Genomic DNA, 288,358 nt, shown 5'->3' with positions numbered 1-288,358 from the left:
AAATCCGGAAGTTAAAATGACCTGTCCTGATTTTTCGTGGTCTGGATTTGTGCCCCCAGCACCAATCCGTGTAAATAACGTTTGTGTGCATGGAGCCATGAAAAATGTGGATAAATTGTGTCCGCAAAAGTACGGTCGCATAAATAAGCCTTAGGCCTCGTGCACACGGCAGTTTTTGCAGCTCTACGCAACCCCCTTCTGCCTTTGATTTCATACAGAGGAGTCAAAGAGAGTTGTTTTTTTAGTTGGAATTCTGCAGAACCTGACAGAAAAAATTCTTGCAAACTTCATCACATGCTGAAAGTACGGTATAGCAATGGATACTTCCTTTTAGGTCTTCTGGCTTTAGCTTAAAAAAAATGCATCAAAAATTGTAGGTTTTCATTTCCGTACTGGGCTAGCTACGGCTTTACTTCCTAGTCGAAGTGGATTCAATTGCGTAAACAAACTCGACCTAAGTTCATGTAACAAGCACACCACTATTCCATAGCCATTTGGGGTTGTCCATGACTAGAATAACATGGCTACTTTATTCCCAAAAAAAGTGCCACACCGGTCCACAGGTTGTGTGTGGTATTGCAGCTTAGCACCATTCACTTCAATGTAGCGGAGATGCAATACCAGAAACCAACCATGGACAGGTGTGGCGCTGTTTCTAAAATAAACCAGCCATGTTTTGTTTTTCCAACAACCCCTTTGACACCAGAGTTACATAACTTGTGTAGTGCGATGTTCTGTAACAGTAAGGGTATGTTCACAAGGCCTATTTTCAGCCGTTTTTCGGGCCGTAAACGCCCAAAAAACGGCTGAAAAATCTGAGCGTTTTTCGCTGCGTTTTTTTACGCGTAAAACAACGGCCACGAAAAAGAAGTACAGGGCACTTCTTGGGACATTTTTGGAGCCGTTTTCCATAGACTCTAGTGAAAAAAGCTCCAAAAACGGCCGTGAAAAACGCTGCGAAAATCGCGAGTGGCACAAAAAATGTCTGAAAATCAGTACCAACTTGCATAAAATTCTAATAGTGCAACTTTTTCCATTCCTCTATTTTATATCAAGTTGCATCTTGTGTGAGAAATCACGTGAAAATCACATATATCTTTAAATGCCTTTGTTTCTATAAAGTAATAGAAACTATCCTGATCACTGAAAATTTCAGTCTAGGTGCGAAAAGGAAGAGAAAGAGAGAAAAAAAAACCCTGATTTACATGTATGTTGCACCTATACTTCCTTTGATTCGTGACACTTTATCCAGCCCTGTCTAATACATTATACACATGAAGCATTTATATGAGATTGGTTTATTATCCAATAATCAGCATATAGATAGAAAGTCCCTACCTGCCAAGCCTCCAGCTGCTGGGACAGATTTAGCTTTTGTTGTATGGCATCTAGTAGTTGAGTGTTCAGTGACATCAAGTCAATTCTACATTTTGTTAGTTCCATTTCGACTGCGTTTTTCCTAAATTGAAAAAAACCCAAAAACATAAATGCACATGATCTTTGCTGGAGGAGCCATCTGAGATCTACAGAAATACGCAAAGGTGTGTATAATCCCTTACAGTATAATGATGTCATTTTATGACCTCAGAAGTCCTGTACTTGCCCTAAGGCTGGATTTACACGAGCGTGTGCGTTTTGCGCGCGCAAAAGGTACTTGTCAGCTCCGTATGATGCGTGGCTGCATGATTTTCGCGCAGCCGCCATCATTATGACACTCTATTTGTATGTTACGGACGCGTACGTGTGAACATACCCTTAGGGTATGTTCACACGGCAGCCTCCGTTACGGCTGAAATTACGGAGCTGTTTTCAGGAGAAAACAGCTCCGGAATTTCAGACGCAATGGCATGTTGCAGGCGCTTTTCGCTGCGTCCATTACGGACGTAATTGGAGCTGTTTTTCTATGGAGTCAATGGAAAACGGCTCCATTTACGTCTCAAGAAGTGACAGGCACTTCTTTGACGCGGGCATCTTTTTAACGCGCCGTCATTTGACAGCGGGGTGTAAAAAAAATGACCGTCGGCACAGAACATCGTAACCCCATTCTAATGAATGGGAAGATGTTTGCTGACGCTTTGGAGCCGTATTTTCGGACGTAATTCGAGGCTAAAATGCCCGAATTACGTCCGTAAATAGGGCGTGTGAACCCAGCCTTAGGCTTTATTCAGACGAACGGGAAAAACGTCCGTGCAAGCAACGCGCGTGATTTGCACTCGCGTTGCACGGACCTATATTTGTCTATGGGGCCGTGCTGAAATGTCCGTGATTCTTCCTCAGCGTGAGTCCGCTGAAAAAAAGTCACGACATGTCCGTTCTTTCTGCGTTTTTCGCGCATCACGCACCCATTGAAGTCAATGGGTGCGTGAAAACCACGCATGCCGCACGGAAGCACTTCCGTGCGAACTGCGTGATTCGCGCAAGAGCTGTCAAAAGGATGAATGTAAACAGAAAAGCACCATGTGCTTTTCTGTTTACAAACATCCAAACGGAGTGTCTTTGGATTGAGCGAGCCCGGACAACCGAACCGAACTTCACCGGGTTCGGCCGAACTCGTTTTGACCGAACCCGGCAAAAAAAATTCGGGTACGCGACGTCAGGAGATAGTCACTGTCCAGGGTGCTGAAAGAGTTAAACTGTTTCAGCACCCTGGACAGTGACTTCCGATCCCAATATACATGAACGTGTAAAAAAAAAAGAAGTTCTGACTTACAGATAACTCCCGGCTTCTTCCTCCAGTCTGACCTCCCGGGATGACAATTCAGTCCAAGTGACAGCTTCAGCCAATCACAGGCCAAGCACAGGCTGCAACGGTCACATGGACTGCCGCGTCATCCAGGGAGGTGGGGCCAGATGTTAAGAGAGGCGCGTCACCAAGGCAACGGCCGGGAGGGAAGTTCGCGGTAAGTACGAACGTCTTTTTTTTTCTTAACAGGTTGCTCGGTATTGTGATCGGAATTCACTGTCGAGGGTGTTGAAAGAGTTAACTGCCGATCAGTTAACTCTTTCAGCACCCTGGACAGTGACTATTTACTGACGTCGACTAGCCTCATCTCTATGATGGCGGCTGCGCGAAAATCACGCAGCCGCGCATCATACACGGGTGACACACGGAGCTGTCAAGTGGTTTTTGCGCACGCAAAATGCCGCGTTTTTGCGTCCGCAAAAACGCCACGCTCGTGTGAATCCAGCCTCAGGGTGCAGTTTGAAATTTCATCGACTGAAAATCAGTTCCATTCATCTGAATGTGGTTGATTCTGCAGAAGGTGCATGGTTTTCTGCAGGTTCAATTCAGATGAATGTTCTGCAGCAAAATTTGCTGCGTGTGACTGCACCTATAGGGTATGTTCACACGCGGCAGATTTGTTGCAGAAATTTCTGCCACTGAAAAATCAATTCCATACATGTAAATGGTGTTGTTTCTGCAGAATGTGCATGGATTTCTGCAGGCTCTATTCAGATGTATGGAACAGCAGGAGAATACATCAAATCTGCCGGGTGTACACTTCGTTTTCTATAATTTCCATTCACTTCATTGAGTTTACCAATGCAACCCACCTGACACAACATTCACAAACCAAAGGGCTATAGGGTATGTTCACACTTAGCATAAATACTGTGAATTTTCCACAACGGATTTCGTTGTGGATAATCCGCAGCATGATACAGTAGAAGCAAAGTGGATGAGATTTGAAGATCTCATCCACACGCTGCGTAAATGATGAGCGGAAAAAAATGCTCAGAAATTGACCTGCAGTACTTTTTTTTAATCCGCAGCATGTCAATTGTATTTGCGTAATCGCTGCTTTTGTGTTGCGGGTTTTCCCCCATTGAATTCAATGGGGAGGTAAAACCTGTAACATATAGCAGATGTTGCGTTTTTTATTGCAAACGTGGGTGGGAATTAGCGGATGCTGTCATGGGCTTAGGGAAAATCAAAATTACTTACCGGTAGTTGTTTTTTCTTATCACCCTATGACAGCACCCATGGAGATTAGATAGTCTAGGATGGGACTACTGCCTGCAAAACTTTCCTACCAAAGGCCAGATCTTCAGTTGATGAGGGCTGAAACCTACCGTGCTTAAAGTATGCGGAGTACTCCATGTGGTCACCTTACAAAACTGTTCAATAAAAGCACATGCTCTTTCTGCCCTACTTCGGTAAAGTTTTTGTGGGACTGAGGGCTTATTCAGACGAACGTGTAATACATCCGTGCAACGCGCGTGATTTTCACGCGCCTCGCATGGACCTATGTTAGTCTATGGGGCAATGCAGACAGTCCGTGATTTTCACGCAGCGTATGTCCGCTGCGTGAAACGCACGACATGTCCTATATTTGTGCTTTTCTCACGAATCACGCACCCATTGAAGCCAACGGGTGCGTGAAAATCACGCGCAGCACATGGAAGCACTTCCGTGTGACGCGCGTGATTCGCGCAAAAGCAGTAAAAAGTATGAATAAAAACAGAAAAGCACCACGTGCTTTTCTGTTTACAAACATACAGAGTGTCATAATGATGGCGGCTGCATGAGAATCACGCAGCCACGCATCATATGGTGATGACACATGAAGCTGTTAAGTGCCTTTGCGCGCGCAAAACGCAGTGTTTTTTGCGCGCGCAAAACGCACATGCGCGTGTAAATCCAGCCTGACTCACACAGCACAGCATGATCACGCTGTGCTGTCATTCACAGCATGATCTCGCAAGATCACGCTGTGCTGTGTGAGTAAGTCCCACAGAAGCTTTACCGAAGTGTTGGGAGTGTGAATAGACATCGCATCTTGGCTGGAGGTGATGTCTATTCACTCTCAAGACACTTCAGTAAAGTTAATGTGGGTGTATGTGACAGCACAGCGTGATCTCGTGAGATCACGCTGTGCTGAGTACAAATGGACATGAATGGAGAGAGGTGTATGACGCTGATTGGTCAGCGTCATACACTTCTCTTTACAATGCCCACTTGGTCAAAAGTTAAAATACGCCCAGTTGTCTATTAAGAAACAAATTAGCATAAATCTAAAATTGTTCATGACCTGCTCAAAAATTATCATTTTTCAAAATAAAAACCACTGTTGTTATCTACATTACAGCGCCGATCAGATTATGGAGAAGCTAGGGCACTTATAATCTGGTGACAGAGCCTCTTTAAGGGAAAGATTCTTAACAGAAATTTCTTTAATGGGCTCCTAAGGAGGCTCAGTGAGGGCCGATAATATGGTATTGAGATCCCAAGGAGGGGATTTTACTTTTAAAGAGGGTCTGAATCTACAGGCTGCCCTCAGGAGCCTTTGAATTCAAGGGTGCTTGGATATCCTAGCTTCAAATAGGACGCTAAGAGCGGAAACCTGGACCCTCAATGTGCTGGGCCTAAGATTTTTATTTAAGCCCTCCTGTAAAAAATCTAAAATTAAAGGGATATCTGGACCCTCAAATATATCGATAGGTTTGCCCACGAATTTACAGAAGGATCTCCAGGTTCTAAAGTAAATCTCTGAGGTGACCTTTATTCTACTATTCTACTTGCTAGAAGAGAGCGTTGATAACCTGATCAGACAGGCCTTTTTTTCCCCTAGAATCTGCCTTTCAAGAGCCATGCAGTCAGGTGCAGGTCTTTTACCTCTGGGTGAAATACTGGGCACTAGGGCAGGAGAGTCTGACTCTCTCCGGAAGAACCCATGGGGTCGCAACTGACATTTTTCAAAGCCATGAAAACCAGACCCTTCTCGACCAAAAAGGAGCAATCAGAATTACTTTTGCAGTATCCTCTGTGATCTTTTGCAGTGTTTTTGGAATCAACCTGAGAGAGGGAAAGGCATACAACAGGCCTTTTTTCCAAGATTGGCAGAAAGCATCCAACCCCCTTGGAAAATCCTGATAAAAAAGGGAAAATAAACCGTCCACCTTTCGATCTCCTCGCGAGGCAAACAGGTCTATTACCGGGACCTCCCATAGTTTTGTAATCTGAGTGAAAACTTTCTGATTTAGACTACACTCCCCCTGATTGATGTGATGACGGCTGAGGAAATCTGCCTTCTTGTTGCCTATCCCCCTGAGATGAATTGCTGAGAGGGAGCTGAGAGAGGGTTCTGCTAACTGGAATATTCTCATAGGCAGGGACAACAGACTTGGGATTCTTGTACCCCCCTTGTCTGTTTATGTATGCCACAACTGTGGTGTTGTCCGAATATATTTTCACAATGCGATCCCTGACTACTGATAATGACTGGGATAATTCTAGGAACACTGCCATCAGTTCCCTGAAATTCTGGGATTGAACCCTGGTCTCTTGATCCCAAATGCCTTGTAGAAGAAGATAGTCTGCGTGTGATCCCGAACCGTGTGGGCTGGCGTCTGTCGTCAGGTTGAAGATATTCTCTCTCTTCCAAGGGATTCCCTTTGCTAGGTTTCCCAGATCCACCCAGCAAGAAAGGGATTGCAATGTCTGCGGGGACAAAACTATCTTGTGATCTAAGGACCCCTGTGTCTTGCCCTATTCTGATAGAATCTGATGCTGGAGGAGTCTTGAATAGAACTGGACCCATTCTACCGCTGGGATACAGGCTGTTAGTAATCCCAGAACCAACATCGTGTCTCTTAAACAGACCACCTTCTTCTGTATGACCTCCCTGACTCTCATTACCACTCTCTGTTTTTTTTTTTCAAGGGAAGGGAAGACACTTGAGTTGCAGTGTCCAGTATTATCCCTAGAAAGATGCACTGCCGACAGGGGACTAGCTTAGATTTTTCCTCCTTTAATTCCCAGCCAAGCTTGAAGAGAATATCCACTACTATTTTTATTTGTTGAAGAAGAATCCGATCTGACTCGGCCACTAGCAGAAAATCGTCCAGATAAGGTATTATCACAATGTCTTTTTCTCGAATATGGACCATCATCTCCGCTACAATTTTCGTGAATACTCTTGGGGCTTGTGAGAGTCCAAAGTGGAGAGCCCTGAACTGTAGATGACATATAGTGTTCTCCAGAAATACTGCCACTCTTAGGAATTTCTGGAAGTGACTGTGGATGGGCACATGGTAATACGCGTTGCAAAGATCCAGAGTGGCCATGACACATCCCGGAGAGAGAATGTTTTTTGCAGTAGTAATTGATTCCATGCGAAACTTCTCATAAGATAGGCTTAGATTCAGCTTCTTTAAATTTCTAATGGTCCGATAAGAACTGTTGAGTTTTCTTACCAAAAACAGCATTGATTAGAACTTTCTCCCTTTTTCTCCTGAAGGGACCTGGATTAATACTTCCTTGAAAAGCAGAGAGTATATTTCTTTGGAAAGGGCTCTTTGCTTCTCTGGATCTGTGCGCAGGTCTGTAATAACAAATCTTTCTGATGGAAATGAAAGAAAATCTGGGTTTAATCCTCCTTTTATAATGGATTTTATCTATGGAATGGCTGAAATTCTCTGCCATTCATGGGAAAACAGCAATAGACACCCCCCCCCCCCCACTACAGGACCTCTGGCATCATTGCTGGGATTTTTTTCTGGAGGAATCAGGCTGGGAATTGAAGATAAATCCTTTGTTCTTTTTTGGACCTTTCTAGTTTTTGTTCTTATTAAACTGTTTAAAGTCCTCCCTTTTATTGCTCTGAAAGGATTTTTTGTTAATGGGAAGTACCACTGAGGGGAAGCCCTTTTTCCTATTGGATGCTTTTTCGAGTAAATCATCTAGGGATGGGTCAAATAACAACTTCCCCTGACAGGGTATGGCACAAAGTTTTGACTTAGATCCCGCATCACCCTTCCAGCATTTGAGCCATAAAGCTCTACGAGCTGAATTAGACAATGTTGCTGCTCTTGCACTTAAGTGTAAGGAATGAATGAAGCCAGCAACTAATCTCTGGGAGTACTGCTCTTAATATGGGCTTCTAACGAGCTAACCCAGTTTTTAAGGGATCTAGATACACATGTTGCTGCAATAGCAGATTTGAAAGCTAAGGTAGTAGCTTCCCAATTTTTTCTTAGGTATACCTCCACTCTCTTATCCATAGGATCCCTTAGTGAACTCGCATCCTCAAAGGTTAGAAAAACCTTTTTTGAAATTTTTGCCACTGGGTCGGCAATTCTAGGAGACCTATCCCAGGCAGAAGACTCTTCTTCCTCAAAAGGGTACGTCCTTTTAACTGATCGTGGAATAAAAAAAATTCTGTATGTTTTTTTCCATTCCCTGGAGATTAGGGCTCTGATGTTTTTGTGGATCGGAGCACTCTTCTCCTTCTGGGCCTTAATTCTTCGAACATTATATCCTGGACTGACCTAGCCTCTTTAGAATCCTCTAGATCAATAGTGGCCCTCACTGCTTTGACTAATAAATCTATATTTTCCGCAGGAAAAATACTTCCCCCAAGAGCTCTTCTTCTGAAGAGGAGTCATAGTTGGAATCCAGTATACCCTCTTCTTCCTCTGCTCCTGAATTAACTTTATCATCACTAGAAGATGAGACTGCTCTAGATCTAGCAGATGAAGTGCCAGGACGTTCCTTACTTAAAGCTTTACATTTTAGCCTGTAATTTTTAACTCCTGAAAAGAGATGGGCCCTCATCTTCTAAAACCTTCTAAAAACAGGCTTTACAGAGGGATTTTACATAGGCCGGCCATGGGGAGCTATTTCTTACAAATGCCACATTCTCTGTTTTTAAGTTTAGCTGATCTTTTCCCCAGGTCCTTAGAGCCCTTAAAAAATAATATTCTACAGCAAAAATGTGTCAAGGAAACAACTAGGGGTAACTGGCTTACCCCACCAGTGTGTACCGATCCGGCATCTGTGCCAGTGTCACAGGGATCGGCGCGCTGAGAAGCTTCCATCTCCAAACACTAGGAAGCTGGAGAGCTGCAGTAGATCCTGCCAAGACGCAGCTCTCTTAAGACTGGCTGGGCCCCTTTCACTTCCGGCCCAGACCACGAGCGTCATCTCACCGCCAGCCACAGGAAACCGGAAGTAACTCACGTCACTTCCGGTTGCGTCTCACAACGGCTCCACTAGCCGGAAGCCTAAAGCGCCGGAAAACATACAATCAAGTCCTGTAGAGGTTCCAAGCTGTGCACGAGGCCCCCAGGCGCACCCCCCCAGACAACATGATGCTGCTGCAGTCCGTTACCAGGAGAAGCACCCAATGGCCCCGCAAACAGCAGGGGAAGGGAGGCACAGAGCGTTCACTGACAGGCGTTTGAAGTGGGGGAATCAGACTATCCCCGACCCCATGAGTCTCTCAGATACAGGCTGGGCCCCTGCAGTGTGCCCGTACTTGAATCCTATATTGTCCCTGCCATTGTCCAAAGGACAGGAAACAGTACTGGGGATGATGGGGGTGTTCCCGCCTTTTAAATGAATCCTTTTTCTTGTTTCCTGTCCGGTGTAGGAGGCGGTCTTTCCATGGGTGCTGTCATAGGGTGATAGGGAAAAGCTGTGATTTAGCCACAAAAAACAAAACTCTGAAAAAAATCTAAAATCTTATACCCAGAATTCTGTGCTTCTTCGTCCAGTCCGGCCTCCTGGGATGACGTTTCATCCAGTGTGACTGTTGCAGCCAATAATAGGCTGCAGCGGTCACATGGGATAAAATGGCATCCCAGGAGGCCAGGCTGCAGGACGTCAGAGGCGCACGTCATCATGGCTACGTAAGTATGAAACTTTTTTTTTTATGTGCAGATTTCCACAGCGGACATTCCGTCCGAAAAACCACCACAATCTGTTGCGGTTTTTCGTCTGGAATTCCCTGGGGCACGCAGGGTGGATAAGCTGTCTGCTTTTACGCAGCGTATCTGCCCTGTGTGAACATACCCATAATGATAAAAACTGTTGATTTTTCAATTTGGGCTGATATTATGTATTAAAAATCTGACTGATATGGCAAATAGAAATGCACTATTTTGCTCACATAATGCTAATATCTAACTTCTATGGTATCAGCCATTTAGGCCACCAGAATAATAGCTACTAAACAAGAATTCTCCAGTGAAGGCAGAAATCTAAACAAGGCAATGAAAATTTGCATTACTTGGCTATAGCTTCATCTCGATCCTTTATAGCCTTCAGCAGATGTTCATGTGTCTCATTATTTTGGGTGAGCTCCAGGAGGTGGTCCCGTTCTTCTTTGAGCGCACTCATTTCCACACTCAATAAGGTTACCTGGCAGAGAACATGATATTGTGGTTAGAGTAAGTAGGCTAAATTATTGTAAAGATATTCCAAGGCATTGCATGACTTCTTTACCTAGACTTCAATACTGAATTAGGGCTCGTCCACACGCTGCGGAATTGCCGCGTTTTTTTCCGGCCAGGATTTAGGACAGAAAAAAACGCAGCAGAATACAGTAGCAGGATAGTGGATGAGATTTAAGAAATCTCATCCACATGCCGCCTAAAATTTCCGAGCTGAAATTGACCTGCGGTGCGTTTTCGGACCGCAGGATGTCAATTCCTGCTACAGAACGTGTGCAGAATTGCTGCGTTTTTCATAGGAGATGTCTCCATCTCCTAACATTGAGAAAAAAGCAGCAATTTACGCACCATTTTCTCCCGCAAAAAATGCAGGAAATGATGCGATTTTGCCGCAGCGGAAAGTCTTTAACTTTCAACGGAATTGCTGCAGAAATTTTCTGCAGCAATTCCGTTGTGTGTGGACAAGCCCTTACAATGGGTGTGCAATCCTAAATATTATAGGAAACCCGCCAGTAAGATGTTGCTGCCATAACTGCGGGTCCAATGAACTATGTTTTCATTATGTTGTACCTGTTTATGAAGCCTTTGTAGCTCCTCAAATGTTTGCTTCATTCTTACTTGTTCTCCTTGTAAGAGTTCCCTTAGAGCTTTGGAGTCTTCACTTGTCCGTTTTATCTGATCTTCCAAACCATCATCTTCACATTTTCGTGAACTCTATAAAGAAATGAAAATAATGATAAACCTGATGTGTAAAATGATAAAATACTAAACCAGATCTTATATATGCCACTGCTAGCAAGAAATGCATTTCTTATTTCTCCTCCTAAGGATGTGGGGGAGACGCGATCTGTAACCCCCCCCTAAATACCAATCCTGACTGTTCATGCATGTGGGACAAGTTGACATGGTGGGCAGAGTTGGTAAATAGGGAGAAATGTGTATGTCTGCTTACAATATTCATTAACCATTTATCTGTCTCTTGTGTCTGGGCAGGGATTGGCTACTGTAGATACAGATAAAGGAAATACAAAAGCTGGTGGCATCTAAAATTACGGCTATCACTGCACTTTCATCCAGATATCAAGCAAAGATTACTGGCAAATGATGGAACAATATTAAGGAGAAAAGATAGGTTTTTTTTGTTTTTATTTAACCCTTTCAGGACAAAGGCATTTTTTTTATTTTTAATTTTCACTTTTCACTACCCGCATTCCAAGGGCCATAACTTTTTTATTTTTCCATCAATAGAGCGGTGTGAGGGCTTTTTTTAATTTATTGCGCGAGGAGTTGTAGTTTCTATTGGCACCATTTAAAGTACCATATAATGTACTGGGAAATGGGGAAAAAAATATTTGCGGCCTGAAATTGGAAAAAACTGTGATTCCTCCATGGTTTTTTGAGTTTTGTTTTTACGGCTTTCACCGTGTAGTAAAAACGACAACTTAACTTTATTCTGTGGCTCAATGCGATTACGGTGATACCAAATTTATATATTATCTTTTATATTTAACTTCTTTTACAAAGAAAAAACTATTTGTTAATAAAAAATCATTATGTTTCACCACATTCCAAGAGTCATAACTTTTTTTATTTTTACGTCGGTTTTTATTGAACTTTTAATTATTATTATTTTTTTTTTAACTACTAAAAACTTTATTTAACTTTATTTTACACAATCTATTAGTCCCCTTAGAGAACTTGAACCAGCGATCGTTGGGTCGCTGGTACAATACACTGCAATACTAATGTATTGCATTATATATTGTAATTTTTACAGGCTTCTGTTAAGGGCTTAACAGTGGCAGAGTGAAGGCAGTCCTGGGGGCCTTCATTAGGCCCCTGGGCTGCCATGACGAACATGGGCACCCCACGATCGCGTTGTTGGGGCGCCAATGAACCTGCCAGAGCGGGCCGCCCCCATCTTTTTAACGCCTCAGATGCTGCCGTCACAATTCACCGCAGCATTTGAGGGGTCAAACGGCCAGGCTGTTAGCCGCGGGTGTCAGTTGTAACACACAGCTGACACCTGCAGCGTAAGGAGCGATCTCAGCGCGTGAGAATGCTCCATACATTCCCCCCGCACCAGGACGTAATAGCCCATCATGGTGCGAGAAGGGGTTAACCTGTCTTATATTTCGTCCACAAGTCCCGGACTGAACACAGTGAAAACAGTATGGGACAGTAGTTCCAGGTCCGGGACTTGCGGCCGAAATACGTTCCGTTCTTTACAGACGTAACATGCTCGTGTGAACCCGGCCTTATTGAGTCATTCACTACCATTTGTCATTGTATAACTTTTTATCATTAATTTTAACACTTATATAAGTGTTCAATTATTCTATTCAGACAACTTCAACTTGAGCAAGCATGTGATATTGCCACCACACAAAACCCATCCTTTGTAGCCAGAATTTATCAATAACCCTATATAAACATATTTATATATATATATTTATTTATTTAATAGATGAAGTACCGCTGCTTCGCAAGTATCCAGTATGCTTAATATAAGGCTTTTCAGTTCACTCAGGGCAGTGCGGAGGCTCCCGGCTGGCACGTCTTTGGCAGATGAGGTTTCAGAAGATTCATCCATAGAGGAGTCAGTGGACACAGCAGAATCTGCACTTTCATTTCCCCTAAGTTGGCAGCACAGAGATCGGACCTGGCAGTGTGCTTCCCAGAGCTGCAGCCTCAACTGAAAGTGAAAACACATCGCCGTATTATAATCACCATTAACACATCGCCGTATTATAATCACCATTAACACATCGCCGTATTATAATCACCATTAACACATCGCCGTATTATAATCACCATTAATGCAATGTGTTCCCAGGTAAAATATTGGATTTACTATTATAAGTACAATTACAAATACATTATTAATGATATCATTATATTAACACACAGATTCTTCCTCATTTTTTAGGTTTAGGGCAGTGTTTCCGGGTCTTGGTAGGACTGTAATCCATCAACGGAGCACAACACGTACAGTAATAAAATAAACTTATATTTCCAGTTATGATTTGTTTTAATCCTGTTTAATGGAGTAGCAGAGACACCATTGTAAAAACTGTGTCTGCTGACAGGACGACATGAAAGTCACTAGGAAATGAATTCTTTATTATCAGATCATACCGGTTTATAAAGGATAATGAAATTGGATTATACTCTGTTCCTTAATATATGTGCAGTTTCACCTTGCTATGACCCAGCATTGATCACGGGCTGATTTATAGCCAAAATCTATGCATATAAATTATAAACTGGCCAAAGACATTAGTTTTCTGCCAAACAACCATTTGGCTGACAGCGGACACCTCCCTCCCACATTACCATCCATGTTTGAGTCGGCTGAGAATACACACTATTTAAATAGTGGTGGTAGTGGTGGTGGTGTTGGTGGTGGTGTTGGTGGCAGTGGTGGTGGTGTTGGTGGGGATAAGTAGCTGCCAGAATCCTCTCTGGAGGAAACAAAGAATCGGACATGGTTTAAATTCAACCTGACATATCCGGTTCCCCAACAACTGACATATTGGTTATTATTCCTATGCCATTGAAAAGGAGTCAGACAGAATTGGAGTCATTATAGTAAGAGTCCCAGTCATTCCTATAGGCACACTTAGTCTATTCAGTTGTGCTCCAGATTCGTACAGTTTCCCTCTATTTTGCCCTCAATGCAGCCCGTGGCAGGAGTACCGCCCTGAAAAGGATGCCGAAGATTGCAGTTCTATCCCTACAGTGTCCCTGCACTTTTCTATGTGGACTCCCACAATATGTTTTCGCTACACATCATCTCTTCAGGGGTTCTGCACATTCAGCCGGCAGTTATAGTAGGGCGGTGGCAGTCAACTCAAAGAACAAAGTTTGACCACATGTCTAGAACGGTCTGTTTTAATATTATTGCTCGTCCTCATTTCTAAACATTAGAAACATGCATTGCAAATGTACCATTTCCATTCCCAAAAAGCTAGCCCTATTGAAATTTTTCCCCCCATTAAAATAGTGAATGTTGTGACTTTGGGGGTTACCCTACAGAAGGACTGACCAAAGATGCTTTTATGCCTGAACGTTGACTACAGATTAAAGTTGACCACAGGAATGTTATGGAATATTTCGGGACCATTAGGTGTTATTTTCCAATAATGTAAATGTGGAGGCGGTTGGCGCGTTTACCTGCTCCCGCTCCTGCTCCTGCTCTTCTGCCTCTATGCTCTGTTCAATCTCTGACAGCAGTGAGGTACTTGTGCTGTTTAGATGTTGGAGACTTTTCTCATCTCTGAGCTCTTCCATTTTCATCTGCAGCTGCCGATAAGAATGTCGTAGCTCTTCCAACTCCAGCTGACTCTCGCCCAGCTGCAGAAGAAGCAGAAACCAAATCTATATAGCTTTTATAGCAAAAATGGAATTCAGGAATTTAAATGAGAAATAAAAAAGATTCTATGGGAAGAGAACAATTTAAAAAATTGAAATTTCATTTGATTTGTTGAGACTTTTTATACTATTTATCCTACTTATCACAGCATATTTATTGAAGAAGTTCTTAAAATCACATTGAGGCAGCTTTATAAATTTGTTTATGCAATTTTTCGGACGTAATTACATAGAAAATTATATGCTTATGCTATATATATATATATATATATATATATATATATATATATATGCGTACATATATGTACATATATATATATATATATATATATATATACACACACACACACACACACACACACACATCTTATATGTTTCTCCTGTTTCTCTAGAATGTCATGAGGTCTTCGTAAGTTAAAGAAGGAAACTTTGCCAATTATGCCTGCTGGTTATCCCTCCTTAGAGGGTTATTCCCAACTCCCTTTTAAATTATTTTTTTAGGTACCGTAAATAATTTATATATGAAAAAGTCGTATTTTGCACCCCTTGCAGTCATTCACATCTCAATACTCCTCTTGGCTCCTTCTGTTTTCCCTGCTTCTCGTACCCTGGCATTTCCTGAAATGTAGGCATATCGCTCACCCATCTCTCTCTTCGCCACCATCTCTGTGTACGCGCTCCTGATGCTGCTATCATAAACTTCTGACAGCGGCATCGAGCTTACACAGAAAACCGAGTGCAAATGAAGGGAACAGCTCCAGGGTTACTGTGCTAGCCCTGGAGCCATGGCTTACAAATAATATGACCAGCAGGGGAGGAGGAAGATTCGGGAGATCGGAGCCTCAGCGCGCTCCCGGGAATCCAGCCAGCAGAGACAGGGGAAACTGCGCGAGCGCGGCAGGAGATTACAAACAAGCGGCGGCGGTCATTTCCATAGGGGTGACCACCGCAACAAAGAAGACGGAATGGGGTGGAGAGGGGGCCAAAGCTGGAAACCGCTGCACTACAGAAAGATTTTAGAGATATTAATACATTTACACTCCAGGACACTTGGACATAAAAGTATATGTTGGGAATAACCCTTTAACGGGGGATAGCGGTGGAGGTCATGCTGAGATAATATTTTCGAGTTCGCTGCGGACTTACTTGATGTTCTGGACAACATGAACTTGTACATAGAATGATGTGTTATTAGTCGCATTTCTTATGTGGCCAATAACTTGTAAGGCAGTTAATATTCAGGAAAACAGCAGCACAGTCACAAAACATGGGTGGTGCACGCAGCAAAGAATCCCAGGTCCAAGGGAGACAATCAATATGCAATCGAAGAAAGGAAGCATGCTTGATAAAGACCCATTCATGGGTTGAAACGTTGCAAGTGTTTTTATGCTTGGTGAATAAATCAAATACACTTCTTTGGATTATCTTGAGTGCTGCAGTTCCTTTCTTCGATTGTAAGGCAGTTAGCCAGAAAAGACCTTTAAAAGGTTAATCCGAAAGTCAATCTCTAGATCTTGTGTCTTGGGTTATGTTCACACACAAACTCAAAAAGTCTGAAAGGGAAAACAGCTCCTGATTTTCAGACATTTTTTCAGCCACTCACGTTTTTACGGCAGTTTTTGGGGCTGTTTTTCTATAGAGTCTATGAAAAACGGCTCCAAAAACGGCAGAAGAAGTGACATGCAGGCCGCGTAAAAAAACAGCCCGTCGGCACAGAACGCAGTTTTTCCCATTGAAATCAATGGACAGATGTTTGGAGGCGTTCGGCTTCTGATTTTTTGGGCGTTTACGGCCCGAAAATAGGCCGAAAATAGGCTGTGTGAACATACCCTAAGGGTATGTGCACATGATAACTGCAATTACGTCTGAAATTACGGAGCTGTTTTCAGGAGAAAACAGCTCCTGAATTTCAGACGTAATTGCTCGTACTCGCGTTTTGCGGGGCGTCTTTTACGGCCGTAATTTGGAGCTGTTCTTCATTGGAGTCAATGAAAAACGGCTCCAATTACGTCCCAAGAAGTGTCCTGCACTTCTTTTGACGAGGCTATAATTTTACGCGCCGTCTTTTGACAGCGACGCGTAAAATGACAGGTCGTCGGCACAGTACATCGTAAAGCCCATTGAAAGTAATGGGCAGATGTTTGTCGGCATAATGGAGTCGTTTTTTCAGACGTAATTCGAGGCGTAAAACGCCTCCATTACGTCTGAAAATAGGTCGTGTGAACCCTGCCTAAGGGTATGTTCACACGCACTGTTTTCAGATGTAATTCGGGCGTTTTACGCCTCAAATTACGCCTGGAAAAACGGCTCCATTTCGCCTACAAATATCTGCCCATTGCTTTCAATGGGCTTTACGATGTTCTGTTCCCACGAGGTGTCATTTTACGCTGTCAAAAGACGGCGCGTAAAGAGACGCCCGCGTCAAAGAAGTGCAGGACACTTCTTGGGACGTTTTTGTAGCCGTTTTTCATTGACTCCATTGAAAAACAGCTCCAATAACGTCCGTAAAATACGCCGCGAAAAACGCAAGTAGTTACAAAAACGTCTGAAAATCAGGAGCTGTTTTCAGGCGAAAACAGCTCTGTAATTTCAGATGTATTTTGCTAAGCGGTGTGAACATACCCTAAGGGTATGTGCACACGATAACGTCAATTACGGCTGAAATTACGGAGCTGTTTTCAGGAGAAAGCAGCTCCTGCATTTCAGACGTAATTGCTCGTACTCGCGTTTTGCGAGGCGTCAATTACGGACGTAATTTGGAGCTGTTCTTCATTGGATTCAATGAAAAACGGCTCCAATTACGTCCCAAGAAGTGTGATGGATGGATGGATGGATAGATAGATAGATAGATAGATAGATAGATAGATAGATAGATAGATAGATAGATAGATAGACGAAAATTTACTCACCGAAATTTTTATTTCCTGGAGTCCGTAGGCAGCACAACACATATGGGTTTTAGTCCCCTAGGTACAATCAAGCAGAGACAGGCTAATTATCAATAAGCATTAAGCAATTAAACAATTAGGGACTTCCCCTATAAGTATGTACCGGAAACCGGGCCCCAGCGTATTCTTACGAAGCAATAGTCCTGCCAGGGGTGGGGGGGGGGGGAGCTTGTGCTGCCTACGGACTCCAGGAAATAAAAAATTCGGTGAATAAATTTTCGTTTTCCTGATCGTCCTTGGCAGCACAACACATATGGGACTTGCCAAGCAATAGCTATATGGGCGGCATAGCAGACGCCATTTCAAGTAATCTTTTGCCAAATAGAGAACCCTCTGATGCCAGTGAGTCGAGCCTGTAGTGCTTGACAAAAGTTGATGCGGATGCCCATGTAGCCGCTCTGCAGATTTGATCCAAGGGGGATATGCCCGACTTCTGCCCATGAGGTAGCTGTAGAGCGTGTGGAATGTGCCCTGATCTGCAGAGGAGATTGAAGGTCACTGAGATGATAGCATTTTTAAATAGTTGATCTAATCCACCTTGCTAGGGTGTCTTTACTTGCTTTTTGTCCCTTATTAGGACCGGCATGTTGAAGAAACAGATTTTCTGTTTTCCTAAAAGCCTTTGACCTTTGAATATAGGTGAGAACTGCTCTTCTCACATCCACTGTATGCCAATTTTCCTGATCTTCACCTTGGGGAAGAGAACTGGCAATAATATCTCTTGATTTATATTCCTAAAGGAAGGAACTTTAGGCAAGAACCCAGGGATGGTACAATGGTACATAGTAGAAGACAGGGCCTTCAGCTCGTTCATGCGCCTGGCCGACGTGATTGCCACCAGGAAGAAGGCCTTGAAGGAGAGAAATCTGATGGACGACTCTTGCATGGGTTCAAACGGTGGCTTTGTTAGAGCCGACACCACTATTGAAAGGTCCCAGGAAGGAGAGGGTACCTGAGAGACTGGGCTAAGGTTTCTTAAAGCCTTGAAGAAGGTCTTCACAAACTGCTGGTTGGAGAAACAATTTTGCAGTTGGGCATTAATTGCCGTGAACTGCACCTTAAGGGTATTTAGCTTTAAACCTTTATTGAAGCCCTCCTGAAGAAATTGTGGGATAGTATTCAGAGAGACTACGTTTGCTGAATTTTTAGAGCACCAGGAGGTAAACAGGGTCCAAACTCTGTTGTATACTTTGACCGTTGAAGGTCGTCTAGCTGACAGCAAGGTATTAATAACTTCTGATGAAAGTCCCATTTCTGTCAGGTTCTCCCGGTCAGTCTCCAGGCCGTGAGATGTAGACTGCGAGGGTTCGGGTGATACACCCCTTTCTGGGTCAGGAGGTCCGGTGATACTGGTAGTTTCAGGAACCTGCCCTTCGAGAGAGACAATGCTAGGGAGAACCAGGCCCTGCGGGGCCAAAATGGCAGGACTGCAATTGCTTCCGCTTTCTCGTCCCAAACTTTTTTCAATACTCTGGGTATTAAGGGGAGGGGAGGAAAAATGTAGATTAATCTTCCTCCCCAAATGACAGACAGGCCATCTAATGCTACAGTATGGTACAGAGAACAGAAGCTGAGGACTTTGTTGTTCTCTTCTGATGCCATCACATCCACGTCTGGCATTCGCCACGTGGCAGCTAAGCTGCTGAAAACCTGAGGTTTGAGACTCCACTCCCCTGGATGGAGGATATTGCGGCTTGATGTGAACTGCAGAAATTCCCAATGAATGTTGTTCTGCCCAACTCATAAGTCGTCTGCACTCGGTTGACATTGAGGCACTCCTCGTTCCTCCCTGTTTGTTTACATAGAACACAGTTGCAAGGTTGCCTGACTGGATCAGGATTTGGGTATTTCTCAGATGGGATTGAAAGGACATTAGCGACAATCTCACTGCTCTGAGTTCCTTCATGTTGGAGGATAGTGACACTTCCCTCTGACTCCATCTGTTCTGAACCAATAGGTGATCTACATGGGCACCCCAGCCCCAGGAGGAGGCATCCGTTGTGAGGACTTTCTGTGGTGGGGGAACCAGAGACTTGCCGGACCGGAGAGTGTTCGGGATTAACCACCAGCTGAGGTCTTGAAGGGTGAAGTTGGAGACTTTGAAGAGGGCGTCCAGATTTCTGACATTTTTGTCCCAGGCCCTGAGGATGTCGAGCTGTAATGATCTCATATGGGCTTTGGCCCAGGGGACCGCATCTATGGATGAGGTCATTAGACCTAGGATTTTCATAGCTCCTCGAAACGACATATTCAGATGGCAAATAAGGCGTTCTATTGAACCCCGGATTGCAGCAATCCTCTCTGGAGACAATGTGACTGTCATCGACTGGGAATTCACCATGAACCCTAAAAATTTCAGATTCTGTGATGGTGAGAGCTGTGAATTTCTGAAGTTAACCAGGAACCCAGGAAAGCGAAGAAACTCCAATGTGGTTTGGAGATGTTCTTTTAGAAGGGACTCTGATGATGCTTTTATTAGCCAGTCGTCCAAGTAAGGGACCACACATATCCCTTTCAGCCTCAGTGCTGCTGTTAGGACCATCACGATTTTCGTGAACACACGGGGTGCGGACGAAATCCCGAAGGGTAGGCAGGTAAATTGGTAGTGCTGTTGTAAAGGATCTGCCAGGCACAGCTTCGGGGTTAACTCCCAGAACTAATCAGTCAGCACCTGAGAATACATCCCTGAGACTGACTCCTGCTTCCACCATTCAGGCTGGCAGGCTTAGGAGTGGGAGAGCCTATCGTAACCTGGCCAGACTCAGCTAACTCCCGCCCTCGGTCTATTTAAGCCTGCACTTCCTGTCCCTCGGTGCTTGTGATTCTTTCCTTGTGGTTTCCTGGCCCAGCTACAGCTCCTGCTATTTTTGATCCTGCTCCATACAGACCCTGGCTTACCGACTACTCTTCTGCTTTTCGTTTTGTACCTCGCACACTCCTGGCTTGACTCGGCTCGTTCACGACTCTGGTTGCTCACGGTGTTGCCGTGGGCAACGGCCCCTTTTCCTTGCTTGTGTTCCTTTGTATGTTTGTCGTGTTTGTCGTGCACTTACTGAGCGCAGGGACCGCCGCCCAGTTGTACCCCGTCGCCTAGGGCGGGTCGTTGCAAGTAGGCAGGGACAGAGTGGCGGGTAGATTAGGGCTCACTTGTCCGTCTCCCTACCCCCTGCCATTACATAATCACAAGCCCATACCTAGTCTACCCCTGGTCCCTGACACCACTATGGACCCCCGTGAGACCCTGGCTCAGCAAATGCAGGGTCTGTCCCTACAGGTCCAGGCCCTGGCTCAGAGGGTCAACCAGCCTGATGCTACCCTGGTAGTTCCCCTCACCGCACCTCTTGAACCCCACCTCAAGTTGCCCGACCAGTTCTCAGGGGACCGGAGGGCTTTTTTCTCCTTTCGGGAGAGTTGTAGGCTCTACTTTCGTTTAAAGCCTCATTCCTCAGGTTCTGAGAGCCAGCGGGTGGGTATAATTATGTCCCGGCTCCAGGAAGGGCCCCAAGAGTGGGCCTTCTCCTTGGCTCCTGACGCCCCTGAACTTTCCTCCGTTGATTGTTTCTTTTCTGCTCTCGGACTTATTTATGACGAAACTGACAGGACTACCTTTGCCGAGAGTCAGCTGGTGACCTTAAGTCAGGGTAAGAGACCTGTTGAGGAGTATTGCTCTGACTTTCGGAAGTGGTGCGTAGTTTCTCGGTGGAATGACCCTGCCTTAAGGTGCCAGTTTAGGTTGGGTCTGTCGAATGCCCTGAAAGACCTGCTAGTTAGCTATCCCTCTTCTGACTCCCTAGACCAGGTTATGGCTTTAGCGGTACGACTTGACCGACGTCTCAGGGAACGACAACGTGAACGTTTATGTGTTTTCTCCTCCGACACCCCCATGATGCCTCCCGAAGTTCCGTTGCTTCGTTCCTCCCCGAAAGATTCAGAGATACCTATGCAACTCGGGGCCTCCGTGTCCCCCCAACAACGTAGAGAATTCCGCAGGAAGAATGGTCTCTGCTTCTACTGTGGGGACGACAAGCATCAAGTGAACAACTGTCCTAAGCGTAAGATTGCAGCCAGAGAACTTCCGCGTCTAAGTGATCATCGGGGAGGTCACTTGGGCGCACAGGTATTTCCCGTAAATATGAAACGTACTAAGATCTTGCTTCCCTTTCAGGTCTCTTTTGGTGGTAGGTCTGCTACCGGCAGTGCCTTCGTGGATTCAGGGTCCTCTACTAATATCATGTCTGTGGAATTTGCTATGTCCCTTGCTATGCCTCTGATTGATTTGCCTAAACCTGTCCCGGTAGTGGGTATCGACTCCACTCCTCTTGCTAATGGTTATTTTACACAGCATACCCCTGTTTTTGAACTCCTTGTTGGCTCCATGCATTTGGAGCAATGCTCTGTACTGTTGATGCAGGGATTATCGTACGATTTGGTTCTAGGTCTTCCCTGGTTGCAGTTGCATAATCCCACGTTTGACTGGAATACTGGGGAGCTAACCAAATGGGGTAATGAATGTTGTACGTCATGTTTTTCTGTTAATTCTATTTCTCCCCCTAAGGAGGCGAATACGCTACCCGAGTTTGTTCAGGACTTCGCTGATGTTTTCTCTAGGGAGGCCTCCGAAGTGTTACCTCCTCATAGAGAATACGATTGCGCTATCGAATTGGTACCAGGAGCTAAGCTTCCTAAGGGTAGGATATTTAATCTTTCTTGTCCCGAACGTGAAGCTATGAGAGTGTATATCCAGGAATCCCTGGCCAAGGGTTACATTCGTCCCTCTTCTTCTCCGGTAGGTGCTGGCTTCTTCTTCGTGGGGAAGAAGGATGGTGGTCTTAGGCCATGCATTGACTTCCGTAGCCTGAATAAGGTCACGGTAAGGAACCAGTATCCCCTTCCTTTGATTCCTGATCTCTTTAATCAGGTTCAGGGGGCCCAATGGTTTTCTAAATTGGATCTACGGGGGGCGTATAACCTTATTCGCATCAAAGAGGGCGATGAGTGGAAGACTGCGTTTAACACGCCCGAAGGCCATTTCGAATACCTCGTCATGCCCTTTGGGTTGTGTAATGCCCCTGCGGTCTTCCAGAATTTCATAAATGAGATTTTGAGAAATTACCTGGGGATTTTTCTGGTAGTGTACGTTGATGACATACTGGTGTTTTCCAAGGACTGGTCCTCCCACATTGAGCATGTCAGGAAGGTGCTCCAGGTGCTTCGGGAAAACAAACTGTTTGCCAAAACCGAAAAATGTGTGTTTGGGGTACAGGAGATTCCATTTTTGGGTCAAATCCTCACTCCTCATGAATTCCGCATGGACCCCGCCAAGGTTCAGGCTGTGGCGGAATGGGTCCAACCTGCCTCCCTGAAGGCGTTACAGTGTTTTTTGGGGTTCGCTAATTATTACAGGAGATTTATTGCTAACTTCTCGGTCATCGCTAAGCCCCTTACGGACCTCACTCGCAAAGGTGCTGATCTCCTCTACTGGCCTCCTGAGGCTGTCCAGGCTTTTGAGGTCCTTAAGAAGTGCTTTGTCTCGGCCCCGGTGCTGGTTCAGCACAACCAAATGGAGCCATTTATTGTGGAAGTTGACGCATCTGAGGTGGGAGTGGGGGCTGTCTTGTCCCAGGGTACCAGGTCCCTCACCCATCTCCGCCCCTGTGCCTACTTCTCCAGGAAGTTTTCGCCAACTGAAAGTAACTATGATATTGGCAACCGTGAACTCTTAGCCATTAAATGGGCATTTGAAGAGTGGCGCCACTTCCTGGAGGGGGCTAGGCACCAGGTAACGGTCCTTACCGACCACAAGAATCTGGTTTTCCTAGAATCTGCCCGGAGGCTAAACCCGAGACAAGCTCGATGGGCGTTATTTTTTACCAGATTCAATTTTTTGGTTACCTATAGGGCTGGGTCTAAAAATATTAAGGCTGATGCACTGTCGCATAGCTTCATGGCCAGCCCTCCTTCGGAGGAAGATCCTGCTTGTATTTTGCCTCCAGGTATAATCATTTCCTCGATCGATTCTGATTTAGTCTCTGATATTGCTGCTGATCAAGGTGCAGCTCCCGGGAACCTTCCTGAGAACAAGCTGTTTGTTCCCCTGCAATTCCGGCTAAGGGTACTTAGGGAAAATCATGACTCCGCACTATCTGGCCATCCAGGCATCCTGGGTACCAAACACCTCATTTCCAGAAATTATTGGTGGCCTGGGTTGCCTAAAGACGTTAAGGCCTACGTCGCCGCTTGTGAGGTTTGTGCTAGGTCCAAGACTCCCAGGTCCCGACCAGCGGGCTTACTGAATTCGTTGCCCATTCCCCAGAGACCTTGGACACATATCTCCATGGATTTTATCACCGATTTGCCTCCATCCCAAGGCAAGTCGGTGGTGTGGGTGGTGGTGGACCGCTTCAGTAAGATGTGCCACTTTGTGCCCCTCAAGAAACTACCCAACGCCAAAACGTTGGCTACCTTGTTTGTCAAACACATCCTGCGTCTCCTTGGGGTCCCTGTCAATATTGTTTCGGACAGAGGGGTACAATTTGTTTCATTGTTTTGGAGAGCCTTCTGTATGAAGTTGGGGATTGATCTGTCCTTCTCCTCTGCCTTCCATCCTGAAACCAATGGCCAAACGGAGAGGACTAATCAATCTCTAGAACAATACTTAAGGTGTTTTGTCTCTGACTGTCAATTTGATTGGGTCTCTTTCATTCCCCTCGCCGAATTTTCCCTTAATAACCGGGTCAGTAACTCGTCAGGGGTCTCCCCTTTTTTTTGTAATTTTGGGTTTAATCCACGGTTCTCCTCCGTTTCACCTGGTAGTTCCAACAATCCCGAGGTAGAGGTCGTTCATCGGGAACTGTGCACAGTCTGGGCCCAGGTTCAGAAAAACCTAGAGGTGTCCCAGAGCGTACAAAAAACTCAGGCTGATAAAAAACGTTCTGATAACCCCCTGTTTATGGTCGGGGATCTGGTGTGGTTGTCGTCTAGGAACTTGCGTCTCAAGGTTCCGTCCAAGAAGTTTGCTCCCCGGTTTATTGGGCCGTATAAGGTCATTGAGGTCCTCAATCCTGTCTCCTTCCGGCTGGAGTTACCCCCGTCTTTTCGGATACACGACGTGTTTCATGCCTCCCTCCTCAAACGCTGCTCCCCGTCCTTGGCTCCCTCGAGGAGACCTCCTGTTCCCATCCTCACCCCTGAGGGGGTGGAATTCGAGGTGGCCAGGATTGTGGACAGCAAGATGGTCCAAGGCTCCCTCCAGTACCTGGTCCATTGGAGAGGATACGGGCCCGAGGAGAGGACTTGGGTACCCGCCCGGGATGTTCAAGCTGGGGTATTGGTCAGGAGGTTCCACCTGCGTTTCCCCAGTAAGCCAGGTCCACTTAGAAAGGGTCCGGTGGCCCCTCATAAAAGGGGGGGGTACTGTAAAGGATCTGCCAGGCACAGCTTCGGGGTTAACTCCCAGAACTAATCAGTCAGCACCTGAGAATACATCCCTGAGACTGACTCCTGCTTCCACCATTCAGGCTGGCAGGCTTAGGAGTGGGAGAGCCTATCGTAACCTGGCCAGACTCAGCTAGCTCCCGCCCTCGGTCTATTTAAGCCTGCACTTCCTGTCCCTCGGTGCTTGTGATTCTTTCCTTGTGGTTTCCTGGCCCAGCTACAGCTACTGCTATTTTTGATCCTGCTCCATACAGACCCTGGCTTACCGACTACTCTTCTGCTTTTCGTTTTGTACCTCGCACACTCCTGGCTTGACTCGGCTCGTTCACCACTCTGGTTGCTCACGGTGTTGCCGTGGGCAACGGCCCCTTTTCCTTGCTTGTGTTCCTTTGTATGTTTGTCGTGCACTTACTGAGCGCAGGGACCGCCGCCCAGTTGTACCCCGTCGCCTAGGGCGGGTCGTTGCAAGTAGGCAGGGACAGAGTGGCGGGTAGATTAGGGCTCACTTGTCCGTCTGCCAACCCCCTGCCATTACAGCTGTACTCCGCTTTGCGTCTGGACCGCCAATCGGAGGAACCTTATGTGCGCGGCCAGAATCGGGACATGCAAGTATGCGTCCACGAGGTCGATTGTTGCCAGCACGTCGTTCCTTTCCAGAAGGTTCATCACTGACCGGATAGTCTCCATCTTGAAGGTTTTCCTCACCAGATCTTGAATGAGGAAAGTCAGGTCTATTACCAGCCTCCAACTGCCATCTGATTTGGGCACAGGGAACACTCTGGAGTAAACTCCTTGCCCTTTTTCTGAGACTAGGACATCTTCCATACTTCTTTCCCCACACTGCACTTTCCAGGTCATTCCCCCAGTCCCCTCACTCACATTTCCCTCTTTTGAAGTCCACACCCTCAGACTCTTTCACCCTTTTTCCCTCCGAGTGGCAGTTGTCTACCGCCCCCCGGGCTCACCCCGCCAATTCCTGGATAATTTTGCTGCCTGGCTTCCACAGTTTCTATCCTCTGAAACACCCACTCTCATCATGGGTGACTTCAACATCCCCATTGATAACCCCATCTCCTCATCTGCCTCCCAGTTTCTATCTTTAACCTCGTCCCTAGGTCTGTCACAACTTACTAACTCTCCTACACATGAAGACGGGCATTCACTTGACCTGGTCTTCTTCCGGCTCTGCTCAGTTTCTGACTTTATTAACTCTCCTCTCCCGCTTTCTGACCACAATCTTGTCTCCTTTACTATCAAATATTCTCTGCCTCCTCAGGTCATCCCTACGTATCATACATACAGAAATCTACATGCCATTAACACTGTGAAACTCATAGACAGTCTACAGTCCTCATTGTCCCCTATCTCTTCCCTCTCCTGTCCCAATCTGGCTGCCAAACTTTACAATAACACTCTCAAAAATGCATTGGATGAAGCAGCCCCCCCTACACTCCGTACCACCCGACAAAGACGACGACAACCCTGGCACACGCCTCAATCCTGCTTTCTTCAGCGGTGCTTGAGATGTGCCGAAAGACTGTGGAGAAAATCGCATTTGGATGCAGATTTCCTCCATTACAAATTTATGCTCAAAACTTACAACTCTGCCCTTCACCGCGCCAAACAAGTCTACTTCACTTCTCTCATCTCCACACTATCTAACAATCCAAAACGCCTCTTTGATACTTTTCACTCCCTCCTTAGTCCTAAAGTGCAGACGCCAATCACAGATCTCAGTGCTGAAGACCTGGCCAATTATTTTAAAGTTAAAATTAACAACATCCGGCATGATATTCTCTCCCAGTCCCCTAGTAACATCGATCCCCTTCCCTCCCGCACTCCCTCTTCTTCACTCTCAGCATTTGACCCAATAACTGAAGAAGAAGTCTCGAGGCTCCTCTCTTCTTCTCGTCCTACTACCTGCCCTAGTGATCCTGTCCCCTCACACCTCCTCCAGTCCCTCTCCCCAGCTGTCACTAGTCACCTGACTAAAATATTTAACCTCTCTCTTTCCTCTGGTATCTTTCCCTCCGCTTTTAAACATGCCATTATAAACCCATTATTGAAAAAACCAACTCTTGACCCATCCAGCGCTGCCAACTACCGACCAGTCTCTAATCTGCCCTTCATCTCCAAACTCCTGGAACGCTTGGTCTACTCTCGCCTTATCCGCTATCTCTCTGCTAACTCCATTCTTGACCCCTTACAATCTGGTTTCCGCACTCTACACTCCACAGAAACTGCCCTTACTAAAGTCTCAAATGATCTCTTGGCGGCTAAATCGGACGGTAAATCCTCTCTCCTGATTCTTTTGGATCTCTCTGCAGCCTTTGACACTGTAGACCACAAACTCCTACTTAACATGCTCCACTCTATTGGCCTCCAGGACGCGGCTCTCTCTTGGTTTTCCTCCTATCTCTCTGACCGCTCGTTCAGTGTGTCATTTGCTGGTTCCACTTCTCCTCCTCTTCCCCTTGATATCGGGGTTCCTCAGGGATCAGTCCTAGGTCCGCTGCTCTTTTCTCTCTACACAGCTCCTATTGGACAAACCATCAGATTTGGCTTCCAGTACCATCTCTACGCTGATGACACCCAATTATATACCTCTTCCCGTGACATCACCCCTGCTCTAATACAGAACACCAGTGATTGTCTGTCCGCTGTCTCTAACATCATGTCCTCTCTCTATCTGAAACTGAATCTTTCTAAAACTGAGCTCGTTGTGTTCCCACCATCTACTAACCTCCCTAAACCTGATGTCTCCATCTCTGTGTGTGGCACTATCATCACTCCTAAGCAGCACGCCCGCTGTCTCAGGGTTATTTTTGACTCAGATCTTTCCTTTACTCCTCACATACAATCACTTTCACGCTCCTGTAATTTTCACCACAAAAACATCTCCAGAATCCGCTCTTTTCTTACGGAGGAAACTGCCAAAACTCTCATTGTTGCTCTGACTCACTCTCGTCTTGACTACTGTAACTCATTACTAGTCGGTCTTCCCCTCACTAAACTCTCCCCTCTCCAATCTATCCTCAATGCAGCAGCCAGGCTCATCTTTATGACCAACCGCTACACCAACGCCTCTAATCTGTGCCAGTCACTGCACTGGTTGCCCATCCCCTTCCGAATAAAATTCAAACTTATTACTCTCACCCACAAAGCTCTCCACAGTGCTGCACCTCCTTACATCTCCACCCTCATCTCTGTCTACCACCCTACTCGGGCTCTACGTTCTGCCAACGACCTTAGATTAAAATCCTCCATAATCCGAACCTCCCACTACTGTCTCCAGGATTTCTCTCGTGCTGCACCAGTCCTCTGGAATGTGCTACCCCAGACAATCAGATTAATTCCCAATATCCACAGTTTTAAACGTGCCCTGAAAACACATCTATTTAGACAGGCCTATAACATTCCCTAATCTGACTCCTTTCCATGGCCCTCCTTTTAGATTAGTCATCAGAATAAGATTCCCTCACACTCCTTCTCTTCATGTCCGTCATACACGGATACTGGCTGGTGATCGGCTCATGCAGCTTTATGTTACCACCGCATGTGTATAAAAATGGCCGGACCATTGTACAGAACAAACACTGTTACACTTTGTGTCTCCTTTACTTCCTCATAGATTGTAAGCTCTTGTGAGCAGGGTCCTCACTCCCCAGATTTGAATTGTAAATGAACTTTGTCACTATGTAATGTCTGATATTGTTTGTTTCATGTCCCCTCTAAATTGTAAAGTGCTGCGTAATATGTTGGCGCTATATAAAGATTATTATTATTATTATTATTCCAGGGCTGCTTTCTGGAGAAAGACCTGCAGAAGCTGATGGACTATCGGGTTGTGATGCCTGTTGAGGAAAAAGTGGTCTGGGGGGAGAATTCTGAACTCCACAGAACCTTTCCTGATGGTTGCCGTCACCCAGTCATCAGATGATGTCACCGACCACCGAGAGGAGAATCTCTGAAGCCTTGCTCCTACTTGTAGGATTGTCTGGGCGTCATAAACTGTTTGGATTTTGAGCAGGGTTTTTCTTCTGAAAGGAGGAAGGGTTTTCCTGCTTTGTTTTAAATGTGCGCTAATGGTCTAGAAACCTTCTTTTGAACTTTGGGGATTTTCTTCTCTGATCAAGAAAGTAACGCCTGGTATCCTTCCTTTTAGGTTCAGGAAATCCAGCCCCTTTGTCTTCCCCTAAGGAATTCAAAATATCCGTTAATTGGGGACCAAACAGAGATTTTGGCTGAAAAGGGAGGCTACAAAAATTATTTTTGGAGAGATTATGCCCAGACCATAATTTAAGCCAATGAGCCCTTCTGGCCGCATTCGATAGGGACAAGGCCCTGGATGCACACTTGATGTTATCCAGCTGGGAGTCACAGAGGGACTCCGAAGCTGACTTCATTACTGGGAGGGACTGGAGAATTTCTGCCCTTGGGACTCCATCTTCTAGATCCCTTGACAGGTGGCTTAGCCAGACCCGGAGTACTCTTGCCACCGGTACTGAAGACAAGGAGGCTTTGCACGAGCCCACTGCTGAAGTATACACCTTCTTCAGAAGGGAATCCGCCTTGCGACCCATGGGGTCTTTCAGCAGGGCTGATTCATTGGGTGGAAAAACATCTTTCTTTGCCAATTTAACCACTGGCAAGTCCAGTTTTGGAATATTCTCCCAATCTTTGGAGCCAGTTTTATCCAGTCTGTAGAGGTTTTTGAACCGAGAGCCCAGTTCTGATTTCCTCTCAGGCTTATCCCAATCCCGTTTCATCCATTCCGTTAGGACAGGATGGCTGGGAAAATTTTTCCCCTTGGTAATGGGAAAATAGAACAGTCTGTCCTTTTTAGGTTTATGCTCAACCTCTTTCCCGTCTCCAATGTATCCTTCACCGCTCTGAGGAAATCATGGAACTTATCCATACTCAGGATGTAACATTCCTCGGGGTCGTCAGAGTCTGGGGAGTCAGAGACCACCTCTGAATCTGAACCTCCGGCAGAAGAGGAATCCTCCTGGTATTGAGGAAGTGGAGAGGGAGAGCGCCTGGCCCTCTTAGCATAGTGTGATGATTTTACATCCTCAAAAACTACAGACAGCTGTTGTTTAAACCATTGCATAAATCCCCTAGAATCTTCCCTGGGAGGGGAGGCGACTGGGGTGGAGCATGGGATACACAGATCTGACACAATGTCATCAGGCAGAGGCTGGAGGCATTCCCTGCAAAGCCTGTGCCTGGATTTGTGGGTCCTTTTCCTACCTTCTCTTCTGGCAGACATCTAGAGAAGAGGTAGAAAGAAACGCATGGTAGGAAAATGTGCATAGCCATCAGCATCAAGACACATCAGGACCCATCAATGTAAACAGCCATACTAACCTTAGCAAGCAGAGGGCTGTCCAGAGGCAGAGTGCGCCAGGTTTCAAACAGGACGCCGGCATTATGAGCCTGATGCGTCCGCACGCCACATCTGGGGGCGGGGCCAACACGAGGGGCAGGGCCAAACCTGGGGCGGGACCAACCCAGGGGGCGGGGTCAATGACACCATCACTTCCGGCCCCATCCATGCCTCTGTAACGCCGAGCATGACTTCTGGGTAACCGGGAGAGCGCAGGGGGTCGGTCCGGAATACACTTCGGACCTAGACGAACGGGGGATGTTTCAACAGGGGGTCCTCCTCCCCTGCTACCATTACCAGGATCAGGTAAGGTGCCCCGTCGTCGTGTACCAAGACGTTGACTGCCATCTTGGTACACCTTCGCGGCTGAGGGACAGAGGTGCAGCCCTGTATGCAGCCCGGAATAATATTTTTCTCTGTTAGAAGGATAGGGTACTGTCTCCGTACTGACCTAAGAGAGAGAGAAAAAATACGCTGGGGCCCGGTTTCCGGTAAATACGTATAGGGGAAGTCCTTAATTGTTTAATTGCTTAATGCTTATTGCTAATTAACCTCTCTGCTTGATTATACCTAGGGGACTAAAACCCATATGTGTTGTGCTGCCAAGGACGATCAGGATAGATGATAGATAGATAGATAGATAGATAGATAGATAGATAGATAGATAGATAGATTATGGTAATATGTTCCCATTTTGTTCTTAAATACGGTCATTCATATGGTCAAAGCGTTTTGATGGGACTCCTTTGCATCCTTTGGATAGCCATTGATGATAAATATATCCTGGACCCTGTACTACCATTGAAGTAGCCTGACTCATACCATAGATATGTATAAAGATGGCTGGCACTTAAAGACGGCTATGTTCACACAGAGTTTTTTGCAGGCAGAAAATTCTGCCTGGAAAAATTACCTCTGTTTTTTTTTAAGTGGTTTTGCACCACAGGAGTTTTTTTCCGCCATTTTTTCCGCGTTTATTGATGCGTTTTTTACAGGCAAAAGGAAAAACCGTGAGCAATTTTTGACATAAAGCGTGTTAAAGAACGCGTCAAAAAAACGTGTCGGCAGTTCGCGGCATTTTTTCTGTCTCCCATTGATTTCAATGCGGTTATTGAGGCAGAAAACGCCTCAAGATAGGGCATGTCGCTTCTTTTTCCTGCGAGCGTTTTTTCTGCTCGTGGGAAAAAAAACGCCTCCACTTCCCATTGAAAACAATGCTGCAATTTCCGCTGCTAAAAAACGTGTCAAAAAAACGGTGTCAACAGGGCCTAAATTGTTCAGAACTGAACGCAATATAATATATTTAACACTGATAATTGCCAATGGATTTGAAGGGGTGTTTGGAAGCACAACTGCTGTACGTTTGGCACCGTGATGGGTACTTGTGCTTGTTACTTGAGACTATAGTTAAGAAAAATATAAATGTAATAAAGATACATACATAATGAGTATTGCAGAGGATGCAAAGGTTAAATCATAAAGGTGCATTGTACTAATCTTATTGAGATAAAGGACTTTCTATGACATATACAGGAAAGCGAGGGGGTTTTACACTGGACGATTATCGAGCAGACGAGCAGATGTTTTAGAAATATGGAGCACTGCCAGATGCAACTTGCTGCAGATATTTTAGATGCGGCTGCATAAGATGCGGTCTTTCTGTAAGAAAACCTGCATATAAAAAAAACCACATAGAAATGTTTTACCTGCAGTAACACAAATGTGATTTGAATACAGACTAAGGCCTGATTTACACGAGCGTGTGCGTTTTGCGCGCGCAAAAAACGCTGCGTTTTGCGTGCGCAAAAGGCATTTGACAGCTCCGTGTGTCATCCGTGTATGATGCGCGGCTGCGTGATTTTCGCGCAGCCGCCATCATAGAGATGAGGCTAGTCGACGCCCGTCACTGTCCAAGGTGCTGAAAGAGCTAACTGATCGGCAGTAACTCTTTCAGCACCCTCGACAGTGAATGCCGATCACAATATACAGCAACCTGTGAATAAAAAAAGACGTTCAAACTTACCAGGAACTGCCTGCTTCCTCCAGTCCGGTCTCCCGGCCGTTGCCTTGGTGACGCGTCCCTCTCTTGTCATCCGGCCCCACCTCCCAGGATGACGCGGCAGTCCATGAGACCGCTGCAGCCTGTGATTGGATGCAGCCTGTGCTTGGCCTGTGATTGGCTGCAGCTGTCACTTGGCCTGAATTGTCATCCCGGGAGGTCGGACTGGAGGAAGGAGCCGGGACTTATCGGTAAGTCCGAACTTCTGTTTTTTTTTACACGTATATGTATATGGCGATCGAAAGTCACTGTCCATGGTGCTGAAACAGTTTAAGTCTTTCAGCACCGTGGGCAGTGACTGTCTCCTGACGTCGCGTACCCGAACATTTTTTGCCGGGTTCGGTCAAAACGAGTTCGGCCGAACCCGGTGAAGTTCGGTGCGCTCATCTCTAATTTGACACTCCGTTTGGATGTTTGTAAACAGAAAAGCACGTGGTGCTTTTTTGTTTACATTCATCCTTTTGACAGCTCTTGCGTGATTTTCGCGCATGCAACGCAGTAGCGTCCGTGTGGCATGCGTTGTTTTCACGCACCCATTGACTTCAATGGGTGCGTGTTGCGTGAAAAACGCACGATTATAGAACATGTCGTGAGTTTTACGCAACGCACTCACGCTGCGCAAAATTCACGCATCGTCTAAACTGCCCCATAGAGTAATATAGGTGCGTACGACACGCGTGAAAAGCACGCGCGTCGCACGCGCGTATATTACGCTCGTGTAAATGAGGCCTAAGGCCTCATGCACACGACCGTAGCAATGTGCACGGCCGTGATTTTCGGGTCGGCCGCGGAGTGTCACCCGCATTATTTTCTATGAGCCTGGACCGCAAAGCACAGCCGTAATAGACATGTCTGTTCTTTCTGCGGTCCGGGCTCCTGGGCCATGAACGGACCGTGAAAACCACGGTCCTGTGCATGGCCCCATAGGAATGAATAGGGCCGCAATTCTCCCGTGGATTTTCGGGGGAATTGCGGCCTCAAAAGCACGTTCGTGTGCATGGGGCCTAAGGGTACGTCCACAGGGGACGGGAAATTCCGCCTCGAGAATTTGTTGCGGATTTCACAATGGATTTCATTGAAAGGAATAAAATGTGTGGTGAAAATACGCAACATAAATGGACATGCTGCAGATTTTAAAATCTGCACCGCAGGTCAATTTCCATGCGGATATTTTCCGCAGCGCGTGGATATTTGTTAAAATCTCATCCACTTTGCTGCTACTGTAAAACGCTGCAGATTTTCCCGACACAAGTTTGGATGGAAAATCTGCAGCGTATCCGCCATTATGTAAATATACTCTGGGGGAATCCTCTAAGGCCTCATGCACACTTCAGTGTTTTTCTTCAGAGTGCTAGCCGTTTTTCTGACGGCTAGCACCCTCACCCATTCATTTCAATGGGGCCATGCACATCAGTTTTTTTTACGGTCCCGTTGCTCCGTTCCGACAAAAGTAGAGCATGTTCTACTTTGGTCCGAGATTCCGTGACCGTGAGGCCCATGCAAGTCAACGCGGCCATCAAAACAACTGAAGGCACATGGAAGGCATCCGTGTGCCATCCGTGTGTGACGGAGCAATTGCCTAGCAACGGCCAGGCGGGCAGAAGTACATTACAGAAATATTACACTAATCGGCAGCCACTTGTCCCTATCAATCACTGATAGAGAGAACAGGCTGCTGATTAAAAATAAAATAAAAAGCAGTTCATACGTACCCCGGTCGTTATCTTGGTGACGAGTCCCTCTTCTTCCTCCAGTCCGACCTTCCTGTATGACGCGGCAGCCTGTGATTGGCTGCAGAGGCAGCGGCAGCCGGTGATTGGCTGCAGAGGCCGCTGCAGCCTGTGATTGGCTGCAGAGGCGGTCACGTGGGATGAAGCATCATCCCTGGAGGCCGGCCTTCTGACGTCATCCAGACTTGCGTGACCGCCACTACAGCCTGTGATTGGCTGCAGCGGTGACATGGGATGAAACGTCATCCCAGGAGGCCGGACAGGAGGAAAACGCAGGGAGTTCTGGGTAAGTATGAACTGTTTTTTTTTTTTTTTTTTCTTAAATTGTATTTTGTATTTTGCGATCAGTGCAGCCCATTAACGCTTTCAGCACCCTGTAGAGTGACTGGCGCTGAACAACCCTGCTCTTTCAGCACCCTGGACAGTACCATGCTCGGCACTCTGAAACACGGAGTGCACACGGAAATCACACGGTCGCTAAAACGGGCTCACGGACCTGTCAAAAACGGCCGTGAAAACGGTTATGGAAGTGTGCAGGGGGCCTAAGACAGAGTCCCTGCAATCAGAGGCACACCATGTGATGCCATATGGTGCCCTTTGTAATGTGGCATCTGATGTCGTATGCCATAATTAATACAGAATTTAAGAAAAAAAATCTCTGTATGTCTTTGTATGAAATCAAAGATATACAGAGGCTCAGTATGGACCTGTAGAAGGTGTAGAATGGGTGCCATATTACAACTCTATACAACTCAGAGCTTGTATGCATGATGTACACAAGAGTACTAAAATACATTGCTATAGAATATAATATAAAAATGGTTGTGCCTGCATGTCTTTGCCAGTTGTTTTTTTTTTAGGCCTCCTTCACACATAGATTTTTTTCTGCCGTTTCAAATGACATAAAAAATGCATGTTAAAACGCCAGCACTTTGTAAAATGCAACAGCATTTTTTTATGGCGTTTTTAGTGGCATTTTTAGTAAAAAATTTTATTTAATATAATTTTGTACATAATTTTTTCTGGCGTTTTTGAAGTTCTATAGAGAAGTCAATAGAAAAAAACTCCAGAAAATACGCAACACCCAGACCATGCTGCGTTGTTTAAAAAACACGACTGACCAAAAAAAGGCAAGAAAACAACAAAACAGTTGTGTGTAGTACATTTTCTTTTTTGTCCTAATTTCATATCTATTTTTATCTCGATTTTCTTTTATATTGCAGGTAGAAATTATGATCCATAAAACAGAAGTAATACAAATGTAAAATAAAGATCCGTATTACTAATCCCTGTTTTCCAGATTCCATTGACTTCTACTGTGGTTATTACAGCCGTGATGTAACATCCGAGCATGCATGGAGATACGATCAAGAAAATACTCGGATGTGTGCATTGTCCCACTTACTAAATATTGGTCCTGTTTTACAGAACAAAATAATACAACTATATACAATCCCAAAATGTGCAGCTTAAATATTTTACTATTGTTTTCTTTTTTAGTATAGGAACTGATGGACAAGCAGATGTTTATTTTTTATTCTAGTAGTTGTGATTGTTATTGTTGTTGCTGTTAATAATAATTAAAAAAATGTTTTGCCTTTTTTCGGTTTGCATGTTTCTATCAACATGCTACTTAAAAACTAATTGTAATAATGTTTTTTAGAATGTAAAGTTTTTTTTATTCTCATACTTTTAAATCGACAAAAGGTATTTGTGTGTGAATGTCAGAAAGAAGATTAAGAAAAAGGAATGTTAATGCTCTAAATGAAGCCGTATAAAGTTTTACAAGAATGCTAATAAATTCCGACTTAGCTTGAGAACAATTAAAATTCATCTAAAAAGTTATATCAATCTAAAAATATAATTTAATTAGATGTAGGTGAAATCAGCACAATAAAATAAAACACATATTAAATATACACTGACTGTAAAGGTTTCTACTGTCCGCAAATACAGATCTGACGGCTACAGATACACATCCGTAGCCGTCCGCAATTGTGGAAGTGCCCATAGAGTTCTATGGGCGGGTCCATGCCGCAATTGCGGACAAGAATAGGACACACATCCGTAAATATATGGAAGGTGTTCGTGGCCAATAGAAATTAATGGTTCCCCAATTTCATCCATAATTACGGATTCCGTAATTACGGATGAAAATTACAGTCACGTGCATGGGGCCTGATAAAGCGTTTTTAAGGCATAATAAAATGTCTATTGAAGTCTAAGGGGAAAAATTTAATATCTAGAGCATGCCGTGGTTTAAAATATAGGCCACCGACCACAAAAACTAAAAAAAAACACCACAAACCAAAATACCTATAGACTAGCAGCAAATATCTTTGGCTTTAAAAATGCCAAAAAAAACCAACAAAAAAAACAAAGATAAAAACGCTGTGTGTGAATCTGGTCTTAGGTCCTGTCCTGACAACTGATACAAGCGATTTGAGTCTTATTTATTATATAGCCGAGGCTACTAATGACATTATTGAAATTTGTCTTTAATAAGGGGCAAGGCTTGTTGGTCTCATATTTCTCAAAGTCTAATGACGGAGCCTTGTTTTATAAAAGTGTAAGAGATGTACGACAGGGCAGATTGGTCTAGAATTTAGAACTTTTTATATCGGTTGTTAGTATAAGATACTTTTTTTTTTATACAATGTTTCTATTAACCATTTTTCAAATACAGAAAACATGAATATGATTATGTCGAAGTTTTGCTCCTCATTAATCACACCCTATGACGGTTCTATATCATTGTCCAAGAACATAGGTAACCATCTATCCATTATCCAAGTAAATCAAGAAGTTAGAGGGATAATGAGAATAAGAGTCTAGGGGTTACAGCCTAAGTCATTGAGCTTCTATGTATGTGGCGTTTTACCCAAATAAGCAAAATACAGTGAAGAAAGTATAAGTAGCAAACAAAAAAAAAAAGAAGGGCTCCAGGGAATTGGGGGAAAAGTAGGTATGGAGGAGAAGGGAGGGAGGCGTAGGTGGACGCGCGCTTGGTTGTCAGTATAAGATACTTTTTATCATAAAAGGGTGGTTTTACCTGCATTTCCTTGGCACAAGTCTGTTGATTCAGGTTTAACTCTCGGTCGTGCAGTTCCTCTACAATTCCCTGAAGCTGATCGTTTTCTTCTATTATAGTACTCAGCTGCTGCTCCAGCTCCCGTCTCCGATCAGAAAGCATCTTTATCTGGAAATCACAAAATGATCGGAGTCTGGTAAACAAAATAGAGAGAAACAGCCCAACGTAATGCGAATCAGAAATGAAGAGACGAAGGTTTCTGGAATTTGCGTGATGCCTACCTAGAAGGGGGAGGTAAAGAATGCGAGCAGAACCAGGGACCAGAAACAAGCTGCAGTGTAGGAGTGTTCAGGAATGTCAGGAGATAGAGCACAGTGTAAACTTCACCCCTGGCTTAACTCCTCATCTTGGCCCCATACACATATGGTGGGGTTGGCTACGCTTTAGAGTTTCACTTTAATAAATACTCCCGTACACCTACTTGGTTACAATGTAATGTCTTGACACAAACTAGCTGACCACAGACATAGAGATTTTAGATTGTTCCGATTTATGGTGCAATATTGGTTCGTTGTCAGAATGGTCATTGGGAATAATGTACATACAGAGATTATATGGGGGTTTTGACAAGAAAAAGGCTTAATTGGCATACTGGCATATGAATGGATCCCATCAGGGGAAAGCTGGTAAGATCCTGACTGGATCTGATCCTGCCTTTAGGACGAAGCACACAGCTTACAGACCATTCATATATGTGAATTACCAGTTATATAATAGATACAAAGTTGGATCAGCTCAGTCATCTTTTCCAATGAATGAATTGATCCAGTGCCCAGACATCAGGGCTGTTGTCAAGTACCAGCTATGACCCAATCTCAACCATCCCATTATGCGCATGCATTTTCTGACTCGGGTACAAGATTTCCACTGGTGTGAACAATTTTCTAGCTCTCATAGATCATCAAAACAAACGATTGCTAAATAATCTGTGTATCTATAGAAGCCCTTTAGGTTTTGAATGAAGTAGCAATTTGCTCCTTCTTCATCCAATAGTCACATCCTCATTGCATAATGGTCGGGCTCTGCCACTTACTCGCATGGGGTATAATATAAAGCAGGTAAAATATTAGGAGATTGTGTTACCCCTGCATTGTTAACAATCTAGGCGTAGCATTTGGCACTAACTTGCCATTCCATTTACTTGTTTGTTATAAAGAATTTTCTTGACACAACTTTTGCACGTAATATGTGACTATAACATGAAGTAATGCACCGTCTACTGCGGTTAGGCTCTGTTCACATGATGTTTGTGATGTGCATTTGGGGGTTAACGCTGGTAACGATTCCCGATGTGTACACCGATGTGCCCATTAATAGTATTGAAAGTGTATTGAAAGTAGCACCGACTATGTTATGCAATACAGGGGGATAAAAAAAAAAAAAAAGCATACAGCACGGTATATGTTGTTTTGCAATAGGAGTCAATAACAGACACATGCAACTGTATGGCATACAGTTGAATATCCTTAGCCAATACATTCGGTGGCACTCTTTAAACGTGTATGCGGACCATCGCAGTGTGAACAGAGCCTTACATGCATATATTATGAGACAACATAGAATGCCTGTTATTTTCCAGTATGCTGTCTGTAGTTGTTTTATGTGTTTCAATAAAGAGATTCTGGACAAATTAATTTTATTTTATTTAAAGGAAATCCATCCTTTAAATTGGCTCAAAGTTCTTAACCTGATATCATTGGGACCGTATAGGGGTCGGATTATTAAATACTCTGGATCATCAAACAATCACAGAAAAGTATATATAACTCAAGGGTAGGGAGCGAAAATATGGTACTGCAAATCAAGTGCCAGATTATAAAACTTCTGGATTATTGGGTGCCTGATCCAGTTTTACAGTACATTAAGTTCTGAGATAGTGACATACATGCAATTGTTAAAGAAATTTGGCATTGCTGAGCGTCTAGTATTTTTTATGTCTGATGTGGTAGAATCCGGGAAGCGATGAGGTGACAATCTGCACAGCCATGACCTTTACATATCTGAGAACAGGGCATTGAAAGTGCTTTTAAGATGACTTGACATGAGCAATTTATAGATGTTTCTTCTGAAATACATTCCGTAGCATAAAATCATGAAAGATAATCTGAACGTTTCATGTACTTCATAATATACATAAAAAAGTAAAACTCTCGAGAGATGATAAGAGTGCGCAATGTACGGCCATAAGGACTGCATGCAGACAATGACTCACGGTACACATGACAGGTTGGCTCCAGGAAGGAAGAGGTACTTACTTCTAGGATCTGCTGCTCCGCACCAGGCAAAAAAGAGAAAGGAAGACGGGATTGAATGGAAAGAAGAGGAAGGAGGAATGACAGAGACTGAGGAACATAATCTATTTCCGGTTAGGTCAGGCATACTACATAGATTTGTTCCAAGGTTACATTGTTGCTGTACATAACATCATACAGAAGGATAGACTTATAACCAGTAATAATTGTACAGGACAAGAGGAGCATCCATACATGGCAGTTCAGACTTGCAGACTCAACCTTCTTCTTTCTGAAGGCCTCATGCACACTTCAGTCTTTTCCTTCAGGGTGAGATCCGTTTTTGTCACTGATAGCACCCTGAACCCATTCATTTCAATGGCCCCATGCACACTTCAGTTATTTAAACGGATCCGTTGTTCCGTTCCGTGCAAAGTAGAGCATGTCCTACTTTGCTCAGTGATTCAGTGACCGTGTGGCCCATAGAAGTCAATGGGTCAGTGAAAAAAACGGATGGCACACGGAAGGCTTCCGTGTGCCATCCGTTTTTGACGGATCCGTTGCCATAGCAACGGCTGGGTGAGCAAAAGTTCACAGACTCACAGACTACAGTAAACATTCATTCCTGAAGATAGGCTCATATTTTCACTCCAAAACACCCAAAAAACCAAAGTAAGCCAAGCAGAGTTATCTCAAACGGTTCTCTATGCTCTGAAAGCTACAGAAAACCGCACCAAAAACTTCTTGTAAACTTTCTATGGGTGTTTCCTGGGACATGTGACAGGTTCAAATGAAGTTCACATCCGTTTTTTAAACGGAAAAACGGAAGCCAAACGGAAGCAAAATGTCCATGTAAAACGGAAACACGGAACGGAAACGGAGTGCATACGGAAACAAAAACGGACATACGGATCCGTCAAAAACGGCCGAGAAAACGGTGATGGAAGTGTGCATGAGGCCTTAGGCCTCGTGCACACGACCGTAGCCGTGTGCATGGCCGTGATTTTCGGGTCGGGCCGCCCGCAAATCGTACGACATGCACATGGCCGCCGTCATTGTTTTCAATGAGCCCGGACCGCAGAAGATGTCCGTAATAGGACATGCCCGTTCTTTCTGCGGTGCGGGTTCCCGGGCCATAAAAACTACGGTCGTGTGCATGGCCCCATAGAAAAGAATGGGGTTGCAATTCTCCCGTGGATTTTCGGGGGAATTGCGGCTGCAAAAACACGTTCGTGTGCATGGGGCCTTATCATTAAGAAGTTGTCATTTTTAGAATTCACAACTATTAACATTGTCATTAGTTTACTGGGGATTTTGCTTCAATAAAAAATAAAAAAACTGAAAATAGTAAACAAACTTCTTATGTGATTTTTGCTAAATAAGTACAGTTAAATGTTATAGTTCAGTTTCATAAACCCCACTTTAAAAAAAAAAACAAACAACCCTATTAAGGCATTCTGAGTTAATAGAAAAGTAGTCCCTCATTTGTAACCTCCTTAAATTACCTGAATCAGAGAGTCTCTCTCTTGGACCCAGCACGTCCATGGATTACATGAATAGTCCACTGATTTCATTAGGTACCATGTAATGCTTTATTTCTCCTGCTGTGGTGCTGCAGGGAAATGTAACACTTCCTGCTGGGTTACCCCACAGACTACAGCTAATCACTAGGTTCCTAGCAGTGGCACCCCATTAGTGGACCCTCCTAACAAAAAGGAATTGTCCAAAGCAGACAGCCCCTTAAACTTTGGTTTTCAATCATTTACCATTTTAAAGATCTCTGCTTGTTCTCAGGGAATGAAAATGTTTTTGGTTTCATTTTGAGGGTTATGACCGATACGGACATAATTCTACTTACACACAGCTAAGAATTTGCTACAGTCAGTGCCAGATTTGCATCTTTGGTGCCTATTGGCACGGTCATAGAATGTATAATATTGTTTTCCCCACCCTACAAATAGAAATACTACATAAGTATTGAATGTAGACTAGTGGATTAACTCCCAATATGTCATCTACCGTCCACTTTTGACACTGACCCACAGGGCTGCCTTTGTGCTTGAATATTCTGACCTGGATACAATACATCTAATTAGGCAATCCTACATGAGTTAAACACAGCAGCAGCACAAATATTTATCCTGTCCCGGACTCCAGTCCGATAGCTCCTCCGTACAACTGATACATTTAACAAATTTCAGCTGAGTAAGCAGGACTAGGTCAAGCTAATTTTCAGCCTCTATAATGTATACAATGTTTCCATTCACTGACAGAAAGCATAAATCTTGAAGAAAATGGTGTGGAATTAATATACAAAGTATGCAAGTGACTTGCTCTAGCAACTAGGAGGTGGCGCTTTGTCTCTCTAGACTTTCATTGTTCTCAGCCTTTTGGTTTGTCCTGCACCTGCTGCTGCCGCCGTGATGAGCAAATGTTATACCCAAGTTAGGAAAAGTAACATAAAGACGATATAACCTGATCCATAATATTGGTGATATCCATAGTTTTTTTTGTAAGTCTAGAGATCCGAAGTGAGAATATGATGTTGTTATTTGAAGAAGGATCTGGCTGTGATTTGATGGTCTTATGCGGGATATTGGTCGTGGTTAGGGGCGTGGCTTAAAAATGTCCCTCTTTTCCGAATTTAAAAGTTGGGAGGTATGCTGATGTGTTCCTTCCTCCACAGAGGACAACTGAAAATTGCTGGAATTGCTGGTCAATGCTCGTTTCCACATGAGGCTGCACTATTCTTCTGTATAAAAATCTCAGAAGCTATCTCTGGCTAAACTGGTTCTGGTCCGGCCACTCTCCTTATATCATGCTGCCTCTCTAGCGATGTTAAATATATGAAAATTGTACAACATAATAAGATATGTCCATCTTTGTGCAATTGCTTTTATCTACTGATATGGCACATCGGGTGTGAGAGCTCACATTAAAGAGGCTCTGTCACCAGATTCTCAAATCCCTATCGCCTATTGCATGTGATCGGCGCTGCAATGTAGATAACAGTAACGTGTTTTTTTTTAAAAAAACGTTCATTTTTGGCCAAGTTATGAGCTATTTTATATATATGCAAATGAGCTTTGAAATGGACAACTGGGCGTGTTTTTTTTCGTATGTCCAACTGGGCGTGTATTGTGTTTTTAACTGGGCGTGTTTACTTGTTTTACTAACTGGGCGTTGTGAATAGAAGTGTATGATGCTGACGAATCAGTGACCAATCAGCATCATGCACTCCTCTCCATTCATTTACACCGCAGCATCGCGTTCTTACTAGAACACGATGTGCAGACACATACACAGACATTAACGTTAATCAAGTGTCCTGATAATGAATATACATGACCTCCAGCCTGGACGTCGTGTGTATTCAGAATCCTGACACTTCTGAATCTTTTCTGTGAGATTTCCAGCAAGGGAAACAAAATCTCGTTTACCTTGTAATCTCGCGAGATTACGCGTGGCTTGCTGGAATCTCACAGAAAAGATTCAGAAGTGTCAGGATTCTGAATACACACGATGTCCAGGCTGGAGGTCAGGGCCGCCATCAGGAATTTCAGGGCCCCCTACAGCTAAATTTTCTGGGCCCCCCTACCGTGGCACCGCCTGTTAACGGTACTCCGTCCAGCACTATATCATGGTACCCAGGGCCGCCATCAGGGGGGGTATTATGGGTACTGATGTGAGAGGCCCGGCCAAACCTAATTGAAAGGGGGGCCCGGCAACTGCCGCGACTTGCCTTTGGTAGAAAAAAAAACAGGCCCCTGTAATGGGGCTTGTTTTTTTCACCAAAAGAATGTCGTGAGCTGCGGGCCCCCCTTTCAATTAGGTTTGGCCGGGCCTCTCACATCAGTACCCATAATACCCCCCCTGGGTGGCATGGGGGTCGTCATGGGGGCCGTCAAACACTGCCGCCAGTGCGACCGATCGCGCGCACCCGCAAACTCCCGCGCATGCGCACCCGCGACCGCCTGGAACCGCGCACCGAATTTTGAGGCAGATTTTGACCTGCCCACACTATCTTGCCGCGTTTTTTGCCCGCGGCGATTGAGGACAGCAGACAAAAAACGCAGGGAAAAATGCATTTTCTGCCTCCCATTGATTTCGATGGGAGGTCAGAGGCAGAACCGCGGCAAGAAAGGACGTGCTGCTTTTTCTTTTTTCCGCGACTGGCTCCCATTGATTTCAGATTAAATCAATGGGAGGCGGTTTTGGAAGTTCTTTGGTGCTGATTCTGACGCAGTGTCCGAGTCAATATCAAGGCCCAAAAACTTTGTGAACTGGGCCTTATTGTTAGGGCTTATTCAGACGAACGTGTAATACGTCCGTGCAACGTGCGTGATTTTCACGCGCCTCGCACGGACCTATGTTACTCTATGGGGCCGTGCAGACTGTCAGTGATTTTCACGCAGCGTGTGTCCGTGTGTCCGCTGCGTAAAACTCACGACATGTCCGATGTTTGTGCATTGTTCGCGCATCACGCACCCATTGAAGTCAATGGGTGCATTAAAATCAGGGCCAGCACTTCCGCAGCCGTATAAACTATGAATGAAAACAGAAAAGCACCACGTGCTACAAACATACAAACATACAGAGTGTCATAATGATGGCGGCTGCGCGAAAATCACGCAGCCACGCATCATACGCTGCAGACACACGGAGCTGTTATGGACCTTTTGCATGCGCAAAACGCCACGTTTTTGCGCACGCAAAAATCACACGCTCGTGTAAATCCGGCCTTAGGGTGGGAACACACTAGGCATGAACGCTGCGGATTTTATGCAACACATTTTATTGTGGATAATCCGCAGCGTATTACAGTCGCAGCAGAGTGGATGAGATTTGAACAAATCTCATCCACACGCTGCAAAAAAAATGGACCTGCAGTGTGGCTTTTTAAGCCGCAGCGTGTCAATTTATTCTGTGGAATCGCTGCTCCTCTGTTGCGGAAATGCTGCGGTTCTGCCGCAAAAATTACACATGAGAAAAAAAAAAAAAAGGTACTTTTTTAGATTTATAAAAAAGTTTAGACTTACCCCGGCCGTAGTCCTGGTGATGCGATCCTCTATTCTTAGCGCAGCCCGGCCTCCTGTCATGACGTTTCATACCATGTGACTGCTGCAGCGGTCACATGGTCTACAGCGTCATCCCAGGAGGCGGGCTACATTCAGAAGAGAGAGATGCGTCACCAGGACTACGGCCGGGGTAAGTCTAAACTTTTTTTTCCCTGCAGGATTCCCGTAGCGGACATGCGTCATGAAACCTGCGCCACTATTTGGTGCGGTTTTGCTGTCGGAATTCCCTGCGGCTACCGGGGAGGATAAGCTGTGTAGTTTTACTCAGCATATCCGCCTAGTGTGTTCCTACCCTTATGATGTCGCTCCTGGAGCTGCTGCCGGTCTCTAAATAGGAAATTGGTCCAGTAGAATTTGGAATTATTTCTTTTTGTGAACCAGCTTAAAAAAATACAAAACTTTTGTGTTAGGGCCTGTTCACATGACCGTTCGCTTCCGCTCCGGGGTTCCGTCTGAGGTTTCCGTCGGGTGAACCCTGCAACGGAAAGTGAAAGTGACAGCACAGCTTCCGTTTCCGTCAGCATTAGCGCAGTCGACTCCGCTATTGATTCCGTCCGAAAACCTGCCGGAATGGTGACGAACGGAAACCATTAGCGATGTTTCCGTCACCATTGAGATCAATGGTGACTGAAACGGAAGCTGTGCTGTCACTTTCACTTTCCGTTGCGGGGTTCACCCGACAGAAACCTCAGACGGAACCCCGGAGCGGAAGTGAACGGTGATGTGAACAGGCCCTAACACAAAAGTTTTGTATTTTTTTAAGCTGGTTCACAAAAAAAAATAATTCCAAATTCTACTGAACCAACTGCCTATTTAGAGACCGGCAGCAGCTCCAGGAGCGACATCATAAGGGACACACTAGGCGGATATGCTGAGTAAAACTACACAGCTTATCCGCCCCGGTAGCCGCAGGGAATTCTGCCAGCAAAACCGCACCAAATAGTGGCGCAGGTTTCGGGAGGCGTGTCCGCTGCGGGAATCCTGCAGGGAAAAAAAAGTTTAGACTTACCCCGGCCGTAGTGTAGGTCTCTCTTCTGAACGTAGCCCCGCCTCCTGGGATGACGCTGTAGACCATGTGACCGCTGCAGCAGTCACATGGGATGAAACGTCATGACAGGAGGCCGGGCTGCGCTAAGAATAGAGGATCGCGTCAACAGGACTACGACCGGGGTAAGTCTAAACTTTTTTATAAATGTAAAAAAGTACCTTTTTTTTTTCTCTTTTGTGATTTTTGCGGCAGAACCGCAGCATTTCCGCAACAAAGGAGCAGCGATTCCACAGCATAAATTGACACTCACTGCAGGTCAATTATTTTTGCTGCGACTGTAATACGCTGCAGATTTTCCACAATAAAATGTGTTGCATAAAATCAGCAGTGTTCATGCCTAGTGTGTTCCTACCCTAAGGCCGGATTTACACGAGCGTGTGCTTTTTGCGTGCGCAAAAACGTGGCGTTTTGCGCATGCAAAATGTCCATAACAGCTCCGTGTGTCTGCAGCGTATGATGCGTGGCTGCGTGATTTTCGCGCAGCCGCCATCATTATGACACTCTGTTTGTATGTTTGTAGCACGTGGTGCTTTTCTGTTTTCATTCATAGTTTATACGGCTGCGGAAGTGCTGGGCGTGATTTTCATGCACCCATTGACTTCAATGGGTGCGTGATGCGCGAACAATGCACAAATATCGGACATGTCGTGAGTTTTACGCAGCGGACACACGGACATACGCTGCGTGAAAATCACTGACAGTCTGAACGGCCCCATAGAGTAACATAGGTCCGTGCGAGGCGCGTGAAAATCACGCACGTTGCACGGACGTATTACACGTTCGTCTGAATAAGCCCTAACAATAAGGCCCAGTTCACAGAGTTTTTGGGCCTTGATATTGACTCGGACACTGCGTCAGAATCAGCACCAAAAAACTTCCAAAACCGCCTCCCATTGATTTAATCTGAAATCAATGGGAGCCAGTCGCGGAAAAAAGAAAAAGCAGCACGTCCTTTCTTGCCGCGGTTCCGCCTCTGACCTCCCATCTAAATCAATGGGAGGCAGAAAATGCATTTTTCCCTGCGTTTTTTGTCTGCTGTCCTCAATCGCCGCAGGCAAAAAACGCAGCAAAAAACGCGGCAAGATAGTGTGGGCAGGTCAAAATCTGCCTCAAAATTCTTTAAGGAATTTTGAGGCAGATTTTTTCGGCCTGCAAAATACTCTGTGTGAACAGGGCCATACATAAACAGCACTTTGAGACATTTTACTCACTGTGTCAGAAGAGATGCTCCCACTCCAGTCCTCTTCAGGCGATGTCTTCGGTCCAGATGTCGTCCTTCACCTCCAGGCAATGGCGGGGATCGAAGAACTCCTGCCGCCGCGCAAGAACTGGACTCCTCCCCCTCTCCTTACGCAGCTACGCTCTGGAGAAGAAGGAGGAGGAGGCGGAGTCGGACGAGGAGGCGGAGTCGGACGAGGAGGCGCTGGACGAGGAGGCCGAGGAGGAGGACGAGGAGGCGGAGGCGGAGTCGGAGGCGTGCCAGCAGGTAATTAGACTGTGCGCCACTGTCCTGGCTGTTCTTCCCAGTTGATTGGTCGCTGTACTTTTAGTGCGTGCGCACCGCATCCCTCTCGGCGGCGGGCACGAGCGGGTTGCTTTCCGGCGTGTCCGGTCGTTCGCGCGCGTTTGCGGTAACGAGCGCGGTGTTTCGCGGCGGTGTTAGAGAGGGGGGCCCGCAGCTCACGGCGGTGTTTGACGAGAGGGGGGCCCGCAGCTCACGACATTGCTTTGGTGAAAAGAACAGGCCCCATTGCAGGGGCCTGTTTTTTTCTACCAAAGGCAAGTCGCGGCAGTTGCCGGGCCCCCCTTTCAATTAAGTTTGGCCGGGCCCCCTACAGTAGTACCCCTAATACCCCCCTGATGGCGGCCCTGCTGGAGGTCATGTGTATTCATTATCAGGACACTTGTGTATGTGGCTGCACATCGTTCTAGTAAGAACGTGATGCTGCTGTGTAAATGAATGAAGAGGAGTGCATGATGCTGACTGGTCACTGATTCGTCAGCATCATACACTTCTATTCACAACGCCCAGCTAGTAAAACAAGTAAACACGCCCAGTTAAAAACACAATACACGCCCAGTTGGAAATACGAAAAAAAACACGCCCAGTTGTCCATTTCAAAGCTCATTTGCATATATATATAAAATAGCTCATAACTTGGCCAAAAATGAACGTTTTAAAAAAAACAAAAAAAACTTTACTGTTCTCTACATTGCAGCGCCGATCACATGCAATAGGAGATAGGGATATGAGAATCTGGTGACAGAGCCTCTTTAAAGTCAATAGACACCAACAACAATATATCTCAGAGATATGGAAATTTCCAAGCTATAAGTAACTGGCGGGGTCCCAGCGCCAGGCGCCCAACAATGCTATCTTCTAACGTCTCCATAACATTGGAGGGCAACTAGCTCTACTGGGGCCCAATGCAACTCTGCAGTGTTCTCTTCGTGGCCCCTGACTCCCGGCTAGTGTGGAAGGATAGCAGAGAACATAGCCATGTGCTGGCTGTGTACTATATGTCTTAGGCCCTGTCCACAAGGAGTATTTTGCAGGCAGAAAAAATCTACCTCAAAATTCCTTCAGGAATTTTGAGGCAGATTTTGACCTTCCTGCACTTTCTTGTCGTGGTTCTCGCGCCGTTTTTCATCTGTGGGCAATGAGCACCGCGGGCAAAAATGCCACGGAAAACGTTTTTTCTGCCTCCCATTGATTTCAATGAGAGGTCAAGGGCAGATCAGCGGCAAGAAGGGACATGCCAATTTTATTCCCCGCGAGTGGCTCAAAGCTGCCCGGGAAAAAAAAAACCTCCGCTTCCCATTAAAATCAATGGAAGGTAGTTTCGGCTGTTTTTTGGTGCTGATTCCGACCCGGTTTCCGAGTCAAAATCAGTGCCAAAAAACGGTGTGAACTAGGCCTTATATGTCTACTAGATGTACTATATGTCTACAGACCCCAGAGTCCATTTTTCATGGAATAAAATTGGGTTCTGCCATAAATGTTTGATTGGTGGGAGTGAGACTCACTGGACCCCTACCAATATTGAGTAAAGGAGGCTTTCCTCCATGTTTGTGGGAGAGAATGACCACACGTACACATTCACCCTTCATTATATTGAATGGAAGATATGGAAACAGATGACACTCGCCCAGCCTCACTGTATGACTAGACTGTAAATGTTTTATATATGGATTGTAGAAACTGTTCTATGTACAATCATTGCTAGTACTATCAAGTTCTAATCTAATGATTTATTTCTAAAAAATATTTGTTTTCTTTACATTGACCTACTCAATAAAACATGAAATCTTATATTATTCTTGCACTAGAAGCCATTTTTTATCTAAATTCCATAACCTTTTCATAACTGTAGAGGTTTTAGACAGTATCGAAATTTATAGTTTTATATATAAATGTTTTTGTGCAGATATCCAGCAGGGGATTGATCCACCAAATCTCACCAAAACAAATATACAGAATATATAGTATGTTAGAGCTGGGTTATTTTGAAAGCATGGCTATTTTTATACACCTATTCATGTCGAATATCAAATCCGCAGCATGCTCATGCTGTTCGGATGTTCACAGCGGATTTCACCCTTTTCAATGTAGAAGGGGTGAGATCCGCTACGGGTGTGGGTACCCATAAAGCAGCTGATGGATGGAATTCCTAAATAGTTAAACATGCTACTATTTGTTAATGACAAGCTTTGTGATTCTGACAGTGCTGTTCACTACCTCTATTTTAATGGTTCATTGAAGAAGTAAGAAAAACATTCCACTTCTCTATGGAGAAACCAACAAACTCAATCAAGTCCCAGTTAAGCTGTAACTCAATGACCCCTCAGTAAAGAGTCTCTTAGTTTCTGTGAACACTTTGGTATATTATATTAAGTTAAATTAAAAGCTTACCTCTGCTAATAGATTTTCCAACCGCGAAATATGTTGGCTTGTGAACATACTCTTCTCACGGAATTCCTCTTGAAGAACAGTGACCTGTAGCGACAGCTGCTTCTCCATTTCTGTAGCCTAAATGGATAAAGGAATATTAAAATGTAAATAAATAAATAAAATGTGTATAATAAGTTAATAACCCCATTCAAGTAGGGCCTAATTCACATCTGCGTTGGAGGATTTGTTAGGGGCCTCCATCGCAGAGTCCGCCAAAAATACCGGAAACAATAGCGTAGCATGCTGCGCTTTTGTTTCCGGTAAAACCACGGACACCCCGACAGAACCCATTAAAGTCAATGGGTTCCTTTAGGTGCCGGATGTCTCCGTTGTTCAATGGAACTTGCACTTTCGTTGTTTTACTCCTCTGATGGGCTACTAACAATATACCCCCACCATAATTTTTCTACATAGCCTCGAAATATCATTGACATAAAAATAGACTTTAATACATCAACTACTATGCTCACATGACATCACTCCACCAGCTTTTTCTCATTCATAACTGGAAGAAGCCAACAATTGTAGCAGGAAAGCACAGAGAGATAAGAACGCTGCATAGTAATAACGTTAATATGCCCAGCAAAACAAATACCACGCAAATGCTGCCGCATAAGATCTGTGTCTCTGTATAACCTCCCACACAAGTCTATATACCGCCATATAATCTCACATACTACAAAACAGCAGTATACTACCATAAAGGCACATGTACCACTACACAGCCAATATATCTTCACTTAACTACATGACCATATAGCAGAATACTACCATACAACTTCACACATCACCACCCAGCGATTATACCTCCATATAACCTCACATATGGTCATATAATAGTATTATCATATAACCTCACATATGATCATATAATAGTATTATCATATAACCTCACATATGATCATGTAATAGTATTATCATATAACCTCACATATGATCATATAATAGTATTATCATATAACCTCACATATGATCATGTAATAGTATTATCATATAACCTCACATATGATCATATAATAGTATTATCATATAACCTCACATATGATCATATAATAGTATTATCATATAACCTCACATATGATCATATAATAGTATTATCATATAACCTCACATATGATCATATAATAGTATTATCATATAACCTCACATATGATCATATAATAGTATTATCATATAACCTCACATATGATCATATAATAGTATTATCATATAACCTCACATATGATCATATAATAGTATTATCATATAACCTCACATATGATCATATAATAGTATTATCACATAACCTCACATATGATCATATAATAGTATTATCACATAACCTCACATATGATCATATAATAGTATTATCACATAACCTCACATATGATCATATAATAGTATTATCACATAACCTCACATATGATCATATAATAGTATTATCATATAACCTCACATATGATCATATAATAGTATTATCATATAACCTCACATATGATCATATAATAGTATTATCACATAACCTCACATATGATCATATAATAGTATTATCACATAACCTCACATATGATCATATAATAGTATTATCACATAACCTCACATATGATCATATAATAGTATTATCACATAACCTCACATATGATCATATAATAGTATTATCACATAACCTCACATATGATCATATAATAGTATTATCACATAACCTCACATATGATCATATAATAGTATTATCACATAACCTCACATATGATCATGTAATAGTATTATCACATAACCTCACATATGATCATGTAATAGTATTATCACATAACCTCACATATGATCATGTAATAGTATTATCACATAACCTCACATATGATCATGTAATAGTATTATCACATAACCTCACATATGATCATGTAATAGTATTATCACATAACCTCACATATGATCATGTAATAGTATTATCATATAACCTCACATATGATCATGTAATAGTATTATCACATAACCTCACATATGATCATGTAATAGTATTATCACATAACCTCACATATGATCATATAATAGTATTATCACATAACCTCACATATGATCATGTAATAGTATTATCATATAACCTCACATATGATCATGTAATAGTATTATCATATAACCTCACATATGATCATGTAATAGTATTATCACATAACCTCACATATGATCATGTAATAGTATTATCACATAACCTCACATATGATCATGTAATAGTATTATCACATAACCTCACATATGGTCATGTAATAGTATTATCACATAACCTCACATATGATCATGTAATAGTATTATCATATAACCTCACATATGGTCATGTAATAGTATTATCATATAACCTCACATATGATCATATAATAGTATTATCATATAACCTCACATATGATCATGTAATAGTATTATCACATAACCTCACATATGATCATGTAATAGTATTATCATATAACCTCACATATGATCATGTAATAGTATTATCACATAACCTCACATATGATCATGTAATAGTATTATCACATAACCTCACATATGATCATGTAATAGTATTATCACATAACCTCACATATGATCATGTAATAGTATTATCACATAACCTCACATATGGTCATGTAATAGTATTATCACATAACCTCACATATGATCATGTAATAGTATTATCACATAACCTCACATATGATCATGTAATAGTATTATCACATAACCTCACATATGATCATGTAATAGTATTATCATATAACCTCACATATGATCATGTGATAGTATTATCACATAACCTCACATATGATCATGTAATAGTATTATCACATAACCTCACATATGATCATGTGATAGTATTATCACATAACCTCACATATGATCATGTAATAGTATTATCACATAACCTCACATATGGTCATGTGATAGTATTATCACATAACCTCACATATGATCATGTAATAGTATTATCACATAACCTCACATATGATCATGTAATAGTATTATCACATAACCTCACATATGATCATGTAATAGTATTATCACATAACCTCACATATGATCATGTAATAGTATTATCACATAACCTCACATATGATCATGTAATAGTATTATCATATAACCTCACATATGGTCATGTAATAGTATTATCACATAACCTCACATATGATCATGTAATAGTATTATCATATAACCTCACATATGATCATGTAATAGTATTATCACATAACCTCACATATGGTCATGTAATAGTATTATCATATAACCTCACATATGATCATGTAATAGTATTATCACATAACCTCACATATGGTCATGTAATAGTATTATCATATAACCTCACATATGATCATATAATAGTATTATCACATAACCTCACATATGATCATATAATAGTATTATCACATAACCTCACATATGATCATATAATAGTATTATCACATAACCTCACATATGATCATGTAATAGTATTATCACATAACCTCACATATGATCATATAATAGTATTATCACATAACCTCACATATGGTCATGTAATAGTATTATCACATAACCTCACATATGATCATGTAATAGTATTATCACATAACCTCACATATGATCATGTAATAGTATTATCATATAACCTCACATATGATCATATAATAGTATTATCACATAACCTCACATATGATCATGTAATAGTATTATCATATAACCTCACATATGATCATATAATAGTATTATCATATAACCTCACATATGATCATATAATAGTATTATGACATAACCTCACATATGATCATATAATAGTATTATCACATAACCTCACATATGATCATATAATAGTATTATCACATAACCTCACATATGATCATATAATAGTATTATCATATAACCTCACATATGATCATGTAATAGTATTATCATATAACCTCACATATGATCATATAATAGTATTATCATATAACCTCACATATGGTCATGTAATAGTATTATCATATAACCTCACATATGATCATGTAATAGTATTATCATATAACCTCACATATGATCATGTAATAGTATTATCATATAACCTCACATATGATCATGTAATAGTATTATCATATAACCTCACATATGATCATGTAATAGTATTATCATATAACCTCACAAATCACCAGTACATATCCAGTAAAAAATCTATATAGCCCAACATACCACAATATACCCATAGATAACCCAGATTACGATCACTGATAACCCAGATTACTATCACTGATAACCCAGATTACGATCACTGATAACCCAGATTACTATCACTGATAACCCAGATTACGATCACTGATAACCCAGGTTACGATCACATGTCATTCAAGCGATGTAAACAACTATTGCTAGTGTATCATTTTTGTTTAAGACATTGTTGGGGCCTTAAATCAGATAACTCCAACAGAATATATACACTGCACCTTATATCCATATGCTTTTAGATACTGGCTGGGTGACGGGTTCATGCACCTTTACTTATATTCTCATTGCCAATGCAAGTAGTAGGTGCACTAGACAAAATATACACCTAATACCTATTGTGTCACTCTTTCTGTTCCATTTAGATTGAATGCTCTTTTGTTTCATTGTTTGTTTATTTGTTTGTTTTGATTATTTGACATTTTCCATTACTTCTCCAATTCTAAAGCACTGCAGAAATGGTTGTCGCTATATAAAGATTATTATTATTACTAAGAATAATAATAATAAAAAATATGTTTAATAAGTGACAGGAGATTCCAGAAAAACATATTGCATTTGTTTCCAGATCCACAGTATGCAAAACCCTGGGTTATTCTATGAATGCTTCGTAATCGCTATATGAATAAAATTTAGGTGGCTACTGAAGTTTGTGGGGCACATATAACAATGGGTTTTAAAATATGACCTTGCAGTTTTACACAGCAGCCATGAGAGAGAATGAATTGATTAACCAGGGGTGTAACCATGCCCCCTTCCATTCCAATCAGACCCCCCTCCGATCAGATCCTCCCTAGATCAGTCCCACCCAGATCAGATGTGGCAGCCTGAGGTGACCTGGGGTGGTCCCCAGTTCCCTCCGGGCTTAGTTGCACCCCTTGCACCGTGATCGTTACACCACTGGAATGAGCCTAATGTTAAATTCCTAAAATACAGAAGAAGTGGCCAAATAGTAGTACTAAAGATAGAAGGGAACTTTTATTACTGATGCACAAGAGACAGCTGCAGCAACCATTTGAGTGGCCATTGACAGAAAGATGAGATATCTGTCCATCCCATTGTGTCACCAGTGAGATTCTAAGACATATAAAAAGAAACATGTTGTAAAATCTCTGGATGACATAGCAAGGGCTTGCCACTATCTGAGGAGCTTATCTCCGAATGTACAGTCAACATACATTAGACGCAAACTCGGCCAAACCCGCTAATTTCTGTGGGATTGGCCAACGATCTAATGTGTATGGTAGCTACCTGACTCTTCCCGATAGCAAATGAGGGGGCAAGAAGGATCGGCCATATTTTCAATGGCTTATTTCCCTCTCCTTTTTTAAACAAACATGCACACTCAGCCGAGATTAGCGTGCATGTTTACGGGGGAGTTGGGAGAAATAACTATGGGCCGAACGAGCCTTCTACGGACAGTTATTAAATATGTATGGCCGCCTTCAGTATTGGATTGAGACAATTATTTTTCCCATTTTTTCTAATACAGGGCAAACATACCTCCCAACCATCCCACATTCAGCGGTAAAGGAATCAGAGGAAGAGCATGTCTATACATAAAACGTTTAAAGAAGCTAACAACTGCCAGTAATACCTAATACCCGTGGTAAGACATAAGACAAGGATAGCACCCAAGCAGTGATGATGCAAAAAAAAAAAAGAAGAAGAAAAACATCTCCGGAAAGTAAGAAGAGCGTGTAAGGAAGAGAGAGAAGAGTAGCAGATTAAAAAGAGGAGGGGAAGGGTGAAGGTTTGGGAAGCTAGGGTTCAGAGCTGCCGAGAGGTGTTAACGTAGTAGAGCAGGGAACTCAGGTGAGTCTATGAGAGTTCTATAAGGGTGCCAAATATGGAGGAAAGCAGAGGAACGATCTTGGCTTTCTCCCCACCTTCCAAAAGCCGTAACTTTTACAGCACCATTTATTGTACCATATAATGTAGTGGGAAACTGGATAAAAAATATTTGTGAGGTGGAATAGGAAAAAAACAGCGATTTCTCAATGTTTTGGGTGGTTTTGTTTTTACGGCGTTCACCGTGCGGTAAAAGCTGCATGTTAACTTTATTCTGCGGGTCAATACGATTACAGCGATACCAAATTTATATTGTTTTTTTTATGTTTTACTACTTTTACAAGGAAAAAACTGATTCTTAAAAATAAAATTTGAGTTTTGTCGCCACATTCTGAGAGCCATAACGTTTTTATTTTTCCGTCGATTTAGCGATATGAGGGCTTATTTTTTGCGGGGCGAGCTTTAGTTTATATTGGTACCATTTTGGGGTACATGACCCCTTTTGATCACTTTTCTATTTCATTTTTTTGTGGGTTATGAAGTGACCACAAAACAGCAATTCTGACGGTTTTATTTGTTTATTTTTTACGGCGTTCACCGTGCGGACTAAATAATGGTATATAGTAATAGTTCAGACTTTTACGGACGCGTCGATACCAGTTATGTTAGTTTATTCTTTTTTTTACATCGTGCTTGAGGGAAAATGGGAAAGGTTTTTTTTTTTAAACTTTTAATTTTAATTTTACTGTTTTTTACTTTTTTTTACTTGTCCCCCTAGGGGAGTTTAACCAGAGATCGTTGGATCGCTTGCATGATATACTGCAATACTACTGTATTGCAGTATATCGCGACTCTGACAGTCTGCTGTCAGAGGCAGGGCTTTATAGGAGTACAAAGATGGCGGACCTGGGGGCCTTCAACAGGGCCCCAGGCTGCCATGCCAACCAACGGCACCCCCTGATCTCGCTACGGGAGGGGGGCGTTGGAACGTTGCAGGGGGTCGTCCTCCGTATTTTCAGACGTTTTTAGTCACTGCGTGTGAACATACCCTTAATTATACAAAAAAATTATATTATTTTCTGAAACCAGACAACCCCTTTACTGTTTGTACATCCACACCAGATATGTAGCCCCTTTCCGTTTCACAATGCCAACGTGTTTCCGGTACGCTGGAAAATATACGGTCTACATTAACTGGACAGTAGTAGCATCTGGATAGAATATTTTTTTCTTCACCTGCAGCACCAAGTAGATACCATGCGAGAATGCACAAGCTTTTTAAGGTGTCACTCTGATCAAAGGTGGTATCCAGCTTCATCTCCCATTTGCGGAAGAATGGAGCCCTGTCTGAGTTACAGCACTGCAGTAAGAGTTGATACATGCATGATAAAGAAGAGGAGGAAGAGGCCATCAAAATTAGATAGTGAGGAAGGATATGATGAACCTGTATTGCGGAGAATGGATTGTAGCTGTTCATATTCTAACCAGGATAAATTCAATCCAGGTCTCTGAGCTCGAAGGGAGTCAAGAGTAGGTAATCTTCCATCCTCCAACACATGGAATTGTAGAAGTTTCCCCATACTAGGAGAGAGTGAGCAAGATATCAGGCCAAAAATATATATCAGGCCGGGATTTTGTAATAAAGTTGACTAGAAGAGACATTATTTTTTGACACCCAACTATCCCATATAGTCAATGTATGTGACACCAAAAAGAGACATGTGGCTATCAATTGATTGGGTCAGATATTTCTATCTTAAATACTCATATCTTATCTCGAATCCTATTTTCAATGGGGCTTACTCTCTTTTTTCAGCTTTGGAGATGAACCTTCTGGCTAAAAATAAAGGGCTTGGCCTTCCGACAGCATATTTGCTTTTGTCCCTATGGGATAAAATAAAAAAGTGGAAATATTTATTTTTTTTGCTCTGTTACATTCAACTCAGTTATTTATATTTTATAGGGTATATTTTACTCCAAAACTACTCTTTTCATGGGGTATCAAAGCCAAATTACCCCCGTTGTATGATCTCATCGGCAGATTTAATGCATCTTCTCTGGGGCTGCCATAGATGACATCGATTTTGGCAAAATGTTTTGGCACATCTCTCTTTTTGCTTTGATGTAAAGGTAGCTCCGGATCCTATACTGTGTATTCTGGGGTCAGATTTAAGGTTGGCCGGTCAGACTTAGGGCTTATTTAGACGAACGTGTAATACGTCCATGCAACGCGCATGATTTTCACGCGCCTCGCACGGACCTATGTTAGTCTATGGGGCTGTGCAGACTGTCCGTGAGTTTCACGCAGCGCGTGTCCGCTGAGTAAAACTCACAACATGTGTGTGACGCGCGTGATTCGCACAACAGCAGTAAAAAGTATGAATGAAACCACGTGCTTTTCTGTTTACAAACATACAAACAAAGTGTTATAATGATGGCGGCTGCGCGAAAATCACGCAGCCACGCATCATACGCTGCTGACATACGGAGCTGTTAAGTACCTTTTGCGCACACGCTCTTGTAAGTCCGGCCTTAGGGAAATAATTTGGCTCTATCAGGGATTACTTTAGCAAAAAAATTGATACTTCAAAATTGGAAGGGTCATTAACCCCTTCCCGCTCCTGGACGTACTATTAGGTCATGGTAGCTGTATCGTTCGCGCTCCATGACCTAATAGTATGTCTCGGGAGTAACGCCCGTTTCGGCCGTCCTCCCGACACATACAGGAGCTGTGGCAGCTGCTGTCTCGTACAGCGGGGACCGATTAACCCATTAAAAAGCCGTGTTCAATAGAGATCGCGGCTTTTTAGGGGTTAAGCTGCCATCGCCGGCCTGCTACACGATAGCGGCTGGCGATGGTGACTATGGCAACCGGACACCAAACAATGGCGTCCGGCTATGCCATAGACGGAAGCCTAGTGGGTCCTGAAAAAGTCAGCACCCACTATGCTTGCTGTCAGTGAGTAGCTGACAGTTCTAATACACTGCACTACGCATGTAGTGCAGTGTATTAGAATAGCGATCAGGGCCTCCTGCCCTCAAGTCCCCTAGTGGGACAAAGTAATAAAGTAAAAAAAAAGTACAAAAAAGGTGTGTGAAAATAAGAAAATAAACGTTTTAAAAGTATTAAAAGTAAAAATCCCCCTTTTTACCTTATCAGTCATTTATTATTAATAAAAATAGATAAATAAACAAATAAACTATACATAATTGGTATCGCCGCGTCCGTAACGGCCTGAACTACAAAATTATTTCGTTATTTATCCCGCACGGTGAACGCCGTAAAAGAAAATAATAATAAACCGTACCACAATCACAATTGTTTGGTCACTTCAACTCCCAAAAAATGGAATAAAAAGAGATCAAAAAGTCGCATGTACCGAAAAATGGTACTGATCGAAACTACAGTTCATTACGCAAAAAATAAGTCCTCGCACGGCTTTATTGATGTAAAAATAAAAAAGTTCTGGCGCTTAGAATAAGGTAACACAAAAAGTGAATGATTTTTTACAAAACGTATTTTATTGTGCAAACGCCATAAGACATAAAAAAAAAACTATAAACATCTGGTATCGCCGTAATCGTATCGCCACGAAGAATAAAGTGAATGTCATTTATAGCGCACGGTGAACGCTGTAAAAAAAATAGAATAAAAAAACAATAGTAGAATTGCTGATTTTTAGTCACCACGCCACCTAAAAATAGAATAAAAACTGATCAAAAAGCTGCATGCACCCCAAGAAAACGACAATGAATTCCTCAAGGGGTCTAGTTTCCAAAATAGGGTAACTTTTGGGGGGTTTCCACTGTTTTGGTACCACAAGACCTCTTGAAACTGGACATGGTGCCTAATAAAAAAGAGGCCTCAAAATCCACTAGGTGCTCCTTTGCTTCGGAGGCCGGTGCTTCAGTCCATTACTGCACTAGGGCCACATGTGGGATATTTCTCAAAATTGCAGAATCTGGGCAATACGTATTAGGTTGCGTTTCTCTGATAAAACCTATTGTGTTAGAAAAAAAATGGTATAAAGAGGAGTTTCTGACAAAAAAAAAAGTAAATTTCACCTCTACTTTGCTCTAAATTTCTGTGTAACACCTAAAGGGTTCATAAACTTTCTAAATGCTGTTGTGAATACTTTGAGGGGTCTAGTTTCTAAAATTGGGTGTTTGATAGGGGTTTCTAATATATGGGCCCCTCAAAGCAACTTCAGAACTGAACTGGAACCTAAAAAAATAAATAAATTAGGCAATACTTCGCTTCTTACATTATACTGATAATGAGCAGCGCCCACCCCGAGATGACCCCAGTTTTGACCGTTTGTATAAACGGAGACCCCTATTAGACCGTTTCAGTGCCCGGTTTTCCCAAGCATACACCCCCGAGAAGTGTATTTCTATTGATGAGTCCTTGGTACATTTTAAAGCGAGGGTTCAATTCCGCGAGTACCTGCCGGGTAAGAGGGCAAGGTATGGCGTGAAGATGTATAAGCTGTGCGAGAGTGCATCAGGGTATACCTACAGGTTTAGGATATATGAAGGGAAGGACAGCAGTATTCAGCCCCCAGAGTGTCCCCACTTATTGGGAGTTAATGCAAAAATTGTGTGGGATTTGGTGCACCCACTGCTGGACCAGGGTTACCACGTCTACCTGGATAATGTTTATACCAGCGTCCCACTCTTCAACTGCCTCGCTTCCAGAAGTCCTGCGGCATGCGACACTGCTAGAAGAAATCTGAGAGGCCTCCCTAAGACTCTGCTTGGGCAAACACTCAGAAGTGGTGAGAGCAGGGCACAATCTAGCAGCAACATATTGTGTGTCAAGTACAAGGACAAGAGAGATGCCACACCAGTACCCATGTACCTGTACGAGGTACCAGTACAGAGACCCCCAAACCAGACTGCATCCTGGACTACAATAGGTACATGGGAGGGGTGGACTTGTCAGATAAAGTCCTGAAGCCCTACAGCGCCATGCGGTGTGGTATAAGAAGCCGGCCGTGCACATCATACCGATGGCATTGTACAATGCGTACGTGCTACGTCGGTGTACAGGCCATAGGGGAACTTTCCTGGAATTTCAAGAGGTGATTATCAAGAACCTAATCTTTAGGGACCAAGAAGGGGGGGGGCACCCAGTACTCCTGGAAGCGAGGCCACATGCATCGTACTAGGGCAACACTTTCCAGGAGAAGTTCCCCAAACTGGCAAGAAGGGAAAAAGTCAAAAGAGGTGCAAAGTCTGCTATAAGAGGGGGATAAGGGAGGACACAATATATCAATATGACACGTGTCCCGAAAAACCAGAGCTCTGTATGAAAGATTGTTTTAAAATTTATCATACATCCCTTGGTTTATAATTTACCCCAATTTTACTTACCCTGATGTACTCCGTATTTCCCCTCTGGGCCCTGCTGTGTGCCCAGGCAGCTGATAACAGCCATATGTAGGGTACCCAGGAGAACCCACATTACAGTTTATGGGGTGTATGTCTCCGGTCAAAATGCTCACTACACCTCTAGATGAATGCCTTAAGGGTGCAGCTTTTAAAACGGGGTCACTTCTTGCGGGTTTCAACTGTACTGGTACCTCAGGGGTTTCTGCATACATGACTTCGCACCAGAAAATCCCCAGTAGGCCAAATGGTGGTCCTTTTCTTCTGAGCCCTCCCATGGGCCCAAACCGCAGTTTATCACCACAAATGGGGTACTGCCGCACTCTGGACAAATTGCGCAACAGAATGGGGTATTTTGTTTCTTGTGAAAATAAGACATTTTCAGCCAAAACTACATATTATTGGAAAAAAATAATTTTGTTTTAATTCCCAGCCCAATTCAAATAAGTTCTGTGAAAAAACTATGGGGTCAAAATGGTCACAACACCCATGAATAAATTCCTTGAGGGGTGTAGTTTCCAAAATGGGGTCACTTCTGGTGGGTTTCCATTGCTTTGATACCTCTGGGGCTCTGCAAATGCGACATGGCACCTGAAAGCCAATCCAACAAAATCTGCACTCCAAAGAACAAATAGCGCTCCTTTCCTTCTGAGCCCTCCCATGGGCGCAAACGGCAGTTTATCACCACAAATGGGGTATTGCCGCATTAAGGACAAATAGGGCAACAAAATGAGGTATTTTGTTCCCTGTGAAAATAAGAAATTTTGATCACAAATGACATTTTATTGGGAAAAACTTATTTTTTTAAATTTCACAGCTCAATTCAAATAGGTGCTGTGAAAAATCTGTGCGGTCAAAATGGTAACAACAACCATAAATGAATTCCTTGATGGGTGTAGTTTCCAAAATGGGTTCACTATTGGGGGATTTCTACTATTTTGGCACCTCAACACCTTTTGAAACCTGGCATGCTGCCTAAAATATATTCTAATAAAAAAGAGGCCTCAAAATGCACTAGGTGCTTCCTTGCTTCTAGGGCTTGTGTTTTATTCCACGAGCGCAGTAGGGCCACAAGTGGGACATTTCTAAAAACTGCAGAATCTGGACAATACATATTTAGTAGTATATCTCTGGTAAAACCTTCTGTGTTACAGAAAAAAATTGAATGAAATTGAACTTCAGCAAGAAAAATGAAATTTGCAAATTTCACCTCCACATTGCTTTAATTCCTGTGAAATGCCTGAAGGGTTAAAAAACTTTCTAAATGCTGTTTTGAATACTTTGAGGGGTCTAGTTTTTAAAATGGGGTGTTTTATGGGTGTTTCTAATACATAGACCCCTCAAAGCCACTTCAGAACTGAAGAGGTACCTTAAAAAAAAGGCTTTTGAAATTTTCTTAAAAATATGAGAAATTGCAGTTTATGTTCTAAGCCTTGTAACGTCCAAGAAAAATAAAAGAATGTTCAAAAAATGATGCCAATCTAAAGTAAACATATGGGAAATGTGAACTCGTAACTATTTTGAGTGGTATAACTGTCTGTTTTACAAGCAGATGCATTTAAATTCTGAAAAATGCTATTTTTTCACAATTTTCTCTACATTTTGCAATTTTTCACCAATAAACACTGAATATATCGACCAAATTTTACCACGCACATGAAGCCCAATGTGTCACGAGAAAACAGTCTCAGAATGGCTTGGATAGGTTTAAGTATTCCGACGTTATTATCACATAAAGTGAAATATGTCAGATTTGAAAAATGGGCTCTGAGCCTTAAGGCCAAAACTAGGCTGCATCCTTAAGGGGTTAACCACCTAGGGTATCCTATTGGGTGTTTCTGATTAATAAGATTGCAGCTACTGATAAACTTCGAGACCCGCTTCTCTTTCAAGAAAGATGGAAAATTTGGTCAACTCAGTTCTTGTTGTAGGAATGTCCCTCCTATTTGTCATGGTTGGCTGAATTGGGGAGTTGCGTTATGGGTGGGAATATGTATAATGATTTTTTGCTGATAGATTTCTCTGTTTTTGTATTATTTTTTCTGATTGAATGGTATGTAATTGAGGAAAATAATTATAAAAAAATCAAAAATCAACAGAACCAATGTAGACAGCATAGGCTCTATCTCTACCCACAGTTTCTTAGACCACAGTTTTTTAGACCTATCCAATAAATGAGACAGAACCGTAACCTTGTGGTTAGGAAAACCTGCCCCATCCAACATTTTGGATTTGGTTAGCACCGATTTTCCGAGTCTATGTCTACTGGTGTTCCATATGAATCTGTTGACAGCCCTTTATAAAAAAAAACGAACAGGTGTAAATATGGGAACGATTTGAAAAAGATATAAAGACATTCATGCATTCGAACCAAGACAGGTGCTTGTTTTCATATCTCTGTAGGTATTCCAACGTTCTTCTCTGCAATGGGAGATAATTAATGGGAAAAAGTAGGTGTAACTGTACAGGGACCTGGGCACCAATAGTTTTCTCTTGCCATTTGAACGCAAAATTGGTCCATAGCGTATGAACCTCGGAGACTGGTAGAGAAATATCCAATGCTACAGTTTACTATAGATTAGCCTTAAAATTGCTTAGACAACTGAACTTGTCAAACTCATTTAGGATAGAAGGCATAGAGATATGAGAAGATATATATAGTAAAAGATCCCCATAGAGAGCCAACTTGTGATATTCCTGCCGTACCCAAATGTCCGAAACATTAGTATTCTTGCAAAGAGCATGGACAAATGTTACATGGTGAAGATATATAGAAAGTGGAAAAAGGGGCAGCCCTGATGTGTAAGAGATCTGAAGGAAAACCATTAACTTTTTACTTGGGCCATCAGAGCGGTATAAAGAGCAATTGACTGGTCTATGAATCGGGGGCCTAGACCAATGTGCTTGAATGAGGCTAACAGGAACCTCCAATGTGAGATGAGTGAGAGAGTGCGTAAGGTAATGTTCCTTGCCTCCCTGCCAGGGACAAAGCCAGCTTGATCACTATGAATGTCATCTGTGATAATCTGACATAAGCGGCTGGCTAATAGTTTATTTTATAATTACAGTTAATTAATGAAATCGGGCGGTAATTACCACACGTACTGCAGTATCCTTATCAAGCTTAGCCAAAACCACCACATGTGCCTGCAATGCTTGTTTAGGAAAAGGACATAACGGAGACATACTATTAACCCCTTCCTGCCCAAATGTACTTCATGGGGGTCTTGTGCCTCATATGGGGCTAGCAAAGAAGCCAAAGATTAGGCAATACTGAATCACAAATATGTGGTACAATATCCCGATTTACCATATAGCCATCTCCCATGGCATGGTACAAAAAGCTGGACGTGCATATTGAACAGATGGCACTGTATAACGCTTACGTGCTCTCCCAATGTGCAGGCCAGAGGGAAAAATTTAGTCTGTTTCATTTGCCCCAAAACATCATTATCTCTGCTGGAAGCGAGGATGCTCGTATTGTACCAAGGCAACACTTTCCCAGCGTAGTTTCCAAAACTGCAAACAAGGGAAGGACCCAAAAAAGGAGAAGTGTGTGTTATAAAAGGAGGATAGGAATGGTTAACATTTATCAGTGCGATACTTGCCCCGAAAAACCTTGCCTGTGCATGAAGGATTACTTCAAAGCGTCCCCCATTTTTATACCACCCTATTATGCCCTGATGTACTCCACCCATCTTACATATGCCCCCAAATTATAAACTGAAATACCAGTAAAACACTAAACAAAACTACTGTAATACTGAGCACAATCTGTCCTTCAAAAACCAAATGGCGGTCCCAATGGCGGATTATCATAGGGCATTTTGGGTGGCCGCCCGGGGCCCATGGCCGCCCACATTGCATTGTAATTTTGTCACGTTTTTGCCGCTATTTTGCAAAAACCGCGACGAAACTGCATTGTGTATGTCCTGCAAAAGGACCTTTAGACATAAGCTCACATGACCTAATCTCTGAAGTTCATACTACTGTTTAGAGACCTGCTGGTCACATGACCGCAGGACCTTGAGCAGCAGCAGCAGCAGCAGCAAAATTCCACAGAGAAGACTGAGGAGAGCTGCTATGTAAGTATAAGGGGATTGATTTGTTTAAGGGGTCTGTATTTAGAGGGTCTGGTCTGGGGTCTGTATTAGTTTATAGGGTCTATTTAGGGGGCCTGTTCTAGGGTCTGTATTAGTTTAAGGGTCTTTATTTAGGGGTCTGGTCTGGGGTCTGTATTAGAATAGGGCGTATGGTCTGGGGTCTGTATTACTTAAGGGAGTCAGGTCTTTTGGTCATTATTAGTGTAGGGTTCAGGTCTGGTGTCTGTATTTAGGGGATCTGGTCTGGGGTCTGTATTTAGGGGGTCTGTATTTAGGGGGTCTGGTCTGGGGTCTGTATTTAGGGGTCTGGTCTGGGGTCTGTATTAGTTTATGGGGTCTATATTTAGTGGTCTTTATTAGTTTAGGGGTCTTTATTTAGGGGTCTGCATTAGTTTAAGAGTTCTGCTCTGGGGTCTATATTAAGGGAGTCAGGTCTGGAGTCATTATTAGTGTAGGGGGTCAGGTCTGGGGTCTGTATTTAGGGGTCCGGTCTGAGGTCTGTATTTATTCAGGGAGCTTGTTCTGGGGTCTGTATTTGTTTAGGGGGGGGGGGTCTGGTCTGATTACTGCAATAGTTTAGAAGGTCTGGGGTCTGTATGTATTCTATGATCTAGTCTGGGGTCCAAATTTATTAGTCTGAGTAAAAGGGGTTTTCCGGGCACATCGATAGGTCATCAATATAAAAAACGGTCTATGCCCGGACAACCCCTTTAATGTATGGTCCTGGGCCTTGGTGTCTAAATTTGTGTGTTTCTATAGAGGTTGGAAATGGCTGCAGAAGTGATGGGCAAAGATGTCTCATCAGGAGAAGTCGTCATAACGGTCTGCGTCAGATGGAGAAGAAAAGAAAATGACTCCCATCAGAGAAGACGTCACTTGTGAGTCACTGGATCTATAGGGGATCTGTCACCTCTCCTGACATGTCTGTTGCAGTTAATCCTTGTATTCTACATATCTCTGTGTACCCAGGGCTAATAGACAAATGCGTGTTACCATTGCCATTGTCAAGAGGAAGTATCCCTACAAAGTGTTATACTGTCAGCGATGGTTGGGGACTGTCAGTATGTAGGGACACAGCCCTTTAACAAGGGGAATCGTAACAACCATTTGTCAATGCTCACATAAAAAGGTGGTGTTAACCATAGACACGGCAGAGCGGCGGTGGGGAAGGGGGGCCCAAGTTTGTGGAACATCCCAGAGCCTATGGTCTACTTAATTCGCCACTGGGCGGTCCTTCCCAGCCTGACAGTGTGCCCAAACAGCAGTTTATGACCACATATGGACTATTGCTATACTCGGGAGAAATCGATTAATGATTAAGGCCCCGTGCATACGACCGTATATTTCATCCGTAATTACGGACCCATTTATTTCTATTGTCCACGGACACATTTCAGTATTTTTACGAATGGGTGTCCGTGCTGAATTATAGAACCTATCCTATTTTTGTCCGTAATTACGGCACGGACTCTCCCATAGAAGCCTATGGCCGCTTCCGTAAATACGAACGGCTACGGATGTGCATCCGTAAACCGTCCGTATTTACGGAAGCATTGCTATGCAACATGTTGGTGACATCATTTGAAGTCTCCCTCTTTTTTTACCGATCCGTATATACAGATCAAATATGGATGCAATACGGACCGTATATACGGATGAGTTACAGATGACTGCGTATCCGTATTTAGGGACAGTATTTACGGATAGATGAAAATACAGTAGTGTGCATGGGGCCTGATTGGGTGTATGTCTCCAGTGACACAAGCTAGGCATAACATATTTGGCACTGAATTGGCATATCTGTGGAAAAAGGCAATTTTCACTCTGCAGCATCCATTGAGTACTAATTTATGGAAAACACCAAAGGGCTCAAAATTCTGAGTCACTTATTTGGGGTTTCTTTTATGATTTCACCTGATTACTGCGCCAATCTCTTCAGTAAATTGTGAGTCTAAATCATCCCTCCTTTCAGTAGACATTGAAGGCAATGCTATCTTCACAACATATTCACCTATCTTGGCATCGAAGTCACGAATAGACAACTCAGCACACTGTCCCTTAATGTTATATAAGGATTCCTAAGAGGTTTTAAATAGGTCAGCAATGTGACGAGGATTTTGAATGTCATCTCCCCTAGGATCTCTAAGAAAAGGTATGTGTGTAAGGGAATATCTTAAAAAAGCTCAGATAACTCTTAGTGGTCAAATAGAGGCAAATAACATATACTGCAAATATAAATACTAGAATATTAGGATTTCTTACAAATTGTAGAGGAATTGCGTAAAACACCTACAATTTAATCTAATTTGATTACTATGGCAATAAAAGAGAGGGAAATGTGCAGTTTAGGTATGGTCAGGTTATCCAGACCTTTTCCTTCCCAATGCCTACTCTGCATTAACCTGAAAACTTGAGTAGTCAGAGACAAACCAATAGGTTATGTTCGTATAGTTGGCAAATTTGTCGGTCGTGGAACTTGCACCAAAATTTTGCAACAAAGTACAGTACAATGCAAGTGAATTGGGTGTAACAAACTAAAAGTTTCGGTGGGTGTGCTACAGATAGATAGGGGAGCAGGATCTCCTCTTTTCTCTGTGTGTGCTGTGTATAGGAGATATAATAGCAGATAGTCTCTGTCCACTCAGGGAAATCAGAGAGTTGGAGATACAGCATAAGGAGGGGAAAACTGGTGAAAAATGCCATATACTAGTCATATAACAGCCAGGAATTATGTTATTCTCCACATACACACAAATGACAGCTTATTCTCAAAAGTCACCTGAAAAGTGAGGAATCACCTTTAAAGTTAAATACCACTTTTTTCTATTAAAAAGTAAAAAAAAAAAATACTCTTGGAGTGGTTTCCGAATACACATGTATGAGCAAATACGCCATATATAAAGGGATTTTCCAACCGTTACAGTTGATGGCATACCGCTAGAATATAGCATCACTTCGCGATCAGTAGGGATCTGACTGCCCCATTGAACCCCAAAATGAGGGGGTAGCAGCGGCTGGACTGGAACTTAAAATCAGTCCTAGCATTTTTAAGTACACATGCCCACCACAAGTCATACGCAGCTGCCAGTGTTGGGCTGGTGTACGTGTGGGCCAACTTTCAGCTATACAAAGACATGCGGGAGATTTATTAAAACTGGTGTAAATGAAAAGTGGAGTAGTTGCCAATAGCTCCAACTCTAACTAATCCACTGTTTTTCCGTGAGAAATCTGCGAGATAATGAACATGTTCATTGTCCTAGAGGGCTATTTCTTCTGCTGCATCTGAATGGGGTATAAAATAGGGAGGGCACATACCACACACACACACACACACACACACACACACACACACACACCACTTACACACTGGACACATACTGCACACACCACTTACACACTGAACACATACTGCACACACCACACATACCGCAAACACCGCTTACATACTGCACACATCACTTACACACTGGACATATAGCGCACACACCACTCACACTGAACACATAGCGCACACACCACATACACTGAACATATAGCACACACACCACTTACTCACTGGACACATACTGCACACACCACTTACACAGAACAGCCCCCCCTGTAGAGAACGCCATACAGCCCCCCTGTAGAGAACGCCATACTGCCCCCTGTAGATAACGCCATACAGCCCCCTCTGTAGATAACGCTATACAGCCCCCACTGTAGAGAACGCCATACAGCCCCCACTGTAGAGAACGCCATACTGCCCCCACTGTAGAGAACGCCATACAGCCCCCTCTGTAGATAACGCTATACAGCCCCCACTGTAGAGAACGCCATACAGCCCCCACTGTAGAGAACGCCATACAGGCCCCTTTGTAGATAACGCCATACAGCCCCCCTGTAGATAACGCCATACAGCCCCCTCTGTAGAGAACGCCATACAGCCCCCCTGTAGAGAACGCCATACAGCCCCCTCTGTAGATAACGCCATACAGCCCCCTCTGTAGATAACGCCATACAGCTCCCTCTGTAGAGAACGCTATACAGCCCCCTGTAGATAACGCCATACAGCCCCCCCTGTAGATAACGCCATACAGCCCCCTCTGTAGAGAACGCCATACAGCCCCCCTGTAGAGAACGCCATACAGCCCCCTCTGTAGATAACGCCATACAGCCCCCTCTGTAGATAACGCCATACAGCCCCCTCTGTAGAGAACGCCATACAGCCCCCTGTAGATAACGCCATACAGCCCCCCTGTAGATAACGCCATACAGCCCTCTCTGTAGATAACGCCATACAGCCCCCTCCGTAGAGAACACCATACAGCCCCCTCTGTAGAGAACGCCATACAGGGTTTATCTGCACGCCTGACTGACTCTCCCGGTTCACGTATCATGGGTAAGACTATCTCTGAATAGAGAGATGGGGGCTGACTGATCAGTTTGTGGACCTATTATTACCAGTGATTTATTTCAATCCCTAATCCTGTTTACTGTATATACAGGTTGTATTATATTAGGGTATAACCATTCATTTATAGCACTTGGTACTCTGCCCATACCCCACACTCTGTATCTGGAGTGCTTGTATTTTCGCCCTGGACCAGTATTGGGAGCCTTTCTTGTTAGTGCTTTACTGGAACTACAGAGTCCTTTTGTCCTGTTGTAACTTTTAACATGTTATGTGTATTGATGTGTAAAATAAAGATATGTAATTTTACTATTTGGCTGTTTTGCTCCTTGTTCTCCTTCTGTTCATATATGAATCTATAGGAGTTGCCTTTCTCTTGCATTCAGGGAGGTTGCTTTACTTGCATAGCACCTAGCCCATTACTACTATTGCTATATGAGCTTTTTTGTGTGTATAATACAGCCCCCCCTGTAGATAACGCCATACAGCCCCCTGTAGATAACTCCATACAGCCCCCTCTGTAGAGAACGCCATACAGCCCCCCCTGTAGATAACGCCATACAGCCCCCCTGTAGATAACTCCATACAGCCCCCTCTGTAGAGAACGCCATACAGACCCCCCTGTAGATAACGCCATACAGCCCGCCTGTAGATAACTCCATACAGCCCCCTCTGTAGATAACGCCATACAGCCCCCCCTGTAGATAACGCCATACAGACCCCCCTGTAGATAACGCCATACAGCCCCCCTGTAGATAACGCCATACAGCCCCCTTTGTAGATAACGCCATACAGCCCCCCTGTAGAACCAGCCCCATTCCTTCTTGGAATCAGCGAGGTTCCCAGTAGACGGACCCCCACACATTATAATCTTATGGCATATCATTAGGATATGTGGTTGTCAGTTTGTATTCTGCACGCCATTAGCCAATTACAAGCTGCTGTAAACTACCGCCAGCAGTCTATGGCCATCAGGATTTGGGCAGCCGTGTAATCTGATAATTGCCAACACTTCAACTACCTCCCTGAACTATGCAGTTATTGCCTTCCTCTGGACTTGATGGACTTGTGTCTTTTTTCAGGGCTACTATGTCTTGGTGCACTCCAGTAATAATTAGTAATATGAAAAACGTAGATATAATAAAACTGGATTGAAAACAATCCATGTTACTGTGTCCAGTATCTGAGTTGCTGTTTCCAGTTTGATCACAAATAGGACAAGAACATTTAATTGCTGCCAAAATGTAAAAGCATTCTTGGAAATAATTTGTATATTTTAACTGGATCCTTTCCAGGCATCAAGCTTGTTGTGAAGCCGGATAATGATAATGAGTCATTTTGCCAATTTTGCCAACTGTAATAATAATATAATCTCTAAGCGTCTAGAAAAATCAATAACTGAGTAAATCTGCATACAGCATCTCCTGCGTTTATCTACGTGATTCCTTTGACTCAGTTGTATGCCGAGCTAAATGGCTCATCACTAGATACAAAAACACAAGTGTGATTTTGATTTCCTGTAATATCTACAAAGTCGATGTTGGAAGGTCGAATGCAACGTAACATAAACGTGATCATGTAGCTCACTATAAATCAATACAGGGACTTTTTTCAAATCAACCTTTATGACTTGTCAATAAGATATATCATAAGGGTGGGGTTGTGATAGCTCGGAGTATGTGATATGGCCCTACATGAACCGTCAACTCAGAGATAGGACACGCACATTATCCAAATTGTTGGGGGTCGCAGCTGCTGGACCGCCACCGATGAGAATCTGAAAACATTTCTAAATGACACTCGGAAAACAACCCTAAACCTAATTTAAGGACACCTTATTTGGGTCGTGATTGATATACAGGTTTTTTTTTATGTCTGTCTAACTGAATCACTTACCATGGAGTGATCCCGTAATTTTTATTTCTAAATTATTTGCAGAGTTACTGCTTTTATGTACTCCTGAGCCCACATAATCGCAGGTAGCCCCACTAGTGTGCCCCCCCATGTTATCTGCTAGTATTGTGGAGTACGTGTTGCTGTGTATTTGCTCACCTCCCCAAAAAATGAAGAATTACATGGTTTTCATTAAAAACAAAAGGGCACCCAATGTTTTTATTGGATACTAAAATCTTTTTTCCTTTTAAGGTGCTTAGACATCTATGGGCATCCCTGTATATTCTTATAATATCTCTATTTATATAAGAGAAACTGACAATAGATGCATGTTGTACTATACAAACCTACAAGAAAAATTATTAGATATAGTCAAATACGTAAATCCACAAGTAAGAATAAAAGGCTTTTTCCATTTTTGATATTTCCCACTTTAGACAATTGTGTCATATCAACAGGATATGTCATAACTGCGTGATCTGTGGAGGTGCCCGTACTCCCGTTTTCCATCTCGGAGGAGGCTGAATGAAGAAGTGGTCGCGCATGCTTGCTTAGCTAATCCTGTATCTCTCATGGAGTTTAATAGTTTACTCCTGGCCCAGTTGTCGAGCTGCTCTTTCCTCATTAATGGCGATCTGGCCCGCGATTTTTAACATTATTCCCTGTCCTTGCCTGAGCCTGTCGTACACTACTATACGATGTACATTTATTGTACACTACTATATGTGTATACGTGTGCGACTTTGTTATTTCCTGCTTCCTGCTGTTACAAATTTCAACAAAAAAAAAGTGTTAAAAATTAAAAAGAATGTCATACATAATAAATTTTATTAAGGGGTTTTACAGAGGTAGTGACAATGGCAAAAGTTTTTCTTTTTGTGGTTGAAATATTAAAGGAGTAACTCAAATAAAAATAAAAAAAATCATCCCTAGGCCTCATGCACACGACCGTAGTTTTCATCCATAATTATGGATCAGGTAATTACGGATGAAATTGCGGACCCATTCATTTCTATTGGCCATGGACACCTTTCCGTATATTTACTATGTGTTTCCGGGCTGTAGAAATGATACGCAACATTTAGAACATGTCCTATAATTGTCCGCAATTGCGGCCCGGACTCGCTCATAGAAGTCTATGGGCGCTTCCACAATTGCTGACAGCTACGGATGTGTATCTGTATTTGCGGAGAGTAAAAACCCTTACGGTCGTGTGCATGAGGCCTCAAACCGTTGTTTGCATGAGTTCTGTTATTGTACATTGTGTTCACTATATTCCGCTGTTACATTATGGTTTCTACATTGTAGCAACTAAAGACTTATGTCAATGAGACATTTATGGAAATGTGTGAGTTAAATGTTAAGCTCTGCCCACAATAAATATAAAATCATGTAATGACTGGAGTTTTACGTTAGACCGTCATCCTAAGAAAATCAATATTTCTGCCATTAACTAAATGGTTACACATGGAATATGCAATGAATGGACATTATTAGAAGCACACAACCCCCAAACATGGATTATACAAGGGATCCCATCTCTGTTGGTAGTAAAACTGCTACAACACATTGAATGTAACACTTTTACACCATGAGTGATGCCTGAGTAATATTTCTGATGTCACACGCACGTTGAGTCGAAACTCAGGAGAACAGCAATAAAATCACATCTCTATGGAAACATCACTAGACTGTGACAGTATAATAACGTGTAGCCAAGCAACTGGGATAAAGATTTCAGCATCTCTTAGGGTATGTTCACACGGCCTATTTACGGATGTAATTCGGGCGTTTTAACCCCCGAATTACGTCCGAAATTACGGCTTGAAAGCGTTGACAAACATCTGCCCATTGAAAGCAATGGGCTGACGTTTGTCTGTTCACACGAGGCGTGTATTTACGCGTCGCTGTCAAAAGACGGTGCGTAAATAGACGCCCGCGCCAAAGAAGTGTCATGTCACTTCTTCAGATGTAAATGGAGCCGTTTTCCATGGACTCCATGGAAAACCAGCTCCAGTTACGTCCGTAATGGACGCAGCGTTCAAGCGCCTGCACATGCCGTTACGGCTGAAATTACGGGGCTGTTTTCTCCTGAAAACAGCCCTGTAATTTCAGCCGTTACGGACGCTGCTGTGTGAACATACCCTTAAAGTCAAACAAGTCTTATTACTGGACTTCATATTTTGACAAACATAACCCTTTATTTATCATGACTTTTTGCTGCACTATAGTATAATATAGGCAAAAACCAATGTATCAGTAATAACCTGTGAGAAACAACATTGTTGGTGGTAACTTTAGCTCCATTCTGCAGGCTATGAATATGATGAATATGTATATAAAAAATATATAATTGTTATTTTCTATGTCAATTTCGAAACCAGGAAAATTGCATAATATATGTAAACTGCATTCGTAATAGTATTGTATGATGGATGAAGAACACGTCACACAGGAGATCAAGTATTACTATTTGCCGTCTCAAATATCTGTTACGTTCATGAAAATAACTTTGCATCTGTAATGTTCACATCTGCGTCAGGGCTCCGTTCCGTCTGACGTTTTTGTCGGAACGGAGCCCTGACTGACACAAACTGAAACCATAGGTTTCCGTTTCCATCACCATTGATTTCAATGGTGACGGATCCGACTAGTCAACTACGGTATACATCCCGTCAAAGCAATGGAACCCTTGCACAACAGAGACAAACTGAAACCATTGACACCGGATACGTCACCATTGAAATCAATGGTGATGGAAACGGAAACCTATGGTTTCAGTTTGTGTCAGTCAGGGCTCCGTTCCAACGGAAAGCTCCGACGGAACGTCTGAATGGAGCCCTGACGCAGATGTGAACGAAGCCTAAGAAACTGACCTTGTTACTCCAAAAATAGCAGATAATATGAAAAATATGAAAAAAGTTTTTCCAGCTCACCACTACTGTGTCCCCTGTGAAGCGCTCGGATTTACGTCCTGGCTGACGTGTATTCATAGGAAACATTTTTCCAGATAATATCATATTTGCCATATACACCACAATTGCCTATAATACCATTTAGTTGCTACAAAATACTCTCGGTAAATTTGGGCCTAGTTGGTTAGCCACCAGCTTTGACCACATTGACCCTTTGCTTTCCTTTTGAGCTTCTATACTGAGCTCCACTACCTTATGCTCGGATTATCCTCTTGTCTATTGTTTTGGTGCCTTGCTATAATCTTTGCCATTTACTCAGTTTGCTTGACTTGACTTTATGAAACGTTGCTATGGAAAAGTACAATCCTGTAATATAACTATGGGAGAGACCCCTCACCTACTGGGGCCAAGTACATGTGGGCACTATGAGTGTCACTGGAAAGGGGATGAAATATCATCAATCAATGTCATCGTTTGACATCACTGTTTGAAATATGTTACAGGACTCTACATTTTCCTTATGTCTTTTAACTCCTGGGTGTGTTCCGAAATCAGAATTAGTCTGAAATTGCATTATAAGATTTAAAATATTATCAAAGGATGAATCAAAATACTATGTGATTATGTTGGCATAGAGACTTATACTTCAGTTTAATTAATATTTATCCAACAAGTAAAAATAAAAAATGCTTTAAAACAATAATTTCTTAAAAATAGTATTTCCCCTTAAATAAAATAACATAAATTTACCAATTTCCGTTTTTTGTGTGAAGTAATCTTGGTCTCATATGCATTGTTGATGGAAGTACACATGTCAGCTATAGCGTTCATAGGAGTTGTGATTTTGTTACACACAGATCCTTAATGCCCGAGAAAGTGCCACACATTTAGTCTGTGTAAGTGTCCAGATGGAAAAATGCTGAATTACACGGTATTAGTCTAGGACACTAATAAATTATCAGTACGCTCTGTTGCCCCTATGGGGGCATTATATGCGGGCCTCACTCAATAGCTATTTAAAGGGAATGTGTCACCTATTGTTTTAATTAATTTTTTTATGTTAAACATGTTTTTTAAGAATTGTTGGTGTTTTTTTAAATTTTCTGTGTATATAAAAAAAAAATCTTAAAATCTTGCAATTTTCACACTGGCCACTGAGCATCATAATAGACTGACACTTCCTGTTCTGCAAAGATCACAGGTTCCTATAGTCCATGTGGCTGCTGTAAAGCATATCTTTAAATGCTGTTAACAGCAGCTCAGGCGAGATGGCTGCCCCATGATCATGTACAGAAAATAGAATAAAAAAAATCTACAATCAAAAAATAGGTGATACATCCCCTTTAACTTAAGAGATCTCTTGCATTGCTTTCAGTTAAAAAAATGAACTGGCCCCTGATAGGGTGTTTGTCAAGGGCCACCGTTACATAAATACTATGATGTAATTCTTCAGCAACAATTTTCAAGCACATTGGCGCGTCTTTGAACATCTTTAGTGAATTGGGGCCGATTAATCCTGATGAAAGGCAACACTATGGGGTTAAGTTAAATATTAAGGGTCAAACTATGCACATTCCAGTCTGGTCACCAATTAAAGGAACTTTCCAGAACACCAGAATATGTTTCTACATGTTCACAGGGATGCCACTCCCAACAGCACATGATTCTATGGTTATATTAGTAATACTTGGTTGCACACAATTCATGAAGAGAACTTAGTGGATGGGTATGCTCCAGAACCCTGGGCACTACTATGAGCATGCCACCGTATTATATGCAATGATTTACCCGTTAAGCTGCATGGCTCTCCCCACTCAGACCTAAGCAGACGTCCTCAGTCAGTCTTATCAATTTGGCAGAGCGCTCATGAAGAATATTACCCAATCATAGAAATAACTGTGGGGCAGTTGGGTCACCGATGCACAGTGCGCTCTATAACCTCCCCTCCTCCTCTATCCCCCTTCTGAGGAATAGTGCAGGGAGGGAAGCGGAAGTTGAATACAATAAGCATATCATGTCCAGCTTCCTGTCAGAGACAGGAGACATCACTGGAGTCTGGCGAGGTAAGTAAACCAGAGCGCCTCCTACCTTAGACCACCAGGGAAAGTAGCATTAGGGCTTGTCCACATGTAGCGAAATTGCTGCGTGTTTTCCGTACGCAGCAGAATACAGTAGCCGAAAAAGTGCGTGAGATTTAACAAATCTCATCCACACGCTGTGTAAAATTTCCGACCAGAAATTGACCTGCGGTGCGTATTTTTCGTATCGCAGCATGGCAATTTCTGCTACGGAAAGAGAACTGAATTGCTGCGTTTTTCAGAGATGTCACCATCTCCCAGCATTGAGAAAAACGCAGCACATTCCGCACCATTTTCTGCAGTAAAAAACTCAGGAAATGGTGCGTTTTTTTCCACAGCGGAATGTCTGCTACTTTCAAAGGAATAGCTGCAGAAATTTTTCTGCAGAAATTCCGTTACGTATGGACAAGCCCTTATTCCCTCTCCTATCCTAAACCACCAGGGAAAACGGCATTAGGCACTTTACTGATATAAACCACCATGGAAGCTGACATTAAGGCCTCATGCCCACGCCTGTAGCCATGTACACATCCCGTGATTGCGGCACGGACGGCCACGGAGTGTCATCTGTGGGCCGTCTGCAATCACGGACAGTGCACACAGAAGGTGTGCATTTATTTCAATGGGACCGGACAACAATTGCGGACTGTAAAATGACTTGTCCTGAGTTTTTGCGGTCCACAATTGTGGCCCCCACATGGTCCGTGTAAACCACGGTCGTGTGAATAGGCCCATAGAAACGAATGGGTCCACCATTCATCCGTACTTTTGCAGATGAATTGTGGATGCAAAAACACATTCATGTGCATGGGGCCTAAGGCCTCATGCACACGAACGTGTTTCTGCATCCGCAATTCATCCGCAAAAATGTGGATGAATTGCGGACCCATTCGTTTCTATGGGCCTATTCACACGACCATGGTTTCCACGGTCCGTGCATTGGCCAGTAGCCCAGACCGTAAAAAAATAGGACATGTCATTATACAGTCCGGATTTGCGGTCCGGGCTAATTGAAATCAATGTGTGCACAGTCCGTGAATTGCGGATGACACTCCGCTGCCGTCCATGCTGTAATCACGGGCCGTGCACATGGCTACGGCCGTATGCATGAGGCCTTAGACTACTAGATAAGTTGGCATTAACCCCTTCAATACCCTTAACCTCTTCAGTACCCTAGACCACCAGAGATATTTCCATTGCCCCTTCACTCATAAACCACCAGTTAGGCAACACATTGGGCTGCCCTGATCTCGTTGTATGCGTTATTTATCTGTACTCTGTATAAAACTGCTTAGAGGGTAGAGGGTCTTGATCCCTAAGGCTGGATTCACACGAGGTCATTACGTCCGTAATTGACGGACGTATTTTGGCCGCAAGTCCCAGACCGAACACAGTGCAGGGAGCCGGGCTCCTAGCATCATACTAGCAACATGATTACAGTACGGGACAGTTGTCCGGCAGCGAGGCAGGGACTCCGGCGTCGTATATAACTATGATACTAGGAGCCCGCCTCCCTGCAGTGTGTTCGGTCCGGGACTTGCGGCCGAAATACGTCCGTCAATTACGGACGTAATGACCTCGTGTGAATCCAGCCTAACTGTCCCACTCACTAGCTACAAAGTCTTAGGCCGGATTCACACGAGTGTGTTCGGTTCGTGATATGTCGGCAGTATTTCCCGGACCGAACACACTGCAGGGAGCCGGGCTCCTAGCGTCATAGTTATCTATGATGCTAGGAGTTCCTGCCTCGCTGCGGAAAACTGTCCCGAAAAACTGTCCCGTAAAAAACTGTCCCTTGAAAACAGCTTCGTATTTTACAGCCGTTTTTACTTGATCGTGTGAACATAGCCTTAGAGGGAAAAGAAGGTATGAAAACTTCATATATTAATAGATTTTCACAGAATGGAGCCACAAGCCCCAGAAACAGCATACAATCTCATATGTGATATGTATGTAAAAGTAAATACCCTATTGCACAATTAAAATTGTAGCATAAAAGAGAAACGTAATAAATACACAAAGTACAATGTAAAAAAACAAAACAGTGTAATGCTTTTAGTTAACCTTTGCTTTTATTATTCACCATATCTTGTGGCTTTAACAATTCTGCTACCACTGGAATTTTTAATTGAACAACAAAGTTGTATTTTTAGGTATTAACCCCTTAATACCGAAGATATTTTAAACCTTAATGACCAAGCTCATTTTTTAAGTTTTTCCATCGTCTCATTCAAAGAGGTATAACTTTTTTATTTTTGCGTCGACATAGCTGTATAAGGACTTGTTTTTTGTGGGACAAGTTGTATTTTTTAATAGCACCCTATTAGGGTACATATAATTTATTGATTAAGGTTTATTAACCTTTTTGGTGGGGTAATAGAAAAAAACCTAAAAAGTCACCATTCTTTTTTGTGTCCTAAATTTACACCGTTTACCATGTGGCATAAATAACATAACAACGTTATTCAGCGGGTCGTTACAATTGCAGTGATATTCTGAAAAGTCACCTGAAAGGTAAGGTACTTCTTAATCTGCACGCATCACTATTTTTCTCGTCAAAATGACAACAACCTGATGGAATTTGATAGACCCCATTGCAAGTCAACACGGTCCATTGGGCACCAGTGTTATCCATCATAACATGGATCTGGCAGCACATTGTTGTGGCTTTCATTATGAACGTATTACTTGTGCACTACCAGCACTTCATGCCAATGCATTTTGTAGCGAAAGATGGCCACCAGACCCCAGCATAGTATTAAGTACGTAAACTTTTATTGAATTTTTTTTAATGGATTAAATTGAAAAACAGTCTGTATGTTACATGATATGTAATACGTGTTATACTTTAATACTTTTGTTCCAAGTGGGGAGTTATGCTGAATGTTTTGTAGACATTTTAATATGAAATATATCTAGGTACAGCATCAGTAGATCATGTTCCTCCTTAAATGGGTTGTCCAGTATTAGAAAAGGATGGCTACGTTCCAAAAACTGCACCACACATATCCACAGGTTGTGTGTGGTATTACAGCTCAGCCCCATTCACATCAATGAAGCTGAGCTGCAATACCAGACACAACACATGGACATGTGTGGTGCTGTATTTGGAAGAAAGAGCCATGTTCTTCTAGACCTGCACAACCACTGAAATCTAAAGAAAATGACTTTACTACATCCTACTACACATACTAAAACTGATGCACTGTGCTATGTCTACTGCAGAGCCTGAGAGGGAGGTGCATGACACAGGGTTTAAATTAAAAAATACCAGTCACACCCCCTCAGGCCTGTTGTAGATAACGTTTTGCTGGATTGCATCGCCTATTGCTTAAGATTCATAAAGCCCCTTAATGCCCCAATAATAATGCCAGTCATCCAGTGCCACCCAATAACAGTGTCAGGCACCCAGTGCTCCCCACAACAGTGCCAGACACACAGTGCTCCCAATAGTACCAGCTACACAATGTCACTCATTAGTGCTAGCCACTCATTACCCCCATTTATGCCAGGCACCCTGTGCCCCGCATTTCTGCCAGTCACGCAGTGCAACATCAGTACTTACCGCACTGTGCTCCGCATGACTCTGACATGGATGAAACATGTGAGCAGCCACCGGAGGACGCTTACACATGTACTGTCCATGCTGTTCTGTGCATCAGTTGGATGCGGCTGTCTTTTGACAGTTGTGCCTTTCTGAATTATCGGGACACACACAAGCATGTCTCTGTCTTGATGGTTGGAAGCTGCATAAAACGGCGTAGTGGTGGGTCCCGGGCTGCAGGTTGTGCACCCCTGCTTTAGACTTATAAACGGTTAGACCTTACTTTGTAAGAGTTACAGGACTTTGTCATTGTGTAGCTATTATTAAATGATAGGGACAAGCTGATGACTGTATGTATTGAAATTAGCTTTAAATAAATATTTTAGGATTTTTAAAATAAGAGCTAACATTACCCATCATACTTACGTTACCTAAACTGTTTTAACTGCAGATTTTAGAGATTGGATAGACCACAGTATGGATATACACAATATGTTGCAGTTCTACTCATAATATATTCATCTAGCCAGCATGAAGGATTGAAAAAGAAAGGGATAATCAAGATACTTTGTTACCTTAAATACAGGGGAGGAACACGTTGGAACCATGTTCTCATTAGCTTGTTGTACTTGTACTTGTCATTGTACTTAATTGGCCTAGTCAACTACTATATAAAAACAAATAAGCTACTTGCAAAATGTATTATAAAAAGTTTCCTACTAAGTACCGCTATGGTATGTTATCCAAATATTATAGATAGGTTGGGGTCAGTCCTTACTGATGTCAAGAATAAGGGGTGTACCCCAGCAGAGAAGTAGCAGTATTTGTATCTCTGAATGGAGAGTGAATGAACATGCATGACCACTTCTCTAATGGGAACAGAGACAGGGGGATTGGTTTGGCTCCGAGTAGCGATCAGACTCTCAATGATCAAACTCAATCTTAGGCCTGATTCACACGAACGTGTTAAACGTCCGTGGGACGGCCGTTGAAACAGCGGCCGTCCCACGGACCTATGTAATTCAATGTGGCCGTTCACACAGCCGTTGTTTCAACGGACCGTGTGAAGGAGCCGTGAGAAAATAGGACATGTACGTTCTTTTCACGCATCCCTCCATAGACTCTCATCTATGGGGAATGCGTGACATCGCGTCCCGCAGCGCTGAGCACGGATGCACCTCGGACGTGAAAAACTAGTTTTTCACGTCCGAGATGCGCAGCGCTCGTGTGAATCGGGCCTTAGTCTGATTTTTGAAGCAGAAAGCCTCGTTTTATGCTCCAGAATACACCTGAAATAAGTCTGCAAACGGTTTCCCATTGATTTCAATAGGAAATGCACTGTGCTGTTCACATGAGGCTTATTTTTACGCTGCTGAATTAAAAAAAAAACTTGTAAAAAGAAGCCACGTAAAAAGAAGTAGCATGCAGGGCCGGCCCCAAGTTTTTGTAGGCCATTGGGTGACTCAGGCTTAGTGGGCCACTTTACGGGGGAACTCACGGCGACAGTAAAATGGCAGAAAACGTCACTTTGTGCCCCCATATGGAAGTTAGGCCCTGTTTATGCCCCCATAAAGAAGTTAGGCCCCCAGTTTGTACCCCCATAAATTTAGCGCCCACTGCAGATAGTGCCATGCAGCCCCCTTCCCAGGTAGTGACACGCAGCTCCCCTCCCAGGTAGTGCCACAAAGCCCCTCCTCCCAGGTAGTGCCACACAGAATTGTCAACGCTCTAGCGGGGGATTCCGCTCCAGGAGGAGCCCCTGACATCACTGTCCATATATGGACAGTGTTGTCAGGTGCAACCTCAGAGCCATAGTCCCAGGCAGAGCGCTACTAGCACTCGGCCTGGGACTCCTGCTTTGCTCCTGACATCACTGTCCATATATGGATAGTAATGTCCAGAGAAGAGCTGAAGTCCCGGGCAGAGCGCTAGCAAAGGCTTTGGGGAAGACCCTGACATCACTGTCCATATATGGATAGTGATGTCAGGGGCAATACCAGAGCCAAAGCTAGCTCTACTGCGCTACTAGCACTCCGCCTGGGACACTGCTCTGCTCCTGACATCACTGTCCATATATGGACAGTGATGTCAGGGGCTTCCTCAGAGACAGAGTCCCGGACCAGAGCCGCTTCTAGCGCTCTGCCTGGGACTCCTTCTCTCCTCCTGGCATACTGTCCATATATGGACAGTCATCACTGTCCATATATGGGCAATGATGTGAGGGGCAACCCCAGAGCCGGAGTCCCGGGCAGAGCGCTAGCAAAGGCTCTGCCCCAGTACTCTGGCTCTGGGGAAGCCCCTGACATCACTGTCCATATATAGATAGTGATGTCAGGGGCAATACCAGAGCCAAAGTCTCAGGCAGAGGGCTACTAGCATTCCGCCTGGGACACTGCTCTGCTCCTGACATCACTGTCCATATATGGACAGTGATGTCAGGGGCTTCCCCAGAGACAGAGTCCTGGACCAGAGCCGCTTCTAGCGCTCTGCCTGGGACTCCTTCTCTCCTCCTGGCATACTGTCCATATATGGACAGTCATCACTGTCCATATATGGGCAATGATGTGAGGGGCAACCCCAGAGCCGGAGTCCCGGGCAGAGCGCTAGCAAAGGCTCTGCCCCAGTACTCTGGCTCTGGGGAAGCCCCTGACATCACTGTCCATATATAGATAGTGATGTCAGGGGCAATACCAGAGCCAAAGTCTCAGGCAGAGGGCTACTAGCATTCCGCCTGGGACACTGCTCTGCTCCTGACATCACTGTCCATATATGGACAGTGATGTCAGGGGCTTCCCCAGAGACAGAGTCCTGGACCAGAGCCGCTTCTAGCGCTCTGCCTGGGACTCCTTCTCTCCTCCTGGCATCACTGTCCATATATGGACAGTCATCACTGTCCATATATGGGCAGTGATGTGAGGGGCAACCCCAGAGCCGGAGTCCCGGGCAGAGCGCTATTAGCGCTCTGCCTGGGACTCCAGCTCTGCTCCTGACATCACTGTCCAGTGATGTCAGGGGCAACCACAGAGCCAAAGTCCCGGGCAGAGCGCTACTAGCACTCTGCCTGGGAGTCTGTAGTCTAGTAAATGGCAGAGTAGGGAGATACCTCCCTGCTCTGCCATAGCGTTGAATATCATCTGCATCCTAACTGCTCCGTGCTCCAGCATTTACTCTGCCGTGAGCGGCTCAGGGCAGGCAGGCGCGATGTAGTGACGTCATCGCCTGTCTGCGTCGAGTCACTGGAGGAGAAGGATCCTCCACCCGTCGTGGGAACGGGGATAGGTAAGTAATTATAGATGAAAGAAATGAAAATGCGTCACCCGTTTGCAAATCTTCTCAACTTTATTGTGTCACCTTGTCGAGGGTAAAAGCATTACAGGGAGGACAGCTAGTTGTAGGTTACAGCCTGTTTCGCGCTGGAGATCGCGCTTATTCTGACCCGGTAAGTAGGTAAGTAATTATGTTATTATTTTTCTATTAGGCACATATGGGGGCATTATACTGGGTAGGGAAGGGGGCTAATATGGTGGCTGCTATATGAACATTTTACTATATCGGGCGGCATTATACTGTATGGGGGCATTATACTGTGGGGAAAGCTATGGGGGGCATTATATTGTATGGAGGGCATTATACTGTGGGGACAGCTATGGGGGCATTATACTGTGGGACAACTATGTGGGGCATTATACTGTGGGGACAGCTATGGGGGCATTATACTGTAGAGGTAGCTATGGGGGCATTGTACTGTGGAGACAGGTATGGGGGCATTATACTGTATGGGGGCATTATACTGTGGGGACAGCTATGGATGGCATTATACTGTGGGGACAGCTATGGGGGCATTATACTGTATGGGGCATTATACTGTGGGGACAGCTATGGATGGCATTATACTGTGGGGACAGCTATGGGGGAATTATACTGTATGGGGGCATTATACTGTATGGGGGCATTATACTGTGGGGACAGCTATGGGGCATTATACTGTATGAAGCATTATAATGTGGGGACAGCTATGGGGTCATTATACTGTATGGGGGCATTATACTGTGGCGACAGCTATGGATGGCATTATACTGTGGGGACAGTTATGGGGGCATTATACTGTATGGGGCATTATACTGTGGGGACAGCTATGGATGGCATTATACTGTGGGGACAGCTATGGGGACATTATACTGTGGGGACAGCTATGGGGGCATTATACTGTATGGGGGCATTATACTGTGTGGACAGCTATGGGGGATTATACTGTGTGGGGGCAGCTATGGGAGGCATTATACTGTGTGGGGGCAGCTATGGGAGGCATTATACTGTATGGGGGCATTATACTGTGGGGACAGATATGGGGAATTATATTGTGGGGGCAGCTATGGGAGGCATTATACTATGTGGGGGCAGCTATGGGAGGCATTATACAGTGTGGGGGCAGCTATGGAGAGCATTATACTGTGTGGGGGCAGTATGGGGTCATTATACTGTATGGGGGCATTATACTGTGGGGACAGCTATGGATGGCATTATACTGTGGGGACAGCTATGGGGGCATTATACTGTATGGAGCATTATACTGTGGGGACAGCTATGGATGGCATTATACTGTGGGGACAGCTATGGGGGCATTATACTGTGGGGGTAGCCATGGGGGGCATTATATTGTGGGGGCAACTATGGGGGCTTTATACTGTGTGGGGGCAGCCATGGGAGGCATTATTCTGTGTGAGGGCAGCTATGGGAGGCATTATACTGTATGGGGGGCATTATACTGTGGGGGCAGCTATGGGAGGCATTATACTGTGTGGGGGCAGCTATGGGAGGCATTATACTGTGTGGGGGCAGCTATGGAGAGAATTATACTGTGTGGGGGCAGTATAGGGGGCATTATACTGTGTGGGGGCAGCTATGGGGGAATTATACTATGGGGCAGATATGGGGGTATTATGCTGCATAGGGGCAGCTATGGGAATTATGCTGTATGGGGGAATTTGTTTGGACATTTTACTGCATGGGGGCATCTGTGTGGGCATTATACTGCATGGGGCATCTGTGTGGGCATTATACTGTATGGGGCATCTGTGTGGGCATTATAATGTATGGTGGGAGGTATGGGGGCATTATACTGTGTGGGCTGATCCGGGTGTGTATGAGCGGAGATTGGTTGGGATTAGAGGCGTGGCTTAAAAGAAAGATGCGCGCCACATCGATTGTCCCTCTTTGTGATAATTGAAAGTATATCACAGTCTACAGGGGGGGCATTGTCCAGCCACTTCACCTACCATACCTTGTGTTTGGTGGGTGATAGCCTGACATGTGCTACCAACACATGTCATCATATGTTTGTGAGCTTTACCTGGGCTATCACATAAGTGACTCCCCTATCACTATTTCAAGTAAAGCACTTATATACATTTTATATATATACATCCATATCCTCGTTTCTTGCCATATATGTATTACATGCATATTATCATTTCAAATTTATGCTGTCTGGTTTCCATCTTCACACACTGTGGTCGCTATCATCTCTGTAACTTTTTTATGTAATAGTTTTTATGTATTTGTACACAATAAAATGTATACGTTTTAAAGTAACTAGTGGTATCTTGAAGGGGTTGTCTGGTTTAAAAAACGATTTTTAAATACCCTATTAGGGCTTTTTACGTTAATACAAGTTAGAGCAGAAAGGAGCGACAAAGAGTGTTTCTCATGGTGTCATTGCAACTTAATTGAACATTTGCAGCTGAATTTCTCCGCAGATCACAGCTCATTGCTACAGCAGCACATTCTGTGTTCAGCTTCTCAATGGGGACCCTTCCAACAAAAAGGGATTTCTATAGTGGAAAACTTTACCAATACCTCTCAACATTTGAAACCTTCTTCACTGGACTTTAATAAACCCTCGCTCCACCAAGGAAAATCCACAAACCCGCCAAGAATCACTCACTTTTGGGCATATTTGCATTTGCCCAGCCCCCAATGGTCTGTATTTCAGGACAATCCTGTAAAAAACTGGATGGTTGGGAGGTATGCCTTTACCTACTACTCCCACCCACCTTTACGGTCTGTAAAACAAATGTACTGACTTGAATCACTGCAGCTTAGAATAGTTAAATTTAAAAATATATATACGTATATATATATATATATATATATATATATATATATATTTATATATTAAATTATAATGACTTTCTTTAAAAAGGAGTGATTGAAATACAAAAGCACTGTGGGTTACAGTCATCCCTCTACAAATATCACTATGTAGTTTAATCCTAAAACAAAAAGCAAAGTGCCCTGCTCTGATGGCAGGAGAAGATCGCCTGGCCAACTAAGGCTTCAATCCTATTAAACTGCAGCCTTAGGTCAGGTTCAGAGCAGCTTTTTTTCTATATATAGACAGTCTTTAGACAGAGAATGTAGGAAGACTACTGGGTTCATATATATATATGTGTGTAGATACACTTAATCTCATTTTCTATATTTGCAGATGCAATAGATGAAACTGTCTTACACGAATACTAGGAACAACAATTCTCTTCTACAATTGCATTATTTTGTGAACTGATGCAGATGTCATAAATTCACCCAGGTCTCATTTATGGGAACATGGCTGACTTCATGAACAACAAGTTCATGCAGCATATCTTAGAAAATATACATTAATATTGACCTCAAAAAAATTATTCTACATGATACTTAAAGAGGTATTCCCATCTTGGACATTTGTGACAGAGACAGGGATGGGGATCCCAGCTCTGGGACCTGCACCTATCTCTTGATCAGGGCCCCTAGAGCCCTGTCCTACCTTCTTCTGCTGTCGCTGGGCTCCATCTACTGACCTACGAGGTGGCAGGATTTTCCAAAAACAACCAAACACGTTTTGATACTCTGCTTCTGAAACTTCCATAAAAGTGAATGGGAGTTCCAAAAACAGTATAGCACAGTGAGCTACGCTGTTTCTGGAACTCGGGAGCTATGAAAACTGCATAGCTCACTGTGCTATGAAAGTTCCGGAAACAGCGTAGCAAAACGCGCTAAGCTGTTCCAGGAAATTCGGTATACCTCGTAACTCAGTAGCCAGAGAGCAGCGAAAGCAAGAGAAGGTATGGGGTCAAGGGGTCCCGTTCTTTCTAGGGAAAGGTGCCGATCCCAGAGGTGGTACCCGCATCGTTTGGACATTTACGGCACATTCTAAAGATATGCCATAAATGTCCGAGATGGGAAATACCCCTTTAACATTTAATTCCTCTTCAGTAAAAAAAATAGTTTAGTATATTTGCAGATCCTTTGCTATGCTGAATTAGCATTGATTTTAAATGATTTCATACTGTAATTTAGTAACGATTTTCAGAGCTCCCACAATTCACTGCTCTTCGGTAACAGGAATCCAGCAGAATGTGGAAATGTGCTTTTCTGTCTGACCTCCTAATAAAACATAATGTCATATAAGAGAGCCGGTCACTATGGCAGACCTACAGTACAGTATAGGTGTGATGCCCTAAGGCTGAGTTCACACGTTGCGGATTTGTCACAGATTTTGTTGCGGTTTTGACGCAGATCTCACCCTTTTGCATTGCAAAGTGTAAAATCTGCGCTGAAAATCTGCGTGAAATCCGCGACGTGTGAACTCAGCCTAACAGAGCTTTACTAGGGAATTGCATCCATTTAACACCCCAAGTGCCAAACAAGGGGGCTGAAAAGAAAGCTCTTACTGGATCTCTGGAGTCACATGTTGTATCATAGGATCCCTTTCACATGAGAACCTTATAAAACCAAGAGAAGCTTTAGTTTTGCAAAACATAAAAGTTTTTTTTTAGTATAAATTCACCTGTAGGAGTTTTAGATATTAATATATTTATTTAGTTACATTCACAATAGCAACTTCCACCGTGTGTTATAGTAATAAAGGTGACACTCACCCTATTAAGTTGTTCCAAAAGTCTTTGGTTCTGTTCTGACAGTTCTTGGACAGCGGAGGATTTCTCACGATCGGCCTCTTTGATGTGCACTTGCTGCTTCTCCAGCTCTTCCTGTAACTGCTTCACATCACTCTCCAGCTCAGAAACTCTCCCTTCCCATTCTCCTTCACGATTCTCAAACCTCCTTTTCAATTCATGCTTCTCCTGCTCCAGATGCTGAGAATACAAATACATTGAAATTAACTTTACTGGCAAAAATATGGACAAAAACTTTCAACTTTATCAGGGCAAGAGTTACACCTGAGGTCTGCAGAGTTTATTGAGTCATCTTTAAGGGGTTGTCACATCATAGACAACCCCTTTCATATGAGATCTGCCGTAGCGATCCACTGATTGCCTTGGCTCTGACTCCTGAGATCTTCTGCACTCATCTGTTTTTGTCAGGGGAAGTCGCTGTCAGCTGCTCATTTCTCCTGCAGTGGCCACTATAGGGAAAATGTAGTATTACATGTAGCTATTCAAATGAAAGGCCGTCCAAGTAAGGCTGTGTTCAAATATGCATCACAGATTCCGTCACCTTAGGCCCCCTTTGTATTCAATGGGGGTCTGTCGGGTGCCTCTGGTATGCGTAATCCAGTAAATCCGGCTATGCGATATAAACGAAAACCATGACGCAAGTGTGAACAGAGCCTAATACTTGAGGGGCTGCCAGCGTGAGAGGCTCCAATCAGAGAACCCCTCCAAGACGTCCATATACCCTAAAAGGGCATACGTAAAGGGGTTATTAAGATGAGACAACCACTTTAAGGTGATTTTATACTATGTGAATTTTTACTATATACTGTATCTACACATTTTATCCGGTTTGGTTTATTGTCTGCAGTTATAATGCTTTTTTTTTTGTGTAGCCACTAAATCTAGGCAAGGAAATAGTAGCTTTCGAATCACACACATTCCTTCAGCCAATTATTTCCACACCAGTTAATTCTGGATGGAGTACAAATTTTTGTTAACTAGCTCTGAACTTGACTGAATCTACAAAAGGTGACCCATTTAATGTTTAGTGTTTCAAACCGACACCGCCAAACTGCCTGCTGTATGACTGGCAACCCTAAGCCGGGCTTAATGAGGAGGGCATAACAGCTACAGTATATGCTACACAAATATGTCTTGGAAGATTGTATAGAGATGGCGCTCACTTCTGTCTGCAAGATGAACACACTTGATTTTCTCTTATTAATCTCCTTATACCCTCATTAAAAATAAATAGCTGTGCTCCGGTCAATCAGAGTATAATAAACACGGAACAGCTATTCCATACCTCTATTAATTGTACTGTCTCATTTATGGCAGTCTGCATTCTGCAGATCAATTCTCAAGCCAGCTTCTGGTTGCGAATGGAGCCATTTCAAAAGTAGGCACCTATTAAATGAATCACCATCTTCAGTATCTCTGTTTGAGGATAGTGAATGAGAACATTCTTGTTTACATTCAGAGACTAAGGCCCCATGCACACGAACGTGTTTTTGCGGCCGCAATTCCCCCGAAAATCCACGGGAGAATTGCGGCCCCATTCTTTTCTATGGGGCCATGCACACGACCGTAGTTTTTACAGTCCGTGCATGGCCCAGGAACCCGCACCGCAGAAAGAACGGGCATGTCCTATTACGGACATCTTCTGTGGTCCGGGCTCATTGAAAACAATGACGGCGGCCATGTGCATGTCGTACGATTTGCGGGCGGCCCGCGGCTGACAGTCCGCTGACAGTCCGCAGCCGCCCGACCCGAAAATCACGGCCGTGCACACGGCTACGGTCGTGTGCATGAGGCCTAAACGTTCATACAGAGCTCATACTTCTTACAACTGAAAATTTGCTAGAAAGTAGTCCCTTGTGAACCAAATACAACAGCATTCTAATCCAGGCTGTTTAGCATTGCCTATACTGGATACCAATGTAGGAAACGCTTATCTGTGAGAAGTATTTGTTTTCTTTACACTCTGTGAAAGTTAAAGGCTGTGTAAACCTTTGAAAGGCATTTTTTTTTAAATAAAAAGGTCAGTCAGTGTGATTGGTGCAACTTTATAATTAGTTTTTATAAAAAATTATGATTACTTTTTGAGATACAGCTGCATTGTATTCTCTATAAAGAGCAGCTGTATCGTTTGCTAAGACCTGAATCCGTCATTCCCACGAAACTGACAGGTTCAGTGTCAGCGGGTCCTGCATGTCTCTGACACGCAGGATCCACCTGTAATCGATCACATCTAAGTTCATAATTTAGATGTGATAAATTACAGGGGGATCCGCTTTCACTAAACCTATCAGTACTGCGGACCTGACGGATAAAGGATTTAGCGCACAATACAGCTGCTCTGTATACAGAATACAAAGCAGCTGTACCTCAAAAAGTTAAAATAATTTTTAGTAAAACCTAATAATTAAGTTGCACTGATCACACTGACTGACCATATATATATATATATATATATATATATATATATATATATATATATATATATATATATATATATATATATATATATATATATATATATATATATATATATATATATATAAAGCCTTTCAAAGGTTTAGATAGCCTTTAAAGAATTTTTTCATTCATAGACTGCAAGGTTAGATTTTGAAAATGGCGAGGGACAATCGTTATACAATGATTAAACCAGAAAACCCCCTTGAAGAACTGCTGTTATACAATGACCTCATATGTACGTGCGGGTTCAACAAAAGATGAAGGCCCTATATATACAGTACACTTCAAGGCAGCACAGTAAGGCCTAATTCATATGAGGGGAACCTACACAGAAAAAGTATAATGGGAAGATTTGTACCTCTGTTTTGGACACATTCCAGGTTTTGGCTTAGAAATACTGCTCAAAATATTGACAAATACTGCTGTGTGAATGAGGCCTAAAGAATGGGGAGGATAGTGTGTATACCGGGTTTAATTCAACGTTACTAAGGTGAATATACTGGGGTAGACATATCAACTGAATAAAACAGAAATGGACATTTCATTTATCTGAAATACATCCATGACCTGACAGTCTGAGGCATATTGTATGATTTTTATACTGGCATGTACATAATATCGGTATAATACGCATGTACCAGCACACGAGTACACAATGCACATGCAATACATATACAAACCACACATGCAGTTCATGTACACATCACATATGCATATCATACCAGACATACAAGTACATACATGTATCACACATGCAAAATATGTACTCACCACACATACAGTTCAAATCACACATGTAATGACACCATATATATGCAGTACAGATACATATCATGCATATAGTACACATACATATTCAGTGTATATCATGCATATAGTACATGTACATACCACACATACATAGGAGATTCATGCCACACATGCAGTACATGTATTCACCACACATGTAGAACATGTACATACCAATAGATTACATATACAGTTCACAGGGCACATACAGAATGTATAGACATTACATATGTAGTTCATACCACACAAGCATACAGTATGAGTACTTTTAATATATGCCGTACAGGTAGGCATTACATATGCAGTTTATAAGACATGTACATCACACATGCAGTACATAGCACATACATGTACACATAGGTGTACCAGCCCTGACCTCCAGCCGCTCCGTCAGCTCCCTCTGCATCTCCTCATAGCGCCGGCTCATGTCTTGGTTCCTCTCCAGCAGAGCTTTCCCCAGCCGGGCCGCCAGCATCAGATCCCTCTCCTTCTGCCGAATGACCGAGAGCAGAGCTGGGTCCTCCCCGGAGCCCTCGTCCTCTGGGTCCCCCTCTCCTTCTGCAGCCATTAGTACTAACTCTTCGTCCAGCTCCAGCAGCCCCGGCTCCGGCTGATCAGGCCGCTCTGGGGAGGACGTAGAACGGCGGCTGACAGGGAGCTCCATAGGGCGCTGTCCGGGCGGCTGGTGCTGAAGCTGGGAGCCGCGGTCAGAACGTTGGGTGCAGCCTATCCCTAGATCTTCCCTGTATGCTATTGACCGGGCAGCAGGTCACTGGAGCAGGATTATACACTGCCCAGTTACACCCCCAGTGCTCCAAGCAGGAACGTCACGCTGGATTGTCACTGTACAGCGCTGTAGCCTATGTGGGTGCTATAGAAAAGAACAGGTAATGCAATGCCGGTGCACGGCCTGGCAGGGCTCACATCCCCTCACTATATACCCCAAACGGGGCCCAGACACTATCTAGGTACAGGAACCCCGCAGCCTGCGATCAATACAGATTTCTCCCTAGGTAACTGACTTTACTAATACCGCACCCTCTGTTTAGTGCCAGTCTATGCCAACACTACTCGGCGCAGTGGAGTGTAATCACCCCAGCCCCCTCCCCCCGCACCCCGGATTCAGCCCGCTGTAATATCAGTAAGAGGGTGTCCGGCCCCGCAGGCCTCGGGCTGCGCTGCGCTCTACTTTCCCAACAGCGTTGCGCTCCCCCGCACCCATCTCTGCAAGAGCCTGGTAATGCGTGCGCAGCCCGTGACGTCCCCAGCACCTGTTCTCAGCCCAATGCTCATTGGCTGTGGAGGATTGCGCGATCAGCTGTGTGGAGATCCTGGCGTGTAGTGTGCGCGCCTCTAGCGGCCGCTGAGCGCCAGCAGTCACTGGACTCTAGGTCTCACACATTGCAGATGCATTCCTGGCACCCACTGCTAAACTTCTCATACGCCTATGTAGCAATTCCCGCTATGTATTTATTCATTTAGTCCATGTTACCTGTGAATACTTCAGCAGAATGCAGGTGTCTGTTGGGGCAGCCTGTATTCTGACTATAAGGGAGCAGACAGGGGCGTAACTAGGAAAGACTGGGCCCCATAGCAAACTTTTGACTGGGGCCCCCCCTCTGCTGGGAATCACACAACCCCCCCCCCCTTGTAGATAGTGCCTCCCTATAGATTCCACCACACAGCGCCCCCCTATAGATAGCACCATACACAGCCCCCTGCAGATAACGCCATACAGCCCCCCTGTAGATAACGCCATACAGACCCCCTCTGTAGATAACGCCATACAGCCCCCCCTGTAGATAACGCCATACAGCCCCCCCTGTAGATAACGCCATACAGAACCCCTCTGTAGATAACGCCATATAGCCCCCCCCCCCCCAAAAAAAACGGCCTATAGTTTGTCCTACAAAAGACATGCATCCCCTATCCACAGGATAGGGGATACATGTGTGATCGCTGGCAGCGATAAGGAGAACGGGGGACCGAAAGTCCCCCGAAGTTCTCCATGACTAACCTCGGACTTCCGGCGTCTGCGCAGTTCAATAAAAATGAAAGGAGCGCTAGTCACGCATGCGCACAAGCGCGACCGGCGCTCCATTCATTTCTACGGAGCTGCCGACACAGACCCCGGAAGTCTGAGGTTTGTCATGGAGAACTTAGGGGGGACTTTTGGTCCCCTGTTCTCCTCATCCCTGCCAGCGATCACACATGTATCCCCTATCCTGTGGATAGGGGATACATGTCTTATGTAGGAACAACCCCTTCAGTGGCGTCGCGCTGTAGCAGCTATAGCGGCTGCTAGCGGAGCCTGCGGCCATGGGAGGGGGCCGTGCCGGCGGGTGGCACGGGCCCCCTCATGCTGCAGGCTCTGTAGAAGTCGCTACGGCTGCTATAGCGGTAGTTACGCCACTGCGTATAGGTTTGTACGGCGGAAAACTACAGCTCCCAGCATGGCCTGAACAATGGTAAGGATATGCTGGGAGATGCGATTTCACAAAAAAAATCCTATCACCATCATCTCGCTGCAGATCATACAGTGACTACAATACTGATTAGAGGCAGAATAAACATTTACATTAAGTGACTCACCGGTGACGTCTCAGATTGTAGTTCTTTTCTTCTCCCTCCGGTTCAGACATCTATGATGGATTTCTCCCGGCCATGACCCATTTCTGCAGTTTTCCGTTCAGATGTCTTCAGCTTCTCACTTTTAAAACATTTCTGCTCCTATAAACAAAGTTAAAATTCTCAACACATCTAAATATAACTGTCACAAACACACAACATGCCCCCTGTAGATAGTGACCTACATAGAAGCCCCTATAGATAGTGCCCACATATGGACTCCAGAGCTGCAAGGCAATAGTGCTAACCACTGAGCCACCGTGCTGCCCTACATATAGCTTCCCCTATAGTTAGTGCTCCACGTATAGCCCACCTCTGTATATAGTGTCTCACATATAGCTCCCCCTGTATATAGTGTCCCACATATAGCCCACCCCTGTAGACTGTGCACTACATATAGCCACCCTGTTGCTAGTGCCCCACAGGTAACCCACCCCTGTATATAGTGTTCCACATATAGACCCCCCTGTATATAGTGCCCCACAGGTAACCCACCCCTGTATATAGTGTCCCACATATAGACCCCCCTGTATATAGTGGCCCACATATAGACCCCCCTGTATATAGTGGCCCACATATAGACCCCCACCTGTATATAGTGGCCCACATATAGAGCCCCCTGTATATAATGGCCCACATATAGAGCCCCCTGTATATAGTGGCCCCCACCCCCACATATAGACCCCCCTGTATATAATGGCCCACATATAGAGCCCCCTGTATATAATGGCCCACACAACCACATATAGACCCCCCTGTAGCTACTACCCCACATATAGACCCCCCTGTAGCTACTGCCCCACATATAGACCCCCCTGTAGCTACTGCCCCACATATAGACCCCCCTGTAGCTACTGCCCCACATATAGACCCCCTATATATAATAGCCCACATAAAGATGACCCCCCCCCCCCACTATAGATAATGCCATTCACATTTTTATGAGGGGAAAAAAAAAAACTTGACATACTCACATTCGCCGGTTCCCACGCTGTTCACTGGCGATGCAGACATGCTCTCTTCTGAGCATGTCTGCAGGAGCTGAACGAGCGTCCTCCAATGACGCCGATTGGCGGGGCAGAATGACTTGCCCCGCCAATCAGCACCTTCCAAGCATGGAAGCGGCGCGATGATGTCATCGCGCCGCTAGCCAATCAGTGTCATTGTAAGGCACTGGATGGTCAGGCACGGAACATGCCCGGCCATTCAGTGCTAATACATGTATTTGGCTGCCGCTAGCACTGGGGCCCCCTCCGGTGCTAGCGACACCTACAGGCATGAGAGGGCCTGTGTAAGGCTCGGCGTCGCGGGCCCCACAGTAGCGGCGCTACCGCTGTAGTAGCCATAACGGCTGCTAGCGGCGCCACCGGGCCCCCTCAAGCCCCGGGCCCCGTAGCAGCCGCCACTGCTGCTACCGCGGTAGTTACGCCACTGGGAGCAGACATAGCCTTTGGTAAAATGGTACCTGGGAGTTTGAATCCCCCTTCCTAAATTTATTATAGGAATACTTGCACACGACCATAATACACAACCTCATGCACACGACCATAATATTAATTTTTTTATCCGCAATTACGTATCCGTAATTGCGGATAAAATACTGACCCATTAATTTCTATCAGCCACGGACACCTACCTGTATATTTACGGAGCTAAACGAGATTTGGTCTCACTTGCCGGAATCTCACAAAAAGAGTCAGAAGTGTCAGGATTCTGAGTACACATGACGTCCAGGCTGGATGGTCATGTGTATTCATTATCAGGACACTGTAGTAATGTTAGGGCTTGTGTATGTAGCTGCACATAGTGATATAACTATATCGCTAGTGCAGTGTAAATGAATGGAGAGGAGTGCATGATGCCGATTGGTCAGCATCATGCACTCCTCTGTACAACGCCCACTTGGTCGAAAGTAAAAATACGCCCACTTGGGTATTAAGAAAGCTCATTAGCATAAACCAAAATCGCTCCTAACGTGAAAATAGATCGTTTTTTTAAATAAAAAGCATTACTGTCACCTACATTATAGCGCCAATCTCCTTATGTAGGAGATAGGCCACTTATAATGGGGTGACAGAGCCTCTTTAAATATAGTGCAGAGATATTCAGATGCAGCTCTCCTTGCCATATACACAGCACGTGTGAGCTGAGTCTAGTGGATGGCATCACATATTACAACCAATCCCCCAATTGGTGGCTGTGCAGTTGTGACGTGTAATGCTGCTGCATATATATCTGGGGTCCCAATAAAGTGGCGTGTTTTGAGCACTAAAAATAACTTATTATCTCTGCACTTAAGCTGCCGGTGCCTCGTTTCCATGCTACTATCACCTCTGCCCTGCACTCATCTTTTGGGACCGAGGTAAGGGTCCATTATTTGTGTTTGAAAGTGATTGTATATATGTTTGTGCATATTAATGCAAGTATTTATGTATTTAGTGTGTGTGCATACAGGTTTGACTTTAAATAGCCAGGCCCGTATATGCCACTAACTTTTTACCTGACCAGCAGGCGGTGAGGTCACTTACAGGACAGGGGGGCTATACCAGTGCTCTTCAGACAGAGTGTAAGACATGCCCTCTGTTCATGGATTGTACAGAACTGCTCACATGAGTAGCTGTAGCCAATCTGTCACGGTCACAGGGTATGTGGACCCACTAGGCCGCTCTGCCTTAGCTGAGAGGCAGCTGACCAGGTCACAGTCTATACGAAAGTCTATAGTAGTTAGTAAAACTTGGGTACCTGAACTAGTCCAGACAGTGGCTGTGGCTTCAGCACGGATGGATGTCGGTGCAGCAGGTAGCGCCAGACGTGGCGGGCAGTATCCGATATGGCAGAAGACACTGGACGTGGCAGAAGACACTGGACATGGCAGAAGACACGACGTGGCAACGACAGCAGGTGCAGTAGACACGACTCCGACACTAGTGGGCACAGGAACAAGAACAGTACAGGATACAGGAACAGGTAACAGGGCACGGCTAACGACTGGAACGGGAAACACTAAGGGACCATTTGCAAGACAGACTTGGGATAACTAACAACGCCCAGCAAAGGCACCCTACGGTACCCTACGGGACACAGCAGACCGGAGCGGAAGTGAGCACTGGCGTCTCCAAGGAAGGAGATGGGGACCAGCGCTCACGGATGCATGGCTGCGGGCGTCAGGAGGTGAGTAAAACCGACAGCCCGTGGCCATGGACTCTGCAGTATCCCCCCTCTTACGCCCGCTCTTCTTGGGGCCAGAGCGAGAGAGGAATTTTTTAATGAGAGCAGGAGTTCTGAGGAGTTCTGAGGCTCCCAGGACCTCTCCTCAGGACCAAACCCTCACGAGTCCACCAAATAGAAAGTCCTTCCTCCTACCCTTTTGCAGTCCAGGATCTCCCTCACCTCGAACACATCAGAAGAACCGCTGGGGGCAACTGTGGAACTAGAAGTCTTGCTGTAGCGGTTCAGGACCACTGGTTTCAGGAGGGACACATGAAAGGAGTTGGGGATTCTGAGGGCAGGAGGCAGCCGCAGCTTATAGGAGATGGGGTTTATTTGTTGCAGAATTTCGAAAGGACCAAGGAACCTGGGAGCAAACTTGTATGAAGGCACTTTCAAACGAATGTTCCGAGAGGATAGCCAGACTTTGGTCCCCGGAAGATACTTAGGCGGCTCTTTTCTCTTTGTATCTGCCTTTCGCTTCATGCGATCGACTGCCAGCAAAATAGAGGACCGGGTCTGTTGCCAGATTTGCAGAAAGTCCCCATATACAGAGCAGGGGCTACCTGAGATGTAGTCGACACTGGAAGAGGGACTCTGGGATGTTGATTGTACACAATGTGAAATGGAGTGGAAGTAGTGGATTCACTTGTGTGGTTTTTGTATGAGAACTCGGCCCATGGAAGAAGTTGTACCCAGTTATCGTGCTGTAAAGAGATGAAGTGGCGGAGATAATTCTCCATGATCTGGTTGATCCTCTCAACTTGCCCATTGGACTGGGGGTGATAGGCTGAGGAAAAGTCCAATCTCACATCCAGGAGTTTACAGAGGGCTCTCCAGAACTTTGAGGTAAACTGAACCCCCCGGTCGGACACAATGTGAAGAGGCAAGCCATGCAAGCGAAAGATGTGTTGAATGAAAAGACTCGCCAGTCGGGGAGAAGAAGGTAGGCCGGTCAGCGGGATAAAATGTGCCATCTTCGGGAATCGGTCCACCACCACCCAGACAGTGTTGCATCCTGCTGAGGGGAGAAAGTCTGTGACAAAGTCCAACGCAATGTTCTGCCAGGGGGCATTGGGTACAGGCAGAGGTTGAAGCAGGCCGGCAGGCTTGGGGTGAGTAACTTTGTTAGAAGCACACACCGTGCAAGAAGAGACAAAGTCCAGAACATCTTTAGGTAGCGTGGGCCACCAGAAGTGATGAGCAATCAGGTCTCTGGTTTTACGGACACCAGCTTGCCCAGCCAAGTTAGAACTGTGTACCCAGCAGAGAATTCTCCTATCCGCCAACCGAACAAAAGTCCTCCCCGGAGGGATGTCTCTAACTTGCAGAGGATTAGCAGTGACAATGCAGGACGGGTCTATGATAGTCTGAAGTGACTCCACCGTGTCTTCCGTCTCAAACGATCTGGACAGGACATCGGCCCTCACATTCTTGTCAGCGGGACGGTAGTGGAGCACAAACTGGAAACGGGTGAAGAACAGTGACCACCTGGCTTGACGGGGATTTAGTCATTGAGCGGACTGGAGGTAGGTATGGTTCTTGTGGTTGGTGTAGACCAAGATGGAATGAGCTGCGACCTCTGGAAGATGTCTGCAATCCTCCAGAGCCAAGTTCGGAATAAACTGCCGGTAGAAATTGGCGAATCCCAGGAACCACTGTATGGCCGTTAGGCCTTGAGGATGTGGCCATTCCAGGACAGACTTTAGTTTCTCAGGATACATCTTAATTTGATCCGAGATTATGTAGCCCAGGAAGGGCAAAGACCTCTTTTCAAAGACGCACTTCTACAACTTGCCATATAAGCTATTCTTTCTTAGTCGAAGAGGAACCTGACGGCCATGCCTCCGATGGGTCATCAGATCTGGGGAGAAAATCAAAATATCATCGAGATAAACTACAACACACATATAGAGGAGATCTCGGAAAATATCATTGACAAATTCCTAAAACACTGCGGGAGCGTTACACAGTCCGAAGGGCATCACTATATATTCGAAGTGCCCATCACGGGTGTTAAATGCTGTCTTCCATTCGTTAAACCGGCTAATCCGGATTAGGTTATAAGCCCCCCGCAGGTCTAGCTTAGAAAAATTTTTGGCTTCTCGTATGCGATCAAACATCTCGGATATAAGTGGCAACGGGTATTTGTTCTTGACCGTGATCTGGTTGAGACCACGGTAGTCAATGCAGGGTCGAAGAGATCCATCTCTCTTCTCAATTAAGAAGAAGCCGGCCCCAGCCAGGGAGGAAGATTTTTGTTTAAAACCCCTCTCCAAATTCTCCTTTATATAGACTGATATAGATAAAGTCTCTGGCAAGGAGAGAGGATATACCCGTCCATGGGGAAGAGAAGCATTTGGAACCAGTTCATTGGGACAGTCATAATTGCGATGTGGAGGCAACGTCTCAGCCTCTCACTTGCGAAGACATCCGCAAAACTGGCATACTGAGATGGTAGTTCGGAGAGTGACTGAGGCAGAGGGGGCATAACAGGATGGACTTGTGACAGGCAATGGCTGTGGCATGTGGATCCCCATTGAAGAATTTCTCCGGAACTCCAGTCAAGAACCGGGGCGTGTAGACGAAGCCAAGGCAGACCCAGCAGGATAGGATTGATAGCCTTAGGTAGTACAAGGAAGGCGATCTGCTCCGAGTGAAGAGCTCCGACCCGTAGTGTCATTGGCTCTGTGATGAACACAATCAGATCGGCCAATGGTAGACCATTTACAGAGGCAACAGACAGGGGTCTCTCCAGAAGAATTGTGGGTAGATGTAAACATTCCACTAGATCAGGGGTCTTAAGCGCGCGGCCCGCGGGCCGCATGCAGCCCCTGGGGCTGTCATCTGCGGCCCGTGGGACACAGAGCCGCTAGTATCAGCTCTGCTCCGAGACTCTGGAATTCCCTGACATCGCTGTCCATATATGGACAGTGTGTCAGGGTCTTCCCCAGAGCCGGAGTCCCGGGCAGAGCGCTAGTACAGGCTCTGCTCCGGGACTCTGTGGAATTCCGTGACATCGCTGTCCATATATGGACAGTGTGTCAGGGTCTTCCCCAGAGCGGAGTCCCGGGCAGAGCGCTAGTATCGGCTCATCTCCGGAACTCTGTGGAATTCCCTGACATCGCTGCCCATATATGGACAGTGTGTCAGGGTCTTCCCCAGAGCGGAGTCCCGGGCAGAGCGCTAGTTTCGGCTCTGCTCCGGGACGCTGCGGAATTACCTGACATCGCTGCCCATATATGGACAGTGTGTCAGGGTCTTCCCCATAGCGGAGTCCCGGACAGAGCGCTAGTACAGGCTCTGCTGTGGGACTCTGTGGAATTCCCTGACATCGCTGTCCATGTTAGGACACACGATGTCTGGGGCTTCCCCAGAGCCGGAGTCCCGGGCAGAGCGCTAGTATCGGCTCTGCTCCGAGACTCTGGAATTCCCTGACATCGCTGTCCGCATATGGACAGTGTATCAGGGTCTTTCCCAGAGCGGAGTCCCGGGCAGAGCGCTAGTATCGGCTCTGCTGCGGGACGCTGTGGAATTCCCTGACATCGCTGCCCATATATGGACAGTGTGTCAGGGTCTTCCCCAGAGCGGAGTCCCGGGCAGAGCGCTAGTATCGGCTCTGCTCCGGGACTCTGTGGAATTCCCTGACATCGCTGCCCATATATGGACAGTGTGTCAGGGTCTTCCCCAGAGCGGAGTCCCTGGCAGAGTGCTATTATCGGCTCTGCTCCGGGACTCTGGGGAAGCCTCTAACATCGCTGTCCATACATCGACAATGATGTCAGGGGCTTCCCCAGAGCAGGAGTCCCAGTGATGTCAGGAGCACAGCTTGAGTTTCAGGAAGAGCCTACTAGTGCTCTGCCCGGGACTCCAGCTCTGGGGTTGCCCCTGACATCTCTGTCCATATATGGACAGTGATGTCAGGAGCAGAGCTGGAATCCCAGGCAGAGTGCTAGAAGCGGCTCTGCTCCGGGACTCCAGCTCTGAGCAAGCCCCTGACATCACTGTGGTAGCATCTGCGGAGTGCACTGTGGCAGCATCTGCGGAGGGCACTATGGCAGCATCTGCGGAGGGCACTGTGGCAGCATCTACAGAGCCCACTTACCCGGCCAAGTTTGAGACCCCTGCACTAGATCATGCTGGATGAAATTAGCAGCTGCTCCGAAGTCAAGATAGGCGGAGGAGGGATGTGACGTCTCTCCAGAGATGATGGCCACAGGAATCGATAATTTGGAAGAGGTTTTAACGTTTGGAGACGTCCCACCTAGAGTTGCCTCTCCAACCATCCCTAGGTACTAGAGTTTCCCGGTTTATGTGGGCATTGGCGCACAAAATGACCCTTAAGGCCACAATACATACATAGTCCAGAGGAGCGTCTGCACTGCTTCTCCTGTTCAGACAACCGGACTCTGGACTCCAGTGGTCGCTGGACCGAGGGTACTGGTCTGTGGACCCGGTTCTTCTGTCGAACCTCTTGAGTGCGCTCCCGGATTCTCATATAAACCCCTTGTTGCTAACAGGATGAGGGCATCCAAGGTAGAAGGAAGGTCGCAGGCCGCCAGTTCGTCCTTGAGGTGAGAGGACAGTCCCTGCCAGAAGGTCGCCACCAGTGTTCCATGCCAGCTCGTTTGCCAGGGTACGGAAGGAGATAGTATACTCCCCTACTGTGGAACCCTTGAGGGTCAACAGAGTGGCTGCGGCAGAGGAAGTTCGACCCGGCTCCTAGAACACGGCATGAAAGGACTGCAGGAACAAGGCTAGGTCCGAGGATACAGGTCCTTGTTGCTCCAAGATTGGGTTCGCCCATGCGAGGGCCTTGCCAGCAAGAAGGGAGATGATAAATGCCCCATGATTTCAAGGAGGGTAGGATTTTTGATTATAGTGCTAGAACAGGGACTTCCCTGGAACCAGACACGGATTTATCCTCATCTGAACAGGAACAATCTGATTCTGAATACAACAGAAACCTCATGAGAAGAGGTCGGGGGCCCAGTAATCAGAGTAGATACCCCACTCTCTCAAATCAGAGGGAGAGGTAGGGGCAAGGGATCCAATCGGGGTGTTTTTTTTAGCCAGGAATCACCCTATATCGGATTACCTTCTACGAGACAGGCGGGACACATAGGCTGGAGACCTGCACATCAGGAAGACGACTTACAAATTATCAATCTATCAACACGCACTATGAGCATGGAAGAAAATAATGTGCTTAACCCCTTAATGCTCCTTGACGTACTATTACGTCATGGTAAGCGCCCTGTTCGCGCTCCATGACGGAATAGTACGTCTCGGGAGTAACGGCCGTTTCGGCCGTCCTCCCGACACATACAGGAGCTGTGACAGCTGCTGTCTCGTACAGCGGCTGTCACAGCTCCTACAGCGGGGACCGATCGCTGTGTCCCCGCTGATTAACCCCTGAAAAGCCATGTTCAATAGCGATCACGGCTATTTAGGGGTTAAGCTGCCATCACCGGCCTGCTACACGATAGCGGCCGGCGATGGTGACTATGGCAACCGGACACCAAACAATGGCGTCCGGCTATGCCATAGACGGAAGCCTAGTGGGTCCTGACGAAGTCAGGACCCACTATGCTTGCTGTCAGTGAGTAGCTGACAGTTCTAATACACTGCACTATGCATGTAGTGCAGTGTATTAGAATAGCGATCAGGGCCTCCTGCCCTCATGTCCCCTAGTGGGACAAAGTAAAAAAGTTAAAAAAAAGTTAAAAAAAGATGTGTAAAAATAAGAAAATAAAAGATTTAAAAGTAATAAAAGTAAAAATCCCCCTTTTCCCTTATCAGTCCTTTATTATTAATAAAAATATATAAACAAACAAATAAACTATACATAATTGGTATCGCCGCGTCCGTAACGGCCTGAACTACAAAATTATTTTATTATTTATCCCGCGCGGTGAACGACGTAAAAGAAAATAATAATAAACCGTCCCAGAATCACAATTCTTTGGTCACTTCACTTCGCAAAAAATGGAATAAAAAGAGATCAAAAAGTCGCATGTACCTAAAAATTGTATTGATGGAAACTACAGTTCGTTACGCAAAAAATAAGTCCTCGCACGGCTTTATTGATTGAAAAATAAAAACGTTATGGCTCTTAGAATAAGGTAACACAAAAAGTGAATGATTGTTTACAAAACGTATTTTATTGTGCAAACGCCATAAGACATAAAAAAAAACTATAAACATCTGGTATCGCCGTAATCGTATCGCCCCGCAGAATAAAGTGAATATGTCATTTATAGCGCACGGCGAACGCTGTAAAAAAAATAGAATAAAAAAACAATAGTAGAATTGCTGTTTTTTAGTCACCGCGCCACTTAAAAATAGAATAAAAACTGATCAAAAAGCTGCATGCACCCCATGAAAAGTACAATGAATTCCTCAAGGTCTCTAGTTTCCAAAATGCTGTCCCTTTTGGGGGGTTTCCACTGTTTTGGCACCACAAGACCTCTTCAAACCTGACATGGTGCCTAATAAAAAGGAGGGCTCAAAATCCACTAGGTGCTCCTTTGCTTCGGTGGCCGGGGCTTCAGTCCATTACCGCACTAGGGCCACATGTCGGATATTTCTCAAAACTGCAGAATCTGGGCAATAAATATTGAGTTGCGTTTCTCTGATAAAACCTTTTGTGTTATAAAAAAAAATGGTATAAAAATGATTTTCTGACAAAAAAAAAAGTAGATTTCACCTCTACTTTGCTCAAAATTCCTGTGAAACACCTAAAGGGTTCATAAACTTTCTATATGCTGTTGTGAATACTTTGAGGGGTCTAGTTTCTAAAATGGGGTGTTTGATTGGGGTTTCTAATATATGGGCCCCTCAAAGCAACTTCAGAACTGAACTGGAACCTAAAAAAATAAATAAATTAGGCAATACTTCGCTTCTTACATTATACTGATAATGAGCCGTGCCCACCCCGAGATGACCCCAGTTTTGACCGTTTGTATAAACAGAGACCCCTATTAGACCGTTTCAGTGCCCGGTTTTCCCAAGCATACAACCCGAGAAGTGTATTTCTATTGATGAGTCCCTGGTACATTTTAAAGGGAGGGTTCAATTCCGCCAGTACCTGCCGGGTAAGAGGGCAAGGTATGGCGTAAAGATGTATAAGCTGCGAGAGCATCAGGGTATACCTACAAATTTAGGATATATGAAGGGAAGGACACCAGTATTCAGCCCCCAGAGTGCCCCCCCCCCCTTACTGGGAGTTAATGCAAAAATTGTTTGGGATTTGGTGCACCCACTGCTGGACCAGGGTTACCACCTCTACCTGGATAATTTTTATATCAGCGTCCCACTCTTCAACTGCCTCGCTTCCAGAAGTCCTGCAGCATGCGGCACTGCTAGAAGAAATCTGAGAAGCCTCCCTAAGACTCTGCAGGGCAAACACTCAGAAGGGGTGAGAGCAGGGCACAATCCAGCAGCAACATATTGTGTTTCAAGTACAAGGACAGGTGAGATGCCACACCAGTACCCATGTACCTGTACGAGGTACCAGTACAGAGACCCCCAAACCAGACTGCATCCTGGGCTACAATAGGTACATGAGAGGGGTGTACTTGTCAGATCAAGCCCTGAAGCCCTACAGCGCTATTCGGTGGGGTATAAGAAGCTGGCCGGGCACATCATACAGATGGCATTGTACAACGCGTACGTGCTACATCGATGTACAGACCAGACGGGAACTTTCCTGGAATTTCAAGAGGTGATTATCTAGAAACTAATTTTTATGGACCAAGAAGGGGGGGGGGCACCCAGTACTTCTGGAGGCGAGGCCACACGCATCGTACCAGGGCAACACTTTCCTGGAGAAGTTCCCCAAACTGGCAAGAAAGAAAAAAGTCAAAAGAGGTACAAAGTCTGCTATAAGAGGGGGATTAGGAAGGACACAATATATCAATGTGACACATGTCCCGAAAAACTAAGGCTCCGTATGAAAGAGTGTTTCAAAATTTATCATACATCCCATGATTTTTAATCTACCCCAGTTTTACTTACCCTGATGCACTCGGCACAGCTTATCCCCCCTCGTCTTTCCCCTCTGAGCCCTGCTGCGTGCCTAGGCAGCGGATTACAGCCACATGTAGGGTATTGACATACCCGTGAGAACCCACATTACAGTTTATGGGGTGTATGTCTCCGGTCAAAACTCTCACTACACCTCTAGATGAATGCCTCAAGGGTGTAGTTTTTAAAACGGTGTCACTTCTTGGGGGTTTCAACTGTACTGGTACCTCAGGGGCTACTGCATACATGACTTTGCACCAAAAAAATCCCCAGTAGGCCAAATGGTGGTCCTTTCCTTCTGAGCCCTCCCATGGGCCCAAACGGAAGTTTATCACCACAAAAGGGGTACTGATGCACTCAGGACAAATTGGGCAACAGAATGGGGTATTTTATTTCTTGTGAAAATTAGAAATTTTCAGCCAAAACTACATATTATTGGAAAAAATAATTTTGTTTTTATTCCCAGCCCAATTCAAATAAGTTCTGTGAAAAAACTGTGGGGTCAAAATGGTCACAACACCCATAAATGAATTCCTTGAGGGGTGTAGTTTCCAAAATGGGGTCACTTCTGGTGGGTTTCCATTGCTTTGATACCTCTGGGGCTCTGCAAATGCGACATGGCACCCGAAAGCCAATCCAGCAAAATCTGGACTCCAAAGAACAAATAGCACTCCTTTCTTTCTGAGCCCTCCCATGGGCACAAACGGCAGTTTATCACCACAAATGGGTTATTGCTGCACTCAGGACAAATTACGCAACAAAATTGAGTATTTTATTTCTTGTGAAAATAAGAAATTTTGAGCTAAAACTACATATTATTGGGAAAAATTATTTTTTTCTAAATTCCCAGCCTTATTCAAATAAGTTCTGTGAAGAAACTATGGGGTCTAAATAGTCACATTACCCATAAATTAATTGTTTGAAGGGTGTAGTTTCCAAAATGGGGTTACTTCTGGTGGGTTTCCATTGCTTTGATACCTCTGGGACTCTGCAAATGCGACATGGCACCCGAAAACCAATCTAACAAAATCTGGACTCCAACAAACACATAGCGCTCCTTTCCTTCTGAGCCCTCCCATGGGCCCAAACGGCAGTTTATCGCCACAAATGGGGTATTGCCGCACTCAGGACAAATTGGGCAACAAAATGGGGTATTTTGTTCCCTGTGAAAATAAAAAATTTTGATCATAAATTACATCTTATTGGAAAAAATTTAATTTTTTAAAATTCACAGCCCAATTAAAATAGGTGCTGTGAAAAAACTGTGTGGTCAAAATGATAACAACAGCCATAAATTCATTCCTTGAGGGGTGTAGTTTCCAAAATTGGGTCACTATTGGGGGATTCCTACTGTTTTGGCACCTCAACACCTCTTCAAACCTGGCATGCTGCCTAAAATATATTCTGATAAAAAAGGGGCCTCAAAATGCACTAGGTGCTTCTTTGCTTCTAGGGCTTGTGTTTTAGTCCACGAGCGCAGTAGGGCCACATGTGGGACATTTCTAAAAACTGCAGAATCTGGACGATACATATTTAGTAGTGTTTCTCTGGTAAAACCTTCCGTGTTACACAAAAAAAATTTAATAAAATTGAAATTCAGCAAGAAAAATGAAAATTGCAAATTTCACCTCCACTTTGCTTTAATTCCTTTGAAATGACTGAAGGGTTTAAAAACTTTCTAAATGCTGTTTTGAATACTTTGAGGGGTCTAGTTTTTAAAATGGGGTGTTTTATCAGGGTTTCTAATACATAGGCCCCTCAAAGCCACTTCAGAACTGAACTGGTACCTTAAAAAAAAGGCTTTTGAAATTTTCTTAAAAAAAGAGAAATGACTGTTTATGTTCTAAGCCTTGTAACGTCCAAGAAAATTAAAATAATGTTCAAAAAACGATGCCAATCTAAAGTAGACATATGGGAAATGTGAACTATTAACTATTTTGGGTGGTATAACCGTCTGTTTTACAAGCAGATGCATTTAGATTCTGAAAAATGCTATTTTTTATAAATTTTCCCTAAATTTTGCAATTTTTCAACAATAAACACTGAATATATCGTCCAAATTTTACCACTAACATAAAGCCCAATGTGTCACGAGAAAAAAATCTCAGAATCGCTTGGATAGGTTTAAGCATTCCGACGTTATTACCACATAAAGTGAAATATGTCAGATTTGAAAAATGGGCTCTGAGCCTTAAGGCCAAAACAAGGCTGCGTCCTTAAGGGGTTAAAAAAGGACTATCCTTTGTTCCCACCAACAAATTTGATCTGTTCACATGGGTTAAGGACTTACATTTATTCGCAAGGAAGTTAAAATGGAAAAAAAAAGATTCAAAACACACGACAAACGACAATGTCTTGAATCACAGAAGAGGATTTGTCACACCTAAAAATGTTGGAGGATTTATGGGAGGAAAGCCATAGGGATGCTGGGAAGGGTCCCTTTATGGATCTTAGACCACCTTCTATAAAAAATGCACCCATAAGCGACAATACCCCCATCGATGTCTTCCTTAAAGTGGTCGAGGATCAACTAAGACTAGTCAACAACTCGATGGGTGACAGATGGAATATCACCAAGGAAGAGATGGTGGGTCTCCAAGCTTTAGAGAAGGATGATACAATTGTAATCAACCCTCCTGATAAAGGTGGAAACATTGTAGTACTAGAATGCACTCAATATAAAACAATGTGCTATCAAATACTTGACAACCAAGACTGTTACAGGTTGATTGCCGATGATCCCACTGATAAGTGACAAAGAAACAAATTTCATGCTCATTGATCATCCAGTTTGCACCACGTTTTATAGTCTTCCAAAGATACATAAAGGGACGACCCCACTCAAAGGCCGTCCAATTGTATCAGGAATAGACAATCTGACACAAAACGCGAGTCTATATCTTGACCGTATCCTCAGACCGTTTGTAGTCTCACTCCCATCTTATGTGAGAGACACCATGGACGCTTTGAGGAAGCTTGAGGATATACGGTGTGACACTAATGTTTTCTTGGCCTCACTGAATGTGGAGGTGCTCTATAGTTCCATCTCTTATGTACAGGGATGTAGAGCTGTGGAATATTTTCTTAGGGAAAAAGGGCTACAATATCATAACGAATTTGTCATCAACTTACTCGAGTTCGTTTTGAAGCATAACTTCTTTCAGTATGATCAGAGGATATACCACCAGCTCAGGGGTGTGACGATGGGTAGCCCAGTTGCTCCCACCTATGCCAATTTATATCTGGGCTGGTAGGAATAAGAAGTCATCTTCAGCGAGACAATGGAGAAATGGACATCCCATGTCCTCCTATGGGCCAGATTCATTGATGATGCCCTGATCCTATGGACAGGAACTAAGCCTGACTTTGACGAGTTCGTAAGCACACCAAATGTTAATAATTTGGGCCTATTTTTCACGTCCAAAATCCATGAAAATAAAATCACCTTTCTGGATGTGATGATCTCAAAGACGGCCTCAGGGGTTCTCCATACGAACATCCACTGCAAAAAGACAGCTACCAACAGTCTTTTAAGGTGGGAAAGTTGGCATCCGATGACCCTTAGGCGAGGTATCCCTAAGGGTCAATATCTAAGGGCACACCGCAATTGCTCCACCATCTCTGATTTTAAAACCTCTGCACGGGAATTGAGAGACAGGTTTAAGCGTAGGGGATATCCCCAGGGGGTTTTAAAACAAGCATATCAGAATGCCCTCGGATGCAACAGAAATGAGTTGTTGAACCCAAAACCAAAAGAACCTCGGGATGATCATATTAGGGTCATTGGGACCTACGACTCGGCCAACTTTGAGGTTAGGGAAATTCTACAACGGTATTGGGGGATTCTGAGAGCCGACCCGGACATTGGGGACATGGTGGGGGAATAACCTTTGGTCACGTACAGGAGTGGACGAAATCTGAGCGATCGTCTAATACATAGTCACCTTAATCCACAGGCCAGATCGACCACTTGGCTAAATAGGGGCTTGTTGGGTACCTATAAATGTGGCTCCTGTGAGTCTATTTTGTGCAGTAAAAGCTTCAGCAGCTCTAGGACTGGTGAGACCTTTGACAATAGGTCATATATAAATTGTAAAACCACAGACATTGTGTACCTCATCACATGTGGTTGTCAGCTACAATATGTTGGCAAGACAAACAGGGAGTTTAGGAAGAGGATTCGGGAACGCATAGGCGATGTGAGAAGAAAAGAGGACACATCGGTATCTCGCCATGTGTGGGAATGCCATAAGGGGGATGCGAAGACCCTTGTATTTCAAGGAATTGAAAACATAAAACCATCAGCGAGAGGTAGCAATATTGAAAAGAAAACCTTACAGAAAGAAGCGCAATGGATTTTTCGATTACAGATTAATATGTCTGGTCTGAATGAACAGATCTCATACACATGCTTCATATAATCTATTTTGGTCTCAATTTTACTCACCTCAGTGCAAGGATTTAGGGACCCCCCTTTATCATCAGGTCTAAATCCTCCACTCTGACACATATATACAATCTATATATGTGGTCATAACCTTGTGTATACATTATTCAATATCTGCCCCCTTCTATATGGATGTATCTCCCAATATCATGATTATAAATCCTTCCTATGGTCATTTGTATATATACATACATAAGTAGGCAGGCATCCTTTATGATCTGACCTTATGCATTCCTCACCCATTATATAACTAATATACATATTGTAGCAGTGCAGCTACTGGACGGTGCAGAAACTCAGGTTTTAAGCAACCAGGGAGCATGTACAGCAGAGAGGGGTTTTCTCTGCTGTTGCTTGGGTGTAAAGCCCAGAATAGGGCCTGGTTTGCTGGAGTGTGAAGGAGAAGGGCGGCTTCCACTCCATACAGACAGTCCATGTCTTGGGCTGTCCGATGAGCTTAGTTAGGCTTCACCTGAGACGGCTCTTTAATTGAGGTGTGTACAGTTCACACAGGGCTCTCAGTCTGGGGAAGACAGGCATGCTAGCCTGTGAGAGTCACCACCGTGTGAGGTAAAACTGCCCATGTTGTGAGGTGCTGGGCACAAGGCTCAGTGTCTTGTAGTGAGGGACACTGAATGTGTTAGTTAGAGGCTGGACGGCCTAGGGTTTATTTTGTATGTTTAATTTTGTAACACTGCTTGCTGTGGTGAAGACAATAAAGCTAGCTGCGGCTGGTTTAAACTTTTATCCAACGAGTTGGAGTGAACTTTATATGTGTGCCAACCATCTCACCCTGGAGATGGCGATCCTGTGAGCTAAGTGGTTCCCAAGATGTCACAATATATATACTCCCGATCGTATATACATCCCAGTTGCGGGATGTTTCTTTTACCCCATTTATAATATCCTGGGATATTTATGCAAGCAGCATATGGTATCTAACCAGTATTTCTTGTTATACTCTAGGGTTTAATGTTACTGCACACAACTGCTGTTATCCTTAGTGGGTACATATTTTTACATTAATTGACCACAGCTCTGACACACTATTGCTACATCAATAACAAGGGGCACTTTCAGTAACCTGAGAATCTACTTTTAACCCCTTCCCGCCGGATCACGTATATATACGTCATTAAAATCGGTGGCTTACCGCCTTTTCACGTAAATATACGTCATGGAGATGAAGCTGGCTCAGGAGCTGAGCCAGCGACATCACCACCGGGTGACAGCTGTATGTTACAGCTGGCACCCTAAGGTATCGGCCAGGACCGGAGCTAGCATCCGATCCGACCGATTAACCCCTCACATGCTGCGTTCAATAGAGATCGCAGCATGTGAGGAGTTTATAGCCACCGGCACCCCAGCAACGTGATCGCTGGGTTGCCGGTGGCTGCAAAGGCGATCGGAGGGCTAATGCTTACCTCCCGATCAGCCTGTAACGGAATCCTCCTATGCCCCGTCGTCGGCGGGGCCCAGGAGGCTTCCGGTAACATCGGCAAGATGGCGCCGGCTCAGCTTCCGGCTCAGAAGCTGAGCCGGCGTCATCAGCAGTGGGTGTCCGCTGTATGTAACAGCGGACACCCCGATCTATCGCCAGGAACCGGAGCTAGCTCCGATTCCTGGCATTAACCCCTTCGATGCAGCGATCCATTGTGATCGCTGCATCCTAGAGGTTTGTAGAAAATCGGCAGCCTTGCCATGCGATGGCAAGGCTGGCGACTGCTACCATGGCAACAGGAGCCCTAACAATGGACTCCTGTCTGCCATTACGTAAGCTGATTAGGCCCCGCCCAGAGGCGGAGCCTAATCGGCTTGCTGTCAGTGAACAACTGACAGTTCCAACACATTGCACTACATAGGTAGTGCAATGTATTAGAACATCAAACAAATAGTTGGACATTCAAGTCCCCTAGTGGGACTAAAGAAAAGTGTAAAAAAAAGTGTCAAAAAAGTAAAAATAAAAGTTGGAAAACATACAATAAAAGTTTCAAATAATAACACAAAACACAATCGCCCTTTTTCCCTTATAAGTCATTTATTATTGAAAAAAATAATAAAGCCATACATATTTGGTATCGCAGCGACCGTAACGACCTGAACTATAAAAATATTATGTTATTTATTCCGCACAGTGAACGCCGTAAAAAAAAACCTCAAAAACACTGCCATAATTACTGGTTTTTTGGTCACTGTCTTCCAAAAATTGAAATAAAAAGTGATCAAAAAGTCGCATGTATCCAAAAATGGTACCGATAAAATCTATACCTCGTCTCGCAAAAAAAACAAGCCCTCACACAGCTTCATCGACGAAAAAATGTAAAAGTTATGGCTCTCACAACTTGGCGACAGAAAAAATACATTCTCTTTCCAAAAGTAATTTTATTGTGCAAAAAGTTATAAAAAAGTTCTATAAATTTGGTATCGCCGGAATCGTACTGACCCGCAGAATAAAGGTAACATGTAGTTTATAACGTACGGTGAACGGTGTATATAAAAAAAAAAGTGGCACAAGCTGGGCATGACATTTGACACTGAATTGGCATATCTAGGGAAACTATTTAATTTGTACCTTCCGCAGCGCAATCATTTATGGAAAAGACACGTGGGGTGAAAATGCTCACTACACCCCTTAATAAATGCCTTGAGGGGTGCAGTTTCCAAAATGGGGTCACTTCTCAGGGGTTTCTTTTATTATTTCACATCAAAGCCTCTGCAATTGTGAACCAATACTTTATATGTCGCCAAATTAGGCCTCAATTTTACACGGTACTCTTTCACTCCTGAGCCCTGTCGAACGTCCAGGCAAAAGATTAGGGCCACATGTAGGGTGATTCTAAAACAGGGAAACACCGCATAATAATTGAGAGCTGTCTTGTTATGGTGGCACAAGCCGGGCACCACATATTGGCGTATCTAAGGAAAAATTCCCATTTTCATTCTCCCACATCGTGTGCACACGAATTTCTGCAAAACACCTGTGGGGTTAACATGCTCACTACACCCCTAGGTGAATACCTTGAGGGTGTTGTTTCCAAAATGGCGTCACTTCTGGGGGGGATCCACTGTTTTGGTCCCACAGGGACTTTGCAAATGCAACATAGCGACCAGAAACCAAATGCAGCAAAATCTGTACACCAAAAGCAAATGGCGCTCCTTCCCTTCTGAGCCCTGCCGTGTGCCCAAACAGCATTTTACGACCACGTGTGGGGTATTGCCGTACTCCAGAGAAGTTGCTTTACAAGCGTTGGGGTTCTTTTTTTCCTTTATTTGTTGAGAAAATTAAAAATTTGGAGCTAAAGCTACGTCTTATTGAAGAAAAAGGATTTTTTTTATTTTCACTGCCCAATTCTAATAAAATCTATGAAACACCTGTGGGGGCAAAATGCTCACTACACCCCTAGATGGATTCCTCAAGGGGTGTAGTTTTCTCAATGGAGTCACTTTTTTGGCGTTTTCACTGTTTTGGTACCTCAGGGGCTTTGCAAATGTGACCTGGCCTCCGCAAACCATTCCTGCTAAATTTGAGCTCCAAAAGCCAAATGGCGCTCTTTCCCTTCTAAGCTCCGCCGTGTGTCCAAACATCCGTTTATAACCACATGTGGGGTATTGTTTTACTCGGGAGAAATTGCTTTACAAATGTTGTGGTGCTTTTTCTCCTTTAGTCCTCGTGGAAATTAGAAAAAATTAGCTAAACCTACATAATCTTTGAAAGAATGACGATTTTTATTTTCACGGCCTACTTCCAATAATTTCTGCAAAAAACCTGTGGGGTCAAAATGCTCACTATACCCCTAGATAATTTCCTCAAGGGGTGTAGTTTCCAAAATGGGGTCACTTTTGGTGGATTTCCACTGTTTTGGCACCGAAAGAGCCCTTGAAACCTGACATGGAGCCTAAAATATTTTCTAATAAAAAGGAGGCCCAAAATCCTCTAGGTGCTCCTTTGCTTCCGAGGCCGGTGCTTCAGTCCTTTACCACACTAGGGCCACATGTGGGATATTTCTAAAAACTGCAGAATCTGGGCAATAAATATTGAGTTGCATTTCTCTGGTAAAAACTTCTGTGTTACAAAAAAAATAGAATAAAAATGAATTTCTGCAAAAAAAAAATGAAATTTGAAAATTTCACCTCTACGTTGCTTTAATTCCTGTGAAACGTTTAAAGGGTTAAGAAACTTTCTAAATGCTGTTTTGAATACTTTGAGGGGTGAAGATTTTAAAATGGGGTGACTTTTTGGCGGTTTCTAATATATAAGGCCCTAAAAGCCACTTCACAACTGAACTGGCCCCTGTAAAAATAGCCTTTTGAAATTTTCTTGAAAATGTGAGAAATTGCTGCTAAAGTTCTAAGCCTTGTAACGTCCTAGAAAAATAAAAGGATGTTCAAAAAACGATGCCAATCTAAAGTAGACATATGGGGGATGTTAATTAGCAACAATTTTGTGTGGTATAACTGCCTGTCTTACAAGCAGATACATTTACATTTAGAAAAATGCAAATTTTTGCAATTTTTCACCAAATTTTGGTGTTTTTCACTGGTAAATATTGAATTTATCGACCACATTTTTCCACTATCATAAAGTCCAATGTGTCACGAGAAAACAATCTCAGAATCACTTTGATAGGTAAAAGCGTTCCGGAGTTATTACCACATAAAGTGAAATATGTCAGATTTGAAAAAATGGGTCTGGTCCTGAAGGCCAAAATGAGCTTGGTCCTGAAGGGGTTAATGCCCTGCTTTATTTACCTTTCTCTCTGTTTTGAACATGACGCGAAAGCAAAACCGCCTGGAGCTCCCCATGGTTACCACGGACGCTTCGTAGTCCGGGCGCGCTGGCTGGCTTAGACTCTGTAGGCGTGCCACCACCCGCTATGTCAGTATGTGATGTGCTTGATGCGGATTGGCTTGTAGTTCCGCCCACCGCCTTCAGTGGGTGGGGCAGTAGCCTTTAAACATCCGGAGTTCCCCCGGCGCATGTACGGCCAGTGTATTAGTGCCGTGTACACGCTGGGAGACTCTTTAAAAGCACGCAACTGTGCATACCGGCTATACTATCAATTCAAATAAATCCCTGATGACGCACACCATTAACTGGGGGTACTGAAACGCGTAGGATTAGACTATTTGTGGCTAGGGTTTCAGAGTAAGCTTATACTATAAGAGGAGGGTATTATCAGTGAGTGGACATATGTCCTTGTACTTACTGATATCTCTCTTACCTCTGACCGCTTGCCTTTGACTGTACTTAGGATACATTGGGCCTTAGAGCCAGTTTGTAGAATTTAACTATTAATAAAATATCAGTATTGTAATCGTTCTTTCAGGCTGTAACAAAGAACCGGAGGTGGAACAGTGAGTAGATCCAGACGGACCAAGATAGAATTTACGGCCTCAAGGAGTTGATCCTGACGTGTGCGGAGGTCATGCATCTCCGACTGTATCTTCTGGACTGCAGTCTTGGACTGGCCAGCGGGTTGGAAGGCCTGAGCGTACTGTCACGATCACAGGGTATGTGGACCCACTAGGCCGCTCCGCCGTAGCGGAGAGGCAGCTGACCAGGTCTCAATCTATACAAAAGTCAATTGACAGTTCGTAACACTTGGGTACCTGAACTAGTCCGGATGGAGGTTGGTGCAGCAGGTAGCGCCAGACGTGGCGAGCAGTATCCGATGTGTCAGAAGACACTGGACGTGGCAGAAGACACTGGACGTGGCAGAAGGCACTGGATGTGGCAAACGACAGCAGGTGCAGTAGGACACAACTCCAGCACTAGTAGGTACAGGAACAAGAACACAGCACGGGATACAGGAACAGGTAACAGGGCACGGGTAACAACTGGAATGGGAAACACTAAGGGACCATTTGCAAGACAGACTGGGATAAACTAAACGCTCAGGTAAGGATCAGAAGGACTGGGGCCTTCTTATAGGCCAGGAAATCATGTGGATTGATGATGATGATTGTTTTCATGTGCACGCGCTGGCCCTGAGAGCGATGATTGTTTTAATGTGCACGCGCTGGCCCTGAGAGCGGGCACGAGCGTGCGCGCGCACACTACGGGACACAGCGGACCGGAGCGGAAGTGAGTGCTGGCGTCTCCTAGGAAGGAGATGGGGACCAACGCTCACAGATCCATGGCTGCGGGCGTCGGGAGGTGAGTAAACCCGACGGACCGTGGTCATGGACGCTACAATTCAAATGATGCTCCTTCTCTTCTGAGCCCTGCTGTGGGTCCAAACAGCAATGTATTACCACATATGGGGTATTACCGTAATCGGGAGAAATTGCTTTACAAATGTAGGGGTGCATTTTCTCCTTTATTCCTTGTTAAAATTACAAATTTCTGCGTTTTTTCAGAAAAAAAAACAGATTTTCATCTTCACACACCAACTCAAATAAATTTAGCAAAAAACTGTGGGGTCAAAATGCTAACTATACCCATAGAAAGATTCCTTGAGGCGTTTAGTTTCCAAAATGGTGTCACTTTTGGGGAGTTTCCATTGTTTTGGTCCTTCCAGTGCATTGCAAACGCGACATGGCACTGAAAACTATTCCAGAAAAATCCGCGCTCCAAAATCCAAATGACGCTCCTTCTGTTCTGAGCCCTGCTGTGGGTCAAAACAGCAGTGTATTACCACTTATGGGGTATTGCCATAATCGGGAGAAATTGCTTTAAAATGTAGGTGTAGCGTCCATGGCCACGGTCCGTCGGGTTTACTCACCTCCCGACGCCCGCAGCCATGGATCCGTGAGCGCTGGTCCCCATCTCCTTCCTAGGAGACGCCAGCACTCACTTCCGCTCTGGTCTTCTGTGTCCCGTAGGGTGCGCGAGCACGGTCGTGCCCGCTCTTAAAGGGCCAGCGCACGCACCTGTAAAACAATCATCATTATCAACCACATTATTTCCTGGTCTATAAGAAGGCCCCAGCCCTTCTGATCCTTGCCTGAGCGTTGTTAGTTTATCCCAAGTCTGTCTTGCAAATGGTCCCTTAGTGTTTCCCGTTCCAGTTGTTACCCGTGTCCTGTTACCTGTTCCTGTATCCTGTGGTGCTCTTGTTCCTGTGCCTACTAGTGTTGGAGTCGTGTCTACTGCACCTGCTGTCTTCCGCCACGTCCAGTGTCTTCCGCCACGTCCATTGTCTTCTGCCACATCGGATACTGCCCGCCACATCTGGCGCTACCTGCTGCACCGACCTCCATTCGTGCTGAAGCCGCAGCCACTGTCTGGACTAGTTCAGGTACCAAGTGTTACGAACTGCTATAGACTTTTATATAGACTGTGACCTGGTCAGCTGCCTCTCCGCTACGGCGGAGTGGCCTAGTAGGTCGTCACACCATGTGACTGTGACAGTAGGGTTGCATTTTCTCCTTTATTCCTTGTAAAAATGAAAAATGTCTATGTTTTTCAGAAAAAAAAGCAGATTTTCATCTTCACACACCAACTCAAATAAATTGAGCAAAACAACAGTGGGGTCAAAATGCTAACTATACCCCTAGAAAGATTCCTTGAGGGGTGCAGTTTCCACAATGGGGTCACTTTTGCTGGGTTTTTACTGTTTCGGCAGTACAAGAACTCTTCAAACCTGATGTTACGTCTATGGCCGGGGGTCGTCGTTCAGACTTAGCCCTTGACGATCCCGGCCATGGACACCTCTCTTCTCGGCGTCCGCTCCCTCCAGGGAGACGCGGGCACTCTCTTCCGGGTCCTCGGACTGTTTCCTGCAGGGCGCGCGCGCGGCCGCGCGTGCACGGCCTTAAGGGGCCAGTATGCGTCCAGCTGTCAATTATCAGCCCAAATGGCTGCTGGACTATTTAAGGGGCTCTGCCCACTGGCTCCTTGCCTGAGCGTTTTTGCATACCCTAGTTTGTCTTGCAAATGGTCTCCCAGTGTTTTCCAGTTCCCAGCGTTACCCGTTCCTGCTGCCTGTACCCTGTATCCTGTGCTATCGTACCTACAAGTGAAAGTCAAGTCGTGCCTTCCCGCTGCATACGCGGTGTCACCTGCGGTGAAAGTCAAGTCCTGCTTCCGCTACTGTCTACATTGCCTCAGGTACCCGTTCTGAACTATAGACATTGTTTTGTACCTTGTTGGCCAGCTGCTACCCTGCATACGCGGTACGGCCCAGTGGGTCAACACCCCGCGCCGTGACACCTGACAAGGTGCCTAAAATATATTCTAAAAAAAGGAGGCCCTAAAATCCCCTAGGTGCTCCTTTGCTTCTGAGGCCTGTGCTTCAGTCCGTTAGCGCACTAGGTCCACATGTGGGATGTTTCTACAAAGTGAAGAATCTGGGCAATAAATATTGAGTTGCATTTTTTGGGAAAAACTTTCTGTATTACAGAATTTTTTTTATTACATATGAATTTTGGCAAAAAAATATTAAATTTGTACATTTCACCTCTTGTTTGCTTTAATTCCTCTGAAACGCCTAAAGGGTTAAAACACTTTCTGAATGCTGTTTTGAATACTCTGAGGGGTGCAGTTTTCGAAATGGTGTGGTTGATAGGGACTTTCTAATATATAAGGCCCTCAAAGCAACTTCAGCACTGAACTGGTCCCTGAAAAAATAGCCTTTTGAAATTTTCTTTAAAATCTGAGAAATTGCTGCTAAAGTCCTAAGCCTTGTAACGTCGTATAAAAATAAAAGGATGTTCAAAAAACAATGCAAACATAAAGTAGACATATGGGATATGTGAAATTGTAACTATTTTGTGTGGTATTATCTGTCTTCCAAGCAGATACATTTAAATTTAGAAAAATGGAAATTTTTGCACATTTTCTCTTAATTTTGATGTTTTTCACAAATAAATATTAAATTTATCAACCAAATTTTTTCACTAACAGAAAGTACAATATGTCACGAGAAAACAATCTCAGAATCGCTTGGATCGGTAAAAGCATTCCCAATTTATTACCACATAAAGTAACACATGTCAGATTTGAAAAAAATCGGCCTTGTCATCAAAGCCAAAACAGGCTCAGTCCTGAAGGGGTTCGAAAAATGTTAATTTTTGCACATTTTCCCTAAATTTTGATGTTTTTCACAAATAAATATTGAATTCCTGAAAGGGTTAACTATACTCAGAGTTAGGGTACTTTTACAGGGCCGGACGTGGGCCCTGTAAACGAGCGCCGATCAACGAGACAGTTCGTTGATCGGCGCTCGTTTGCTCCTTTCAGAATGAGCTAGTATGGGGACGAGCGCTCGTTACTCCGATCGCTCATCCCCATACATTTCTATCATGTCGGTAGCACGTCTCCATGTTTATACAGGGAGATGTGCTGCCAACAACGATAATATTTTGGCCATTTAAAACAATACAATCAGCCGATGAACGAGTGTTCATAGGGCATCTATTGGGAAGGAGCGTTCTGTGAACTTTTGTTTGCCTGAGAATTGGCTGGTGTAAAAGGGCCCTTAGCTCTGTGTTATCTGTTGTATAACCTAGGACTGCAGGTAACATCTACTACATTATATGTACTGTATATATATATATATATATATATATATATGTGTGTGCCTGTATGTTTATATACGTGCCCTTATGTATTTGTATATGTTAAAATATGTGTCAATATATTTGCCTGTATGTCTAAATATGTGTCTCTTATTTATGTACAGTATATATATTCCAGTATGTGAGTGTCTATATATGTGGTAAATTTTTGGTTTGTGGAGGGCAGCGATAGAGTCCTGCACTGGGTGCCATCCAACCTAAGGCCAGCCCTGCTCAGACTCATAGTTTAAAGGGGTTTTCTGAGTTATTTAAAAAAATTGGCCACAGTAGGGGGGATGCAAAAAAGAAGAGCCATTGCTCCCCTCACTGATCCCCCTCGTTCCAGCGGCCCTGCTTCCGTTCCTCTCCGCCACTGTGTATTGACATATCTGCAGTGATGAAGTGCTTGTAAACCCTCATGATCACTGAAGCCAATCACTGATCTTAGTGGGTATACTGCACAGGATCGCTGAGGCCAGTATTTGGCTGCAGTGATCACGTGGGCACGTCATCGCTGCGGCTATGTCAATAAACAGGTCAATAAACAGCGGAGAGGAGGAAGGAAGCGGCAGTGCTGGAACAAGGGGGAGCTGTGAGGCAAGTAATGGCTCTTTTTTTTTTTTTGCATCCCTTCTAACTTGGCCAATTTTTTTAAATAACTCGGAAAACACATTTAAGACGCGCTGCAGCCATTTCTGATCAGTGCTGAGGGGAAGAGCGAATCCATGGCACAACTGGAGGGCACCAGATAAGGTATGTATGCAGGGGCATAGCTAAAGGCTCATGGGCCCCGATGCAAAAGTTCTTATTGGGCCCCCCGCAAACTTCTCATGGCCGACGGTCCGCAGCTTTCAGCTGCATCGCTGGGTCTCCTAAGTGACCCAACAATGCAGCACTAGCAGCCAGGGTCGTCACTAAGGACTTAAAATGTCAGGGGAAATAGCCCCAATACATATGTGTCCGCCCAAAAAAAATGTGTGTGTGTGTATAGGAGACAGCATATCCAGGGCCGGCCCTAGGATAGATGACGCCCTGTGCGAAATGATCTTTCGGCGCCCCACCCCATCATTAAAAAAAATGCCCCACAAAAAAATGATAATGCCCCTTTAGTGCCCCCATACAGTATAATAATATTTAATAATATATTACTACCCCTTCAAAGACACAGTATTTTGTCCTCTAATTGTGCCCACAGTATTATGCCATCTGTAGTACCCCTACACAGTATAATGTCCGCTTAGTGGCCCCCACACAGTATAGTGCCCCCTTGTAGATTTTGCCATATAGCCTCCCTGTAGACAGTGCCATAATCCCCCACCTCCTTTTGGTAGATCGTGCCACACAGCCCCCCCCCACCTCCCCCTTTTAGACAGTGCCATACAATCCCCCGCCTCCCCCTTGTAGACAGTGCCATACAGTCCCCCGCCTCCCCCTTGTAGATAGTGCCATACAGTCTCCCACCTCCCCCTTGTAGACAGTGCCCCCAAACAAAAACAAAAATTGTACTCACCTAGGCCCCGTTCCCATGACGAACTGAGCTGCTCCATTACGGGATCCTGTAGCCTAGTACAGAGTTTCCCAACCTTTTCAGACTCGAGGCAGCACTGAAAAAATAACATTTGCTCAGGGCCCCCCTACCAAAAATTGTTTTGAGAAAGACAGAAAACGGCTAAGAACAAGCACTACACTCGTAGGGTATGTTCACACACGTTTCTTGTAAGGCAAAAAAAATCTGCCTCAAAATTCCTTCAGCAACTGTCAACGTTGTGTGACCTTTTTTTTTGTGTTTTTTCTTAAGCTGTTGAAGCGAATGCAAAAGGCAAAAAAGCTCCAAATGAGCGCCGCAGGTATTTTCTGCCTCCTATTAATTTCAATTGGAGATCAGAGGCGGAAACCACTTGAAGACCATCAGCCCGCCACTCACAGTAAAATGACCATCAGCCCGCCACTCACAGTAAAATGACCATCAGCCCCCCACTCACAGTAAAATGACCATCAGCCCCCCACTCACAGTAAAATGACCATCAGCCCCCCACTCACAGTAAAATGACCATCAGCCCACCACTCACAGATTCCCCCTGTAGGTAGCGCCAGACAGCCCCCTTGTGGGTAGCGCCAGACAGCCCCCTTGTGGGTAGCGCCACACAGCCCCCTGGTGGGTAGCGCCGCACAGCCCCCTGGTGGGTAGCGCCGCACAGTCCCCTGGTGGGTAGCGCCGCACAGTCCCCTGGTGGGTAGCGCTGCACAGCCCCCTGGTGGGTAGCGCCACACAGCCCCCTGGTGGGTAGCGCCGCACAGCCCCCTGATCGGGAGCGCCACACAGCCCACAGCCCCCTGGTTGGTAGTGCCCCACAGCCCCCTGGTTGGTAGTGCCCCACAGCCCCCTGGTTGGTAGTGCCCCAGAGCCCACAGCCCCCTGGTTGGTAGTGCCACACAGCCCACAGCCCCCTGCTTGGTAGTGCCACACTGCCCACAGCCCCCTTGTAGTGCAAGGACTACGAAATGACCCTGATAGCTGGCGGGCAATAGACATTCAAAAAAGGACAACTGTGCAGGAGCACACAAAATACCCAGCTTTACCAACTATCAAATAAATGTGTGGAAATAAACTAAAATCTAACTTTTATTTAGTCTAGCTAAAGGATTAATAAACTTTATTTCAACACATTTATTTGATAGCTGGGAAAGTTGGGTATTTTGTGTGCTCCTGCACAGTTGTCCTTTTTTGTAGGTAGTGCCACTGTAGCTCCCTGAGGGAGCGGAATCCCCATGTGGCCGGGGATTCTGCTCCATTGGCTTCTCGTGGAGTGGAATCCCTGGTCATAGTGTCTGCAACGCTGTGACCGGGGATTCCGCTTCAGGAGTTTCCCCTGACGTCACTGTCCATATATGGACAGAGACATCAAGCAGCGCTCCAGGAGCGGAATCCCCGGCCACATGGGGATTCCGCTCCTTCAGGGAGCTACAGTGGCTAGTAGACAGCTAGTAGATACCTCCCTGCTCTGCTATAGTGCTGTCGCTACCGCTATAGCAGTCGCAGTGGCTGCTAGCGGCGCCACTGCCCTCAGCGGTAGCGACAGCCACTAAGTTAAGAAGCGACCGGGTGGAAAGGCGACTGCAGTTAGTGTGTGTATCCCCGCTGGTAGTTGCAACGGCGCGGGGATACACACACCCACTGGCGCCCCTCTTGCAGTGTGGTGGCTGGCGCCCCGTGCGACCGCACTGGTCGAACGTATCCAATGCCGGCCATGAGCATACGAAACTATCAACTATGGATAGGATTAGATACAGTGGCTCAGCAGACAGTATCACACATGATAGGATTAGATATAAGGCCCAGCAGACAGTATCACACATGATAGGATAAGATATGGCGGCTCAGCAGACAGTAACACACATGATAGGATTAGATATAAGGCACCGAAGACAGTTTCACACATGATGGGATTAGATACACAGCTCAGCAGACAGTATCACACATGATAGAATTAGAGATAGGGCCCAGCAGACAGTATCACACATGATGGGCTTAGATACAGTAGCTTAGCAGACAGTATCACACATGTTTGGATTAGATATAGGGCCCAGCAGACAGTATCACACATGATCGGATTAGATACATTGGCCCAGCAGACAGTAGCACACATGATAGGATTAGATACAGCGGCTCAGCAGACAGTATCACACATGATAGGATAAGATACAGCGGCTCAGCAGACAGTAACACACATGATAGGATTAGATATAAGGCCCCGAAGACAGTTTCACACATGATGGGATTAGATACACAGCTCAGCAGACAGTATCACATATGATAGAATTAGAGATAGGGCCCAGCAGACAGTATCACACATGATGGGCCTAGATACAGTAGCTTAGCAGACAGTATCACACATGATCGGATTAAATATAGGGCCCAGCTCGCTGGTATTGCGGCTCCAGTGCTGGACCCAAGAAAGGTAAGAATAATCATTTTGCTTCTTTATGTGTTACTAATTATTGTTATATGTTTGTGTTTTTTTTTACAAGTTCGGTTGTTGGACTACTTCGGATTCGAGGACTACTTCAATGACAGCGTTTTTTATTCTCAATAAAATGGTTAATGGGGGTTGTGTTTTTTTATTTCAATAAAATATTTTTTCTATGTGCTTGTATTTTTTTAAACTTTATTATTACCGCCTTAGTAATGGGCGCTGGCTGATTGACAACCTCCATTGCTAAGGCGGGGCTTAATGTTAGCAGGTGCAGAGGCTAACACTAACCCCCATTATTGCCCTGGTACCCACCGCCACCAGGGGTACTGGAAAGAGCCGGGTACAAACCAGTACCCGACCATCTGTAGTGATGGTCAGGCACCGGGGCGACTGCAGGCTGGTAGTATTAGGCTGGGGAAGGCCAAAAACAGTGGCCCTTCCCATCCCACATCGTTGTTTCCAATTATTATTATTATTATTTTTTTAAATGACGTGGGGTCCCTCCCATTTTTCATAACCAGTCAGATACAATAAAGCAGCAGCAGCCGCCGCATAGCATCGCCAGGGTAGGAAGTGCCACGGTTTCTGACCTGTCTCTGCCTGATAATACCAGCCTGCGGCCGCCCCGGTGGCCGACCATCTCTACAGATAGTCAGGTACTGGATCGTATCCGGCTCTTCCCAGCACCAGCTTCCCAGCTGGTGGTGGTGGGTACCAGGGTAATAATGGGGGTTAGTGTTAGCCTCTACACTGGCTAACACTAAGCCCCGTCTTAGCAATGGATGCTGTCAATCAGCCGGCGGCCATTACTAAGGCGGTACTAATCTAGTTAAAAGAAAAACACAAAGACATAGAAAAAATATTTTATTGAAATAAAAATAAAAACACACAACCCTCGTTAACCATTTTATTGATATTAAAAAAAGCCGTCATCGAAGTAGTCCTCGAATCCGACGTAGTCCAACGACCGAACCTTTAAGAAAACACACAAAAAACAATTAGTAACACATAAGTTAGGCTTAGATACAGGGCCAATGTGTGATACTGTCTGTGGGACCCTGTATCTAAGCCTACCACAAGGTAGGCTTAGATACAGGGTCCAGCAGACAGTAATCTTATACAGTATAAGATTACGGTGTGCTGGGTCCCTGTATCTAAACCTGTATCTAAAAGTGTGGTAGGCTTATATACAGGGCCCATCAGACAGGACAAGCCTACCATGTGATTGGCTTAGATACAGGGCCCAGCAGACAGCATCACACAATCTGAGATCCTGTCTCATGGGCCCTCTAAGCCTGCTACATCGTAGGCTTAAAGGGGTTGTCCAGTCCCTAAACATTGATGGCCTATCCTCAGGATAGGCCATCAATAGCTGATGTGTCGGGGTCCATCTCCTGGGAGCCGGCCAATCAGCTGTTTTGAAGGGGCCGCAGCACTCGTACGACAGCTGCTTCCCCTTCATTTCCCTTACTCGCTCACACTGTGAATCGCCGACACGTATTCAGTGTGAGCAAGTGACCGGAATGAAGGGGAAGCAGCTCTCATACGAGTGCTGTGGCCCCTTCAAAACAGCTGATTGGCTGGCTCCCGGGAGTCGGACCCCGCCAATCAGCTTCAGCAGACAGGGATATTAATCTTACTCTCCTCTTCAGCCGCGGCGGAAGTTCTGTCCTGACTCTATCCGGGATCACGATGTTGTGCGCGGCGCATAGCGCTGAGACGTCATGTGATGCGCACAGCGCTGGGACGTCAGGACCTCCGCTGCGATCCAGAACCAGGAAGGTAAGTACTGTCAGTTACTATAGTAACAAGGGCCCGCGGCCCGAGTTACTATAGTAGCTTTTTATTGATGTGGTGCGGGGGGCAGCGGGCCCCCCTGGCTTCGGGGCCCGGTCGCAATTGCGACCGCTGCGACCCCTATAGCTACGCCACTGTATGTATGTATGTATGTATTATTTCACCATGTTGTATGTCCCAGTTCCAGAGACTGGACGGTCGCTTCAAATGTATCCGTGTCCTTAGGATGCGAATACAATTGAAAGCGCAGGCAAGGCAAGGGAACCATCAATTCCCTTCCTCGCCATTCAGTGCTTTTGTTGTGGCAGAGGTGACGGAATAAAATCATGGGGCCATCCGGCATCGTTCCACTGGAAAAGGCCTGATTAGAAAAGACTAGGCCGGCATCAACGGCAAATGTAAATGGTGATTCCGGGCCGATGCTAGTAACTTCCCAGCGCCAGGACTTCTTTTTTGCATCTAAAGGGGTCCCCGCACTAGGTTCATAGTGCCGCGCGCACCCAAGATGCATAAAAATTACAAGGCTTAGTAACCTAAGCAGTGGCAGCTCTGAGCTGTCATTGGTTAGTTTACGTCATGTGGTGGCCGGTTACCTAAGTTTATTGGCCTACTTTTAAAAGTGGACGAATGATCCAGGATTAACCTGGGACCAAGTGATGTAAACTAACCGATGACAGCTTAGAGCGGTCACTGCTTAGTTTACTGTCACAGACCCAGGAAGGTAACTATAATAATGGTTTTGCTTTTTTACTTATTAGTGTTACTAATGTTTTTGTGTCTTTTTTTTTTACTGGTTTGGTTGTTGGACTACTTCGGTTTTTAGCACTACTTCGATGATGCCGTTTTTATTTTTAATAAATGGTTAACGAGAGTTGCGTGGGGGGGTTTTATTTCAATAAAATATTTTTAATGTGTCTGTGTTTTTTTTAACATTATTACTACTCCCTTAGTAATTTGCCTTTACTAGGTGGGGCTTAGTGTTAGCCGGTGAAAAGGCTAGCAGTAACCCCCATATTATTGCCCCGGTACCCACAGCCACCAGGGGTACCAGAAAGAGCCAGGTATAATCCAGTACCCGACCATTATAAGTGATGCTCGGGCAATGGGGTTGCTGCAGCCTGGTATTATTAGGCACCATGGCCTGCTGCTATGTTGTATCTGGCTAGTTATGAAAAATGGTGGCCCCCACATTGTTTTTTTTATAATGGGGGTGCTTGCCTTTTTACCAGCTACCACTATTCCTCGCCCTAGTAATGGACGCTGTCTATCAGAGAGTGGCCATTACTAAGGCAGTAGTAATAAAGTTAAAAAGAAACACAGACACACAGAAAAAATATTTTATTGAAATAAAAAACATACAACCCTTGTTAACCATTTTATTGAAGATAAAAAAACTTCGTCATCAAAGTAGTCCTTGAATCCGAATTAGTCCAACAATCGAACCTGTAAAAAAACACAAACCAACACAAATAAAAACAGTAACACATATAAAAGCAAAACAATTATTATACTTACCTTTCCTGGGTCCAGCGCTGGAGCCACAATGTCAACGAGCTATACTGTTTCCTTGACTTCGGGAGTTATGATCGGCGTCAGCACTAAAATTGCATAGTGCAGCATCAACTTTCAATTTGGCCCTAGCCTTCGCTCCCTACGCGCATTAATGAGCCTTGGATGTCTATTATCCTGTTGCCAGTTTACTGGTTGTCCTTCCTTGGACCACTTTTGGTGGGTACTAACCACTGCATACCAGGAATACCTTACAGGATCTGCCATTTAGGAGATGATCTGACCCAGTCGTCTAGTCATCAGAACTTGGCCCATGTAAAAGTCGCTCAGATCCATACACTTGCCCATTTTTCCTGCTTCCAACACATCAACTTCGACAGCACAAGAACTGATGGTTCACCCCTTGACAGGTGCCATTGGGTTTTTTTTTTGTTTTCTTTTTTAAACATTTTTATTGACAAAAACAAAGGCTCATACAAAGAATTAGTATAAATTCCAGTTATACATAAAGAAAGAGGAAAAACATGGTCAGAAACATAGAAGCACATACAGTCTGCCTAATATATTTTGACAGTTCCTTACAAAGATCATGAACAAGATCACATATATAATCACGACACTTCAGTAAAGCATGCTTGGGAAGTCCGATTTGAGCTATCCCTCCCAATAACAGCAAACAACATCAATCAGATTGCTTTAAGACTCCCAATGAGCCCTTCAAATCCTCTGTGTGATACCACCTGGAGAATCGAATTCTTGACATAGTTTCTCTGATCTCATCTGAAGTAAGGTGAGTAATAATAAATGGTTTCCATTTTGAGAAAAATTTAGTTACTTTTGTATTGCTATGCCTCTCAGCATCAAGTCTATCAGAATATAAGTATAATTTCAGCTGATCTGACACATCGGTTATCAAGGGTATGTGACTGGTAATCCATTTATTCAATATACATCGTTTCGCCACCAAGAGAATGACATGTATCAAGGCGGGCAATTTATGTTCCTTTTTAGATTGAGGCATTCTAGGCGTTATATAGTGAAACAGTATCATCAGAGACGTCATCCGTATGGGGAGTCTGCACATTGTATTTATATAAGTAATTATGCTCTTTCAGTAATCTTGGATCTGTGGGCATGTCCACATAGACAGGTGCCATTGTGATGGGATAATCAATGTTATTCACTTTACCTGTCAGTAGTGTATTTCATGATTGGTGTATTTATCATATTATTCTATAATGATTGCTCCAAAGACATAGATACATTTATCCCCTAGTCACAGGATAGGGGAACACCGATCACTAGAACAGGGGTCCAATGTTCCCTGATACTCCGCAACTACTCGACCCTGGTAAGGAGAAGTTTGAATAGATCACTGGCTGAGCGTGTGCTGACGCTTTGGGACACACAGACTCAGCGCTATCCTATGGATATGTTAAAAATCTAAGTAGTGGTAGAACTCCTTTAACTCTATGGCTGTGTAAAAGAAAACATGGGATTTGTATCTTCATGCACAAAAGACTAACTTCTAACTTGTTCCTTATTAAAATCTTGCTTTAGTACAAACGTAATGACTTTACAAGCTATAGTAAAAACATGGAAGGTTATAACTGCCAAAAACAACTCCTAACATCTAACCTATATGACTCCCTTATTGAAATTTTAGAATCAGCTATTACCTCTCTTTATGCTTATGGAAAGCTCAAGCTATTATGAAAAGAGATTATCTATGGATTAGGCAAAATTTTATCTAATTTCCACAGTTTATAAATCATTTTAATATTCTAATAAACGAGTTAGTCAAATACTTTTAAGTTAGGCATGTATCAGCATCTCTCATCCCCTTATAACCCACTAGAACTCACCTCTAGAATCTTGGTTGGATTTGTCTCCTTTATCTAGTAAAAGTATTCCCAGATGTTATAAAATTGTGAATTCACCATCTTATCATACATGATAAAATATAACATCACAAAAAAAAAAAAACCCCACAACACAATTGACAAATGGCAAGTGTAAAGAGAAGTATTTTATATATTTATATATGTATGTATGTACACTACCGTTCAAAAGTTTAGGGTCACTTAGAAATTTCCTTATTTTTGAAAGAAAAGCACAGTTTTTTTCAATGAAGATAACATTAAATTAATCAGAAATACACTCTATACATTGTTAATGTGCTAAATGACTATTCTAGCTGCAAACGTCTGGTTTTTAATGCAATATCTACATAGGTGTATAGAGGCCTATTTCCAGCAACCATCACTCCAGTGTTCTAATGGTACATTGTGTTTGCTAACTGTGTTAGAAGGCTAATGGATGATTAGAAAACACTTGAAAACCCTTGTGCAATTATGTTAGCACCGCTGTAAACAGTTTTGCTGTTTAGAGGAGCTATAAAACTGACCTTCCTTTGAGCTAGTTGAGGATCTGGAGCATTACATTTGTGGGTTCGATTAAACTCTCAAAATGGCTAGAAAAAGAGAGCTTTCATGTGAAACTCGACAGTCTATTCTTGTTCTTAGCAATGAAGGCTATTCCATGCGAGAAATTGCCAAGAAACTGAAGATTTCCTACAACGGTGTGTACTACTCCCTTCAGAGGACAGCACAAACAGGCTCTAACCAGAGTAGAAAGAAGTGGGAGGCCCCGCTGCACAACTGAGCAACAAGACAAGTACATTAGAGTCTCTAGTTTGAGAAATAGACGCCTCACAGGTCCTCAACTGGCAGCTTCATTAAATAGTACCCGCAAAACGCCAGTGTCAACGTCTACAGTGAAGAGGCGACTCCGGGATGCTGGCCTTCAGGGCAGAGTGGCAAAGAAAAAGCCATATCTGAGACTGGCTAATAAAAGGAAAAGATTAATATGGGCAAAAGCACACAGACATTGGACAGAGGAAGATTGGAAAAAAGTGTTATGGACAGACGAATCGAAGTTTGAGGTGTTTGGATCACACAGAAGAACATTTGTGAGACGCAGAACAACTGAAAAGATGCTGGAAGAGTGCCTGACGCCATCTGTCAAGCATGGTGGAGGTAATGTGATGGTCTGGGGTTGCTTTGGTGCTGGTAAAGTGGGAGATTTGTACAAGGTAAAAGGGATTTTGAATAAGGAGGGCAATCACTCCATTTTGCAACGCCATGCCATACCCTGTGGACAGCGCTTGATTGGAGCCAATTTCATCCTACAACAGGACAATGACCCAAAGCACACCTCCAAATTATGCAAGAACTATTTAGGGAAGAAGCAGACAGCTGGTATTCTATCTGTAATGGAGTGGCCAGCGCAGTCACCAGATCTCAACCCCATAGAGCTGTTGTGGGAGCAGCTTGACCGTATGGTACGCAAGAAGTGCCCATCAAGCCAATCCAACTTGTGAGAGGGCCTTCTGGAAGCATGGGGTGAAATTTCTCCCGATTACCTCAGCAAATTAACAGCTAGAATACCAAAGGTCTGCAATGCTGTAATTGCTGCAAATGGAGCATTCTTTGACGAAAGCAAAGTTTGAAGGAGAAAATTATTATTTGAAATAAAAATCATTATTTCTAACCTTGTCAATGTCTTGACTATATTTTCTAGTCATTTTGCAACTCATTTGATAAATATAAGTGTGAGTTTTCATGGAAAACACAAAATTGTCTGGGTGACCCCAAACTTTTGGACGGTAGTGTATGGAAAATGACCCAGGTAATGAGATAAGACAGTTGGCTCTAGCCGGCTGCATTGTCTTGTTTACGATCTGAAGATTTCCTTTGATTGTCTTGTTTTCTACCCACCAGGGGGGAAGCCATAGACAGTGGATACATCCTGTATTGTATCCCATGTCACAGGAGGTTCCCACGGCCTGCCCCCTCCCCTACACGTGCATGAGTGTGGCTCAGTGATGTCTTACAGAAGTGCACGGAGAGGGTTTAACCCCTTACCGCACCAGGACGCACCGGTATGTCCTGCATTGAAGTGCTTTAAGGCACCAGGGCGTACCAGTGCGTCCTGGCTAAAAGCTGTCACCCTGTCAAAGGACAAGGTGACAGAACTGTGCCGTCAACTGTTTATGACAGTTGATCGGCACAGTAAGACGGCAGGGGACCATTCACAGCGGTCTCCTGCCGGTGATCGCTGTGATTGGTCAGTCAGAGCAGACTGACCAATCACAGCTCCATGACGTGTGTATGTGATGGCGCTGGCTTAGAAGCTGAGCCAGCGCTATCACCTCCGGCAATCAACTGTCCGACACCCCTCTGCAACGGCCAGGACCGGAGCTAGGCTCCGATCCGGCCGATTTAATCCTTCGATGCATCGATCAACGCGATCGATGCATCGAAGTGTCATGTAGCCTGTCGGCAACCACAATGGTTGTCACGGGCGCGGGTGTCAGATGTTTGTCACAGCTGACATCGTGCTCTAATGGCCAGGACCGGAGCTAGGTTCCGATCCGGCCGATTAACCCCTTAGATGCAGCTATCGCTGCATCTAAGTGATTAGATCGCACCCTATGGTTGCTAATGACAACCATCGGCACCCGCGGGTGTTCCGATGGTTGCTATGGCAACCGTAGCCTATCAATCGCTTCCTAGTACTGAAGCCTATTAGGCCCCACCGGGAGGCGAAGCCTAATAGGCTTGCTGTCAGTGAATAGCTGACAGCTCTAATACACTGCAATATGTAGGTAGTGCAGTGTATTAGAATAGCGATCAGGGCTTCATGTCTTGTGGGACAAAAAAAAAAGTTAAAACAAGTTAATAAAAATGTTGTAAAAAAGTAAAAAAAAATAAGATTCATGTTAAAAAACCCTATAACAGACTTTTTTCCTATAATAAATGTGGTATCCCTGCGTCCGTAACGACCCAAACTATAAAAATATCATGCTATTTTACCTGTATGGTGAACACTGTAAAAAAATTAAATAAAAAACTATTCCAGAATCGCTGTTTGTTAGTCACAACCCCTCGCAAAACAGAATAAAAAAAGGGATCTAAAAGTTGCATGTACCCCAAACTTATACCATTAAAAACTGCAGCCGTCCCGCAAAAAACAAGCCCGCCCACAGCTTTTTTGACGGAAATATAAAAAAGTTATGGCTCTCAGAATATGGTGACACAAAAAATTAATTTGAAACAAAAGTGATTTTATCGTGTAGACACTGCAAAGCATAAGAGAAACGATATAGATCTGGTATCGCCGTAATCGCGCCGACCCACAGAATAAAGTAAAATTGTAATTCATAGCGAATGGCGAACGCCGTAAAAAAAATAAATAATAAAACACACCAGAATTGCAGGTTGTTGGTCACCTTGCTTGCCAAAAAAATGAAATACAAAGTGATTAAAAAATCGCATGTACCCCAAAATGGCACCAATGAAATCTACAGATTGTCCCGCAACAAATAAGCCCTCACACAGCTCCGGTGGAGAAAAAATAAAGAAGTTCCGGCTCTCAGAATGTGGTGATGCAAAATGTGCAGAGTGTCCAAAAGCGGATAAGATTGGGCGCCATTTATCAGTGCGACACTGGCCACACATCTGTGGATAATTATTTATTTACCCAATTATTATACCCTCTTATTATGCCCTGATATACTCCGCACAGCTTACATATGCCCAGGGGCGTAGCTAAAGGCTCATGGGCCCCGATGCAAGAATTCTTACTGGGCCCCCCCCCCGCAAACTTCTCATGGCCGACGGTCCGCAGCTTTCAGCTGCATCGCTGGGTCTCCTAAGTGACCCAACAATGCAGCACTAGCAGCCGGGGCGTCACTAAGGCTGGGTTCACACACCCTATTTACGGACGTAATTCGGGCGTTTTAGCATTGTATTACGTCCGAAAATGCGGCTCAAAAGCGTTGGCAAACATCTGCCCATTCATTTGAATGGGCTTTACGATGTTCTGTGCCGACGGTCATTTTTTTTTACGCGCCGCTGTCAAAAGGCGGCGCGTAAAAAAGACGCCCACGTCAAAGAAGTGCCTGTCACTTCTTCAGACGTAAATGGAGCCGTTTTCCATGGACTCCATAGAAAAACAGCTCCAATTACGTCCGTAATGGACGCAGCGAAAGACGCCTGCACATGCCATTACGGCTGAATTTACGGTGCTGTTTTCTCCTAAAAACAGCACCGTAATTTCAGCCGTAACGGACGTGTATGTGTGAACATACCCTCAGGGCTTAAAATGTCAGGGAAATAGCCCCAATACATATGTGTCCACCCAAAAAAAAGTGTGTATAGGAGACAGCATAGCATATCTATAGCACTACGACCCTATAAACTATGGATAGGATTAGATACAGTGGCTCAGCAGACAGTATCACACATGATAGGATTAGATACAGTGGCTGAGCAGACAGTATCACACATGATAGGATTAGATACATAGCTCAGCAGACAGTATCACACATGATAGGATTAGATACAGTGGCTCAGCAGACAGTACCACACATGATAGGATTAGATACAGTGGCTCAGAAGGCAGTATCACACATGATAGGATTAGATACAGTGGCTCAGCAGACAGTATCACACATGATAGGATTAGATACACAGCTCAGCAGACAGTATCACACAAGATACGATTAGATACAGGGCCCAGCAGACAGTATCACACATGATTGCATTAGATACACAGCTCAGCAGACAGTATCACACATGATTGGATTAGATACAGGGCCCAGCTCGCTGACATTGCGTCTCCAGCGCTGGACCCAGGATAGGTAAGAATAATAATTTTGCTTCTTTGTGTTACTGATTATTTTTGTGTGTTTGTGTTTTTTTACAGGTTCGGTTGTTGGACTTCGGATTTGAGGACTTCAATGACGACATTTTTTTATTCTCAATAAAATGGTTAATGAGGGTTGTGTTTTTTTATTTCAATAAAATATTTTTTCTATGTGCTTGTATCTTTTTAAACTTTATTATCACCGCCTTAGTAATGGCCGCCGGCTGATTGACAACCTCCATTACTAAGGCGAGGCTTAATGTTAGCCGGTGCAGAGGCCAACACTAACCCCCATTATTACCCCGGTACCCACCGCCACCAGGGGTGCTGGGAAGAGCCGGGTACGAACCAGTACCCGACCATCTGTAGTGACGGGCAGGCACCGGGGTGGCCACAGGCTGGTAGTATTAGGCTGGGGAAGGCCAAAAACAGTGGCCCTTCCCACCCTGGTAATGCTGCCTGCTGCTGCTGTGTTGCATCTGGCTGGTTATGAAAATTGGGGGGGACCCCACATCGTTCTTTCCAATTATTTTTTATTTTTTATTTTTTAAATGACGTGGGGTCCCCCCCATTTTTCATAACCAGCCAGATACAATAAAGCAGCAGCCTAGCATCACCAGGGTAGGAAGCGCCACTGTTTTTGGCCTTTCCCCTCCTGATAATACCAGCCTGCGGCCACCCCAGTGGCCGACCATCACTACAGATGGTCAGGTACTGGATGGTACCCGGCTCTTCCCAGCACCCCTGGTGGCGGTGGGTACCGAGGTAATAAAGGGGGTTAGTGTTAGCCTCTGCATCAGCTAACACTAAGCCCCGCCTTAGCAATGGATGCTGTCAATCAGCCGGCGGCCATTACTAAGGCGGTAGTAATATAGTTTTAAAAAAAACACAAAGACATAGAAAAAATATTTTATTGAAATAAAAAAAAAAACCCACATAGCCCTCATTAACCATTTTATTGATAATTAAAAAAAAGCTGTCATCGAAGTAGTCCTGGAATCCGACGTAGTCCAAAGACCGAACCTGTAAGAAAACACACAAAAAATGATTAGTAACACATGTGTTAGGCTTAGATACAGGGCCCATGTGTGATACTATCTGTGGGACCCTGTATCTTAGCCTACCACAACGTAGGCTTAGATACATGGTCCAGCAGACAGTAATCTTATACAGTATAAGATTACTGTGTGCTGGGGCCCTGTATCTAAACCCACAGTGTGGTAGGCTTAGATACAGGGCCCAGCAGACAGGATCACACATGGGCCATGTATCTAAGTCTACCATGTGATTGGCTTAGATACAGAGCCCAGCAGACAGGATCACGCATGGGCCATGTATCTAAGCCTACAGTGTGGTAGGCTTATATACAGGGCCCACCAGACAGGATCACACACGGGCCATGTATCTAAGCCTACCATGTGATTGGCTTAGATACAGGGCCCAGACGACAGGATCACGCATGGGCCATGTATCTAAGCCTACAGTGTGGTAGGCTTATATACAGGGCCCACCAGACAGGATCACACACGGGCCATGTATCTAAGGCTACCATGTGATTGGCTTAGATACAGGGCCCAGCAGACAGGATCACACAATCTGTGATCCTGTCTCATGGGCCCCCTAAGCCTGCTACATCGTAGGCTTAGGGGTTGTGCAGTCCCTAAACATTGATGGCCTATCCACAGGATAGGCCATCAATAGCTGATGTGTCTCTCGGGCCCCGCAAATCAGCTGTTTTGAAGGGGCCGCAGCACTCGTACGAGAGCTGCTTCCCCTTCATTTCACTACTCGCTCACACTGTGAATCGCCGACACGGATTCACAGTGTGACCGGAATGAAGTGACAGGAATGAAGGGGAGCAGCTCTCGTACGAGTGCTGCGGCCCCTTCAAAACAGCTGATTGGCGGGTCCCGGGAGTCGGACCCCGCCAGTCAGGGCTAACCTTACCTTCTTCATCGGCCGCGGCGGGAGTTCTGTCGTCTCGATGCTGTGCGCGGCGCATAGCGCTGTGACGTCATGTGCTGCGCACAGCGCCTGACGTCAGGACCTCCGCTGCCATCCGGAACCAGGAAGGTAAGTAAAGTATATTACTATAGTAACAGGGGCCCGCGGCCCGAGTTACTATAGTAACTTTTTATTGATGTGGTGCGGGGGGCCGTGGACCCCCCTGGCATCGGGGCCCGGTCGCAATTGCGACCGCTGCGACCCCTATAGCTACGCCAGTGCATATGCCCCACATCATAAACTGAAATACCAGCAAAACCCCCAAAAAAACTACCACTAAGCAAAATCTGCGCTCCAAAGCCAAATGGCGCTACCTCCCTTCTGAGCCCTGCAGCGTGCCCAAGCAGCAGTATACGTCCACATATATGGCATCGCCATACCCGGGAGAACCCGCTTAACAGTTTGAGGTATTTGTCTTTAGTGGCACAAACTGGGCACAAAATATTGTGCACTAAAATGGCACATACCTGTGGAAATTTGCAATTTTCACTTTGCACCATCCACTGAGCGTTCATTTCTAATAGAAAAAAAACCCTGTGTTGTCAAAATGCTCACTACACCCCTTAATAAAATGCCTTCAGGGGTGCAGTTTCCAAAATGGGGGTCACTACTTGGGGGTTTGTTTCACTATTTGACCCCAGAGCCCTGCCATTGTGGGCTAATGCTGCGAAAATCACCAAAATAGGTCTCACATGCGCCTTTCACTCCTAAGCCCTGTCATATGTTCAGGCAAATGATAAATTCCTTGAGGGGTGTAGTTTACAAAATGGGGTCATTTCTCATAGTTTTACACTCTACTCTGGTACCTAAGGGAGCTCTGCAAATGCGACATTGCACCCATACACCAGTCCAGCAAAATCTGTGCTCTAAAAGCCACATGGCACTCCTTCCATTTTGAGCTCTGCCATGTGCCCAAACAGCAGTTTTGGGCCACACATGGGATATTGCCATACTCGGGAGAAATTGGGTAACAAATTATGTGTTTCTCCTATTACCCCTTGTGGAAAAAAAAAATTGGGTACAAAACGACATATTTTTGGGAAAAAAATAATTTTTCATTTTCACTGCCTCATTCTAATACAATCTATGAAACACTTGTGGGATCAAAATGCTCAGTATACCCCTAGATGATTACCCTGAGGGGTAAAGTTTCCAAAATGGAGTCACTTCTCAGGGGTTTCTATTGTACGAGTACCTCAGGGGTTCTGCAAATGCGACATGGCGCCCAAAAAACAATCAACCAAAATCTACATGTCAAGTAGCACTCCTGCCATTCTGAGCCCTGCGGTATATACAAGCAGCAGTTTATGACCACATATGGGGTATTGCCGTACTCGGGAGAAATTGCTTTACAATTGTTGGGGCGCTTTTTCTCCTTTATTCCTTGTGAAAATGAAAAAAATTCAACATTTTAGTGGAAAGAATGTCGATTTTCATTTTCACTGCATAATCCCAATAATTCAGCAAAAAAACTGTGGGGTCAAAATGCTCACTATACCGCTAGATAAATTCCACGAGGGGTATAGTTTTCCAAATGGGGTCACTTTTGCCGGGTTTGCACTATTTTGGCCCCTCAGTGGCTTTGCAAATGTGACATGGGGCCGCAAACCTTTCCAGCAAAACTTGAGCTCCAAAAGTCAAATGGCGCTCCGTCCTTTCTAACTTCCGTCATGTGTCCAAACAGCAATTTATTACCACATATGGGGTATAGCTGTGCTCAGAAGAGTTTGCTTTACAAATATTGGGGTGTTTTTTCTTTTTTATCTATTGTAAAAATGAAAAAATCTGAGCTAAAACTACATTTTATTAGAAAAAATTTAGATTTTCAATTTCACGGCATAATTCCCATAAATTCAGCAAAAAACGTGTAGGGTCAAAATGCTAACTATACCCCTAGAAAAATTCCTTGAGGGGTGTAGTTTCCAAAATGGGGTCACTTTTGGGGAGTTTCCACTGTTATGGTCCCTCCAGGGCTTTGCAAACACGACATGGCACCGAAAACCATTCCAGCAAAATCTGCGCTCCAAAATCCAAATGGCCCTCGTTCCCTTCTGAGTCCTGCCGTGGGTCCAAACAGCACTTTATTACCACATATGGGGTATTGCCGTAATCGGGAGACATTGCTTTACAAATGTTGGCATGCTTTTTCTCCTTTATTCCTTGTAAAAACTAAAACATTGTATATTTTCATTTTCACAGACCAGTTCCAAAAAATTTAGCAAAAAACCTGTGGGTTTAAAATGCTAACTATACCTCTTGAAAAATTCCTTGAAGTGTGTAGTTTTCAAAATGGGGTCACTTTTGGGGGGTTTCCACTGTTTTGCCACCACAAGACCTCTTCAAACCTGACATGGTGCCTAAAATATATTCTAATAAAATAGAGGCCCCAAAATCCACCAGGTGCTCCATTGCTTCTGAGCACTGGCGTAGCTATAGGGGTCGCAGCGGTCGCAATTGCGACCGGGCCCCGAAGCCAGGGGGGCCCACGGCCCCCCGCACCTCATCAATAAAAAGTTACTATAGTAACTCGGGCCGCGGGCCCCTGTTACTATAGTAATATACTTTACTTACCTTCCTGGTTCCGGATCGCAGCGGAGGTCCTGACGTCAAGCGCTGTGCGCAGCGCATGACGTCACAGCGCTATGCACCAAGCATCAAGACGACAGAACTCCCGCCGCGGCCGAAGAGGAAGGTAAGGTTAGCCCTGACTGGCGGGGTCCGACTCCCGGGACCCGCCAATCAGCTGTTTTGAAGGGGCCGCAGCACTCGTACGAGAGCTGCTCCCCTTCATTCCTGTCACTTCATTCCGGTCACACTGTGAATCAGTGTCGGCGATTCACAGTGTGAGCGAGTAGTGAAATGAAGGGGAAGCAGCTCTCGTACGAGTGCTGCGGCCCCTTCAAAACAGCTGATTTGCGGGTCCCGGGCGACACATCAGCTATTGATGGCCTATCCTGAGGATAGGCCATCAATGTTTAGGGACTGTACAACCCCTAAGCCTACGATGTAGCAGGCTTAGGGGGCCCATGAGGCAGGATCACAGATTGTCTAATCCTGTCTGCAGGGCCCTGTATCTAAGCCAATCACATGGTAGGCTTAGCTACATGGCCCATGCGTGATCCTGTCTGCTGGGCCCTGTATCTAAGCCAATCACATGGTAGGCTTAGATACATGGCCCATGCGTGATCCTGTCTGCTGGGCCCTGTATCTAAGCCAATCACATGGTAGGCTTAGATACATGGCCCATGTGTGATCCTGTCTGATGGGCCCTGTATATAAGCCTACCACACTGTAGCTTTAGATACAGGGCCCCAGCACACAGTAATCTTATACTGTATAAGATTACTGTCTGCTGGACCCTGTATCTAAGCCTACGTTGTGGTAGGCTTAGATACAGGGTCCCACAGACAGTATCACACATGGGCCCTGTATCTAAGCCTAACACACGTGTTACTAATCGTTTTTTGTGTGTTTTCTTACAGGTTCGGTCGTTGGACTACGTCGGATTCCAGGACTACTTCGATGACAGCTTTTTTTTTATTATCAATAAAATGGTTAATGAGGGCTCTGTGGTTTTTTTTTTTATTTCAATAAAATATTTTTTCTATGTCTTTGTGTTTTTTTTTACACTATATTACTACCGCCTTAGTAATGGCCGCCGGCTGATTGACAGCATCCATTGCTAAGGCGGGGCTTAGTGTTAGCCGATGCAGAGGCTAACACTAACCCCCTTTATTACCCCGGTACCCACCGCCACCAGGGGTGCTGGGAAGAGTCGGGTACGATCCAGTACCTGACCATCTGTAGTGATGGTCGGCCACTGGGGTGGCCGCAGGCTGGTATTATCAGGAGGGGAAAGGCCAAAATCAGTGGCCCTTCCTACCCTGGTGATGCTAGGCTGCTGCTGCTTTATTGTATCTGGCTGGTTATGAAAAATGGGGGTGACCCCACGTCATTTAAAAAAAATAAAATAAAAAAATAATTGGAAAGAACGATGTGGGGTCCCCCCCAATTTTCATAACCAGCCAGATACAACACAGCAGCAGCAGGCAGCATTACAAGGGTGGGAAGGGCCACTGTTTTTGGCCTTCCCCAGCCTAATACTACCAGCCTGCGGCCAACCCGGTGCCTGCCCGTCACTACAGATGGTCGGGTACTGGTTCGTACCCGGCTCTTCCCAGTACTCCTGGTGGCGGTGGGTACCGGGGTAATAATGGGGGTTAGTGTAGCCTCTGCACCGGCTAACATTAAGCCCCGCCTTAGTAATGGAGGTTGTCAATCAGCCAGCGGCCATTACTAAGGCGGTGATAATAAAGTTTAAAAAGATACAAGCACATAGAAAAAATATTTTATTGAAATAAAAAAACACAACCCTCATTAACCATTTTATTGAGAATAAAAAAAACGCTGTCATTGAAGTCCTCGAATCCGAAGTCCAACAACCGAACCTGTAAAAAAGACACAAACACACAAAAATAATCAGTATCACATAAAGAAGCAAAATTATTATTCTTACCTATCCTGGGTCCAGCGCTGGAGACGCAATGTCAGCGAGCTGGGCCCTGTATCTAATCCAATCATGTGTGATACTGTCTGCTGAGCCGTGTATCTAATCCAATCATGTGTGATACTGTCTGCTGAGCCACTGTATCTAATCCTATCATGTGTGATACTGTCTGCCGAGCTGCTGTATCTAATCCTATCATGTTTGATACTGTCTGCCGAGCTGCTGTATCTAATCCTATCATGTGTTATACTGTCTGCTGGGCCACTGTATCTAATCCTATCATGTGTGATACTGCCTTCTGAGCCACTGTATCTAATCCTATCATGTGTGATACTGTCTGCTGAGCCACTGTATCTAATCCTATCCATAGTTTATAGGGTCGTAGTGCTATAGATATGCTATGCTGTCTCATATACACACTTTTTTTTTGGGCGGACACATATGTATTGGGGCTATTTCCCTGAAATTTTAAGCCCTGAGGGTATGTTCACACGGCAGCGTCTGTTACGGCTGAAATTACGGTGCTGTTTTCAGGAGAAAACAGCACCGTAATTTCAGCCGTAATGGCATGTGCAGGCATCTTTCGCTGCGTCCATTACGGACGTAATTGGAGCTGTTTTTCTATGGAGTCCATGGAAAACGGCTCCATTCACGTCTGAAGAAGTGACAGCCACTTCTTTCACGCGGGCGTCTTTTTTACGCGCCGCCTTTTGACAGCGGCTCGTAAAAAAAAATGACCGTCGGCACAGAACATCGTAAGACCCATTCAAATGAATGGGCAGATGTTTGCCAACGCTTTTGAGCCGCATTTTCGGACGTGATTCAATGCTAAAACGCCCGAATTACGTCCGTAAATAGGGTGTGTGAACCCAGCCTTAGTGACGCCCCGGCTGCTAGTGCTGCATTGTTGGGTCACTTAGGAGACCCAGCGATGCAGCTGAAAGCTGCGGACCGTTGGCCATGAGAAGTTTGCGGGGGGGGGGGGGCCAGTAAGAATTTTTGCTTCTGAGGCTGGTGTTTCAGTCCATTACAGCACTAGGGCCACATGTGGGATATTTCTAAAAACTGCAGAATCTGGGCAATAAATATTGAGTTGCGTTTCTCTCATAAAACCTTCTGTGTGAGGCTGGGTTCACACGACCATGTTACGTCCGTAAAGTAGGGAACGTATTTCGGCCGGAAGACCAGGACCGAACACACTGCAGGGGGCCGGGCTCCTAGCATCATAGTGATGTACGACGCTAGGAGTCCCTGCCTATGCGTGGAACTACTGTTCTGTACTGTAATCATTATTACAGTACGGGACAGTTGTCCTGCAGCAAGGCAGGGACTCCTAGCAAAGTACATCACTATGATGATATGAGCCGGCTCCCTGCACTGTGTTCGGTCCGGGTCTTCCGGCCGAAATATGTTCCGTACTTTACGGACGTAACATGGTCGTGTGAACCCAGCCTTACAGAAAAAACTGTATTACAAATGAATTTCGTTAAAAAAAATTTGTACATTTCACCTCTACTTTGCTTTATTTCCTGTGAAATGCCTAAACGGTTAAAATACTTTCTGAATGCTGTTTTGAATACTTTGAGGGGTGCAGTTTTTAAAATGGGGTGATTTATGGGGACTTTCTAATACATAAGGCCCTCAAAGCCACTTTAGAACTGAACTGGTCCCTGAAAAAATAGCCTTTTTAAATTTTCTTGAAAATGCGAGAAATTGCAGCTAAAGTTCTAAGCCTCGTAACGTCCTAGAAAAATAAAAGGACGTTCAAAAAACGATGCAAATATAAAGTAGACATATAGGAAATGTTAACTAGTAAATTATTTTGTGTGGTATTACGATCTGTTTTACAAGCAGATACATTAGAATTTAGAAAAATGCTGATTTTTGCACATTTTCTCAAAATTTTGGTGTTTTTTACAAATAAATATTGAATTTAACGACCAAATTTTTTCAGTATCATAAAGTACAACATGTCACGCGAAAACACCCTCAGAAACGAGACAGCAGCTGGCACAGCTCCTGTATGTGTCGGGAGGACGGCCGAAACAGCCGTTACTCCCGAGACGTACTATTAGGTCATGGAGCGCGAACGATACAGCTGCCATGACCTAATAGTACGTCCAGGAGCGGGAAGGGGTTAAGGTACCCTCCCCCATTGCTCTTTGCTGAGCACTTAGGGTTTCTTAGTCCATCTTGCTAGTACTGCTCTTCTGTGTTAACTATTTGATTTACTGTCACTTTTCATTCTCAATTTCTCATACTTAGGGCTTATTCAGACGAATGTATAATACGTCCGTGCAACGCGCATGATTTTCACGCGCCTCGCACGGACCTATGTTAGTCAATGGGGCCGTTCAGACAGTCAGTGATTTTTACGCAGCGTGTGTCCTCTGCGTAAAACTCACGACATGTCCTATATTTGTGCGTTTTTCGCGCATCACGCACCCATTGAAGTGAATGGGTGCGTGAAAATCACGCGCAGCACACGGAAGCACTTTCGTGTGCCGCGCCTGATGCGCGCTACAGTATTCAAAACTATGAATGAAATCAGAAAAGCATGCAAACAGTCACGCATCATATGCTGCTGACTCTCGGAGCTTTTATGTACATTTTTGCGCGCGTCTTCCGGCCTTATATTGTTACTAAACAAAAAATTACACAATTCAGGAAAGAAAAAGAGTTCAGTCTCTTCTTTTACTGAGAACTGTTGGTAAGAAGCTGTCTGCCTACACTCGCAACAAAAAGAATAAATTTGACATCCAATGGAGCACTTGTACATATATTTGTCTCATGAGAGCTGCTTAATCTACTATCAGTGTAATTGATGCTATTCATTATATAGCCCATCATTTCATATTCTATATCCCAATTAGGTATGGATATATAAAATATGTGGCAATATTGTATTTTTATAAACAAATGTTTAAAAAAAAAAAAAAAAAAAAGCTCCTACCTCTATAAAGATATATTATTATGTTAACCCCTTAATACCGAAGGTGTTTTAAACCTTAGTGACTAGAGCAATTTTCGCAGTTTTGCTATTCACAGATGTAACGCAGTATAAGGGTATGTTCACACGGCCTATTTACGGACGTAAATCGGGCGTTTTTGCCCCGAATTACGCCCGAAAATAGCGCCTCAATAGCGCTGACAAACATCTGCCCATTGAAAGCAATGGGCAGACGTTTGTCTGTTCACACGAGGCGTATATTTACGCGCCGCTGTCAAATGACGGCGCGTAAATAGACGCCCGCGTAGAAGAAGTGACCTGTCACTTCTTTGGCCGTAATTGGAGCCGCTATTCATTGACTCCAATGAATAGCAGCGCTAATTACGGCCGTAATTGACGCGGCGTTCAAGCGCCTGCACATGCCGGTACGGCTGAAATTACGGGGATGTTTTCAGGCTGAAACATCCCCGTAATTTCAGCCGTTAAGGACCCCCGCCGTGTGAACATACCCTAACTCTGTATTTGTTTTATGTATCGATGTGAATTTTGCACTGTTTTCTTGGGACATGTAGTGCTTCCCTTTTGTGGTATATATGTATAGGTAACATTTTTGTTACTTTTTTTTATAGCAGTGGAAAGACAGAAAAAAAAAAAATTTTTGATTTTCATCATTTAAAATGTAACAGTTTGAAAATAAAAGTAATTGTATCATACAAATGTATTGAAATATATTTTTTTCATTTATCCTGATCATAAGGACACCTGACTTGGAGGTGTAGTTTATTTTTATTTTTTTGACCATAAATATAGTATAAAACACAAGTGCCCCTTTTTTTCAATTGCGCACTAAAATGTCTTAATTTCGTTTTTTACATCATGGTAGTAATGTATGGGTAATGGACTTGAAGTCCAATAAATAATGGTAAAAAAACATGTGTTCTACAAACTAGACACTCTAAAGTCTATTTCAAGCAGATCAATTTCTGTTTTAACCCTTCCCACACTTTTTACAGAATTTGTCCAAACTTGGGCCAAAAAAATTGAAATTGCATTTTTTTTTACAAAAGTGGCACTTTTCTTAAGCCATTTCGAAACACCATATAACATACTGGTAAAAGTGAGACCTTTCCACATTCTGCTATTTCTCATGTGTACGGTGATACCAAATATGTGTGTCTAATCTATTATATGGACCCGTTATGGGGCATATCATAGAAGGAGTCCATTTTGGCTTTTGGAGGCATTTTTACGCCAGAGCTGATTTTAGGGCACCACGCTATATTTGCCGTGGTACTGCAGGTCATTTTGACAAGTATAAATATCCTGCTAATATTCATCTAGGGGTATAGTGAGTATTTTTAATAGGTGGAAAGAAATAAAAAATAGTTTTTTCCAGAGAATACAGTATTGCTGCATTTTTACAGTGAAACATTACTCAATAAGTAACCCTCCCTTTTGGTTCTCCCTACAAAAACAGTGTGAAAGTAAATGAGTTAATAATGTGGGTAATATCAAGGTCTTTGCCGTCATAGGTTCTAAAGGCAGATGTGTAGCCTGTACCGCTCTCACAGAGCTTGTCGATTTTAACCCCATATTTTGCTTTCTTTGAGCGGATGTACTGGCGGAATGAGAGCCTGCCTTTGTAACTCATCAGCGATTCATCCGCCGCTAGGTTTTTTCGGGGTTGTACACCGGCATAAATGACTCCTCCAAAATTTTTATCAGGGGCCTTATTTTATACAGGCGGTCACGGCCTAGATCACTACGGGGGGGGGGGGGGGCCTGGTGATTGTCGTTAAAATGAAGGAAGCGCATTAGCACCTCATATCTGCTTCTGGTCATGACGGCTGGAAAAACAGGTGTGGCATGTGTAGGGCTTGTTGCCCAATATTACCGGATTGAGGGCTTTTTCACTAACCGCATGTTGAGGATGACCCCCAGATTTTTTTTAAGTTCGCCAGTATTTGTGGGGTGCCACTGCTTTGCATAGTAGGACGTTGGCTTTTCAGCAAAGAATTAGCGAGCATACAGATTGGTTTGGTTGACAACCAGCTCCAATAGTTCATCTGTAATGAATATGTTAAAAAAATCGGGGGCTGTAAAATTTTCCACATTAATATTTATCTCTGGTGTGGCAATAAATTCTGGGATATTAGGGGAAAATGACTCTGTGGGTACCCACTCAATATATTCTGGGGGAATAGAGTGGGCCGTGTTTTGTGTTACTTCTGCGGCGTGCCCTGCGCTTGTGGAGTCTGCAGCGACACTTGAATTGCAGAAAGCGTATCACTGTCGTCGCTATCACTTATAGAATACATTTCTACCTCGGACGCGGTTTCTGTATCGCTTTCATCAGAGTCAGAAATTAACATGGCGTATGCCTCTTCCACCGTGAACCTTCTATGGGCCATTGTAATTACACACACGTACAACGAAGACTGTAACCAGACACACACGCAGACAAATTGTATTATTTTTTCTTTACTTTTTTTTTTCACAAGCAAAAATACACACACGTCACAAAAGCACGCTTCACAAAAAACTGATGACGAACAAACACGTAGACTATAAAACTTTATTTTTTTACATCTATTTTTTTTTACTTTTTTTTTTGCACCCAAAAAATACACAGACGTCACACACGTACGCTACACAAAAACCCTAGGCTAAACCAAGGCTAACCCTAGACTAACTCTAGAATAGAACCTAGAATAACCCTAGACTAACCCTAACGGCATGTTCACACATGGCGGAATTGCTTTGGAATTCCGCTGCGGACAGTCCGCAGTGGAATTCTCCAGCGGCCGTTTTTTACATTTGTTTCTATACATTTTTAGGCAAGTTAGTTCAGACGTTGCGGCAAAACTCAGCTGCGGACCATAGGCTGCGGTGCTGAATTTTCTGTCCGCAGCATGCACTGTCTGTTGTGGAGAAGAAGCGGAATTTCACTGAGGATTTCAGCCTTTGCAATGCAAAAACTGAAACATGTGGCAAGTCCGCTGTGTTTACTGCAACGTCTGAACTACCTGTCAAATATGCAAATGTTGGGCAGATTCGTTGCGTAATTGCCCCAAATTTGCACCAACATTTGCAACGGAAAAACTCCGCCAAGTGTGAACGTGCCCTAAGGATAACCCTAGCCTAGTTTATATATTAGATTTTTTGTAATTTTGTGTCTTTGGTGTCACAGTAAGGCTGGGTTCACACGACCTATTTTTAGACGTAATGGAGGCGTTTTACGCCTCGAATTACGTTTGAAAAAACGCCTCCAATACGTCGGCAAACATCTGCCCATTACTTTCAATGGGTTTGCCGATGTACTGTGCCGATGACCTGTCATTTTACGCGTCGCTGTCAAAATACGGCGCGTAAAATTACAGCCTCGTCAAAAGAAGTGCAGGACACTTCTTGGACGTTTTTGGAGCCGTTTTCTCATAGACTCTATTGAAAACAGCTACAAAAACGGCCGAAGAAACCCCGCGAAAACCCTTAGGGTATGTTCACACGGCAGCTTCCGTAACGGCTGAAATTACGGGGCTGTTTTCAGGAGAAAACAGCTCCGTAATTTCAGCCATAATGGCATGTTGAGGCGCTTTTTGTTCACACAGAGTATTTTGCAGGAGGAATATCTGCCTCAAAATTCCGTTTGGAAGTTTGAGGCAGATTTTCCTCTCCCTGCACGCCGATTTTCACGGCCATTGAGCGCCGCGGGCATAAAACACAGTGAAATACGCTTTCTCTGCCTCCCATTGAAGTCAATGGGAGGTCAGAGGCAGAAACGCCCGAAGATAGGGCATGTCACTTCTTTTTCCCGCAAGGCAGTTTTACTGCTCGCGGGAAAAAGACGCCTCCAATGGGAGGCATTTTCGGGCCGTTTTTGACGAGTTTTGTGATGCGGTACTCCGTATGAACATAGCCATAGACTCCAATGAAAACAGCTCAAAAAACGGACGTAAAAAACGCAGTGAAAAACGCGAGTTGCTCAAAAAACGTCTGAAAATCAGGGGCTGTTTTCCCTTGAAAACAGCTCCGTATTTTGAGACGTTTTTGACTCTACGGGTATGTCCACACGAGAACTTTCTTTTACGTCTGAAAAGACAGACTGTTTTCAGGAGAAAACAGCTGCCTCGTTTCAGACGTAAAAGCTCCTCCTCGCATTATGCGAGGCGTCTTTGACGCCCGTAATCTTGAGCTGATCTTCATTGACTTCAATGAAGAACGGCTCAAATTACGTTGCAAAGAAGTGCCCAGTCATATTATGCCTCATTTTACGTCTGAAAATAAGGCTACAATACGTCGGCAAACATCTGCCCATTTATCTGAACGGGTTTGCCGACGTACTGTGCAGACGACCTGTCATTTACGTGTCATCGTTTGACAGCTGTCAAACGACGACGCGTAAAAATACAGCCTCGTCAAAAGAAGTGCAGGGCACTTCTTTCAGACGTAATTTGAGCCGTTCTTCATTGAACTCAATGAAGAGCAGCTCAAAATTTACGGCTGTCAGAGAAGCCTCGCAAAATGCGAGGAGGAGCATTTACGTCTGAAACGAGGCAGCTGTTTTCTCCTGAAAACAGTCTGTCTTTTCAGACGTAAAAGCCTGCTACCGTGTGCACATACCCTTACGTGTCGTTGTTTGACAGCTGTCAAACGACGACGCGTAAATTACAGGTCGTCTGCACAGTACGTCGGCAAACCCATTCAAATGAATGGGCAGATGTTTGCCGACGTATTGTAGCCCTATTTTCAGGCGTAAATCGAGGCATAATACACCTGGTTTACGCCTGAAAATAGGTCGTGTGAACCCTTAGGGTATGTTCACACGGCAGCGTCCGTAACGGCCGAAATTACGGGGATGTTTTCAGGAGAAAACATCCCCGTAATTTCAGCCGTAACGGCATGTGCAGGCGCTTGAACGCCGCGTCAATTACGGCCGTAATTAGCGCTGCTATTCATTGGAGTCAATGAATAGCGGCTCCAATTACGGCCAAAGAAGTGACAGGTCACTTCTTTGACGCGGGCGTCTATTTACGCGCCGTCTTTTGACAGCGGCGCGTAAATATACGCCTCGTGTGAACAGACAAACGTCAGCCCATTGCTTTCAATGGGCAGATGTTTGTCAACGCATTCAAGCCGTAATTTCGGACGTAATTCGGGGGTTAATACGCCCGATTTACGTCCGTAATTAGTGCTAACAGCTAACAGCCTTGGCTTCAGAGGCAGATTACCCGAAAACCGCTCCGATGCGGCCACTTCCCTCTCAAACCACTCAGATGCGGTACTTGCTATTCAGCACCGCATCTGAGGGGTTAAATATGATTGGAGACCACTGCTAGTGGTCTCCGATCGTTGCCCTGAAGCCCGAGGCTGTTACTAACAGCCCGGGTTTCAGCAGCACCACGCACAATGACAGAAAAGTTCTCCTGAAGTGCCGACGTGAAAAGCCGGCACTTCAGAAGAACTACCCTAAACGACCGACGTAAAAACACTATACGCCGGTCGTTAAGGTGTTAAAGGGGTATTCCTAAAATCATAAATTATCACCTATCCAGTGAGAACGGGGGTTCTGAACCCCCAGATCCTTCTCACTGCTCGATCACAGTGAGGAGGTAAACAGAGTGCTGGTGGAGCATTAGCGCTGCCGCTCCATTCAAAGTCTATGGGAATGACAAAAACAGCAAAAAAAGAATAGTGTACCTGACATATACTACCCGACGGAGGACAAAACTTTTAGCCATGTAATATATAAATGGATAGAGAGAAAGAGAATGAGAGAAATAATGATAGAGCTAACATACAGCAGCATGCAGAATATATATATATATATATATCTGCCATGTTAGGCACACATGCACCCACCACCAGGATAAATCCGTAGTAAGCTAGTTTACCTATCAATATATTTTGGAAAGTAGCAGAAAGCTGGAATGCTAAGAGGAGACCCATGTAACAACTCAAAAGTCATGCAGATGTTAAAGAGGACCCGTCACCTGTCCAAAATACTGCAGTTGACATCTCAGTAAGGGTATGTTCACACGGCAGCGTCCGTAACGGCCAAAATTACGGGGCTGTTTTCAGGAGAAAACAGCCCTGTCATTTCAGCCGTAAAACGGCATGTTCAGGCGTGAATCAATGGAAAACGGCTCTATTTACGTCTGAAGAAGTGACATGACACTTCTTTGGCGCGGGTGTCTATTAACGCGCCGTCTTTTGACAGCGACGCGTAAATATACGCCTCGTGTGAACAGACAAACGTCAGCCCATTGCTTTCAATGGGCAGATGTTTGTCAACGCTTTCAAGCCGTAATTTCGGACGTAATTCCAGGCGTAAAACGCCCGAATTACGTCTGTAATTTGGCCGTGTGAACATACCCTTAGATTGCAGGCGCCTCACAGATTCTGATGCTTTTTATTATTTTTTTCTAGCCCCTGCCGTTCCTGAGATATCGGGGCCGTTAATTCTGGTAATCGATATGCAAATGAGGCCTTTGACTGTCAAGTGGGCGGTTACCCCTTATCAAGTGACAGGTGTTACCCGCCCACTTGACAGTGAAGGCCCTTATTTGCATATCGGGCACCAAAACTAACGGCATCGATATCTCAGCAACGGTGGGGGCTATAAGAAAAAAATAAAAAGCGTCAGAAACTGTGAAACGCCTGCAATCTAACTGTGATGTCAGCTGCAGTTTTTTGGGCAGGTGAAAGGTTCCCTTTAAATTGCTTCAAGATCTTTCAGAAACTGGTGAATCTCTGTTCAAGTAAAGGGTAAGCTCACCCCAGACACTACCACTTTCTGATCGGCAGGGGTACTGGAAAGGCACAATGCCACTCTGTCTGCTGTCAGCTTTGCTCAGTTTTTTACAACTATGTAGTTGGCTATTGACGTTAAAATGTCTGATATGGGTTTTCCCATCTCAGACATTTATGGCTTATCCACAGGATATGCCACAAATACTGTAACAAAATACTGAACAAAATATTGCCGTTTGAAAGAGGCAACATGCATACAATGCATATTACGTGTGGATTTGCCACACAGAGTTTCCTACGGCCAAACCACAGTGTAAGGCCCCATGCACTTGGCAATAATTTTGGTCCGCAATTACGGATAGTAATTGCGGATCAAAGTACGGACCCATTCATTTCGATTGCCCACGGACACCTTCCCATATATTTACGGGAAAGTGTCAGGGACGTAGAAAGGGTCCGCAAAAAATAGGACATATCCTATTTTTTTATTTTACGGACCCATACTTTATAATGGGTGCATGGCCCATAAATGCGGGTGACTGTCCGCGGCCAGCCGTAGCCGGAATCAGGGACCGGCCATGTGCAGCGTGCCTAATACAGTACCAGCAAAGTGAATGAGATCTAAAGTAATCTCATCTTCATGGTGAGGAATTTTTCTGCACATAAATTGACCTGCGAACTGGATTTTAAAATCGCAGCATGTCAATTTATCTGGCTTTTCTGTCTGAGTTGTATCTGACAAGTTTCTAAAAAATGCACCAAAATCTGCGCCTGTTTTCACATCAAAAAGTAAAAATCGCCGAAAAAAAAGCTTACTGCTCTATCTTGGGGCAGATTCCACTCTTTAACCTCCCTAATGAAATCAACTGGAGGCAAAAAAACAAACAAGCGCCATGTGGCTTGACATGGTTTTTGACACTTTAGTGGTTTTTACTGATGAATAAGGTTTCTAACAAAAAACAAAGCCTCACAAACCGCCCCAAAAACCACCTGCATTTTAAAAACCGCCTTGACAAAAAACTCTTTGTGAACATACCCCTGGAATCTGGTGCAGTTTTTCAAGCCAAAGCCAGAAGTGAATCCAGTTTTTTTCATCTGTGTGTGTCTGTTGTGAGAAACCCAGTGTGTCCTATTCTGATCCATTTTTGCGGACCAGACTTGCCCGGTATGGGCGAGTCTATGGGTGCGTGAAATAAACAGACAGCACACAGACGTCATCTGTGTGCTATCCATTTTTCACGGACTGGTTGCTAAAAAATGCAGAAAAAAATTATATAAGTGAAACCAGGTAATGATTGCAGAGGAGAAACACGGACGAGGAAAACGGATGACACACGGAAACCACATGGACACAACACGATATTCATATGCATGACATTCATACGCACGGGCACAATTTGGACACGCTCGTGTGAATAAGGCTTTTTCTGCCAAGGGCCATTTGGATATTTATACATCATTCGCGGGCCATAAAAAATTATCTTTTTAAACATGAGCCTGCTATACATGGTCAAACATTTAATTACCTCACCCCTAATGTGATGGCTGGAACGGCTTCTCTTTGGTGAGGCGTGTGATGTTAGCCGCTATTGATGATGTTGCTGGAGCGGTCGACTCTTTGGTAAATTTGTTCCGACTTACTTAAAGAGGCTCTGTCACCAGATTATAAGTGCCCTATCTCCTACATAATCTGATCGGCGCTGTAATGTAGATAACAACAGTGGTTTTTATTTTGAAAAACTATAATATTTGAGCAAGTTATGAACAATTTTAGATTTATGCTAATTAGTTTCTTAATGCCCAACTGGGCGTTTTTTAACTTTTGACCAAGTGGGTGTTGTAAAGAGAAGTGTATGACGCTGACCAATCAGTGACCAATCAACGTCATACACTTCTCTCCATTCATGTCCATTTGTACCAGGCACAGCGTGATCTCGCGAGATCACGCTGTGCTGTCACATACACCCACATTAACTTTACTGAAGTGTCTTCAGAGTGAATAGACATCACCTCCAGCCAGGACACAATGTCTATTCACAATCCCGACACTTCGGTAAAGTGCTGAGTACAAATGGACATGAATGGAGAGAAGTGTACGACGCTGATTAGTCACTGATTGGTCGGCGTCATACACTTCTCTGTACAACGCCCACTTGGTCAAAAGTTAAAAAACGTCCAGTTGTCTATTAAGAAACTAATTAGCATAAATCTAAAATTGTTCATAACTTGCTAAAAAATTATCGTTTTTCAAAATAAAAAACACTACTGTCACCTACATTACAGCGCCGATCACATTATGTAGGAGATAGGGCACTTATAATGTGGTGACAGAGCCTCTTTAAAGAGATTTTCCCATCAGGGACATTTATGACATATCCACAGGATATATCATAAATGTCAGATAGATTCGGGTCCCATTTCTGGGACCAGCACCTATCTCTAGAGCGGGGCCCCCTAAACCCTGTTCTACCTCTATGTGTTCCGGATGATTTCCTACCATGAAGAAGAAAACAGCGTAGGTCACTGAGCTGCGCGGTTTCCGTAACTCCCATAGTAGGGAATGACAGTTACGTAAGCAGTGTAGCATGTGAGTTACGCTGTTTCCGTAACTACTATTCAGTTCTTTGGGACTTACGGAAACAGTGTAGCTCAGCGAGCTACGCTGTTTTCTTCTTCATGGTCGGAAATCACGCGCTTCAGCCACAACACAAAGAGGTAGAATGAGGTTTAGGGGGCTCCGTTCTAGAGATAGATCTGAGACCCTGAGGTGGGACCGCATCTATCTGACATTTATGACATATCCTGTGGATATATCATAAATGCCTTTGGTAAAAAAAAAAACCTTTAAGTCACTTGACCTCACTTCGAGTAGGGCTGGCGGACGGAGCCAAGGAGGATGACACTGCGGCAGCGTGAGGTCGGGGCGTGCTGTGATGGGAGTGGACCAGTCCAGTCACCTGATCTCACGTCACTGACATGAGATCAGGTGACTAGACTGTGCGGCCCGGGAGTGGACCAGTCCGGTTACCTGACCTGAGTCACCTGACCTCACTGACTCAGGTCAGGTGACCGGACTGGTCCACTCTTAGGTCGGCACGCACCAAACTCACTCAGAACGATCCAGCCGCCATACTTGGCTCCGTCCGCCCTTCTCCTGCTCCTAAATGCGAGCGAGTAGGGCGGACAGAGCCAAGCAGGGAATGACGCGGCGGCAGCGCAGTCTAAGGGTATGTTCACACGAGGGCGTCCGTTATGGCTGAAATTACGGGGATGTTTCAGCCTGAAAACATCCCCGTAATTTCAGCCGTAACGGCATGTGCAGGCGCTTGAACGCCGCGTCAATTACGGACGTAATTGGCGCTGCTATTCATTGGAGTCAATGAATAACGGCTCCAATTACGCCCAAAGAAGTGACAGGTCACTTCTTTGACGCGGGCGTCTATTTAAGCGCCGTCATTTGACAGCGGCGCGTAAATTACACCTCGTGTGAACAGACAAACGTCTGCCCATTGCTTTCAATGGGCAGATGTTTGTCAGCGCTATTGAGGCGCTATTTTCGATCGTAATTCGGGGCAAAAACGCCCTATTTACGTCCGTAAATAGGCCGTGTGAACATACCCTACGTGAGGTCGGACCCGACCAAATGATCTCACGGGCCTTATAGTGCCCGCGGGCTGGACGTTCCCCACCCCTGCTTTAGGGAATGAATAGATTGCTGTACCAAGAATGCTTTGAAAACAGACTTTGGTGTGAACAAATATGACAATATGTTGGTTCTTTGTATAAAAAAATATATAAATATGGAAGGAAATACAAAGCCCAAATACCATGTGGACACGTGGAGGACATCAGCATATCATCACTACGTCCATAGACATAACAATTATTACTTTTCACTGTTCTGAAAATAGTGACAGTTGGTTACTATGTTGAACTGCCACTAGAGGGCGCTAGAAACTGGAAGTGAGGGGAGTGACTGTGAGGCTGGAAAAGACATGCTGCTTATGGGAAACCATGGCAGCGCTCCTTTTAGAAGGCATAAGCTGCAGTTGTAAAACGTGACAGTGTATATGGCCTAGAAGAAAGAGACTGAAAATAAGTGTGTGATATGAGAAGTGCACGAAACATGAAGCGCTGTGCATACAACAAGGTGCGGTGCTCCCTGATGGAGGAGGCAGGAGCGGTCAGGGCCGCCCAGGAAGTGACGCCACAGGGCTCATATTTTGTTTGAATTTAATGGCGGTAAGCAGCGGAGTGCGGTGAGTCATGAGTGCGGTTATTGTTGTGTACGACCCCTGCGGTATTTGCTATGTGCGGGGTGACAGTCATGTGTCCGGGGCATTACAGCTCACCGTCCCGTGTGGAGGAGGCTGTTGTTGCCGCCTGTCAGCAGGGGGGTTGTCAGCTGGCTCTGTCTTCCTGTGTGTATTTCACCACAGTCAGTATATAGGTGAACGTTTATTATAGAATATATAGTGTAAATGAAGTCTGTCCTATCGTCAGCGGCCAGATATTGATACATATTGAGACGACATCCTTTCTTGTGCGACTTCTGTCATGGTTATATGCGTCAGCCGTTCAAAATCACAATTTACCCCGACTTTTGTGATATTTACACGTGAAAATTATGGAAACGTTTCTATTGACTTCTATGAGGAATATAAATAGTTGTGATTTGACACCAGAGTCAGTTGTAATATAGTTTGTGTATATTACCATCAGCATTTTCCACCTGTTTGCTGTCAGTGAATGGGAACACCCTACAGAGCTAGTTCTTCTCTGGGCAGAGAAGTGGATACAGTTGTTTACAGTTTAGTCTCCCGGCTGATACATTGTTGCAGACTGGATTTGTGTTTGGCTCAAAGAGCATTGCAAGTATTGAAACATAAAGTGTATTAGAAAGTTGAAGAACCGTGATTAACCCTTAGCTGCCTCAACAGTTCACATGCACAAATAAAGCCTGAATTCTAAAATAAAAGCTCCTACCATCCCTGTATACATTTTATTACAGTAGACGCCTTAGACATTGTAAAAGTATCTCACGCCGCAATCCTACCTAAGCTTTGGCCCTTATTCAATTTTCGGCAAGTGCTTACATTCTTGATGTTTTACATATGTTCTTGGCAGTGAATGGGTTAAAGAGGACCTGTCCGCTCTCCTGATGTGTTTGTTTTAGTAAAGACTTGTACCCCTGTAAAATAACATTTCTGGAGCATCTTTTCGAGAAATCTGCCATGTGCAATTCCTCTGTCAGGGCTTATTCACTTGAATGGGATAATCGGCCGTGTCACGGACGGTTTTTTTAATGGCCGCCACACAGCTGCATTAAAAACAATGTTCTTCTATGGGGCTGTTCACACGGTCGTTTTTTTTTTTAATGGACTGTGTGAACGGCCTGTGAAAAAATAGGATGTGTCCTATTATTACCCGTTTTCACAGGCCCCTTAGGCTCAAGTCTATGAGGAATCTGTGAAATCGGGTCCAGTGCTTGTGCTAATTGGTCGTGAAAAACCGAAAATGTACTCACCGAAATGTTTATTTCCTGATCGTCTTTGGCAGCACAACACATATGGGTTTTAGTCCCTTAGGTATAATTAAGCAGAGACAGGTTAAATGGCAATAAGCATTAAGGACTTCCCCCTATAAGTATTTACCGGAAACCGGGCCCTAGCGTATTTTTACGAAGCAATAGCCATAAGTTCTGCCAGGGGGGAAGCTTGTGCTGCCTACGGATTCCAGGAAATAAAAATTTTGGTGAGTCAATTTTCGTTTTCCTGATCGTCCTTGGCAGCACAACACATATGGGACTTGCCAAGCAATAGCTATATGGGCGGGATATCAGACGCCATTTCAAGCACTCTTTTGCCAAATAGTGAACCCTCTGATGCCAGTGAGTCGAGCCTGTAGTGCTTGACAAAGGTTGACGTGGATGCCCACGTAGCAGCTCTGCACATTTGATCCAGGGGACTATGCCCCACTTCTGCCCATGAGGTAGCTGTAGAGCGTGAGGAATATGCCCTGATCTGCAGAGGAGATTGAAGGTCACTGAGATGATAGCATTTTTCAATTGTTGACCTAATCCACCTGGCTAGGGTGGCTTTACTTGCTTTTTGTTCCTCATTAGGACCAGCATGTTGAAGGAACAGATTTTCTGTTTTCCTAAAAGCCTTTGGCATTTGAATATAAGTGAGAACTGCTCTTCTCACGTCCAGTGTATGCCAATTCTCCTGATCTTCACCTTGGGGATGAGGGAAAAGAACTGGCAATAATATCTCTTGGTTTATCTTCCTAAAGGAAGGAACTTTAGGCAAGAACCGCAGTAGAAGACAATCTCCCAGGTCTATTAAATGGGGTTCTTTGAAGGAGAGGGCCTGACGCTCGCTTATGCGCCTGGCCGACGTAATTGCCACCAGGAAGGCCTTGAAGGAGAGAAATCTGATGGATGACTCTTGCATGGGTTCAAACGGTGGGTTTGTTAGAGCCAACACCACTATTGAAAGGTCCCAGGAAGGAGAGGGTACCTGAGAGACTGGGCTAAGGTTTCTTAAAGAGGCTCTGTCACCAGATTTTGCAACCCCTATCTGCTATTGCAGCAGATAGGCGCTGCAATGTAGATTACAGTAACGTTTTTATTTTTAAAAAACGAGCATTTTTGGCCAAGTTATGACCATTTTTGTAATTATGCAAATGAGGCTTGCAAAAGTCCAAGTGGGTGTGTTTAAAAGTAAAAGTCCAAGTGGGCGTGTATTAGGTGCGTACATCGGGGCGTTTTTAATACTTTTACTAGCTGGGCGCTGTGAAGAGAAGTAACATCCTCTTCTCTTCAGAACGCCCAGCTTCTGACAGTGCAGATCTGTGACGTCACTCACAGGTCCTGCATCGTGACGGCCACATCGGCACCAGAGGCTACAGTTGATTCTGCAGCAGCATCAGCGTTTGCAGGTAAGATCGACTTACCTGCAAACGCTGTTGCTGCTGCAGAATCAACTGTAGCCTCTGGTGCCGATGTGGCCGTCACGATGCAGGACCTGTGAGTGACGTCACAGATCTGCACTGTCACAAGCTGGGCGTTCTGAAGAGAAGAGGATGTTACTTCTCATCAGAGCGCCCAGCTAGTGAAAGTATTAAAAACGCCCCGATGTACACACATAATACACACCCACTTGGACTTTTACTTTTAAACACACCCACTTGGACTTTTGCAAGCCTCATTTGCATAACTACAAAAATGGTCATAACTTGGCCAAAAATGCTCGTTTTTTTAAAATAAAAACGTTACTGTAATCTACATTGCAGCGCCTATCTGCTGCAATAGCAGATAGGGGTTGCAAAATCTGGTGACAGAGCCTCTTTAAAGCCTTGAAGAAGGTCTTCACAAACTGCTGGTTGGAGAACCGATTTTGCAATTGGGCATTGATTGCCGTGAACTGCACCTTAAGGGTATTTAGCTTCAACCCTTTATTGAAGCCCTCCTGAAGAAATTGCAGGATAGTATTCAGAGAAACTGTATTTGCTGAATTCTTAGAGCACCAGGAGGTAAACAGGGCCCAAATTCTGTTGTATACTTTGACCGTTGAGGGGCGTCTGGCTGATAGCAAAGTGTTAATGACCTCAGTCGAGAGCCCGATTTCTGTCAGATTCTCCCAGTTAGTCTCCAGACCGTGAGATGTAGACTGCGAGGGTTCGGGTGATGCACCCCTTTTTGGGACAGAAGGTCCGGTGACACCGGTAGTTTCAGGAACCTGCCTTTCAGGAGAGACAAGGCTAGGGAGACCCAGGCTCTGCGGGGCCAAAATGGCAGGATTGCAATGGCTTCCGCTTTTTCGTCCCAAACTTTTCTCAATACTTTGGGTATTAAGGGGAGGGGAGGAAAGATGTTGATTAATTTTTCTCTCCAGCTGACAGACAGGCTGTCCAATGCTGCTTCATGGCGGGAATGGTATAGAGAACAGAAGCCGAGGACTTAGTTGTTCTCTTCCGATGCCATCACATCCAAGTCTGGCATTCCTCATGTGCCAGTTAAGCTGCTGAAAACCTGAGGGTTGAGACTCCACTCCCCCGGATGGAGGATATTGCAGCTGAGGAAATCTGCAGTGTGGTTCAAGGAGCCCTTGATGTGAACTGCTGCAATTCCCAACTAATGTTGTTCTGCCCAACTCATAAGTCGTCTGCATTTGGCCGACATTGAGGCAATCCTCGTTCCTCCTTGCTTGTTTATATAGAAAACAGTAGATAGGTTGTCCGACTGGACCAGGATCTGGGAATTTCCCAGATGAGACTGGAAGGACATTAGCGATAATCTCACTGCTCTGAGTTCCTTCATATTGGAAGATAGTGACACTTCCTTCTGACTCCATCTGTTTTGAACCCATAGGTGATCTACATGGGCACCCCAGCCCCAGGAGGAGGCATCCGTTGTGAGGACTTTCTGTGGTGGGGGAACAAGGGATTTGCCGGACTGGAGAGTGTCCGGAATTAACCACCAGTTGAGGTCTTGTCCCAGGATCTGAGGATGTCTAGCTGTAATGATCTAATGTGGGCTTTGGCCCAGGGGACCGCATCTATGGATGAGGTCATTAGACCTAGGACTTTCAAGGCCCCTCGAACCGATATATTCGGATGGCAAATAAGGCGTTTTATTGAATCCTGAATTGCAGTAATCCTCTCCGGAGACAACTTGACTGTCATTGGGCGGGAATTCACCATGAATCCTAAGAATTTCAGATTCTGTGATGGTGAGAGCTGTGACTTTCTGAAGTTCACCAGGAACCCGTGAAAGTGAAGAAATTCCAATGTGGTTTGGAGATGCTCTTTGAGCAGGGACTTTGATGGCGCTTTTATTAGCCAGTTGTCCAAGTAAGGGACCACACATCCCTTTCTGCCTCAGCGCTGCTGTTAGGACCACCACGATTTTCGTGAACACACGAGGTGCCGACAAAATCCCGAAGGGTAGGCAGGTGCTGTATTCCACCCTGCGTCTGGACTGCCAGTCGGAGGTACTTTTTGTGTGCGGCCAGAATAGGGACATATAATTATGCGTCCGTCAGGTCGATTGTTGCCAGAACATCATCGTTCCTTTCCAGAAGGCTCATCACCGACCGGATAATCTCCATCTTAAAGGTTCTCCTCACCAGATATTGATTGAGGAAGGTCAGGTCTATTACCAGTCTCCAACTGCCATCTGATTTGGGCACCGGGAACACTCTGGATTAAACTCCTTGCCCTCTTTCTGAGACTGGAACATCTTCCAGGGCTGCTTTCTGGAGAAAGACCTGTACTGTAGAAGCCGATGGACTATCAGATTGTGATGCCTGTTGAGGACAAGGTGGTCTGGGGGAGATTTCTGCACCCCAAAGAGTATCCTCTTCTGATTGTCGTCGTCACACAGTCGTTGGATGATGTCACCGACCACCGAGAGGAGAATCTCCGAAGCCTTGCTCTTACTTGTAGGATTGGCTCGGCGTCATAAACTGTTTGGGTTTGGGCCGTGGTTTTTCTTCCGAAAGGAGGAAGGGTTTCCCCCGCTTCGTTTTAAACATGCGCTGACAGTCTGGAAACCTTCTATTGAACTTTGGGGACCTTCTTCTCTGATTCCGAAAGTAACGCCTGGTATCCTTCCTTTTAAAGGCAATGTGTTGCCAGAAAAACATGTTTTTTTTTTTTAAATTAAACATTTAGTGTGTGGGTGATTAAACATTGTTCAAATTTTTTTTATTTTTTTCACGAGTCAGGAAATATTATAAATTAATTCTAATTTATAAAATTTCCCATTTCTGGCCACTAGATGGAGCTATTCCCAAAATTGCAGCATTGCAAAATTGGGGAAAAAGCCCTCGCTCTAGTGAGCTCTCAGCATCCCCCCCTCCTTTATCCTGGCTAGTGCCGGGATAAACGAGGGGTTTGAACGGTGTAACCTCCTACACTGTGTGTCGCCATTTTTTGAGCTAACACACAGTGTAGTAGGTTTACATACAGTAGTAAACACACACAAACACGAACATACATTGAAATCTCTTACCTGCTCCTGCCGCCGCGGCTCCCTCCGGCCCGTCCGCTCCGTCTGCTGCCGCTGGTCCAAGTGCGCAAGTCCGGAAGCCGCGACCGGAAGTAGTAATATTACTGTCCGGCCGCGACTTCCGGTCCACAGGAAAATGGCGCCGGACGGCGCCAATTTCAAATTGGACTGTGTGGGAGCGGCGCATGCGCAGTTCCCACACAGACGCCGTACACACAAGTGAATGGGACGGGAGCCGTTCGCAGTCCCTATGGGACTGTGGCTGCCGTATTCCATGTCTGTATGTGTCGTTAATCGACACATACAGAAATGGAACAAAAAATGGCAGCCCCCATAGGGAAGAAAAAGTGTAAAAATAAGAAAAAGTAAAACACAAACACACAAATATAAACGTTTTTAATAAAGCACTAACATCTTTAACATATAAAAAAATAATTTGTGATGACACTGTTCCTTTAAGTTCAGGAAAACTAGCCCCTTTGCCTTCCCCCTAAGGAGTTCAAGATATCCGTTAGTTGGGGACCAAACGGAGATTCTGGCTGGAAAGGGAGGCCACAAAAATTATTTTTGGAGAGATTATCCCCCACACCATAATTTAGGCAAATGAGCCCTCCTGGCCGCATTAGACAGGGACAGAGCCCTAGATGCACATTTGATGTTATCCAGCTGGGAGTCGCAGAGGAACTCCGAAGCTGACTTCGTTACTGGGAGGGACTGGAGAATTTCTGCCCTTGGGACTCCATCCTCTAGATCCCTTGATAGGTGGCTTAGCCAGACCCGGAGTGCCCTAGCCACCGGTACTGAAGACAAGGAGGCTTTGCACGAGCCCACTGCTGAAGTATACACCTTCTTCAGAAGGGAATCCGCTTTGCAGTCCATAGGGTCTTTCAGCAGGGCTAATTCATCAGATGGGAAAAACGGCTTTCTTTGCTAATTTAACCACTGGCAAATCCAGTTTTGTACATTTTCCCAATCTTTGGAGCCAGCTTTATCCAGCCTGTAGAGGTTTTTAAACTGAGAGCCCAGTTTAGACTTCCTCTCAGGCTTATCCCAATCCCGTTTCATCCATTCCGTGAAGACAGTGTGGCTGGGAATTTTTTTCCCCTTGGTAACGGGAAAGTAGAACAGTCTGTCCTTTTTAGGTTTATGCTCAACCTCTTTCCCCGTCTCCAATGTATCCTTCACCGCTCTGAGGAGATCATGGAGCTTATCCTTACTCAAGATGCAACATTCCTCGGGGTTGTCAGAGTCTGGCGGGTCAGAGACCACCTCGGAATCTCCTGCTGAGGAGGAATCCTCCTGGTATTGAGGAGGTGGAGAGGAAGAGCGTCTGGCCCTTTTTGGCATGGTGCGATGATTTGACATCTTCAAAAACCACAGATAACTGTTGTTTGAACCATTGCATAAATCCCCATGAATCCTCCCTTGGAGGGGAGGCGACTGGGGTGGAGCATGATACACACAGATCTGATACAGTTTCATCAGGTAGAGGCTGGAGGCATTCCCTGCAAAGCCTGTGCCTGGATTTATGGGTCCTTTTCCTACCTTCTCTTCTGGCAGACATCTAGAGAAGAGGCAGAAACAAATGCATGGTAGGAAATGTGCATAGCCATCAGCATCAAGACACATCAGGACCCATCAATGTAAACAGCCTTACTGACCTTAGCAAGCAGAGGGCTGTCCAGAGGCAGAGCGCGGAATATTTCAAACGAGACGCCGGCATTATGAGCCCGTTGCATCAGCGCGTCACATCCGGGGGGCGTGGCCAAGCTGACATCACTTCCGCCCCCATACATGCCTCTGTAACGCTGAGCAGCACTTCCGGGTACCGGGAGAGGGCGGGTGGTCTACCTCGTACCTAGACGAACGGGGGATGCTCCAACAGGTGTCCTCTTCTCCTGCTACCATTACCTGGATGAGGTAAGATGCCCCGTCGCCGTGTACCAAGACGATGTCCGCCATCTTGGTACACATTCGTGACTGAGGGGCTGAGACGCAGCCCTGTATACAGCCCGGAACAAATCTTTTCCTCAGTGGGATAGGGAACCGTCTCCGAACTGATCCTGGAGAGAAAGGAAAATTTACGCTGGGGCCCGGTTACCGGTACATACTTATAGGGGAAGTCCTTCATTGCTTAATGCTTATTGCTAATTAACCTGTCTCTGCTTAATTGTACCTAGGGGACTAAAACCCATATGTGTTGTGCTGCCAAAGACGATCAGGAAATGACTATTTTTCACTGCCAATTTTACACCTGTTCGTGTGAATAAGCCCTTATTGCATTTAGATGAAACTTTTTAGCAGTGTGGTAAAGAACGCATGTGGTTTTACCACAAATTGCAGGAGTTTACGATGCAGTTTTTGCCTGTGCAGTTTTTAGGCCAAATGCACATGTAATACGTGCAGATTTTCCTGCAGCAAATCCACATCGTAATACAGTACCAGCGTAGTAAATGAGATTTTAAGTACATTTTCTACACATAAATTGACCTGCAGTGCGTATTTTAAAATCCGCAGCATGTCACTTTATCTAGTTTTCGTTTCAGAATTGTATCTGACAAGTTTATAAAAAAAACAAAAAAACACACCAAAATCCGCAGCATAAAATCTGAATCTGGTTTTGCATGAAAATTTAAAAAACGCACCTAAATACGCATCAATAAGCGCACTATTAAGTGCTGGTTTTACCTGCGGAATTACCTGATTTTCTGCATCAAATTATACAACGTGTGCGTGTAGCATGATTTCAGTAAGGGACAGTTTTCCCGCAGCGAGGCATGGACTCCTTGTGTCATAGATAACTATTACGCTAGGAGCCCGACTCCCTGCACTGTGTTCGGTCTAGGAAATAATGCCGACATACGGTCCATATATCATGGACCAAACAGGGTCGTGTGAATCCGGCCTAAATCTGCAATTTTTATCTTTCTACTCCCTTGCATTCTCCTGCTGTCAGCGTGCAAAAGCGCGGTGTGCTGCGTGCTGATGACGAGTCTAGTAGTCCTCTTCATTATATCGATGAGTTCAGTAGTACGCTCTATGCATCAGTATGCAACCCACTGCCCGTATGCGGGCTTACAATGGGAGAATGCAAGGAAGTAGAAAATAAAAATTGCAGATTCTGATTCTTTTAAGCTAGTTACTGACTACTGTAGTTTAGGAAGGTTTCGGAGGTGACCGAGTCTCTTTAAACAGACCTGTTAGGAGCGGTGACAGATCACTTTGTTTTATTTACCTAAAACCGAAAACCCCTTTTTAGCAATACAAAGTTTACTGAAAAAAAATAAAGGATGTGGTGATGTGTACATTAAAGGGGATCTGTCACCAGTCATGTCTATTTCAGCGATGTGTCTGTTATATGTGCCTGTGGTTTACATTTAGTAAATTTACACCTTATTAGTAGCAGCGCTCGCATCGCACTGTGTGCTAGGAGTATCCTCAGCCGCTCCCCCCGCTGCTGTTTGACAGCTTTTTCCCTATGCATGGTATTAGGGAGAAAACAGTCAATCCACGGCGTTTAGGGGGAGCCAGCAGCTCATGAATGCGTGGGCGTTGTGGAGAGAAGTGCATGACGCTGACCAATCAGTGACCAATCAGCGTCATACACTTCTCTCCATTCATTTACTCTGCACATAGTGATCCTACGTTGTTCACTATGTGCTGTCCCATACTCGCTCATTAACGTTACTGAAGTGTCTTGACAGTAAATAGACAGCACTTCCAGCCAGGACGGGATGTCTATTCATAATCCCGACACTTCTGTAATGTTTGTGTCTGACTTATAGCACAGCAAGCCTAATCTCGCGAGATCACGCTGTAAATGACAGTTTACAGCGAGATTACACTTGCTGTGCTGTAAGTCACACACAAATGTTACCGAAGTGTCGGGATTGTGAATAGACATCCCGTACTGGTTGGACGCGATGTCCCTTTACTGTCAAGACACTTCAGTAACGTTAATGTGGCTGTATTTGACAGCACATAGTGAACAAACAATGCAGGATCACTATGTGCTGAGTACATGAATGGAGAGAAGTGTATGACGCTGATTGGTCACTGATTGTGTAAAGGATCTGCCAGACACAGCTTCTGTGTCGATGCCCGTGGGTCATCAGTCTGCACCTGCTCCTAAGTCTGAGAGAGTGACACGATCTTCTAACAGTCAGGCTGGGAGGCTTAGGAGTGGGGGAGCCTATCACAGCCTGGCCAGACGGAGCTAGCTCCCGCCCTCTATCTATTTATACCTGCATTTCCTGCTCCTCCTCTGCCTGTGATTCTGTCTGTGTCCTGGCTCTGCTGCTGCTGCTTGAACATTTGTCCTCTGCTTAATTTTGACCCTGGCTTTACTGACAATTCTCCTGCTCTGCGTTTGGTACCTCGTACACTCCTGGTTTGACTCGGCTCGTTCACTACTCTCCTGCTCTGCGTTTGGTACCTCGTACACTCCTGGTTTGACTCGGCTCGTTCACTACTCTCGTTGCTCACGGTGCTGCCGTGGGCAACTTCCCCATTTCCCTAACTTCTGTGTACCCTTGTCTGTTTGTCTGTCGTGCACTTATTGAGCGTAGGGACCGCCGCCCAGTTGTACGCCGTCGCCTAGGACGGGCCGTTGCAAGTAGGCAGGGACTGAGTGGCGGGTAGATTAGGGCTCACCTGTCTGTCTCCCTACCCCGACATTACAGATTGGTCAGCGTCATACACTTCTCTCCACAACGCCCACTTGGTCTAAAATAAAAACACGCCCAGTTGGGCGTTAATAAAGTAATTAGCATAAAGCTAAAATCGCTCATAAATCTGTGAAAATAGATTGTTTTTCTAAATAAAAAACACTCCTGTCACCTACATTACAGCGCCAATCTCATTATGTAAGTGATAGGTCACTTATAATGTGGTGACAGAACCTCTTTAAGGCTCTTTTACATGGGCCAATTATCGGGTGACCCCTTCTCGATATAGGTGAAGGTCCCACAGCTTGGACCTGCATCTATCAGACATTTATGACATATCCTGTGGATATGCCATAAATGAGATGGGAAAATACATTAAAGAGGCTCTGTCACCACATTATAAATTCTCTATATTGTACATGTCGTGATCGGCGCTGTAATGTAGATTACAACAGTGTTTTTTTTATCTAGAAAAACGATCATTTTTGAAGGAGTTATGACCTATTTTAGCTTTATGCTAATGAGTTTCTCAATGGACAACTGGGCGTGTTTTACTTTTTGGCCAAGTGGGCGTTGTACAGGGGAGTGTATGACGCTGACCAATCAGTGACCAATCAGCGTCATACACTTCTCCCCATTCATTTACTCTGCACATAGCGATATAGCTATATCGCTATGTGCAGCCACATAAACACACTATAGCGTTACTCAAGTGTCCTGACAGTGAATAGAGATCACCACCAGCCAGGATGTGATGTCTATTCAGAATCCTGACATTTCTGTAGAATCTGTGTGAGATTTACAGCAAGGCAAGCATAATTTAGTTTTAAATGACAGGTTACATCGTAATCTCGCGAGATTACGCTGGCCTTGCTGTAAATATCACACAAACGCTACAGAAATGTCAGGATTCTGAAAAGACATCATGTCCTGGCTGGAGGTAATGTACAGGGTGGGCCATTTATATGGATACACCTAAATAAAATGTGAATGGTTGGTGATATTAACTTCCTGTTTGTGGCACATTAGTATATGGGAGGGGGGAAACTTTTCAAGCTGGGTGTTGACCATCTCGGCCATTTTGAAGTCGGCCATTTTAATAAAGTAACATTAAAACCAAGCAACACCATTGTTTTTCTTGTGAAATTCTCGATAAGTTTGATGTGTCACATGACCCTCTTCCCAATGAAAAAACTAAAGTTGGATACAAAATGGCCGACTTCAAAATGGCCGCCATGGTCAACACCCAGCTTGAAAAGTTTCCCCCCTCCCATATACTAATGTGCCACAAACAGGAAGTTAATATCACCAACCATTCCCATTTTATTTAGGTGCATCCATATAAATGGCCCACCCCGTATATTCATTGTCAGAACACTGCAGTAACGTTATAGTGTGTTTATGTGGCTGCACATAGTGATCTAGCTACATCGCTATCTGCAGTGTAAATGAATGGAGAGAAGTGTATGACGCTGATTGGTCACTGATTGGTCAGCGTCATACACTCCTCTTTACAACGCCCACTTGGTCAAAAAGTAAAACACGCCCAGTTGTCCATTAAACTCATTAGCATAAATCTATAATAGGTCATAACTCTGTCAAATATGATCGTTTCTCTAAATAAAAAACACTGCTGTTTTCTACATTACAGCACCGATCACATTATGTAGGAGATAGAGCATTTATAATGTGGTGACAGAGCCTCTTTAATGTCAATAGAAGAAAATAATCTGTGGTACACTACTTTGTCCTCTCCACATAACAAAAGGTAAAAGATCTTAAAGGGAATGTGTTGCCAGCAAAACATGTTGTTTTTTTTTTGTTAAACAATTAGTGTGTAGGTGATTAAACATTGTTCTAATTTTTTTAATTTTTTTCACGCGTCAGGAAATATTATAAATTGGATTCAATTTATAATATTTCCCAGCACTGGTCACTAGATGGAGCAATTCCCAAAATTGCAGCATTGCATGTGGTAAAGCAACCACATTGCTTTATGCTGCAAAATTGGGGAAAAATCCCTCGCTCTAGTGAGCTCTCAGCATCCCCCCCTCCTTTATCCTGGCTAGTGCCGGGATAAACGAGGGGTTTGAACGGTCAAACCTCCTACACTGTGTGTCGCCATTTTTTGAGCTAACACACAGTGTAGAAGGTTAACATACAGTAGTAAACACACACTGAAACACGAACATACATAGAAATAACTTACCTGCTCCAGTCGCCGCCGCTCCCACGGGTCCGTCCGCTCCGTCTGCTGCCGCTGCTCCATGTGCACAAGTCCGGAAGCCGCGACCGGAAGTAGTAATCTTACTGTCCGGCCGCGACTTCCGGTCCACAGGAAAATGGCGCCGGACGGCGCGCATTTCAAATTGGACTGTGTGGTAGCGGCGCATGCGCCGTTCCCACACACACGGCGTACACCAAAGTGGATGGAACGGGCCCCGTTCGCAGTCCCTATGGGACTGGAGCTGCCGTATTCCATGTCTGTATGTGTCGTTAATCGACACATACAGAAATGGAAAATAAAATGGCAGCCCCCATAGGGAAGAAAAAGTGTAAAAATAGAAAAAAGTAACACACAAGCACACAAATGAATATAAACGTTTTTAATAAAACCCTAACATAAAACTGATATAAAAAAAAAAAGTTTGGTGACACTGTTCCTTTAAAGTTGCCCATACTCATTAGGTGAAAGTCAGTTGAAGCCACTGATTTTGGTGGGGCCAGCCAACGATCTAATGTGTGTTGGAGTGTCCAAGAAATATCAAGCACGTTGAATTTTAACATGCCTGATTCTTTGTTTCTGTGGGAGATATGCCGCTGCCAGGTTTCTGGTTGCAACTTCTTCCCTTCTCCCCATTGAAAGCACATGCACGCTCGGGATGTGAGCCGAGCTTTCATGTATATGGGTGAGTTGGGAGGTATAGCTGGCAGCCGCATGAGCATTTGGCCAACGGCTATATAAATTGTATGGGCAGCTTAAATGTTAACGTTATAATATGATTTATTGTTCCAGAAATGTTGAAATTCAAGGTTGGAATCCGCGGTGGAATAGACGGTTTGTCATCAGAGCCACTCACCAGTAGAGCTACACGACTCCATAACTTTTTACAGGTGTTAATCTTGTATATGTAGTTTCTTTAGTGTCTTTTCCTTCAATGTTGGGGAGTTATGCTATACTGGGATTTACTACAGATAACGCATAGTTGGTTAACCATAAAAAGGAGTGCAAGTAATTTACTAATATAATAATGAAAATAATTATGACTACGGACAATAAAGGAGATATACAGAATATAGATATACAATACAAATCGCAATGAAAATCTCGTAATATGTGAGGCATGACTGCCAATACTGAGGGATATCCTTCTTATAGCATTTCTATTATAGTTTACCTAACTGTGACTTGAAAGCTATAACTACTGATCTGTCTCCAATTCAGTCATATGACCGCATGTCTTTTTGAATCTTTCAGGCCCTGTTCACACATGACGTATTTGTCCCAGATTTTCTGTGTGGATTTCTCCAAATGCAGTGCAAAGGGGGAAATCTTCGGCTAAATCTGCAGTAAATCCCCCTACTCTGCGGTCAGCACCTTGCCAATTTCAAAACATCCTTAAGACAAACCATTTTCTATGGCTACCAAGCCCAACAACTGCAGCCTGCTATATTGGGTTGTCAAGTAGCACATCCCTAGCAACCAGTTTGTCATTTTGCAGCTACTTGGTACAATGTCAAAATTGATGGCAAAGAAGGGGCTCAAAGTTTATTAACACTACCATCTAACGTGCATATAGACTTCCATACGGTAATGTATGTCTGTGTTGGTAGAAGCTCCTCAGTAGAGACCGCACATAATACTTGTATAGGCATTCTTTCTTCACGTTTAGAAGACTGCTGTAGCGATGAGCAGCGTATTTACTTAGGAGAGAGATGAGCAGCTTTTAAAGAGCACAGACTTTCATGGACAACGATGACTCAAAAGTACCCATCCCTTACTATCCCTTACTTGACTGCTAAAATACATGTTGAAAAAACCATCACAAAATCGCCGGGTGTGAATGCAGCCTAAGCTGGAGTCACGCATGCGGTTATTGGTGGAGTCTTTTTGAGTGAAACCTAGTAGTGGATACAAAAAAGAAAAGTATTTAATTCCTTTTTAAATCAGTCCTGGCTTTGGTTAAAGGGGGTTTTCTCATCAGAGACATTTATGACATATAAACAGGATGTGTCATAAATGTCAGATAGATGCGGGTCTCGCCTCTGGGACTCGCACCTATCTCTAGAACGGGGCACCCTAAACCCCGTTCTACCTTTTTCTCCTCCCTCTGCCTCCACCGGCCACTTCCTGACTATATGGTCGGGAATTAAGAAAACAGCGTAGCTCGCTGAACTATTCTGTTTCCGTAAGTCCCATAGTAGTGAACGGCAGTTATGGAACCAGTGTAGCTCAGCGAGCTATGCGGTTTGCTAATTCATTTTCGGAATTCACCTCCTTCCGCCGCAACATAGAGTGGCAGAACGGGGTTTAGGGGGCCCCGTTCTAGAGAGAATTTCGGGTCCCAGATAGAGGGACCCGCATCTATCTGACATTTATGACATATCGTGAGGATATGTCATAAATGTCTCTCATGGGAAAACCCCTTTAAAGAGACTCTGTCACCACATTATAAGTGGCATATCTCCTACATAATGAGATGGGCGCTGTAATGTAGGTGACAGCAGTGCTTTTTTATCTAGAAAAAATAGATTTATGCTAATTAGTTTCTTAATGCCCAAGTGGGCGTGTTTTTACTTTAGACCAAGTGGGCGTTGTACAGAGGAGTGTATGACGCTGACCAATCAGCGTCATGCACTTCTCTTCATTCATTTAGTCAGCGTTGTTCACTATGTGCTGTCTTATACTGACATATTAACGTTACTGAAGTGTTTAGACCGTGAATAGACATTCCTTCCACCCAGGACGGGATATCTATTCACAATCCCGGCACTTCGTTAACGTTTCTGTGGTACTTACAACAGAGCAAGCGTAATCTTGCGAGATCACGCTATAAATGACAGGTTACAGCGAGATTACGCTTGCTCTGCTGTAAGTCCCATAGAAACGTTAACGAAGTACCGGGATTGTGAATAGACATCCCGTCCTGTCTGGAGGTGATGCCTATTCACTGTCAAGACACTTCAGTAATGTTAATGTGTCAGTGTAAGACAGCACATAGTGAACAACGCAGGATCACTATGTGCTGACTAAATGAATGGAGAGAAGTGCATGACGCTGATTGGTCACTGATTGGTCAGCGTCATACACTTCTCTCCACAACGCCCACTTGGTCTAAAGTAAAAACACGCCCACTTGGGCATTAAGAAACGAATTAGCATAAAGTTAAAATCGCTAATAACGTGGTAAAAATATACAGTTTTTCTAAATAAAAAAGCACTGCTGTCCCCTACATTATAGCGCCGATTTCCTTATGTAGGAGACAGGGCACTTCTAATGTGGTGACAGAGCCTCTTTAAGGTTTTGTTAACAGAATCATGGCTTCCGTTCATAACCAAAGACATGATGCTGTGATTGATCTGTTTTCCAACGGATCCAACCGGATACTTGCTTTCTGTCGGGGGTTCCGGTTTGTTTTTGACGGGAAGAATGATACAGCAGACTGCACTATTCTTGGCAAAAATCCAAGAGTAAATCCAAATACAGATGTGAACAGAACTTTAATAAACTGCATATGTGGGTGCATCCTTACCGGCGTTTTAGGATCGAGCAGTATAAATCACCTCTTCACAATGAACGTAGGAGCAAGATATGTGGGAAGTATCTACATAGCTCACCTAAAGTAATAACCTTGTGTAATATTTCATTGTGATGTTATTAATGCTATAATTCGTCATCAAATTATATATATATTTTTTTTTAGGGGAGATCATCATGTCAGTTTCCTTCGCAACAACATCTGTCTCCTCTAACCAGGGAAGGACTTCTGGATTCCTTATTTGTCCTCTTTGAAGAATGCAATAGTCCAGCATTAATGAAGATTAAACATGTGTCTAACTTTGTCAAAAAATGTATGTTTGGTGCAATTTCATATGAAATATAGTGGCCCTCATTTGTCAAAACGGTCTAATAGAAAAACTAGCCCATAGCATCCAGTCAGCTTTCAGAAATTGCTTCAAACCCATCACAAAATCGCCAGTTCATAGTTATGATAAATAAGACCTAATGTTTAGTTCTTCGGTTACTTTTACATACCTGAATTCTCTCTACAGGAGGTGTAAAGTTTGACTGAGCACCAAAGTGCGTTTTCCTACCGTGAACACGTGCGTTGAGACTCACTGAATTTTACACCTCCTGCAGAGATAATACAGGTATTTGCATGATTGATATAAGTATAATCCAGATGTTTCTTTTCATTATATTTCAGCATTAGTTCATAGCAGGATATTACCCTATTTATATCTTACAAAGACGTTTCATGCCCCACTCTAGTTTTCTGAGGTTGTTAGTCCCGTCACTTTGGATGGTTCTTTATATGTATACTACTTGGTATGTATGTTTCTATATGTTCAATATTAAAAAAAAAAAATTGGATATCTTATTTAGGGTTTGTTCACACGGGTCGAACGCACACTAATTTTTTTAATTGGATTTCCAGTTTGATGTTAACATAGAATAATAGAAGTTTGGTTCAATATTTTTGTTGGTAGAATAGCATTGTTATACAGTCTGTATACTTTCTTCCCAGACTCGGAAACTATTGCAGAGTTACGGGAACTCCAACCCAACGTTAAAGATTTTGAAGTAAAGAATGTAATTGGACGAGGTCACTTTGCAGACGTGCATGTTGTCAAGGAGAAGCTTACTGGAGACATATTTGCTATGAAAGTGATGAAGAAGAAAGCACTTATTGCACAAGCACAGGTACACTTGGTTTTTCTTTTTATTTCTAAAGATGGCTGTGATTTAGGACCTTCACTTTTAGGGAGATGTTGTGATCTTCGCTTTATTAAATAGTACTCTCTCTCCACGCAACAGTAATGTGCAGTGAATTTTGCTGGGAATCAAAAATAACTATATAATTAGTGCAGTACTTCCTCCCAGCCTATACCAGGCAGTATTGAGGCTCCTGCATGTATCCGCACATTACTACTGTGTGCTGTTCTTGACCATCATTTGATTATTTGAAGGGGGTTGAAAAAAGTCAGCTTTTTTTTCAGAAATGGCGCCACTTTTGTGCGTGGACTGTATTTGATTAACTTGGCAATGTATCTAGGAAAAAAATCATATATTTAATGGGGTTTTCCAGGACTTAGATATTATTGGGCTACTCTTTGGTGGGGATCTGATCACTGGAACCCCTGCCAGTCAGCAGAATTAAGGGGCCGCTGCAGTCCCCTTCTTTGTTTATAGCCGTACAAGTGGTTGTGCCTGGTACTGCAGCTTAGCCTCAGTCAAGTGAATCTACACTTCAAAAGTTTCGATCAGATTAAATTGTGTGAACTATTGTGCTCTAGGCAGGGCTGGACAAAACTTGTCCGCTATGGTAACTGGAAAATCATTCCTAGGGGCCAGGATTTGCATCCTGTTCTGTATACATGGGTCTGCCAGGTGATTTGACTAATGAATGAAGCTGAATGCTTTCACTGACAGCATCTAGCTCCATGGCTCATGGCAGGAGCAGTCAAAGATCACTCTTGCCAGGTGCATAGAGCACTCTGCAGCTGTCATATAATGAAGTAAGAGTGGAGTCAAGAATAAGAAACACTAATTTTACTACTAGATGGGAGGTGTGGGACGTTTCTATGGGTACCATTGAGATGAGCTCTATTCTGACTACTGGGGGGGAATCGCAAATGAATCTTAGTTCCAGTGCATTTGCTGCACAGTTTTTTAGTTTTTTTTTGTTTTGTTTTTTTTTAACATCCAGCAGTCTTGTTGAGTGGACCCACCCTACAGCTTATTGTTTTGTTGTTGCTGCCCCCTAGGCCTTACTATGATTTGGTCAGGCTACGGGTATGTGAAATATCCTGATTTAAAAGACTTGTCCAGGTCTGTTTCAGCCCTCAGAATGTTCAACTTTAATTTGGTCATAAATCAGCTTAAAAGGTCGTTCAGGAGATGGAAAAAAGGGGTTCTGAGTACGAGCCCGACAGACCAGCATTGTGTTTGATTTGCCTGTGAACGGAATTCTGCAGCCGGCTATATGCACTAGAATACATGCAGGCTGCAGAAGCCAAATGAAGCTACATTTTTAAAAACAACCAATTGCTAAAGTGTTTATAGAGGACCTGTCACTAGCTCATACAAAGTGAGTTATTAGACTCACGTGATTACCGTTGTCTGTGACTCCAGCGGTGTATGTTGCTTACTTCTGCACCTGGGGATATTGCCCCCTCTTTATTTACTAAACAATATGTAAATAAACCGATGGCTAGCCAAGTTTGGCCGCCAGCGATTCTCAATGGGCGGAGCTATCAGAGAGCCTCTGACACTGACCTATCAGCCTGAGGCTGTTTGCTTCAGACATTCCTAGGCCATCGTCATCGCGTGAGCCTCACGCTGATAGGTCAGCATCAGAGGCTCTCGAGATGACGCTTGCCTAGGAATGTCTGAAGCAAACAGCCTCACGCTGATAGGTCAGTGTCCGAGGCTCTCTGATAGCTCCGCCCATTGAGAATCGCTGGTGGCCAATCCCACTTGGCTAGCCAGCGGTTCATTTACATATTTAATAAATAAAGAGGGGGCAATGTCTCAGCAACGGGGGGATGCAGAAGTAAGCAACAAATACCGCTGGAGTCACAGACAGCGGCAATCACGTGAGTCTAATAACTCGCTTTAGAGGAGCTAGTGACAGGTCCTCTTTAACACAGCCTATGTTGGGAAAACCAATTTAAAGGTAATGTACACCTTTGCAAGGCAATTTTTATATATATATATATATATATATATATATATATATATATATAATATTTTTTTTTTTTAAAAAGGTGTATCAGTGTGTTTGGTGCAACATTTAAGCACAAATACTTTTTATTAAAAAATAGATACAGCATTCTCTATACACAGCAGCTGTATCTAGTACTATTTACTGAATCCGTCAGGTCAGCGGGACGGGTTCAGTGTCAGCGGGTGCTGCGCAAGATCCACCTGTAATCTATCACATCTAAGTTATGAACTTAGATGTGATGTCAGAGACATGCAGGACCCACTGTCACTAAACCCATCAGGTCCGTGGGACTGACGGATTCAGTGAATAGCACTACATACATCTGGTGTGTATAGAGAATACAGAGCAACTGTATTTAAAAAAAAAAAAAAAAGTAAAAAGAATTTAATAAAATGTATTTGTAAAGTTGCACCAAACACACTGATACACCTTTTTCTAAAAAAAAATAAAATAATAAAGTTTGCCATGCTAAGGTGTACATAGCCCATAGATCTGCATAAACGTTTATAGTAAGATCAAAAGTTTTATAAAAAGACAAACTTGAAGAATTTCAGAATACATACTGGACTTTACTTGTCTCTCTTTTGTTTAGGTTTCTTTTTTTGAAGAAGAACGAAATATATTAAGTAATCATAACAGTCCATGGGTACCCACACTACAATATGCTTTCCAGGATAAGGAGCACCTTTACCTAGTAAGTAATATCTCAAATGAATGGAAAAGGAAATCGCTCAGAGATGTCAACTAGAAACGTTATTCAATGGCAGAGCAAAGCTGTCAGCTCTCCATGGCATATTATTATTGCTGCTGAAGTAATCCGATGATTGACCAAAACTGGAAGCTACACGAAAGGTTACTTGTGGTGCTGAGGTTGCCAGTGGGGAAATGATACATTTTACTATTGTTACAGTGACCTAACAAGCTTTGGACACTACTGCTTTATTATATATAATGGGGCTCCTGTATACAAAAGCCTGGATGTTTGTTTTTTCCGTTTCAGTTATAAGACAAGCTTAAAAAGGACCGCCATACCTGTATTGCTGCCTTGCCCCTGATTACAGCGCTGTGTATTTGATGTTGCCAGGTGCCTCCGTACCCCCGCAATTAGCCCATTTTTTTTTGCGGCTGATATGTTTAATCTTTTTTTTTTTTTTTTATCAAAATGTTTTTATTGACACATTTTTACATTAAACCTAAACATTCAATACAGTACAACAATTTTCTTGATTAAATTGACAACTGGACGGTTTCCACTGCCCAGCTTCAATGGCGTGTGAACCTAAGCCACTCTAATAGATCGAGAAGTACAGTAGGTTGCTAACCGGAAAAGATGTTGTGGAGAGCTTACTGGGCATGTATACAACTCTCTCCATTATACTCAATGGAAGTCACAGAAACACCTTGCTTCATGTAAACAGGTCTTAAAAGGAATATTTCACTAGGTTTATGCTTCCCTATCTGAGTGACAAGGACCCTGATTCCAGCGTAGTTTTCATAAAATCACAGTTTATCTCCTGCAGGGGGCGACGTGCATATTCATGAGCTGTGGCTCCCCCTGACCTTCCGACGCTGATTGGCCGCTTTCTCCCTATGTACAGTATGGGGGGGGGGGGTAGCTGTCAATCAGTGGCAAGTGGGTGGGGCTAGCCACAACTCATGAATACGCGCTGCAGAAGATTTTATGAAAACTACTGAATATTACAAAGCAAGAGACACAGCGCTGGAATCAGGCTCTCTGTCACTACATATACTGCCGTCCGATAGGGCAGCATAAAACTGGTGACAAATTTCATTTAAAGTTTTGCTCTTTGAACATGACCCCTGTCTTTGTTTTTCTTTTAATTAAATGTTTAGTAAACCTAATTTTTGCATATGACATAAAATGACTCAAGTTCACCATGTCACGTTTATGACAATTCCGCAGGTTATGCAATACCAGCCAGGAGGAGACCTGCTGTCTTTATTGAATCGCTATGATGACCAGTTTGATGAAAGTATGGCCCAGTTTTATCTGGCAGAAATAGTTCTCGCAATTCATAGTGTTCATCAGCTAGGATATGTACACCGGTAAGTATAGGGGGACACTTCATTATAAAATGGTCAATTGATAGTTAATCGCAACGATTCAGTTGCTTATTGGTGCACAAACAGACATAATATTTTCCATTACTATTAAAACTAATTTCCCCAGACACTTCCTTGCCTGTCCCTACAGGGGAAGCAGCTGCCTGCCCGAGAGAGGGCAATATGCTCAAGACATATTGCTTTCTTTAGGAGGCAGAGGTTCTATAGGAATCCAGGCCTTGTATTCATTTGTTTTCTTTTACAGGGTATAATGCCTGTACAAAGAAGTTTTTACTTTAATCTATTTTCCATGGTTACCAATCCTGAATTTTTTTTTCTGTAACTATCTTTGTATTAAGTGACTGCAGATGTCTTGATAGAACATTCTTAATTAAATATATTACAAAATCACAGCTATTTGTACATTGTGCTTTAAGAGGTGCTAGTCTGATAATATCACAAAAGACTAAAATATACCTCCGTTCTTGTAGCAAATCTGTTTAATATAAGGGCATTGGTTGGGCCTCTACACATTGGGGACCTAATGCTGCTGAACGACATTAAGTGACCTGTGATAGTGTATAAATTGTGCCCACTCTTTTAGCTTAGATTTTATAGAAACAGGCTGCCCCGTGGTCCAGATAGATTTCAAAAAACTATTTTTAGCAGATAATATGAAGCTCACCCTCTATCAATGAGAGGTCAAATTCCCTATAGAGCTACCAGTCCCTCAAAAAAGTGGGGAAGAACTGACAGAGCCTGAGGGGATTCTCCAGCCGCACAAGCACTTTGTCCTTTTATTGGAAACCTGAAGCTTTTTGGCATGGATAAGCTATATGTTGCAACTTTTGCGGCGGAAACGCTGTGATTCCATCGCAAAGATGTTTTTTTTATTTTAAATTAAGGCTGGGTTCACACTACCTATTTTCAGACGTAAACGAGGCGTATTATGCCTCGTTTTACGTCTGAAAATAGGGCTACAATACGTCGGCAAACATCTGCCCATTCATTTGAATGGGTTTGCCGACGTACTGTGCCGACGACCTGTAATTTACGCGTCGTCGTTTGACAGCTGTCAAAAGACGACGCGTAAAATTACAGCCTCGTCAAAAGAAGTGCAGGACACTTCTTGGGACGTTTTTGGAGCCGTTTTCTCATAGACTCTATTGAAAACAGCTCCAAAAACGGCCGAAAAACGCCGTGAAAAACGTGAGTTGCTCAAAAAACGTCTGAAAATCAGGTGCTGTTTTCCCTTGAGAACAGCTCCGTATTTTCAGACGTTTTTGGCTCAGCGTGTGAACATACCCTAATAGAAAACCCTGATACTTGCACCTTGCTGTAGTCCTAGCGACGCAATCCTCTATTCTGAACGCAGCCTCCTGTGGCGACGTTTCAACCCATGTGACTGCTGCAGAAAATCAAAGGCTGCAATGGTCACATGGACTGCAGCGTCATCCCTGGAGGCCGTACTACACTCAGAAGTGAGGGACGTGTTGCCATGATTACAGCCGGGGTGAATCTAAACTTTTTCCCTGCAGGATTTCTGGAGTGGACATGCTGCCCGAAAAAATGCACCACTGTTTGGTGCGTTTTTTCAGGAGGAATTCCCTGCGGCCACCAGGGCGGATACGCTGTGTAGTTTTACGCAACATATCCACCTAGTGTGTTTGTACACGTTATCTCGCTTAAAATATTGCTAGGATACGTCATCAATGACAGATTGGTGGGGTCCGACTGATCACTAGACTGAAGTTGCAGCGGCACTAGGAAGGCACCATGCCATTTTGGGTCTTGTCGGCGCTACTAAACTTTTTGACAAGTTGCATGTTCAGCCATTTACTATAATTGGCCAACCGTGCAGCCGCTGAAAAAGACAAACGGAGCTGACCGTACATAATACAGTAAATAAAGTGTTTTGATCATGTGAGGATTGTGTTTATTGTGAGCGTATTGAAAACTAATGTTATGATTTTCTTTGTTTTTGTTATTTGAATACTTCATACATTCTCTTATTCCATAGAGATATTAAACCAGAGAATATTCTCATTGATCGCACTGGACACGTTAAACTGGTAGATTTTGGATCGGCAGGAAAAATGATATCAAATAAAGTGGTGAGTGCACTGGGTTCCTTGAGCTTTACCTACTGGATCTCCATGTTTTGCTGCCCAGTAACACGTCACAATTTGATTTTCAGATGAATTCACAACTGCCGATTGGTACACCGGATTATATGGCTCCAGAAGTGCTCATGGTGATGAATGGGGATGGAAAAGCAACATATGGTCCTGAATGTGACTGGTGGTCTTTAGGTATCATTGCCTATGAAATGTTTTATGGAAAATCTCCATTTACAGAGGGGACATCCACAAAAACATTCAACAACATCATGAACTTTCAGGTTATTAAATGTTTCTATTTTTTAGAAGTGTTTATTTGATGCTTTTATTTATTGCATCTTTTAATTGTCTTTAATTACTTTTACAGCGTTTCCTAAAGTTTCCAGATGAACCAAAAATCAGCAAAAATTTTCTTGATCTGATCCAAAGTTTACTCTGTGGACAAAGGGAGAGATTTAAATATGAAGACTTGTGCTGTCATCCATTTTTTCCAAACACTGACTGGGACAATATTCAAAACAGTGAGTACATAAAAAAAAAAAAAAAGTAATTATGTTGTCATAGGGGGAGGGGTGATGTATGGAGCAGGCTCATAAGCTGAACCCTCTCCCTACGCAGTGGGCGTCAGCTGTACAATATAGCTGATGCAATACTCTAACTGCTAGGATCGCAGATTACTACGATCCCTGCTGTCTAACCTCCTAGTGGTATCCAAGCGGTTGAAAGATGCTATCTCGGGGGGGGGGGGGGGGTGTATGTCATAGGATCCTGGGGGCTTTGTAGGAGCAGGTAAAAATCATGATGTACTTCAATACATAATAAAGAAAAATATTAAAAAGTTAGTATATATATAGCAGCAGAAAAAGAATGGCGACAGCACACTGCGACATTAATGCCACCTAAACCACTAAATATAAATAAATATGCACTAAAGCTAAATCTACTTATAATAGGGAGGTTCTTAGTGCACATTTTGATCAAAAAGTGTTTGTCCACCTGCCACTACAAGGCGACCTCTGTAAGGTGGGAACCTACGCTGCACATACACCCAGAACTGGGACTAAGCCTACATATATATCTGGGGATGGTAGGATCCAGCATTGAACTGATTAAAATCACCAAGGGCAGAATGGGAGGAGTGCAAGAACAACAAGTGGAGGCAGTCACTAACCCCACATATATGGATCACATAAACACAACAAAAATTTGAACAGCACATTCCAACTAAATGATATAAAATGTGTATGCAGGTGCAGGAACACCTGTGACTGCAAATATACAGCAGAAAAAGAATGGCGACAGCACACTGCGACACAGTCGCCATTCTTTTTCTGCTGTATATTTGCAGTCACAGGTGTTCCTGCACCTGCATACACATTTTATATCATTTAGTTGGAATGTGCTGTTCAATTTTTTGTTGTTTATGTGATCCATATATATATATATATAGTAAATCCTTTCAAAATGCTTGAGAAAGGCCCCATGGAGTAGGGCTGAAACGTCGCATGTGGTGAATAAATCCATTTTTTTCACTATCAAGGTGTGCTGTCTCGTATTTTGAAAGGATTTACTTGGTATTTGGGACATTGGTCATATGTCCAAACGAGACCTTGCACCCTGGCTGTACGTATTTTGATGAACGGTGCTGCTTGTTTATCCTTTGTTTATATATATATATGTATATATATATATAAAAACAAAAAATGTCAGCCGCACAGTCAGAAAATCATAATAATGAGGGTGCAAGCCCGCCATGGACACAACCAAAGTCACCCAAATGTATAGTTCCAAAAATCAGGAAGCACTCCAGGCATGTAGCAAAGTAGAAAAAGTGCTTTAATCCATCAACCAAATTTGATTGATGGATTAAAGCACTTCTTCTACTTTGCTACATCTCTGGAGTGCTGCCTGATTTTTGGAACTATTTATAACCTTTCTCCTTGTCTTGAACCGAAACGTCGCTCACTTGAGGTGAATAAAGCAACCATTTTTCATCTTCATTGAAGTCCTGGTGCCGTTCCTTTGTCTTATGGTTTTTTCTCTCTCTCTCTGTGTGTGTGTGTGTGTGTGTGTGTGTGTGTATATATATTCGAGTCACATTATTATGACCACCAGCTAATATCCAGAGTAACCTCCGTGTGCAGCACGGACAGCAGCTAGACGGACTGGGAGTGACTCAATAAGGTGCTGGTAGGTTGTCTCAGGTATCTGGAGCCATGCTGATTGCAGTGCATCCCACTTTTGGTGGATGGTGCGTGGGGGAGGATCCATAGAGCGAAAAAGACGATCGAGGTGGCCCCGCAGATGCTCAATTGGGTTCAAGTCTGGCGAATTAGGGGGCCAGGGAAGTACTTGGAAGTCATGTTCGTGCTCTTCCAACCACTGTCGGACATTTCTGGTCGTGTGACATGTCGCATTGTCTGGCTGGAAGATTCCATCTGCCCCAGGGAAGACAAACCGCATGTATAGTTGGACGTGATCTGCAATGACAGATTCATACCCAAATCGGTTCAGAGTGCCTTCCACATGGATGAGTGGGCCCGCAGAATGCCATGGAAAAATTCCCCAGACCATAACGCTGCCGCCACCAGCATCTTCCAGCAATGGTTGCAGGGTGTTTGTTCTCTGATGTTTCTCGCCTGACACGCCAACGTCCATCCGTTCGATGAAGCAGAAAATGTGACTCATCAGAGAAGGCAACACTTTGCCAATCATTGGTGGTCCAATTCCGATACTGCCGTGCAAATTGAAGCCTTTTTTTACTGATGCACCTTTGTTACCATAGGAGCAGTGACCATCCGTCTGCTTTGGAGCCCCATACGCAGTAGGTTTTGCTGTACTGTTGTTTTAGACACACATCTGGTAGCCCCCTGGTTAATTTTCATGGTGAGCTGCTCCACTGTAGCGTCTCATTCGGCCCTTGTGTACATTTGTAGCCGACGTTCATCTCTCACATCAATTGCATGTGGTGCGCCGCAGTTTCCACGTCGGTTATTCCCAATGCTGCCACTTATCCACTCACGATACACGTTCATCACAGCAGCACGCGAACAGTTCACAAACTGCGCTGTTCGAGAAATACTGCCACCCTTGGGCCGAAAGCCAATAATCATCCCTTTTTGCAACTCTGATAAATCGCCCCTTTTACCCATGGCAACAACGAGTGATATATGTTCAGACAGCCTATCAAACACCTTGTATACCCACCAAGCCGGCCCACGACACATCACTTCCTTCATGGGCTACGCGCTGCAGATGTCGAAAGTAGGAGGTGGTCACAATAATGTTACACGACTGTGTATATATATTTTAATAGTCCCCGAAAAAAAACATTTCCCCTACCCAAAAAGGATTACTGGTATTGCCGCTTCCATAAAAGGCCGAACTATTACAATATAACATTATTTAGCTTGCACGGACAACGCAGTAATTTTTATTTTATATTTTTTATAAAATAAAAATGGCAGAATTGCTGTTTTTTTGTTCACCTCGTCTTCAACAAAAAATGGAATAAAAAGTTGTTTGAATTGATACCATTTTGGGGTACAAACTACATCTTGACCCGCAAGAAATAAGCACTCACACTGCTTAATCGGCAGAAAAATAATAAAGTTATAGCTATAGACTATGGCGACACAAACAAAAATTTTTTTTATAACATAATGTTTCTATTTTGTAGAAGTAGTAAATCATAAAAATAACTATATAAATTTGGTGCCGCCATAATTGTATTGTCCCACAGAATAAAGTTAACATGTCATTTTTACTGCAGGATAAATGCCGTAAAAACATAACCCAAGAAATAATTGGGAAATTGCTGTTTTTTTTTTTTACATTCCACTTTACAAAATAAATTTTCAAAGCTTCCTAGTACATTATATGGTACATTAAATGGTGGCGTTAGAAACGACAACTCGCCTCGCATAAAAAAAAACACATTTATACGGCTGTGTCAATAGAAAAGTTATGGCACTTGGAAGGGAAAAAACGAAAATTTAAAATTGCCTGGTCTTTAAATTCTTAGCTGTTTCTCTGTTATATATGTTTCTGTGACACCATGTGGCAACCAATATGGCTGCCAGGACATGTTCAGTAGGGGATATCAACCACATTTCATGGAAACAGATTAACTAAGAAACGTTATCAATTTGAAATTAGAGACTGATCACTGTAGTAATAATTTCAGACTCTATGTGGAGGAGTAATTCTGTCTGACATTGACATTGTGAAATGGGGACACTAGTTCTCACTGTTTTTATACAGTGCAGAAAACTACCTTTTGTTTTTTTCTATAACTTGCAATGTGCATATTTTATTAAATGTTTGTCCATCTTGATATAGGTGCAATCTTTTATTGTTACCAGTTTTGTGGCATATGTAAAACCGTGTATTTTATTAGTACAACCTATGTTCATATGCCATGTTTGGGCATATGGACAGCATAAAGAGACCATAGAGTAATGGAAAAAAAAAGGGTTCTGTGTTAAACAGGCCTTAAAGGGGTTTTATGGTATTAAAAATTGATGGCCTGTTCTTTCGATCGTTGGGAGTCTGACCCCTTGGACTCACGTGGATTATCAGAACGAGCACCTTCATTGTTTATCCAGGCACAGCGGATCATCCATGTGTGAGGCTGTGCTTGGCATTACAGCTCCGCCCCATTCAAGCGATGATCTGTGGGGGTCCTTATAGCCGGACCATATTGATCAAACATTGATGGCCTATTCTAAGGATAGGCCAACAATGTTAGGTTTTGGTACACCCCTGTAACATATCATATAGTGGGAAGAAAAACATGAGCTAGGAAATAAATATTTCCACCTTTCCCTCTCACTTCTCTGCTACAGTGACATGGTTAAGAAAGCAGGCAATCGTTTGTTTAAAGGCTATGAAAATCTAAGATGGAGTTGTTTTTTTAATGTAAAGTCCTTGTTAGGGCATAAAAAACATTTTTTTTCCTACTACACATTTTATTTAGTGTTAGCACTGCAGTTTCTATGTATCTACGATACATAGAAGCTGCATAACGCTACTGTAAGCCGAATCCATCACTGAGCTGGACTGACAGCGGCTCCTGTGTGCTTCTGACACACTGATCAAAACGTCAGCGTATTGAAGATGGATTCGGCTTACGAGTTGTAATTTTTAATAGCACCATTTTGGGGTACATAGAATTTATTGATTAACTTTTATTAACTTTTTTTGGGGTTGGAATAGAAAAAAAACAGCAATTTCGCCACACTTTTTTGCGTCCCAAATTTACAAATAAGTTTATAGTTGGGGTTGTTACGGACGCGGCGATACCAAATATGTGTAACTTTTTTACTTTATGTTGTTTGTTAATAATCCATTTGTAAGGGGGAAAAGTGGGTTTTTCATTTTTTTTTTTCACTTTTTATTAAACTTTTTTTCACTTTTTTTTTTACTAGTCCCACTAGGGGGACTTCACTATGCGATTGTCCGATCGCATTTATAATACACTGCAATACTTCTGTATTGCAGTGTATTATGCCTGTCCGTGTAAAACGGACAGACATTCGCTACAGGCAGACTTGGCGGCCTTTATTAGGCCCCCAGATGCCATCGGAGACACAGACACTCGGTGATTTTATCGCCGGGTGCCGGTGGGAAGAGAGGGAGCTCCCTCCCTCTCTCCAAAACAACTCCGATGTGGTGCTCCATATTCAGCACCGCATCTGAAGGGTTAAACGGGTGAGATCGATACTAATATCGATCTCACCCGGTCGAGCAGGGACGCCCACAGCCCTCAGCTACCTCTGGCAGCTGAGAGCAGGGGGATTTGACAGCTCCCTGCTCTGTTTACTTATTCCGATGCAGCGACGTAAAAAGTCTATTGCATCGGAATAAAGCCCATTAGAGGCCGCCGTAAAAACACTATGGGGCGGTCACTAATGGGTTAAGTATTCAATAATTGAAAGGCCTATTTACAAATTTGCCGATCAGAAATCCTATATATGTATTTGTTGTTGGCTATTTCTGATCAGCAGTATTGAAAACATACTGCTGCCATGTCACAGCTTCTCTAAGGCAACGTTCAGACGTGGCAGATTTGTTGTTTGTAATTGCGGATTCCGCACCGAAAATTCTCAACAGTCTAGTACACTGCTAGTGATGTGGTTTTATAAAAACCCTCTGCTCTACATGTTGCGGTCTTGTTGCTCAATTTTGCAATGGATGTCACCGTTTGCAGTGCATTATGTTTCTTATGGATGTATTTTGCCTTGCTTCACATTGGAATGTGTCATCTCTTAGATTTAGCAGTAAATGAATAAGGTTTTTTTCTTTTAAAAAAAAAAAAAAAGTTGAATATTAGTCAAACTTCACCATTTCATACATTTGTGCTGCAGCAGGCAAAATAAAAGGCACTAATAAAATGACAGATGTACATGAAAGGAAGCATCCCAGGATCGCCTGCTGTGCACCACAGGTAATGGTGTAAGGTTAGCCAGCATTACATTTTATAGAATAATTGTAATTACTTCATCTATATTACGCTAAATAATAGATTTTATATCATCATCCATATACAGTAAAATTCTTTGAGTCTGTGGACACACACAAATATCCTTAGTGATCTTCTGCTGTAGACCGGCACTGCAGGACCCAGCAGGTTCGCTGCAGTGGAAAGCAGGTCTTTTCTCCTCCTTGGCATGTCCTTTATGGTGATTTGGGCTGATAACTGTATAGGTCAGAATCCTCCTGTGGACCTCAGGGCCCAAAAGCCATATAATATATTCATATGATGCTGGGACTGATGCCTGAGGCTTAGACGAACAAGTGTAGGCTTGGCATGAGGCCTACACACTTAATATTCATAAAAAGATAAATCTTTCCAGCAATGCCGTTAAAGTGTAATAAGTATTCCCCCTAGTATCCCCCCCCTTTACTTTGCTCTCACCACCAGTTAATATCCACTATAGTGTCACCACCAGTTAATATTTTCCACCATAATTCTCCCAGTGCCAGTTACTTTGAGTACCCCCCAAAGTGCAGTCAGTGGTCCCCCACAGTGCCTCCAGCACCAGTTACCTTGCGCACATATTGCTCCCAAAATACAATGGGTGTCCCCCATAGTGCACCCAGTTAATATGTCACCATAGCGCAACCACCACTACAAGTTACTTTGCACATAGTGCTCCCACCGTGGGTACAACCAATGCAGTTTATTACCTCCACCATCCTCGTGTGCTGTACCTTGTGTTCTCCTTCTGCCCTGGAGGAGCTTAATGTGCTTGTTTCCACCAAGAAAGATGGACCTGGATACCGTCGGAGACTGGCCGGCCCCCTGCATCCGGCTGAGAAGAAGGACACCCAGCTACTGTTAGAACTTTCAGACAGCAAAAGATAATCCCCCAATAGGTTGTTAAACATTTGTAGGCATTTTGGCTGCTTGACTGGAATTAGTCCAGTATTGGTAGCTATGCCTGAAAGGATAGGCTACATTTTCAGTTTTCTTTTTCATAACAAATCTCATTTTAGTGGTATATCCCTGTATTTGCAGTGTAATGTTTACTATGGGCCTAGGGTGTACAAACTTGCATGGAAAATTACTGGGTATTTATCAAAAGCCTTTCAATACAATACATACATACATACATACATACATACATACATACATACATACATACACACACCAGCTCTATATAAATCTATAAAGACTGTATTTTATTATGTAGCGTTGTGTTGAATCTATGCTCTTGCCCAGGTTTGTCACATGTTGCTGTTTCATTTGACACCTGAAAATTTCAAGGCCTGCTCTAGTGTGTAGGTGGAAATAAATATATAATTGTATGCATTTCCAATACCTGATATGTAGATGGATATATATATATATATATATATATATATATATATATACACGTTTAGTTTTCTTTCCTTTTCTTCCTTATGTAACTAATTTTAGATATGCGTTCCAGTGGGTGTCATGTGTAGAAGGCTGTGGTGTAGACTGTATTGCAACCAGTGGTCTTATTGTAATTTAAATTGACCTGCTCGGGTTGCCTGTAGTGCTCCTCCACCTCATTGTTCCTGCTCACTGCGCAGAAATGAGATCCTGCATTCCACGGCCTGTGTGACCCTAGAACAAAATCCGCAAACAAGGCTATTATTTTGCAGGCAATATCCTGAGCGGCTGTGTGAACTGGCAGTAAATATCTGTTCTGTAGTATTAAATAATTCACCCCTAATTGCGTTATTTAGGCACATTCTGCAGCCTGTGATATTGGTATCATGCTGGCAATTTGCACAGCTGAATTATTGTGTCGTTCATGTGAACTGTGCCACATTTATTGCACATGTGTTGTTTTTTTTCTACTGCTTGCTTTGCAATACACTGGTGAAAGCTCGATGACAGTCTATGTAGAGTGAGATATTTTTCCTTTCCTATATCCTATTGGCCCAGAGGAGATTTATTCTGGATCCATGGTAACAGTATTAGAACCGGGAGGATCGTCAATATCACAATGCCTCCTATCTCAGTAGCTGCCTGATGGACTGTTGAGAAGGGCAACACATTCTTGTATTAATACTAGCCTTCAGTAGACGGCTCAGGCTTCCCTTGCATTTCAGCATCTGTATACTTGCACATCTTCTGAATATTTTAGCTTGCCTCATGCACAGATATCGTCATCACATCATCATGATGGTTGAATGTAATGAGAAAGCAGGGCAAACGTCCTTCTAAATGCCTGCGGGGCTCCGTTTCAGGGGGCGCTTTGACAAGCGTTAATGGCTACTTGTTCTAGCAGGTGAAATGATCCCGGAACTCTAGTAATCTTGGAAAGGGGACGTTCTTGCTTGGCGGGGATGGAGGGGTTAATATCTTGTTGCTGTAATAGATTTCATAGCAGTGACTCAGTCTGCCAGTTCCTGAGAGAGCACAAGCTGCAGTGCTGGTGCAGCTAATGAAGCAGGTTCCTGGGTTGTAATCCTCATTTCTCTCATTCTGACCAGCTCCTCCTCCATTCGTTCCTACCTTAAAGTCTGACGATGACACCTCAAATTTTGACGAACCGGAGAAGAATTTACGGGCTTTACCCTCTTCGTGCCACTTGAGTGCTGCAGGTTTCTCGGGCGAAGGGCTGCCATTTGTGGGGTTTTCATATATCAAGGCTCTTGGCGCATTCACCAAATCCGAGTAAGTAAAACGAATGTGTGACTGTCCTGACTTGGCTGAAGATTGCAGGTTTCTGTGACCTGCAGTGCTGTTTGTATGCTATCTGCATCACACTACTCCTGCTGACATGAATACGTATACATCTAGATGGTTTCTTCCCTTTTCTCATGTAGCGGTACTGATGTACAGGAGATGGCTTTCCTAAAACAGCTGATAAGTCAGAATAAGCACAGCCACCTCACTCCGCTTCAGTGCCAGCTAGATCTAATTCTATTTGATACTTACCGTAAAAATTGTAGTAATGCTGGAAAATCACATAAAATCAAAAGGTTATGATCTAAATGAACATATCAATCTAGCCTCTTAATCCGTTTATGGCTTGTGACCTGCTTGTTCTTTATTTGGAGACTGCCACATCACACGCGTTTCTGCAGAGGTTTTATGGACTAGCTGTAAAGTACTTAATGTCTCCATATTTATTTCATTCGTAAAATAGGAATGCTCTCGGCAAACTTTATATAGAAAGGGTGGATCCCCCGTTTCCGAGTCTGACCCTGGTAAACATGTCAGGAGGATACAGTCAGGTACCACTGGATGTGCTTGAGCCTTGTTGATGGTAGTAAGCCTTGGGGTTGTAACACCTTTGAAGATGAAGGAACAACAGGCTTTTCTGAAGCGTGTTTGATATTCCATACAAGCACATTTATCTGCATAGTTCCTGCAGCAGTGGAAGTGTGTCTACATTGTATCCAGAGTAGCAGTACTATAATAACCTGGCTGCTCTTATGCAATCGCTGCTTATGTATTCCTGAGCTTCATTCGAAATTACCCTTCTATTTTGGGAGCCTTGGAGATGGATGGCACAGATTTTTCAACCCTGACCCATTATTTGAAGCATCTGCAAAGTTACTTTTATGGAATGATATTTTGTTACAAAATATATTGTACTGTTTTATGGGCAGACAAAAATGTAGTGGCCAATCTGTCAAATCCAGGAGCCAGCAGAAATATTGAGGAAGAAGGGAAAATAGGTCTACAATGATATGACCAGTAATGACTCACAAAGTTGGGTTTATGCTATCCTGATATGGTGGAGTTGCCCTGTCCTGCTCACTCCCAATATTAAGTATTGCCTTCAAGCTTTTGTACAGTGTTTACTGACAGTTATCAGACGCAACATATGCTACATCTATTATATGTCTAATATGCTTAATATTATGGTTTTTGGCTTTCATATTACAAAATGATGGAAGATGTCAGGTGACTAATACTGCACATTTAATAATTTATTTAAGTCAATACTGTACAAGTTTTTTCCAGACCACAATTTTAGGAATTTCATATTTTTTATGTTTATTATTATGTCTTACATAGATCATAGGCAAAATTTAGGCTATGTTCACATCATGTTTATCCCTTTACAATCAGTGTATGCGCTGGAGAAATCTTGTTTGCGTCGAATGCAAAAGCCTGACATATGCCACTGTATGCCAAAAAGTCACGCTGGCCATAGGCCCCCATGCTAGAAAAAGCATGGACTATTTTTTGATGTGGTGGTCCACTGTATACAGTAAAAGAAATGTCCCAAAAATATATATGTGTTTGTGTGTGTGTATGTATGTATGTATATATATATATATATATATATATATATATATATATATATACACACATACACACACACACACACACACACACACACACCAATATATACCTGTTTGGTGGATGCCAAGGGGCACTCCTTTGGCATCCGCTGGGTCCATAGAGCTCTATGGATATGTTCAGATACTCCTATCGCACAAGCTTCTCTAGAGGGCCATGATTTATCTAAATCCTTATTGCAAGACCAGCTACCCTGTACTGTATGCAGTGGGCACCTGACTTTGATACAAATCAAGTGGTGAACAGTCCCTTTTTTCAGGCATTTCTTTTAGTTTTTCACATAGCTCATAATTTCCGTTCTTTCAAAAAGGAAGGCATTGATTTGGTGATTCATGGGCCCCTGGTAGGAGTGACCCTGTAGTCACATTGGCAAATAACAGGAAGCACTTGAAAATCCATGATCACTAATGTAATTTATGGATAACTGATTCATGGCAAAGATTCTGGCTTGCGAGTGTCAAACCTTTCACTTCATGCATACTGCTGGATATGGTTGCTTTATTGTTGACTGCGCTTACGTGAAATGATCCTAGGTAGGAGGAAGGTATTATAAATTATTCTTGCTTCATATGAAGAGCGATGTGCTTCTCTGATGTCATGATGACCAAGATTTGTGCACCTTGAGAAATGAGTAATTGGTGGAGGATGACGCTGGCAATGATTGTGTTTTGTCATTTCTATGTGAGGCAGATGATTACTGGAGGTGTATGAGTGGTAAATTGTTAAGGGAATGAGACAATGTTGGTATTAGCAGGAGGCCTATGGAAAGTGTTATTCAACAGAATAAAAAAATGGTCAGATGACGATACTGAAAAATGATGGGTAGAAGCTATTCCTTCCTAGCTGTTTTAAATGTATTAAGTGAACAAAATATTAGCTTTGTGGATGATATTATCTTTACCATGTTTTATCATCTATCGTTCAGGTCCGTTGTGTCTGGCTTGGACTCTCCAGCCAAGACCAGCTCCATGGAGAAGAAGTTATTTCACAAGAGCAAAGAGCTGCTGGAAACTCAGGACAAATGCCACAAGGTATTTAAATCAACACTTGGCCTCCCTGTTTGCAGCAGAAATTTACTTCCAGTGCGTTCCTGGGCATCAAGAGAGTGGTTTTATCTTTTGGGGCATAGAGCACTTGAGCGACCAGCTTCCATCTTAAAGATGTTCCCACAGCTTGACAGTCCCTTTATTCTCACAAGTCTCAACTGACTACACTGGATCTCCCACCCTAAGCCAAGTGTAGGAGAGAAACATCTTGTGTGGGAGTCAAGGACCGCTGAATACATCAATGGATATAACATTCTGATACTCGTGACGTGTTTTAGGAAATGATAGACCTTCCTTCCGTACGCATATAAATCATTTTATGTTACCCTTTGTATCCAACCTATGATCTTGCGGAAAGACAATGACTGGAATGTGATTATCCCCTTATACTGGACACTTTCTGAAGAACACTCATGGTTTATTTACAATATATGTGATGATGAGGCAAACCATCTTCTCATCAGAGCTGGATTTGGGATAATACTGAAGGGACATAAGCAGGTGAAAATGACTATCTTACCGGCAAGCTGTGTGCTGTGGGCATTTTCATCGGACTGTGTGTTAATGTGAACAGCCAGCCTGTGGATGACTTTATGAGCCCACCATTAGAAGAAGTGAGCTCGCAGTGACGAATTTGTGCACTAGTTGTGGCAGTAAATAGTTCTTGTTTTTAGATGGACTTTCCAACCGTGAGCTTTATAAATCCTTTGCGTTTTATGTATGTTACAGATGGAGCAAGAAATGACTCGACTACATCGTCGGGTGTCTGAGGTGGAGGCTGTACTCAGCCAAAAAGAAGTTGAATTAAAAGCATCGGAAACGCAGAGGTCTCTCCTGGAGCAAGACCTGGCAACCTACATCACAGAATGCAGCGTGAGCATCAAATCATACTCTCCTTTAGGACTAAAATTCATTGTGTAGCACTTAGGAAATTTCACGTATAGCTGGAAGTCCCATGGCTACTGGTTTGAATCAAACAATTTGTGGTGCGCTAAGGTATCCTTCTTTATTTACTTCTTTGTGTTACTTATATAGCGCCAACATATTCCGCAGCGCTGTACGGAGGTCTTTACTTACTGTCCCCATTGGGGCTTACATGTCTTTAAATGTACACTCTTGATATGAGTTTGTATAAAAGATATACAGAATATTTTTTTTATAGAATGGTGACTACAGTTGACTGAGGTTAGGACAGACATGTACAGTATCCAATAGAAAGTTTTTGTCATTTGTGTCTGTTGTTTTTTTTTATCGTATTTATTTCTATTTGTGATGCATGCAGACATTTAGTGAACATTGTTCAGTATAATTAATTTTGTTAGCAGATTGGACAATTAGTTGAATTTGTGGCATAGTTGTGAGTAGGATTAGAATCATGGTGAATGTGAGTGAGAACTTCATTCTATTTTTAAACCTCCTTTAAAGTGTAACTCCTGGCGTTATGGAAATCTAAATAAAGCTCGAAATACCTACAACCCTATAATTTACCTGGGTGGCACCGTTTTGGAGATCTCTCGCTGTCCTCTTCTATGTTGTAAGCCAAGGCAACATGCAACCGAGCACCGTTGGCATGAGTCACGAAGGGGTTTGTATAGGAAATACTCTTGCATTCAGCAGTTGAAGTTTTCCATATGTTGGCTTTAAAGTGGACAGCCAGGTATCTCTGTAACTGTGCCGGGTAAGTAAAACTTAGGACATGTAGAGCTCCATGAAGCTTAATTTCTATTTGTTTCCAGAAGTAACACTTTAAGTTACCGTACACAGTCTAGTTTTTACCGGATTTTTGGTCCAACATATTTTGTAAACACTCTAGGGGGATAGCATAGACAGACAATATTATTATGAATAAAAATAGAGCTGGCCAAATTAGGGAAGATTCAGCTCTTCTTCTTTTTTTTAAAAATCTTTTGACAATCTGGCAGTAATCGAGGCGTAGGGTCAAATACATATGGGTTTATGGTAATACAGAAAGTAATCGGCTACATATGATCAGTATGAAGTTGTGAACAGATGGGACAATGCTGCCAACTACAGACTCTAGAGGTCCTGTAGAAGTTTGTAGTTTATACTATTGTAAACTGCAGTCAACAGCCTGTAGGAGATGGGCAGCTGCAGGAATGTTCTACTGCTTCATGTCATTTAGATCTTCATGTCCTGTACTTTGTGAAGCCTTTCCCTTCAAAAGCTCATCCATTTGTGCTGTAGACCTCTTCAGGAAGTTATCATTATCTGCCATGTTACTGTCAAGTGGATCTGTATCCTGGTCACCAGTCATAGTCTAGACTTGCATAGTTACAGTACAAGGATCTATTTGCAATCTGATATTCAGAACGTGTATACAACACCCAAAGAAATCTCTGTACATATGTGTCCCCTCAATTATACACCGTGGCGCACAGAGGTGTTATTTTTTTTTACTCGTGGTTTCAGTCAGTAACTTCTAGGGGATAATATAGTTGCCTATGGGTAATAGGGACCCGTTGTGAACTGCTGTGTGGCATTGCCACGTGCACCAGGCCTTAGATGGATAAAGGAATAGCCATTCGCACATCACAGTAGTCTGCGTTACCATGGCAGTGATAAAATTAAGGTTTTTGCTTAGAATGTTGTCAGATTTCAAGTATCAGAAATCTCTGAGCAAGTCCCAAAGGGGATTGAGTTCTCTGTAGAGCTCATTTATGTTCAGAATGTGTTCCAAGATCAGACTTCTCAGACTGGACTTCCCTTTTAACCTCTGCTCGCTTATTATGTACAATTATGTCATAGGAACGATACAGTCCCTGCAAAATGCATTTGCGCCATCCCTTGCAGGTGCCAGTTATATTATACAGCCGACATCTTGCTCTAGCAACCTGGGATCGGAGAGAACTCCAATCCCGGACATTTAACCCCTTAGATGCTGACCACGGCATCTAAGTGGTTAGACAGAGGAAGCAGGCTCCCTCTGTCAGCCCATCGCACCCCCACCACCGTGATGCAATCACGGGGGGGCCAATGGGTGGGTTGCTATGACAGGCGGAAACCTAACAATGGTCCCTAAGTCTGCCATTTTCATACTCCTATAAGTCCCTGCCCATGCTAACAGGCATAATACACTACGGCGATACCAATCATGTGCACTTTTTCTTAATATATATATAATTTTTATTTTTTATTCTTTTTTTACATATGAAAGCAATAATTTTTTTTTTTTTTAGAGATATATTTTTAAACATTTCATGTCACTTTTTTTTAATTACGTTTTTTTTTTTAGTTCCGCTAGGGTACTAGACTATGTGATTCTTCACTGATGTAATGCGCTGCAATATTACTGTATTGCTGTGTATGATATCAGCGAAGAATCGCAGTCTAGTACCCTAGCGGAACTAAAATAAAAAAAAAATAATGAAATGTTTCAAAATATGAATCTAAAGAAAAAAGGCACAAAAAAACTTTTCCCAATAAAAGTTGCTTTATAATGTAAACAAAAAAAGCCGCAATGTACCCCAAAATAGTACCAATGAAAATGTCAATTCATCTTGCAAATTTTTTAATATAAATGTGAAAAAGTAAAACACAAAAAAAATATATATAAATTTGGTATCGCCGTAATCATACTGACCCGCGGGATAAAGTTAATATGTTATTTATACCGCCGTAAAAACCCCAAAACAATTGCAGAATTGCTGATTTTTTCCCACACTCCCCCTCAAAAAATAATATAAAAGTAAAAATATGTACCCCAAAATGGTGCCATTAAAAAATACAATGTGTCCCGCAAAAAAGAAGCCCTCATGCGGCCTTAAAAATAAAAAAGTTATGGCTCTTGGAGTGTGAGGATGGAAAAGCAAAAAAGATTGCTGTGTCCTGAAGGACAAAATAGGCCACAGCCTTATAGTTTTGGTCTTAAAATGTCTACATAAGTTACTACTTCTGGGTAATGTTTGCCAGCTAATTTTTTATTCAGTCTTGGCTGTTTTGCTAGGCTGCGTTTACATCTGCGTCCGGGCTCCGTTCTGATGTTCCGTCAGAACGGAGCCCTGACTGACACACATAGGTTTCCGTCTTCATCACCATTGATTTCAATGGTGACGGATTCGGTGAAAATTGTTTCCGTTTGTCTCTGTTGTGCAAGGGTTTTGACGGAATCCATAGCGCAGTCGACTACGGTATCCAGAACGGAACTCTGACACAGATGTGAACGAAGCCTATGTATTTTTTTTTCTAACCCCTATATTGAGAGTAAATCTGTAGCCAGACAAAAATATTTTGTCAAATCTTATAACTATTCAAAATTATGGGATGACAATGGCAGACAAAATTGCGCTGTATTTCACAAGATATTACAGTAGATCGGTCAGGTCTCCTATACCAGTGTATCTCAACCTTTCTAAGCCTAGTCATAGAAATTTTAACCAAGTACCCCCAAAACAATATTTAACTTCTATGATATTCTATGAGAGCTCGTCTTCAGCCTGACAAGTACCGCCGATCACAACTGAAGGTTCAAAGCATTTGTTTCGGCAATCATGGTGGTCTCACCACCTGGACCTACACTGATCAAAACTTCTAAATATCTCTCTAACATATCAAAAGTTTTTTTTTTAAAGTGCAGATACTCTTTAAAGGGATTGTCCAGTGCAACAAAAAAAATTGACATTGCTCCTTTAATATAAAAGTAAAGAATTTACTAAATAGTTTGCTACCAAAGATGCCCTGGTTGTCTGAACGGCGGACTGAAGAAGTTCAGTGGGTTTTCAGAAAGCTGTGATGTTTCGTCACAGCTACACGTCACAGGCAGCTGCCTCCCCCTCTCATATGGATGGCCTGAGGAAGACACTAGTTCAGTGTTGAAACGCGTAGCCATCTATTGTTCAATAAATAATTATTATATAATTATTATATATCTTCTATTTTTTCATTGACTTTCCACCACAACCACGCAGCAGCGCCCTATAGGATCTTCCTTTTTTCTTCCTTCGTTTGCTTCATATGGATCATGCGACAATGAAAAACGTCAGGGCAGCATACTACAAAGGCGCTGAGAGGTCAATCAAAATAGAGCTGCGCTTAAACACATGGGGAGGTGTATCCCTGTGACGTGCAGCTGTGATGATGCGTCACCGCTTTCTGTAAACTACCAGGTTCACGTGACCACTTAGATGTCACCTCCGCTCGTGCAATCAGGGAATCTTCAGTAACATAAAATAATTAGAAAGTGCTTTACTTTCGTATTAAATAAGCAATATCATGTTTTTTGTGGTTTCGGACAGCCCCTTTAAGCAAATGTACTAAACTGTCAGCATATTCCACTTTTGCTATTTGTGCAAATTCATGCATAAATCAATCTCAAATACAATAGGCAAAAAAGTAACACAAAAGAAAGTTAATGGTCATGATATCACCAAACAATGCCTACTTGGTACCCCAATACAGTGCTCAATTATTACCCCCATAAAATGATTAAGTAATGCTGCCATTCAGTGTCCAATTAATGCTGTGTGCTGCCAGTACTCATTTAATGCTCATATACACAGTACAATAAATATAGATATTCAAATAATGCTGCCACACACAATGTCGCCACTCAACCACAGTACAATTAATGCCGCCACCTACAAACAGTACAATTAATGCTACCAACTACAGTACATACAGTTCACTTAATGCTGCCACCCCAGTACAATACATGCCGCCACCCATTCACAGTACAATTCATGCCACCACCCATTCACAGTACAATTCATGCCACCACCCCTCGGTACAATAAATGCTTCTACCTACAAACAGCACATTTAATGCCGCCACTCACCCCCAGTACAATTAATGCCGCCACTCACCCCCAGTACAATTAATGCCGCCACTCACCCCCAGTACAATTAATGCCGCCACTCACCCCCAGTACAATTAATGCTGCCACTCACCCCCAGTACAATTAATGCTGCCACTCACCCCCAGTACATTTTAATACTAGCACTCACCCTAAGTACAGTTAATGCAGCCACACACAGTATAATTAATCTACAATAACTTTACAGGAAACACCATAAATATTTGGTTGGTGGGCATCTGATCAATAATTGCTAGAACAGTACTCCCCTTAATCAGACGTTTTATCACATTTTAAACGCACTTGTGGAAAAATCTGCCAGGGACAAAAAAATAACAAAACCGCAATGTGTGAATAATCCATAACACAGATTTTATGAGGCATGTCCAAAAGTACATAAACATCCATCCATCCAAATACATACACACCTAAGTATACATGTTTGCGCTCACATACACAAACAAATATATATAGACATGAAGGCATACTTACACAGAAGGAGCAGGGAGCCATTTTCTTCACCTCGCTCCATGCTCACATTGGTGGAGTAAGAGGTGGAGCTTCACTGCATAATCGGGCTGTCTCCACACACAACGTTATTATCACGGGTTTGCCGCGATATTCCGATACTCGTGGAGAACCTGCATTAGTACTGTCCTGCGTAGAGACAACGAGTCGCACTGAATGCCTGCCGTATAACTTTTGGACACGTGGTGCGTGCATACAGTGATTGACCGCTTTTTCTGTATGAGTTTGTATACAGGGAGAGCTGTCAATCACTCTGTGTAGGCGAGGGATGCAGAACTCACAGACTTTCTCTATATAATCTGTCCGCATTTGTATCAAATCATAGAAAACAATATATCTCCTAGCTCAGCATCTTCCCCTCTATCCTATGCTGCCCTCACATAGGTTTTTAAAGCAATTCCCTAATATATGCCTATTAGGTGAATCACCTCTGCTCTTTTCTGGGGAGTCATAAGTGATGCTTGTTTTCTTTTGACAGCACTGGGGAAAACTACCAGATGGAATCTGATTTTTCCTCACCTCTATTATTCAGCTAATAGATACATAATTGAGAATTACTATCAATAGAATTTCTAATCTATAAGTGGAACTGGTGACGTGAAGTCTTAGGCCTAGTTCACACAGTTTTTTTGGCGCTGTTTTTGAAGCGGAATCCACGTCGAAAACCGCACCAAGAAAACAGCCGAAATCGCCTCCCATTGATTTAATTTCAATAGGAGGCAGAGGCGTTTTTCTATTTTCCCCGCAATCAGAAAAAGATGTTTGCGGTTAAAAAAAAAAAAAGCGACATGCTCTTTCTTCAGGCGTTTACGTCTCTGACCTCCCATTGAAAGCGGTTTTCTCTGCGTTTTTTTGCCAGCAGAGCTCAATGGCCGCGGCCGAAAAACACTGCAATAAACGCGGCAAAGACAGTGCAGGCAGGTCAAAATCTGTCTCAAAATTCCTGAAGGAATTTTGAGCCATATTTTCTGCTTGCAAAAGACTGTGTGAACAAACCCTTATATGAATTGTTTTACCTGTTAGCCTGGTCTTACTGCTTCTTCTCTCCAACTGTTACATTATATATTCCCACAAATGTTTCGTTCTGGGGCACATAACAGTACATGTGTATTTGCAGTTGTCACACGATCTAGAATGTAGTATGTCTAATAGGATTGATAATGGCAGCCCTCTTTGACAGTACTAATCTTCGAAACAATATTGGTCCAAGGGCTGTAGACATGTGCTTTAGGTCTTTTCCTGCCAAGGACGTATCTCATACGCTCCAAATCTCACTCGCCCCCCCTGCTCGGGAAGGGGTTAAGGAAGCGGTCGTGGGGGGCGGGGTTCTGGCGCAGCCGAGCCCCTTGACTGTTGACTATAAGACGCAGGGACTTTTTAGCAATAACTATTCTTGATAAAAAGTGTGTCATGTAGTTCGAAAAATATGATATACATAATACCCCACTTATTTTGCATGCAAAAATCTGTTTATTTTTTTTAAACAAACCGACAACAGTAAACGTAGACGTTTTGTTTATTGCAGAGTAAATTTTGTATGCATAAGGCCTTATTTACACGAATGTGTTAAACGTCCGTGGTACGGCCATTGAAATAGCGGCCGTCCCACGGACCTATGTTATTCAATGTGGCCGTTCACACAGCCGTTGTTTCAACGGACCGTGTGAAGGAGCCGTGGGAAAATAGGACTTGTCCGTTCTTTTCACGCATCCCTCCATAGACTCTCAACTATGGGGTATGCGTGACATCGCGTCCCGCAACACTGAGCACGGATGCACCTTTCATGTCCGAGATGTGCAGCGCTCGTGTGAATCAGGCCTAAAGGGTCTGCTTGAGTAATCTTTTTAGAACAATTTAGTGCAATTTTTGGTTATATTCACGGTTTGATGCAAAGTTGCATGATGGTGGTTGTTCATCTAAATTATTGAGTTGTATTTTTTACACACAGCATGCTGTGATCTTTCTAAAAAAAAATTGATTTCAGTAGCTGTTTGGACACTGTATATATTTATTCCATTTGCAGACTAAGTCCAAATGTTGCATGGCCTCTGTGTTTTTTTTTTTAGAGCATATGCTCTTGTTGATATAGACTCTCGATCCTCTTCTTGCAGCTTTAGGCGCAAATGTAAAATTTTCTGTGGTAATACCAGAATTAACCTGAACCCCCAGATCCTCAGTGCACCCCCGCAGCGAGGAGAAGCTTGAATGGAGTGGTGGTTGAGCACCATGTGCGTGTAGACGTGCGGAATGTGTGAACATTATTTTAAATACAGTTTTCGGAATGTCCGTTTTGTGGATAAAGGGTCTGCTGCAGTCAGCTTTTTTTTAATCCGACAAACATCACTGTGTATCACATAATTGCACTAATGTTTTTATGAATGTCAACTTTTAGGTAATACTTTTACATTCTTAAGGTTGTCTGCTTTCAGGAAATATATACGGTGTGGGGTACACAATTTTTAAGATGTGTAATCCCTGTATTTTAGAAGCTGTTCTTTTTTTAAATGTTCTACTTAAAACTAGATATTTGGTCTTTTAAGTTCTGGTAATTATGTGCATGTAGGCATAGGCATAAGTGGCATTTCTGAACACGCATCTTGTATTTTTATTTTTAGGTGGTGTTGAGCGTCTAATTTTAATCACAGACATGAACTTTGCAAAATTAGTGTTGAAACACTATTGACAATCTTACTTTTTTTTAAGAATCCTAAACAGATTAAAAAAAAAAAAACGCTTACGCGTTTCGAATCTTTCAGGGTTCCTATTTATAGCAAGAACCTTTTATGTTTTGTTTTTTTTACAAAAATTACTCAAAACTGCATGAAGGTGCCTGTGTGTATAAAGTGTTTTGTGGCATTTTGATAATGTGCCGGATGCCTATTTAAGAAACTATATGGGTATGGGGGCTTAGTATGAATTTAATATATTATAATTTGGCTTTTATTTATACATGTCAAGTGTAAACATTTTCTCCGCTACAAGAGGTGCAAAATGTCCAGAAACACTTGGCAGCGAAAGGGATAAAGAAGTACTAAACCTATAGTAGAAAGCTGCTAGAATGGAAATGTTTTTAGAATTGGAGAAATAAAAAGTGATTTTAGGGGAGAAATGTTTTAGATTGCTCAGCTGCTTCTTCAGCTCTTTGGGTATGTTCACACGCCCTATTTACGGACGTAATTCGGGCGTTTTTTTGCCTGGAATTACGGCCGAGAAAACGTCTCCAAACCGTCGGCAAACATCTGCCCATTGAATTCAATGGGTTTTACGATGTTCTGTGCAGACAAGCTTTTTTTTTACGTGCCACTGTCAAAAGAGGGCGCGTAAAAAGACGGCCGCCTCAAAGAAGTGCATGTCACTTCTTGGGACGTAATTGGAGCCGTTTTTTCATTGACTCCATTGAAAAACCGCTCCAATTACGTCCGTAATGGACGCCGCAAAAAACGCGTGCACTTGCAAAAATGTCAAATTCAGGAGCTGTTTTTGCCTGAAAACAGCTCCGTAATTTCAGACGTATTTTACGTTTGCGTGTGAACATACCCTTTCTGTTACGCTCAAAGAATTCAATGGATAGGGCCGATCACTAGCTTGTCCACCTATGTACTGCAGTCTATGGAGAGAGATTTCAAGTGAATTGGTGAAAGGGGTCACAGGACCCTTGTTGTCCCAACAGGAGAGGGTGATAATGTTGGGGCCTGCACTTTTCAGGCATTTATGGCATGTCCTGTGGATTTGACATAAACGTATATGATGAGAACATCCATTTACTATGACGGACCAAATAAAATAAGTACTTCATTGTGATACCCTAGTAGGGCTGGGCGATTTTTACTAAAAAATAAAATCTTGATTTTTTTTTCAACACTGGGTGACTTTCGATTTGAATCTTGATTTTCTTATTTTTTTCCATTTATTTAATAGTAATACCAAGAGATAATGTAATAAATTATTTTCTTTATATAAATAACTTTTTACCATATATTGCTATAATAATTGTACATAACTTCACAACTTTTAACCTCTGCAAATACTTTATCAGAAATACAACTGGAAAAATATATCTAATTGATTATAACTTCTGTGTTCCCCGGCAGGGTACAGGTTAACAGAATCTATAATCCATTATGCACTCCGTGCACTAACATCCCTCTGCCCGTCACCACCTCAGCCGGTCTCCGACATTGCAGGCGGGGGCAGTGTACATTGCAGCAGGGCCAGGCAGATAGTGGCGAGCGGGCACTCTGGGGCGAGATTACATTGTAGTATCTGAAGTCTGAGCAGGACCCTGTGCAGTACCGGCCCCACCATGGAGTTTTAAATGAATGACATTAAGGCTGGATTCACACGACCGTGATTGAACCGTGAGAAACGGTCCATGTGTCAGCCGGATTTCCCGGCCCGACCACGGTACATGTGAATGGGATTCATGCCATCATAGTCATTTAGGCTACATTCACACGACAGTGAAAACAAATTGCCATTAAATACTGGGCAACTGTCACTTGTTCATGTCCATTTTGCATCATTGTGTCTCCAAGTGGATTTCCTTTGTCAGGGTTTTTTTTGTCCCAATGCCCTGAAAACACCACAGTGCCCATGTATATAGTGCCGAAATATCCCTGTAGATAGTGCCGCAATATCCCTGTAGATGGTGCCACAGTGCCCACTTATAGTGCCATAGGGCCGCACGCCCTTTCAGATAGCACCCCAGCCCCCTTGTAGATCCTACTCCCAACCATCTTGTAGATAGCACTTCCACCCCCCTCCATTGTAGATCGCACCTCCACATGTAGATCACACACCCACCCCCCTTGTAGATCGAAGCACTGTACCTGCCACTAGGAGCTGAATCTCCAGCCACAAGTTGCTGACGCTCTGACCGGGGATTCAGCTCCTAGTGGAAGCTACAGTGGCGCTATCTACAAGAAGGGAGGGCGGGGGGGGGGGGGGGGTGCTGCAATCTACAAGGGGAAGTGGGGTCTGCGATCTACAAGGGGAAGTGGGTGGTGCGATTTACAACGGGGGAAGGGGATGCGATCTGCAAGGGGGGTGCTATCTACAGTGGTGTGGTGGCACTATCTAAAAGGGGGGTAGTATCTATAGGGCGGTGTGGCTATATGCTAGAAGTCCCTGCTTCCCTCACGGAACTGCTGTTCCGAACTGTATCATTTTGTTCAGTACAGAACATCAGTTCCATGGGGAAGCAGGGACAGACCAGGCAGGTGATGGGGCGGAGCTTCCTCCTGGACAAGATGGGCCAGTGAACAGTGGGCCGCCTGCTGGCCGCCCAAACGATCACTGTCGACGGCCGGCTTTAGGCGGCAGGGTACAGCATTTCTAAGTGGGCGGCACAGCAAGAACTGCTGTCCGACTGTAATAGCAGCTGTAGTCTGTGCTGCTATCTAACAAAACTCCCTGTGCTACTTTAGAATCCCCCCCCCCCCGCCCCCTACTCCCTACTCTTCACACAACCTCCAGGCAGGGGAGACTGTCTACGCGCACTGTGTCGGGCTGTGAGCAGGAGAATTGCTGGAGCGAAGGCTCTCCCCCCATCAAAATGCTGAACTCCCTTCACAATTATCCTACATAAAAAGTGCATGTGTGTTTACGCACACATTATACACATATGAAGTACACATTGTAATGTACATATTTGTGTGTGTGTGATGTGTGTATATATGGTATGTGATGTGCACATGTGTGTGTAGATATAGTATGTATATATAATGTGTTTGTGTAGATATGTATGTGTATATATATATGTATATACTACCGTTCAAAAGTTTAGGGTCACTTAGAAATTTCCTTATTTTTGCAAGAAATGCACAGTTTTTTTCAATGAAGATAACATTAAATTAATCAGAAATACAATCTATACATTGTTAATGTGCTAAATGACTATTCTAGCTGCAAATGTCTAGTTTTTAATGCAATATCTACATAGGTGTATAGAGGCCCATTTCCAGCAACCATCACTCCAGTGTTCTAATGGTACATTTTGTTTGCTAACTGTGTTAGAAGGATAATGGATGATTAGAAAACACTTGAAAACACTTGTGCAATTATGTTAGCACCGCTGTAAACAGTTTTGCTGTTTAGAGGAGCTATAAAACTGACCTTCCTTTGAGCTAGTTGAGAATCTGGAGCATTACATTTGTGGGTTCGATTAAACTCTCAAAATGGCTAGAAAAAGAGAGCTTTCATGTGAAACTCAACAGTCTATTCTTGCTCTTAGAAATGAAGGCTATTCCATGCGAGAAATTGCCAAGAAACAGAAGATTTCCTACAACGGTGTGTACTACTCCCTTCAGAGGACCGCACAAACAGGCTCTAACCAGAGTAGAAAGAGAAGTGGGAGGCCCCGCTGCACAACTGAGCAACAAGACAAGTACATTAGAGTCTCTAGTTTGAGAAATAGACGCCTCACAGGTCCTCAACTGGCAGCTTCATTAAATAATACCCGCAAAACGCCAGTGTCAATGTCTACAGTGAAGAGGCGACTCCGGGATGCTGGCCTTCAGGGCAGAGTGGCAAAGAAAAAGCCATATCTGAGACTGGCTAATAAAAGGAAAAGATTAATATGGGCAAAAGCACACAGACATTGGACAGAGGAAGATTGGAAAAAAGTGTTATGGACAGACGAATCGAAGTTTGAGGTGTTTGGATCACACAGAAGAACATTTGTGAGCCGCAGAACAACTGAAAAGATGCTGGAAGAGTGCCTGACGCCATCTGTCAAGCATGGTGGAGGTAATGTAATGTGATGGTCTGGGGTTGCTTTGGTGCTGGTAAAGTGGGAGATTTGTACAAGGTAAAAGGGATTTTGAATAAGGAAGGCTATCACTCCATTTTGCCACGCCATGCCATACCCTGTGGACAGCGCTTGATTGGAGCCAATTTCATCCTACAACAGGACAATGACCCAAAGCACACCTCCAAATTATGCAAGAACTATTTAGGGAAGAAGCAGGCAGCTGGTATTCTATCTGTAATGGAGTGGCCAGCGCAGTCACCAGATCTCAACCCCATAGAGCTGTTGTGGGAGCAGCTTGACCGTATGGTACGCAAGAAGTGCCCATCAAGCCAATCCAACTAGTGGGAGGGGCTTCTGGAAGCATGGGGTGAAATTTCTCCCGATTACCTCAGAAAATTAACAGCTAGAATGCCAAAGGTCTGCAATGCTGTAATTGCTGCAAATGGAGCATTCTTTGACGAAAGCAAAGTTTGAAGGAGAAAATTATTATTTGAAATAAAAATCATTATGTCTTGACTATATTTTCTAGTCATTTTGCAACTCATTTGATAAATATAAGTGTGAGTTTTCATGGAAAACACAAAATTGTCCGGGTGACCCCAAACTTTTTGTGAAATAATAATTTTCTCCTTCAAACTTTGCTTTCGTCAAAGAATGCTCCATTTGCAGCAATTACAGCATTGCAGACCTTTGGCATTCTAGCTGTTGATTTGCTGAGGTAATCGGGAGAAATTTCACCCCATGCTTCCAGAAGGCCCTCCCACAAGTTGTATTGGCTTGATGGGCACTTCCTGCGTACCATACGGTCAAGCTGCTCCAGCAACAGCTCTATGGGGTTGAGATCTGGTGACTGCGCTGGCCACTCCACCTCCACTTTGGAGGTGTGCTTTGGGTCATTGTCCTGTTGTAGGATGAAATTGGCTCCAATCAAGCGCTGTCCACAGGGTATGGCATGGCGTTGCAAAATGGAGCGATAGCCTTCCTTATTCAAAATCCCTTTTACCTTGTACAAATCTCCCACTTTACCAGCACAAAGCATCCCAGACCATCACATTACCTCCACCATGCTTGACAGATGGCGTCAGGCACTCTTCCAGCATCTTTTCAGTTGTTCTGCGTCTCACAAATGTTCTTCTGTGTGATCCAAACACCTCAAACTTCGATTCGTCTGTCCATAACACTTTTTTCCAATCTTCCCCTGTCCAATGTCTGTGTGCTTTTGCCCATATTAATCTTTTCCTTTTATTAGCCAGTCTCAGATATGGCTTTTTCTTTGCCACTCTGCCCTGAAGGCCAGCATCCCGGAGTCACCTCTTCACTGTAGACGTTGACACTGGCGTTTTGCGGGTACTATTTAATGAAGCTGCCAGTTGAGGACCTGTGAGGCGTCTATTTCTCAAACTAGAGACTCTAATGTACTTGTCTTGTTGCTGAGTTGTGCAGCGGGGCCTCCCACTTCTCTTTCTACTCTGGTTAGAGCCTGTTTGTGCTGTCCTCTGAAGGGAGTAGTACACACCGTTGTAGGAAATCTTCAGTTTCTTGGCAATTTCTCGCATGGAATAGCCTTCATTTCTAAGAGCAAGAATAGACTGTCGAGTTTCACATGTGACCGCAGCAGCCATTCCTGGCCGAAAGCTGCACCACAATTTTTGGTGCGTTTTTTCAGCTGGAATTCCCTGCGGCGCACAGGGCAGATACGCTGTGTGCTTTTACACAATGTATCCGCCCTGTGTGAATATACCCGTACAGTATATACATATAGTAGCTGCTGTCTTACAACGAGACTGCTGCAAACCACGTCAACATGCTGCATTTCCAGAAGTTAGCACAGTTTTCAAATGGTTGTTAATGTCTGCAAAAAACTGTATGGACATTAACAATCATTTTAAAATTTACACAGACTTTTGGTAAAACTGCATGTGCTACGTGTTTTACTGGACAATGGTTGTTACGATCTGATTGTTTGCATTAAAGTTTAGCTAAACGTTTGACAGACTTCTGACATGTCATAGAGACCTATCAGAAGTTTGGATTGGTGGGGGTCTGAGCACTGAGACCCCCACCAATCGCTAGAACGAAGCAGCTGAAGCGCTCGTGTGAGCACTCAGCCGCTTCGTGTCTTTTCGGCTATTTCCGGAAATAAATGTATCGTGTACGGACTCAATAGAAAGTCTATGAGCCCATACTCCGATACATCGGCTTTCCGGAAAAAGCCGAACAGACAGGAAGCGGCTGAACGCTCACACGAGCGCTTCAGCTGCTTCGTTCTAGTGGTTGGTGGGGGTCTCAGTGCTCGGACCCCCACCAATCCAAACTTCTGACATGTCTCTATGACATGTCAGAAGTCTATCAAACGTTTAGCTACACTTTAAAGGCTATGTACACCTTCGAAAGGGATTTACATATTTATATATATATATATATATATATATATATATATATATATATATGTATGTGTGTCAGTGTGTTTTGTGAAACTTTATCATTTTATTATTTTAATTATAAAATCTTTTTACTTTTTGAGATACAGATTCTCTGTATCCTGTATACAGAGCAGCTGTATCTTACGTGAATCCTGAACACATCAGGTCCGTGGGACTGACAGGATCCACCTGTAATACATCACATCTAAGTTAGGGCTTTATTCAGACGAACGGGATATACGTTCGTGCAACGCGCGTGATTTTCACGCGTGTCGCACGGACCTATATTAGTCTATGGGGCCGTGCAGACAGTTGCGTGATTTTTACGCAGCGTCAGTCCGCTGCGAAAAACTCACGACCTGTCCGTTCTTTGTGTGTATTTCGCGCACCACGCACCTATTGAAGTCAATGGGTGCGTGAAAATCTCGCATGCCACACGGAAGCACTTCCGTGGGACGAGCGTGATTCGCGCAACAGCTGTCAAACTATGAATGTAAACAGAAAAGCACCACGTGCTTTTCTGTTTACAAACATCCAAAATGGAGAGTCCTAATGATGGCGGCTGCACGAAAATCACGCAGCCGCACATCATACGGGGCTGCCACACGGAGCTGTTAAGTGCCTTTTGCGCATGCAAAACGTCGCGTTTTTTGCGTGCGCAAAACGCACACGCTCATGTGAATCCGGCCTTAGATGTGATAAATTACAGATGGATACAGTCGACTATTCTATTGATACTGCCCAAAAAACGGAAACCTTTGAGAAACTGAGACAAACGGAAACCATTAGCAACGGAAGCGTTACCATTGAAATCAATGATAATGCAAATGGAAAGCTATGGTTTCCGTTTGTTTTCCCTTTGTGGGTTCCCCTGACGGAACGATCTGATGGAACCCATGAGCGGGACCCCGACGCAGATGAGAACGAAACCTAATTATTACTGTATGATCTGTACAGATGATGGAGGGTTCTATTTTTTGGGGTGTAAGCAACTCCCAGTATATCATTACCATTGTTCAGATCATACTGGAAGCTGCTAACCTGACTTTGCAAATGATCTCAGTACTGAAATGTATTTGTACTGAGCTTGGTTCTGGTAATATGTATATGTGAGTGTGTGTGTATATATATATATATATATATATATATATGTGCGCATTCTGTATACATGTACTGAGCTTGGTTCTGATGCTGTATATATGTACTGAGTGTACGGACACCATGTCGCATTTGCAGAGCTCCCTTAGGTACCAGAGTAGAGTGTAAAACCCTGAGAAGTGACCCCATTTTGTAAACTACATCCCTCAAGGCATTTATCATTTGCCTGTACATATGACAGGGCTTAGAAGTGAAAGGCGCATGTGAGTCCTATTTTGGTGATTTTCGCAGCATTAGCCCACAATGGCAGGGGTTTGGGGTCAAATAGTAAAACAAACCCCCAAGTAGTGGCCCCCATTTTGGAAACTGCACCCTTGAAGGCATTTTATTAAAGGGTGTAGTGAGCATTTTGACCACACAGGTTTTTTTTTTCTATTAGAAATTAATGCTCAGTGGATGGTGCAAAGTGAAAATTGCAAATTTCCACAGGTATGTGCCGTTTTAGTGCACAATATGTTGTGGCCAGTTCGTGCAACTGAAGACAAATACCTCAAACTGTTAAGCGTGTTCTCCCCGGTATGGCGATGCCATATATGTGGACATAAACTCCTGATTGGGCACGCTGCAAGGCTCAGAAGGGAGGGAGAGACAATTGGCTTTTGGAGCGCAGATTTTGCTTAGTAAAAGTTTTGTTTGGGGTTTTGCTGGTATTTCAGTTTATAAGGTGGGGGTATATGTAATCTGTGCGGAGAACATCAGGGCATAATAAGAGGATGTAATAATGGGGTAAATAAATAATAATTCATAGATGTGTGGCCGGTGTCGCACTGAGAAATGCTGCCCGATCTTATCCACTTTTGGAACACTCTGCACATTTTGCGTTGCTATATTCTGAGAGCCAGAACTTCTTTATTTTTTCACCACCGGAGCTGTGTGAGGGCTTATTTGTTGCGGGACAATCTGTAGATTTCATTGGTACCATTTTGAGGTACATGCGATTTTTTGATCACTTTGTATTCCTTTTTTTTGGCAAGCAAGGTGACCAAAAACCAGCAATTCTGAAGTTTTTTATTATTTTTTCTTACGCCGTTCACCATGCGCTATGAATGACAATTTTACTTTAGTCTGCAGGTCAGTACGATTACGGCGATACCAGATGTATATCGTTTCTCTTATGCTTTGCAGCGTCTGCACAATAAAATCGCTTTTGTTTCAAATAATTTATTTTTTGTGTCACCATATTCTGAGAGCCATAACTTTTTTATTTTTCCGTCAAAAATGTTGTGGGAGGGCTTGTTTTTTGTGGGACGGGTTGCAGTTTTTAATGGTATAATTTTGGGGTACATGCAACTTTTAGATCCCTTTTTTTATTCTGTTTTGCGAGGGGTAGTGACTAACAAACAGGGGATACCACAGGGGATACCGCATATGTGTACTTTTGTTTTTAATGTTTTTTGCTTTTTCCTATAATAAAAGACTTATTATAGGAAAAAAAGCTGTTATAGTGTTTTTTAACATGAAACTTGATTTTTTTTTCAACATTTTTATTAACTTGTTTTAACTTTTTTTTTGTCCCAATAGGGGACTTGAAGGCATGAAGCCCTGATCGCTATTCTAATACACTGCACTAACTACATAGTACGGTGTATTAGAGCTGTCAGCTATTCACTGACAGCAAGCCTGTTGGGCTTTGCCTCCCGGCGGGGCTAATGGGCTTCCGTACTGGGAAGCGATTATTCGTTTTCGGTTGCCATAGCAACCATAGGGTGCGATCTAAGGGGTTAATCAGCCAGATCGGAGCCTAGCTCTGGTCCTGGCCGTTAGAGCACGATGTCAGCTGTGACAAACAGCTGACACCCGCGCCCATGGCAACCATCATGCCTGCCGACAGGCTAGAAGACACTTCACACTTCGATGCAGCGATCGCGTTGATCGATGCATCTAAGGAGTTAATCGGCCGGATCGGAGCCTAGCTCCGGTGCTGGCCGTTGCAGCGGGGTGTCAGACAGCTGATAACCGGCGGTGATAGCGCTGGCTTAGCTTCTGAGCCAGTGCCATCCACATACACCACCTCATGAAGCTGTGATCTGTCAGTCTGCTGTGACTGACCGATTACAGCAATCGCCGGCCGGGGGACCGCTGTAATTGGTCCCCTGCCGTCTTACTGTGCTGATCAACTGTCATAAACCGTTGACGGCACAGTTCTGTCACCTTGTCCTTTGACAGGGTGACAGTTTTTAGCCAGGACGCGTCGATACGTCCCAGTGCCTTAAAGCACTTCAATACAGGACGTACCGGTGCGTCCTGGTGCGGTAAGGGGATAAATAAAAAAAAAATACACATACACATTTTTTACAATAAACATTAAAATAAGTCTCAATACATAAAATATACACATATTCGGTATTGGCGCGGCCGTAATAACCTGCAAAACTATTTTTATGATGTGTACGCTGTAAAAATATAAAATAAAAACTGCTTTCTTTCACTTATTGTGGGGCACGAGGTGTGATGAATTTAAAGAGACTGTCACCAGATTATAAGTGCCCTGTCTCCTACATAATGTGATCGGCGCTGTATTGTAGATAACAGCAGTGGTTTTTATTTTGAAAAACAATCATTTTTGACAGTTATGAACAATTTTAGATTTATGTGAATTACTTTCTTAACAGACAACTGGGCGTGTTTTTACTTTTGACCAACTTGGCGTTGTACAGAGAAGTGTATGACTCTGACCAATCAGTGACCAATCAGCGTCATACACTTCTCATTGTTCCAGCCCATTGTTATAGTGTGATTCTGCAGTGAAAGAAGCTGGGCTGGAACAATGAGAAGTGTATGACGCTGATTGGTCACTGATTGGTCAGCGTCATACACACCCTCTGTACAACGCCCACTTGGTCAAAAGTAAAAACACGCCCAGTTGTCTGTTAAGAAAGTAATTAGCATAAATCTAAAATTGTTCATAACTTTGTAAAAAATTATCGTTTTTCAAAATAAAAACCACTGTTCTCTACATTACAGCGCCGATCAGATTATGTAGGAGATAGGGCATTTATAATGTGGTGACAGAGCCTCTTTAACCTCCATGTGCCTCACATTAATAGTAATTAACCCCATCATGTACCTTACACATTAACCCATTATGACTGAGAAACATGATGGGGTTAATTACTATTAATGAGAGGCACATTCAAAATTCATCACACCTCGCGCCTCACGTCAGAAAATGGAAGAACTTTTTTTTTGTTTTTATTACTGTTGGCAAAGTATCGTTTTGGTATCGAAATCGCAATACTACACGAAGTATCGGTATCGAAGTCCAAATTCTGGTATAGTGACATCCCTAGTCCTAGGTGTGAGTAGCAGGAATGTAGCATGTGTCCAGCCCGTGTTTTGCATCTGAGCGTCATGTGTCCAGCATGTGAGTGCGTGTGTATATGGCTGAATATAAACTTGAAATCATACTATTTAGTTACAGTATGGTGATATTTTAGCATTGCATACTGGTATAATTTGCAATCTTTATACGTCAGTATTAGGCCATGATCACGCAATCGGGATTTGATTAGGACTAAGTCCCTGTTTCTACACCTAAATCCTTTTCAAATCCATTAACATTCTGCATCCATTAATAGTGAATGAGCTATTTTATACCCCATTCACATGCAGCAGAAATAAGTCTGCTTAAATTTTTTTCGGCTCTGCGCAAAAAATCCTCCAGAATAACGAGCATGTTCATTATTCTCGTGGAAAAGCAGTGGATTCATTGGAGTTGGAGCTATCGGGAATTATTCCTCTTGTCATTAACACCTGTTTTAATACATCTCTCCATGTCTTGTATAGCTGAAAGGTGGTCCCATGTACTCCAGCCCAACACTGGCGGCTGCGTATGGCCTGCGGTGGACCTGTGTGTTTAAAAATTCCAGGGCTGATTTTAAGTCCCAGTTCGGTCCTGCAGCATGGCACGACGGCGCCACTAAAGAATCAGTTCAACGATTCTGTTAAAAAACAGACCTTGAGGGCGAATTAATCAAATTAATTTAATTAATCGCCCAGCCCTATGCCCTAGTTATACTAGTGGCACATGATCCTTTTCAGAGCTACTGACTATGAGGGATCATGTGATACACCATGTGACTCCACAGAACCAGGAAGTGCTTTCGTTTCAGCTCCCTGTTTGGCATTTTGGATGATATTATACTCTGTAGCATAGATCTGTCAGAAACTACACTGGGATGTCTGTCATAGTGGCAGGGTCTCTTTTAATGCCACATAATACTAGCATGTACTGTAGTTATGATCAGGGCTATCCTTTATTTTTTTAAACGCAGGACCCACCTGTTATCGATCACATCTAAGTTCATAACTTTAGATGTGATCGATAACAGCTGGATCATGTGTGTCAGAGACACGCAGGACCCGCTATCACCAAAGCGGTCAGTCCTGCTGACCTGACAGATCCGGGTTTCACCGCAAGATACATCTTCTATTTATCCAGGATACATAAAATCTGTATCTCAAAAAGTAAAACAATTGTTTCATAAAAACAAATGACAAAGTTGCACTAAACACTACATTGTTTTAGTAAAATAAAAAAAGTCATCAAAGGTTTTTATAGCCTTTAAAGAGGATAAATCCAGTATTTGGAAATGTATAATGTGTCATATACATTTGCAATAATACAGTTGGGGTTATGTGCAGGGTCTTCTTAGTGTTGAGACTAGCTCTTGTTTTAAGAGTCTATTACAGTTCAAGAGACCATAGTTGGGTGAAACATAACTGGCTGCTGTTATTGCTTGATGGGTTGTGTCAATAAAGCCGGCATCCTGTTCTCAACTGCCAAAAACTCTCTTCTCCCATTCGTTTTCTAATGTAGGTAAGAGATCTATATAAACGTTGTTGCTCTTGTTTCTCGGCATTACTAATCAAATATTTTATACATTTAAAATGTTCCATGTTATAGAGTTTAAAGCGCAGCCTAGAGCAGGCCCGGATGGAGGTCTCCCAGGAGGATGACAAGGCTCTACAGCTTCTTCATGATATCCGAGAACAGAGCCGGAAGCTTCAGGATATTAAGGAGCAGGTATGAGCTGTCCTCTGTGCTAATTAGTTTGGAAGCCTTCTGGGTATAGGATCCTAATGCTGCCTTGATGTATGAACCCTTCATTTCTTTAGTGCAACTTTGCACAGCTTAGATGTTCTTAAAAAGTTTTAATGTGAATATGTCTAACCCATCATGGACCATTTAACAATCAAACAGGAATTCCTTCCGGTAGAACCGGTAAAAACATAGTTTATTTGTGCTGAAGAACGCTTCCGGTTTACTAGCTTGTGTCACACCCTTTAGGAGTTTCAAGCCCAACTGGAAGAGATGAAGTTGATGATGCAGCAGTTGGAAGAAGACCTCTCCGCTGCTCGAAGACGTAGTGACCTATATGAGGCAGAATTGAGAGAGTCACGATTCGCAGCAGACGAATTTAAGCGCAAAGCTACAGAATGTCAGCAGAAACTTCAGAAGGTAATCCAGCTTTTCTACGCCTCAGCATATTATATAGCTTGTTCAGTGTTAAGTGAAAAGTTTTCTCACCCCAAAAAATTATAAATTATAACCATGTGAATTATATGGTTCTTTTTTTTTTTTTATGACCAGCATTTATCCCTAATGTTATCATGGGAAAATATAATATAATAACTATGTGCTTCCCCACGTGGTTGTTATAGGAAAATAACACAATTGTCCCTTGAAAGGTTCACAACGGCACAGAAAATTCAATGGTTAGCCTGGCATCAGGTTGATCTGGCTCCATCCGCTTTAAAAGTTGTTCTGCATAAAGACCGAATGTTATACGTCTCTTACATACAACTCACATATTACTAGGTCTAATGGCATTTTGTGAATATTGGGTAGACTGAGCAGCATGGAAACCTGGATGATAATAATGGTCACAACTTGCTTTTATTTACAGGCTAAAGATTATGGTAAAGCTGAAGTCGGAGAGTTGCATTCTAAACTGGAAAAGGTGAATGTCCTGACATATGCTTTTATCAGTCTTTCCTCTTTTAGATGGCTCTATTAGGTCTATACTATTTTGGCAATCATATGTCCCTCTACTTATTACTGAAATGTGGGCTTTTTATTTGGATTCTCGATATTTGGCTTTTCCAATGAGACCTTAGGACAACCATCCACGGTGGTTCAGTGTTCAGAACCATTGCCTGGCAGCACTGGGGTATCCGGTTTCTAGTTATATAAGGTTACATTAGGTAACAAGTTACACTACAACTTACTGAGAGGTTTGTGAACCCTGATGGCAACAAGCACTGTTGTGAGTGCATTATATCTGCAGAATGTTGACACTTCGTATACAGAAAAACATAAACGATCTTTTCTGGACTTAGCAAATGAGTATATGATGAATTTTGAGTATGTTAATCCCTTAATGACCAGGCCATTTTGCGAGTTAATGACCAAGGATTATTTTTTGTTTTTTCACGGTCGCGTTCCTAGAGTCGTAACTTTTTTTTTTTTTATTCCGCCCACATAGCCGTATAAGGGCTTGTTTTTTGCGGAACGAGTTGTATTTTGTAATTGCACCATTTTTAGATGCTTATAATATATCGATTAAGTTTTATTAACTTTATTTTAGGAGAGAATTGAAAATAAGCAGCTATTCCAGCATTGATTTTCACGTTATAAATTTACGCTGTTTACTATGCAGCGTAAATAACATGTTAACTTTATTCTATGGGTCGGCACGATTACGGGGATACCAAATATGTAAAGGTTTTATATGTTTTTTCTACGTTTGCACAATAAAAACCCTTTTAGAAAAAAATGACTTGTTTTTGCATTGCTGCATTCCAAGAGCCGTAACTTTTTTTATTTTTCCGTCAACGTGGCCGTATGTGGGCTTGATATTTGCGCGTCAAGGTGTAGTTTTCATTAGTACTATTTTGGGGTACATAGAACTTATAGATTAACTTTTATTAAATTTTTTATGGGGGGGAATGGGAGAAAAGAGAGAAATTTGCCGTTGTTTTTTTTTGGACGCCGGCAGTTTAATTAATGTGTTCATTTTATTGTTCAAGTCGTTAAGATCGCGGGGATACCATATATGTGTTATTTGTTTTGACACTTTTACTAAATAAAAAAGTTTTATTTTATTTTGACTGTAATTTTTTTTTCACAAACTTTATTTAACTGCTTTTACATCTAATGATCGCATATATAATGCTTTGGTATACTTAGTATACCAAAGCATTATTGCCGGTCAGGCATTTGCTGAAGGCAGACCTGGGGGCCTTTGTTAGGCCCCCGGCTGCCATGGAAACCCAACAGCGCCCCGCGATTTCTTTGCGGGGGCGCCGATGGGGTGACAGAGGGAGCTCCCTCCCTCTGTCAAACACATTAGATTTCGCTATTGACAGCGGCATTTAATGGTTTAAACTTCCGGAATCGGAGCGCGCTTCGATTCCGGCAGTTGGGGCAGGAGCCAGGCTGTGTATAACAGCCGTGCTCCTGCCGCTGATCGCATGGGTACACTGGCAGTACCCGCGCGATCAGAGGACGGATATATCCGCTCTTATGTGGGAACTAGCAACTGTACAGGACGGATATATCCGTCCTTCGTCGTAAAGGGCTGATGTCCTGATGAACATAGACGCAGAGGTAATTTGGCCCGTATATTTTTCCTATTGATAATACAAGAATGCAAAATATCATATTTAGACTACAGAAACCAGCGTCATTGGTTGAAAAAGTTTTCAGAGCTATTGGAAAATGCTTCTCTGCGGATAATCAATATTATTATATTGTATGAATGGTCCAGTTTCCTGCACCAGAGATCATTTCTGTTCTGCCTTTTTTAATGCAGAACATAGAAAAATGCATAAAACTGTAGCAGGTTTCCCTGACATATTGCCTGTACTGTGCTTGTGGGCAGAAGTGTGAAGTGGGTGGGTAGACTCATGCAAGTGTGCCAGTCTGCTTCATTCGGTTCCCTGCTCTAATATTAAGTGACTTCATAGTCTAGAAGGTCAGTTTAGGACTGTTTCCTTCTATTTGTAGTGAAAGTCACACCAGTCATTTGTTATAACCATTGTAATCTATTAAAATGAGATTTCAGGGCTGAATTTAACTTTTCAGATCTCAACATCGCTCTACATATAGTTTGAAACACTGATGTTCTCCATATCTAAAATTACAGAAGCTAAGGTGGCGTTTTAGCCCTTTCCCGACCTATGACCAAAATGAACATCATGGTCGGGTGCTAGTTCCCGCACCAGGACGTTCATTTTCGTCACTATTTCAAACTGTCACTCTGTGTATACACAGAGCGACAAGACCGCGCTGCCAGCTGTCCCAGACAGCTGACACAACAGTCTTGATGGTCAGCGGACCATTGCCGCTGCTTTCGGCAATGAACCCCTTAAATGCGGCGACCGATTGCGATCGCCGCATTTAAGGGGTTTGAAGCATATCGGCAGTGGGGGCTGCCGATGCTCGTTGTGGCAATCGGAGGCCAGACAATGGCCTCCGGGTTGCCATGTACGGAAGCCTCGGAGGAGCAGCCCCCGGCCGGTCCTCCGAGGCTTCCTGTCAGTGTGACTGTCACGTCACAATGACAGAATAAATTACACTACGTAGGTAGTGTAATGTATTCTAGCAGCGATCAAAGCTGCAAGTCTAATTGTCCCCTAGTGGGACAAGTAAAAAAAGGTACTAAAAATGTTTTTAAAAAAGTCTAAAATTAAGTTGTTACATAAACAAAAAATGCATTTTTTTTTCCTATAATAAGTCTTTCATTATAGGAAAAAAATTAACACGTTAAAAAAGTACACATATTTGGTATCACCACGTTAGGAACGACCCCAACTATAAAACTATAATGTTATTTTTCCCACACGATGAACACCCCAAAAAAATCAATTAAAAACTACGGCAGAATCAATATTTTTTGGTCACCCACCACCGCTCCCAAAATAAAGAATAAAAAGTGATCAAAAAGTCACATGTACCCAAAATAGTACCAATAAAAACTACAATCCATCCCGCAAAAAACAAGCCACTGCACAGCTTTTTGGACTAAAAAAATAAAAAAAGTTCTGCCTCTCAGAATATGGTGACACTGATTTTTTTTTATAAATAAGTGATTTTATTGTTCAAACGCTGCAAAATATAAAAAAACCTATATACATATACCCGCAGAATAAAGTAACAATGTCATTTATAGCGTACGGTGAGCGCCACAAAAAAATAAACTAAAAAACATTGTCAGAATTCCTTGTTTTTGGTCAGGATTGCAAAAAAATTTAATAAAAAGTGATCAAAAAATCGCATGTACCCCATAATGGTACCAGTGAAAACTACACATTGTTCCGCAACAAATAAGCCTTCACACGGCTCCGGTGGTGAAAAAATAAAAAAAGTTCTGCCTTTCAGAATATAGCGATAAGATTGGGCGCCATTTATCAGTGTGACACCTGCCACATATCTATGAATTATTATTTATTTACCCCATTATTATACCCTCTTATTATGCCCTGATGTACTCTGCCCAGCTTACATATGCACCCACATTACAAACTGAAATACCAGCAAAACCCCAAACAAAACTACTGCCAAGCAAAATCTGCGCTCCAAAAGCAAAATGGCGCTCCCTCCCTTCTGAGCCCTGCAGCGTGCCCAAACAGCAGTTTGCACCCATCGCCATACCCGGGAGAACCCTCTTAACGTTTTATGAGGTATTTGTCTTCAGTGGCACAAACTGGGCACAACATATTATGCACTAAAATGGCATACCAGTGGAAAATTGCAATTTTCACTTTAAACCATCCGCTGTGCACTAACCCCTTTGCGCACTATGACTTAATTGCCTGTCATGGTGCGGGGGTTGATGTATGGATCGATCCGGCTCACGTGCTGAGCCCGCTCCATACACTGCGGGTGTCAGCTGTGTATTACAGCTGACACCCGGGACTAAAGGACAGGTACAGCGATCGCTCTGTTACAGAAGCCTGTAAGAATAACAATATACTGCAATCCATTAGTATTTAACAAATAGATTTTTCTTTGTAAAAGCAGTAAATATAAAAAAAACTATATAAATTTGGTATCACCGTAATTGTATTGAGCCGCGGAATAAAGTAAATGTTTAGTTTTTACCGCACGGCGAAAGCTGTAAAAACTAAACCCCCAAAAAATGGAATCAGATTTTTTTCCAATTTCAGTTTTCTAGTACATTTTATGGTACTTTTAAATGGTGTCAATAGAAACTACAGTTACTCCCGCAATAAATAAGCCCTCACACTGCTCTATTGATGGAAAAAGAAAAACTTTATCGCTCTTGGAAGGCGGGGAGTGAAAAACTACAATAAGAAAGCAAAAAATGGATCAGTCCTGAAAGGGTTAATTCATTTCTAATGAAAAACCGTCGAATACGTGTGACAAAAATACGGTCGTGTGCATGAGGCCTAATTCCAATATATTTAGCGAAAAGGCTGTGTGGTCAAAATGCTAACTATACCCCTACATAAATTCCTTGAGAGGTGTAGTTTCCAAAATGGGGTCACTTTTGGGCCGTTTCCACTGTTTTGGTCTCTCCAGGGCATTGCAAATGCGACATGGCACCGAAAACCATTCCAGCAAATCCAAAATCCAAATGGCGCTCCTTCCCTTCGGAGCCCTGCTGTGGGTTCAAACAGCAGCTTATTTCCACATATGGGGAATTGCCATAATCGTGAGACATTGCTTTACAAATATTGGGGTGCATTTTCTTCTTTATTCCTTGTAAAAACTAAAACATTGTATGTTTTTTCAGAAAAAAAGTAGATTTTCATTTTCACAGACTAGTTCCAATAAATTTAGAAAAAAACTGTGGGCTCAAAATGCCAACTATACCTCTTGAGAAAATCCTTGAGGGGGTGTAGTTTCCAAAATGGGGTAACTTTTGGGGGGGTTTCCACTGTTTGGGCACCACAAGACCTCTTCAAACCTGACATGGTGCCTAAAATATATTCTTAAAAAAGGGGGACCAAAACCCACTAGGTGCTCCTTCGCTTCTGAGACCTGTGCTTCAGTCCATTAGCACACTAGAGCCACATGTGGGATATTTCTAAAAACGGCAGAATCTGGGCAATATAATATCTCAGGTAAAACCTTGTGTGGTACAATTATTTATTTTTTTATTAGAAATGAATTTCGGCAAAAAATAAATAAATTTGTACATTTTCTACTGTATGGGAAATTTTGTAAACCTCTGAAAACCCCTTTAATATTGCACATGAATAATTGTTTCAAATGGCATCAAAATTGTTATGGTTAATAGGAAAACATAATTTTTTTTTTTTTTTTTTTTAAACAGTCTGGCATTACATTAATAACTTGTTTTCTTTGTGTAGTATATGCACATTTTAATTAATTGGAAAAGGGTTCATTTCTGAAATTATTCTGTTAGTGTTAAAATTGCAAGAAATATATAATGCTGTATAGCATCGGTGCAATGACTGAATTCAGACTATCACCCTGATGTTAAAATAGCACATATCTCCTTTTTGATAAAAATGGTGCACATATAGTAAACACAGTTCAGTTATTAATTTGCTGCTGTCTTTTATATCACAAGATCAATGCTGAGCAACAGAATAAAATTCATGAGCTGCAGGAGAAACTCTCTAAAGTAAGTGGCATGTTTGATATCCAGTGACATTACTTGATACTGCCAATCATTACAAGAAGTTGAGTGATTACAAATTGCCAGGAGTTGTATCAATAGGGAAAGTTCTTCATTTTAAAGTAGCTAAATATATTGGTAGAGGAAGATACAGTGTCTGTATATGTAGATGCACATATATGATGTTGTCATGAACTTTCTATGAGGGACAGACTATTGGGAACAGTTAAAGGGGTTTTCCAGTTTCGACAAATAAATCTTATTCTTTGTAAATTGAAAAGTTATAAAATTTTCTAATATACTTTCTGCATCAATTCCTCATGGTTTTCAAGATCTTTGGTTGCAGTCGTCTAATAGGAACCTTATTTGTTTACTTTCATTGGATACAAATTTATCCATGGTCATGTGATGGACACACAGGTGCAGGACTGATTACAGTTCAGTTATAAGAACTCCGTCTTGTAACGAGCCGTGCACCTGTGTGTCCATCACATGACCAGGACAAGTTTCTATCCCCTGGAAGTAAACAATGAAGATTCCTATTTGATGACTGCAAGCAGAGATCTTGAAAACAGTGAGGAATTGATACAGAAAGTGTATGGGAAAATTGTAGAACTTTTCACTATACACAAAATAATTTATTTGCTGAAACCAGAATAACCTTTTAAAGGCAAGGCACATATTTAAGTCCTTGCGGCTACAAACTTGCAATTTAAAATAACCTGTGCTAAGATGGTTCTTGATGTGTGCATTTACAAGGCAGGTTTGGTCATGTTACATGTCATGAAATGTGTCCTTGGTTTCAATTCCTTTTTCCTCTGTCCTCAGGCAGTAAAGGCCAGCTCTGAAGCTACTGAATTACTCCAGAACATTCGGCAGGCTAAAGAACGAGCAGAGAAGGAGTTGGAAAAACTTAAGAATCAAGAGGATTCAAATGGTGGAATGAAGAAGAAATTGGTTGAAGCTGAAGTGGGTCCTTTGTCAATAAATTTGTTTTGCTTAATATTTTCCCATATTCCTTAAAACCTCATCAACACTATTAACTTTTAGTTATTTCATTGAGCTGTTAAGATCATCCTTTCACTGATCCTCAACATACATATACGAGCCATATAAATTGTCATATCAATCATATCTTGCTACTTGTTCTCCATTGCATACTAAAAATAACATTAGAGGTAGAAGTTTTAGGCATTCAAAGTGTTGCATAAGGAAAAATTAAATTTGTCACCAGTGATTAGCATTAAAGGGGTTTTCCACCACTGATCAGCAGAACAAAGAAGTGATGATCCCTTTCGACAGCACTGTGCATGTGACTGCAGCCTTGTCTGGTACAGAATTCCATTTAAATGAATGGGACTGAGCTGCTGTTTCAGACACAGCAGCCTGGATGAGAGCTTCATCTTGTTTATCTGGTTTGCCCCACATATCACACGTTTACGGCCTACGCTAAGGACACATTGCAGTTTTGGAGGACAGACGCTGATTCTTATATTCAATACTTAACTTTCTTTTATCACAAATAATTATGTATAACCGAGCATAATATGTTGGGTCAATGCATAGATCTACTATAAACGTATCTACTGCCATTCCAAGTAATTGTAAGAGGGCTTGTCACATTAAAGGGGTATTCTCATCATATACATTTATGGCATATGCACAGTAGGCAGTGTTCCCCATACACTTGATCAGAGAGGTGGCCGTGCTTGGCTCTCTGTAACTCCTATAGACTTCAATAGAGAGGGCACGGCCATCTCTCCATTGCAGTCTATAGAGAGAGCTGCCTCAGTGAATTGGCAAACCTGTGGATATGTTATGAATGTATACCATGGGTTTACTCCTTTCATTGACACATATTGTTATATATTGAATTTTAATGTTGTGCTGATAACTTGGTTAGTATCAGGTTTTTTGGTTTTTTTCTTTGCTATTCCTCTTCAAGAGTTTTTAGGGGGCTATGTTTGTCTCGACAAGTGTTTGCAAGATCTGCTTTACAAGATGTTAGAAAGCTTGTAGTTCTGTTTGCATTTTAGGAGAGACGTCATTCCTTGGAAAACCAGGTTAGGAAACTGGAGAATGTAGAGCGCAGAGAAAACAAGTTAAAGGAAGACATTCAGACCAAATCTCAGCAAATTCAACAGATGGCTGAAAAAATAATGGTATATGTAAAGTCCTAGTAGATAAAGGAGAGTTCAGAGGCGTAGCTAGCAGGAGGGCAGGGGGGGGGGGTGACCCCGGGCCCACAGATGCTGGGGCCCATGGGTGGGCTAGGCCGCGGTGTCACGTCCCGGTTTCGACTGTATCTACGTCCTCTGGACATAGATACAGTTGAATTTAATGCTGGAGCAAAGAGTCGTCACCTCCCTGCTCCAGCATTCACTGTGTAAGGACGGCCGTGAGCGGCTCACTGCAGACAGGAACGGTGCAGTGACGTAATCTCGCCTGTCTGCACCGAGCCACACGTAGCACAGACCGGAGGAGCAGAGGAATCTCCTCCACTTGCCGTGGGAATGGGGATAGGTGAGTATTTATTTTATTATTTTTTTAGTAGGCATTATGGAGGTATTATACTGGGTATGGGGGGCAGCTATGAGGACATTATACTGTATGGGGCAGCCATGGGGGTATTACACAGTGTGGGGGGCAGCTATGGGGCATTATTCTGTGTGGGGGCACTATGGGCATTATACCCTGTGGGGCAGCTATTGGGCATTATCCTGAATCGGGGCAGCTGTGGGGGCATTATCTTGTGTGGGGGACACTGGGACATTATACTGTGTGTGGGGCAGCTATAGTTTCATTATACTTTGTGGAGTCCATTACGTGGTCATTATACTATGTGGGGGCCACTATGGAAGCATTTTACTGTGTAGAGGGCACTATAGGAGCATTATTCTATGTGGGGGCCACTACATACACATTATACTGTGTGAGTAGTCCCTATAGTGTAGCTCACTATGCTACGCTGTTTCCGTAACACCTATTCACTTCTATGGAAGTTTACAGAAACTGAATAGCACAGCAAACTAAGCTGTTTAACTCCTTAACGCCGAAGGACGGATATATCCGTCTTCAGCAGCTGCTAGTTCGCGCAGGAGGACGGATATATCCGTCCTGTGATCGTGCGGGTACTGACAGCGTACCCATGCGATCAGCGGCAGGAGCACGGCTGTTATACACAGCCTGGCTCCTGCTGCAACTGCCGGAATCGAAGCGCGCGCCGATTCCGGCAGTTTAACCCATTAAATGCCGCTGTCAATAGTGACAGCGGCATTTAATGTGTTTGACAGAGGGAGGGAGCTCCCTCTGTCACCCGATCGGCGCCCCCGCAAACAAATCGCGGGTCGCCGTCGGGTTTCCATGACAGCCGGGGGTCTAACAAAGACCTCAGGTCTGTCTTCAGCATCTGCCTGTTAGGCGATGCCGGAGGCATGACCTAATAGGTTGCCTGTCAGTTTTACACTGACAGGCAATAATGCTTCGGTATACTAAGTATACCAAAGCATTATATATGCGATCAACAGATCGCATAGTGAAGTCCCCTGATGGGACTTAAAAAAAAAATTACAATCAGTTAAATAAAGTTTGTGAAAAAAATAAATAATAATTACAGTCAAAGTCAAATAAAACTACTTTTTTGGCCCAAAACGTGGTTTTATTTATTAAAACTGTCAAAACAAATCACACATACACATATATGGTATCCCCGCGATCGTAACAACTTGACCAATAAAATGAACACATTAATTAAACCGTCGGATGAACGGCGTCCAAAGAAAACGCAAAAAACAATGGCAAAATTCTCTCTTTTCTCCCATTCCCCCCATCAAAAATAAAATAAAAATTAATCTATAAGTCCTATGTACCCCAAAATAGTACTAATGAAAACTACACATTGGCCCGCAAAAATCAAGCCCACGTACGGCCACATCGACGGAAAAATAAAAACGTTACGTCTCTTGGAACGTGGCGATGCAAAAACAAGTAATTTTTTTCTAAAAGGCTTTTTATTGTGCAAACGTAGGAAAAACATATAAAACTTCTACATATTTGGTATCCCCGTAATCGTGCCGACCCATAGAATAAAGGTAACATGTTATTTACGCTGCATAGTAAACGGCGTAAATTTATAACGTGAAAATTAATGGTGGAATAGCTGCTTATTTTCAATTCTCTCCTAAAATAAAGTTAATAAAAGTTAATCGATATATTATAAGCATCTAAAAATGGTACAATTACAAAATACAACTCGTCCCGCAAAAAACAAGCCCTTATACGGCTATGTCGACGGAATAAAAAAAAAGTTACGACTCTTGGAATGCGACCATGAAAAAACAAAAAATAATCCTTGGTCATTAACGTGCAAAATGGCCCGGTCATTAAGGGGTTAAATAAGCCTGACTCTGCCGGATGCGCCTCTGCGGTTGTGAGAATGCCTTGGCGGGGGCCCACTAGGTTGGGGCCCACTCAGATGTGTTTTGCCCCCCTGTGCTAAACCACTAGCTACGCCTTTGGGAGGGTTATAGCGCATACATATTTTTTATTTTCGTGTTAGTAGACCTTCTTTGTTTAAATCATGTGTTTATGTATTCTTGCCTAGGAACTTGAAGAAAAATACCGGGCGGCCCAAATGGGAGCCCAACATTTGGATGTTCATCTGAAGCAAAATGAGCAAGTCTATGAGGAGAAAGTTCGAGTAATTAAATCCTTTTATCAAGTGTTTTTTTTATACTGTTTTTTGTTTTTTCCTAATTCATTCCTGATAGCATTTTATTATTTTTTATTTTTATAGCCTTGAAAAGTTATTCATTGTTGATGGGCACACAAAAACACAATGAGGCTAGTTTAATGGAAACTCATGAAATTCTCATGGAACGACAGTAATAATTAACAAAAGCAAAAAGATAAACCCTAACCAACTTCAAAAACAGGGAAATTGATAAGCAGACATGATGGACCTGTTCTTTGTAGATGTCAATTTCTGTGTTTATTTTGACGGTAAAAAACCACACCACTACCGCCCCTATGTAAACAAATGGTTTACCAGTTATCAGCCCAGCTCACAGTAGCGCTGTAGATGGAGATATTAATTACATTTCCTCTGGCCTTTTATGATGGCGATACACATTTGATAAAAGATGGCAATTTTAACAAATTCGTTGTATTGGGCAGCCCAACTCCAGAAGTCAGCCATTGGATTTCAATATGTACATTCCCTTTTTTCCTGGGGAGATGAGCGCTGCCAGAGGCATCTGCCAATGGCAGATTCCCCCCTCCCTATATAAATAGCTATGCACGGTAAGCTTATCTGAGCATGATTGTTTATGTGATAGTTGGGGGGGGGGCATCAATTAAATGAGTTGACCAACAGCTAGCTTTGTGTTTGGCCACCTTTCGTTATTACTGCTGTCTCTGGTCTTTCTTGTCATAGAGTGTCATCTGCATTTTATGAGGAATGGAGTACTAGTAAAGAAGCGAGCAAATACAAACCATATGCTTCAACAGAACAAGGCACTACTAGTTTTAAAAAACCTAGACAGTTGAACTTTCCATATTTAATCATACATTTAGAGCTGTAATGACTGCTTTATATAGTTTTCTTTAAGGTTTTAAGCTAGCATTATGTTTTTTTTAACTCTATAGAGCCTTGAAGCACAAATCAAAACAGATTTAGAGGATAACGAATCTCTTGAGCTGCTCCGTGTCAAAAATGAAGACGAAATCTGTGAGAAGAACAGAATACTAAGTGAACAGAAAGCAGTAAGCATTATAGAAATTATTTTTTTTTGTTTGTTTTTTATTACAATAAAATATATTGTATTAAATTTGGAGAAAAAAAATATTACTTGTTAATTGACTGTGTCCAAGAAACAATTCAGCTAATAGTAAATGGCCAATATTTGATACTTTAAATTTTCCAGATGATCAATGCTTTGGAGTCAAAGATCAAGTCTTTGGAACAAAGATTAGCAGAACTGTCTGAAGCCAATAAACTAGCTGCAAATAGCAGTTTATTCACTCAGAGAAATATGTGAGTATCTATTATGATCGATTTGCACTCGCCTTAGGGAAAAAAAAAAAAAAAGTCTGGTTACATACTGGATATGTTTTGTTGCATTTTCCAGACTATAATCATTTGTTGTTTTAGGAAAGCCCAGGAGGAGATGATATCAGAACTGAGGCAGCAAAAATTCTACCTAGAGGCTCAGGCTGGAAAAATAGAGGCCCAGAACCAGAAGCTGGAAGAACAGCTAGAGCGGATTAATAACCAAGAGCACACTGATAAGAACCGGCTCCTGGAACTAGAAACAAGATTACGAGAGGTAAAAACAAAATCATTTATATGTTATGGTCAATGGAAAATCTCAGTTTGCAGATTTTAAAAGGTTGTCCGTAGCCTCCTACAGGATGATTTTTTTTTTTTTAGCCCTCTAATTGTTAAGCTTTGTTAACTTATGACTATCTATATTCACAGATTACCAATGTTAAATAGTTACATGAATTGCAACTACAACATTCCCATAATACTCATCTCTTACTGGAATTGCTCCCTTTTTAATGAGCTGGAGTGATCTGATTAAAGCATGAGAAATTTGTGAGGGAAAACAAATTCCTTGTTGCTTCCCTGTCTTTCCATCGGTTGCCAATTATTTTTTTTGGACTGTCTGTGGCAACATAGGCAGAATACATGATGCTGTACAGGGTAGCCTGTGCTCTATTGACATCTTTTTAGAATATTATATTAGACAGCATAAAATAATATTGCGCTGTTTGTATAATAGCCTCTAAGAAAGAATACAGAGAACTCCGTTGAGTATTCATAAGCCTGATGCTCGCCCTCTTCCCACCCCCTCGCCAATGATTGTATACAAGCAGACACATCAGCGTTTGTCAATCATTGGTAAGGGGAGGTAGAGGAGCGCCGATCTCATGAATACAGTGGACTAGTAACTAGTCAGCTGTATTTTTTCTTAGCGGCTATTATATAAACAGACAATATTTTTTGTTCCATTTGGTATAAGAGCTGAACAAACCTGTTATAATACGCTGTCCTTAAATAGGCAGGGTATTCTCATAACAGATCCACCTTTTGGTATTCTGAAACTATAATTCATTGTATTTCAAAGATATATTCAATTGTGCTCCCACAACATAACAATTTTAAAGGATTCACTGGTGTGATATATGAGTAAAATATAACATTTATTTATAACTCTCTAAAAACAGGGGTACAATCACCACTGTGAAAAAGCCCCACCGTGTGCATAAAAACGTATTAAATAGTAAACACTGAGTTCTAATTCAATTGTGAACCTACTATAGCTCAGTGTTAAACAAGAATATCAATACGGAATCAGCATTTGAAAAGTGGGCATAACAATAGTCTTGACCCTAATTCACACTAGAGTCCGTGATAACCACACCGGAAGCTCCTAGTGTTGAGGTAAACAAACAATGCTAGTGTTCCCTATGCTAAAAAATTCCTATTCACAACCGACCCTACGCGTTTCAATACTCATCATCAGGGGTCTGTACTTGGTCACTCTGGCCGGGATGCCAGCGATATTTAGTTCAGCAGCAGGTATTCTGCTGTACACCACGGAAGCATGCTCGCATAGATGTCAGCGGCATGCTTCATTCTGGGACTCTAAGTTCCGTGGTGTACAGCAGAATACCTGCTGCTGAACTAAATATCGCTGGCATCCCGGCCAGAGTGACCAAGTACAGACCCCTGATGATGAGTATTGAAACGCGTAGGGTCGGTTGTGAATAGGAATTTTTTAGCATAGGGAACACTAGCATTGTTTGTTTACCTCAACACTAGGAGCTTCCGGTGTGGTTATCACGGACTCTAGTGTGAATTAGGGTCAAGACTATTGTTATGCCCACTTTTCAAATGCTGATTCCGTATTGATATTCTTGTTTAACACTGAGCTATAGGAGGTTCACAATTGAATTAGAACTCAGTGTTTACTATTTAATACATTTTTATACACACGGTGGGGCTTTTTCACAGTGGTGATTGTACCCCTGTTTTTAGAGAGTTATAAATAAATGTTATATTTTACTCATATATCACACCAGTGAATCCTATTCTGAAACTATAGGCTGATTAATTTTTTCTGTGGCAATGAACACTTTCCTTTCAGTCTTCCGTAGTCAATCAGTAGTACATTAGGAAATATGTATTTTCTTACTGGCTTAGAGATCTCTTTCAAAACTCTATTGATGGTACTTGTGTTTTTATCATCCAGATTAGTCTGGAGCATGAGGAGCAGAAGCTGGAGTTGAAGAGGCAGTTAACAGAGCTGCAGCTGACTTTACAGGAACGGGAATCCCAAATTGCCTCTTTCCAGTCAGCGCGTTCCTCTCTAGAAAACCAGCTGCACCAAGCAAAAACTGAATTGGAGGAGACCACTGCAGAAGCTGAGGAGGAAATCCAAGTATTGAGGGTATAAAAAAAAAAGAACAGATGTGATGCCTTTTAATTCATTATAAGGTTTAATTTTACTTTAAAAAAAAATATTTTTTTCTTTTCAGTCACACAGAGATGAGATCCAGCGCAAATTTGATACCTTACGGGATAGTTGTACAGTGAGTTATGATCATTTTAAATAGTTTATAGTGATAAGACTGTACTTACATATTTGTAAAGATTGTTAATTGCTAATTAATAAAATGCTTTTATGCAAAACCCTATGCCTTGTTGGGCTAAATACATACCACGTCTAAATACCAACTGGCAGTTTATCCGCTGATGTGGCCGTAGACTTTAATGGCCAAACGTATGCCAACGAAGTGTGCTGCCGAGTCGACTCTGCTTTCCAATACAAGTGTATACAAAAATGTGTGCCGCACTTCATACTTTTTAATAGAAATCTGTGGCAGGTGTATCCAACTGTATAGGCATACAGTTACATACTTCTGACTATACATTCAGTGGGAACGGACGCAGTGTGTTTTTAGCCAACAAGGTTAGAGACACCTTATGGGGCAAAAAAATGTTATTTTATTGCATGTATTTCCGGCTAAAAATTATCATTGTTTGTTTTTATTAAAAATTTAGAACCATTTTCTTTCTGCAGCCCGCATGTATTCCAATACATAGCAGGCTGCAGAATGCCATTCACATCATGAAATCTGGCAGACGGGCTCTGTCACGGCTTGATGATGGCTTGATCTCCTGAACGGTGACCTACGCTGAATTATGATCAAATCAAAGTTGATGAACTTTGATTTGATCATAATTCAGTTTATGTATAATCTGTTTTTAATTAATGAATTTCAAGAAAAAGACATTGAAATGTACAGCAGTAATGTATCGTCGATGAAGGAAGAAAATCACTTGAAAGGGAACATTGAATCGAAGTGTCTTTTATACAATCCACTTGCAAAGAAAGTTTAATATCCTGGGCGTTACAAAAATAACTTCAAGACAGTGTTCTTGGTATAAAGGAAGAATTTAGAAGAGAAAACCCCCTTTCAAATAATTATCACTGATAGGGCATGCCAAACTGTCCCAGATAGGACAGTAAAACAAATGCCTATCCCTTAGAACCAATTTGAGTTAAGGGTAAGGCTATGTTCACACACTTAGCAAAAAAACGTGTGAAAATATGGAGCTGTTTTCAAGCGAAAACAGCTCCTGACTTTCAGACGTTTTTGTAGCAACTCGCGTTTTTGCAGCGTATTTTACGGCCGTTTTTGGAGCTGTTTTTCAATGGAGTCAATGAAAAACGGCTCCAAAAAGTCCCAAGAAATGACCTGCACTACTTTTTACGTGGCATCATTTTATTTACCGTATTTTGATAACGACGCGTAAAATTACACCTCGTGGGAACAGAACATCGTAAATCCCATTGCAAGCAATGGGCAGATGTTTGTAGGCGTAATGGTGCAGTCTTTTCAGGCGTAATTCGAGGCATTTACGAATTACGTCTTAAACCACTGCGTGTGAACATACCCTTATAACAATGTGACCTGGCTATGATTAAAGCGTGCAGGAAAGCGAAATATATGTGAAACGTGATCTTGTGTATATAGTAAAAAGTAAAGCATAGTAAGCTAGAAGGAAGGGAGTAGGGAAAGAGAAAAAAAATAGGGATGGGGAAGCAGTAAATGGAATCTTGGAAGAAAGGTATTATTGTACAATAATCAGGACAGTACAGGTTTTTCATGGATGCCAAGTTGCGAGGAAAGCGGAGTAGTGTTCATGGTCCTATAAAATGAATTTCTCCATTCTCATGATATTGTGTAATTCTGCAACCCATTCACAGAGAGAGGGTCCATTCTCCAGTGCCGCTCGATCACCATCATAGTTGCAGTTAGGAGCTGTCTCAGGATACCTTTCTTAACTGGGGCCAATGAGCCTGGTATAATAGACAACAAGGTAATCTGGGGGTTGTTAGGAACTCGTCTCCCTGAGTTTTTTGAAAGGTGCTTAGTATTCTCTACCAAAAAAGCTTGATTGTTGTACATGCCAACAAGATCTGTAGCATGGTGCCCCTTTCCTTTTCACACTACCAACACAACTAAGAAAATCTTGGGAGCATTCTGTGAACGTCTACTGGACAACACCTGGATATGATCTTATAGTTCTTCTCTTTCGCCTACGATGACAAGGAAATGCCATGCGAGAAATCGCATGGTTTTTAAAAGTATCACACTAGTCAAAGGTAACATCAAGTTCCATCTCTATTGGTGTTTCAGTACTACAACATAAGCTGGTACATGCGCGATAAGCATCTGGGCACAACAGGAGAGAGAAGAAAAAGGTATTCGAAATAAGATGAGGAGGAAGAATATGATGAACTTGGGAATGTGTTGCGAATGAACAAATGTAGTTGTTCATATTCTAAACAGGACAAATTCGTTCCAGGTCTCTAAACTCATAAGAAGTCAAGTGAGGGTAATCCATCGTCTACCAATACACGTTTAAAACGAGAAGTAGAAGATTTCTCCAAAATTAGTAGGTACGAGCCAAAAGGCTAGGCCAAAATGCAGGATTTTGAAAAAGAGAAGGCACAGGAACCGGCCTAGAGGATATATTATGTTTTGCTACCCAAACATCCCAGATAGTTCGGGATTGAGGAACTAAAAGGGACCACGTTTCACCGAAGGTTCTATCACAAGTGTCGATCCTTGGGGATCCATTGGTGAAAGAGTTATCTTTAGCCTTACCCATAATTTCTTGGACTTGTTGTGAAAACACTGTAACAAGTGAGAAATAATGACAGACTGCTGGTGTCATTTGTGGTCCGGTAGGCCTGCCTATCCTTCTGCTTTAGCTTTAGTCAGAACCTTCTTTCCGAATCTAGGTCTGTCCGCATTCTAAATACATCTGGTTAGAGCCCTTGTAGCATTTTAAAATAACTATCAGGTGCACAAACAGTCTGGAAAAGATATAGAAATCTGGGCACTGTCATAATTCAGCCTACATCAGCATTCAAGAGATCACAGGAACCGCTGGAGATCGAGTCGTAAAACTGCCCAATTGACAAATTTTACAGTGAATGGCATTCGGCAGCGTGCTATGTTTTGAAATATATGTAGGCTGCAGAATGAAATTGGCTCAGAATTTTTTATAAAAACCTATTACAATTGATTTTTTTAGCCCAAAATACATGCAATAAAATACATGCATGTAGGGGCCCTGTGTACAAGGACATTCACTGTCACTGTTTTCTGAGTAGATCATTATCTTGGCTGCTAGTGGCACTTTGTATTGTTTATGTACTCTATTTTATCATTGCATTCAAGGGGATTCTAGAAGTTGTGCCACTCTTTATTTAAATTTTGTCTAAATTATTGTATACGTCAGAATTGATAGAAATACGTTTAAAAGACCGTAAATCACCTGCAAACAAGGACAGTGTGAATGTAGCCTAAAAGCAGCTACTATGTTCTTGCCGGTCTCAACACGTTTCTTTGTGACTTATTGGTTTTTCAAGTATCTGTTAACCCGTTAGTGACCGCCCCATAGTGATTTTACGGCGGCCACTAGCGTGCTTTATTCCAATGCAATAGCCTTTATTTCTGAATAAATAAACTGAGCAGGGAGCCATTAAATCTCCCTACTCTCAGCTACCAGAGGTAGCTGGGGGCATCCCTGCTCTTACAAGTGAGATCGATATCAGTATCAATCTCACCCGTTTGCGGCGCTCAATAGTGAGCGCCGCATCTGAGTGGTTTTGGAGAGAGGGAGGGAGCTCCCTCTCATCCCACCGACCCCCGGTGATAAGATCACCAAGTGTCTGTGTCTCCGATGGCAGCCGGGAGCCTAATAAAGGCCCCCAAGTCTGCCCGTAGTGTATGCCTCTGGCATGACCTAGCAGATGCCTGTCCGTTTTACACGGACAGGCATAATACACTGCAATACAGAAGTATTGCAGTTTATTATAAATGCGATCGTAGGATCGCATAGTGAAGTCCCCTAGTGGGGCTAGTAAAAAAAGTTTAATAAAAGTGAAAAACAAAATGAAAAAATCACTTTTTCCCCTTACAAACTGCTTTATTATTAAAAAAAAAACAAAATAAAGTTAAAAAGTTACACATATTTGGTATCGCCGCGTCCGTAACGACCCCAACTATAAACATATTACATAATTTAACCCGCACGGTGAACGTCGTAAAAAAGAAAATAAAAAACAATGCTGTTTTCTTTGAATCCTGCCTTAAAAAAAAAAAGAAGATAAAAAATGATCAAAAAGTCGCATTTACACCAAAATGGTACCGATAAAAACTACAAGTCGTCCCACAAAAAAAAAAGCCCTCATACAACTGCATCAGCGAAAAAATAAAAAAGTTACGGCTCTTCAAATACAGAGACACAAAAACAAATAATTTTGAAAAAAAAAGTGTTTTTACTGTGTAAAAGTAGTAAAACATACAAAATCGATATAAATCTGGTATCGTTGCAATCGTAACAACCCGCTGAATAAAGTTATTATGTTATTTATAACACACGCTACACGGCGTAAATTTAGGACGCAAAAAAGTGTGGCCAAATTGCGGTTTTTTTTCTATCCCCCCCCCAAAAAAAGTTAATAAAAGTTAATCAATAAATTCTATGCACCCCAAAATGGTGATATTAAAAAATACAACTTGTCCCGCAAAAAACAAGACCTTATACAGCTATGTCGACGCAAAAATAAAAAAGTTATAGCTCTTTGAATGAGAAGATGGAAAAACGTAAAAAATGGCTTGGTCATTAAGGTCTAAAATAGGCTGGTCATTAAGGGGTTAAACATGTATGCATTTGGAAAAGATAAAGAAACTAAACTGAAAAGCATTGGTCAGAAGTGCGTGTGAGAAAATTAGTTCTGTTCTGAATTTCTCAGGAAGTCCACTGAAAATCACAAATTTGTACAGACTCCAATTTTTCTCACTGTTGCCTACTCTGGGTATTTAAAATATATTGTATATAGCCCCAAAGACAACACAGAAATATTTTTACGATGTTCATGCAAACAATTGATTTCACATGTGTACTAAATGAGTTATCTGTGTATTGCCATGAGTCCTTTTTGTTGCTATTTTATTCTGCAATTAAAGAAAAAGGGGGCACCCCATGTAAATACACCCAAAAGCCTGTCCAGTGGTTACCATGTTACAATCTGAATACTTTGTCTCCAGGTTCTTACAGACTTAGAAGATCAGTTGAACCGTATGAGCGAAGAAAATGCAGAGCTGAACAATCAAAACTTTTATCTAACCAAACAGCTGAATGAGGTCTCTGGAGCTGCAGAAGAAATATTACAGCTCCGAAGTGAAGTGGACCACCTAAGGAGAGAAATTACAGAGCGGGAGATGCAGCTTACTAGTCAGAAACAGGTCAAGTTTTGTTAAATCTGAGACTTTTGTCATTTCTCCCGTGTATGGAAACTGTACTATATTTGGATTCTCCAGAATGTATTTATTTATTTTGAATGAAAAGTGTCTACATTTTCAATTAAACAGTTGGATATTATATAACAAAAGTGTGAATTCTGGTGTAAGCCAAGTGGGAAAGGCAATGCAGGGTTAGCTGCAAAGATGATTACAGTAGGCCCAGGTGTTGCAAATAACAAGTGCTTTACTAACTGGTGGCTTATACAAGTAGCCACAAGTGGTGTAACAAACTTCTCCACAAATTGAGAGACACAGTCTCTTTAAAAGTTCCACAACAGAAAAATGCAAAAGGGGCAATAGTGGCTCACTCACTTCTCTTGTAGGACGGAGCTTTTTAAAGAGGATCTGTCACTAGTTTAGTAATGCCCGATCTCCTAGCTAATCTAATAGGCGCTGTCACGCGGATAATGCTAGTGACAATTGTGTCCCAAAACGTTTATTATTTTAAAAGTTCTGAGCTTTTTTCTAAATATGCAAATGAGGCTATAATAGACAAGTGGGTGTTAACACCAGTGATTCTCTGGAGGTGGAGCTACTCGCAGCCTCTGACGCTGTCCTATCAGCATGAAGCTGCTTCACACAGTGTGAGAGACTGCGGCTGGAGGGAAGGGGGATCACTTAAAATAGCCACATCTCAGGCTGTGGACCACCTAGAACAGCGGTTCTAGTGGCATATGAAAGATGAGATTATGGCACCAGGATCGCAGTTCTAGCTGTGACACAACCGGAGGTATCACCAGTTTAAAACACAGTCGAGAATGGAAGCTGTATACTATATGATCATGCTGTCTTCCTGGGCTGGGAAGAAGAGAACTGTATAACGCTGATTGGACAGCATCATACAGAAAACATTACACTGCCCAGAGTGAAAAGAAACCGTAACCTCCCATTTGGCAAGTATAGCCAAATTAGCATAATTAGAAAAATGAACATAACTTTGCAAATAATAAACGTTTTTGAAAAAAAATTACACTGTAGTTGTCAACATCTCAGCGCCTTTTAGATTAAGAGATACTTCATTCATAAACTAGTGACAGATCCTCTTTAAAGAGGCTCTGTCACCACATTATAAGTGCCCTATCTCCTACATAATGTGATCGGCGCTGTAATGTAGAAAACAGCAGTGTTTTTTTATTTAGAAAAACGATCATTTTTGACGGAGTTATGACCTATATTAGCTTTATGCTAATGAGTTTCTTAATGCACAACTGGGCGTGTTTTACTTTTTGACCAAGTGGGTGTTGTACAGAGGAGTGCATGACGCTGACCAATCAGTGACCAATCAGCGTCATACACTTCTCTCCATTCATTTACACAGCAGATAGGGATATAGCTATATCGCTATGTGCAGCCACATAAACACACTATAACGTTACTGCAGTGTTGTGACAATGACTATACATTACCTCCACGTGCTGTGTATTCAGTATCCTGACATTTCTGTAGCGTCTGTGTGATATTTACAGCAATGCAAGCGTAATCGCGCGAGATTAGGATGTAACGAGATTACGCTTGCCTTGCTGTAAATATCACACAGACGCTACAGAAGTGTCAGGATTCTGAATACACATCACGTCCTGGCTGGACTTAACGCTGCCCCCAGTGTGAGGCATACAGCGCGCCCCTGCTGTATGCGTCTTTATCACCGCGCAGCATAAATCCACAACAAAAATGAGATCCGTGCCGGTTTTCCCAGCGCCGCACCTAAATACGCATTGAGCCACTACAATTGCCTACGAGTACATTACATTGAAATAAGCACTGACAGATATTTGTACACATTATAGCAGCACTTCTAAAGTCCTCCCAGGATCCAGACCTGTAGGGAAGAGAGCAGGCAAACACAAGTCTGCACATTTTGAGAGTCGGTAACATCTTTTCTACGTTTTCCTGTGTGACTCCTCTCTTGAACAGGGGGGACCCTTTTGGACACCTTATGCTGGAATATATTTTTGTTTCTTAACCCTAAGGCCTCATTTACACGAGCGTGTGCGTTTTGCCCGCGCAAAAAACGCTGCGTTTTGCGCGCGCAAAAGGCACTTGGCAGCTCCGTGTGTCATCCGTGTATGATGCGCGGCTGCGTGATTTTCGCGCAGCCGCCATCATAGAGATGAGGCTAGTCGACGCCCGTCACTGTCCAAGGTGCTGAAAGAGCTAACTGATCGGCAGTAACTTTCAGCACCCTCGACAGTGAATGCCGAACACAATATACACCAACCTGTGAATAAAAAAAGACTTTCATACTTACCAAGAACTTCCTGCTTCCCCCAGTCCGGCCTCCCGGCCGTTGCCTTGGTGACGCGTCCCTCTCTTGTCATCCGGCCCCACCTCCCAGGATGACGCCGCAGTCCATGAGACCGCTGCAGCCTGTGATTGGCTGCAGCCTGTGCTTGGCCTGTGATTGGCTGCAGCTGTCACTTGGACTGAACTGTCATCCCGGGAGGTCGGACCGGAGTTATCGATAAGTCAGAACGTCTTTTTTTTTTTACAGGTTCATGGATTTTCGGAGCGGAAGTCACTGTCCATGGTGCTGAACCAGTTTAACGCTTTCAGCACCGTGGACAGTGACTGTCTCCTGACGTCGCGTACCCGAACATTTTTTACTCGAATTTGACACTCCGTTTGGATGTTTGTAAACAGAAAAGCACGTGGTGCTTTTCTGTTTACATTCAGGAGTTTGACAGCTCTTGCGCGAATCACGCAGTTCGCACGGAAGTGCTTCCGTGCGGCATGCGTGGTTTTCACGCACCCATTGACTTCAATGGGTGCGTGAGTGCGCGAAAAACGCACGATTATAGAACATGTCGTGAGTTTTTTTCTGCGCACACGCGCTGAGCGCAATTCACGCATCGTCTAAACTGCCCCATTGACTAATATAGGTGCGTACGACATGCGTGCAAAGCACGCGTGTCGCACGCGCGTATATTACGTTCGTGTAAATGAGGCCTAACAGAACTGGAAATATCTTTATGATATTGGGACACCTTTTTCTCTATTTGGTCTGAAAGCATTGTTTATTTTGTATAAAAGATTGTGTCTTTCACTCGAGACCTTTCTAGCAGCATTTTTTGCCTCCATAAACTTTTTCCCTGTCTGTACAGACTCGGGGGTGACTAGAGTAGTATATGAAAATCTGTGTTCTATCTAGACAACCCCTTCATGCAAACTTCTATTTTAGGTTAGAATATGCTTAGAAATGGATTGTAAGGGGTATAAAAAAAAAAAAAAAAAAAAAAAAAGATCCAGACCCTGATTGACATAGGTAAAGCAAGCGTTGAACAATAAGTGGATACAATTTATTTCTTTAGAAATCAGCATTTATGAAAATTGATTTAACATCTGTGGTTTAATAATTACAGACAATGGAAGCTCTTAAAACGACATGCACAATGCTGGAGGAGCAGGTAATGGATTTAGAGGCACTGAATGATGAGCTGCTAGAGAAGGAACGTCAGTGGGAGAGCTGGAGAAGTTCACTAGAAGATGAGAAGACGCAGTTTGAGTGTAGACTCCGAGAAGTGCAAAGACTTCTGGATACTGAAAAGCAGGGCAGGTAAAGATGTAATATTAATCTCTTTTATGTGTCTTGGAGTGTGCTAGGCATAGACACACATGGGTTATACTTTTTATCACTGGACATATAGCTAAACGTATACTTGCATCTTAACATGCTCACTAGAAATGTGCTGATCCTTGTTTGTATCGTCGCTGACATTCTGCTCCAGCCAGTCATATGCATGTTATGACATTTTTCTATGTATATTGAAGTTAGCCTTTAGCCAATGAGGCTTTACCATATGTTTCCAAACTATACTGTATATAATGAGTCACTTGTTTCTCGACCTGCACTATTCTATTATTTGTCAGTACTCTAGGGCTGTAACTAGGGGCTTACACAGGACCCTGAAACATTTTTCGTGCATGCTTGGTTTATTCACTGCTTTTATCCGTCCAAATAAATGGATTAAGTGGCAGGGATTTTTTGTAACTTCTGTATATGTCTAGACCAGTGACTCTCATTGGTGGCCACCAAGATCTTATTTGATGATCTAGGGAAATATTAGACTATTAGCAATCAGAACTCTGTAGCTGGCTGGAGGGATCTGTATACAATATGTTTTAAAAGCAAGGAAGATTATGACTACTGTGAGGTTATTATTGGCTCATAACATTCAGTGTCTCCTGCTCTGTACCGCAGTTGGCGCCAAGCGGAGAGACAACATCTTACAGGCTCTGGGCTGAATAGGTACTTGTCTTTTTTCCTTTTCCTATAACAAAATGGGCACTAGAAATTGCATTATTATTATTATATATGATACCAGTACTGCTATACCTGGATCAACCATTTCCATACATCCCATTAAATGTAGGGTTGTTCGATTTTACACTACCATTTTGAGCCATGACATCATTATCTGTTAAATGTACAAAAATGTAGTTCAAAGTAACATTAACAGTTACGGGTAGTTGATGCTGACTAAAATCCAATCCAGGCCTTGCAAAGTCAATCTAGAGGTATTTCTAGCACTTTCCAATCTTTTCAGGTTGTCCAAACCAGATAAAACTCTGCATTATTTGGCCCAAACAGTTGAGGTCAATGTTTTGGCTTTTTTTTTTGCACCCTTTTGGTATACATTGGTCCCATGTTACATTGTTTGTACACGTTTTACATGCTTTTCATTTAAAAGCATGTATACTTCAAACGTAGACTTAAAACCATGGTGTGAACGGAGCTTTACTCAGGCAAAAAAAAAGCTGAAAAACCATAATATAGATGAGATTAAAAGAGAACGCTACCAGTGAACAAATTATATAGAACATAAACAGAATTTGTGATTCTGGGAAAATTTGCATTCCATTTTCTTCATACGTTTTTCACATTGCAGCTCATAATAGGTTTGAAGCCATGGAATAATGTGTTCTGTATATTGATCAAATGTCACTGATTTCCTCAGAATCCAATGTGATTTTTGCATATGTGGTATTAATATACTTGGCATGCAGCACTTGCATTATTATGCTTGGCATCAAATGTATCACTGTTCTACTTGGCATCGCTTGTGGCACTGGTTTAATTGGCAACCAGTCTGCTTTATAAGTTAGTATCTCATCCACTGTGTTACTACGATGCTGTCTACAAGTATTCTAATAAGGTAATATTCCTCTTGAACCTTCTAACCATACCTTTTAGAACACCACCAAATATTAAGGAATCCCAAATTTTGGATCAATGTCAGCCATTGCTACTACATTTATTAAATGGGGTTGTCCAATATTTAAATATAACAATTTTTTTATCGGAATCGTTTAAAAAAATGCTCCTTGCTGTTACAAGTCTTATGGCCCCCCTGGTTTTATTTCAATTCCCTCTCAGAACAGCCACATAATGTATGCATTGCTATTGTGCAGTCCAGTCAAAAATAATCGTCACGCTAGAAGCGGTGTATTCTCACCAGCACTGGACACATTAGGTGGACGTTCTGAGAGGAGATGAAAAAAAACAACCATGTAGCCATAATATCTAGACCAGGGCTTCTCAAATTTTTACCTACTAGGGCCTCATCAGGCAGAAAATGGTAATACGTGGGCCTCACCACTACTGGTGGAGGTCAATGCCAAAATGAAACATATTGCTTAACTTTCCTATGTCTCCTTCATTCTGTATAACATTAAAATCAGCACAAAATGAGTCAGAGAGAAGCTTATGATCAATTCTGTGAAAACTGCCTCCCCAAATATGACTCCCCATCATAAAAGGGGGGGGGGGCACCTCACTGGTCTAGACACATAAATAAAAGAAAATTCCAATTGAAAATCTGTTATGTTCTGCGTGATCTAACATAGAAATGTAATATTGCATTGTGGGAGAACCCCCGTTTAATACCGGTCATGCTTAGAACTCTGCCAGAAGGAAGTGCTTAAATAGAAGGAACGCTGGTCACTGTAATGTATTAGAAAATGTCATTCCTGGAAAACGTCCAGGCATGTGCCAGCTGGGCAAGGAGATTTATCTTTCTGCTTTTGCATTTCTTCCTGAGTTAGGCACATCTTTTGTAATAGTGTGCTTTGCTTATTACCACTTGAATCTCTACGTATCTTTCCTCCTTTGTAAATATCTGAAAGGAAAATGTATCCAAGGACACAGATTTTTTTTTTTTCCCATTTATTCATTTCTTGTTTTAATGCATTTTTACGCCTTTCTGTTTTTATCAAGTTAACCACCTCTTTTTTTTTTTAACCACTATTTGTTCCTATAATTTCTTTTTTATCCACACTATTTTTCATTTCTCTTTACTAATATCGTATAATTTTGCTGGTGTGTTCTATTACAGAAGAAAATTCCATTGGAATACTGATAAAAGTATGCCTTCTGCTTTAAAGAGTAACTGCACGTTCACAAAACTTTTGATATGTCATAGAGAGATCACAAAACATTTGATTGGTGGGGGTCAGAATGCTGAGACCCCAACCGTCGCTGACACAAAGGTGAAGTAGCGCTCAGCTGAGCACTCTACTCCTTCTGCTGTGATTGGCACTCCCTGTCAAGCTGCAGTCGTGTCTCATAGATATTCCATGTGAGCCCATCTTTAGCAAGGCGCGTCAATCACAGCCAATTCTTCATTTGCTCACGTTTGCAGTAACAACTTACCTTAAACTTTGTATAGTTTGAGATGTTAAAAGAAGAACTATAATCAGTCATGCAATTCTTACAGTAAAGTATAGGGGTTTCCTATTTTAGAACTGCCATTTTTATTGAGTGTTCCCATACATTTAGCTGATGAAGGGGGTCAGGCGGCTGGCATCCTTCCCTGAGCCACTTCCCTTGCAGCAACGCAGCATGGGAAATTCAGCTTTTGACTTTTCCTATGGAAATAAATTAGCGCCTGGGTAATGCATGGATTCCAGCAATACATTGGTCTTTGTAAAAGTTTTCTATTCCATCCCAGTCAGAAGACCCAGCTCTCTTGGCTTGGGAACATCCACTATATATTGTGTCTGTAAAGTTTGCAAGTCACATTGATATTTTAGTCTAATGCAATTGAGCAGATTATTAGACCATGTATGGGAAACCACTGCTTAGAAAAGTTCAAGTAATACATTACAATTTTGCAAATCATGAATATGTGATTGTCAGAAAAGGGAAGGGTCAGCTCTCTGCTGTGCTGGACAGTTCGATATATATGGCTGAAGAATTTAAGAAAGTTATTATTGAGTAATGTATTTGTATGGTAACTACAGCAATAAGGGAAATTGTCCTGATATCTAATAATGTATGGCTCCTTATCCAAAGACAAAAGTAATCCGTTTTTAAGATTATTAGCATAAAAACCGCTACAAAAAAGGTGTCTAATATCACCTCCTCCAGTTTGGAGATTATACTTTGTCCAAACCAAAGTCAATGCAATTTTGTTTCTCGTAGTTGTCATTCACAATTGCACATTACACATTACATCACATTACATCACATCACATTACAGTATCAAAAATCGTCTTTTATATTGACTACTCACGTTCCAATATTTGCATTACTACTCATCAACATTACTGAAAGTGAAGCATTGAATGAAATGATAAATCAGAATGAGTCTCCAGTTTCGAGAATTACTTTAAGAACTACCAGTGGCATGCTTTTGAAATTTTGGTTTATTTGTGGTACTATTTATTTGATTTTTCAGAGCTCGAGCTGATCAACGCAGTGCAGAATCTCGCCAAATGGTGGAATTGGCAGTTAAAGAACATAAGACAGAGATTTTGGCACTTCAGCAAGCGCTCAAGGATCAAAAACTCAAGACAGAAAGTCTCTCAGATAAGGTCAGTATAATGCAGTTTCCCAACCTTTTCAGGTTCGAGGCATTCCTGGGAAAAAATGTGTTCCCTCAGGGCACCCCTACCAAATAATGTTGACAAAAAGACAAAAAACGGCTAAAAACAAGCAGTACACTCTTAGGCCTAATTCACACTGAGTTTTTTTGCAAGCAGAAAAAAAAATCTGAATTTTGAGGCAGATTTTGAAATGCCAGCGTTCTGAATCTAATGCAAAAAACGCTGCAAAAAAACGTTTAAAACTAGCGTCACAGGGTTTTTCTGCCTCCCATTGATTTTAATGGGAGGTCAAAGGCAGAAACCGCAAAAAAAACAACATGCTGCTTTATTTTTCCATGAGTTTTCCAATGGGTTTCCACGTCAAAATCGGTGCCAAAAAACTCTTTGTGAACTGACCCTTATAAGCCCTGGAGACAGGTCCTTTGCAACTGAGGTGTCACATGGACAGATGTTTGTGGTGGGTGAAAGAAATGTATGGCAGATTTACCGAGGTTGGCCAGCAAGCTTGGTCTGAAAAATAAGATGCACTTTATATTTTGCTACTCATTTATATTACACCACACTCTAAACAAAACACTTTCAGCAATGAGAAAATCAGCCATCAGCCCCCTAACCGTAAAATGACCATCAGCCCCCTAACCGTAAAATGACCATCAGCCCCCTAACCGTAAAATGACCATCAGCCCCCCCAGTAAAATGACCATCAGCCCCCACCCCCAGTAAAATGACCATCAGCCCCCCCCCAGTAAAATGACCATCAGCCCCCCCCCAGTAAAATGACCATCAGCCCCCCCCCCAGTAAAATGACCATCAGCCCCCCCCAGTAAAATGACCATCAGCCCCCTAACCGTAAAAGGACCATCAGCCCCTCCCAGTAAAATTACCATCAGCCCCCCCCCCCCCAGTAAAATGACCATCATCCCCCCCTAACAGTAAAGTGACCATCATCCCCCCCTAACCGTAAAGTCACCATCAGCCCCCCGGTAAAGTGACCATCAACCCCCACCCCCATTAAAGTGACCTTCAGTCCCCCCCATTAAAGTGACCTTCAGCCCCCCAGTAAAGAGACCATTAGCACCGCCACAGTAAAGTGGCTCTCCGCTCAGCCTCTGTGGGGGACAATCCTATATAGGTGCTTTAAATGGCCACCCATTGGAGCTGTCACTTTGTAGCCCAAGTTATTAGAATCCGGGGAGATCCTGCAGTTAAGAAACTGAGCACGAGTCACCCAGATAATGAACACTCTGCACATACTGTGGTCATGCAGAATCAAACTAAAATGTCAAGAGGAACTTTTCATTCAAACTTTTCACTATATTATTACACAATTGTATTAGTCCTGTAATATCAGGTCAGCACATGATATTAATTTCAAAACATATGAGTTTACTAGCCAACAAAAATAGTAACAATGTAATTTATCCCACAGTTAAATGATCTGGAGAAAAAACATGCAATGCTGGAAATGAATGCACGCAGCTTGCAGCAGAAACTTGAGACTGAGCGAGAACTTAAGCAACGGCTCCTAGAAGAGGTATGAGGCCGACCTCCGCATTCACATTCTTATCTCTATTGGTTTGTAATGTTGCTGTGTTCACAGATATCGGTCGTATACGGCCTGTTGTTTTTAGCCTGAGACGGACACAATTGATGACATTTTGTGTATCGGTTCCGTGTTCATAGCCGGACTATAGTGAAACAGAAAAACCGCTATAAGCAACGTTCTTCTGTCCGGCCAAGTTAGACGTCTGGCGTACAAACTGATGCAACTGAAGCCAAGAACAATCCCATAGGAAAGCATGGGTCAGTTCTGGCATCCGTTTCCCTCTGGCGTTTCTGTACCGTGCCAGAGGGAAACTCCACCGGATATATGGGAATAGGGCCATACAGAATAATTTTTTTTATATACTTCTGTTAAGATAATATTTATACTATTCAGGAGAACATAATCAGCCTGCACCTTGCATGTAGTACGTCTTGCTGTACATTTTTTATTTTGCTGTCATGTTCACTTTACGTATTCTCAGCGCTACACAGATATCCAAAGCAATAATGATTTGTGGAACTAACAATATCTGAAAAGCTCCGGCATCGTGTGTGGCTTATTTTTCTTGTTTAAGTGATTATGTTCTCCTTGAGTTTTCAGACTACTAAAATGCCCTGTTCTTTGTGCGCAGCAAGCTAAACTTCAGCAGCAAATGGACCTTCAAAAGAATCACATCTTCCGTTTGACTCAAGGACTTCAGGAAGCATTAGATCGAGCAGATTTGCTGAAAACAGAGAGAGGGGATTTAGAATATCAGCTGGAGAACATGCAGGTAAATGTTGTATGGCAAAGCTATAGGGTATCCACTTGTCAATTCACTGGAGAAAGACATGTGCTATTTCATCTCTTAGGCGCTCTATTCCCATGAAAAAGTCAAGATGGAAGGAACCATTTCCCAACAAACCAAACTCATTGACTTCTTGCAAGCAAAAATGGATCAGCCATCTAAGAAGAAAAAGGTGAGAAATTGAATAAAATATTAGTATTTACGAAGCATGCACCTTTTAGTATGTAGTGGTTTTTTATCAGCTTGAAGCATTTAAAATATTTTTTCCTGTGTTGGGCTGTATTGCAGGGTCTATTCGGCAGGCGCAGGGATGACCCCAATCAGACGTCACAAATACCTTTGCAGTACAATGAGTTAAAGGTAGCGCTGGAAAAAGAGAGAGTCCGAACAGCGGAACTTGAAGAAGCTCTTCAAAAAACAAGGATAGAACTAAGGTCTGCTAGAGAGGAAGGTAATACTGGTCATGTCACATGGATTAGAAGGATCTCTGTTGGCTTACTGAATGTCTAATGAAAGCCAACATACAAGATAGATTAGAAACTATGGAGAGCAGCATAGTACACTGAGAACTTAGTCTCCCTGGACCCCAACCGTCCTGGGTGTTGAGGGATACTACAGGAATTTTTCCCTTCTGAAAATGGAAAAGTGGTTTGCTTTTAAAGAGGTTTCCCAAGCTTTTTTTTATCGAGCCCTCTTATATATGAAGAATAAGAGGGCTTTCCAATTAAATGTTTTTTGTTTTTTAGTAATGACCCCCCCCTCCCTACAACTCTCTGACCTGAGTGCTGCTGCACGTAAACTTTCCCTACAATCCCCCCTCTCCCACTATCTGTGTATTGTACGGCACACCTATACATTGCACAGAGTGTGTTTCCCCGCTGCAGCATTGTCACAAACGGTCAGTCTGTGACAAGGCTGCAATAGGGACACCCTTTCTGTATGGACCTGAGTGCCGCTGCAGTGTTTACACATAATTGGAAAGCACTCTTATTCTTCATTAATTAAGAGGGCTAGATTAAAACAAAAAGAAGTGTGTAAAAGCCATTTGATGAAGTTGATCAACGATCTGTAATAACTATGAAGGTCTACCTGTTGCTGAATGTATGACCAGTGTATAATATGCCTTTACTTAATATGCAGCGGCACATCTGAAGGTGGTTGACCATCCTCTGCCGTCCACACCTGGTACAGCAAGGCAGCAGATTATCATGTCGGCACTTGTTCGGTCTCCAGAGCATCAGCCAAATGCTGCCAGCTTGCTGGCTCCTCAGTCTAGTCGCAGAAAAGAATCCTCTGCTCCTGAAGGTGAGTATTTGTGTAGCCAATAGGCCAGTAACTATTTCAAATGACAGTCAATTCTCCTATTTTCCAGCTACAATTACCGTTGCCATGGATTGACCGTAATTTTGTGTACCATAAAAGAAAGAAAAAAATAATATATATTTTTTGTTTCTGCAGAGTTTAGTCGTCGCCTTAAAGAACGAATGCATCATAATATTCCTCACAGATTTAATCTTGGTCTTACTATGCGAGCGGCCAAATGTTCTGTGTGCCTGGACACTGTGCACTTTGGGCGCCAAGGAGCCAAGTGTTTAGGTAAGAACAATTTTTGGATCTCAGATGACCATAACACATGACACATTGGTAAGGGTTTGTAGACACACTACCCTCTTTCTGGGCAGGATTGTTAACATGCATTTCTATTTGTTTTTCTATAAGAATGTCAGGTCATGTGTCACCCAAAGTGTTCCTCCTGCCTCCCAGCTACATGTGGCCTCCCCGCAGAATATGCTACACATTTCACCGAAGCCTTTTGTAGAGAGAAGATGAATTCCCCAGGAATGCAAATGAAGGAAGTGACCGGCTCTGTTCGCCTGGAAGGATGGATGAAGATCCCAAGGTAGCTGATTGTAAAATACTGATTTGTTCTAAGATAATACAATCTATAACATGAAATGTTCACTACTAGTTCACTGGCGGAGTCATCTAATACGCTGTGGTCCTGGCTTTGTTTCTATGATCTCACGTTTCCATTGACTCTTGTTATTTTTAAGTATATAGTTATAGGGCAATTAGGCCAGTAAGGCTATATTAACCACTTTCTGACATTTAACGTACAAGTACGTCAGTCGGGGTGGGGGTGGGGGGTATGGAGCAGGGTCAGGAGCATAGCCTGCTTTATATGCAGCAGGAGTCAGCTGTATATTACATCCTGCTCTAATCGACGGGATCGGAAATAACCCCGATCTTTACCGTTTAACTACTTAGATGTCACACTCAATAATGTAAACCATAAAAAACTAAACATAACTGGTATTGTCACAACTGTAATGATCCAAACTATTAAAATATAACGTTATTAAACCTTCACGGTGAGCAACAAGAGGGGGGGGGGGATATGACCATTTTTTTGGGCCACACGACCTTCCAAAAAACTGGAATAAAAAGTGATATGTACACTAAAATTCGACCAATAAAAACTGCAGCTCGCCCTGTAAAAAACAAGCTTTGACACATCTCCATTAATGAAAAATAAATAGTTATGGGTATCAAAATATGGCGACCCCAAACTATTTTTGTTTTTTTTAAAGATTGTTTTTTTTTTGTAAAAGTAGTAAGAGAGAGAAAAAAAAAAAAAATATATATATATGAATTTGGTATCAATGGAATCGTATTTACCCACAGAATACAGTTAACATGTCATTTTTACTACGCGGGGAATGCCGTAAAAACGAAATCCCCCAAGACATGGAGGAATTGTGCTTTTTTTTTCCATTTCACCCCACATAATAATTTTCCAAAATTTCCCAGTACATTATATTAATTAAATTGTGGCATTTAAAACTAAAACTTGAAAAAAATCAAGACCTAATATAGCTGTTGTTGGAAAAATAAAGTTATGTTTTTTGGAAGGCGAGGAGATCAAACCGAAAAAATGGTTTTGGCAGGAAGGGGTAGAGTTGTTCTCTCAGATTTGTAATACCAAGATAATATGGTTACAAATTTCTGTATGAATTTCTTATCAGTTTGTTATAATGGAAGTAACAGACTAGATCTAGATTGTACAATATACTGAGATATAATGGTTTGGTTATGTGTTGCTTAGATTTTTTGCTCAGTCCGATATACTCTGAAGTTATTATGGAAGTATATACATTCTCCTTTGTTTGAGAAAACAATGATTCCTCATGCTTGTTTCTAAGTGTTTGCTGTATCTACATTTATATCCTATTTTTAGAAACAACAAACGTGGGCAACAAGGTTGGGACAGAAAATACATTGTGCTGGAAGGGTCTAAGATACTAATCTACGATAATGAAGTAAAAGAAGGTATTCTCGGTTTCGCTCTTTTTTTTTTTCTTCTTTCTATAACATTATAGGTCACTGTTTTACAGCTTTTTATTCCAAGTGGCTGTTTCTTTATACTAGCTGTTTTCCATGTCCTACTTTTTATAATTTTCTAATTCATTTGAAAACTTTGTATTATTGTCCACAGGTGGACAGAGACCTATGGATGAGTTTGAACTTTGCCTTCCTGATGGTGATGTAACGGTTCATGGAGCTGTGGGATCCACAGAACTTGTAAATACCGCAAAATCAGGTGAGAAACTAAATTTTAACTTCAGAAAATATGTTATGGTGGTTGTTATGACTTTTTTTGATATATACATTATTACCTTGGTTGCAAGTTTGAGTTACTGAAGATCTTTTTCAGTGTGGTTAAAGTTAGGCTCTGTTCAAATTTTCCTTTTTTCGGTTCCATTGGGTTCTGCTGCCTTTTGACGGTAAGAATAGCGCAGTCTGTTGCACTATTTGTGACGGCAAAAATAACAAAACCTTGACGGAAACCTGACAGAACCCATTAAAAGGCAATAGGATCCATTTAAAATGGATCTGTCATTGCTCCCTGATTCAAGTCTATTGTAGCTTTAAAGGGAATGTGTCGCAAATTTTTTATATGGTTACTTCTATTTAGTCAGTGTATTTTTTCTTTCTTCCACAAGGTGGGAAGTATCAAAAATTAAATAATAATTTGACATGTTTTCCTATGTTGGCCACCAGGGGGAGCACTTATCATAATTACAGCTGCTGTAATGTGGGAGGAACACACTCTCTACTAGTGACTAAATTCACCACCCCTCCTTATTTTTGGCTACAAGCCAGGAAGAGTTGTCTTCAAAAATTGCCTACCACTGTGCAGCTCCGTTTTTTGAAGTGATTGTACAATGGTAGGACGTGCTGATCACAGCAGCAAGCAGCAATAGGACTCACCAAAAGGCTGGGAATGATGAAAGTCAAGGGAGAAGACCCTGTGCTGAATGACTTTTGAGTTGACAGGTTCAAGTGGCGTGTATTTGACATGGTTTTTGGCACATTTTACGTGCAGAAAAACGTGTAAAAAAAATGCTTGCTTAAAGAGGCTCGGTCACCACATTATAAGTGCCCTATATTGTACATGATGTGATCGGCGCTGTAATGTAGATTACAGCAGTGTTTTTTTTATTTAGAAAAACGATCATTTTTGACGGAGTTATGACCTATTTTAGCTTTATGCTAATGAGTTTCTCAATGGACAACTGGGCGTGTTTTACTATATGGCCAAGTGGGCGTTGTACAGTGGAGTGTATGATGCTGACCAATCGGTGACCAATCAGCGTCATACACTTCTCTCCATTCATTTATACAGCACATAGCGATATAGCTATATCGCTACGTGCAGCCACGTAAACACACTATAACGTTACTGCAGTGTCCTGACAATGAATATACATTACCTCCTGCCAGGACGGGATGTGTATTCAGAATCCTGACCACTTCTCTGCACTTCTCTGTGATTTACAGCACAGCAGGCGTAGTCTCGCGAGATTACGCTGTAAACTGTCATTTACAGCGAAATCTCGCTGTGCTGTGCTGTAAATCACAGAGAAGTGCAGAGAAGTGGTCACGATTCTGAATACACATCACGTTCTGGCTGGAGGTAATGTATATTCATTGTCATGACATTGCAGTAACGTTATAGTGTGTTTATGTGGCAGCACAGAGATATAGCTATATCGCTATGTGCTGTATAAATGAATGGAGAGAAGTGTATGACGCGGATTGGTCAGCGTCATACACTTCTCTCCACAACGCCCACTTGGCCATATAGTAAAACACTCCCAGTTGTCCATTGAGAAACTCATTAGCATAAAGCTAATATAGGTCATAACTCCGCCAAAAATGATTGTTTTTCTAAATAAAAAAACACTGCTGTTCTCTACATTACAGCGCCGATCATATTATGTACAAGATAGGGCACTTATAATGTGGTGACAGAGCCTCTTTAAGCTACCCATATACATCAATACACACTTCTTTTTTTTTTTTTTAAATGCGTTGCATAAAAAAAGAAGCGTTGCGTCCCAGCCTAATAATACCAGCCTGCGGCCGCCACCAGTTCCTGATCATCACTACAGATGGTTGGGTACTGGATTGTACCCGACTCTTCCTAATTCCCCTGGTGGCAGTGGGTACCAGGGTAATAATGGGGGGATGTCACACAACTGCCGTTACGAAGGCGCTAATAAAATATTAAAAAACGCAGAGAAACATAAGAAAATATTTTTTTATTGAAATAAAAATTCAACCACACAACCCTCGTTAACCAAATTTAAAAAAAATACGTAGATCATCGAAGTAGTTCAACAAATCTACGACTTTGTCCAAACGGTCCAGCGGAACCTGCAAAACAAAAAAAATAAAGTAAGTAATATGAAAAACAAAAAAATTATACTCACCTACAACAGTCTTCTATCTTCTCCCCTGTCTTGCATTAGAAACTAGAGGTCAATAAACTTCTGGCACATCATGGAGGTCCCATGCGCCAGAAAAACCTAATAGAGGGATGCCTAAAGTGACAGAGTCCCTGCATTAGCTATGTGACCGGGGTTACTGGCGTTCACATTGAAAGTAGGTCTATTTTCAATGTGACTGCTGATAACCCGGTCACATTGAACTCTCCATTAATAAGAAATTGATGGCCTATCCTCAGGATAGGCCATCAATATCTGATCGGTGGGGGTCCGACTCCCGACACCCCCGCCGATCAGCTGTTTGAAGGATCTGCAGGGCTGGTACCCTGCTGCTCCTTCATTCCTTGCTCTTAAGCCTCATGCACACGACCGTGCCTGTAATTACCACCCGTAATTACGGGTGCGGGCAGCCGGTAGTTTTTATGGGCCCTGCTCCCATTATAAAGTATAGTAGCACGGCCCGTAAAATAAAAAAATAGGATATGTTCTATATTTTTCAACGGCACGGGCACCTTCCCATAAGCAAACGGGAAGGTACCCATGGCCAATAGAAGTCTATGGGCCCATAATTACGGGCGTTTTTACGTTCGTGTGCATGGGGCCTTACTGTGAATCGCCGTGGAGCTTGAATGAGAGAAGGCTGTAATACTGTGAACTGCTGCTACAAGCATAACGGCAATTCACAGTACGAGCAGGGAATAAGGGGGAAGCAGCGGCGTACGAGCGCCGCTGTTCCTTTGAAGCAGCTAATTGTCGTGGGTGACGTGAGTCGGACCCCCACCGATCAGATATTGATGGCCTATCCTGAGGATATTCAGAGGGCAGAAAAATTGTGCAGCATTCAGGTCACGGTGCCTGGCAGGTAAGGTATTCAAAACAATGTCTTTTTCATTTGGTATTATTTATTGTAATGCAGGACTACACGTTTCAGGACCGGACAGGTCCCTTCATCAGGTTCATGAGGATAGGCCATCAATTTCTTATGACTGGAGAGTTCAATGTGACCAGGTTACTAGAGGTCACATTGAAAGCAGGTCACAGGTCGCATTGTTAGGCAGCGGTGGGGGGCAGCAATTCAAATGAATTGCCGGGCAGTCCTGCATTCACAGCAGACGGGGCCCGGCAATTAATTTGAATTAGCGGCAGCTCCTGCAAGGACTGCCGCTCTTCAGTAAATTGGTGCACCTTCCCTCTTGAATCGAGGGTGGCTGTGTACTGTGCATGCCACAAAGCATGCGCAATTCACAGTTAGAATGGCACCAGCATAGGAAATGGGGTCTGCTGCTGTCCCTACTTTCCTATGCCCTGGGTGTTTTGTATAGCACCAGTGTATGTGTCGTGAAGAGACACATACACAGATGCTAATAAAGATGACTGCCCCCACAAAAGTAAAAAAACACACATAAATAAAGTTACAATAGGGAACACATTAAAATAATTTTAAAAAAATAAGCCCATAGCTTAACCCCTTAATGACCGGGCCTGAAAAGACTTTAATGACAAGCTACATTTTTCTGTTTTTGCCCCTCTGCCTTTCAGCAGCCATAACTTTTTTTATTTTTTCATTGACGTGGCTGTATGAGGCCTTGTTTTATGCTAGAGAAATAGTATTTTTTTTTCCCCACAGTTGGGGGTAAAAAATTATTTTTTTACGGCGTGGGTATAGGAAAAAGCGATTCGCTGCATTGTTTTTTTGTTTATTTTATATCCCGTTCCATTACACGCTAAATAACCCAATAGATTAATTCTTCAGGTTATTACGGTCGTGTAGATTCTGAATATGTGTAGGTTTTTTGTTTTTATTTAGTGTAGGGGCAATAAAATATATTTTGTACAAAATAATGCCTTTCTTTGGGACTTTTTTTTATTTATTTATTTTTTTTGTTACTTTTTTTTTTTAATCCCAGTAAGGGATAACTTTATTTATTTTTTACTTGTAATGTATTAGCATACACCTGTATGCTAATACATAATACTGTGTCACTATAAGGCCTCATTTACACGAGCGTAATATACGCGCGTGCTTTTCACGCGTGTCGTACGCACCTATATTACTCTATGGGGCAGTGCAGACGATGCGTGAATTTTGCGCAGCGCGAGTGCGTTGCGTAAAACTCACGACATGTTCTATAATCGTGCGTTTTTCGCGCATCACGCACCCATTGAAGTCAATGGGTGCGTGAAAACCACAAAGGTCGCACGGAAGCACTTCCGTGCGAACTGCATGATTCGCGCAAGAGCTGTCAAACTGAATGTAAACAGAAAAGCACCACGTGCTTTTCTGTTTACAAACATCCGAACGGAGTGTCTTAGACATGAGCGAACCGAACTTTACCGGGTTCGGCCGAACTTGTTTTGACCGAACCCGGCAGGAGACAGTCACTGTGCAGGGTGCTGAAAGAGTTAAACTGGTTCAGCACCCTGGACAGTGACTTCCGATTCCAATATACGTGAACGTGTAAAAAAAAAAAAAAGTTCTGACTTACCGATAACTCCCGGCTTCTTCCTCCAGTCTGACCTCCCGGGATGACAATTCAGTCCAAGTGACAGCTGCAGCCAATCACAAGCCAAGCACAGGCTGCAGCGGTCACATGGACTGCCGCGTCATACAGGGAGGTGGGGCCAGATGTCAAGAGAGGCGCGTCAACAAGGACGCGTCACCAAGGTAACGGCCGGGAAGTTCTCACCTCTTTTTTTTTTTTAAACAGGTTACTCGATATGGTGATCGGAATGCACTGTCGAGGGTGCTGAAAGAGTTACTGCCGATCAGTTGACTCTTTCAGCACCATGGACAGTGACTGACGTCGACTAGCCTCATCTCTATGATGGCGGCTGCGCGAAAATCATGCAGCCGCGCATCATACACGGAGCTGTCAAGTGCCTTTTGCGCACGCAAAACGCTGCGTTTTTTGCTCGCACAAAACGCACACGCTCGTGTAAATGAGGCCTAACACAGGGTGCTGTTAGGGCAGCACATGGTTTGCCCAAACAGCAGGCAAATGGAACAGACAGCCCTGGGGTCCTTTCTAGGTCGCGAGAGCTGACTGCAGAGGGATTCCCTTGATGCGATCAAAGAGGGGAATTCCCTTTGATCATGCCGCGGTCACGGACCGCTGATCTACAGCGACGCCAAAAGACGTTATTGTAGACTGGGGACCTGCACCGCCTGACGTCAAAAGACGGTGGCCAGTCGGGAAGGAGTTTAAAGATGATGTAAACCAAGTAATCAAATATTGCAGACATCAAATAAATAGAATAAAAAACATTTGTGACACCTTTCCTTTAAATCACGGGGAGGCTTATCTAATGTACTGTAAGGCCTTATTCACCCTACCGTATTTGATCAGTATTTTGCATCTAAGTCGGCATGCATACTTGTGTTCAGGAGTTTCGTTCTAAATTGGCAAACATGCAAACAGAGCCCAGCTCAGGGAAGAAGGAAACATTCCCAAAATTTTCTTCTGAGAATGTATGCATGTAGCCTATGGGGGTAGTATTCCATCAAATGTCTATGACCAGCTAGAGCCTTAAAAGAATTGGAAAACTTTTTTTTAGAAAGAGTAATGTTATGTTGCTATGGTATTACTAGTAATATTCCAGCCTTGCACAGTTTAACAGTTGTTCTATCTTCCAATGCTCTTATAGATGTGCCATATGTGATGAAGGTGGAGTCTCACCCACACACTACTTGCTGGCCGGGACGCACTCTTTACTTATTAGCACCTAGTTTTCCTGATAAGCAGCGCTGGGTCAATGCCTTGGAGTCAGTAGTTGCTGGGGGGAGAGTGTCCAGAGAGAAAGCAGAAGCCGATGCTGTAAGTAAAGAGACATAATAATAATAATTAAAAAGTCATAGTTTCTTAAAAACTTCAAGTCTTTTAGATGATTTTTTATTTTTTTGCTATTAATTCTCACTTCTTTGATGTTACTTTGTTACTTGTTGTATTTTATGTCATGTTTGTAAGGGTTCTTTCTGTCATTTCATCAACCAGCTGAAAACCTAGCTATGGGGATCTTGCATTAGGCACATGCACACGATCGTGGAAAAACTCAGTGATTGCGTACCGCCCGGTTCCATTGGCCGCGGACACCTTTTTGTAGCGCTTCGGAAAGGTGTCTGTGCCGTAGAACCGTGCCGGGAAATATGGAGCATGTCCTACTGTTCGGATTTCTTTGGGCCGTGCTCCCATACTTTGTATAGGAGCACGGCACGAAAATGCCGAGCGTGGCTTGCGTGCGTCGGCGGCCGGCTGTGCCTGCAATCGAGGGCTGTCATTACAGGCACAGCCGTCTGCATGAGGCCTTAATTTGAAGAAAACACTGATTCATAATTCAGTCAGGGATAGGTAATGCGATCATTACATGGCTGCCAATGTGATCATTAGCAACCAGTCAGCCTCAGATTAGTTGGTATTTCACCTCAAAGCACAATTACAACTAAACTGAGGGCAGAGAAGGTATGGCCAGACTTAAATATTTATTTTACTGATGACTTTAACATAACAATACATTTAGGTGGAAAACCTCTTTAAAGGGAATGTTTCTTCAGAAAATTACCTATTGTTTAAATCAAGTTTTTATGTTTAAACATTTTTTTAAGAATTTTTGGTGAGTTTTTTTTCGATGTTATTAAGAATAATCCTAAAATCTTACAGTTTTTACTCTGGCCACTGAGCCTCACAATAGACTGACACTTCCTGTTCTGTAGAGATCACTTCTCAGCAGTCATCTCATTATCATCACAGGATTACAATGAAAGATAACACCTCCATATAGATAACACAGGATTGACCATTGACATGCCTCCCTGCACAGGTCACAGCATGCCTAGAAAACTCTCCCACAGAAGTCTGTGGGTCCCCTCCTGTTCACAGGCTCCTATAGGTCATGTGGCTGCTGTAAATCTTATCTCTAAATGCTGTTAACAGCAGCTCAGGCAATATGGTTACCCCATAATCATGTACAGAAAATAGAATTTAAAAAAAATGTACAATCAAAAAATAAAACCGGATTCGAAAAAAAGATTGTTTCATTATCTGGTTTTAATTAGTAAAAAAAATAGGTGATACATTCCCTTTAATATATTTAAAATGAAGGCACAACCATGCTTTTTTATTACTTCTATGATTAAGAAACACACGAATTACATAAATTGAACAACATTTACTGCATTTCACAGCATAAATCTCCATAAAAGTTTGCATAACTTTGAAAAAACTTTGCGTTACGCTTTCTTCTCATTGCCGCACCCTGACAAAAATATATATTGATACCTGGGAGCAGTTACTGCGCTGTGAGGTACATTTTCTTCCTAGTGATCATCTGCTTGGGATTTTGATGAGCACTACGATCAGTAGTGATTCCAGTGTTAACATAGGGAGTTTTTACATCAGTGTGTGCTTCTCATATTCCTATTCATATATACACTGAGCTGTATGTGCATGACCACTGGGTGACTTCAATATATCACAGTCACTAGCTAATTGTTCCTGCACCTCCGCTGACGTAAATTGAAGCCCTGTGCTTATTCCTTAGTACAAGTGTATAATAGGTATAAGAAGACGCAGTAGCGGAAGGAAGCATCCGTCACAAAGGATGGCCTTAACTAAAATGTCGATCGCACTTCATCATTTTTGTTCACATTTGCAACCATTTTAGTTGCATTCCGGGGCCCTGATGGGTGTGGCCTAAAGCTGAACAGGTGTCGGCATATTATGCATTACCGTCGATGTCAGGCGCGCTCAGTGCCATCAAAGAGAGCAGTTAAATTAACAGACTTCTGGCACCGGGACCATGCCATGCAAGGTCGGTGCTGGATGCAGAAGGCACTGACAACTGAATAGCGGCTTTTCTGCAGTAATGCAGCTCTGCTCCTAGTCAAGTGAATATGAGCAGAGCTGCGGTAACCTAGCACAGCTGCTATACAGTGGTTGGAGCATTCTGCTTCCGGCACCGACCCTGCATAGCAGCCGGAACAGCTGATAAGTTTGGGTGTCGGACCCGATCATATATTGATGACCTATCCTGTGTATAGGTCATTAGTATAAAAAAAAGAGAACCCAAACTGGACAACTCCTTTAATATCTTTTTTAGGCTGGGTTCCCTGGTAGCATAAATGCTGCAGAATTTCCGCAACGGAATTCTGTGCGTAAATTCCGCAGCATTTACCGTAGCAGCAAAGTGAACGAGATTTGAAGAAAACGTTCATAAATTGAGCTGCGGTGTGGATTTGAAATCTGCAGTATGTCAATGCTGCGTATTCGTTGTTCTTCTGTTGCGGGTTTTCCCCATTGACTTCAATGGGGATGTAAAATCCACAACAAATAGCCAGGTGTTGCGACTTTTGCGTTGGAAAGGCTGCGATTCCACTGCAAAAATCGCAAATGAGAAAAAAAACAAAACCTTTTTGTGATTTTAAATTAATTTAAAAAAAAAAGCTTATACTTACCACCGGCCATTGTCATAGCGACGCATTCCACTGTACTGAGGCAGCCCGGCCTGCTGGGATGATGTTGTTTCATCCCATGTGACTGCTGCGGTCACGTGGGCTGCAGCGTCATCCCAAGAGGTCGGGCTGCACTCAGAACAGACAGACGTGTCGCCAATACAACAAGCGGTTCGGTTTTTTGGGCGGAGTTCCTTGAGATACCCGTGGAAACCCAGCCCTAGTGTTCATTTAAAGTAAAAAGTATAAAGTCCTCAAGGGATTGAATTATATAAGGTTTCCTTTCTTATATTGTTATATCCCATAAAAGTTGTTGTTCTCTTTTGTTGGGGGAAGGGGGAAGTATTTATCCAATGTGTTTTTCGATACAAACAATGCAGACCGTAAAAGCAACGTGGCTCTCTTTGCATAGTGTAAATTGAAAAATGTGAAAACGTTCCTTTATTTGAGGCGTGCTCTTTGGTAGATTCTCCTTAGAAACTACCTACAATTGTCAATATGAAGAATCGGAGAAACCTCTTTGTAACATACGGTATATCAGAAAATGGAAAAACGTCCTCTAAATTTAACATCTGCTTGCTGCGACAAGCCCTAGCTGTGTAAATGTCTTTTCAGTTCTCAAAATGCTCTGCACTTCAGTGTAAAAAAAAAGCAAAGTATTTACACATTTACTCAACATTTTATGAAGGTGTCAAATCTGTGAAATATAGTAAGAATAAGGCCTTCTTCACACGAGTGTGTCTGATTTACGTCCGCAAAAAAAAACGGAATATTTTTTACCATCCATATGTCTGTGTTGCGACAGTGTGCTTTTCGTGTGCCATCTGTTCTTCTCGTCCTCTGCATGTACTCCCTGGTTTCACTTTTCTTTTTTTCTGCATTTCTTTAGCAACTAATCAGTGAAATACAGACCGCACACGACTGCCGTCTGTGTGTTGTCCGTTTTTGTTTTTTTTCACACACCCATACATTTTAAAGTGTGAGTCTGATCTGCAAAAACAAGCCAGAATAGGAAGTTTGGTGAGTTTCTCGCAACGGACACATGCTCCATAAAAAAAAACCAACGGATGTGTGAATAGCCCCATTAAATTGCATAAGTCAGTGTGCTCCAGCTCACGGAAGAGAAATACGTTTGTGTGAATAAGGCCTGATATTCAGGTTATCCTCTGATCTCTATAGAAAGGCGTTCGCTTCATTATTTACTCTATAAACATGAATGTATTCTGCCATTTTCCAGTAGCTTAGTGCTTGTGTGTTGAATGTTAGATGTTCACATTAGTTGGAAAAGGCACCAGTGGTATTAGTAATATGCGAGCATGTTTAACATACTGATTTCTTCAACAGTCATTTATCCTTCAGTTTAATCTTAATATTACACGTAAGCACTTTTTAAAAACATTTTTTGAAGACCATAAAATAAATAAAAAGGAGTAAATATGGGTCCTATTTTCTCAGGTTGTAAAAAATTTGTTTTTTTAGAGATGTAGCCGTCTTTAGCTTGACTTTTAACGTCGCTCAACATTCCCAGTCTGCTGAACAAGTAATGTGCCTAGTTATGCAATGCTACTACCCCATTATAAAACAACTGCACAATGTAAAAGGGTTGTATGACATTAGAGAAGTTGAGTGGGGCTGAGCTAACTTACCAGACACAACTTATGGACAAGAGCAGGCCTTTTTTATAATCCCAAACAACTTCTTTAGTTGTATTTTTTGACTGAAGACAATTCAAGGACTTATATTTACAGGCCTTTATTTTCTTTTCTTTTTTCCAAAAGGTCGTACACTGTCATGCAACACATGTATCTAAAAAAGAATCTAAAAAAAACAATGCTAAGGATAATTGAAAGGAAAGGTGGCACAGAGACTGACTTCAGTATCTTCTATACAGCCGCAATTATTTCTACTGGGTGCCACATCTGTACAGCCTATATATATATATATATGTATATATATATATACACACACACGGCATAGATTTATGTGATTGTCCCTTGTATAAGTTTAGTATATAACTGTATGTTGCTCTTTTCATGACATCAGGATGAGTATATTGGAGGTGACATGTTTTGTAGAAAAGGTAATTATCACACAGATGGTCTTGACACAAGTCTGTTGTGTTTGTTACCTCTTGTTACACTAGCTGCTGCTTTACTCACTCTCCTTATGTGTCAGTGTCACTTTGTGTCCTACCCTATTGGTGAAATATCAATGTATGAGTAGCATGGAAGTAATTTTTTCTTCAAATCTCATTCCTGAATGATATTAGTTGCATTACACAGGCACAGTATATATGTAAACTTGGATTGCAGCATTCTGAGGACTTCAGTCATTTTCTTTTCCTTATCGCAGAAATTGCTTGGAAATTCCCTTTTGAAACTGGAAGGGGAAGACCGGCTGGACATAAACTGCACTATACCTCTAACAGAGCAGGTAGGCATGGATACAAAATAATCCCCAATACATTACACGAGTCATAGAACGCATCAAATGGCAGGAAAATCCATAAATATTATACCCTTTTGTATTGTCTTTTATATACTGTATATATCTGTGTGTTTGAAAGTAAAAGTACATCCAACTTGCTGCAGAGTGCATTATTCATTATTATGCATTATTTTTTTTTTTGTGTGCAGATTGTTCTGGTCGGTGCCGAAGAGGGCCTGTATGCTCTGAATGTGTTAAAGAATTCTCTCACTCACATTCCCGGTGTCGGGGCCGTGTTTCAAGTTCATATTGTGAAAGAGCTGGAGAAACTCCTACTTATAGCAGGTAGAAACACACAAAGCACTGAAACTCCTCAACATTGGTCAACAAATATTAGTGTTTTTACTGTGCTATTTATAAAAATAGAATGATCACCGTCAAAAGTTTAAAGAAGAACACTGGGAAGTGTAATATTTAAAGTCTCTTTTGTAAATATGAAGTATTTGTTTTAATACATTAATCTAGGGTTGCACGATGCATCGAAATATCTATACGATTTCGATGCTGTGCACCCTCAAACGGTTCAATATCATGAATTAATGTATTTCGAAACTAAGCTGTGCGGGTGCAAGTGTAAAGATAAGGCCACATGTAGTGGCACTAACCCTCGCGCCGGCACAATGTTCGCCGCGGCTGTCAAATAGCCTGGTAATGGCCGCTCATTGTTGCGAGTAAAATGGCCCTTTACTGCAAAATCGTGCGGCCATGAATTAATACACTTTAGGGCAGCACAATTTTGTGGGTAAAGGGCCGTTTTACCTGCAACAGAGAGCGGCCATTGAATGGCTATTTGACAGCCAAGGCTAATATGGGGCCGGCACGGTTGTTGGTCACATCGTGGCTGGTCAGTGGCGCTCCATGTGGCCTTACCCTTATACATAAATGTAGTGACTACCATGATGTGTGGCAGCAAGACATAGAACATGGCGCACGCACTGCAAAGCAACCCCATGTTCTCTGTCTTTAGTGTCGGTAGCGCCGCTCATTAGTGCAGCGGTGGCCGCATCACATCATGTTGATCACAGGTGTATTAGTTGTAATACACAGCCGCAGGCCAACTCTAACCTCTGATCTCTGCTGTTATCCCCTTGAATGCAGCGATCAAAGCTGACCACAGCATTCAAGGGGAAAATTAGAAAGGGGGACCACCCCCTTTTGATCACGTCACGGGGAATCCCTGTGACGCGATTGTGGGACATACCTTATATGAACAGACAGCCAGGGTCCATTGAAGGACATGGGCAAGGGTATGCCCTAACAACTGCCTGTGTGCTATCAGTACACAGGCTAATGTACTGGCATATAGATATATGCCAGTACATTAAAGTTTGAAAGTAGAAAAGTAAAATTAATAAAAATAAAGTAATGTTAAATTTAAAAAAATCTGTAAAAAAACAAAACGTACACAAGGCACATTTTTTGCAATACATAAACGTTATTAAAATAATAAGAGAAACTGCTTTCTTTCACTTATTACTGTGAGGCGCATGGTGTTATGAATTTTGAACCTCCATGTGCCTCACATTAATAGTAATTATTGACCAATTCACTTCAATTGTTTATTTACTGGAAGGTGTCCGGGCCGTAGAAGTGTACTGCAAAAGAAAGGACATGTCCTATCTTTTGCTTTTTATGGTCCGTGCTTCCATACTTTGTATGGGAGAACAGGCTGAAAATGAGGGCAGCTGCCGACCGTTCTCATCAATCGTGTCCCGTAATTATGGGCACGGCTGTGTGCATGGCCTCTTAGGAGTGGTGTCTATGGAGCACTGCAGACATTAGTCTTGTTACTTCACATAAGGCCTCATTCACACGACGTATGAATAAGTATTTCAAGCCCGTGTGCTGTCCGTTAAAACAACTGACAGCACACTGACCAATGCAATTCAGTGGGGCTATTCACACATCTGTGTATTTCCACGGTGCGTGTGTCCGTTGTGTGAAACTCACTGCATGTCCGTCCTATTCTGATCGATTTTTGTGGATCAGACTCGCCCACTGAAGTCTATGGGTGCGTGAATGTCCGCACACGGTCGACATCCCTATGTTGTCCGTTTTTCACGGATCAGTTGCTAAAGAAATGCAGAGAAAAAGTAAAATCAAGTGCTGGCAGAAAAGGACAGACGAGAAAAACAGATGATACACGGAAACCACACTGACGCAACACGGACAGTTATATGCATGAACAATGTCCCGTGTGAATAAGACCTAAGGGTAATGTATTAACAAGTATGGTTTTCTGTGTTTTTTTTTTTCTGTATTGTAAAACGTAAGCTAAGGGGAACTGACAACACAAAATTGTGTCGCTCAAGGCTGTAGTTGTCGGTGTGTTTTTAGTATCCCCTATGAGGCAAAGTCTCACGCACTTTGACTGGAAATGTATGTGATAGCTGCACATCACATGTGGCCTCTTCCCTCATGTTAGAAATTGACTGCTTCTTTCATGCAACTGCTACTCCTGTAGGGGTTGTCACCAATTTTTTCAGATTCCCAGAAGGACAAATCTTCCTGGTTATTTTGATATTTTGCTTGCACCTTTATCACTGCATTTCTTGTCAGATTAGTTAACCAGGTGACCATCCCTATAGGCATACCTCCCAACTTTTGAATTTGGAAAAGATGGACATTTTAAGCCATGCCCCCTAACCATGCCCAATATCCGGCATAAACACATCAAATCACGGCGAGATCCTTCTGCAAATAACGCACGCACATTCTCACCGCGGATCTCTGGACTGTCTGGATATTACAGATATTATGGATCCGGTTATGTCATCTTTATGTTACTTTTCCTATCTTGGGTATAACATTTGCTCATCACGGCGGCAGCAGCTGCAGGACAAACCAAAAGGCTGAGAACAATGAAAGTCAAGAGGGAGACCCTGTGGTGGATGACTTTTCAATTGACAGGTAGCAGAGTTACATGATGGGGATTTTTTTTTCCAGTTGTGTAACTCTGCTACCGGTCAATGGAAAAATCATCCACCAGAGTCCCCTGTGGATCGCTCCACACACAGCTCTCCTGTAGATTGCGCCACACACAGCCCCCCTGTAGCTAGCTCCACACACAGCCCCCCTGTAGATGGCTCCACACACAGCCCCCCTGTAGATAGCTCCACACACAGCCCCCTGTAGATAGCTCCACACACAGCCCCCCTGTAGATAGCTCCACACACAGCCCCCCTGTAGATAGCTCCACACACAGCCCCCCTGTAGATAGCTCCACACACAGCCCCCCTTTAGATAGCTCCACACACAGCCCCCTGTAGATAGCTCCACACACAGCCCCCCTGAAGATAGCTCCACACACTGCCCCCCTGTAGATAGCGCCACACACAGCCCCCTATAGATAGTTCCACACACAGCCCCCTGTGCTATCTAGCTCCAGATACAGACCCCCTGTACATAGCTCTACACACAGCCCCCCTGTACATAGTCAGATACAGCCCCCCTGTAGATAGCTCCAGATACAGCCCCCCTGTAGATAGCTCCAGATACAGCCCCCCTGTAGATAGCTCCAGATACAGCCCCCCTGTAGATAGCTCCAGATACAGCCCCCCTGTAGATAGCTCCAGATACAGCCCCCCTGTAGATAGCTCCAGATACAGCCCCCCTGTAGATAGCTCCAGATACAGCCCCCTGTAGATAGCGCCAGATACAGCCCCCTGTACATAGCGCCAGATACAGCCCCCTGTACATAGCGCCAGATACAGCCCCCTGTACATAGCGCCAGATACAGCCCCCTGTACATAGCTCCACACACAGCCCCCTGTAGATAGCTGCAGATACAGCCCCCCTGTACATAGTGCCACACACAGCCCCCTGTAGATAGTTCCAGATACAGCCCCCCTGTAGATAGCTCCAGATACAGCCCCCCTGTAGATAGCTCCAGATACAGCCCCCCTGTAGATAGCTCCAGATACAGCCCCCCTGTAGATAGCTCCAGATACAGCCCCCCTGTAGATAGCTCCAGATACAGCCCCCCTGTAGATAGCTCCAGATACAGCCCCCTGTAGATAGCTGCAGATACAGCCCCCTATAGATAGTTCCACACACAGCCCCTGTAGATAGTTCCACACACAGCCCCCTGTGCTATCTAGCTCCAGATACAGACCCCCTGTACATAGCTCTACACACAGCCCCCCTGTACATAGTCAGATACAGCCCCCCTGTAGATAGCTCCAGATACAGCCCCCCTGTAGATAGCTCCAGATACAACGCCCCTGTAGATAGCTCCAGATACAGACCCCCTGTACATAGCTCTACACACAGCCCCCCTGTAGATAGCTCCAGATACAGCCCCCCTGTAGATAGCTCCAGATACAGCCCCCCTGTAGATAGCTCCAGATACAGCCCCCCTGTAGATAGCTCCAGATACAGCCCCCCTGTAGATAGCTCCAGATACAGCCCCCCTGTAGATAGCTCCAGATACAGCCCCCCTGTAGATAGCTCCAGATACAGCCCCCCTGTAGATAGCTCCAGATACAGCCCCCCTGTAGATAGCTCCAGATACAGCCCCCCTGTAGATAGCTCCAGATACAGCCCCCCTGTAGATAGCTCCAGATACAGCCCCCCTGTAGATAGCGCCAGATACAGCCCCCTGTAGATAGCGCCAGATACAGCCCCCTGTAGATAGCGCCAGATACAGCCCCCTGTAGATAGCGCCAGATACAGCCCCCTGTAGATAGCGCCAGATACAGCCCCCTTTACATAGCGCCAGATACAGCCCCCTTTACATAGCGCCAGATACAGCCCCCTGTACATAGCGCCAGATACAGCCCCCTGTACATAGCGCCAGATACAGCCCCCCCTGTAGATAGCTGCAGACACAGCCCCCTGTACATAACTCCACACACAGCCCCCTGTAGATGGCACCAGACAAAGTCCCCCTGTAGATGGCACCAGACAAAGTCCCCCTGTAGATAGCGCCAGATACAGCACCCTGTAGATAGCGCCACACACAGCCCCCCTGTAGATAGCTCCACACACAGCCCCCTGTAGATAGCTCCACACACAGCCCCCCTGTAGATAGCTCCACACACAGCCCCCCTGTAGATAGCTCCACACACAGCCCCCCTGTAGATAGCTCCACACACAGCCCCCCTGTAGATAGCTCCACACACAGCCCCCCTGTAGATAGCTCCACACACAGCCCCCCTGAAGATAGCTCCACACACTGCCCCCCTGTAGATAGCGCCACACACAGCCCCCTATAGATAGTTCCACACACAGCCCCCTGTGCTATCTAGCTCCAGATACAGCCCCCATGTACATAGCTCTACACACAGCCCCCCTGTACATAGTCAGATACAGCCCCCTGTAGATAGCTCCAGATACAGCCCCCCTGTAGATAGCTCCAGATACAGCCCCCTGTACATAGTGCCACAAACAGCCCCCCTGTAGATAGCTCCAGACACAGCCCCCTGTACATAGCGCCAGATACAGCCCCCCTGTAGATAGCTTCAGACACAGCCCCCTTTTACATAACTCCACACACAGCCCCCTGTAGATAGCACCAGACACAGTCCCCCTGTAGATAGCACCAGACACAGTCCCCCTGTAGATGGCACCAGACACAGTCCCCCTGTAGATGGCACCAGACACAGTCCCCCTGTAGATGGCACCAGACACAGTCCCCCTGTAGATGGCGCCAGATACAGCACCCTGTAGATGGCGCCAGATACAGCACCCTGTAGATAGCTCCACACACAGTCCCCCTGTAGATGGCTCCAGATACAGCCCCCCTGTACATAGTGCCACACACAGCCCCCCTGTAGATGGCTCCAGACACAGCCCCCCATGTACATAGCGCCAGATACAGCTCCCTGTAGACAGCTCCAGATACAGCTCCACACACAGCCCCCCTGTAGATAGCGCCAGATACAGCCCCCCTGTAAATAGCTCCAGATACAGCCCCCCTGTAGATAGCGCCACACACAGCCCCCTGTAGATAGCGTCAGATACAGCCCCCCTGTACATAGCGGCAGATACGGCCCCCCTGTAGGTAGCGGCAGATACGGCCCCCCTGTAGGTAGCGCCAGATACAGCCCCCCTGTAGGTAGCGCAACACACAGCCCCTTATACTTTGTGCGGAGAGCGGTAGAGGTAGCTGGCCCTACTGCTGCCACTCTCTGCTCTGCTTTCAGTCACTGTCAGAAGAAGGCAGGAGTCTTGCAGCGGCGTTCTCAATAGTGTCGATGCCGGCCCGGAAGTAGACCAGTCCAGTCACCTGACCGGTGAGGTGACTACACTGGTCCACTTTCGGGCCGGCATCGATCCCAGTGAGAACACCGCCGCAGGACTCCTGCCTTCTTCTGATCGCTGCTGCAGTCAGCAGCGATCAGCTGTTTTGATGCAGCGCCCAGCGGGACATTTTGAAGACCGGGTGGGACAGCGGTGAGAAACCGGGACTGTCCCGCCGGGAATCGGGACGGTTGGGAGGTATGCCTATAGGAGCTGCAATGATTGCCGTTTCCTGTTGTCACTTCGAAAACATGGACAAACTAAAATGGCTGAACAGAATTTTAACAAACACGAGGGACAAGAACCACTTAGAGTTATATATATTTTATTTTATTTTTTGTGATTTTAGGTAAAAATGAACTTTAAGTATTACTCATGAGTTGTGTTTGATTTTTAAAACGGCATCTTCCTTTAAACAACTTCTCAATTGTCTTTTTAACACATAGTTACCTAATAAAGGTTAGTAGAATTAAAGAACCACGTCTAACAAAAAAAAAACTAATTGACTCAACCACACAAAAGTTCTACATTAGGAAACAGGGGGTTAAATAGGCAATGAATGGGCCTCTTTTTTTCCATTCCCATTTTAGTGGGCATTAAACAGTGGCACACTGAACTTTACCAACTTGGTTGGATTAAATAGTATTTAAGGCAATGAAGATGGTGACCATTGGATGTCTAGAAAATAGGTGACATTGCATCTGTAAATGTTATTAGAGCAGTTGGTAGATCTGTGATGGGAGATGATTCGGTGCAGTGGCAGATTGAGGCATCACCCACTTCCATTACGTATTCCATGCTATATTAAATAGCAATCTGTGTGTATATAATATATATAACATCTCGAGTGTTATTATATATCTTTGTAGGAGAAGAGCGTGCGTTGTGCTTGATTGATGTGAAGAAAGTGAAGCAGTCCCTGGCCCAGGCACATCTACCAGCACAGCCAGAGATATCTCTCTCAGTGTTTGAGGCTGTTAAAGGTTGTCATCTATTTGCAGCTGGCAAGGTAAGTTATTATTTTATGGGCAGCAGATTTTATATATGTGTTTCCATAACTTATCTTGTAATCCTAGGTGTTCAACTTTGACATTACTAAGTCTTTAGTCACTAGACTCAATTATGTATTGTCAGACTCACACGAGTCTTTATGGATTTAGATGAGGGAGAAGGCAAAACAAAAATTGTCTGGACATTGTTAATTTGATGTAAAGTTTTTGGGAATGTTTTCTTTTTATTTGTTTTTGTATTAATCAAGTATTTGCAGAACCTGATAAAAGTGAGATTCTCAAAGTATTCTGGATTATCAGATGAGTGTGGAGAAGTGTATAACATTTGGTTTTATTTTAGAGGATGAAGACGCCACCCCTTTGAGATGTTCTATCTATATGTGACATGGGTTTTTAATGTAAATTTGTAATAAAGAGATTTTATTATACAGTATGTACAAGCCGGGATACGAGGCACCAGGTAAATTACCCAGAAACCACTCTCACCTTCTTGTTCATCTCAAGGAGCGGAGCTGGAGGTGCTCGCTGAGGCTTGTAACCTGGCAGAAGGTAAGACGGCCGACATTTACACTGACTCTGGGTACGCTTTTGGCATCGCCCACAATTATGGGCCCATTGGTAGTAGGAACTTTATTGGATCATCGGGTAAGCCAATTGAGAGAGCGAGAGAAGACAGAACTGACAACAAGGGTATGTGCGGCCAGTTATCAGTAAATTGGCTTGTCCCTGGATACAATAATGCCACCACTAGGTTTGTAGCAGCCGGCGTGATGTGCGCACGGCATGACATAGGTAAAACAGCAAAGGTACCTGTGAAGCCCGGCCAGATTACCCGTCCCAGCGACTGCAGAACATACAACTACCCGCGGTAGAAGTGTATGACAAAGTGCTCATGTGTGTAGACCTGTTCTCAGGGGGGGCCTGAAGCCCGGCCGGTATCTTCCCCATTGCAGACATTGTGTGTAAGTGACGAGGGAACAATGTTATCCCAAGTATTGAACTGGTGTTTGTACAATGATAAGATGTCAGCAGTTCTCTAGACATTGTCCCAAGGTTAGTTTGTTTAATAATTGTATTTAAGAAGTGTTGTGGGAATATTAAATACTGAGGTTAAGTTTTATGTAAAGTTCTGGACCAGCCTTAGCATTGGACTATTAGAGTCATGCGTCAGATAAAAGGTACAGAAGTGGAATATTCCCATTAGAAAACATTTTTATTTGTTTATTTTTTATTTTTGTTGTGAAAGGGAAATTTTAGAGCAGAGAATTCTGTGCAGTGTATATGTGTATGTATAGATATGTATATAAAGAAGAAGAATCAGTTTGTAAGTTTTAGTTACTGACCAGTGTGAACGTTTGATGTAAAGATGCTATTTGTTAATGTTTTTCTTCAAATTAATTATTTGGGTAAGATCTAATTGGTATGTCCCAGGTTTTACAGCTGTCGCTGCTAAATTCTGTTAGAGCTGTTTGATTTGCCTACAGAACAGTCCTGGCAGACCGGTGCCAACCTTATCATACCCGCCTCCTACGAAGAGAACCGACCTTGAGAGGCCTTCCCAGGTAGAACGAACCAGATTAGAGTAAGAAAAATAGGTTTAAGACGCTTGTCAGATAAACATGTGGAATCTGTGTATGTTTCTGTGAGGTGGAGATGTTCCAGGCAATCAGCTGAGATCAAGGTACAAATCCTGCTGAAAGGGTATCACCAAGTGCAAATGAAATGTACCCAGTAAGTTACACATCTTCTAGGTGCCCTGTCCATTGTAACAGAGAAGTTTTTCCTTATATAAAGGTGTTTGATGTCATTTAGGGGCCTGACATTATTGTATGTACTTAGAACAACGTTTATAATGTATGCGGATGATGTTATCACCAGATTAGTATTTATTTTAACAATTGACAAGAGTTGGGGGTCCCCAGCAAGTGCCAGTAAATATGAACAATAAGACTTTTAACACGATGAACTCCATCACTGAGATGCGGCAGGCACAGCCTGAGCCAGTACAACGCGTTTATCATGAACTGACGGCAGTGTCACAATTCTAAGCGGCCACCCAGACAAGTAACTTGCCAGAGGAAGAGTACAGATGCGGAGGGTTTGATAGTCACAATACAACTCCACTAATCCGCCTACATGGGATCTCACCCCAGGCTCACAACATGAGGTGCTATGTACAGCCTGATGACGTAAACCAAAGGAGACGGTGTCGGACAGATGAGAAGGACCAAACCAAGTCCTGATGACATCAGCAAAGTAAAGACCAAAGACCTGAGTGAATCCGACAGCAGGATCAAGTGTTTTGATAAGTGACCAGGAGGGGGTAATAATAACTCCCCCACTGGACACCAACGTAGTCTGACTCCACAATTGTGTGGGTTACCCTGAGGGTGACAGTCAGTGAAGAGCAGAAGACAGGAGAAGAAGAAGACGATGGTGTACAGGACTGGCAATGAACTGATGGGACCCGAGACCTGAGGGTGATAGCATGAGATTGGTGATAGCATTATGTTATTAGCTGAGGCCCTATTGTTTATAATGTCTGAGGTTTATAATTATAATGTGTGTAAATATGCCGCGGTGCTGCAAATTACAATCTGAGGAGTTTTATGTGAAGGTGTGAGGTGAAGGTCACTGTGCTGCCCATGACCTGTCATGTCTGCAGGGGTAAAGTCCCATTAGGACAGTAAGTGACAGTGCGACAATTATTACTGTTAATAAAAATGTAGACTGGATTAATATATATATATTACAACCAGCAGTGGTTTGTAGATTATATCAAGACAACCATCCTGTATCCAGAGGAGAATAGGGAAAGTTAGGACCACTCCGACACCTTAGAAGTCCAGGTACAAAGGGGGGTTACTCATCAGGAGTAGCTCGTCTCAAGCTGGTGAAGAAATCCAAAACCCCTACCCGCCTGGTTCGAGTGGTCAGTGGTAGGTTGCTAGGCAAGACTCAGGGATAGAATAATATTTTTAGGGGGGACTGTCAGGGATCATTACTATGTATATTGTCTGAAAAATATTATCCTCACACATATGTATATACATTTCAGTTCTTTGTGTAATATACTGATATATATAACAAGTTCTTTGTTCATGTCGGACACACCTATGGAAGACACCGCCCCCTGGAATGCAAAGAGGAGTGTGCAGAAGAATGTATAGCAAAAGTTACAGCAGAAGAGCCAATGGAATTCAAGCAAGTCACACATCTATAGGGAGGGGCATGTGTCTTCTCTGTGTGTGTTTCTTTGTTCTGAATAAAGTTCAGTTGCTCCTGGCTGACATTGAAGCTGTACCTCAGACATTTGTGTGATGTACTTCTCTCCAGGCATGCCTTCAGCTTTCAATTTACAGAGGTGGTTATTCGGTGTGAAATACGGACCTGACAGTATGAGATGCCCTGATAACAGTAACCGTGCGAGCAACGTTGTACCCACTGAAATAAGAGCGTGCATGATGTATGTAAAACAGCATTTTTCTCTCTGCTTACCTGAAGATTGGGAGTTCAGTGGGTGCGATAGCAGCTACTAGCTTAGGCCTCATACACATGACCGTAAGGGCTTTTACTGTCCGCAAATACGTATCTGACAGCTTTGGAAACACATCCGTAACCATCCGCAATTGCGGAAGCGACCATAGGATTCTATGTGCGAGTCTGTGCCGCAATAGGACATGTTCTATATTTCGCGCATCATTCCTACGGCAGGGACATACATCTGTAAACATACGGAAAGGTGGCTATGGTCAATAGAAATGAATGGGTCATTACGGATGAAAACTACGGTCTTGTGCATGGGGCATTAGGGTATGTTCACACGTAGTGAGCAAAAACATCTGAAAATACGGAGCTGTTTTCAGGCAAAAACAGCTCCTGATTTTCAGACATTTTTTTTTAACAACTCGCGTTTTTCGAGGTGTTTTTTTTACGGCCGTTTTTGGAGCTGTTTTTCAATGGAGTCAATGAAAAACGCCTCCAAAAACATCCCAAGAAGTGTCCTGCATTTCTTTTGACGAGCCGTCATTTTACGCGCCATATTTTGACAGCGACGCGTAAAATAAAGGCTCGTGGGAACAGAACATCGTAATTCCCATTGCAATGGGCAGATGTTTGTAGGCGTATTACAAGCGTTTTTTTCAGGCGTAATTCGAGGCGTAAAACGCCTGAATTACGTCTGAAAACACTGCGTGTGAACATACCCACTCTGTTAATTTAAAAGGATCTGTCTGATAAGGGTAGCTATGATAATGTTTGGTTTACATTTCTTTTATTTTTTTCAATATATTTGCACACTTAGTTTTCAAAATATTTTTATTGTGATTTTCACAAATTTGGCAGTTTAACAAAAAACATCAAAGCGATAAGATAAATGTTGCATTATCTAAGAGCGATGTAGTAGCAGAATTCACATCAGGTCTTGTGTACATATTCCATTAGTACATATTTGTGTCCACAGAATCATTAAATCATTAGGCATCAAAGGCTTCGTTCACATCTGCGCCAGGGCTGCGTTCCGGCGCAATGGAGCCCTGACTGACACAAACGGAAACCATAGGTTTCTGTTTCCATCACCATTGATTTCAATGGTGACGGATCCGGTTCTAATGGTTTCCGTTTGTCTCAGTTGTGCGAGGGTTCCGTCGTTTTGACGGAATCAATACCATAGTTGACTATCTTCATTCTCATTTCTAAATATCTGGCAGATGGTAGGTATCTATGAACTTGTTCTATTGCCGATAGCATTGTCTGGTAAGTCAGAGTCAAGTCATCCAATATCCATTTGGAAAGAGAAACGTCTGCTTTTCTACGTGAGCTGCTACATGGTGCTTCCATGAAGTGCCTTTGAGTCCATAATACGGCCCCTTAAGGACTAGATGTACTTCCCTACAGGGTCACATAGTTCTAAGGGTATGTTCACACGCTAAAGTAAAACGGCTGTAAAATACGGAGCTTTTTTCTAGGGAAAACAGCCTCTGATTTTCAGCGTTTTTTAAAGCATCAAACATTTTTTTTTTACGGCTGTTTTTGAAGCTGTTTTTCTATTGACACTGAAAAACGGCTCAAGGAGTGACATGCACTTCTTTTTCCCAGAGCGTTTTTTTACACGGCCGCGTAAAAAAAAAAGCCCTTTCGGAACGAAACACCGTTTTTGCCATTGAAATCAATGGGCAGATGTATGGAGGCGTTCAGCTTCCGTATTTTCAACCATTTTTCGAGGCATTTACGCCCCGAGTAACGTCTGAAAATAAGCCATGTGAACATACCCTAAGACTGGAGGAATTAGCATTTTCATTAGTGAAGGCCAGTAGAACATTTGTACTTTATTACAATTTAGGGTATATTCAAATGGGGAGGTATGGTGCAGCAGAGAGCAGCACCAGTACAGCAGCAAAACAAAGTGTAAATACATACGTTTTTTTGCCACGGTTTTACCACCACGTATTTGGGTTTCTTTTAAATCGTGACTAAGGCTTTGTTTACACCTGCGTCGGTGTGTTCCGTTCTGCTCCTGCGTCAGAGGAGCAGAACAAGGGAATAACGGAAGCAACAGTTCCGTTGCACAACGGACACAGCCGGCGGCCCGACGGAACCCATTGACTTTAATGGGTTCTGTCGGGGTGTCCGTGATTTTGCCGGAGACAATAGCGCATTATGCTGCGCTATTGTCTCTGGTAATCTCGGCCACATCTGCGATGGAGGCCCCTAACTAAGCCTCCAACGCAGATGTGAACAAGGCCTTAGTCTGCATTTACTTACCTCGGTAATGACTGGCCCTCTACTAAATGTAATATATGGACTGCTCAGTAACAAATGTGGACAGAGTTTTATAATTGCAATTAATCCTTTAAGATATTTTTTGAATAATCTTCTGTTGTTTCTCTAGATTGAGAATGGATTATGCATTTGCGCTGCCATGCTAAATAAAGTTGTGATATTGCGATATAATGAAAGCCTCAGCAAATTTTGCATTAGAAAGGTATGTGTCCCTTTTCTGATGTTCTCTCCTTAAACAGTGGTTAACATTTCTTGCCTAAACTTTAGAATTATATATTTATAGGAAATTGAGACATCGGAGCCCTGCAGTTGTATCTATTTTACTGGCTACAGCATCATTATCGGAACCAACAAATTTTATGAGATTGAGATGAAGCAATACACTCTGGAGGGTGAGAAATTATATGGAGACCAATTCACAGATTTAAATTTGATGTAAAAATTAACAAAGTGATTTTACCATGGGGGAACCACCCTCCTCCCATTCCCTCCTCAAGGAATCTTAGGGTAGGGACTATAATCTGTCTCAGGCTGTGTTCACACTACATTATTTGTGGACGATCAGAGATACTCCTGGCATGCACGCTGGACAAATCCGTAGACCTCTAGACCCCACCGATACTAAAAGAGTGTCTTTTTGCCACCCACCGGGAAGGTATATGTCGGAGTACCTTCTGCACTTTCCTATAGAGTTGGCCACTGCAAAAAAAACATACCACGAGGTATATATTTTTTTTAACATAGGTGCCTATGGTTGATGTTCGCCACTGCAATAACGTGATGTGAACAGAGCCTTAGGGGGGCTGTTTTGCCAAGCATTCCTGAGCTTGTTGAAAGGTTTGCCATTCCTACTGTATAAGTGCCAGATTTTGCAGCTGCTAAGTCTCAGAATAAAGTAGCGTAGTTGCCATCAATCTGTTCGGTCTGTTTCTAGGTTATATTTTTCCAGTGGTGTTTATAGAACAAAAGTTGAACTGTGATTTGTTGCTGGTTGCTAGATGTATGAGGCTGATGAATATATGGGAACAGACTTATCAGAATGTCAAATGAGAAACTTATAAGTGGGTGACTCAGAATAACATCTTATCTAAAACCTCAAACCTAGAAATTGTGGTGAGATATTTTAGGATACATATGCAGAATCTTGTGTTTTAACCATGGTTGAATTAATCATTTAAAGTGTAGCTAAACGTTTGACAAACTTCTGACATGTCATAGAGACATGTCAGAAATTTGGATTGGTGGGGGTACGAGCACTGAGACCCCCACCAATCGCTAGAACGAAGCAGCTGAACCCCTTGTGTGAGCGCACAGCTGCTTCGTGTCTGTTTGGCTTTTTCCGGAAAGCCGATGTATCGGTGTACCAGCTCATAGACTTTCTATTGAGTCCGTACACAGATACATTTATTTCCGGAAAAATCAGAACAGACACGAAGTGGCACAGCGCTCACACGAGGGGTTCAACTGCTTAGTTCTAGCGATCCCCGTGCTCGGACCCCCACCAATCCAAACTTCTGACATGTCATAGTGAAACATTTAGCTACACTTTGAAGACTTTTGATGCCAGGACAATTTTCACACATTGGGCAAAGACCAATATAACCTGAATTATAAAATATAAAAATCATAATATACCCCCTACCCATACATTTTCTGAAAGTAGACACCCGGCACCATGTGAAAATGCTTCCCAGCACTTTATAATTGTTGGCGCCTTCATGCAATTTTGCATTAAAGCATAGCGTTTCGTAAAAGTAGCTATAAATCCATGCTTGTGGCTAAAAATGTGACCCACGCAGAACCTAAGAACAAAACCTCCTAAAAATAAAAGTTTAATATGTGCAACGTTCATACATGCTACCTGTGCCTACGGAGTCAGTAAATGGTCTAAATAGTTGCGAGGGTTGAGTAAATATGTAACGGCTCATATTCTCACCCCTGTAGTAGTCATGTGACAGAGAGCACTTCTCTCTCATTGGTAACAGGGGTGATAACATGAAGAAGGATTCCTCTATCACTGTGGGTTGTACAGGGGGAGAGATGGCAGTAACAGACAAATGAGTGCTGCACCGAGAATCTTCATATATGGAGTCTGGTATCATTTCAAAGCTACAATTCTGGCCTTTAACACAATACCAAGTTGTGATCTCTAGTCCTTACATTCTATTATATTTAGGTCATGACGTACTTGACAGTGAAAGTTAACTTCTATTCATCCAATTGAAGAACACTATAGTTAGCCTCTCGGTAGCCTGAACTGGCTGCTTACAGGGAATATTAGATTCCATTCAACTAGATGGATAGACTTTACGTTTAGTGTTCCTTTAACTTTGTTTATCTCCAGTAATGCTCCCCTATGATATTCAATAACTTACATGAAGTGTATCTAATGGTTTTATGTCAAAATCAACTGGCCTACTAAATATACCATGGACTGTAAAGATGGAAAACCTTTAGGAACAATAGCACAAATGTAAAGAATAATATACTATTTGTTTTTTTCTAGAATTCCTGGATAAAAATGACCATTCCTTGGCCTCTGCCGTGTTTGCCTCCTCATCCAATAGTTTCCCCATTGCTATAATGCAGGTGAACAGCACAGGACAGAGGGAAGAGTACCTACTCTGTTTCCATGGTAACAGCCCCGTTTTAATAGTTTTATTCTCTTTAATCATTTTGTCTTTTCAATGCCGTTAGTATTCTAGAATGGAGTAAATACTGTCTATTCATTTTCTCTTCTAGAGTTTGGTGTGTTTGTTGACTCGTATGGAAGACGGAGTCGAACGGATGATCTAAAATGGAGTCGGCTGCCTCTTGCTTTTGGTAGGTGTATTTGTAACGTGTTCACAGCCTTTGTTGTAAGCCGGTAAACATCAAATCGCTGCATAATTCATCCTAAGAATTAGTACTTGGGTAGGACTCCCTTACTAGGCTTCCTTTACAATTTCTCATACATAGACGGTGTCTGTATATGAGAGCCTGTACGTTTTACAGCAGATATATTAAAGCATTGTTTTTTTTAATCTTTTAGCATACCGAGAACCTTACTTGTTTGTGACTCATTTCAACTCCTTGGAAGTTATTGAGATTCAGGGACGAGCAGCTCTTGGGTAAGTCTTTCCTTTGAAGTGAATTTGTCATCAGAATATGACCTTTTTTATGTTAAACATAGACAGCAGGATACCATGACAGGTAAGACATATATTTTTATATATATATATATATATATATAATCTCAGGATCCACCATTGACAATAGGTGATGGACAGAGCTCCCCTCCCTGCACAGGTCGCTGCCTAGAACACTCTCCTATAGAAGTCAATGAACATCTCCAGTCTGAAGGCTCCTATGGTCCATGTGGCTGTTGTAGAGCATATCTCTAAATGCTGTTAACAGCAGCTCAGCCAAGATGGCCGACCCCAAAATTTTGTACAGGAAAAAATTATTAAAAAATGTTCAATAAGAAAATAAAAATGGACTAGAAAAAAAATTATGTGTATCAGTAAAAAAATATATAGGTTGATACATTGCCTTTAACTGGTATAATAATTTCAAAACTAAAATGTAATTGTAAACGCAACACAATTTAATATTGCAGTGCTCCAGCCAGGGCTCATTTGGATATTCCAAACCCACGTTATTTGGGACCAGCCATCTCTTCTGGAGCCATTTATCTGGCATCGGTTTACCAGGACAAGCTCCGAGTGATCTGTTGTAAGGGCAATCTGGTCAAAGACAATGCAAGCGATCTTCATCGTGCACCGTCTACTACACGGAGGTGGGTTTAGTATCCTTACAACGGCAATGTACAAAGATCATATAGTTACAAAATGCAAAATAGCTCTTCTCCATAAGGAAAACTGTCTCTCTAGTGCCACCTATGGGTAACTACCCTGTAAGTCAATGTGCGACCCTTTATAGTCTCAAAACATGACTCTGGAGAATTGCCCTTAAAGAGGCTCTGTCACCACATTATAAGTGCCCTATCTCCTACATAATCTGATTGGCGCTGTAATGTAGATAACAGCAGTGGTTTTTATTTTGAAAAACGATCATTTTTGAGCAAGTTATGAGCTAGTTTAGATTTATGCTAATGAGTTTCTTAATGCACAACTGGGCGTGTTTTTACTTTTTACCAAGTGGGCGTTGTACAGAGGAGTGTATGACGCTGACCAATCAGTGACCAATCAGCGTCATACACTTCTCATTGTTCCAGCCCCGTTTCTTTCACTGCACAATCACGCTGTAACAATGAGAAGTGTATGACGCTGATTGGTCACTGATTGGTCAGCGTCATACACTTCTCTGTACAACGCCCAGTTGGTAAAAAGTAAAAACACGCCCAGTTGTCTATTAAGAAACTCATTAGCATAAATCTAAACTAGCTCATAACTTGCTAAAAAATTATCGTTTTTCAAAATAAAAACCACTGCTGTTATCTACATTACAGCGCCGATCAGATTATGTAGGAGATAGGGCACTTAGAGAGGCTCTGTCACCACATTATAAGACTCCTACCAGCTTGTTCTCTGCAAGGAGAATCAGTACCTTCCAAGAACATATATTTACATTTAGACATTGAAGTATATTTACAGTTTTCTCTTTTGTGTGCTAGTCCCAACAAGAGAGGCCCTCCTTCATACAATGATCACATAACAAAGAGAATAGCAGCCAGTCCAGTACCAGGAGAAGCTCAAGGTCTAGTACGTGAACCCAGTACACCCCATCGTTTTCGTGAAGGAAGGACAGAGATGCGCAGGGACAAGTCTCCTGGCCGACCGTTAGAAAGAGAGAAGTCTCCAGGAAGGTTATTGAGCACCAGAAGAGAAAGGTCACCTGGAAGATTATTTGAAGAAAGCACTAGAGGTCGCATACCTGCAGGAGCTATAAGAACTCCACTTTCTCAAGTCAATAAGGTATCATAAAGCACATCGCTCTGTCCTCGTTTTACAAGCCGTAATTTATGTACATAGATGGAAATGAAGGACATTTGTTGTAGGATTTCTCATATCACTTAATTGATGTTGGAAGAGAATTCTGCCTAAAAGTAAAACATCCTACAAAACTGCAGTTCAGAAGGTTGCAGGATTTTATTTATAACTTTTTTAAAAATAGGATATATATATATATATATCCTAAGTATCCTGTATCTTGGTTTACAATTCTTTATCACAATCTATTGACAGTCCAAAGGTGACTTCAGTGGAACTTGGGACTATGGGAAAATGAAGCCTTGTTGATTCATAGCAGCCAAATAGCTCTGCTTTGTCGTTACATTAAATATATTGTTTTTAGTGTCCTGTTATGAATATTGTAGGGAACACAATGGGCCAGATGAATGCATCAAAAGTGGAATAAATGTTGTGACAAGTGACATAGTCCATGTCTATCAGACAGCGAGGGTGTGGTTGGGGCGCAGCTTGTTAGTTACGCACTGAAAAAGAAGTTGCTGAGCTGCAGCGGCAGGCGCGTGGGGCAGATGTATGACCTGGCACGGAACTTCTGCAACATTCAGCAAAAGCATGTTACCAGAACATGCCAGAAAACTGGAATGTAATTGTTGGTGTACGCCATCATTTGGCATGATTGCCTTTACCCCTGATGGACATGAGTCTAGCAATCTGTTTTTTTGTTTGGGGAATCAATCAATAATCTAATGTGAATGGTGACTGTGGCTCCTGTCAGACAATCATGGGTTGGATTTTTACCTGTAAGGGCCCATTCACACGAACATGATTCTCGTCTGTGTGCTGTGCGTTATAACCACGCACAGCACACGGGCCCCATTGATTTCAATGGGGCCTTTTCACGCAGCGAGAGTCTGTTGTGTGAAACTCACTGCATGTCCTATATTGGTGCGTTTTCACACACCTATGCCCCCATTGAAGTCAATGTGTGCGTGAAAACCACACACCGCACACGGATGCACATAAGTTCCATTTAAAAAAAAAAAGTGTGTGAAAAACACATGCCACTCACAAAGCACACAGACCAGATTTCCGTGCGTTTTTTTTTCACGAGCATAAATCTGTCACGCTCGTGTGAACGTAGCTCTATGAGGTGTATGTCAGATTTATTTTCCCTTTATCAAAACTACTGCCTGTTTGGTTAAGCCGCATGGGCTATTTATGGTATGTTTGTACTTATCTACCTCCTTGATTGACTGTTAGGCCTCACGCACACGGCCGTGTCTGTAATCACAGCCCACAATTGGAGGCACGGCCGAGGGATGCATTTTCGGGCCTGTAGGAGATGCTCCATAATTCCCGGCACAGCTCTACGGCACGGTCACCTATCCGTAGTGATACGGGAAGGTGTCATTCGCCAATAGAACGGAACGGGTCTGCAATTACGGAGACTTTTGTTTTTTTACGCTCGTGTGCATGGGGTCTTAATTCGTGTCTATGGTCACCAATACAGGCCATGCGTTTTTAATGTCTCTAATAAGATAAATTGACTTCTGATGTTTGTTTTATGTTTGTGCTTTTAGGTTTGGGACCAGTCTTCAGTGTAAATGAAAAGGACACTCCAGCAACAGACAAATGAAACAACGCAGGGGAATATTCATGTCTGGTTTACACAGGCATATGCTTTTTCTATTCGGATTGTAGCGAACCCGTTCCAGAATTATCTTGTGCTATGTGAAGATCACTTTCCATCTGCAGCTCTGCCTCGCATACTTTTAGCCATGTTTCCTTGCTACATTCTTATTTCTGTTACAGTACTAGGTCAGTTTTGCCTCTCTAGACCATACAGCCAATGTAGAGGGTTTGGTTACATTTGCTAAATGAAGAATTACTGTTGTATATTGAACACTTTAGAATATATCCGCTTTACACGCTAAGTATTCTTCATAGAGCTTTGCATTAGTTCTAGCATCTTTGGTAATGCCGCTGCTATGACACCATACAGACACTTACTCACCAGTTACTATGTGACGTTTGTTACGCTTACTTCCTAATGCTTTTGCTACCTCATTTAAAGTCAAGACTTTTGCTTTACAAAACCATCACATTAATGTGCCAGGGGGTAATACGTCTGAAAAGGTGCTAAATCTTTTATAGGTGTCAATGATCAAGATCTTATATTGGATTCTCATTTTTCAATTGAGAAAGTTTGTAAATCCCTCCACCCCCACTTCTGATAAAATGTGTATATGTGGCAAGCTGGACTTTGAATATGTACATATATATGTAACTATATATTTGTTTCTCTAATATGCAGAACTGCATGACCCTGGAAGCCTCTTGATTTACGTAAATGTAACAATCGATATGTTTAATTGGGTAATGCTAATTGAATATGCCCGGTCAAAATTTACAGATGTCTGTCCCTTCCAATGCTTCCTTAACTAAACATGAGGATTGTACATACTTTACCACAAAGTTTATATTCATAAAATTGAATATGTTTCTACTTTTTTAAGGTAAACTGTGCATTTTTTTTTGAATTTTGCCTTTTATGAAATGTGTGGAGGACACAAACAGGCGAGCGCACCACCCCTATCCATTGATGTATGAGCGTAAGGGGTGATTGTAAGGCGTTGACTGTTTGCTAAGAAAACAATAAATGCACTAACTTCCACAAACACTTGGGCTGGAGAAAAGTATTCTAGGCTGAAGTAGTTCCAGCATGGGTTTTATGGTTAAAACAAAATAAATAAAACACAAAGTAAAAAGCAGCAACCTGTAAGCTGGTCCTTCAGGCCTCGTCTTTGAGGCAGTGTAGTGAACTTTAGCGCATCCCTCGAGCTCTGATTTTCAGAGATGCTGTAGTAGCACATATGGCCATGTCAGTATAGCAGCTCCATAAGCTTTCTCAAGAGCGTTTTATACCCAGCAAGCCAAAGGATAGGCGGTTTTTACAACCCCCATGAACATGTACCTATAGAAAGGCTGTCACACTAACAGGCTGGTAGAAGAACCTTTACCAGTAGGATACTCTTCCCTGTGGTTTCAGCAAGAGGAAATGCCATAAAACAGTTCTTATGCACAATATGTCTGTGTGCAAACAGAGGAATGATGCAGATCATGTTCATCTCCAGCCCCAGGGGAGTGGGCAAATAAGTGAGGGGAGATTTTCAAACCCTCTTACTATTTTCCATGATACATTTTTAGATGTGTCATGTGATTACACAACTATATGACACTAACTGAACTTCTAATCCACATTGCTCTTCCTGCACACAGCCCTCACCCACATCTTCTGAATTTCTAGACAAGGATGCTTTGTAACTATATGCAGATGCCACACATCAGCTAGGGAAGACTTACTAAAATAAGGATCTTTCTTCTTGGCCATGACAGCAACAACCTAGATTGGCCAAAGTACGTACATCTGGCGTAGTTATGCACAGAAGAGCGAGTATTGTGATGTGAATGAGATTGAACGTAATTCATTTAGCCAATTACAAATCTCTATCCCTATATAAAACAAAGTATTCATTCCCCATTGGTGCAGCAAGAAAAAAATATATATACAAATAAATTATATATATATTGGGTTGACATACAAAGGGTAAATATATTTTTATTTTGTATGTCATTCCAGTAGGTAGACATTTAGCCAATGAATGGCGAGGAGCCAAATAACGCGAAGATTGGTTAGTCAATTGCCTTGTGTAAAAAAAATAAGTTTTTCTTTATCCAGAACTCAACATCTAAAAAGGTGACCATACACTCAATAGCTTTTGGCTGAATGCTCGTACTGTCAACAGCTCTTACCCCCAACCTCATACAAACGTGTTGGGCTGAGTGTGCATGTGTTCAATGCTGCTTTCAGACACTTTTCTGGCCCATGCATGTACAGATTTCCCCCAGTAAGCATTCTTTTGTAATTGCAGCGCTTGGTTCGGCTTCCTTCACACGATTGTGTGAACACTGTATATTTTATTCCAAAAACAAAGTTGGATCTCAGAGGGAGGGTTACATTTTATTTTTGGAATAAAATATACAGCGTTCACAAGGGTTTGTCATATGGCCACGTGAATGAAACCTAAGAGGACGGCAATAGGAATTTTTGAAACGAGTGAGTGTAGTATCTTGTGTACACACAAACATTACATACCACACATTAAAACAAACATTTAAGTGTTTTATATATTTATACATATTTTAAAAGAAATCCTAAATATAGATAAATACACTATACATTAAAACAAATATGAAGATGAAAAGATTGCAGTTCTACCCGGTGCAGTGTATATCTGGGTCACACAGTCATAGATACACATGCAGGGGTTTTGACACATCCTTCAACGTATCTTCTATTAAAGGAGCACTTTTTTTATTTTCCCCTCCATTTGTACATTGGTGTTTGTGGGGTGTTCTGTGCAGAAATAGTTAGGGTATGTGCACACGTGAACTGTCTTTTACATCTGAAAAGACACTGTTTTCAGGAGAAACCAGCTGCGTCGTTTCAGACGTAAAAGCTCCTCCTGGCATTATGCGAGGCGTCATTGACGTTTGTAATCTTGAGCTGCTCTTCATTGAGTTCAATGAAGAACGGCTCAAATTACATTGCAAAGAAGTGCCCTGCACTTCTTTGCCGAGGCAGTCCATTTACGCGTCGTCGTTTGACAGCTGTCAAACGACGACGCGTAAATGACAGGTCGTCTGCACAGTACGTCGGCAAACCCATTCAAATGAATGGGCAGATGTTTGCCGACGTATTGTAGCCCTATTTTCAGACTTAAAACGAGGCATAATACGCCTCGTTTACGTCTGAAAATAGATAGTGTGAACCCAGCCTTACCGATCCGTGCATCAGTTTGTCCAGCCCCACCCACGTGATCACATTCTGACCTGGTCTGTGCCCACTAGGCTGTTGAGACCGCTAGACGTGAAAACGGCGTGATGCACGGATCGGTAAGTATTTCTGCATACAGCACCCCACTGAAACAGCAATGTACAAAAGGAGGGGAAATAAAAGTGTGGTGTGGAGTGCTTCTCGAAGGGTTTTCTACTTGATAGTTTAATATGTGAGCACTGACAGAACCCAAGATTTTTTTTTTTGGGATTGGATAATATAATAATTGGAAATAATTAATTGCCTGATCCGCAGGACTGCTATAAATGTAGAATCCCCATTGATCAAATCTTCAATTATTTAAGCTATACTATGCACAATAGTTCTCACATCAAAGAGGAATACTATCACCAAGTATTGATGTCAAAACTTCAATCTACTAGATTAGGATTTATATTGTGGAGGTTGTAGGACTGCCCCTTGCACAGCCCACAGGGCACACGAGGCAGGCAATGTGCTGAAAAGTAAAATTTGTAATCCCACATAAAAATCAGATGCAATAAAATGATTACTACAGCAACTGCTGCAAGTCAATAGTAGATCTAGATTGTGGACTGTTCGGATGCTCAATACAATACTGACAGCTAAATCGGAGTTTGCAAATATTTAATCTGTAAAAAACGTTGGAAAAGGCGTAAATGTGAGGAGTCTATGAATGAAGCTCATATTGGCTTGTACAGCAATGTGGTGACATACTTCTTCTTGTAACGGTGAGTAGCACTTAGTACCATCACGCCATCCTGAAAGAAGAAGAAGACATAATTATGTCATGTCCTTTTACATGCATCTTCAGCACCCTGATGTAAATGTATTTACCTTGATGGAAAGGGCATAGAGGTGATTTAACATAACATGATTTGGTTCTGGGAGCAAAGCTGGATCACACTGGAAAACAGCAGAAATGTGCAAAGTTTAACACTATAAACCGCAACAATATACCGTATGTATTTTTCTGTCATGTGTAAACGAAATCAGGCATACCACGTTCAGTTGACTTTAGAGTGCATCTCCAATGTTCCTTTAAAAAAGTGGATCTTTCTTGAAACAGGAGCATCTAAAAGATGCCCATAAAGGGGTAACCTAGTTGCCGTTCAGAGTTCAGTAAGAATTTAGAGCGCGGGGGGGGGGGGGTCGAAAACCTTTTTTGTATGGTGTGCCGATAGAAAATAAAAATCGAAGATGGAGTGCTCTGACCCAGAGTCCAGCGCCAGGCAAAGCGTGCCAGGAGCTCAAGGCCCCGTGTGGCAGGGGCTGCCAACCTCCGATTTAGAGGGCTGTACAGCTCTTCCACTTTCTAGCAGAATGAGGGGCCATGTCTGCAGTCTGAATATAGGCACTAAGCACGAGCCGTATATTTAGAGACGAGGATGGGATTGGATTCTCCGCATTCTGCTGCAGAGTGAAACTGATATCTTATGGTAAACCGCCCCCAGCATGCATACAGTTCTCTGTACTAGCATGTAGAAGTCTGAATAGAGCATATGGTGTTTTGAAGAAAAAAAAAATACACACATCAATAGATCTATATAAAGTGTTCTACCACTATGTATTAAACATACATCCAAATATCTGTCAGACTAAAAGGCATGAATACTTACAGAAATGCCAGTGTCTTTATTCAGGATCACTTGCAGTAGATGAGGTGGGAGAATGGGAGGCGATTTGAAACGTTCTTCAAGCTTACAGTTATATGGATCTTGCTGGTATGGACCAGGCGGAGAGCTGGACAACTCTGAGCATACAGAAAAATAAGTCATGTCAAGTGGATCGTGCGGTTCGGATATATTTAATTAGGCTACATTCACAAGACAGTGAAAAAAAATGTCCATTAAAAACTGATCAACTGTCCGTTTTTGATGGCCATTTTGCATCAGTGTCTCCAAATTTCCAGTCCATCTGTCTGTTTTTAATGGCTGTTTGAGATCCGTTTTGCATCAGTTTTTCATGGCCATTAAAAAAATAAAATATGAATTTCATTGGTCAGGCTTGTTTGTCCCAGCCCCCTGAAAACACCTAAAGGAAGGTCACATGTTCACCTAGACACTATTTACAGCCTCCCTGTATATGATGCCACACAGCCCGACATGAATGCCCACCATACTCACCAATGCAGCGTGGTCTTCAGGTAAGGTCTCTAGTGTTCACGGGACCTGCGGCGACACGTTGACACTCACCGATGCAGCTAGTCTTCACGCGTGGTCTCATCTTCACAGAATCTGCGAAGGCGACGCAATTAAGTCATTGCAGAACCCGTGAAGACAAGAGACCACACAAGAGGTCGGCGCTGCATCGGTGAGTGTGTGTCATCAAGCCGCCGATAGCCAGCAAGGGAACTAGTAGTTCCCTTGCCAATCCCCATGTCACAGATCCGTTTTAAACAGCCGTTACAGGTATTGACAGCAGTTAATGGATCCATTGACTTCTATGGGGCAGTCAGGCCATGACAACCGCCAAAAATAGGACATGTCCTATTTTTTTAACGGACTTTATTCAGGGGCCGTGTGAATACACCCATAGAACTTCGTTGTTCTGAAAACTGTGTGACGGCAGTTAAAAGTACTGTCGTGTGAAGAAGGCCTTAGCCCATTTAAAATTATATATATATATATATATATATTTTTTTTTTAACCTCTTACACAGGATGTCATTTCATATAGAATTAAAGTAGCAATCTGCTAAGTTCATGTTATAAACCGTTCTATTTTCTAGAACATAAAACTATTTAAAAACGGACCTTATACACTCACGAGTATATTCACAAAGGTGACTCCTCAGGTCTATTATATCCAATATCACATTAAAAGTGACACGTGAAAGTGTTTATAAAATGAGGGAAAAAGTCCTACCTGACCCATCGGAGCCTTGCTGAGAATCAACCATTAAGGCATCAAATACTTCAAAATCAGTTTTCTTCACATTAATGACATTGTTTATAGTGCCAAGCTGGCTAGTGGTTACTGGCTAGACAAACAGAAATGCACAATAAATAATAGTATTCCATCAGCAACCAAATATACCTCTAGTTAGAAATTAATAAACATATGCTGCAGTACTTTACTATATACCTGCACATGTTGCGGAATTGGACACTGCAAATCTGCAGAAAAATATTTTTACATTTGGTTGCAGAAACGGGCGCAGATTACATGTTGTGGTTTTTGGACAGACATACCTCAGAGGGGTCGTGGGTCCACTGGCCGTCAACAAAAAACTTGTACTGGTGTTCACCTTCTGGCAGGTCTAATATTGCAACAAAGTTGTTGTGGCTGTAACATAATAGAAGGTGAATTAATAGAATATAAAGGTTTCTATACCAGCCAGTGTAAAGTACAACGATGGAAGGAACAGATTCTACATTCACACCACTAGCAAACACGTATTACCGCTCAGCCCAGCACTAATAACTGAACATAAAATAAGGACTTGATTCAAAAAGAAGAAATTAATTTGTTTTACTATGTGTTCTTTAATAAACTTGATTCTTCAATAGTGACGGGGTAGAAACTGCTCACAATAGAACATGGGGGTCAAAGACTAGGTTCACATTGTGCATTTTTAATATGCATTTTTTTTTTTTAGTTTTGGTAGATAAACGTCCATGTTTCCAGGTCACTCAATGGGCATTCATCAACCAAAATAAACATGTTAAAAACAGACAGCGTGAACCCAGCCTAAGGCTACATGCACACGTTGCGGATTTTGGTGCAGTTTTCCTCAGCACTAGGCATATACAATTCACAAGCGAAAACGCAACATAAATTGGCATGTTGCAGATTTTAAAATCCACACCGCAGGTCGGTTTACATGCAGAAAAATACTGCAGTGTGTATATGAGATTTCCTGGAATGTCATTGACTATGCTGGTACTGTATTACGCTGCGGTTTTACGCATTGTGGTGTGCATGGACCCTAATAGTGCGCAATGTACCTTCTAATGAGAGGAATCTTCCCCCAGCTATTAAATGACCCAGATAGGTAAATTTCCTTCCCTCCACCGGTCCAGCGAAATACAGTTGGCCGAGCCTGCGTAGGAGCTTTATCATTTACTTCTAAATCATGCTGCCATGCTAGGAATTCATCTTTCTCCAGAGGTGCCTGCAGGAATAACAAGGGGAATATTTAACACATGCATAGATTTTACTTACTTGTTATTTAGGTGCTTACAAGAAAATAATGAACCGTGAATGCAGTCACTTCCCTATGTTTAACATTGATTAAACGGGCTGACTCATCGCAGACAACCGCTTTCATATTGCGGATTGCTGCGGCTCTGGCTCCCGGCACACAGCTGATTGTGCCTGGGAAAGAGTCTCTCGCCAGACATCAGATGAATGAATTACATGGCCATCTCAAGTCCAGAACTGGCTCCGCTCTTAGACTCTGTTCACATTTAGTTCAGAGCCACCATAGCAAATTGCATCATATTTGTTAAACACCATGACTCAGAAGGGGACCCTCCTCTAGGAGATCCACATGCCGTATAGGTTCTGGCGGCTGCAGCTTTACGGCTGCTCTGTGTGCACTGAACTCTATGTAGGCGGCACATCCAGAAACTGGTGTGCGTGAAAATATAAGCGCTGCAAGCAGTTATGGCCCGGAGTTCCAAAAACTGACATTGCAATGCAACATTATGTAAGGGTTTTCTAGGTAAGAAGTTTATATGGCCAAAACAAGCATAGAAATAAAAATATATTAAACCCTTCAGGTTAATTGACGAATATCACCACATTTACTTGTGAACGCAGGAGACTAATATACTTCCTGCACTCCCAAACCGTTTAATTGTTGCATTTAGGATACGGTCTCACGCAGCGCCGGCTAAAGCCATGCCCGCAAGTGGTGTTCAATGGTCACATGATTGGGCCATGCACACATTGGCCTCTGCAAGTGAGCAGGGCTTGGGCCGCCACTATGTTGGACCACAGTGTCCACATAGTCCTATTGTTACAGGTTTATAATAAGAAGCACAGCTACATTTGTTCACACAGCGATTTGCAGGCAGAAAAAAAAATCTGCATCGAAATTCATTCAGGAATTTTGAGGCAGGTTTTGACCTGCCTGCACATTCTTGCTGCGTTTCTCACCCGCGGCCATTCAGGACCACGGGCAAAATAACACTTTCTCTGCCTTCCATTGATTTCAATGGGAAGTCAGAGGCGGAACCACGGCAAAAGAGAACATGCCGCGTTTTCCCCCCGCAAACAGCTAAAGGTCGCGGGAGAAAAAAAAAAAAACAAAAAACACGCCTCCACCTACCATTGAAATCAATGGGAGGCAGTTTCAGATGTTTTTTGGCACTGATTCCGTCACAGTTTCCATGTAAAAAACAAAAAACACACTGAACAGGCCCTCATTCTGCTAAATACTTCGTTCAAGCATCTATTTAAAGAATATCTTCATCTTATGATATGTCAGAGACCTATTTGATCGGTGGGGGTCTGGTTGCGGAGACCCCACCGTCGCTGTAACAAAGGCGCAGGTTTTGAAAACCCCATTCAATTAAGTTGTACTTGTAGTGCAAAAATTCGCTGCAAATCCGCCATGTCTGAACGTGGCCTAAGGCCTCATGCACACGAACGTGCTTTTGCGGCCGCAATTCCACGGGAGAATTGCAGCCCCATTCATTTCTATGGGGCCATGCACACGACCGTGGTTTTCACAGTCCGTGCATGGCCCAGGAGCCTGGACCACAGAAAGAACGGACATGTCTTATTACGGCCGTGTTCTGCAGTCCAGACTCATAGGAAATAATGGACGCGGCCATGTGCACGGCCCATAATTTGCGGGCGGCTCACAGGTTAAAAATGAAGGCTTCACTGTATTGAGAATCTTTTCTGCCTGCCAGTTATATTCCTAACCTGTTCTCTCTGATGTAGCTGGGTTACAGGAGCCATTTATAGCTGCTATGGAGCTAGAAATTTGTCAGTCAGCCTCATGCACACGACCGTAACGTTTATCTGCAATTACGGCTGAAATACTGGCCCGTTCATTTCTGACACCTTCCCGTATATTTGCGGGTGTGTGTCTGGACTGTAGAAATTACCCACAAAAAATAGGAAACTTCCTATTTTTCACATTTACAGACTGTGCTCCTATGCTTATTAGGCAGAGTTCACACGGGGCAGATACGCTGCGTAAGAGCATGCAGCGTATCTGCCCTGTGCGCCGCAGGGAATTTCAGGCGAAAAATCACACCAATCTGTGGTGCAGTTTTTCGCTCGGAATGTCCGCCGTGAAAAACTGCAGCACTTAGCTGGCAAGCTAGCAGACCGGCCTTCTGGGAGGACGTTTCATCCCAGGAGACTGCTGCAGCCTGTGATTGGCTGTAGCGGCATCACATGGGATGAAGTCATCCCAGGAGGATGAAAACACAGACTCCTAGGGAAGTAGAATATATTTTTTGTTTTCAGAGTTGTGTTTTTTGCGGTGGGATCGTTGCAAACCGGCCACAAAAAAACCGCAACAACTGCTATTTGTTGCAGGATTTACCTCCCCATTGAATTCAATTGGGAAATCCCACAACATAATTAGCGTTTACTCAAATACAATTGAAATGCTGCAGAATAAAACTCTACACGGCAGGTCAACTTCTGAGTGGTTTTCCCGCTCAGTGTTTACGCAGCGTGTGGATGAGATTTGTTATATCTCATTCACTTTGCTGCTATTGTATTTGCTGCGGATTTTCTGCAACGAATTCAGTGGTGGAAAAGCTGCAGTATTTACGCAACGTGTGAACTGGCCCTTACTGTGAGCATAGTCCGCAAATGTGGCCGAGATTAAACAGACGCCTGATGGAGCGAGATGTGCTAACTTTAATAAGAGGCGCACAAATCATAGTAAATTTGGCTTACCTTGGGCTGTCCGTGCGACACACACTGAAATCTATGCCAACTATAAGCCAACATTGATTTCAGCTATTAATTATGCCAATTCCCGCAAATTTGTCAGGCCGGGAGTGTCTCTGCCACTCCCCCTAAACCCCGCCCACTTTTTAAGAAGTGCAAAGAAATTTAGAAGAGACAATTCTTCTTTTTGCACAAACACGACGTACATCAGAGTTTGACTTTTCCGCCATAAAACTGGCACAAATCGTATAATAACTCTCCCCGATAGTGTGAATCCAATATCTCAGAGGACATCTCCACGTGATGATGTATAATAACCGCAGACCCAGCACTCTTTGCCACGATCACCAGAGGGTAGATCTAGACTAGGGTTCGTTTTGAACGTTTTTTTGGTTCTGAGAATTAAAAAGATTGAGTTACTTGCCCCTTCCTCATATTGAGACAATGACCACTTCACATGGTGCCATTAGGAATTCCTATATTTGACTTCTATACGATGAGGCATTTCATGAATGAATACAGCAGGCCTGCCTGATCACAATGTGTGTAATTCATGGCTTGAAATTATACTCGGGCAAAAGCGGAAAATGCCGTATTACCCACCCCTCTCCCAAAGCCTCACCAGAGTGGTCCCGCCAGTCAGGATTCCCACAGGTGTCGTCTTACATACCACATGACTGCTTGTCAGTACCCGTGCCGCAACATGTATAGAAAATAACCGCACAGACATAGTTATGTCCTATACATGTTCCTGCGCAGGTCCCAATACACGTAAGAAGAAACCTGTGGATCTCCCGACAGGCAGCGACCACGTAGGTGAGGCTTTGGGAATGGGTTGGACTCCTCAACTCCAGCCAAAACCTGGAGTGCCAATTTAAGAGGGATAATACTCTGGCTTAGGCCTTATTCACACGAACATGTATTACGTGCGTGAAAATCACACGCGTCTCACAGATCTGTTAGTGAATGGGGCCGTTCAGACAGTCGTGATTTTTCACGCAGCGTATGTCCGCTGCGTGAAAATCACGACATGTCCCATACTTGGCCGTTTTTCGCGCATCACGCACCCATTGAACTTTTAGTGGGAGGCAACACAAATCCATACATAGTAATTTCTAGAAAGAAATTCAAAGAACTTGCTATTGGCCTGTGAATACAACGCATACAGCATTTACTGAGGCCTTGATCTCCCTACAGAGCAAGTCACAAATGGACATAAAAACAGCCTTGCCATCATGGAGGCCCACTTAACAGTGCTGCTCACAGCAGCCAATCAAAAAGCAGTTCTTACTTTTCCAGGGCAGATTTGAAAATGAATGCAGTGATCTAATTGGTTGCTATAAGCAACACTGACACCACATGATCTTATTCCAGGTGAGGTGTTGATTTGGGGGACTTGTATTCTCAGCTGCGTGGCTGCTCATAGGTTTCTACAACCCACGATGGCAATGAACAAGCAGCCGCACATGCGCTGTCAGTTTTACTGGTACAAACAAGTCCTGGGACCTGCTTATTGGGGGTCCTTGCTGGTCTCCCACCAACATGCTCAAAGGTCACATTGATAGGGGGCAGAATAGAGCTGGTTTTCAATGCACGTAGAAACTCGCTGCTGGAACCTTCCTTAGAAGTACTGACTAGGAAGATTACACTAGGTAATGTGTCTACCTCGGTCAGCCATTGTACCACTTTACAGCCATTACTGTGACCGGTCCTCATAACTTCTCACACCAGGAGGTGGACACACAGCTTAGTTCTCCTGTACACCGCGTCCCCTGGCAGGGACACTGGCTCATGCCCCCTCACTGCCAGGTGTCCGTGCCTGTCACTGTGAGCCAGCTATCAGCACAGGCCCTTTTGCCGCTCTGTAACCCACACACCCTTCACCTTGCTCTCCTCAGCCGGGTACATATCCGCGTCCTCCGGGCTATCCATAAGTATCTTAGCTCTGTCATCTCCCTTGGTGGCGCCTCCGCCGCTGTCTCTTCGCCCCTTCGGAGGTCCGGGTCGCTCGCTGCTGGTGTTCCCCATGTTCACAACAGGACAAACTGCGAAGAGATGAGGACTTTGTTTATGGTCCTCCCGGCTTCCTGTTTCCGGTAATGGCGGTGGTACGCAATGCGGTTCACGCCTCTCTTTCGCTGTAGGTCCCGGCGGGCTGTGATTGGATGTCGGGGGACTGTGCTGTGAGGGCAATTCCCCCAGGGCAGACTCTAATTTTACAACGGTAAACGGTGACATAAGTGTTTACTTGTTGACCACGTGACAAAGCAGGACATCCAGTTGTTGTATACAGAGTGATAGCGCTCATTACACCTGTAGCAGTTCAGTAGAGTCACGCAGAGTGGACATTGCTCTGTAGCCTGCCACCCGCACACTATTTACAGGGAGATTTCTTTTTAACCCATTAAGTACAGAGATCATTTTGGCCTTGAGGACGCAGGGAATTTTGTTTAGGCCTCATGCAGTATTTTCATGTATCCAGAAATACTGTCAGTAAATACGGATTAGTAGGCATCCGTATTTCATCAGTATATACAGGTCTGTGGGAAAAAGAGGGAGGATGCAAATGATGTCATCAGCATGTTGCATAGCAACACTTCCATAAATACGGACGGTATACGGATGCACATCCGTATACCGTCTGTATTTATGGAAGCTCCCATAGACTTCTATGGGAGAGTCCTTGCCGTAATTACTGACAAGAATAGGACAAGTTCTATCATTTTTTCAGCACGGACACCCATCAGTAAAAATATTGAAAGTTGTCCGTGGCCAATATTAATGAATGGGTCCGTAATTACTGATGAAAAATACTGTCGTGTGCATGGGGCCTTACTGCTTTCTGACAGCCATATCTTTTATTTTTGCCACTTACATACATACATATTACCTCCAAGCCGTCCCGGATTCAGCGGGACAGTCCCGGATTTCAGGCGGTGTCCCGC

General features: G+C 43.1%; 3 protein-coding genes across 6 annotated transcripts in view; 1 reads left to right on the top strand and 2 right to left on the bottom strand.

Annotated features, from left to right (window-relative positions):
* Window positions 1-92,150, bottom strand: part of BICDL1 (BICD family like cargo adaptor 1) — a 100,103-nt gene extending 7,953 nt beyond the window's left edge. Inside the window, exons 1-9 of one of the 2 annotated variants that reach the window (XR_012849638.1) lie at window positions 91,372-92,150; window positions 87,714-87,929; window positions 49,472-49,588; window positions 37,163-37,309; window positions 14,353-14,532; window positions 12,653-12,871; window positions 10,747-10,890; window positions 10,014-10,144; window positions 1,339-1,459 (exon numbers count right to left, since the gene is read on the bottom strand). Coding sequence is in view for 1 of the 2 variants with exons in the window: in XM_075831144.1 (XP_075687259.1) it covers window positions 1,339-1,459; window positions 10,014-10,144; window positions 10,747-10,890; window positions 12,653-12,871; window positions 14,353-14,532; window positions 37,163-37,309; window positions 49,472-49,588; window positions 87,714-87,929; window positions 91,372-91,659 (1,563 nt within the window). In the remaining variant the exon portion in view is untranslated. The remainder of the gene's footprint in view (window positions 1-1,338; window positions 1,460-10,013; window positions 10,145-10,746; window positions 10,891-12,652; window positions 12,872-14,352; window positions 14,533-37,162; window positions 37,310-49,471; window positions 49,589-87,713; window positions 87,930-91,371) is intronic. The other variant, XM_075831144.1, reaches the window with a different exon arrangement.
* Window positions 92,151-152,991: 60,841 nt separating this feature from the next.
* CIT (citron rho-interacting serine/threonine kinase) lies at window positions 152,992-276,182 on the top strand. 3 transcript variants are annotated; one of them, XM_075831117.1, is made up of 49 exons: window positions 152,992-153,267; window positions 166,707-166,804; window positions 169,615-169,762; window positions 170,440-170,615; window positions 173,234-173,335; window positions 174,566-174,708; window positions 176,726-176,819; window positions 176,903-177,106; window positions 177,193-177,346; window positions 185,799-185,982; window positions 188,549-188,654; window positions 189,399-189,542; window positions 210,245-210,364; window positions 210,629-210,799; window positions 211,248-211,301; window positions 216,906-216,959; window positions 217,782-217,922; window positions 218,990-219,115; window positions 221,557-221,652; window positions 222,600-222,716; window positions 222,878-222,987; window positions 223,105-223,279; window positions 225,212-225,409; window positions 225,498-225,551; window positions 230,592-230,789; window positions 234,206-234,399; window positions 235,045-235,092; window positions 238,523-238,658; window positions 240,100-240,204; window positions 240,848-240,988; window positions 241,068-241,175; window positions 241,292-241,454; window positions 242,144-242,308; window positions 242,462-242,599; window positions 242,723-242,903; window positions 244,242-244,333; window positions 244,500-244,604; window positions 250,441-250,610; window positions 255,593-255,673; window positions 255,877-256,012; window positions 262,840-262,979; window positions 268,871-268,963; window positions 269,045-269,153; window positions 271,268-271,396; window positions 271,504-271,584; window positions 271,793-271,871; window positions 272,360-272,539; window positions 273,377-273,677; window positions 275,252-276,182. In XM_075831117.1, exons 2-49 carry the CDS (start codon window positions 166,709-166,711, stop codon window positions 275,273-275,275), a joined length of 6,264 nt encoding a protein of 2,087 aa, XP_075687232.1. In that variant the 5' UTR covers window positions 152,992-153,267; window positions 166,707-166,708; the 3' UTR covers window positions 275,276-276,182. The 3 variants fall into 3 exon arrangements, with proteins under 3 accessions (XP_075687232.1, XP_075687241.1, XP_075687247.1); XM_075831126.1 differs by lacking the exon at window positions 235,045-235,092; XM_075831132.1 differs by lacking the exons at window positions 152,992-153,267; window positions 166,707-166,804; window positions 169,615-169,762; ... (6 more) ...; window positions 185,799-185,982; window positions 188,549-188,654 and adding an exon at window positions 188,841-189,170.
* A 1,659-nt stretch (window positions 276,183-277,841) lies between these two features.
* On the bottom strand, window positions 277,842-287,514 carry PRKAB1 (protein kinase AMP-activated non-catalytic subunit beta 1). Its single transcript, XM_075831106.1, has 7 exons — window positions 287,298-287,514; window positions 282,497-282,663; window positions 281,741-281,834; window positions 281,415-281,529; window positions 280,167-280,300; window positions 279,385-279,453; window positions 277,842-279,308 (listed from the first exon to the last, which is right to left on the bottom strand). Exons 1-7 carry the CDS (start codon window positions 287,439-287,441, stop codon window positions 279,231-279,233), a joined length of 801 nt encoding a protein of 266 aa, XP_075687221.1. The 5' UTR covers window positions 287,442-287,514; the 3' UTR covers window positions 277,842-279,230.
* Between the last annotated feature and the right edge of the window lie 844 nt (window positions 287,515-288,358).

The sequence above is a fragment of the Rhinoderma darwinii genome, chromosome 1, assembly GCF_050947455.1.
Source record: "Rhinoderma darwinii isolate aRhiDar2 chromosome 1, aRhiDar2.hap1, whole genome shotgun sequence".
In the NCBI taxonomy this organism is placed as follows: Eukaryota; Metazoa; Chordata; class Amphibia; order Anura; family Rhinodermatidae; genus Rhinoderma; species Rhinoderma darwinii.
The sequence above is the reverse complement of the archived record's forward strand: the minus strand, read 5'-3'. Positions and strand labels throughout refer to the sequence as shown.

Coding starts and splice junctions, on each gene's coding strand:
- CIT (XM_075831117.1), top strand. CDS start 166,709: ATGTTGAAATTCAAGGTTGGAATCCGCGGTGGAATAGACGGTTTGTCA. Junction 176,820..176,902: donor AAATGATATCAAATAAAGTG/GTGAGTGCACTG, acceptor TTTGATTTTCAG/ATGAATTCACAACTGCCGAT. Junction 189,543..210,244: donor CCTACATCACAGAATGCAGC/GTGAGCATCAAA, acceptor TCCATGTTATAG/AGTTTAAAGCGCAGCCTAGA.
- PRKAB1 (XM_075831106.1), bottom strand. CDS start 287,441: ATGGGGAACACCAGCAGCGAGCGACCCGGACCTCCGAAGGGGCGAAGA. Junction 281,530..281,740: donor GGACCCACGACCCCTCTGAG/GTATGTCTGTCC, acceptor CTGTTTGTCTAG/CCAGTAACCACTAGCCAGCT. Junction 279,454..280,166: donor ATAAAGACACTGGCATTTCT/GTAAGTATTCAT, acceptor GCTGTTTTCCAG/TGTGATCCAGCTTTGCTCCC.